The 259,531-nt window shown below is 38.2% G+C and overlaps 5 protein-coding genes, 2 non-coding genes and 2 pseudogenes across 14 annotated transcripts; 5 read left to right on the top strand and 4 right to left on the bottom strand.

Moving 5' to 3' along the window:
- The first annotated feature begins 21,989 nt into the window (after positions 1 to 21,989).
- Positions 21,990 to 52,227, top strand: ACBD5 (acyl-CoA binding domain containing 5). 2 transcript variants are annotated; one of them, XM_068986693.1, is made up of 13 exons: positions 21,990 to 22,158; positions 26,220 to 26,340; positions 27,786 to 27,858; positions 29,791 to 29,905; positions 30,002 to 30,034; positions 34,926 to 35,060; positions 35,916 to 36,119; positions 36,889 to 36,995; positions 37,932 to 38,199; positions 39,942 to 40,141; positions 41,434 to 41,478; positions 42,135 to 42,244; positions 50,366 to 52,227. In XM_068986693.1, exons 1-13 carry the CDS (start codon positions 22,083 to 22,085, stop codon positions 50,376 to 50,378), a joined length of 1,500 nt encoding a protein of 499 aa, XP_068842794.1. In that variant the 5' UTR covers positions 21,990 to 22,082; the 3' UTR covers positions 50,379 to 52,227. The 2 variants fall into 2 exon arrangements, with proteins under 2 accessions (XP_068842794.1, XP_068842793.1); XM_068986692.1 differs by lacking the exon at positions 30,002 to 30,034 and having other exon boundaries at positions 21,992 to 22,158.
- Positions 52,228 to 59,065: 6,838 nt separating this feature from the next.
- Positions 59,066 to 82,136, bottom strand: MASTL (microtubule associated serine/threonine kinase like). 5 transcript variants are annotated; one of them, XM_068987499.1, is made up of 13 exons: positions 81,951 to 82,136; positions 76,512 to 76,649; positions 73,948 to 74,087; positions 73,164 to 73,252; positions 71,270 to 71,376; positions 70,926 to 71,076; positions 69,002 to 69,174; positions 66,924 to 68,069; positions 65,746 to 65,887; positions 64,720 to 64,734; positions 62,270 to 62,383; positions 62,063 to 62,164; positions 59,066 to 59,223 (listed from the first exon to the last, which is right to left on the bottom strand). In XM_068987499.1, exons 1-13 carry the CDS (start codon positions 82,134 to 82,136, stop codon positions 59,066 to 59,068), a joined length of 2,661 nt encoding a protein of 886 aa, XP_068843600.1. The 5 variants fall into 5 exon arrangements, with proteins under 5 accessions (XP_068843600.1, XP_068843601.1, XP_068843598.1 ...); XM_068987500.1 differs by having other exon boundaries at positions 65,746 to 65,884; XM_068987497.1 differs by lacking the exon at positions 64,720 to 64,734.
- On the top strand, positions 70,192 to 70,263 carry TRNAW-CCA (transfer RNA tryptophan (anticodon CCA)). The gene has a single exon. It is a non-coding gene; the product is annotated as a tRNA-Trp (tRNA).
- Positions 78,910 to 82,059, bottom strand: LOC138091583 (chromobox protein homolog 3 pseudogene; annotated as a pseudogene).
- Positions 82,137 to 83,038: 902 nt separating the features above from the next.
- Positions 83,039 to 113,735, top strand: YME1L1 (YME1 like 1 ATPase). 2 transcript variants are annotated; one of them, XM_068987502.1, is made up of 19 exons: positions 83,039 to 83,258; positions 90,078 to 90,209; positions 95,768 to 95,930; positions 96,388 to 96,486; positions 96,710 to 96,819; positions 98,290 to 98,440; positions 98,838 to 98,921; positions 100,199 to 100,281; positions 102,682 to 102,772; positions 103,486 to 103,638; positions 104,217 to 104,349; positions 105,105 to 105,167; positions 107,149 to 107,261; positions 108,085 to 108,240; positions 109,151 to 109,302; positions 109,933 to 110,059; positions 110,152 to 110,225; positions 111,259 to 111,345; positions 112,697 to 113,735. In XM_068987502.1, the coding sequence occupies exons 1-19, from the start codon at positions 83,226 to 83,228 to the stop codon at positions 112,838 to 112,840; spliced, it is 2,148 nt and encodes a 715-aa protein (XP_068843603.1). In that variant the 5' UTR covers positions 83,039 to 83,225; the 3' UTR covers positions 112,841 to 113,735. The 2 variants fall into 2 exon arrangements, with proteins under 2 accessions (XP_068843603.1, XP_068843604.1); XM_068987503.1 differs by lacking the exon at positions 96,388 to 96,486.
- Positions 85,876 to 86,378, bottom strand: LOC138091591 (cytosolic iron-sulfur assembly component 2A pseudogene; annotated as a pseudogene).
- Positions 113,736 to 124,287: 10,552 nt separating the features above from the next.
- Positions 124,288 to 195,410, top strand: LOC138091446 (ankyrin repeat domain-containing protein 26-like). 2 transcript variants are annotated; one of them, XM_068987273.1, is made up of 34 exons: positions 124,288 to 124,517; positions 127,238 to 127,352; positions 127,514 to 127,687; positions 131,760 to 131,866; positions 134,000 to 134,067; positions 136,583 to 136,616; positions 138,286 to 138,355; positions 141,104 to 141,164; positions 141,285 to 141,488; positions 145,071 to 145,196; positions 145,492 to 145,553; positions 146,743 to 146,836; positions 148,682 to 148,780; positions 149,400 to 149,428; positions 149,523 to 149,595; positions 154,404 to 154,477; positions 162,208 to 162,362; positions 164,251 to 164,418; positions 166,199 to 166,232; positions 166,533 to 166,668; positions 168,343 to 168,556; positions 169,247 to 169,430; positions 170,023 to 170,160; positions 172,329 to 173,289; positions 174,850 to 174,998; positions 177,984 to 178,054; positions 178,803 to 178,896; positions 179,837 to 179,949; positions 181,454 to 181,583; positions 187,450 to 187,740; positions 188,324 to 188,541; positions 189,824 to 190,052; positions 194,095 to 194,140; positions 195,274 to 195,410. In XM_068987273.1, the coding sequence occupies exons 1-34, from the start codon at positions 124,288 to 124,290 to the stop codon at positions 195,408 to 195,410; spliced, it is 5,088 nt and encodes a 1,695-aa protein (XP_068843374.1). The 2 variants fall into 2 exon arrangements, with proteins under 2 accessions (XP_068843374.1, XP_068843373.1); XM_068987272.1 differs by having other exon boundaries at positions 164,248 to 164,418.
- A 2,565-nt stretch (positions 195,411 to 197,975) lies between these two features.
- Positions 197,976 to 253,860, top strand: LOC138091634 (ankyrin repeat domain-containing protein 26-like). Its single transcript, XM_068987551.1, has 24 exons — positions 197,976 to 198,205; positions 200,751 to 200,865; positions 201,026 to 201,199; positions 207,635 to 207,741; positions 211,577 to 211,644; positions 214,458 to 214,491; positions 215,511 to 215,610; positions 217,051 to 217,147; positions 219,282 to 219,379; positions 219,998 to 220,027; positions 220,122 to 220,194; positions 230,114 to 230,187; positions 233,059 to 233,210; positions 234,675 to 234,833; positions 236,580 to 236,613; positions 236,895 to 237,030; positions 238,720 to 238,933; positions 239,639 to 239,822; positions 243,224 to 244,184; positions 245,956 to 246,119; positions 249,024 to 249,193; positions 250,404 to 250,626; positions 252,547 to 252,592; positions 253,755 to 253,860. Exons 1-24 carry the CDS (start codon positions 197,976 to 197,978, stop codon positions 253,841 to 253,843), a joined length of 3,732 nt encoding a protein of 1,243 aa, XP_068843652.1. The 3' UTR covers positions 253,844 to 253,860.
- On the bottom strand, positions 204,890 to 204,996 carry LOC138091951 (U6 spliceosomal RNA). The gene has a single exon (XR_011145976.1). It is a non-coding gene; the product is annotated as a U6 spliceosomal RNA (small nuclear RNA).
- Positions 253,861 to 259,531: the final 5,671 nt, after the last annotated feature.

The following is a 259,531-nucleotide window of genomic DNA, read 5'->3' as shown; positions in this document are numbered from 1 at the left end:
CTTTATTCATTTCTTCCTCCCCTTTGACTTCAATCCTGTGCTAACAACACTAATCAACCAGTGTCAGATAACAAAACTTACTGCTGTCGATAACATTCTTTTTTTTAGTTAATTAATTTTTTATTGAAGGTTAATTGCTTTACAAAATTTTGTTTTCTGTCAAACCTCAACATGAATCAGCCATAGGTATACATATCTCCCGTCCCTTTTGCACCTCCCTCCCATCTCCCTCCCCAACCCACACCTCTAGGTTGATACAGAGCCCCTGTTTGAGTTTTCTGAGCTATAGGCAAATTCCCATTGGCTATCTATGTAACTCCAATACTTTGGCCACCTGATGTGGAGAGCTGACTCATTTGAAAAGACCCTGATGCTGGGAAAGATTAAGGGAAGGAGGAGAAGGAGATGACAGAGGATGAGATGGTTAGATGGCATCACTGACACAATCGACATGGGTTTGGGTGGACTCCAGCAGTTGGTGATGGATAGGGAGGCCTGGTGAGCTGCGGTTCATGGGGTCGCAAAGAGTCAGACACGACTGAGCAACTGAACTGAACTGAATGTAAGTTTCCATGTTATTCTTTCCATACATCTCACCCTCTCCTCCCTCTCCCCATGTCCACAAGTCTATTTTCTATGTCTGTTTCTCTGTTGTTGCCCTGTAAGTAAATTCTTCAGTACCATTTTTCTAGATTCAGTAAATATGCATTAGAATACAGTATTTATCTTTCTCCTTCTGACTCACTTCACTCTGTATAATAGGTTCTAGGTTCATCCACCTGATTAGAACTGTCTCAGAGGTGTTCCTTTTTATGGCCGAGTAATATTCCATTGTGTGTATATATACGACAACTTCTTTATGCATTCATCTGTAGATGCACATCTAGGTTGCTTCCATGTTCTAGCTATTGTAAATAGTGCTGCAATGAACAATGAGATACATGCCTCTCTTTCAATTTTGGTTTCCTCAGGGTGTATGCCTAGGAGTGGGATTGCTGGGTCATATGATAGTTTTTTGCCAAAGAATGCTCAAACTACCGCACAATTGCACTCATCTCACATGCTAGCAAAGTAATGCTCAAAATTCTCCAAGCCAGGCTTCAGCAATACGTGAACCGTGAACTTCCTGATGTTCAAGCTGGTTTTAGAAAAGGCAGAGGAACCAGAGATCAAATTGCCAACATCTGCTGGATCATGGAAAAAGCAAGAGAGTTCCAGAAAAAACATCTATTTCTGCTTTCTTGACTATGCCAAAGACTTTGACTGTGTGGATCACAATCAACTGTGGAAAATTCTGAAAGAGATGGGAATACCAGACCACCTGACCTGCCTCTTGAGAAACCTATATGCAGGTCAGGAAGCAACAGTTAGAACTGGACATGGAACAACAGACTGGTTCCAAATAGGAAAAGGAGTACGTCAAGGCTGTATATTGTCACCCTGCTTATTTAACTTATATGCAGAGTATATCATGAGAAACGCTGGGCTGGAAGAAGCACAAGCTGGAATCAAAATTGCCTGGAGAAATATCAATAACCTCAGATATGCAGATGACACCACCTTTATGGCAGAAAGTGAAGAGGAACTAAAGAGCCTCTTGATGAAAGTGAAAGAGGAGAGTGAAAAAGTTGGCTTAAAGCTCAAAATTCAGAAAACGAAGGTCATGTTATCTGGTTCCATCACTTCATGGGAAATAGATGGGGAAACAGTGGAAATAGTGTCAGACTTTATTTTTTTGAGCTCCAAAATCCTTGCAGATGGTGATTGCAGCCATGAAATTAAAAGACACTTACTCCTTGGAAGAAAAGTTTTGACCAACCTAGGTAGCATATTCAAAAGCAGAGACATTACTTTGCCAACAAAGGTCCGTCTAGTCAAGGCTATGGTTTTTCCAGTGGTCATGTATGGATGTGAGAGTTGGACTGTGAAGAAGGCTGAGCGCCAAAGAATTGATGCTTTTGAACTGTGGTGTTGGAGAAGACTCTTGAGAGTCCTTTGGACTGCAAGGACATCCAACCAGTCCAGATCAGCCCTGGGATTTCTTTGGAAGGAATGATGCTAAAGCTGAAACTCCAGTACTTTGGCCACCTCATGCGAAGAGTTGACTCATTGGAAAAGACTCTGATGGTGGGAGGGATTGGGGGCAGGAGGAGAAGGGGACGACAGAGGATGAGATGGCTGGATGGCATCACCGACTCGATGGATGTGAGTTTGAGTGAACTCCGGGAGTTGGTGATGGACAGGGAGGCCTGGCGTGCTGCGATTCATGGGGTTGCAAAGAGTCGGACACGACTGAGCGATTGAACTGTACTGAACTGAACTGATGATAGTTTTAATCCTAGTTTTTTAAGGAATCTCCATACCATCTTCCATAGTGGCTGTATCAACACCAACAGTGGTTGTATTCCCACCAACAGTGCATGAGTTTTCCCTTTTCTCTACACCTTCTCCAGCATTTGTTGTTTGTAGGCTTTTTGATGAGGGCCATTCTGACCAGTGTAAGGTGATATCTCATTGTAGTTTTGATTTGCATTTCTCTAATAATGAGCGATGATGAGCATCTTTCCATGTGTTTGTTAGCCATCTGTATGTCTTCTTTGGAAAAATGTCTGTTTAGGTCTTTTTCCCACTTTTTGATTGTGTTGTTTGTTTTTCTGGTATTAAGTTGTATGAGCTGCTTGTATATTTTGGAAATTAATCCTTTGTCAGTTGTTTCATTTGCTATTATTTTCTCCCATTCTGAGGGTTATCTTTTCACCTTGCTTATAGTTTGCTTTGCTGTGCAAAAGCTTTTGATAACATGCTTAATGATGCACTAACATCACTGTTACAAGTATCACTATTAAGTTACAAACTCAGGTTGTTTCACTAGGGCAAGTTGAGCTCACAGACTATAGAGTCACCTGGCCAGAAACTCATAAATGAGAGATTCTGACTCCTAAAATCACGGATACAGAAATGTCACAGAGCAATGAGTAATCCCAGTTTCTTTATTCCTCCCCTTTAGAACACCTGTAACTCAAAGACTAAGCTGGCTCATCTGAGCCATTTGATCTGAGGCTTATCTCCCATTCACCTGGCTTGGTGACCTGCAATAAATCCTTGCTTTGCTGTAAACTTGACTTTCTGAGCCATGAGCACACAAGCCCTTTGCTTGGTTACAAAACTAAGATAATACTGTAAATCAGCTTTGCTACTGCTGCTAAGTGGCTTCAGTTATGTCCGACGCTTTGCAACTCTGGACATAACCTGTCAGACTCCTCTGTCCATGGGGAGTGGGTTGCCATGCCCTCCACAGGATCTTCCTGACCCAGGGATTAAACCCAGGGTCTTCTGCATTGCAGGCAGATTCTTTACCACTGAGCCACCAGGGAAGCCGTAAATCAACAATATTTCAATTAAATTTTTTTCAATTTTTAAAAATAAAAACAAACGTAATATTTTTTACTGCTATCACATCCTAATCTCTCGTTCTTCAGGAGAATGTGTGTGTACGTCCCTACACTTTTGAAGTTTTGTACAGGTTCTCTACATAGTGTAAGATCATTTTGCTTTTTCAAAAATCATCAACTGCTTTAAAATAGTCTTATAGAACTTATATTTCAAGAGAAACATTAAATGCTTTTAATATAATGGACTATGAAAAATTTTGTCCAAAGGCTGAAAAACAAACTAAAAGTCGCTTAAAAGTCCATCTTTTCATCTCTCTGTGAAGTCATTTAGAACCACAGTAACTATAAGAATAACATGACAACCGAATGTTCAAAAATTGACCCATCAGTACGTAGTTATTGGATATTTCCTTTCCTAGGGGCCTTAACATATTCAGCGCTCTACAAGGAAAATTCATGTCTCCTACCTGAAAGAGGTAACTACTCCTGGTCACCAGATTTTTTTTTTTTTTTTGACCAGGCAGCTTGCAGGTTGTTAGTTCCCCAACCAGACTGAACTCAGGCCAGTACTGGAAGTGCTAAGTCCTGACCAATGGACCACCAGGGAATTCCCCAAATCAATTATTCTAAGGTCCATAAATCAATAAATGAAATACTCTACACAATAATCCAAGATAGATGTAATAGTCTTTCTTTACTACTTCTCATTATCCACACATCATTTAATCCAAGTCATTGAAATTTGATATTCTTTAATTTGGTCTCTACATGAGCCAGATTTAACCAAGGAAATCACTAAACATTTCCATACACTGCAACATTTCAAAAACACACCGGAGGATGATTGGGCAGGTGACGCCACTTTACTGTTTCAAAGTCCCTTAAGACTTCTTTAATGCTTACAGCTCTGAGAGATAAATGACCTAAAGCTTTTTTCTATTGTTACCAAAAAAGTAAATTCAAGTTTATGCAGGTTAAGAGATTTAGCTAATGGCCCTGAAAATAGTCGTCAAGTTCTCCGACTTTAGATTAGAGGTCCTTCTACTTTCCAGTTAAAACCATCTCTTAAAATATTTATCGTTCATATAAAGTCTAATCAATGAAGTGATCCCTCGTAGGGTAATTGAGCATACTAATCATGTATTTTTATTTAAAAAAATTAGTCTCCCTTATAATGATAGTCTGTAACAAAGCAATATTTCTTTTAAGACTAAATTAGGATTTCTGGGGATAAAACTGTAAAACACAGCACCATACTGTAGTCATGGGTTTTCAATATCTTTTGACACAACTCAAAATAAAAAATAATATAATGTGAACCAAGATATAGATATATATATACATGCTGATATAAAAGTTTCACCAAACTAATTATAGTATTCTGATTTTTCCTATTCTAATTCAATTTATTTAATGCTGGTAAGGATTATTAAATTGATTTTATGATCCATTACTGAATCATAACCCACAGTTTGAAAATCATTTTTTCCTTCCACTAAATTAAACAAATGATTCTTTACTAAGCATGTGTTATTATCATAAACTTCTTGTCATAAATTTTTAAAAATCACAGTTATTAACAGAGCAGAAAAAATTTATTCAAAGATTTAATAGAATAAATTTAGCTAAAGTAGAGTCTTTTCCAGTAAGTCAACTCTTCACATGTGGTGGCCAAAGTATTGGAGTTTCAGCTTTAGCATCATTCCTTCCAAAGAACACCCAGGGCTGATCTCCCTTAGAATGGACTGGTTGGATGTCCTTGCAGTCCAAAGGACTCTCAAAAGTCTTCTCCAACACCACAGTTCAAAAGCATCAATTCTTCGGCACTCAGCTTTCTTCACAGTCCAACTCTCACATCCATACATGACCACTGGAAAAACCATAGCCTTGACTAGACGGACCTTTGTTGGCAAAGAAATGTCTCTGCTTTTGAATATGCTATCTAGGTTGGTCATAACTTTTCTTCCAAGGAGTAAGCGTCTTTTAATTTCATGGCTGCAGTTACCATCTGCAGTAATGAGTCTATAAGATTTATAATTCTCTTTTCTAGCTGCAGAATATTCCATGCTTTCATATTACCACCATTTATTACAGGTGTGTATATCCACCATTTATTACAGGTGTGTATATGTGTGTTTGCACATATGTATGTAAGATAAAGTCCTAGAAGAACCATTGTTTCCTGGGATGTGTGCGTTTCTACTTTTGATATTTTCATACTACCCTTTGAGATTCTATCATCTTACACTCTAAGTGGCTGATTAGATGAAAATGCTGGTTGACATACACCTTTTCCAGCACCTTTGACAGACTTTTATTTTTGCCATTCTGCTAGGGTAAAAAGCAGTATCTTAGGATGACTTTAATTCCTTCTGTTCTGTGACTGTGTACATTTTCTTAACCATTTGCAATTCCTATTCTTTGTCCTTTTTTCTATTCAATTTTTTGTTTTTCCAATTTGTATAAAATTCCTTTTTATATTAGGGAAATAAGTTCTTTATGATATGTTTCAGGTACTGTTTTCCAGTCAGTCATTTTTTTAATCTTACATGGATAGTTTTTGTCATATTAAAAACAAATTTATAAGATTTTGAATTTATCAAAAATTTTGTTGTCTATTAACTTCTAGGTTTTGTGTACTACTTATTAGCAAAAAGCTTTTTTCAAGATTTCTTTAGAATTAAAAAAAAAATTACACTGAGTTGGGAGAAGGGGGTGGGATTTAAGTGTTTGGTCTGTTGGAATTTTTTTCAGTGTAAGGTCTGAGGTGTGGAGCCAAGTATTTCTTTTTCTGGTAAGTTCTGGTGTTTTGTCATGTTTTCTTTAAATGTATGTACTAACAGGGCTTCCTTGATGGCTCAGTTCATAAAGAAACCACCTGCAATGCAGGAGACCCAGGTTCCATCCCTAGGTTGGGGAGATCCCCTAGAGAAGGGAGTGGCAACCCATTCCAGTATTCTTGCCTAGAGAATCCCACGGACAGAGGTGCCTGGTGCGCTACAGTCCATGGGGTCCCAAAGAGTCAGACACAACTGAGCAACTAACACTTTCACTTTCATGTGCTAATTAAGTTAAATAGCATTTTACTTATGTATGAACTCATGCCAGTACTCTAATAAAAGAGGTGATTCTCTGTACAGTGATAACATGGAAATTTGTTAATTTTTACTCGGGAGAATGTGCTTGTAACAGAATCCTCTCAAATTAATTCATAAATTATTGGGATTCTTTTGGAATGCAGATAACTTTATAATTTAATCTTCTTTTAAGTCTGCATACTTTTATATTTTCATATAATTTTTCTAAAATGAATACTTTTTTTTAATGTGAGATTATTGCATGTATGAGCTTCCCTGGTGGCTCAGATGATAAAGCGTCTGCCTGCAATGTGGGAGACCCGAGTTCAATCCCTGGGTTGGGAAGATCTCCTGGAGAAGGAAATGGCAACCCACTTCAGTACTCTTGCCTGGAGAATCCCACAGATGGAGGAGCCTGGTAGGCTACAGTCCATGGGGTCGCAAAGAGTCTAACACGACTGAGCAACTTCACTTTCACTTTCAAAGTAAAGGATCTGAATTGCTATATCAAAGCAATTTACCCTGTGCAATCCTAATTAAAATCCTACAGGTTTTTTGGAAAAAGTGACAAGGTTATTCTAAAACTTGTCTTAATGCAAGGCCCTACTACAACCAAGACAAAAGAAGAATGAAGTTAGAGGACGTACACTATCGAATTTCAAGACTGACTTAAAAACTACAGAAATTAGGTCCAAGTGGACTTGGTGAAGAACTTACAAATAGTCCTTTGGAACAGACACTAACATACACAGAAACTTAATTTATGACAAAAGTGCCAATGAAATTCAAAGGGAGAAAGGATCCTGTTTTTCCCAATAAATGTACTGGAGCCATTGGATACTTTTTCTCAAATGAACATTGAGTCTACAAACAATACTCCAAAATTTATTTATATCAGTTCGGTTCAGTCACTCAGTTGTGTTTGACTCTTTGTGACCCCATGGACTGCAGCACGCCAGGCCTCTCTGTCCATCACCAGCTCCCTGAGTTTACTCAAACTCATGTCCATTGAGTTGGTGATGCCATCCAACCATCTCATTCTCTGTCATGCCCTTCTCCTCCTGCCTTCAATCTTTCCCAGCATCAGGGTCTTTTCCAATGAGCCAGTTTTTCATCAGGTGGCCAAAAGTATTGGAGTTTCAGCTTCAGCATCAGTCCTTCCAATGAATATTCAGGACTGATCTCCTTTAGGATGGACTGGTTGGATCTCCTTGCAACCCAAGGGACTCTCAAGAGTCTTCTCCAACACCACAGTTCAAAAGCATCAGTTCTTCAGTGCTCAGCTTTCTTTATAGGCCAACCCTCACATCCATACATGACTACTGGAAAAACCACAGCTTTGACTAGATGGACCTTTGTTGGCAAAGCAATGTCTCTGCTTTTTAATATGCTGTCTAGGTCGGTCATAACTTTTCTTCCAAGCTAAAGATGGAGAAGCTCTATACATTTAGCAAAACCCACACCAGGAGCTGACTGTGGCTCAGATCATGAACTCCTTATTGCCAAATTCAGACTTAAATTGAAGACAGTAGGGAAAACCACTAGACCATTCAGGCATAAACTAAATCAAATCCCTTACGATTATCCTGTGGAAATGACAAATAAGGGAATGGCAAACCACTTCAGTATTCTTACCTTGAGAACCTCATGAACAATATTTAGGATATATCACTTTCCAAATGTAAAAGGTAAAGCAATGTGCTTCTTCAAGAAAACACAGAGTAACTTCACAAGCTTGGGGCAGGCAAAGATTTCTTAACCAGAATACAATAAGCACTAACAAAAAGGAAAAGAAAAAAAGATAAATCACTTGTGTTAGATTTTTTGTTTTATTTTGTGTATAACTGCTTTTTAATAAAATGAAAAGCTAAGTCATTGTACTCATTTCCTATTGCTGCTGTAAAAAAAAATTTACAACAGATTTAGTGACTTAAAACAACACTATTTTATCATCTTACAACTCTGGAGATCAGAGGTCTTGCTTGTTTCAAATTAAGATAGCAGTAGGCTTTTCTCCTTCCAGAGGCACTAGAGGAGAATGGATTACCTTGCCTTTTCCAGCTCCAAGAGGCTACCTGCATCCCTAGGCTATGGCGACTTCTTCCATCTTCAAGTCAGCAGCAGAGCATCCTCAAAGCTCTCTCTGACTCTGCTTCTGTCATCACAACCCCTTCTCTCTGACTCTGACCATCAACCTGCCTCCTCTAAGGACCCTGTGACTACATACGTCCCACATAGATAATCCAAGATAATCTTCTCTTTTCAAGATTCTTGACTTGATATCATAGGCAAAGTCCCTTTTGCCATGCTTAGGTGGTAATATAATATATTACCTTAACAATACACTCACAGTTTTCAGGGATTAGGACACGGACATCTTTGAGGGGGCCGTTAGTGAACCTACTAGAGCCACCATTAAAATTAATACACTGCTCATGAAAAGATACTATTAAGAAAGTGAAAAGATAAGCTACAATGCATACATTTGACAGAGGACTTATATTTGGACTATATTAAAACAAGAAAACTCCTCCAAGTCAATGAAGAAAAAAAAAGACAATGCAAAAAAAGAAATGGATAAAAGAGGACAACTGGAAAAAAAAAAGACAACTGCATTCCAATAAATATATGAAAAGGCACTCAACTCAATATTTACCAAGGAAATGCAGCTTAAAACCATAATAATAGAAGCCACCAGGATGTAGTGTAAAATTTAAGACTATACTACACACCCATTAGAAGGCTAAAATAAAAAATCCTGACAATAGCAACTGCTACTCACAATGTAGAACAACTGGGCTCGCATATATTCAAAATGGTGCATCCATTTTGGAAAACATATAAAGTTTTATAAAGCCAAACATATATATACTTAATAAATAAACTAGCAAGCCAACTCCTAGATATTTACCCAAGAAAAACAAAAACTTATGTTTGCACAAAAACCGTATGAATGTTTATAGTAAAAAAAAAAAAAATGTTGGTAACAACTCAAATGTCCTTCAGTCAGTTACTGGATAAACTGGATAAACAAACCAATTTATGAATAACATGTAATGATGTAACGTGTAATACTATATACACAAAGTCAAAGACGAATCTCAGATGCGGTTTCCTAAGTGAAAGAGGCCAGACGCTGCCCCCCCAAGAAAGACCAACAGTACCCAGCGGTGGCATATTACATCTAGCACACACACACATACACACATGGGTATATATGAATACACAAGTGTAAAAAGGCACTGTCACTTTGGAAAACTGTTTGGCAATACTTGTTAAATCTAAATGAACACCTCCTTAAGGTCCAGCAATTCACTTCTTGGTTTTTATTCAAGAAAAATCGGTATGTATATATTCACAAAAGGACATGTACAAAAATGTTCAGAGCAACTTTATTCATAATAGCCAAAAAATGGAAACCACACAAAAGCCATAAATAAGAGAAAGGAGAAATAAATGGTGGTATATTCATATAATGAATACATGCAGCAGTACAAGGACCAAACTACTGATAAAGGCAGGAACACAGATGCCTGAATCACTAGGTGTACTCTCAGAGATGAAAGATGTTTTATCAAGTGAAATTAATCAGACATAAAGAGTACATTGTGGTGGGACTTCCCTGGTGGTTCAGTGGTTGAGACTTCATGCTTCCAAGGCATAGGGCATGGGTTCAATTCCGGGTTGGGGACCTAAGATCTCACATGCCCCACAGTGCTGCTAAAAAAAAAAAAAAAAAAACAGTACATTGGGTATGATTTCATTTCTAAAGTCATCGATGATGACAAAATTCAGAATTGTAGTTAGTTGTTACAAGGGATGGGCTGGAAAAGAACATGAAGAAATCTTCTGGGGCACCAGGAATATTCTACATCTATTCACCATCTGGTTGGAGGTTACAGGGGTGCATATGGAAATAAAAATCATCAAACCACACTCTTGATTTAATTATTTATTTATTTTTGGTTGCACCAAGTCTTCATTACTGCCCAGGCTTTTCCCTAGTTCCAGTGAGCAGGGGCTACTCTCCAGTTGCGCTGTGCAGGCTTCTCATTGTGGTGACTTCTCTTGTTGCTGAGCACAGGCTCCAGGGCACATGGGATCAGTAGTTGTGGCTCCTGGGCTCTAGGGCACAGGCTCAGTAGTTGTGGTCCACAGGCTTAGTTGCTGAGCAGCATGCTGGGCTTTGTTTGAGCCCAAATCAGGGATCGAACCCATGTCTCTTCATTGGCAGGCAAACCCAGTACCATTGAGACATCAGGGAAGCTCAAACTTACTCTTAAAAGTAGTGTGCTTTGCACAATTTACTGTATGTATATTATATTTTGGGCTTCACTGGTGGCTCAGATGATAAAGAATCTGCCTGCAACACAGGAGACCTGGGTTCAATCTGTGGGTTGGGAAGATACCCTGGAGGAGGGCATGGCAACCCACTCCAGTGTTCTTGTCAGGATAATCCCCATAGAGAGAGGAGGGGGTACAGTCCACAGGGTTGAGTGACTAAGCACTAAGCATCTCACATTTCATTTTAAAAGTGGATAGAGAAAAATAATTTTTAAAAAATTTCACATGAGACTTCCCTGGTGGTCCTGTGGCTAAGACTCCATGCTCCCAATGCAGGAGGCCTGTATTCCATCCCTGGTAATGGAACTAGATTCCACATGCTGAAACTAACAGTTTGTGTGTTACAACAAAGATCTAAGAGCCCATTTGCCACAACTAAGGCCCAGTGCAGCCAAATAAAGAAATATTTTAAAAAATTATGCACTGAGAATCCCACCTGAGTCCTAGCAACCAGCCTCCGAGGCAACAAATGTTGTCAATTTCTTATAGACCTTGTAGATCTTCTATGCACATAAAAACAATTTTTTGTTACCTAAATTGTACATGGTGTTCTGTCTTCCTGCTTTTCTGTTTATTTAATCATAACATGAAGATCTTGCTATATCATACATTAAAACTGTCCCATCATACTTTATGGTATTTCACTGAATGAATGGGCCATAATTATTCACTCAGTTGCATGTGGAAGTGCTGGGAGCCGGCGTGAGGAATTCCACCCGTGACAAGGTCATGCGGCAGAGCTCTGATGGCAAGGCTAATCTGACCTCAGGTTTTCCCCCTGGAATTTCCTGAGCATCCACCCTCCAAAAATAAGAATCTGGCTGCTTATCCACTCTTCTGACATTCTCTGGAAAAAGTCAATTCAGGGCTTTAGTCTTCTGCATTTGAAAGAGTGTTTCAATCCAGAAACCCCTCTGATGGCTTTCTAGCCTGCCTGCAGGACTCGTACAGCTGCGCATGTGATTGTTTGAGGCCTTCTGACCGCAGGAGGCACAGGAAGCTTAAAACATCCTAGGAATGTAGGGGCTTCCGAGGAGTCAAAATCATTAGAATAGGACTGATTAAACGTTTCATTTGTTGAGCCAATACTTGGTGCCAAATTTTCATATCCTTTATTTTTAGAAATAGTTGGTATATAGAAAAACAAGTAGTAGACCTGGTATTAGCAACATTAGATCTTTGAGTTAAGTACCTTCTTTGTTATAACCCACTGCACCTTTGTTCTATAGAGATGTAACTCTAATGCTTTAAGGAGATGCAGATTAAAGAAAAACACTTCAGGGGAAACGAAATTAACATTCATTAAGGAAGAAAGCCGAAAGGTGTTAACAAGCCTCTTGGCCAGAAGATAATGTAAATCACCTGAGATCTTTTGTATACAAAAAGATATACAGAAAGAGTCTGAGCTGCGAACGCTACATAATTTTGTATTACCCATTGATCTCTATGTATAATCAAAAGTATAAAAGGCCTTGAAGGACAATAGAAGGAGAGCCAGTCGCTGGACTGGTTTCCCCTGTGTCTCCTCTTTACTCTAATTTCAGGCTGAATTCCCATCTGGGACGTGGAGGCTCACCATGTCTACTTACTTGTCCTGGCTTTTAAGATCGGTAAGAGTGAGAGCCCAAGGCGGGGCACTCTCCGATATTCAAACGGGCGTCGGCGGCCTAATGTAGATGGTGTAAACTCCTTGTCTGGAACTTTATTGGTTTTCCACGTAACCCAAGTTAATCAGCCTCTTCTCTCCACTTCATTTTCCTACTACATTATTTCTTCCTAAACTAATCCTATATTAATAAATAAATAAGTTTTTCTCACGCCAACGCTGTCCCCACTTCGAATTCCCTGGATCCACCGGGGCTGGACCCGGGCATGGAAGGACATTTAAAGTGTCTTGAAACTTTATCACCACAAACTTGCAGTGAATAGTTTTTATTTTACATAAGGAAATCTAGCACTATATATTATTAAAACATATTTAGATGCTGCTGTAATTTAAATGGCTTGGTAATGGCCATGAAGAGACAAAAACAACAGGAAGTCCAGAAAGAAGCCCTCAAATATAATGAAACTTTGTATTTGCTTGTTGGTTGCTCTGTTGGCTTACGTATGCCCATGGGTGCATGCTCAGTCATGTCCAGCTCTTTCTGTGACTAAGCATGCACGCTACAGTCTCACCAGACTGCTCTGTCCATGGAATTATCTCGGCAAGAATACTGGAGTGGGTTGCCATTTCCTCCTCCAGGGGATCCATTTACTCATCTAAAACACACTGGCCTATTATGGAGAGAAAAACAGTCCAACCTTTTAGTTCTGATTAATCCTGGATGAAAACAGTTTACTGGATTTGGCTTTGCTGAAATAAATACAAAGGCTTGAATTTTCAAAAAAAAAAAAAAAGATTTGCCTTGCAAAATTCATTTCTGTGAAGTAGTATTTCTCCATTTTCCCACTGTTTTCAGAATTTTCCAAGGGCGTACAGCTTATAAAGTTGAGTTTTTATTGTGACAAAATATATAAGTAACACAAAATTTACCAATTTAAGTGTACAGTTTAGTACTGTTAAGTATATTCACAATGCTAATGTACAACCATCACCTGCATGCATCTCCAGAACTATTTCATTCTTTCAAAGTGAAGTTTTGTTCCCATTAAGTAATAGCTTCCCATTCACCTCTCCACCCAGCCCCGGGCAACCAGCAGTGTACTTTCTGTCTAAACTAATTTGACTGTTGTACCTCATGGATGTATAATATTTTTCTTTCTGTGACTGGCTATTTTCATTTACCACAACATATTCAATGTTTATCCATGTAGCATGCATCAGAATTTCCTTTATCATATTCCACTGTATGTATATTCCACATATTATTTGTCCACTTATCTGTTCATGGACACTTGGATCCACCTTTCGGTTATTGTCACTAGTTTTGTTATAAACATAATTGAACAAATACATGTCTGAGTTTCTGCTTTCGATACTTTTGAATAGAAACCCAGAAGTGAAATGCTAGGTCATATGACAATTCTAATATATATGTGTATTCTAATATAAAGAGAGAGAGAGAGATTTGGTCTCAATTTCTGGGCTTCCCAGATGGCTCAGTGGGTACAGGATCTACCTACAATGCAGAAGACACAGGAGATGCTGGTTTGATCCCTGGGTCAGGAAGATCTCCTGAAGGAAGAAATGGCAACCCACTCCAGTTTTCTTGCCTGAAAAATCCTGTGGACAGAGGAACCTAGTGGACTACAGTTTGAAGGGTCGCAAAGTCAGACATAACTGAGCGACTAAACACACACACATCTTTCAGGGTCTTAGTTCCCTGCCCAGGGACTGAACCTGGACCTGCAATGAATGTGCAGCGTTGAACCACAGACCACCAGAAAAGTCCCTGACAATTCTATATTTAATTTCTTGAGGAACTGCCATACTGTTTTCCAGAGCTGGTGCACTATTTTGCGTTTCTATCAGCAATGCACAATGGTTCCAACTTCTCAACATCCTCCCAAAATTGCTATCTTCTGTTTTTTGATAATAGCCATTCTAATAGATGTCAAGTGGTATCTCACTGTGATCTTGATTTGCATTCCCTTATTGATTAATGATGTTGAACATCGTTTCAAGTGCTTATTGGCCACTTGCATTATCTTCTTTGGATAAATCTCTTCAACTCCTTTGTCTCTTTTTAAATCTGTTTCTTTTTGCTGCTGCTGAGTTGTGGGAACTAGTATCTTAAAGGGGGTTATTTCAAATAGAAAGGGGAAAGAGGTGAATTATTCAATAAGCAATGTGGGGCAACTGGGTAAAATTCTGTAAAATTAAAAATTATTACACTTTTCACAGTAGTATTTGCTTTATAAAGGGAAATAAAATATTCAGATAAGAATGTAGACCTTTTGTGCACCATATCCATTCCCTCCACCCATCAAGGCAATCACTAGCATGAATTTCACGTTTATCTTTCTATTGAAAAATAATTTTACATATTAAGCTTGTATAAGTAATTCACAATTCTGCTTTTGTATTTTATATGTTCTTCAAATTGATTTTTTTCCACTTCACATTAAATTCTTAGGCTTCAGAGTCAAATACGGTCCATTGTTTTTTCATTGCTGAAACCTGAAACTCTAATCCCCCAAAGTGATAGTTCTGGAGGTGCGGACTTTGAGACGTAATTAGGTTTAGATTAGTTCATGAACTTGGGACTCTTGTGATGGGATTAGTGCCCTTAAAAGAAGATGAAGGGAAAGAGACTTCTCTATGAACATGCATCACATTGAGGAAAGGACAGCAAAGAGTAGCCACCTGCCAGCCAGGGAAAAGGGGCTCTCACCAAGAACCCCAGGCTGCTGGTACACTGATCTTGGATTTCTCAGCCTTCAGAATTGTGAGAAATAAATGTCTGCTGTTTCAGTCACTCAGTCTATGGTAGTTAGTTAATGAGAGCCTAAGACAAGTATCCATGTTTTCTTTTTTTTAAAAAAAATATTTATTTTTGGCTGTTCCACCCAGCATGTGGGATTCTAGGGCCCTGACCAGTGATCGAACCTGCATCCTTTACATTGGGAGCATGGAGTCTTAACCACTGAGCCACCAGGGAAGTCCCCATATTTTCTTTCTACAATTCTATTTTGAGGGCTTGTTATGTAAACTTTTCCTTAACACTTAATCATAAGCAAGACCACTGTGCTGCATGACTTTAGGGGACATCAGCTAATATCAGTTAATTACAACATGAATGTACCCTCTGGGGTTGTGAGACACAGCAGCTGTTTTATTTCTCTTCTAAGGACTTTAAAGATACATTTTACATATTAGATCCTTAATCTGTGTGGAATTTATTATGTGTGTTTCTGAAGTAAAGTAAAGTCGCTTGGTCATGTCCAACTCTTTGCTACCCATGGACTGTAGCCTACCAGGCTCCTCTGTCCATGGGATTTTCCAGGCAAGAGTAGTGGAGTGAGTTGCCATGTCCTTCTCCAGGGGATCTTCCCGACCCAGGGATCGAACCCTGGTCTCCAGCATTGCAGACAGACGCTTTACCGTCTGAGCCACCAGGGAAGCCCATTTCTGAAGTAAGGATTTTAATATTTTTGTTTTCCATGTGGGATTGTTCCCTTGAGACTTAATAGCTCATTCTTTCTCCACTAATTTTTAATTCCTATCTATCTCTGGCTTCTCTATTCTGTCCTATTAATCTAGCTTTCCTCAGTCAATATCACACTCATTAACTACTAATTATTCTTAAGCATGCTATTTGGCAGTGCCAATATTTTGTGGTAGAGATGGCTATTTGTTCAGCAAGCCCAGTTTTCTTTTAGGGAGAAATTTCAGTAGACTAAAATTTTTAGTATTGTGTGAAGTGGGACCCATATTTGCCACTTTCAGAGCTGTGAGGTGACATTCACCATTTCTAGAGCTGGCACCTAAAAGTCTCCCCTGTGACTGTGTCTTCTTTCTTAGTGTCTTCTTCTGGCTAGAGGCAGCAGATCCAGTGGAGGACTCAAGTGGTCTTTGGGATGATGGAGGTTGATAATCCTACCTTTCTGGATGACTAAATGGAGCAGAGTCCACCCTACCCGAGTGAGAGATAAACTTCACTGTGTTAGCCCTCTGAGATACTGAAGGAGTTGATTGTGGCAGACAGCCCACTCTGATTAATATAACCTTCCATCGTGTTCTTTCTGGAATCATCTTGCCTGTTCTAGATCTTCTTGTAGGGCTTTTAAGAGTTGGGTTATAAAGTTTCACAGAGTCCTATGAGGATTATAAATGACTTTACATTGTTATTTATGCATTAATTTGAGAATAGTTTTCATCTTTGTAGTTTTGGGTAGAACCATCATGTGTCCATTTATTCAGGTCTTTCATGCCCATTGATAAATTTTATAATTTTTCTCCATAAAGGTATTACATATTTTTCTTTGTTCAGAGTATTTTGAATTTTATTGCTATTGTCAGTATTTTTCTATTACACTTTCTAATTGATTATTGTTGGTTTAAGGGATCATTATTGATTGACTTTATGTTCAACTGGCTGGACACTCTCTTCACTGTAATAACTGCCCTAAATTTTCTATGTGGACAAACATCTCATCTGCAAATAATGAAATATTTACTTTTTCTTTCCTGATCATTGTATCTCATTTATACTTTTCTTTCTTGTTGTACTAGCTAAGACTGCCTTATCCTCTAAGAATCTGTAGTTTTGCTTTTTATATTTAAGTCTCTAATCTATGCGGGCTTACTTTTTGCATTCCAACATTAGAAAGCTATAGATTTTGTATATTTATCCCAAATTGTTCATCTTCCTGATCTCAATTTTAATAGCATTTTAGCTTATTCAATATCATTTTTCTAGATCGACAATTCTATTATCCAAAAATAATTTTGTCTCTTATATTTATGCCTCATTTTTTCTTCCTCTTTGGCTGTCTTTCAGAAGTATTCCTGGTGTCTTTGTTCGCTTAGTCTGCCATAATAAACAAATACCATAGACTGGGTGGCTTAAGCAACAGAAATTTATTTCTTCAAGAACTCTTGGAGAAGCCCAAGATCAAGATGCTGGCCTATGGGAGAGAAAGAGGGCTGCTGTCTCCTCCTCTTCTTATAATGGCACCAGCCTATTGGATTAGGGCTCCACCCCATGACCTCAGTTAACCTTTATCATAGGTCCTTTCTCCAGATTCAATCACGCTAGGGGTTAGGGCTTCAACATATGAAGTTGGGGGACACAAACATTCAGTCATTAACAGATAGTACTTCCAAATAATAGCCAAGATTGGATTTTTGTCTTTTCATTTTCTCTTTTGATTTACGTTAAAGTTTTTAATATTTATCTTTCTATGTATTTCTGGAGTAGAATCTGGCCACTCAAAGAATAATAATTGAGGTGAATTTGTCTTGGGCCATTACTCTTAGAGAGGCTAGAACTGTGTCTCCCAGATGAATTTATGTGATGTTTGGCAGGTAGAAGTGAAGCAGCTCTGAAGGACACGAGGCTGGAGTAGCAGCTTGACACACAACCGCTCTGAGTCTTAGGTCAAGGGTAAGTTCATCTCCATGGAGACTGGTACCATTTTGTTCTGAAGGTTGTGCACGTCACTGAGTTTAGAAGCAGTGAAGGTAATGTTGGATTCAGTATGTCCTGATGGGCTCCAGTTTGTGCTTAGGGGGTTTCAGTTTGTTCTTCTTTCACATCAGTTCCTGACTACAAGATATGCTGATCTAGAACCATTTTAGCATCAGGTCCAGTAACAGAGGCGAAGTGTTCCAGAGGCCTCCCACAGTCATGGAAACTCTAATCCCCGCAATTAATCTCTTATACTATATCAATCATAGTAGTTTTGCTTTTGTAATCAAACTGTAGAAGTCACTCAGTCATGTCTTTTTGCAACCTCATGGACTGTAGCCTGTCAGGCTCCTCTGTCCGTGGAATTCTCCAGGCAAGAATACTGGAATGGGTAGTTCCCTTCTCCAGGGGGTCTTCTCAACCCAGGGATTGAACCCAGGTCAGTTCAGTTCAGTCACTCAGTCGTGTCCGACTCTTTGTGACCCAGTACACCAGGCCTCCCTGTCTATCACCAACTCCCGGAGTTCACTCAAATTCACGTCCATCAAGTCGGTGATGCCATCCAGCCATCTCATTCTCTGTCGTCCCCTTCTCCTCCTGCCTCCAATCCCTCCCAGCATCAGAGTCTTTTCCAATGAGTCAACTCTTTGCATGAGGTGGCCAAAGTACTGGAGTTTCAGCTTTAGCATCATTCCTTCCAAAGAACACCCAGGATGGACTTTGAACTCCCTTAGAATGGACTGGTTGGATCTCCTTGCAGTCCTAGGGACTCTCAAGAGTCTTCTCCAACACCACAGTTCAAAAGCATCAATTCTTCGGCGCTCAGCCTTCCTCACAGTCCAAGTCTCACATCCATACATGACTACAGGAAAAACCATAGCCTTGACTAGATGGACCTTTGTTGGCAAAGTAATGTCTCTGCTTTTGAATATACTATCTAGGTTGGTCATAACTTTCCTTCCAAGGAGTAAGCGTCTTTTAATTTCATGGCTGCAGTCACCATCTGCAGGGAATTTGGAGCCCAAAAAGATAAAGTCTGACACTGTTTCCACTGTTTCCCCATCTATTTCCCATGAAGCGATGGGACCAGATGCCATGACCTTCGTTTTCTGAATGTTGAGCTTTAGGCCAACTTTTTCACTCTCCTCTTTCGCTTTCATTAAGAGGCTTTTTAGTTCCTCTTCACTTCCCACATTGCCAGTGGATTCTTTACCGTCTGAGCCACCAATGGAATCAAACTGCAACTGATACAAAAATGGTCTTTGTGGGTTCAAAACAAAGTACAAAGTCCTTTGCATGGCAGATGTGACCTTCAAGTTGGCCTCGATCATCGCTTTCACCTTTCCAATCATCGCTTTCCAGTGCTGTGACTCACCTTCCCTCATATCTATGGTCCCATTATATGAACAAACTTGCTGCTGATCATATACAATGTACTGTTTTAGGTTTTTTTTCCTTTCAGTTTTACTGCATATAATTGACATGTCTGTTTACCACACTAGACTGAGTACCTTAAAAATGCTCTGTAACTTCAGTGTCAATTACATTACATGACAGTAAGGGCTTTTAAAATATTTGCAAGTTAAGTGTTAGCCACCTCTTGGCGACCCCATGGACTAGCCTGCATGCTCCTCTATCCGTGGAATTCTCCAGGGAAGAACACTGGAGTGAGTTGCCATTTTCTTCTTCAGGGGGGTCTTTCTGACCGAGGAATTGAACCGGGGTCTCTTGCATTGCAGGCTGGCCAATTTACGATCTGAGCCCCCAGCGGCTTCCCTATAATTGTAAAGGAAGGAACATCTAGGAGAATCCTTTTTAACTTATTTTAATATTTACTCCTTTACGTTTCTGAAAAATCTTAAATGTACTATTTTACCTTACTTATGGTCATGTATAAGAAGTAGGCCCAGTCTTAATTAAATATTAATTAAATATAAGTAGAAAGACATGATCAACAATGCTTTATTTACTGCAGTAATCATTTTATAATGTATACAAAGATCAAATCATAATGCTGTGAACCTGGAAATAATAGATTGTTGTATGTCAGTATATATCAAAAAAAAAGAATGCTTCATATTAGTCACTATACTGAAAGTACTAAAAGGCATTAGTGTTCCATGAAATACATTTTAAGTAGAATTACAGGATTATATAGGGGTTCCATGGCACCCTATTCCAGTACTCTTGCCTGGAAAATCCCATGGATGGAGGAGCCTGGTAGGCTGCAGTCCATGGGGTCGCTAAGAGTCGGACAGGACTGGGCGACTTCACTTTCACTTCTTACTTTCACGCATTGGAGAAGGAAATGGCAACCCACTCCAGTGTTTTTGCCTAGAGAATCCCAGGGTCAGGGGAGCCTGGTGGGCTGCCGTCTCTGGGGTTGCACAGTGTCGGACATGACTGAAGTGACTTAGCAGCAGCAGTAGCAGCATAGGGGTTCCACAGTGGCTCAGTGGGAAAGAATCCACCTGCAATGTTTTCCTCCGAAAAACACCACAGATGGTCGATTCCCTTCGGATGGAAGCGGATGTGGTGTTTCTGGAAGGAGCATAGGATAGCGGGATTTCCGGCCCAACGGCTCCAGGGTCTACAGGACCGAGAAACCGAACCAGAACCGGTGGGAGGAGCTCCCGCCAGGGGAGGGAGGTGTCCGGAAGCGCCGGGAGAGGGGACCACATTTCCCACAAGCCCGTGGGGTGGGCGGGGGGACGGCGAGGGGCGGGCATCGGGGACCTTAACGGACAGGCCTTACCCCCGCAGAATCAAGGTAAAGGCTGGCACTGCGGCTCCAGGGGAAGAGTAGATTTGGAATAGTCACCCTCCTAACCCATCCCGAACTGACAGAGGGACCTTGGCGACTTTGGGGTTTCCGGGCCGCAGGACTCCACCCCCTAGAACCCAAAGCAGCTCTTCCACTGTGGGCCTGGGTGCGCTTCCTAGGTGCCTGACGATGCGGTTCGATGCGCTAGGAAGGCGAAGGCCCGGGGTCTACCCTTTTCTAGGGCCGTCGCGCCTGTACTGGGTCCTCGTTCGCCCCTGACCCACGCCCTGTCTTCCGTTAGCGCGGGCTGGAGCGATACTGTGCCCGGCACCTTGGGGCTCGAAGTCGGGGGGGTGATGCCGGGGAAGGTGTTCTTCCTTCCCCCGCCCCGTCTAAGTAGCGGGCGACCTCCCCTCTCCTTTGGTTGTTGCTCGGACGTCCTTGAGTCGGGGCGGCTAAAGCTGTCGAAGGCCTGTGAGCCAAGCACTGCTAAGCACCTCCACCCAACATCCCTAAATCCTTTTCTCTACCGGTGTTAGGAAGATTGCCCTCGGGAGAGGCGAAGTGACTTGCCCCTAGGTCGGTCACAGAACTTTAAATGGCAGAACTTAAGGTTCGCACCAAGCCTCTCTGGATCTAAAGCACTTTGCTTAAGCCCCATCACCTTTCTCCAAACCTTAACCTAAGACGCTGGGGACCAGTCATTTTTTTTTTTTTTTTGTCCCGCAGCGCACCCCCCCTCCCTTGAACCCCCCCTCTCCGCGCGCTGCACCCCCGCGGCGGTCGCGCTGGCAAGGACACTTCGCTCAGGCCTGTTCAAACAGCGATCCCAGGGCCCTCCGGCGATCCACTTTCCCTGCTCTCCTTTTCTGCCTTCTCCGGGCCAACTCCTCTGGGGAGGGACAGACAGCGCGCGTCACCGCCGCAGCCGCCGGGCGGGTGGCTGCGCGGCGGCAGCAGAGAGTGGGTCCCCCCCCACCCCCAAAGCCCTGGGGCGGGGCTGCCTGGAGGTCGCGGACGGACAGACGGACCTCGCCGGGATGGGGGGTGTGGCTGCCCCGCCAGGGTCCTGTGGGTGGGACGGCTGCACCGCGACCACCGGTGCCCTGGGCCCCTCCGCCTTCTGCTAGAGATGCTCTTCCTCTCGGTGAGTTATTTTTCCGTCCAGGTGGCCCGGCCTCCCCAGCGTAGGTCACGCCCCGGGGAGGAGGAAGGAGCCGGGCCATCTCGGACAGTGTGGCCTGGAGAGGGCAGGGCCACGGGGAGCTGACCAGCTGCGCTTTGGAGTCCTCCTCCCTTCGGGAATGTTGATCCGCGGCTGCGTTCCATGTTTCAGTTTCATGCAGGCTCCTGGGAAAGCTGGTGCTGCTGCTGCTGCCTGATTCCAGGCGACAGACCTTGGGACCGGGGCCGGCGCTGGCGGCTGGAGATGGCGGACACGAAATCCGTGCACGAAACCCGGTTTGAGGCTGCTGTGAAGGTGATACAGAGTTTGCCGAAAAATGGTACGTGCACTTGGGCCCCGCTGAAGAAGCCTCCTGCAGAGGCCCGAGGCCCCAGTTTTCTGAATCTCACCTCCTTGAACCGTCTTTCTGCTTCTGGTCTTGCTTATTTAACCTACTTATTTTCTTCCTTGATTTCTGCATGCAGTTGAAGGGAGGTATCGGATGTGAATTAACTGCCTGCTGATCTTTCAAGCCTGAAACAGATACAGTATCGAGATCTTAAGCAGTTTGTATTGTTGAAAAATCTCGTCACTTAATGACTGCGAATTTGGGTATGGTAAAATAAAATCTAGGATAGAGATGCCTGGGGTCGCATACTCATAAAGTCTACTTTCTGAAAACTTTTCATATGAAGGAAAAGAACCACTGTATTCACATGTAAAACGATTTCTCTTATTTAAAAAGTGGGTAAATATTTACTGCTTAAAAAAAAAAAACTGTTTCGTTGTACTAGTGTTCTCTCTTTTGCACTCATTTGGAGTCTTGCCACTTAGCTGAAAAGTCACTGGAGTTGTTCTTTGATATTTGGCTTGTCATTTTTCTGAACTTTGTCAAGATTTTTCTCTGTGTGGTTTGATTATGACCTGTCTTGGTATGGTTTTCTTCATGTTTATGCTGTTCAGGATTTTGCAGAGCTTTTTGAACTTGTAATTTTATGTCTTTGAGAAATGTTGGGAAGTTTAAGGCCATTATTCAGATTTTTTTTTTTTTTTTTGTGGAAAGGCTTGAAAAGGGGGACTTTGACTTTTCACTTATCTTTCTGCATTATATGAATTATCTTTCACAAGAAACTTATATTTTTAAAATGATGCTTTTAAGTGCTATTATTGTGCCAGAGTGTAAAACTAACTGAATACAACACTAATATATTACTACAGTATTTAATGTCATGGTCCCTATTTTCATGATCATTGGGCTAAGCAATCCATTGGGCCAAGTTCAGTAAATCACTGGGCTAAGTTCAGTACTATTAACAAACATTCATTAAGTGCAGATAAAAAGGGTTTTGAAAACAACTATACATAAAATAATTTTGCTTTCGGAATCTTCAAACATCAAATCAGAGGAAAGAGGAGTGAATGAACAAAATGTAAAGAAATAACATAGGAACTTAGGTTTTTTTTTTTTTTAGGTATTGAGTTTTAAAATGTCTGATTGAGAGAGTTTATAGGAAGACATGATGCTAAGAGTTTTGTTTAAATGGTACTTTCATCTTTATTTCTAAAACATGTGTTTTTATACTTCTTGAGAATTGATAGGATAGACTTGGAGATAGTTTGCTATCTTTACTAGGATCATGTATTGCTTATTAGGAAATCCACGTAAGTATAAATACAGTTTGTATTATATAACATTTAAGAAGATATTGCAAAGTCAAGAACCTCTGCCAAATGGCAACAGAGTTAGGCAATGTTCAGTACTGTACTATTATTCCCTGAAATGAAATTGATAGTAATTGAAGCAGAACTATTGTTATAATGAATCATTAATTATTTTTTTTCTTCTCTATACAAATTTATTTTTTTAAATTAAATTTAATTTTTTTTAATTTTTATTTTTTCATTAATTATTTTTATAGTAAAACTTTTAAATTGTGTCATCTGTTCTGGATTATTTTGCAAATAAACTTATAGTTTTTTGTTTCTTGTTGCTTAATCTTTATTATGGTATAAAGTTACGAAGAATCCTGTAGCATCTTGTTTGGTATACTCTTGGCCTTTAGAAATTTGTTTTCCTATATAGTATTTTAAACACATATATATCAAATATATTATGCCTGAGCACCTTGAGGACAAGATTATACTTTATCCAGTGTCTTATACATAGGATACAGTCAGTATATGTTATTAGTTTTTGTTGTAACCTAATGTATATGCTAATCACCTTAACCAATAAACTTTTACATCTCAGTTGACTAAAGATATTATGAGATGAAGCTTTTGATGTTTTAAATTTGGGTTTGTGTTACTGAAATAGGTAACCATTTTAAACTATAGTTTCTCCATTTTCCCCCCTCTTCTATGTAAAAACTGTATCACTGAAACACTCTATCTAATGGATATTGTTAAATGAGCATGTAGTGTGTACTTAGTTATTATTGTAATTTTGGAATTAATTATGTATTTCTGGACAAATCTGAACCATCAGGCCTCAGTTTGTCTGTGTTGTAATTTTCACAATGTGAATGAACTGTTAGCTTTCGATAACTACATGTTATCAGATTATTATGCAATCTATAAAGTTTAAAAAATAGTTTTACAGTTTTAATTTTTATTGTAAATTTTGGAATAAAAGTAATATACACTAAATGTAACTTTTGAAAAAATAAAAATGAGCAAAAAAGAAACTAGAAGTAATCTATATGCCTATGATCTAGCTGTATCCGCTTTTAACATTTTGATGTGTTTCCTTCTACTCTGCTTTTTAACTATGTAAGTATTTATTTTGCAGAAATGGATTGTTCTGGTTATGCTGTTTTAAACTGCTGTTTTGTTCTCATTTCATAGTAGATCATGAAGCATTTTTCATGCTATTTTTTATATTTTTCTACAGTAAATTTTTAAATGATTTCTACTTGTCTTTATTTTCTGTATTTTAAATTTTATTACAAAATAACACATACTTTGTAATATAAAAGTACTGTAAGTGAAAGTTGCCTCATTCCCCATTTCTAAGTCCCAGAGCTATTCAGTGAGAATAATTTGATATGTATATCTAGATCACACATTCATGAATACAAGCTGGCTCTTACACATGTGCAACTAATAAATTTGCATATATATTTATTTTTCGAAGTTGGAATAAGACAATAAAATTGTCTACAACCTTTCCACTTATAATATGGCATGAATGTAATTCCATATTAGTACACAGAAAACAGCAAAATTTTTAAGGGCAGTAATTATAAATAATCCTGTCATATGTGTATCAAAATTATTTAGCTTGTTATTATAAAACATTTATATTCTAGTTTTTCTCTGTTGTTAAATAGTATTGCAACTTATAGCATTAATTCAAACGGTTTGAAATTTTTAAATATAAAAATGTTTCCTGATATGCTAGAAACATGTATGAAGACTGATCCTTAAAAAACTGATGTGTCTAAAAACTATGGAGGTAGGAAATGAGATACATATTTCATATTGGATTAATTCTTTTTTCTGCCACAGTACATGCTGGTTGGCTGTAGCCCAACTTTATAATCCATTGAGAAATCGGAAATCAAAAGAAGTTGAATTTCTTGCTGTTGCAATTTGAGTTAGCAGAGTATATATTTCACTTTTTCATTTATTCTAGTCAGTGTGATTTGTCACAGTTTTTGGATAAAAATACCTTATTACAGTTGCATGATACAGTTATTCTATATTTGAGAAGGCAATGGCAACCCACTCCAGTACTCTTGCCTGGAAAATCCCATGGGCGGAGGAGCCTGGTGGGCTGCAGTCCATGGGGTCGCAAAGAGTTGGGCACTACTGAGCGACTTCATTTTCACTTTTCACTTTCATGCATTGGAGAAGGAAATGGCAACCCACTCCAGTGTTTTTGCCTGGAGAATCCCAGGGACGGCGGAGCCTGGTGGGCTGCCGTCTATGGGGTCGCACAGAGTCGGACATGACTGAAGCGACTTAGCAGCAGCAGCAGTTGCATGATACAGTTATTCTATATTTTGGTTTTTTAAGTGACATTTACCAATTATTTTGGTTACACTTATAGCATATTTGTTCCTTTATTTTTTTATTTATCAAACTGTTGGGCATTGTTATTAAAGTGTACAATATCAGAGTTTTTTGATTTGGCCTACGCTGTGTGGCATGTGGGATCAAACCTGTGTCCCCTGAATTGCAAGGTGGATTCTAACTACTGGGTAACCAGCGAATTTTATTTTTAAATCAAAGGAATAAAGAACCTGAGCCATAACTTTTGTTGTTGTAAAATAGGAATACTTTGAACTATTAATGAAGTATTAAAAAATCACTATTAGTATAGCTTAGCTAAATTTATTGCATTAAATGATCAATTGTATTCTCCAAATGATCTTACTTAATGTATGTTTTCAACAGGTTCATTCCAGCCAACAAATGAAATGATGCTCAAGTTCTATAGCTTCTATAAGCAGGCAACTGAAGGACCTTGTAAACTGTCAAAGCCTGGCTTCTGGGATCCTGTTGGAAGATATAAATGGTAATTTTATGAAGAAAGCTATGGAAGAATTTTTAAGTTTAATATAATTATCATCTGACTGTTATTTATGTGGTTATGTATTATTCTGTGCATAAAGTGTTCCAAGTATTGGGTCCATTTTTATCCTCGATGTGCTCCAGCACAATTTCACACAAATAGGAAGGTCTTGGGGAAGAGAGAACAACAATAAAACCACAAGAGGTGGGTGTATCAAAGATAAAAAAGCATTTTCAGTTAGTCTTTTCCTTTATGGATTTTTTTTTTTCTTTTTATTATGCCAAGAAGGTCTCGCAAACTGCATTTAAAAAAACCAAACTCTCCTGCTTCTTTTACCTGCCAAGAAAAAGACTGACTTTGGCTTGTCAGGTGACATGTTTTGCTTCGAGCCTTTAAGATAATAAGTAACTAGGAGCATGACTCAGGTTCTGGCTTACTTTTTATCTCAGCTATCACTCCTGTCCCACTGTACTTGAATAGAAATTTTATTTTTAATATATTTACCAGAATCACAAAATACCTCTGCCATGTTTCCAACTGACCAACATTTGATGTTCTTAAACAAAATATCGTGACCATACATGATGTAAGTCAGGAACAGTGTGTGCTAACTGGCAGAGTAAGTCTTAAGAGCCATATGTTTCAATGGCTAAGTTCACCCTGCACTGGAAGTCCTTAAACTCCTTTGAGGATTTCTTAGTCCTGTACTTTCCTCTAAGATCTTTTTGAAAAGTCCTAAGATACTAGCTTAAAGGTAACAGCAATATGGTTTTTAAACTGTTTGAAGAAAATTTATTTATTAATGATTTCCCTCAGAATTGACCTTTGGTGGAGTTTAACTGCTTCTGGAAAATATCTCTAAAAAGAGATGTTTTCATTTTAGGCAAAAATTTCAAAGGCTCTTCTCATCATCTGAGACTTTAAATTTTTCTTGTCCCTCACATTTTCAGTTTTTTTAGAAGTAAGAAAACGTTTCCATTTTTCAAGTGTCTAAGTTAGACTCTTATTTAAATTAACCAAAACTTCTGTTCATTTGAAACATGACTGTGACAGTGCTTGTAAAATTTTCTAAAATGTTCATTTTTGTCAGTGTTCTTTATAATGATAAAGACTTTAAAGAGTTTTTAGCAAATAATCATGAACAGTGTATAGTGTCTGTGGCCTGTAGTCTGTATAATGTGGTCTCTGTAATCTATGATATATATATATATATATTATACTTATTAATAAAGTTTTAGATACTACTCAATTTGCCATTTTACTCTGATATTTTTCTTCAAGTTTGGTGCATTTAAAGAGATCCTTTGGAAACATGTTAATGTTTATATTAATAGCTTTAAGTAAAGCCTATTTTAAATTAGTGACCCTATAGCAGTAACTGTAAATTGCATTCTAAGCAATTGAAATCAGGCGTCTTTCTGTTGTTATTTGGGTATCTTCATTTCTAGGGATGCGTGGAGTTCTTTGGGTGATATGACCAAAGAGGAAGCCATGATTGCTTATGTTGAAGAAATGAAAAAGGTAGGGAAAATAATTCATAATAGAAAATAAAACTTTCCAGGGCCGCCTTAATTTTTATATCAGTCTAATTGCTTTGTTTTAAGAAACAAGGAGATTGTATTACATTAGAATATAGAATCTAGATTATTGACTTTATCAGGGCTTTATCTGTATCAAAGTTCATCTTAAGGTGCAGTTTTTTCTTGAAGGTAGAGCACATCATGACATGGTATTTTCTTTTTTTCATCTTTCCTATCTTTCTCTATAGTTGACTTCTGCAGAAAGTATATGAATAGGAACCTTTTAAAATATTGATTTCCCTTTCTCAGGAGTCTGGGACTTACCTGGACTGTCTTTAAAACATTTCTGCTTTGAAACTTTTAGTGAGAAATAGGTAATAAAACCACCCAACAGTGTTCTCATACAAGTGTTGACTCATAAATTGAGATGTTCCTATCAGTAGATTTCTCACTAACAAGCTTTTTTCTGTGAATGCAAAAATTCTTCAGAAGGAGAATAAGATAAGGATGCTTTTAGTTTGTCTGGTAACTAGTAAGGAGGGGATTCTTTATTAATTAGCTCTTCCAGAAGCAATTTGATGAAGAAATCATTTTTAATTGTCATTTTAAGATGATCTTACTGCCTTTTTTATAAAGGACGATTTGTATGTTGTAATAGATCAGAAGTTGTGAAATCTAGATCTGCCTGAGAATGTAAAATAACCTTTGAACATAAAGAAAATCTGTAAAAAGGAATAGTTTTTGCCATGTGCTTCGACAGTATTAATCTCTTAGTAGTATTCTTTACTTGGTAGATTCAGACTGATTTGCTTTGGTCTAATCTCTTCTATACTGCTCAGAGTTGTGCATTTTGTTACATTTTCACAGTTTTCTTTGGTGGACTTTGTTTATCTGTTACAGAGGTCAGAGCTTAGTTCTTTTGGTTGTTAACTGTATCAGTAGCACAACAAAGGAGCCTTTCAAAAGCAGAGAGAAAGATAACCTACAGCTTTGGTTTGATACCATTCTTTTCTTTTTTTCCTTAAATATTGTTAGAATCTTTCCTCATTCCCTCCATTTTAATTCTTTAGTGGTAATTTTAATTATGCTTTGTAGATTGATACAGAAAAGATATATATATATGTACATATATATATATCCTTTATTTAAAAATGGAAAGAAAACCAATAGTGGTATCATATTAAACATACTGTGCAGCAACTAGCTTTCTGTCTGTAAAAAAAGTTATATATTTTCCCAATCAGCACACATAGAACTAATCTTAGACTTTTTAATATCTGTAAAATATTCCATATATAGGTAGGAGGTGGGAGGGAGATTTAAGAGAAAGGGGACATGTATATCTATGGCTGATGCATGTTGATGTATGGCAGAAACCAACAGAATATTGTAAAGCAATTTTCCTCCAGTTAAAAATAAATTTAAAAAATTCCACATATAGAAATAATTTGTCAGTCACCAGCTTATGACTGTTTATTTGAATGCTTTTCGTTTAATTTACCTTGCCTTTTAACTCTGATGATTCTAAATTGGCCCATAGTTATGAAGGCGTCTGAAAGTGGTTACCATTTCTTGCCTTCCTTAAGTACCTTTTTAAATACCGAACACAATAATTTTACTTTAGTTCCACAGTTTTTTATTTTATTTTACATTAGTGCCTTTAGTGTTTAATGCACAATATATAGGTTATCATGTAAAATTTTACACGAAGCTTATGTAGTTTTCAAAATGAGAACGCTTTAAAATCTTAGCCTGAAATTTTTCTAGGGTGGTATATACATTAATATGTAATTAACATAGATAGATACTTTGAGGAGTCTGTAGAGGAACTTCTCAAAGTTTATCAGTAAGTAAATTATAAATATATTATTTGGTCCTAGTGTGGATCACAGTAATAGTTGGTTTTCACAAGATTTGTTTCATTTCATTACAGATTCTTGAAACTATGCCGATGACTGAAAAAGTTGAAGAATTGCTACATGTCATTGGTCCATTTTATGAAATTGTAGAAGACAAAAAAAGTGGCAGAAGTTCTGATTTAACCTCAGGTTGGGCCCTTTTACCTAGTTTTTCATTCAGCAATTGATATATTATATGTGTATTAATATTTATATGTCTAATTTTTTTTCACTTTCACATGCCAGTCCGACTGGAGAAAATCTCTAAATGCATAGAAGGTAGGAATAAATGAAATCCGTGTGAAACTTTAGTTCAAAATTTACATGTCAGAAGAATTCTGCATAATTTTATATAACTTAATGAGCTTTTCACTCAAGTTCTTTTTCTAAGCAAATACATTGCACCAAGTTCCAAAATATTATAAACCCTAATTTTTAACCCTGAGTTATTAAAATATGACAGATGGTTCATTTGTATACAGAATTGTAACAAAATTCATGGTTTTATTTTTATGATTCATATTTTATGTTTTCTGTTTGCTTTATGAATTGTATTAGCAGTGCTATGGCTGAAATGACTTGCTAGCTAATTTTAAGTGATTATGTTTATAGTATGGTTTAACTTTAGTGTAGCTAGAGTTTTAGAGTGTTTAAAACAAGACGTCAGTGAATTCACCTCACTTGTCTTTTTTGTTTAGAATTCTGTTTTCATGTTCTCAGTAAAGAATTGAAAGGATTATCTTTATGTACTAGCAGGAGCTGAATATTCTGCAGATTTGCTGTTTTTTTTTTTTTTTTTAATTTTATTTATTTATTTGGCTGCTCTGGGTCTTAGTTGTAGCATGTGGGATCTAGCTCCCTGACCAGGGATCAAACCTGGGCCCCCTGCACTGGGAGCTCAGAGTCTTAGCCACTGGACCACCAGGGAAGTCCCAGATTTGCTGGTATTAACTGTCAACATTTGCTCTTCAAATTGTTTTAGAAAGCAGAGTGAAATGAGCCAGTAAGAGTCATTTTAAATGACAGTCATATATGTTTTAAATAAAAATCAGCTTGGCCATCCTTACTTTCTCTTTCCCTGGCATCCCATTCCATCTTTTACTAATTGATGGAAACGATAGTCTTTCTGTCCTAGGTCCTGTGTCTGCCATCATAACTGATGGTGATACCGTGTATGACTCAGTACCACACCCTCTGTATCTGATTGGCTACTCGAGGAGTCAAACGTTAACAAATTACCTTCTTTATATTTCATACTTACTCAAGTCAGAAAAGACTATCAGTGTTTTCTTTCTCTGAAGTGTGTTGCTAGGATGCAGAAGGGAGTAATTCGGGACCTGCTTTGGCTGTGTCCAGCCTACAACCAGAGGCAAATGTTGAAAAAACTAATGAAGTTTCAGATAATGATGTCTCAGATCCATAATCCCTTAGCTATAATTACAAATTTCAAAAGGCTTGATAAAGCTTTTTTGGTAACCCGTTGGCAGAAAAACATGTCCTAATATGTATAGGAGGAGCAAACCTTGATCTGAAATTACATGAGGCTATTTTAAGTTTTTATTCTAATTTTGCCTATTACTATGTTTTGCTGTAAAAATATTTTAAAAAATTTTTTAGTGAGAGCTGCCTTTAGACTCTTTTGAAGGTATTGTATAATATACATTATATACAGTATATGACCGTTGCAAAGTTAGAAAACTCTGGATTTCAAATCATATCTAGATCCAAGGATTGTGAGGGATGTGGACCTATACCATAGTTTATTTAACCTGTGCCACTCTAGAGGAATTTAGATTGTTTCCTCTTCTGATCATCAAAGCCTGCTGCTGAAAGTAACCATGTACAAATGTCATTTTACATAGGTAGAACTATATAAGTAATAAATTATATTAGGAGTGTTTGATGGGTGTTTCCACTTTTGTAAGATATTGCCAAATTGCAAGACAGTTGGTAATCTTTGAATTTTTATGTTTTTTTTAAACAAAAAATCTTATTAAGAAGTAGTGCTTTTTGTTCTTATTAAAAGTAGGCCAAGTAGAACAGATTATCTGTGTCACATGGGCTTTTTCAGAACATACGCAGTAAGTTTGGAAATCAGGAAATATGAGCTTTCCAACTTCGTTCTTTTTTCAAAATTGTTTTGCCAGTTCTTGATTCCTTGCATTTCCCTATGTATTTCAGAATTGGCTTGTCAATTTTTATAAAAATGCCTAGCTGAGATTTTGTTAGAGATTATAATGAATTATAGATCGTTTTGGGGAGTATTGTCAGCTCAACAATATTACCTTCTAATCCATTTCTTTAGCTCTTCTTTAATTTCTTTCAACAGCGTACTATCATTTGCAGTGTATAGTTCTTATACCATCTTTTGTCAGATGTGTGGCTAGTTATTTTATTCTTTTTGCAGCTATTGTAAATTGACTCTTCTAATTTCATTTTTGGATTGTTTATTGGTAGTTTGTTGAAATACATTGATCTTTGTGTATTGATCTTGTATCTTACAACTTTACTGAACCATTTATTATTTCTAATAGGTTTTTTGGTAGATTACTTAGCATTTTCTGTGTGTGAGGGCATGTCATTTGCAAACAGAGGTCATTTTACTTCTTCCTTTCCAATCTGGATGCCTTTTATTTGTTTTTATTGCCTGATAGCCCCAGGTATAACTTACAGTACATCATTGTCTTGTTCCTTGTTTTAGGAACAAAGCATTCAGCCTTTTAACATAAAGTATGACTCTAGTTGTAAGTTTTCATAAATCCCCTTTATCAGATTGAGAAATTTCTCTTATATTCTCAATTTCTTCAGTGTTATGTTGTTGAGTGTTGGGTTTTGTCAAGTGCCTTTTCTGCATCCATTGTGATAATCATGTGGGTTTTGTCCTTTAGTCGGCTACTACGGGAGCAGGCAATGGCAACCCACTCCAGTATTCTTGCCTGGCAAATCCCATGGATGGAGGAGCCTGGTCGGCTGCAGTCCATGGGGTCGCTAGGAGTTGGATGCGACTGAGCAACTTCACTTTCCCTTTTCACTTTCATGCATTGGAGAAGTAAATGGCAACACACTCCATTGTTCTTGCCTGGAGAATCCCAGGGAAGGGGGAGCCTGGTGGGCTGCCATCTCTGGGGTCGCACAGAGTCAGACGCGACTGAAGTGACTTAGCACCAGCAGCAGCAGCACGGTGTACTGTTGATTTTTGGATGTTGAGTAGCTCTTATTAATAATTCTTCATGCTTTCTGCAGCTCTCATCACAGAGGTGATACGGGGCTGCTTTTGTTGCTGTCTGGTGTTTCGCTAACAAACATCCATTTGATGAGAGGGGTTAGGTGGTTCCCTGTTGCTTTCTTTGTTGAAGGTGCCTGTGAGTGGTGGGTGTTTCTGTATTTTACTTATCGTCAGTTTTTATTTATTTATTTTTTCTGGTTGTCAGGGGAAGAGTAAGGGAGATTCAAAAGCTGTGCTATAATCATGATTCTCTGAGAGGGAACAGAGCTCAGTGTTGACTATAGAGCTGAAGTTTTACTTTTTATTGCTACTGATTAGAGAGATTTAAATAAGGCTATAAGCCTGATTGTTAAAGATGAGTGGAGATTTAATAGGTTATTTGAGATGCATGGAAGCATCCAGAAGGGACCTGTATAATTGAAAATAAAGCCCAGATGTTTGTGGAGGAAGACCATTGTTTTTTGGCCAAGAGCCAGTTAGGATGCCTTCAATATCTCAGAGTTATGGAAATATAATCCCCAGTGTCTCAGAATGTGGTCCAGTAACCATCAGCATTGGCATCACATAACGAAGATCATGGTATCTGGTCCCATCACTTTATGGGAAATAGATGGAGAAACAGTGGAAACAGTGTCAGACTTTATTTTTTGGGCCCCAAAATCACGGCAGATGGTGACTGCAGCCATGAAATTAAAAGACGCTTACTCCTTGGAAGAAAAGTTATGACCAACCTAGATAGCATATTGAAAAGCAGAGACATTATTTTGCTGACTAAGGTCCGTCTAGTCAAGGTTTTTCCAGTGGTCATGTATGGATGTGAGTTGGACTGTGAAGAAGGCTGAGCGCTGAAGAATTGATGCTTTTGAACTGTGGTGTTGGAGAAGACTCTTCAGAGTCCCTTGGACTGCAAGGAGATCCAACCAGTCCATTCTGAAGGAGATCAGTCCTGGGATTTCTTTGGAAGGAATGATGCTAAAGCTGAAACTCCAGTACTTTGGCCACTTCATGAGAAGAGTTGACTCATTGGAAAAGACTCTGATTCTGGGAGGGATTGGGGGCAGGAGGAGAAGGGGACGACAGAGGATGAGATGGCCAGATGGTGTCACTGACTCGATGGACATGAGTCTGAGTGAACTCCGGGAGATGGTGATGGACAGGGAGGCCTGGCATGCTGCAAAGAGTTGGACACGACTGAGCAACTGAACTGAATTGAACTGAGGAGCTTTATGGAAATCTAGAATCTTAGATTACCCCAGATTTACCAATTCAGAACCTGCATTTTAACTAGATCTCAGGCGATTCCTATCCATGATACTGTTTGAGAACCTTTGATGTATTTACTCTCAAGGTATGACTTTGGGTAATAGGACAATTTGTCCCTTTTAAGTGATTGATCAGATTAACTAATGCTTTTTCTTTTTTTAAACTCATGCTAAAAAAAAAAAAGATTAGCTTTCCATTTACTGTGTAAAGACAGTAATGTAATTTGTGCACCTGAAGCCCTATAGGTAATAAAAGGATAAAAAAAAACTTTTTAATGCAGTCCAACCATAATATTCATGAGTGCTTTTAGGGCCAAAGGTGTTTATGTTTTCAGCATGCTAATGTATGTAACAACTGTCTCTTCGTTTATTGTGTATAAAGATCATTCATCTCTTACCTTTACAGTTTGATCAGTGTTAAAATAATTTATCGTCTGCCTTGTTTAGAAAGAGTTTAAGATAGTGTTACCATTTTGTTGTGAACAGATAACTGGAGGAATTAATGTAATGTATATATATTCATAGTTGAAGAAAATAATACTGTTAATTATATATTAACATTCTAACTTTTTCTTCAAGATTATTTTCTTAGTTATTTGTGAATTACACAAGGTATTATTTATAAATTGCAACATGATTGTATGCTACAGCATAAAGTTGAAATGGTCATTTTGTATTTTAGATCTTGGTAATGTTCTAGCTTCTACTCCAAATGCCAAAACTGTTAATGGTAAAGCTGAAAGCAGTGATAGTGGAGCTGAATCTGAGGAAGAAGAGGCCCAAGAAGACACAAAAAGCCCAGAACTACGTGATAGCGGTAATCTTTGGGCGATGGGCTGATCACTTTGCATTAACTAAGATGAAAGGCTGTGGAGAGGTGTGGACTAATTTGGCGTTGTGTGTGATCAGGGCACGTGGAGGGCCTGGACTCTTGACCTCTAACCAGGTTTGTTGTGGACCAAGAGACTCCAGAAAAAGTTCACAACAAGTTCAGGGACAGCCAGCCTTAAGCATAGGTGGGCTGATGTTAATTGAAGGCTAAGAAGGATAGGTCACTCCTGTAAATATAGTGCCTGAAATGCTGCATTAGACAAGTTAAACCCTTAATATCTTGTCGAGAATAGCATGGTGCAGAGAATAGGATACAGGCAGAGATTCTGATGAGCAGGGAATGTTGGAATCATGGGGTATTGCACTGGGGGAGCCTTGTGAGGAAGAGTACCAGTGATTCTTCGGGAGATTGTTTTAGAAAGGGGGGGCGGAAAGATACTAAAACAAACCATACAGCTTAGTTTTGCCTTCACTTTCCAATAAAGTCTGACAAGTAATACCTTCTTTGAAGGCTCTTTTTATTGGCTATGTAGACTTCTTAGTTTGACTGGGTCTCAAAGCAATTTGCCTATGCCTGAGAGAATGAAAGAACCTTAAGAGAGTAACTCTTGAAAGGGATTTGAGGAGATTCACATGCAACCAAAGCAGTTTTGAAACCAACAGTTTGGGTGAGCTCTCAGCATGTAATTAACCCATTTTCAAGTAGCACCCTGTCTCCCTGATCCAAGTAGGAAGCCCTTCAAAAGGATTATCTTAGGCTAGAGGAATGACTACCCAATATTAGAACATAGTGTACAGAAGTTTTCCTATAGTGAACTTTCTCTCCCTTTTCACATGACAGATAAGAAAATGATGAAGAAATCTGCAGACCATAAGAATTTGGAAATCATTGTCACTAATGGCTATGATAAAGACAGCTTTGTGCAGGGCGTACAGAACAGCATTCATGCCAGTCCTTCCCTGAATGGTCAATGCACTGAGGAAGTAAAATCTGTAGATGAAAACTTGGAGCAAACTGGAAAAACTGTTGTCTGCGTTCACCAAGGTACTGTCCCTGTCAAAATTTGTTTCTCTGGGTTCTTGCCTATGAATAAAATACTGTTTTAGTAATTTTAAGATATTTAGGAGCAGCTAAGAACTTTAAAAAACCTCTTATGAGTAACATCTTAGGGTTTTCAGTGAGATAACCCTTACTATTATAAGGGTTATCTCTTTGAAAGACTGAATTAGGGCTGGGGCTTATATTTTTCTTGAGACATTTTTTATTGTGTTTTTATATGGCATTTTAAACTAAAATCTTGGAAATTTTTGCTTTTATTACTGATGTTTCTTTTAACTCATACTCTAATTATATGACACTTTTGTTCTCAAGTCAGCAAGGTAAGTTACAGTCTTTTCATAAGTTAGGGCTCTAGGGATGAGCATATAGTATGTATATAGTGAATCATTGACATTGCTGCAATTCACTCAAGAAACCAAGAAATACCATTTCTTAATATAACAACCAAATATGCATGGTTGCATCCCAGATTTAGGGCCCTAGCAGGTAGTTGGTTTTTTTCTTATGTGTTATTAGGTTTTTATAAGCTTGATCTGGACAGTGTCTTTGTAAAATTCAATGATAAAATACTTTGTAATCTTTTTACATAAAATTAGATTGAATTTAAATTTTTGGTAAGTTAAAATAAATCAACTTTCATATTTCTATCCCAATATGAAAATAATATAGAGCCAATAAGTTTTGAAAATGAAATAAATGCACTTTTCTTCAATTAGAGAATAACTATTCTACCTGGACATTTGTTTATATTTAGATGTAAACAATGATCATGTTGAAGATATTTCAGGAATTCAGCATTTGACAAGTGATTCAGACAGTGAAGTTTACTGTGATTCTATGGAGCAATTTGGGCAAGAAGAGGTAAAAATAACATTTTTTTAATTGGTAAGTTTTCAAAGTGATATATTCAAATTCCATGCATAACTTCTGCTAATAACAGATGTGTATGCTTTTCACCACTTTGAAAACATACCTGTAAAATGTTTAAACACTTGTATTTTGCTTTTTTGTGAGTTTAAAAATATATAAACTTTCTGACTATTCAAAATATTTAAATATTATAATTTATAATGTATTTACATTTATAAATATTCTGAGAGAGGTGGGATGGGAGGCAGAAGGTGAATTCCTTATGCTGGTCCTTATGTCTGAGACATTTAACAGTCAAGAAGATTGAATAACTTAAACAAATCTGTTCTTCACGTTGATGTATTAGACTGAAATTTTGAGTGGAAATACTTTTTAAAATTTCAGTTAAGATTTAGTATTGAAAGTGAACTTTGGAAAAAACCATTAAAGTACCTGAATTTTATTTTTCCTTTTTGACAACTTTTCCTGGTAACAGCTAAGGTGGTTTTGACAGTTGTATTTATACTTCTTGTTTATATATCCCACCCCCAAGTCTTTCCCCACCCGTATTCTAACACAGTTCCTTCTAAATTTCTTTTCACTTTATTTAATTTTTAATTTCATTAATTCATTATTTTTAACTTTATGAGGTATAATTGATTTACAATGTTTTTACAGTGCTTTGAACACATTAACTGTAGGTATTTAAATGTTTCTTGGATAAATGACTCATGAGAACAATTCATTGCCAAGTATCTCAGTTCTTTGCTCATAGATGAATCATCTCCATCCCATCTCTTCCCTTCAGATGGGAGGCAGAAAATGAGTTGACATTTTTTAGAAAAATAATATTGTCTATGATAACATTTAAAAAAACCGCTTTATAAAGCCAGTAATTCTTCAATTGTCATAAGAACTTGGTGATGTATAACTGTTTTCCATTTGTAGTCTTTAGACGGCTTTATATCAAACAATGGACCATTTTCCTATTACTTGGGTGGTAATCCCAGTCAACCGTTGGAAAGTTCTGGTTTTCCTGAAGATGTTCAAGTACTTCCTGGGAATGGCAGCCCTGGGAACATGCAGGTAGCAGCAGTTGAAGGCAAAGGTGAAGTAAAGCGTGGGGGAGAGGACGGCGGGAGTAACAGTGGCGCCCCGCACCGCGAGAAACGGGCTGGAGAAAGTGAGGAATTCTCTAACATTAGGAGAGGGAGAGGTAGGTGGCACTTGTTTTTTGTTCTCACTGCTTTTATAAAGGAATTAATGAAATGGGGAGGTTCTTGATAGGAGAGGCACCAGGACTGTCCCTTAGCAAAGGGAGTGTTGAGAGTTATCCTCAGAACATCTGACCATTGTCCTTTATGTCTGGTTCTCTCCTTTGACTCTACAGGGCATAGCACTGTATTCTTTGACGATATGGGGGAAAACATGTCTATTTCCACATGTTTTATACACTTCTTTAAGGTAGCCAAATGTGTGTCCTGTCACCTCTTTTTTAATTTTTGTCTTTTGGCCATGCCATGCAGCATATAGGATCCCCTGCCCCCTGCAGTGGAAGCATGGAGTCTTAACCCTTGGCCTGCCAGGGAATTCCCCTATAATAATGTTGAAAACTTACACATTATATAAGCAAACATGTAAAGCTTGTGATATCCCATTTCTGCAAGGGTAAGGTAACATGGTAGTGCCTTTTACGCACTGCAATATAAAACTGTTTCGGACTTCCCTGGCAGTTCAGTGGTTAGGACTCTGCATTCCCAGTGTAAGGGGGCATGGGTTTGATCCCTGATTGGGAAACTAGGATTCCCAGTGCAGCTCAGCCAAAAAAAAAAAAACCAACCAAACAAAAGTTTCAGTCTTTCTGAAAAATAACTTGGCAATATTTATTAAAAACCACAACAGGGTTGTTATCCTTTCATCCAGAAATTCTTCTTTGAATTTGTCTGACCTAAAGAAATCAACAGAAATTTGGACAAGAATTTATATACAAAAATATTCATTGCAATGTTATTTGTAATCACAAAAATTTGGAGTCATCCAAACTATCCAAAAGTGGAGAACAACTGAGTAAATTACTTCTTCGTCTTACTAATGAATTCATGTAGCCATTTCAGTGTTATTGGGACTGGAATAAAATTTTATTATTTAAAATAAAATTTGTAATGAACACACAAATATTCATATTTTTAAAAAAGTAGTATACAAAATTACAATAAGGGGTAATGCCAATTCTGTAAATATATGTGTAGGGAAAAAATGGATGGATAGATAACCATGTGTTAATAGTAGTAAGATTTCCATATGTCTGTAAGTATGATGGAATTTATAAGAAAACTCACTTAAAAAACTTTGGGAGGCTTACAATGACCAAATAAGAAAACATGGCTATTTGGTGTAGCTCTTAGTACTCTAAGAGAAACAGTTTTCATATTTTTCAGTCTTGTTACTATATTAGTAAATAATTCTTAAGAACATACCCAAATATGTGTATTATTTATATATTATATACATTGAGTTGTGTATTAGTTTATTAGGTACATTATAAAACTTTAGCAAAAAAAACAGTAAGTGTAAATGGAAGTTTCCACCTATGTCAACTTCTTTGATTTTAGTAGTTTATTTTGTGTACTTTATTATTGCTTCCACTCCATTAGATCTCAAAGAAACAGAGGGAAAATGAAAAAACAAAACAAAACAAAACCCAAACCCCACCATTTCTACTTTTATAAAAATGATTGTTGTTGTTGTTTAGTTGCTAAGTCATGTCCCTCTTCTGCAACCCCATGGACTGAACCCCTCTGTCCCTGGAATTTCTCAGGCAAGAATATTGGAGTGGGTTGCTGTTTCCTGCTCTAGGGGATCCTCTCGACCCAGGGGTCGAACTTGTGTCTCTTACATTGGCAGGTGGATTCTTTACCACTGAGCCAAAAAGTAATTTATTTTGGTCTCTTAAAATAGGGCACAGGATGCAGCATTTGAGCGAAGGAAGCAAGGGTCGGCAAGTGGGAAGTGGAGGTGATGGGGAACGCTGGGGTTCGGACAGAGGCTCAAGGGGCAGCCTGAACGAGCAGATCGCGCTTGTGCTCATGCGCCTGCAGGAGGACATGCAGAACGTCCTCCAGAGACTCCACAAACTGGAGATGCTGGCGGCATCACAGGTGGGCTTCTGCATTTGCCTTGTCTTATCTGCTGTTGACCTGTCAAACAGTGTGCAGCTGGAATCTGCCTTAATCTGATTTAAATGGACCACACAAATGATAGCCAAACCTTATTTTAGCAGTTAAGTAAGAATCTATTTTTAGGGAACAGGGCTCAGATGATGTTTTATCAAGAGGTGTATTCAAACACACTGAGAAAAATATTCAAATACACTGATTTGAATGGTTTTGCTAAGAAAGAGATTCTGGAAGCATAAAATGGTACACAGTAACAATTTACAAAATGGTTTTTCAATGTTAAATGTGTGATTTTTTTGGTACTGTGTTTAATATCTCTTTCCTGTTAGACTATTAAACACCATGATTGTAGGAACTATTTTATTTACTACTGCATAAGTGTGGAGCCTCATTCCAAGTAGGGGGCACAGTAATTATTTGCTGTTAGATTAAAATAAATCTGATTTATACACATCAGTGGAGATTAATGATTTTTAAAAGGATCTACTTTTGAAAATATTATTTCAGAAAAGACTGTGCCAAAAGCCAAATACCACTTAAAGTAATAGGAAATTTTCAATCTATAAAATTAGTAGTACCATGTTGGAAGTATGAAGAAGAATAGGAGAATAAGAATTATCGAATAGTACAGTTTTAGGCACTAATGTCCTAGAGTCCATCATTGAAGTGTCATCGTTTTATAGTAAGCATGGTCTTCTATCTTGACCTCTTTTTAAAATGGTCTAGGGGCAATATACTAACGTCCCCATTTTTTAATGTAAATTATTTTTTAAGATGAAAACTTCTAAGCAGAGAGAAAGGAAAAATTGTCATTTGACCTCCACCATGGTTTACTATAGCTGATCATGAATTTCCAAAACAAATATTTGGATATGGTTTGCTTAATCTTTACATGTTTACATTCTTAATGATCAGGGCTGCAGTTCTCCTTGAATGTTTGTAAGTTGGTAGTTTATATGGAATTTAAGGAATTAAGAAATGTTGAGTAGTTAATTTAAAAAGAATGTAAAAGAAGTAATAGCTCATTAATTTGAGGTTTTATTTTGATAATTTTATATTTGAACTACTATAAAACATAAAATGCCAAAGATAACTCTTTGGCTGGCAACTTTAGGGACTTTTAATTTGGTCACTGTGAGTTTCAGGATAATCATAATTAGCAGAAAAATTGAGAATAAACTAATATTTCAGGCTTCCTTTAAAAGACAGGAAATAGGAAAAAAGTACTGTATTTTTTCTTTCTGTCAAAGCTAAATCACTGTTTGTATTTATAGGCAAAATCATCAGCATTACAGACCAGTAATCAGCCCACTTCACCGGTAAGAAATTCTTTTCTTAAATCTGAGCGCCAGGGTTTCAAACAGGTTATAATAAATATAAATTATATGATACTCTTAAAGTTTTCAAAATAATATTTACCATTTTGAACTTTGAGGTTTAAAATATATTTGTTTTAAAACAGAAAGAGAATCATAGACCTGGAGAACAAACTTCTGGTCGCCACGGGGGAAGGGTAGGGGGAAGGGTGGGGGGAAGGGAAAGTTTGAGATGGACATGTACACACTGCTATGTTTAAAATGGATAACCAACGAGGACCTACTATATAGCACAGGGAACTCTGCTCAAAGTTATGTAGCAGTCTGGATGGGAGGGGAGTTTGGGGGAGAATGGATACATGTATATGTATGGCTGAATCTGTTTGCTCTTTACCTGAAACTATCACAACATTGTTTGTTGACTGGCTACACTACTATACAAAGTAGAAGATTTAAAAAATTATATACCTATGTTTGTCTTGTAAGTCTGAAGCACTTCTGAAAGTCTACGTTACTGAATTATGCTCTAAAATTATCTCCCTCCCTCTAGGAGGAATGAAATCTTTTATTAGTTGTTGTATTTAAAAAATTATGAACTAGATGTGTTTTTAAGTTTATACATGTGACAGATTAGTGACCAGCTTATTTTATTTTCTCAGAGACCATCTTGGTGGCCCTTCGAGATGTCTCCTGGTGCATTGACCTTCGCTATCATATGGCCTTTTATTGCCCAGTGGTTGGTGCATTTATATTACCAAAGAAGGAGAAGGTAATATGATAGTTTTAAAATTCTACAGTGAAAAAAGTGAAAGTGTTAGTCAGTCACTCAGTCATGTTCAACTCTTTGTGTCCCCATTGACTGTAGCCCACCAGGCTCTTCTGTCCATGGAACTCTCCAGGCAAGAATACTGGAGTGGGTTGCCATTTCCTCCTCCAGGGGATCTTTGTGCCCCAGGGATCGAGCCTGGGTCTCCTGCATTGCAGGTGGATTCTTCACTGTCTGAGCCACCAGGGAAGCCTGTTTATATTACCAGTTTACATACTGGTATATAATTCTAAGCCTGTATGTATTCTAAGCAGTATGCAAACTCTTCTACAGCAGACAGAGCTTTCAGCAGTAGTCAGGGAGATAGGTCCATCTTACAGATAAATCGTGATACTAAACATCATACTGAACATCCTGTACTGATCTGAGACTGTGACTACCTTGGTAACGATATCTGGTGGGTTGCTAGACACTTGTTAGATTAAAATTTTTTCACTTGAGAGCATCTAAAGAATTTGTACACTTCTGATTCATGCAACAAGAAAATGATTGATTATAGGCATAAGTTTTATGGAGAAATAATGTTCTTTTTTTTTTTTTAGAAATAATGTTCTCAATGTCTGATGTTTATTTGGGGTCCTTTGCTAATATTAAAGGACAACAGATGAAAAATAATGCCTGCATTCATTTTCTGTACCTTAGAAATATAGACACTGGCACTTTAGAAAATGTTTACCCTGGTGGTTGACTGTCTCTAGAAGTAGGGCTTATTCTAATTTGAGAACCAGAATTCCAGATTGGATGCCAGGAAGTAATTCAGATAAGACGGAAAATAATAAAATCATTGGCAAGTACTCTGAGGTTGTCTAGATGAGGAGTAATGTGAGGCCAAAACTATTGGGTTCAAGAAAATCTTTAGAGCAATTTTTTGAGACACTACATAAACTGAATTACTTTCCCTGAATGGGCAGATGGTCAAATGTTGGTCGTTCTTGGCCTCACTGATTATGTTTTTGTTGTTTTGTCACCATTTCCCATTAGGTCAGAACCGATGGGGAAAAGAGAGGGGGTGTTTGGTGGTAAGATCTTAAGTGTTCTCTTATATATGTGCAGTAGAAACACATTTTTTAAAAAATCTACAAATTTAAATAATTGTGTGTCTGTTGTATCTCTACCAAAGAACTGACATTTCTAATTACTGCACATGATAACAAAAGCAAAAGCCAAATATTTACCCTTCTCTTACATCACAGGGGTAAACAGCTTACTACTCTTAAGTGCTCTAGTGAGAGTACTTCATAGTAGAGAAACTGAAAATGCACGTGACCTCAGTTTAGTCTTCTTTGTTCTCTGCTTTTGTTATGACAGTTTGATTTATGTTTATAAATGAACTCAATAAGTTTTCTGGTACATTAACATTCTTGGAATATACTTGCTGATTTACAGAAACTTAGGTGGGATTTCAGAAGCCTAAGCTGCTTTCTCAGTGTCATTTACCCCCTTTCTAAGCCATCTGTATATGTGTTATTTCAGCTGTTAAGATACAGACCGTAATTTAAATCCTTTCTTTTTCCACACAATTATGTTTCTACTGTGATGGTTGGGTTCTATATAGTGTTTTAAATCCTAACATCCCTGATAGGGATGAGAGGGAAAAAGAGCCAAACTGTTTTTCAGTAGGTGGTTATGCTGAATTTAAGCAGCTGGGAACAGTGGTGCTAATGGAAAGTGTGTATATATTTTGCAATGCATTTCAGAATTCTTTTTCATGTTTTCCTTTGTTAAAAGTTGGGTACTGGAGAATAAAGAAACTGGGCACAGGACAAAAAAAAGTAAAGCTTATTACTTCAGTGTTATTTCACACTTAAGGTTGAAGCAGCTTGTCACTTTATTAAAAACTGAAAAAACGAACTGTACTTTTCTTAGTCTCTGAAAATTGCAGTTCTTCTAAAATGATTATTATTTTTTAATGTTCCTCACTAGTGAAAGTATATAATAGTCCTCCTAAGTATGCCTTCTAGTTGTTGACAGATGTCTCTGAATGGGAAAACTTTTCTCTGTTTTTAATTTTCTGTTTTATTATTATTGAATCTGTATCCAGTTTTCAATGTATCCTGGGTGTTTAGTCCTTCAAAGTTGTAAATTATTTAGTGCTGTGCAATTGCATATTGATGAGATAGTGGTTTTATGTATTGCTTGCTTACATGTGTAACAAACCAACTGGGGTTGGAGGTGGAGCCACGTTTGATTCGGAAGTAAAGTTTTGGCTTTGAGGGGCTCTCAGTTCAGTTCAGTTCAGTTCAGTTGCTCAGTCGTGTCCGACTCTTTGCGACCCCATGAACCGCAGCACGCCAGGCCTCCCTGTCCATCACCAACTCCTGGAGTCCACCTAAACCCATGTCTGTTGAGTCGGTGATGCCATCCAACCATCTCATCCTCTGTCGTCCCCTTCTCCTGCCCTCGATCTTTCCCAGCATCAGGGTCTTTTCAAATGAGTCAGCTCTTCACATCAGGTGGCCAAAGTATTGGAGTTTCAGCTTCAACACAAGTCCTACCAATGAACACCCAGGAATGATCTCCTTTAGGATGGACTGGTTGGATCTCCTTGCAGTCCAAGGGACTCTCAAGAGTCTTCTCCAACACCACAGTTCAAAAGTATCAATTCTTCAGTGCTCAGCTTTCTTTATAGCCCAACTCTCACATCCATACATGACCACTGGAAAAATCATAGCCTTGACTAGACAGACCTTTGTTGACAGAGTAATGTCTCTGCTTTTTAATATGCTGTCTGAGGGGCTTTAGGCATGTTTTAATCTGGCAGTTTTCATTCCAATCCTAAAAAAAAGGCGATGCCAAAGAGTGTTCAAACTACCACACAATTGCACTCATCTCACACACTAATAAAGTAATGCTCAAAATTCTCCAAGCTAAGCTTCAGCAGTACATGAACCATGAACTTCCAAATGTTCAAGTAGGATTTAGAAAAGACAGAGGAACCAGAGATCAAATTGCCAACATCCATTGGATCACTGAAAAAATAAGAGAGATCCAGAAAAACATCTACTTCTGCTTTATTGACTATGCCAAATCCTTTGATTGTGTGAATCACAACAAACTGTGGATAATTTTTAAAGAGATGGGAGTACCAGACCACCTGACCTGCCTCCTGAGAAATCTGTATGCAGGTCAAGAAGCAACAATTAGAACCAGACAGGAAACAACAGACTGGTTCCAAATTGGGAAAGGAGTACGTCAAGGCTGAATATTGTCACCCTGCTTATTTAACTTACATGCAGAGTACATCATGAGAAATGCTGGGCTGGATGAAGCACAAGCAGGAATCAAGATTGCCAGGAGAAATGTCAGTAACCTCAGATATGCAGATGATACCACCCTTATGGCAGAAAGTGAAGAAGAACTAAAGAGCCTCTTGATGAAAGTGAAAGAGAGTGAAAGAGTTGGCTTAAAGCTCAACATTCAGAAAACTAATATCATGGCATCCAGTCCCATCACTTCATGGCAAATAGATTGGGAAACAGTGGAAACAGTGACAGACTTTATTTTGGGGAGCTCCAAAATTACTGCAGATGGTAACTGCAGCCATGAAATTAAAAGATGCTTGATTCTTGGAAGAAAAGTTAGACCAACCTTGCATATTAAAAAGCAGAGACATTACTTTGCCAACAAAGGTCTAGCTAGTCAAAGCTATGGTTTTTCCAGTAGTCATGTATGGATGTGAGAGTTGGACTGTGAAGAAAGCTGAGCGCTGAAGAATTGATGCTTTTGAACTGTGGTGTTGGAGAAGACTCTTGAGAGTCCCTTGGACTGCAAGGAGATCCAAGCAGTCCATCCTAAAGTAAATCAATCCTGAATACTCATTAGAAGGACTGATGCTGAAGCTGAAACTCCAGTACTTTGGCCACCTGATGTGAAGAACTGACTCACTGGAAAAGACCCTGATGCTGGGAAAGATTGAAGGCAGGAGGAGAAGGGGACGACAGAGGATGAGATGGTTGGATGGCATCACCGACTTGATGGACATGAGTTTGAGTAAACTCTGGGAGTTGGTGATGGACAGGGAAGCCTGACGTGCTGCAGTCCATGGGGTCACAAAGAGTCGGACACGACTAAGTGACTGAATTGAGCTGAACTGAACTGAATCTGGCAATGTTTATCAGGTTTTTAGTCTGATAGGAAAGAAGATTAAAGAACATTGTGCATGGTTTGGAGGAGACAGGTCCGTGTTAGCAGTGAAGACAAAGATCTAAAAATCCTCTTAGGATGGGAAAAGTGTGGCCAGGAGAGGGCCCATTCTGTATGTCATGCTCTAGCACAGTGTCTGGCATGTATCTGGCTTTCAGTAAATATGTGCTGAATACATGGCTTAAATGCCCACTCTTGGTAGAGCAGCTGAAGTACCATGTGACATGGATAGGCTTTGATTTTATTTAACGTATATGCATCTGGATGCAAGCACACACAGAGATAATCCTATACACATGTAAAGTAACTGCTTATCTGTGTTAAGCTTTAAAAAAAATTTTTTTTAACATGAAAAGTAATACTTAAGGTCCACTGCTTGATTTTTTTCCCCCCCAATATAGAAGAATGTACATTTTTTATAGTTGATTTAGTGTTAATTCTGCTATATAGCAAAGTGATTCAATTATACATATATATATTTTATATTATTTTCCATTATGTTTTATCATGCCGCTGCTATTGCTGCTAAGTTGCTTCAGTCGTGCCTGACTCTGTGCGACCCCATAGACAGCAGCCCACCAGGCTCCCATGTCCCTGGGATTTTCCAGGCAAGAACACTGTAGTGGGTTGCCATTTCCTTCTCCAATGCATGAAATTGAAAAGTGAAAGTGAAGTCGCTCAGTTGTGTCCAACTCTTAGCGACCCCATGGACTGCAGACTTCCAGGGTCCTCTGCCCATGGGATTTTCCAGGCAAGAGTACTGGAGTGGGGTGCCAATAGAATATTGAAAATAGTTCTCTGTGCTATACAGTAGGACCTTGGTGTTTATCCATTCTATATATAATAGCTTACATTAGAAAATTATAAAAGTAAATGAGATCCCATATCACTCTGCAGGGTATCCGAAAAACATTCTTTCTGCATGCTATGAAGAGTAACATCTGTAGCCCTGTTCAAAATTAGGCCCTGAACAGCCAGCCTCCTAAGATGGTACCTCCAGTGGTACCATATTCCCTCAGATACCTAACCTGGTCATTCTGCTATTAGAATTGTCCATGACTTAAGTCTTAAGTACTGATAGCAGACCTTTCTTTTTTAACCAAGCCACATGGCTTGTGGGATCTTAATTCGCTAACCAGGGATCAAACCCAGGCCACGTCAGTGAAAGTACTGAGCCTTGACCACAGATCACCAGGGAAATCCCTGAAAACAGATGTTTTAAGTCCACAAGACTAGTCTTAAAATGTTATAAGCAGACCTTATCTCTTTTTTTTTTGCACTTTGCATATATTCTAGTTTTTAAACTCTGAAGTTTTGTGACACTCCAGTTGTAAGCCTATCAGCACCATTTTCCCAACATCTGTCCACTTCATGTCTCTTGGTCTTATTTGGTAATTCTCGAAATATCTTAGGCTTTTTCATTATTTTTTTAATCTGTTATGGTGATCTGTGATTAGTGAAGTTTGATGTTATTCCTATGACTTGTCGAAGGTTCAGATGATGGTTAGCATTTTTTAGCAATAAAGCATTTTTGGTAGAAAAGCTATGGCAAACCTAGACAGCGTATTAAAAAGCAGAGATGACTTTGCCAACAAAGATCCAATAGTCAGAGCTATGGTTTCTCCAGTAGTCATGTATGGATTTAAGATTTGGACCATAAAGAAGGCTGAGTGCCAAAGAATTGATGCTTTTGGACTGTGGTGTTGGAGAAGACTCTTGAGAGTCCCTTGGACTGCAAGGAGATCCAAGCAGTCCATCCTAAAGTAAATCAGTCCTGAATATTCACTGGAAGGACTGATGCTGAAGCTCCAATACTTCGGCCACCTGATGTGAAGAACTGACTCATTGGAATAGACCCTGATGCTGGTAAAGATTGAGGGCAGGAGGAGAAGGGGACGACAGAGGATGAGATGGTTGGATAGCATCATTGACTCAATGGACATGAGTTTGAGGAAACTCTGGGAGATAGTGAAGGACAGGGAGGCCTGGTGTGCTGCAGACCATATGATTTCAGGGTCAGACATGACTTACTGACTGAACAACAATTTTTAATTGAAGGAATGTACAAGTTTTTTTAAACACAATGCTATTGCAGACTTAATAGACTACAGTAGAGTGTAAACTAGCCACTGGGAAACCAGAAAATTTGCATGTCTCACTTTATTGTGATATTAGCTTAATTGTGATAGCCTGTACTTTGAAGGGAAGCATGTTTTTAATTAATTAAAAATAAATAAATGTTTAAAAAAAGTCAGGCCTAGGTTCCTGGGGCACAGAAAGCATCTCAGCATTCCTGACAGAGCAGAGTTCAGTGGGCTGGGGGAAGGCAGGATGCTATTTCTGTTTTCTTTTCTGTTATTTTTTGTAACTTCTCTTATCCCGCTATACCCCCATTATGCAAGTTAGTTTTTTATAAAAGGAGAGAAAGTTCATAAATGCCTGGAAAAAATCCCCTAATTCTGAAGACAGTAACAGTGACTAACGTCTATTACCCTATTACAGTTGATGATTGGGGGTTTCATAGATCAAGTCATGTGCTTTTTGGTAAATCTATAGAAGACCTTGTATGGAAATCTGCATCATGTGAGTTCAGGCACCTCCCTGTCAGCATTTCTGCTAACACCTCACTCAGGCAGTCTTTACAACCACCCACGATTCTGTTCCTCCAGGGTGTTTTTTTCCTTCATGCCATGAGTAATCTTCTCTTGTTATGTGAAAATCCATCTGATTATTTAAAATGTCACACCCAGGTGTACATAATATTTCTGCAGAGGATAAAGAATGTCCAGTTATGTACAAGGTCATCCCTGCCAAGGCATTGCCTAAGATTATTTCTACAGAGGTGGTGCTGTAGTCACCAAGTCATGTCCAGCTTTTGCAACCCCATGGACTATAGCCTGCCAGGCTTCTCTGTCCGTTGGAATCTCCAGCCTAGACTGCTGAAGTGGGTAGTTATTTGCTTCTCCACGGGATCTTTCTGACCCTGGGATTGAACCTGGGTCTCCTGAATTGCAGGCAGATTCTTTGCCATGTGAATGAGGGAAGCCCTTATACAGAGGAGAGGAATCTGTAATGAGAGTTTCAGGCCATTTTGGCCTCTGCAATGCTGAGGAGCGTTTAGAAGTTTTACAGCTGTGGGTCCTTTCCCAGAATTCAGATCACATGTGATGTCTTGTGCTCACAAGTTTATCCTTCCCTGGTAACTGACCCTGCTATTAGTAAAACTGTCACATTATACATATCTGAGTTGTTGGTTCACATGTCCTTGGCACCCTATCCCATCAATTAAACAGAGCTTTTTGAGGGCTGAGAGGATCCTCAGTCACTGGCACAGTGCCTAGAAAGTATCAGATACATAATATGTGTTGATTAAATGAAACAGTTCAGGTTGTGCATCTAGCAAACTTTTGTTGTTTTAGCAAGTTTTTTGTTTCAGAACTTATTCATTTTGATAAAATTATGAAATAATTTACAAAGTCTGAACTGTGGAATAGCCAAGTAGATGAGATTCTAGAAGCCATAAGAGGAGGAATGTACATTTATTTATTAAATTTATTTATTTTTAATTGAAGTATAATTGCTTTCCAATACTGTGTTGGTTTCTGCCAAATATGAACATGAATCAGCCAAAGGTATACCTATGTCTCCTCCCTCTTGAACCTCTCTCCCAGGGAAGGTGCATTTAAATTGTTTGTTGGAAACTATAACTTGGAAATGTCATCACTTGCACCTGGATCTTTCCTGTTGAGCTCTAAGTGACCTGAAGTAACTGCATAAGAATCATTTGTAATTTCATGGTCTTATTTTGAATTTGAGTATTATTATTACGTTACCATTCAGCAAATTCTTTGGTATGGATGTGTCTCATGTTCAGGTTGCATTTATACTCATAGGACCTTGTTTATTTTCCTCTTTTCAAAGAAAACTGAACTAAAGAAAATGAAATTTTGTTGAAGTCTACTGGCCCTGGATAACCTCGGGATGATACCGATTGTGGAGCTCACACGAAAATCCTAGTTTGTGATGATTACATTTTTGTTGTCCAGTAGTTTGGTTTGTGTACATATATACATATATATATTTTGCACTACACAAATGATAAACATTTTAAGGACTAATATTGCTGATACTTGAATAATCAATCTCAACTAGGTGATAAGTAGCATAGATTTCCCCTACCCTTGACTTCAAAGGACATTAAATTATTAATTACTGTTTGGTAACATGTTTACCTGATTATCTCCCATAGAGAATGATAAGCTGCTTTTCCCAGGTATAGTTGTGATGATGAGAACAGATTTATAACTGGGTATTTTTAACTTTCTAAATTAAATATGAGAAAGTATGCAAACCAGGAGTGAATTTCAACTGATAAATCAACCGTCTTTTTAAGTCACTGAACCACCATGCAATTTACTGGAGAAAGACCGGAAGAATCTTCTCCACACCCACTCTGTGGGCTGCTCAAGATCCCGCTTGGGCATGCACAGCTCTGACTTCAGCGTTCAGGCATCATGACAAAGCAGAGCCCTGTGTACTAGGCTTCATTTTTACAAATGATTCACAGAATAGACCTTACCGACTAATGGAAATGATGAAGAGTGGGCTTAAAGTAGGTTTGTCCGTGTGTTCTGAGTCTGCAGATCATTAATAAGATTTGTATTCAGTTATACACGTGGATTCCTTTGTAATCATTTTCCTTTAACTGAGAATATCTTGTTTCTGCTTCATAGGGTGCTTTGAAATATAAAATGAAAACTTATTTATACTGTTTTTACAAAGGTCAAAAGGAAACACATGAAAAATCACTTTTCTGCAACTGGTATAAACCACACAGACTGGACTCTTAACCTCTTAGTGCCTCAGTTTTTCTTCGGGGTATAATATTGGAGACGTACCTATTTCTCAAGGGGTGTTGGAGGGATTTGAAAGCTAGCAGGCCATATGCTTCCATTTGAATAAGACACACCCAACTAATGTAAATTTAAGTATTTCCCCCACCCCCCACCTATAGACTAAGAAGAAGACTGTAATTTAGATTCTTGAAGACTTTCTTTGGAATTATCCTTCTTGTATACCTTTTGAAACTCCCTGCTCATGTAGATGTACCTTACTTATACTTCCAAGATTTCTCTGATTCAAAGGCTTAGTATCAAATGATTTTTAAATATTCTTGGTATGTGTGATGTTGGCTTTAGCATCATGTGTTTAGAGTGTTTTTGATAAGAGAGAAAGCAATCTGTCCCTAGTATAGAGGGTGGTTCTTTGTTTACCTGAAGAAAGAATATGATTTGCTTTTCTGAAGACTGTTTTTTCCCTTGATTTTTTCTTACATGTAACTTGGTGTTTCTTTTTTTTTCTTTGAATCCCATCTTGATTAAAATGTGTCTGTCTAAATGGATCTACCAATTATTTGCTTTTAAAAAGCTGTCCTCTATTTATTTAGAGGAAAAAAATGAAGCCAGTAACTGAATTATATGTAACAATAAAATTTAAACCTGTGGATCTGGAATTATTCTAAAAAATTAGCCCTCTATCTGGTATCAGAAAATGGTGGCTTTTCTCTTAGTATATAAGGAAATAAGAGGCAGAGTAAGAATGTAAGCAGTTGTGATTCGTGACAAGCAGTTGGAGGTAACTAGCTCCTAGGGATAACCATTTGTATCCTATTCCAAAGTCTTATTTTATAGTTTGAAAAGCACTTTGCACACTGTTCTTGTATATACAAGTAAAGATGTAATTACAGGACGTAGTGTTACTGCTTTGTTTAACAAGAATCTCATTTAAGATTGACAGCTATGGTATTTTTTTAATGATAATACTTTTCTGTTTCTCTACTGTAAAACTAAGTTAAAAATAAAAGGTTAATGAGAATTGTTGTGGTTTTTATTTCTTGTTACTGTTAGAAGTGGGTTGATTATATACTAAGGCGTAAATAAGAATAAATAGTAGGGATTCAAAGAAAGTAATTGTTCCTCTTTCAAAATAAAGCCATGCTATTACACATCATTAAAAAAAAAAAAGAAACGGGGTGACGTTTAACTCATTTAGTCATTTGGTTGAAAGTGTTGTTGATCATTTGAAAATCTTAAGTTTCAGTTTTTATCTCAACTCAGTTGCTTCCCACAGCCTCTCAGTGCAGCCTTCATCAGCCATCTTAAATGCATAACTTGTAACTGCTCTGCGGCTGCTGCTGAGTCGCTTCAATCGTGTCCAACTCTGTGCGACCCCATAGATGGCAGCCCACCAAGCTCCCCCGTCCCTGAGATTCTCCAGGCAAGAACACCGGAGTGGGTTGCCGTTTCCTTCTCCAGTGCATGAAAGTGAAGGCACTGAGTTGTGTCTGACTCTTAGCGACCCCACGGACTGCAGCCCACCAGGCTCCTCTGTCCATGGTACTTTCAGGCAACAACACTGGAGTGGGTTGCCATTTCCTTCTCCAGTGCATGAAAGTGAAAAGTGAAAGTGAAGTCGCTCAGTTGTGTCCGACTCTTAGCAACCCCATGAACTGCAGCCCACCAGGCTCCTCCACCCATGGGATTTTCCAGGCAAGAGTACTGAGTGATAAAAGTGATGACAGCTATTTGTGACCCTTAAGATATCAGTGTTCTGTTGCCTGTAATAGGAACCTAACTGCAGCAGCTTGAGTTGTTTTCCTCATCTACAAGGAGTCCAGAGTTAGGAAGTCCAGGGCTAGTGACGTGCTCCTGCAGTGCTCTTAGGGACACAGGTTCTGTCCTGTCATCATTAGGGCGTGGGTCTTCTCTTTGTTTGCCAAATGACTGCTGTACAGCTCGGTCCAATGTCTACAGTACAGGCAGGCAAAGATCCTTATCCAATAAAGAAACAGTAACTTTGAAGTCTCACAGGACATCCCTTCACCATCTTCTTGGCTAGAACTGGGTCTCTTATCTTTGTCTGTAAGAATATTATTTAAAGAATAAAATTGTTCTAGTTTATAGAAATACTAATTTTACCAATTTTGCCCATACACAGGAAAGGCCATGTCTTTTGGCCTTTAGTATACTGTCCTAAATTCTCTTCATTTTCTACTTCTTAGTCCTTGTTTTCTCTCCTTGTTTTCACCCTGATCTTGTCTTTCTCTCCATTAATCCTCCTTTCCAATGGAACCACGTTTTTCAAGCTGAAAAATGGTAAGTGTTCTTTTCCTTTTTCAAAAGAAACAAAGAACTTTTAAATATGTACATAATACAGGTGAGGTGTAGCCACTGTTATTTTTTCTGCCCAGCACCAATTCCCCCTGCTAATAAAACATCACTGTCCTCTTCCTCCCTGTAATTCTGCCCCACCCCAAGCCACAGTAATGGGCATGTCACTCAGATCTGGCCCATATCTACCTCATTCTCCTCTTGACCACAGTGACAATCCCAGGGAGGGGGGGGGGCGTAAGACCATCAGCGAAGCAATAAGAGTTATTCTCCAGATCTATTTCACAGAGCTTGGAGAGGAAGCCTTTTCCAGAATCTTACATAGTTTGAATCATAACAGTATGTAGCCCTTTCAGACTGGCTTCTTTCACTTTGCAGTCTACATTTCCTCCATGTAATATAGCTTCATAGCTCATTTTTGTTTTTATGGCTGTGTTTCAATAAAATTTTATTTACAAAACAAGTAGGGGGCCCTATTTGTCCCATGGCTGTAGTTTGCTGCCTTCTGATTTAGGTAATTCATCTCTTTTAAGCACTGATTCATATTCTGTTGTCTGGATGTACCAATTTATTTAGTCCTGTACTAAAGGACATCTTGGTTGCTAACCTAATTTTAGTAATCATGAATAAAGCTGCTGTCAACATCTCTGAGTAGGTTTTTGTGTGCTCATAAGTTTTCAACTCACTTGGGTAAATACTAAAGAGTATGCTGGATTGCATGGTAAAGTTACCCTTAATTTTGTAAGAAACTGTCAAACTGTCTTCCAAATGGAGTAGGAAACAGCAACCCACTCCAGTATTCTTGCCTGGAAAATTCCATGAACAGAGGAGCCTGGCAGGCTACAGTCCATGGGGTCGCAAGATGACTGAGTGACTTTCACTTCAGTGTCTTTCAAAGTGGCTGTACTATTTTGCCTTTCCATCAGTAGTGAGTGGGAGTTCCTGTTGCTCCACATCTTTGCCAGCATTGGGAGTTGGTGTTTTGGATTTTAGCCATTCTGATAGGCGTGTAGTGGTTGTCTCATTGTTGCATTCTCTTTCTCTTTAAATTACAGCCTCTAAGGTTATAACTGAGAGATCCTGAGGATGTATATCTTGCCATTTGGAGAAGCCTTAAATAACCAACATCTAAATAAGCCTTATTTAAATAAGGCTTAAATAAGCTAACTTGTAGTTCTAGGAGCTTAAGAGTCAGAAAATAGTGAGTTCAAGTCCTTTAATCCAGTTAACTCTGAAAACCCTATCCCTATGTTTACACATAGGGTTTACACAGTTTTGTTTACATGGGTTAATATATTTGCCTTCTTACTTAAGACAGTTTAAGCTAGGTTTCTGATACTTGGAGCCAGAGTCCTGACTAGTGTAGATGACTTGCGATGGTCAGGACTGAGCGCAGGCCCTGAAGCCAGACTGTCTGGGTTCAAATTCTGTGCAGTCATGGAAAGTCCCTTACCTTGTGTTTCAGCTTCCTTAGCTTACAGCGTGGATGAACATATCTCATAGGATTAATGTATGTATAAAGTACATAGATAAGACATAGTTCAGGATATAGTAAATGCTTTTAAACTGATAGCTACCATGATGATAGTAATATTGGGTTGGCCAAAAAGTTCATTTGAGTTTTTCCATAAGATCTTATATATCAATATATTACACCAATAATTGGGTTATTATTTCACTATATTACGTAAAAACCCAAATCCCTTTTGCAGCGATAGACACTGGTAAAGTTGGTGCAAATGCACCAAATCTTTTTTTTTTTTTTTCCTTTTTAACAAGAGCTAGTTGTTTCATTATCATTCCTTCCCTTAAAAAGTATCATAGATTTCTGCTTTGGAGGGAACTACTTTCAGCACTTCTGGCTGTTTGGAATTTAGCTCCAAGGTTCTAGATGTGTGAACTGCTACTTTTTGATACTTCTGTTTTGGGTATTATCTGTTTACTTCCACCTATTGAAAATGGAAGATTTCATTTTTTCCCCTCCCTTTGCAGTCACAGCTCATGTGTAAATAGTTTACTGTTTATCACTTTGTTTCTGAAGGATGTGGTAAAAGATGAGTGTAGATGGAAGGGATGCAGGAAGTGGTGTGGAGCTTCCATCCCTCTCTAGGGGCACCATTCTCCCAGTGCCTCCTTGTGTTCATAAATGAGAATGCAGGGTGGGGCAGAAAATTACATTCTCTAGAGAAAGGAGATATTGCCTGTGTGACTAAGCCTCCATCAGAATCCCCCAAGTACAGGGTTCAGAGAGGTGCTCTGGGTGCAGGATCTTAGTTCCCCAACCAAGGATCAAAACCTTGCCCCCTGCAGTGGAAGCTCGGGGTCTTAACCACTGGACCTCCAAGGAAGTCCCAGAAAATTCCAAGCTTCTAATCATGGCTGGGTCTTTCTGGTGACCACCCTCCCCCCACCCTCCGCTCCCTCCATCCAGAAGCCCACCCAGAGTCACCTCATTAGAACAAAAGGCACTGCTATCACCCAGGAAATCCCAAGGGATCTAGGAGCCCTGGGTGAGGAATCAGGGCCCAAGATCAAATATGAGAACAACAAAAAAATGCTCCTGGTGCTCTTATCACTTTGGAGATTAAAAGATTTTAGGAACTCTGTGCTGGGAATAAGAGGCAGAAACCAATATATGTATCTTCTATTATCTCTTACCAGTCTTTTTTCTTTCTCTTTGGATGCTTGCAGTATGCTTTTTCCTTTGTCTGAAATGTCACTGTGTTATATAACTTGGTATGTACCAGAAAGTTATCGGCTACAATGCTGCTGTGTAATAAACAAGCTCAGAACTCCTATCCTTTCACCCTTCTCATCCCAGCCATCAGTAAGTCCTATTGATTCTACCATGAAAATTGTCTTGAATCCAGATGGGCTGGTCCAGTAGCCTTCTGTTCAGTCTCCCTCCTTTAAACGTTGCCCTGACCCATCCACTTTCCACAGTTAGAAGAATGACCCACACACGGCTGGCATGGTATTAACTGAAAGGAGGCCAGGTGGAAACGGTAAATATTTGCAGTTTTTTGGACTCTGAGTCTGTTTGTAACTGGTTAAAAATAAGACAAACTGACAAATAAGAGTGATCAGACCTGAAAACGGTCTTCAAGATGTTTTGGAGAATAACAGCAGAGTTTTATACAGCGACTATTTCCCAAACCCCAAATTAAGACAAATATTCTGAGTAGTAGGGTTCTTAGGGCCATAGTGATCATTTATTAAACACCATTTAATGTACTTAACGTGTTATTTGAGTCTGTACTTGGTATTTATGTACTTCGTGTTATTTGATTCTGACAAAGGTACACCAAAGTAAATGCATTTTCTGTATTTAATAATTAGTGGAAGTGGGGAGAAAATTATTCTTAATTAATGAAAATTATACATAGTAATGGACACATAGATTTCTACTGGCAGAGCAGTCTGTGTTCTTTAAAGACACACACATCCACACAGTTGTCAAAACACTTCCATTTTTTTTTCATTCTTGTTGTTTCAAGTTTTTGCTTAATGAGTATCTGAACCCAGAACATCTTGACAGGTGTCTTAAAGGTTTGCATGCGTGCTAAGTCACTTCAATCATGTCTGACTCTCTGCGACCCCATGGACTGTAGCCCACCAGGATCCTCTGTCCATGGGATTCTCCAGGCAAGAATACGGGAGTGGGTTGCCATGCCCTTCTCCAGGGGATCTTCCCCGCTCAGGGATCAAACTGTGTCTCCTACATCCCTTGCATTGGCAGACAGGTCCTTTACTGCTGAGCCACTGGGAATCCCCAGAGGTTTAAGTTTAGATAGTAAATAACTTGGTCCCAGCAGATATCCATTACAGGATGCAGAATTCCAGGTGGCCATTGCTGCATCTGTGAAGGCTGTAACGGCAAACTTTCCTTAACTTTTCCACTTACGGGCACTTCTGCATTGGAACTAGGGTCACTGCACATCTCCCCTGATCTTCCAGTAATGTTCCAAGTTCCTGGGAAGACTGGTGTCCTGGCAAGCTCCTTTCCTTTCTACACAACACAGGCAGATGATCAGAGTTTAACCCACCTACAGCTTTTTACCGTGACAGAGCAGTGGTTTAAACCATTTGTGCTTGATTCCAAAACCACTGTTTTTTCTACTACTTGAAAATTCCATGGGAAGATAATCTTAGCTTTTACCTAATTTAAGGGAAAGATGTAATTTACATTAAACAAAGTTTTAACAACTGTATTTTGAACATATTATTGTTAGAAAAGGTGACAATTTAGGCGGATTAAACCTGAGTAGTCATTGCTAAAACAAGCTCAGTAAAACCATTAAATCATGGATTGAATTACATGGCATCGATTATTATAGTGTCTCTTTCGCTGCAACAGTTCTAAACAGTTTTAATCTTTGTCAACTACATTAATAACAATCGGATGCTGATAGAAAATAAAAACACTCAAGCCATTTTGCAAAATGAGCAACAGTATTTAATATATAAACAGAAAATTTACATATGGTACATTTAAATTTGAATTTTTCTCTTGGTGGGTAAGTATGCAGAAAACCTCAATGAATTTAAGATATGACTTGTGAAGCTGAATCTTAGTGTATCTATATTGAAAAGAGTGATGTTGACAGAGAATGTATCAAAGTATGTTACAATTATATTTATTAAGCAAAAGTAAGTTATTTTTTTAAAAAAGAATCAGGCTATGCTGGTAGTGCTGCATATGTTTTAAACGAATTATTTTAAAATGTAAACGATCATGTTTTTTGTCAAACTTGAACAAGCTGTTAAAATTGCTACAGTATATCTCACCTAAGCTTTCTACTACTATTTTAAAGTAATCTGTATTGTAGAGAAAGCACCAGAAGCAGCCAGTGCAACAAAACTGCATTTATTCATAGCAAAGTGAGACAAAACCCTAACCCTTTTATTTCCCATTTCCAAAAGGAGTTATAGTACTGAGTGAAGGGATTTTCTAGTTGCATTTTTGAGGTCACGATGATAGCTTTACATGACTGCCCTCAAGTCTACAGCTTTTGCAGGCAATCAAGTACAGATAAATTACAATAAAATAAAACTATATTGTAATGTTTTGTTGTATTAACACCAAATGAATGGTAGACCGACATGAATAGATGAGAAAGAAAATCAACCTCGAGGCTTACTCTTTCTCTAAAGAGGTCATGTTTCTAATAGTTTTACTGAAGCATTAATTTTTATAAAGTGCAATAACAAATAAATAAGATGAAAAAAGCTTTGAAGATCTATTTACAACTCTGGGACTAAGATAAATTACTGATTACATTCCTGATAGCCTTTTTAATGCTGTGGAAGCTGTAACACAATGAAAAGCTCACTGATCCAGGTAAAATAATCTTTCCCGCTTAAATCAATCTAGTACTAAGGTGTATGTAATTACGCTAGCTCATGCTATAAGGCAAGGTTAGATTAAAGGGAAAAATTTAATAGATTAAAGCTAAAGGCTAAATCCAGATACAGTCAGGTGCTGAGCATTATTCCTGGCTTCAAAATAAGATGTATCTGTTTCGTCATCTGGTTGGGGTATGAAAGGCATTTTTTGATGCTGTAGATTTTCCCAGTCCACACCACTGAAGAGAGGATGATGTTTCAGCTCTTGGGAAAAAATATCAAACAAAACAATATTATGACACCATTACCAAAGTACTATTGGGTTGGCCAAAAAGTTCATTTGGGTTTCCCATCAGATGGTATGAAAAACCCAAATGAACTTCTTGGCTAACTCAATATTTTATAGGCATCGAGGAGAGACTGTCTCACGTGGACCTTGCTATTACTATAGTAAACCATAGTAATATTGGTTTACTATGCCTGTTTCACAGACATTTTAAAAACATCGCTCTCTTCAACCACACACTTCCCAACAGCACATGCTATTTTATTCTGTGTATCGCCTGGCATACGGCAGGTGCCTTGTCTGAATTGGTCCAAAGAGTGAATGATGACTGGCCTTAACAGGAGCCTATCTTTCTCACTGCCTGTATCTGCTGGAATCATCCCAGACTTCATCAGATAAGGGAGCCTGGGCTACTTCCTGTTCCCCCATCACTGATCTTAAGCGATCAATGCCCCACTTCTTACTTCAAGGCCTTGCTGACTGCTTGGAGCTCAGCATCGCCCGCCTACATAACTTCAGCAGGAAGCTCGTCCTCCACTCCCACGCTGTCTTCCCTGCGCTCCATCCTTATCCTTCCTGCTACTTTCAGCGTACACACTGATGACACTACCGACACATTCTTTCTCTTCCTGGTTCTTTGATTTCGCCAACTTGCATCTCTACAACACACTGGCCACCCAGCAGCATGGCCACATCCGAGTCTATGGCTTCCACTTACAAAATCACATCTTCACTACATTTTTCTTCTGTCGACTAAAATAAGAATTTGCTTTTTTGGTCACACAGGTATTCAGTTGGTAGACATAGCTCCCCTCTCCTCAACTATTCACTTCATCAGGCAACAGTAAAGATGGCAAAAAAAAAAAAAAAGAAGTGTCAATTAAGGCAGTATGCAAACCAAAAAAGCAATCAAATTTAAGGAAAATATCAGAAGATGACTATGCAGACAGTAGGGAATCGTGTGTCTGTGCTGGGGCTGCTGCCGCTGCTAAGTCACTTCAGTCGTGTCCGACTCTGTGTGACCCCATAGACGGCTGCCCACCAGGCTCTCCCGTCCCTGGGATTCTCCAGGCAAGAACACTGGAGTGGGTTGCCATTGCTGGGGCTAGTGGGTTGGAAAGACAGTATGTGTATATGTTGGATTTACCATAAACTAAAAGACTGGTAGGAAAAAGGATAAAATAACAACAGTAACTCACATTTAGGGAACTTGTCTCAACTGTTTAAAATAAATAACAGCATTGGTTACTTTAGAGTTACTTGTAGTATTGGATGTGATATGATGTTTCATGATTCTCTCACTGTATCTCTGTATTTATGCTGCATCTGCAAAGGAATTCTAATCTAGGTTAAGATTAACTAAACTGAAGAATAACCCTATCTGCTTCACTAGGTAAACTATTCATGAAACAAATGAACAGTATCTGAGGTCTGGTAAGAATGTGCTAAGCAAATACAGTGCAGTGCAGCCATTTTCTAAACAACGGTTTCATAACTTTATTATGAATGACATTTGGGACCAGATAACTTTCTGTTGTAGGGACTGCCTTGAGCATTGTAGAATGCTGAGTGAACCCGTGGCCTCTACCTACTAGACGACCCCAACTGCTGTGACAACCCAGAAATATCTCCAGACAACACCAAATGTCCTCTGGGGAGCAAACTCATTCCAGAGGAGAACTGTTGCTCTAAAGCAATTCTTAATTTTCATTATTACTATTTTTTTGGTCACACTGTGTGGCATGCAGGATCTTAGTTCCCCAACCAGGGACTGAACCCGTGGCCCCTGTAGTGGAAGCTTGGAGTCTTAACCGCTGGACCACCAGGGAAGTCCCTTAAAGCAATTTTCAGAGCTCAATTTTCAAATGTCTGCATCCTCACTTTACACTGGTTTTTGCTCAAATTCCACTTGTCAGAAATCTTTGTGACCATCCGGTCTAAAAAATAAATCTCTTGCCTTCACTTTGTACCCTCTCTGCTTTCTCTCTTTGTGTAGTTACTACTGGATGGCGTTATGATTGTATTTGTCTACTTCTTGTCTTTTCACTAGAATGTAGTTCTAGAACTTAAGCACAGGAGTTTCAGTCTGGTTCATCCCTAGGTTACCTCCAGTGCCTCAAATAACAACACTGACACCTAGAAGTCACTCTATAGGGTTTGCTGATCTGATTAGAGGGAAAACTAGAAGCTTATACAAATGACATACTACTAAAAGTCCATGTTCCTAATATATCGTACTTCACATGGAAGTGTATTTTGAGACATAAGTGCTTAACTGTCTCTATCTATACCTTGTGACAAAAAGAATTTTAAGGCAACTGCTAATGAGATTTACTGGAGTTTCAAAATTGGAGTTTAAAATTAATTCGAGTGTCCAGCACTGGGAAAAAACCTTTGAATGGGTCACGATGAGCCCATGTTGTCTTCTTTGAGGCATCTTAGCTGTGAAGATAATGCAACAAGGAGCCAGAGTACATAAGAATACTTGTCAATCAATAATGATGTCAGAAATGAAGCAGTAAGAAATGGTTTCCTATATTGGTTGATGGTTAACTTTATCAGGCTCTGAGAAACTTAGACATTGACAAGATGAGATTGTTCTGAGAACCTGCTTGAGAGTAATAAAATTCAAGACTGCAACCTGATTGCGCTGAATTTTAATGTTCTGAATAAGGACAAATGTATCAATGAATACTGAGAGGGCAAAAATAAGCTGAAAGTTTAAAATCAACTGAGTTTAGCTGTCAGATTATCAGTAGTATTATATTAGAACTTGATGTTATTAACATTCATCCCTGAAGCAAATCCAAACCTTACCTTTCATTCCTGCTCTCTTTGTATCGTCAATGGTTAAAAGTATGTCCACAGCACTTTGAGCATTATCAGATAACTTTTCTTCACCTTCAGGCCAAGGGATATCTACAAATACAAATTAACATGTTCATCATATTGGTCAAAGGAACAATACACAGGGATAAATGAGATAAATGAATCTATCTTCATAGATAGGAGAAAAAGAATCACCTCTTTTCAGAATATTCTGGAATACTTGCTGTGGTGTTTCATCATTGAAAGGGGGAATTCCTGTTAGGAACTCAAACAAGCAAACTCCAAGGGCCCACCAGTCTACTGCAGGACCTGGAATTTAAGAGGAAGCAGCTGAACTTGCAAGCATTTTCTACAAATGTTTGATCAACTAAAACATTAATATGTTTTTATCTGGGTACAATGAAGGCCCAAAGACTTACTTCCTAAGGTTTTCCTCTGGCTCTGTAAGGTATAAAACCCCGAATTACCTTCCTTTAGGCAGTGTGGTAATTCTTTTCTTGGAAAATAGCAGTTTTGTTATTTTTATTTACTTAAAAAAATTTTTTTGCCATACCATGTGGCACGCAGTATCCTAGTTCCCCAGCCAGGGATTGAACCTGTACTCCCTGCATTTGGAAGTACAGAGTCTTAACGGCTGGACCTCCAGGGAAGTCCTGAATATAGAAGTTTAGATTAACAACTAACGTGGCTATTAAAAAAAAAAAGTTAAAAGTTATCTTTTGCCATTTATTACTTCCTTCCAATATTCTGGAGACTTATTTGTAACGAAGAAATGCATTTAATTTAAAAGGTATTCTTTAAAATTAGAGTACTCCTCAGTTTCAGACCAGGAAATAATAACATTCGGATGATTCTGTATCTACTTGTTTTACAAAGGAATGAGATGAGGTAGTAATATTAATGCTAACTGGAGGATAACCTGGTGACTAGGGAAGCCTTACTTACAGGGTATTTTAATGTTGCTTTACTCTTTTTAAGGACTGAGGGGGACAAATTAGTTTAACAACAAAAAAAAAACATTTAGACTATAGCTTGAGGAGGGAATTAGATGATAAGTCTTAATAAGTAGGTAAAACTGATTTCTAAATAAAACCTTCAATGAAAGCATCATTTCTATACAAAGACTTTTTTTATTTTTATTTTTTGGGCTATGTCATGAGGCTTGTGGGATCTTAGTTCCCCAATCAGAGACTGAACCCAGGCTTTGTCAGTGAAAGCACCAAGTCCTAACCACTAGACCACCAGGGCATTCCCTACAAAGATTTTTTTTAGATGTTTATTTTAAACAAGACCTTATAATCTGGTTTATACTTTTGCTTAGTTATGTCTATGAACGAACAAAATGTTTCCTAAGCAAAAGTTTATTTCAGTCCAAAAATGATTAACTTCAATATAAACTTAGAGTTGAGATTCTAGTCTAGAACTAAATTTGTCTGAAAATTAACTCTTTAAAGTCAGTTTCACAAAATTCACTACTGCGGTTACGCAAATACCATTTCATTTTAAAACAAGTAGAAAAACACACAAACAAAAAAAGCCTCCAAAACAAAAAACAATAGGAAAGCATTGTGGAATATGCCATTAGAAAAAATAATCGCATGCATTTGGAATACCTTTTTATTTGCAAGCCACATGATCCCATTTTTCCTATGAAACACAAGGTACAGTCTACAGGCTTCTATCTCTATTGTAATCACTATAAAAACATACAAACCACCTCCATTAGTAGGCCTTTTAAGCAGCACTGAGAAAGAATTATTTCAACAGATCAGATAACCAAATACAGGAAAGTAGGAGGAAATCAGGAAAAACCCTGCGTTTTATTTTACTTAGGTTAGAAATTAGGACCCTTTTCCCAGCTCAGCCAAAAATGTACTCATGTCAGAAACATACATGACTTCTCCATGGATATGTCATACATACCCATACATGTGAGTCAGAGTCTAAAAAGATCATGTATTGTGATAAACCATATTATCAATTATAAATAGCTAGAACAGAGTTGTTTTACACGACTGGCTTTCTAGTTTAAAATCCATGTCTGTAATTTGTATGTTAATACTGTTAATTCCTCTCTGTTTTCCAATAATAATGGAATGGAAGGCTTAGAAAATTCAAGCCCTTTTGTAGCTATTAACTTTAATATTTTTATCAAGCCTATTTCTTCAGTTGTAATAAAAAGAATTCCACATGCTCACACTTGTTTTCACAGAGAAGAGCAATCTCTCTGGATGTCTTCTTGCTCAGAAGACAGTTCATTTTTGTATTTCATGGGATAAAGATAAACATGTACACGCTGTGTGCATGTTAAGTTGCTTCAGTCATGTCTGACTCTTTGTGACCCCATGGATTGTAGGCCACCAGAATTCTCTGTCCACGGGATTCTCCAGGCAAGAATACTGGAGTGGGTTGTCATGCCCTTCTCCAGAGGATCTTCGCGACCCAGGGTTTGAACCCAGGGATCTCTTACATCTCCTGCATTGGCAGCCGGGTTCATTACCACTAGCGCCACCTGGGAAGCTCATTTTGTATTTCATAAGTGAGCTGAAATTAAGAAAAATTTTTCATGCAATGTGATCTAGTTAGACTTTGACTGTTCAGATAAATGTGCTTTGCCACGTTCCTTTATGGAGAAATTCACTCACCTGAAGTCAGAAATCCTGCATGTAAGAAAACAGGAGTTAGGTACATTGTTTGAAAGTTGTAAGTTCATTCTTATGTCATTTATTGAACTAGAAACCAGGCAGTGTGCCTGATACAAGTGATAAAAGTTGAAGAAGAGAGCTTTTCCCAAGTAGAAAACAGCCTACTCCGGGAGCAATAATTCAGGTAATTTTACTACAAATATAAGAGAGCTGAAACAGACATATGTATTAAAATAAGCAGCAGCTATGGAAACTCAGGCTGGAGTCCCTAAGTCCCCTTAGTAGTTAGAGAGCAGGGAATTGTTATTGTTGTCTTAAAAATGATAAATTGCTCTCTATTATTTATTTTAAAAACTATGTGTCAAGTTACTTTTATGGGAAATAAAAATTTTAGAACATTTCACTAGCTAGCTATGATAAATAGATGTCCCACTAAAAGAGTGGCAAGATTTTATCAAGTAAACCTTGCCATCTGAGGTTTCCATTCATACTGTATTGATTTGAGAAAATGTATAAATGGTAATATAGGAAATGAGCTAGGAAAGCTGTGACTTAGCAAAAGGGAAAATGCCCAAAAACTAGTTAAGTGCCCAGAGGAACTTTTATTTCTGCGTTGCTTTTTGAGGGATGGTTCCTCTCTGGCTGGACCCCTCTGGTGAGGCTATAGTGAGTGCAGGCTCTGAACAGGAAGAGGCATCTGCAGACTGAACGGAGGCGCAGGACTAATTTTGTATTCCTGAAACCAGACAAGAATAGATCTGGGAAGACATTTAGAACAAAGACAGTAGAGGGGGTGGGAAGGTAGGGCTTCTCTGGGTCACTGAGACTAAACCAGCAGGCTGAGGATGAATGGCCGTGTGTCTTTATTTACTCTAATAAACACCATGCATGTGAGAAAAAGAGTACTGCACGATCTCATCTTATTTTACCTTAGGCACTCTAAGTTCTAAAGAAATTTAACACAATTTATCTCAAAAGAAACTATAATGATAGATACTTCAAAAATTCAAGACGCGTGCGCCTTACCATGGGCCCTGGCTAACAGCAGCTCGGGTGCGAGGTAGTCTGGTGTTCCCAGGATTCGCCCGTCGTCCACTGGGGCTGCCCCTCTTCTCACACTCTTTGGAGTTCGGTATGGAGTTTCTGATTTGACCTGATTTGGGGTCTGCTAATTTCAAGAGTTTAAGGCACAATAAATACCTTCATTCCTTTCACAGTGAACAGAAATGCTTACACCAAAGAAAAGCTAGGCTGCTGGGCATGAAAAATAGTCAAGTCCTTGATCAGCTTTGGAAATGGTCTCAGAACTAATTATGAAAAGTCTTACTTAAAAAATCCTAATGATAATAATGCAATTCAATTGCTTAGCTAATACCAGTTATTTCAATAAGATCTGGATATGCAAGAAACAATGAAAAAAATCCATGAGAAAAATTTCTTGATAGGATGGATCAATACAAGCTTACAAAGTGTCCTGGAGGGAGGCTACAGCTGAAAAATGATTGAATTATTAGGACAATGCATAGGATGGAACTATATGTAAATAACCTTTGGTGCCAACTGGCATTTATGTTTTTAAGATATTTTGTTGTCTCACAAGGACTCTGTTGGACCAGGACAGGTGGCAGACACAGGCTCTGAAGGTAAGAATTTTTAAGTCCCTCACTAAGCTCTAAATAGAAAACTCAAGTCTTGTAACCCTACATTCGAGGTGTGCACTTTCTATATTAAGATGTCTCTCCAAAGGAAGAAAAAAACAGAAACTTTGGGTTTAAAAAGGTAACAGTTTAGGGGGAAAAAAAAAGATTTTATTTTTCAACTCTCTTCTACAAAGAAAAGAGATCATCTAAATATGACCTTAGAAGGCAGTAAAATAGATGGATTTTAATTTTGTATCTCAGAGTTACGTGATCAAGTGAAAATGTGATTGTCAATATGTAAACATGTAAAATGTAAATATGTGAAAGTATGCAGGACAATACAAATGAAGGAGGCACTGGAATTAAAAATGCTAAACACTGCTACCCGCTTCACCTTTCTGTAAAACCTCCACAGAGCCACAGATTCCCAATAAGCAGAACAAAACCATTTGATTAATATTATATAGTCCAGTGTCATAGTTTATTTTTCTAAAATCTAAAGGACCACACATTAGCAAGTGATAACATACCTGACACAGCATGGAGTGTCCAGTGGTAACATACCTGATATGGCATGTAGGATCTTTCTTTCTGAGTAGGGGTGATAGCCGTGGGATATGACCCACTATAGGCACACGAAATATCCATCATATCTAAAGAAGTGACGCTCATCTTAGAAGGTTCGGAGCTATTGGAAGCATTAATGTGACTGTTAAAACTCCGAAATGCCACAGCATTTCTTTTAGAGGTTAATGGTTTTAAGACCTCTGAAGAAGGAGCCAACATTTTTTGGTTGCTGTCTTGGATGGTAGGGCACTCAACACCTTTTGGCAAGGTACTTTCTTGGCAGCTGGGTGATACAGGAAGTAGGTCTTCAATATTTGATTCTTCCAAAGAGGATTCTTTGATGTTTTTATCTAGATCTAAAGACTGCCCTCCTAATGGACTTTCCATGATGGAAATTCCAGGAAAAGATGAATCAGAGTCCATGTGAATACTTTTAGGAGTTCTATCGCCATCAGAACACAGGAAACTAGAACTTAAGTAGTCCTTCTTACTATTCTTGTCACAATCGTCATCCAGCTCACACATAAGGTTTTTTTCTATCATTGGGACAGGTGGTTTTTCTGGGGTTTGGTGTTTATCAGTAAAAGTATTGCCCACATTCTTCTTATTCACACAGTCATTTTGGTGATCTCTGTATACCAACCGCTTAAGGTCCTGGACTTCAAATGTTAAGCCTGTCTTTTGAGTTGCATAACAATCTCTCATTTCATTACTACACTCATACTCGAAGCAACTTTTTTTATTTGGTATAATTCCCTGACGAGGACTGGAGTCAACTAATTCAAAAATTCTTTTACAACTTCTTTTCCCAAGGTGCTCTTCAGTCATCCCACCAGAATTCACAGTCCACTGATTTGACTCATGGAAACAAGACTGGCTTGTGTCAGCAGTCATGTTGATATTATTTACATCTAGTTCTCTTGCTTCCCAAGAAACTTCCCCTGAAGAACATTTTTTAGCAAGGTTAACATAAGAGTTTCCAGTGGCAGGAACGACACTGCTGTTGTGAATGGGAGAAAGAGCTAACTCAAGATCCCTTTCATTCAAACTTTTGGTCTCCATGGCATCTACAGATTTTGTGCATAAAGGCTTTTCAACTGTATTCCAACTCATCATCATAGAGCCTGCTGCATCGTCACTTTCCTAAGAGGGAGGAAAAAACAATTAAAAAATCAGGGGACTTCCTTGGTGGCCTAGTGATTAGGACTTAGCCACTGTAATGAAGAAAATCATATTGCTGAGACTAAGGAGCAAATAGAGTCCAGTTTATTTTATCAAGTGGAAAGATTTTTTCCTTTGGTTATTAATATAATTCTAATCTAACATTTTATCCGCATCCTATATAGGAAAGGTTATCATATTGTTAGTTCCTCTCAGCTTTAATAGGTTTTAAAAGCCCAGAATAGAATACATAAATTAAGTAAAATGACTTTCAGTATCTATTCACTTGGCAAGCAATCTCCTTAGAATAGATACTTTTAAAGACACATCTGATCACCCTTGTGGTCTAGAAGTTATTTCTGATTCAGAAGAGTTACCATTCCATTAAATGATAAACGGGCAGTAAACAGTTATAGAAGGAGGTAGTATAAGTTATAAAATAAGACAAAGGTTAAAAGAACTCAACAATCTAATGTCTGTGTTAGGGTAGAGAATTTTAAAAACGAATTCCATCTAGATGCCAAGAAGCCAAACATTTACCATTAATATACTGCAAAAATTAAAAACTGGAGGATTTCCCTTGTGAACCAGTGGTTAAGACTCCATGCTTCCAATATAGGGATCATGAGTTTGATCCCTGGTTGGGGAACTAAGACCCCCACATGCCTCACAGTATGACCAAAACATAAATTAAAAAAAATTGTAATCTCATATAGTGAACAAGAATAATTTCACATTTGAATGAGAAATGAAATGCTGCAAAAGAACTTGACAGAATATACAGGGAAATGAAGAGTAGCTTCACTGCTGTTCACATAACAGTTTCATGTCCTTACAGAACTTGTATGAAAAGGTGTCAAGCGTTTCTATCATTACACACAGTTGGTTCTGGGTAAGGTGAGTGGCACTCTGACCTGGCAATCCTTTTCCCATCTGGGACTGCTGTGGCACTCGGAGTCCATGCTGGATATGAAGGTATGGGACGGACTGCTGGTGCTGGATGTTGCCAGCCTCTTCCTAGACTGGAGGAGGTGGGAAGTTAGACACTTCACGGGCATCCCGGGGTGGGAGGCAACCATTTCAGGACCTGTGGGGAAGAGAGCCACCGAGGCTTACTTATGCCACATCTTTCCTACTTCCTTGCGGATCCTGAATCTTTACAGGCAACTGGGTTAAGCAGGAAGTGAATATTTCGTATCAGGACTATTTCTATGTAAACATTATCTCATCTACAAGGATGGCTTCAGGCTGTTCTGACAAACAAGTAGTGTTCTGAAAGTTAATAGACAAAACTCTCAATATTGATAAAGTAGAAATCAGGACAGGGAGCAAATTTATAATTAGGAGAAAATTCATTTTGAATATCCATTATCCAATTTGAAACTTTTCTCGATGAAGGTTCAATACTGATGGGCTAAATCTGGATGTGCTAAAAGGCTGGAATGTGACCACTCTTACTTAATTCAGTTTGTATTTAATTAAAACCAGAGCTTTATTTTAATGTTGAGGTTTACATGCTTACCAGTGTGGAATTATATACATCCATAGGGACTTCTTTATACTACTGGGTAAAAGAAATAATAGTGACTTTGCTAAGTGTGAGCCAGTGCCAGAAAGCAGCACCATCTATATAATACAACTTCCTGTATCTTATAAACAATTAATGATGCTAAAACTTTTTGCTCCTGAACTTAAAGTGAGACTCTTTTGTTCTCATTTGTAAAAAGGAAGCAATTCTTCCTTTCGGTCTATCTATCCATCCAAGATATATACAGAATTGAGGACCAAATTCACAACAAAGTAGCATCTATGAAAACAACGAACACTAATTACTCTTTAGAGGATCATTATTCACATTTCTAAGATGAAGAAAATACGCATGCACAGAACTAAACTGTCCACTGTTGATAAGTTAGAGGGTGAGGTTAAGTGCTATACAGATTTTCCACTTGCCTCCTTTACTTTTGACTTTTGTCTTTTATTGTGTAATACTAAAGCTATATCATCTTGACTTTTTTTTTTTCATCTTGACTTTAATTTCAGAACCTTTTAGAAATCATTTTATAAAGGCACACAGTATTACTATATCTTCTCCAATTGGGCTTCCCTGGTGGCTCAGAGGTTAAAGCGTCTGCCTCCAATGCGGGAGACCCAGGTTCGATCCCTGGGTCGGGAAGATCCCCTGGAGAAGGAAATGGCATCCACTCCAGTATTCTTGCCTGGAGAATCCCATGGATGGAGAAGTCCATGGGGTCGCAAAGAGTCGGACACGACTGAGTGACTTCACCACCACCAAGATTTCCATAGACTCAATACAGTGAAATTCACCCAATGATCATTACAGTGTTGCAGCTAATTGAAAAATTAGCTTGACATTTTATTTTGTTGATGTAAAGATCTGCAACAGGGACTTCCCTGGTGGTCCAGTGGTTAGGAATCCACCTTGCAATGGATGGTACACCAGTTTGATCCCTGGTCCAGGAAGGTCCCACAAGCCGTGGAGCAACTAAGCGAGGGCTCTAGAGCCTGTGCTTGGCAACAAGAAGAGCCACCGCAGTGAGAAGCCCACACACCTCAACTACAGAGTAGCCCCAGCTCCCTGCAACCAGAGAAAGCCCGAGCATAACAATGAAGACCCAGTGCAGCCAACAGCAACAACAAAGATTTGCAATAAGCCCTGTCAGAAATGGCACTTACATGACAAAACAGAGGAAATCCACAGGCTATCTGAATGTCTGCATTTCAAAATTACTGATACTCAGAATTCTAAAATTGTAAAATACTTTGTTCTTCAAGGGCACATTTAATGGAATATACTACCCTTTCTTTTATACTCACATGATTTTAGTAGCTTGCTAGAATAAGGAGTAATGTCCTTTTGATCTACGGACATAGGACAAGTTAGTCCTTGAGAAAGTGGTGATGTTTCAGATACATGAGTCGAAAGAACATTTGCAGAGTCGTGATTTTCTTCTGCAACTGGTGTGTGCTACGAAAAAGAGGAAGACAAAAGCAAATGCTACGATTTGTTGTCACAAAAACACCACCTAAACGCATAGACTGTTATGCCATCTAGGTAGATGAACTGCTGAAGTAATGCAACATGCTTAATATTTGAATTCGTGTAAATGGCAATCATGTTAGGGCATATCATGTGAGTTTTTTTCTTATCGAGTACTTACAAATCCCAAAGAGCTGATGAGAGATAATACTTGTCCTGGGGTTCTTGAATAATCCTGTCTAGGTTTTGCCATGGATGGTGTTGTAAGAATATCCATCATGTTGATATCTATGTATGGAAAAAAAAGTATATGATATTCTTTAAAAACTTCAACTATCATTGACTAAAGTCAACAATTATTTGTCCTGGACTTTGCCCCACTTTCCACATTATTAACATCAACTACAAAGTTGTCTTGCACAAGACAAACACAGCCAGGAAAACCATCGTGCCATACAGTTAACATGTAGAACTAACCAGACAAGAGAAAGACAAATAACATATGCTTTCTCTATTATAGAATTTAAAAAAACAAAATGAAAAATCAAGCTCATAGATACAGAGAATTGATTTGTGGTTGCCAGAGGTGGGATTAAGGGTTGGAAGAAATGGATGAAAGGGGTCAAAAGGTAAAAATAAATAAATAGTAAATTTTAAAAAAAGAGAGAGAAATACAAGAGTGTTACCTAAGTGCCAACAAAATAATTCTTGGTAAATAAAGCATTAGAAAAGGAGGTGGTAAAAAAAAAAAAGTTAAGAAAGGCATCAATGTACTAAGAATACAAAGTAAATTTCAATAACAGAATCTGAGTGACTAAACAACAACAGCAGAATCAATTTAGGAATTAATACAAATTATGGAACACTCATGTTAATTTACTATGTAAGCAAGATAGAAACTAATGCAGATTTTTATCAGCTTTAAATGTGTAACACTGTAAAATGATTCAACACTCACATAATATTGTACAATTTTCTTTAGATATCAAAAATAGTAAGAGAAGTGTAACGCTTTGTATGTGGTGTAAGACTTTAAAATGTAGGTCGAAATTTTGAATTTAAATTTCACTTATACCTCACACTGATGAAACTGTAAAAGTAAGTAAGTAAGTAAGTAAGTAAGTAAGTAAGTATTAGTTGCTCAGTCATGCCCGACTCTTTGCGAGCCCATGGACTGCAGCCCACCAGGCTCCACTGTCCATGATATTTTCCAGGCAAGGATACTGGAGTGGTTTGCCATTTCCTTCTCCAGGGGATCTTCCCAACCCAGGGTTTGAACCCAGGTCTCCTGCACTGCAGGCAGATTCTTTACTGACTGAGCTACAAGGGAAGCTTGTAGGAACTACAATAAACTTCTTAAAATATATTTTACAAATTAAAAAAATGCTACAGCAATGATTTCTTGGTTATGACTTTGAAAGTACAGGAAAAAGGAAAAAATAGACAAATGGGACTATATCAAACCTCACAACTTCAGAATATCGAAGGGAACAAACAACAGAATGGAAAGACAACCTACTGAATGGGAGAAATATCTGTAAATTATTTATCTAATAAGGGGTTCATATACAGAATACAGAGACAAATACAACTCAGTAACAAAAAAAAAAACCCAAGTAATCTAATTAAAATAGTGGATAAAAGTCTTGGATTTCTCTAAAGAAGATATACAAATGGCCAAGAGGCTTATGAAAAGATACTTAACATAAGTAACCAATAGGAAAATGCAAATCCAAACTACAATGAAATATTAACTTATACCTGTGAGGATGACCACTATCAAAAAACAAAATAAGAAGTATGGAAAGAATGTGGAGAAATTGGAACTCTTGTGCATTGCTGGTCAACTGTAAAATGTAAAACTGTGTAACCACTATGAAAGATACAGTGGAAGTTTCTCAAAAAATTAAAAAATAGAATTTGGTCTATATGATCCAGCAATTCTTCTGCTGGGTACACACCCCAAAACCATTTTATTCATTTTTAACTAACAGAAAACAATATAAACTAATGAAATGTTAGTGTCTAAAATGTGTTGGACTTTTAAAAAGGTACTTACTTGCTATGTTTCTTACCTCTATTTAAAGTAACTTTGGAAAGGCCAAAATCTGTTAGTTTAATATGACCTTCATTAGAAATAAGCATATTGTCTGGCTTCAAATCCCTGCACATAAAAAAGACAAATAGCAGATAACTGAAAAAGAGCTAGTGTTGATTTTAAAATTTCCAGCAAAAAAACCAGAAAGTTAAAGAAGAATCAAATCTTATTTATTGTCTCTCATTGGTGGCTTTGAAAGTACAGAAAAGAACTCTCAAAAGCAAACAAACAAACAAAAAAAAGCAAACTAAAATCTGAATATCTGAATATACAAGAGTTAACTATTTAATGCTAGATTATCTTTGCCATTATTCACTAGATATTCTATTAAAATAAATTTCATTAGGTAAAATAAACCTCAAACCAGGTCAAATCATATTTACCTCTTTCTGTGAGATTAAGAGAGTGTGAGATTAAGCCTTAATCAAAAAGAGTCACTTAACCTTTCTTTGAACATAGCAAAGCACTGTAAATCAGCTGGGATTATAAACTATGGTACTTTTGCATGATGTACAGCTAAAAGAGTGGAAAAAAGAGTCAATATTCTCCACAATAAAATGGGATATCCATGGACAAAGCAACACATTCACACACACAGGGAGACGAAAGAGTTGATGGCATTTGTAAATTCGCACAAATTACTACTAAATTTAAGATAACCCATATATTGGCGGTTATGCAAATATCTAAGACTCAAACAGTAAATACATAATTTGATTACTTGTGCTTAAGTAATAGTTTGGAGAAAAGTCAGTCATTACCTGTGAATGATTCCATGTCTATGAAGGTAGTCTAGAGCCAGTGCAACTTCAGATATATATTTCACGGCCATCTCTTCATCAAAATAGCCATAGATATGCAGAAGGGACTTGACATCTCCACCAATGAGATACTCCATTACCTGTCAAAACGAAACAGAAATACTGTAAAATAAAACCAGTATGACTACTTAAAAATGTCTTATTTGAGCATTAATGATTATACATTTTAGCATGGTTCTGTAACAGACATTTTCTTGGTGTCACTGAGTACACATCAATACCAGGTTTGTTCATGCTACCATACATTTTTTAAAATTTAAATTAAACTGTTCAGCCTTACGAAAAAGGTATGAAGAACAGAATAATTTCTCATGTACTCTTCATCTGTTTTCACCCATCATTAGCACTTTGCCACATCTGCTTTCTTCCTCTACACATATATAACAATACTTATTTATGCTAATCATTAACATGAGTATGTTGCATAATAAATATATTAACAACATTAACATAAATACATTACGTGCATGTATTTTTATTCAAATAAAATACTTTAAATAAGGCAACATTAGCAACTGGTATTAATCTTTAAAATTTTGGCTGAATATGGAGAAGGAAATGGCAACCCACTCCAGTACTCTTGCCTGGAAAATCCCATGGACGGAGGAGCCTGGTAGGCTACAGTCCATGGGGTCACAAAGAGTCGGACACGACTGAGTGACGACACCTTACACCTTAGAGCTAGGAAGGATTTTGAGATGATCTTGTTTATCCCCTGGGTTGCTGAAGGAAATATCTTCTGTTTTTCTATGCTGGAATCTCTGAAGAATGATATGAAACTTCGCATGTGAAATGTACTTTGTTATATTGCCCCTTCTAGTTAAGAAACTTTGTTTATACCTTATTGAAATCTCTGTTGAGAAGGTTCCAGCAGAAACTCATTTGTAGTTTCTTTATAGGAAGAAAACTAGTTTTGTCAAATGCCTGTTCTGTATTATTCTGGTTATAACACAGGGTAGGCTCAGTAATATGAAAGAGAAATAGGTTATTATTTGTAATTGTAATATTAGGTTGGTGCAAAAATATTTGTACTTTTGCATTGTTGAACTTTGCCTTTTATATTGGCATACATTGTTTAATAAATGTGATTATGTTATACATCAAAAAAAAAATTTTGGCTGAATAATTCGAGAATAAAGTTGAAGAGGGCATGATATGTCACCACAGAATTCTTTTGCTTTCTCTTTATTTTTCAAATTATGAAAGTGTACCACTGAATTCTTCATCATGTTTCTACTAACAAGGACATTCTTTTAACAAATGCTTTATCAAGGACATCGTCTATAACTACAGTGTAATAAAATGCATGGAATTTAATGCTAAAATAATGCTATTACCTGTTGTTTAGTCTGTATTCAGATTTCTCTGATAATTCCATATTGTTCCTGACGGCCTCTCTCCTGGTCCCTCATTCCCAGGCCAGGACCATGCATGGGATTTAGTTATCATATGTCTTTAGTCTCCTTTAATTTGGAGTAATTTTTCTTCTTTTTATTTGCTGGAGAGGGGGTGGGACTGGGAGTGGGGCACAGGATGGTCTTTCACAACATCTGATTATTTCCTCATGAACCTCTGGAACTTGGAAGTCAAAATACCTGTCATCCTCACCTCTTCCTGTCCCCTACCCAAATTCCTCATTAGAATTAAAAGAGTGCAAGCTGCCATGTTCAGTGAAAAGCAAGCAACTTGCTAAGTAAATAGATCCCAAATCCACTACTTCCTAATATCTTTTCCTTATTATACATCAAACTTTATATTTCTATTATGCATCCTTTACTTAGGAAATATTTTTAGCACTATGTGCCACACACTGTTCTACAAGGTTTGTATCAACCTATTGGAATTTCGTAACAACCTTTGAGGTAGGTACTATTGTTATCCCCACCTTGCAGATGGGAAAACTGAGGCGTGATGGTTCTTTTATGCATCAAATTGGCTAAGCCACGGCACCCAGATATTTGGTCAAACACCAATCTAAATGTTGCTGTTAAGGTATTTTTTACATGAGATAAACATCTCAACCATTAGAGTATGCATAAAAGCTGATTATCCTCCATCATGTGGGAGAGCCTTATCCAATCAGCTGAAGGCCTGGAGAGAAAAAAGGTTGAGGGGTCGTGTCTTTCTCCTCCAAAGAGGAGGGAATTCTGCCTCTTCACTGCCTTTGGGCTTGTGCTGCAACATCAACTCTTCGCTGGGTCTATAGCCTGTCAGCCTACCCCAGAGATTTTGGACTTGCCACTGCCACAACCATGAAGGACAATTCCCTAAAGTAAATCCCTCTCTCTACATACACACACAGACACAGACACAGACACCCTATTGTTCTTTTCCCCTGAAGAACGTTAACAAATAGAACCGGTAAGGTAACTTGGCCAAGGTCATAAAGCTAGTAAGTTCAACAGCTGCAATTCAAACCTAGGTACACTGAACCTCAAGACAGTAATTCTTAAATCACTGGGTTTAGTGGTTCCTGAATGAAGAAAAACATGTCATTTACTCACCAAGTAGACATTGTTTGCTGACTGCAGGGAATAGTACAAATGGACAATGAAAGGACTTTTGCTTAGGGCCAGCGCGTCCCTCTCAGCTTGTACTTGATGAGTCATATTTTTGTTGATCATGTCTGCCTTTTTGACAACCTGTAGTACATAATGTGACAACAGACACATGGTTTTATTTTCTATCGCAGAGTGGTCTCAGGTTTCCAAGTTCCCATCGTGAAAACAACCAGAGAGAAAGCATGGACATGTTGTTTGGCCCTCACACTGCCAGCAGGAAACTCTGCCAGGAAAACAGCTAGTGAAAATATAACTTTCTTTTAACATAGAACCTCTCATCTTGGTATCAAGTGGTACAAGTATCACATCCCTTTTGAGAAGGAAAAAGATGTAACCAAATGCTCCCCATCTACCCTACCAATAAGTAGAAAATAAATTCTGTTCTGCTGTTCTTACAAGTCATAAGATAGCAGTGTTCCTAATATGCTCCCAGATAATCAGGACTGTAGCTCAGCTGGTAAAGAATCCGCTTGCAATGCGGGAGACCTGGGTTCAATCCCCGGGTTGGGAAGATCCTCTGGAGAAAGGACTAGCTACCCACTCCAGTATTCTGGGTTGGAGATTTCATGGACTGTACAGACCATGGGGTCGCAAAGACTCGGACACGACTGAGAGACTTTCACTTAATCAGGAATGTAGGCAAAGAGAAATAATTGGCCAATCCATTAAAAAAATTTTTTTTGGTTCCTTGATGGATGGAAATAGAGAAAGAATGTACTTTTTTCCTCCTGGAAAAATTCTTTTTTTTTTCTTTTAGGAATATAAAACTATTGAGCACTGTTCACCAGTATTTACAATAAAGTAAGTAATATACAGTTGAATAACATTCTGATCACTACAAAGTTGTTTTTCTTGGCTTCTGCTCAACTAGTAACCCCAAATACTGAGAAAATTGGGCCCTTCATGTAAGGAATGGGTTGGGGTAAGGTCTGAAGAAACATGCAGGTCAAGTGTAGATTAGAAGTTTGTTCACTCATTTATTCCTGTGCTGAGTCGCTGAGTCGCTTTAGTCTTGACTCTTGCGACCCCACGGACTGTAGCTCACCAGGCTCCCCTGTCCATGAGATTCTCCAGGCAAGAATACTGGACTGGGTTGCCATTTCCTTCTCCAGGGGATCTTCCTGACTCAGAGATCCAACCCAGGCCTCCTGCACTGCAGGCAGATTCTTTAATGACTGAGCTACCAGGGAGTCTGCTTCACAGACCGGGACCAGCTAGAACACAGGAAGCACTACAGGATAGGACATGTGTTTACACAACCCTGGTAGTCCAGTGGTTACAATTCTGCCCTTCCACTGCAGGGAACCTGGGTTCTATCCCTAGTCAGGGAACTAAGATCCCATGTACGCTATGGACATATTTCTGCAGGGCATATTCCTGTATGTCGTAAATTGCCAGTATTTTAAAACTATTTGATTAGGTTTCCATGAACAAATCTGAGACATTCCATATATCACAACCTTTCCTAAATATAGCAAAGAGACTTCACTTTCTTGTAAAACAATGGTTCACCAAAAGGAACCATCAAGTGTCCACTTTACTAAGTTTTGCTTCGCTATTTAAAACATACCAGAATTTTTCTACTTTTTTCATTTGGTTGGGGAGGTTGTTGACAGTGATAAGAATTTTCCTTCCAGGGTTTCTGCATTTATATGCAGATTTATATGCAGATGTGGATACAGATTCTGATAGGATGCTTTAAAAAATTACCTAATTTAAATTGCTTATTTTACCTAATTAATTACAAAACTATTTAATTTGAAAGGTTAAGACTTAAGTTTTCAGTTTAAGTTGAAGGGATTTCTTATATTGCTCAAAATGATGGAATTCCAGAAACATGGGCTTATCCATGGTTATGAAAAGCTGTTGTTTAAATCTATTTACCAAAACAAAAACCAGCACAACAAAAAAAAGCTCCCAAACAATTTACATATGTATTTTATGTATACACATACAAAAAACTTAGAATGATCCTTAGGCATATATGAGTGAAATGCAAATTCTAAATTTTGATTAAGTAATGACTATGGAGATCTCCCCCAACATTTAGAAAAGCTGTTCTCTAATGCTGAGGAAATAATATACTATGGTATCAAATTCTTTTCTGCTGAAGGAAGCAACTATAGAAAGCTTTTATTTGTTCAAAGCAGCTAGTGCTACAGACCAAAAAAACAAAAACAACCCAATGTAACTTCCCCAATACTACTTCAAAACAAACATATCAAACCTGATTTTCATTAGAATGTAGTTATTTCTTCACACTAATAAATCAAAAAACCAAGACCCACATTATATATTTATATATATATATATAAATATACATAAAAATCAATGCAAACAATTATTGAGTCTCATCTTCTGGACAAGAATGCCAAATTAGTCTCTCTTCATAAAAATTACAATTAAAATTTGAGGACACTTCACATTTGCCTCTTTTGCCAGCACCAAGTCAGCCTCATTGGAATCCTTCCATTTCATGAGAAACATTAATTCTTCACTGCTGCTCGTGGCACCAATTATTCATTCTGGATCAAGACCTCTGGCAAAACCTCCTGGTTTATCAGAAGCATCTCTTTTCTTCTTTGATTTGCTATCATCAGATTCACTGTCAGACAAAGATTTTCTTTTTGTTCCATCTTTTTCTTTACCAGCTTTTTGAGAATTAAGAATTGCTTCAATTAACTCTGGACAATCTAAATTTTCCTCAGGTTTCCAAGTATTGTCTGCATCTGTAAACCCTTCCACTTCAGGAAATATTCCACCATCCCATTCACAACACAGCAGTCCAAATTCTTCAGGTTCCGCCTCTTCAACTTTTTTACTCTTTCCAATTTGTTTCTTTCCCGTTTTTTTGCAATGTAGTTTTATTGGAGGCCATTTTTTATTGCAGACTTGAAGAGCTATTATTCACCACCTCTGAGCTTCTCTGGGTCCTGGGTCTGCAGCATCTCCTGGAGAAATTCTTAAAAATGGTTAGAGTTTACTGACACTTAAGTGTCAGATGCTGTGTTACAGAAAACAACTAATTACTCTTTTTAAGTCTCAAGGTAATTGGTAGGGAAGCAAAATTATAATCTATGTTAAAATTGGAGCACTAAACTGAATAGTTAGTAACACTGAGATCAATTCTCAGGAAGATTACAAAGAAAAAAAGGCATATTTCTTCCAAAGATTCATTAAAGCATTTAATAAAATCATCAGTACACTGTAAATTCCAGCTGTAGAGCCTTCCCATAAGAAAAATGAGGAAAATTGACAAAGCCAGTCTAAAACATGATTTCCTTATCATTCCACTAGACTGGAAGCTTCATGAGGGCATATTTGTTTTTGTTCACCACTGTATCCATATCCTACACAAAGTGGATATTCATAAATACTTATGAAAAAATATACTGGCATTTTCATTTCAACAGCTAATAATGACTGCTTAGTAAACAGAAGGAAAAGCACAAAATCTTTGGAATATGAAGTGATGGAGAATTAATTTCAGTAGGGTGGGTCTGAAAGGTTAGGAAAAGTTTGAAGGGGGGGGCGGCTAAAGAGAAAGTGAAAGTGAAGCTGGCTCAGTTCTGTCTGACTGTTTGTGACCCCATGGACTATACAGCCCATGGAATTCTCCAGGCCAGAATACTGGAGTAGTTAGCCTTTCCCTTCTCCAGGGGATCTTCCCAACCCAGGGATCAAACCCACGTCTCCCACATTGCAGGAGGATTTTTTTTTTCACCAGCTGAGCCACAGGGAAGCCCAGTGAAGGCCTGAGGAACCTCAAAAACATGTGAAGGAAGTGAAGAAAGTTGGATGCAAAAGACCATGTATTCTATGATTTTATTAATATGGAATGTCCAGAAAGACAAACCAATAGAGATGGAAAGTTACTTGTGGCTAAGTGGGGAGACACTGCAGATAACCAAGAGAGGTAGTTTTCAGGTACTGGAAATTTTCTAAAATTGTAATGTGTTAATGGTTACTCAATCTTTGATTTACTAAAAACTAAGTTGTACTTTAAGAAAAAAAAGGAAGAAAAAATCAAGTCTGTATTTGGGCAAACTTGAGAATGGAATGAAAAGGGTACTAAAAATGAATGAGACAGAATTGACAGGCAGAGATAAGAGAGAGGATATACAGATGCAGTAGAGGAAAGTTAAAAAGACTCAAGTTCCTAGCCTGAATGATGGTGGTGTTATTACAGGGAGAGAAGAAATCCGGGAGGTGGTTAGGTGGAGAGCACCATGTTCAAAGCTGGGCAAGTACAATTTTGAGGTGCTTGCTAGGTATTCACGCGGCAATGTCCAACAGGAAGTTGAAACCACATCAGTACCACTACTAGCTTCTCCTTTATTACTATCACTCATTCCTGAGATGTGACTAATTTGAAGCTACGGGAGTAGATGAGAATCAACAGTGGCCTGAACAGCTTCGAATACTCTGAGCTCTTGAATGCTTTGGAATGATACATACTACTGTTGGGCTTCTCGGGTAGCTCAGCTGGTAAAGAATCCACCTGCATTGCAGGAGACCCCGGTTCCATCCCTGGGTTGCAAAGATCCCCTGGAGGAGGGCATGGCAACCCACTCCAGTATTCTTACCTGGAGAATCCCCATGGGCAGAGGTGCCTGGAGGGCTACAGTCCATGTGGTTGCAAAGAGTTGGACAGGACTGAGCGACTAAGCACAGCACATGCTACTGTAAGGATAAAGGAGTGATTTAGGAATATTTCAGCTTAGTCTTTAAATAAAATTACATTCCAGATTTATAATGAAAGGCTTGAAAAGTGGGGTTTGTTTAATGATATCTTTTGGTTATACAGGTCAAAAGTTCATCTATATCATAGCATGCTTACTATAGTTAACAATATTGCATTATATATTTGAATGCTGCTAAGATAAAGTTCTCATCACAAGAAAAAAATATGCAGTTGTTTCATCATGGTTAACTAGACTTATGATGATGATCATTTCACCACATAGACAAACACTGAATCGTTAAGTTGTACATCTGAAATTGGTATATGTCAATTACGCCTCAACAAAAATAGAAATGAATCTACATCAAATTGGTAGTTAAAATATAATTTGGAAATAACTATTTCTAATTTAAAGTTTCAACCTTAATCCTGGTAAAGCCCAAATTAGTAAAAACGGTTCAGAAGTCCTAGATCTTCTAAGGTTTACCCGGTGGGAACAGAAGGGCGGGGCAGAGGCAACAGCGACTTGCCCGCGCTGTCACCTCAAGTAAGAAATCATCTCGCGGGGCCCGGAGGCTTCAGCGAGCCAGGCATCCAGTCTAGCCGCTCCAGCGGCCCTGGAGCCTGCCCAGTTCAGGGGGCGGGAAGGAGAACCGAAGGACCAGCCTCTTTAGCTTTCTTTAATCCTCGACTCTTACCTTCACCGCATACAACCTGTTGCCTTTCTGCCCCAGATACACCTTCCCGAAGGCGCCGCGGCTAATAGGCTTCACTATGGTGAACTCCTCAATGGAGGGAGGTCTTGGCACCGGGATCCTATTCACGCACTCTCCTGTTGCCGCGCCATCTCCACTCTCCATCTCACCGCCCACGGTGGGCTCCATCGCAGTCCACCCCGGATGCAAGGCTCTATCACCGGCCAAGGCCCCTTCCGGAGCCGCAACTCCCGCCAACCAGGTTCAAAGTGAGGCTCCGCCCACGCAGCACGTATCAGTGATGTCACTACGTCGCAGCCCACGCCGCGCCCATCCATGCGCATCTCCGCCTCCGTCACCTTCGTTTTGTCGACGCAGAAGCCGATGGACGTGAAGGCGGGGCTTTCGGGAATTTCTTGAACCTACCACAGGGTGCCCCAGGTTGACGGCGGCTGGTTTACCTCATTCGCGCTGACGGGACGGCACGACAGTTTTTGGCCGATGGGAAAAGGGACTTTGGGGGCTGTAATTTGAATAACGGGACTTAAAGAGTTTTTTATCCCAATCTCCAAAGGAGGCTGGTGGGGCCTGCCCTTGCCCCACTTAAAAGACAACCACCAGACTTCTTTGGGGCCTCTCACCCGCGGGAGAAATGTAAACCAGTTCGGTCTGGTCAGTGAATTCGTGACCAGTGAAATCACAGAATGTGGAGAAACTGGAAGCTCATGTGGAGAGCAGGAAGCGCATGCCTGGTCCTGTAATTTGATATTTTAACTGGGTGTAACTTGCCTATCTGTAACAGGAAGTTTTTTATTTATTGTGGGGAAGATAAAGAGCACTAAATTGTTGCAAAAGAGCGTATTATGGCTCAAGGCCCAGTCACAACAGGAGAATATGTCGGAAGTATTGATAAAAAAGCTGGAGGAAGATTTAACGGGGTGGATGCCGTTCCCCTTTAAAAAGAAAACGACAGCCAGAAAGCTTTGGGGCTCCGGAGCGTGTATTATTTAATGTGAAAGTGAACTATTTCGGGGCGTCAGCTGCCCAGGGTGACGACCTCACCTGCCCCGGAAGTACTGGTGCGTTAGCGCCTTGCCTTCCGGGGCGGGTTGCCTGTCGTTGCAGCAGCTGTAGGCTGGGGAGGCCATTTTCCGCTTCTAGGAAGAGTGATCGCGGAGAGAGAAAAGACAGGGAGAAGAGGGCTCAGCGCCTCCCCGCCGGACCCGAGAAGCGGGACAGTTTTGGCAGGCGGGTGAGGTCGCTGACAGCCTGGAGAAGATGTTTTCCCTGTCGAGCACCGTGCAGCCCCAGGTGGGTCCGGCATCCAGTTTATTTTTCTGTCCCAGCCCTGCTCCGGGCTGTTTGCCATTTGCGTTTCTTGGAAGCAGTTTCCCTTAAGGGGTCGTAGGAGGAAAGCGTTTATTCCAGTTGGAGTCCTGGTGTTGAGAAAAGATCGGGCGACTCTGAGTAAAAGGCTGACGAAGAAGCCTAAGTATAGTACGAGCGTGATGGAGATCTTGGCTTACCGATTTGATTGCGTGGAATTTTGCTGGAAAATCCATCTGGCACTGTTTAGTGCTAAGCATTTCTGGGGTGAGGTTTGGGGAGTGGGTAGGAGGAAAGTCTATCATAGCTGTAGAGGGAGCAAGTGATGTTTCTTTTCTGTCTTTCCGCCTCTTCAAAGACTGGTACTCTTAACCCAGACTCTCTCTCTTTTTTAAATGGCATTTAACCCAGACATGCGAAGAAATTTGCAAGCTTCTATGAATGCTTTCTCTCTCTCTCTTTTTTAAATCAACAATAACTAATATATATATTTTAAGTTATTATTTGCAGTTAAAATTTTGATTCAGCCTCCTCGTCATCTTTCCATTTATGAAGCAAAAGAGCAGAGAAAAAAGATTCCAAGGGTTTTATTTTTAATTCTCTCAGGAGTTATCACCTGTGACTGTTTTGTTCTTAGTTCATTTAAAAATCATTTTTGATGGTAACTTTTTTTTTGGAGAGTTCTTCACAGTTTTGCAAATAAACAGTTCTTGTATACATTCAGTTTTCAAAATATCTTTGACATTCTTTAGTTTTCCTTGGTTTAAGATTATCATTATGCCCCTTTGTGTAACCTCCACTCGCTTTTGTTTTGCTAGTACTCGTTGGGTTAAAAAAAAGTGGTAGTTTATTTATTTCAGTAATGTACTAGGTGGACAAAGAAAATATGGAACTTTAATGATGATGTGAAATAAAACATGAGTAGGAGTTTGCCACGTGAATAGACAGGAACAGGTAGGCAGAACATCTGGAGGTTCTGAGATCTTGACAAGCCTAGCTGATTGGAGGAACAAAAATAAGGCCAGTGTGGCTAGAGCCTAGTTGGTGATTAAAGGGCCAATGACAGAAAGGAGGTTGGAAAGAGGACTTGAAATATAATACAGGGAGTTGTAATACGGGACTTTGAATTTCATTTGCAATTTGTTGGAAACCACTGAATTCTTTTAAACATGTTAAGGGGTGACATGATCAGATTTACATTACAGTCTATTACAGAGTAATACTGGCTTGCTCTGTGGAGAATGTGGAAGAACAAGAGTGGAGGTGTTTTCAGATAAGGTTGTTATTGCAGTAATCCAGAGAGGGGCTAATGCACTGCTAAGGGGTGACAGTGTTTATGAAAAGGAGGGTATGAGATTTATTTTGAAAAAAGAATAGAGTTTCATCAGAGATGATGGAAAAAGATGTTTCTGGTTTGATCAGCTGGCTGCAAGAAGGTGTTACTAGGGTGTGGTGGAGTCCTGCCAATCATTTGAAAAAAAATTTGACATGGTGTGCTGAATATTAAACCTTTTGGAACCTGCAGGAAGTTGGTATCAAGTGTGCATTCATGCTAAGTTGCTTCAGTTGTGTCTGACTCTGCGACCCCGTGGACTGTAGCTCGCCAGGCTCCTTAGTATTCTCCAGGCATGAATCTGGGAGTGGGTTGACATGCCCTCCTCCGGGGAATCTTCCCAGCCTAATAATCGAACCAGTGACTCCTGCGTCTCCTGCATTGCAGGCGGATTCTTTACCACTGAGCCACCGGGGAAGCCCATGGTATCAAGAAGATCCCATATTAGGAGAATTTATCATTGCTAAGTGGAGTTAGTGGTGTGTGATGTTGGTAGAGATAATGAAGGAGCTGTATGTACTATAGGCAGTCCTAACTGGGTCACGTAGGACTCTTATGCATTTTATACTGTGGAAGATAGTAACGTTGTTTAGTTACTCAGTCATGCCTGATTCTTTTGCAACCCCATGGGATGTAGCCCGCCAAGTTCCCCTGTCCATGGGATTTTTCAGGCAAGAATACTGGAGTGGGTTGCCATTTCCTTTTCCAGGAGATCTTCCTGACTCAGGGATCAAACCTGCCTCTCCTGCATTGGCAGGTGGGTTCTTTACCACTGCACCTCCAGGGAAGCCCAGAACACAGTTTGTATTTCCTGGTTGCTTAATTGGTTTAATACAGTTGAATTTAAATTGTATGACAGAGGGTCAAGTTTTTCATTGAGAAGAGATCAGACCAGCAATTTAAATTCTTTTTTTTTTTTTTAACAAGAATCATGTCTATTTTATTTATTTTACAGAGTGATTTAGATTTAATACATTTGGGCATAGTAAATATTTGACATGAAAAGCAGGTGTATCATAATAGGGATCAGAAAAATAGCAACTCATCTTACATATAATAACTAAAAAATATTTTTCAGTCTAATCATTTAAGTGTTACAAATCCTGAGAATGTTGGACACTGAACAGACTTAGGTACTACCTTATAATTCAGTCTTGCTTGGAAATCATCCTTTAAAAAAATGCTCTGAGGTACAAATCAGCTATGTATTAAACATGAATCTTCTACATTTTACAAAGAGTTTAAACAAATATATCAAATGATTACTGTTTAGTGGCTCTTAAAACAGCTCTTAGGTGCAAGGGCACACTGTTTCATGATTTCCCATTAAGCTGGGTTTCTCCATTGCAGCCGTCACTAGCTCTTTGTCATTTATCTGCTTATTCACAACTTCCTCTGTTGAATGGATTCCTTCAGAAATTTAGATTTCCAACATATATTTAAATGGTAAACACTGTTGAAGTTTTACTCTTAAGCACAGCCCAATAAGAGTTGCTGAAGAGCCATAAGATACTGTTGGCGTGAACCTTATAATGACCACATAGTCGTCTTCATTTATCTCTTGAACCTCCACACAACTTTCTGTTACCACTTCCATTTCTTCTAAAGTATTGGGCTTCTCTGTGTCCCGGAGAGTTTGAATCAGGTCATAAACCTCTAGCTCTTTTCTCTTCCATGATGCGGGGTTGCTGGGCAGCTCCCCACTCAGAGAGGTCTGAGAGCTACAGGACTCTGCTCAGTGTCCAGGAGAGCAGTCCGGAGACTTGCCCCATTCTTGCATTCTACCTGAGCCAGTCTGAGCAGTGAGCCTCAGGATTTATCAACTGCCTGGTCTTCAAATGAGCCAAGACAAGCCTAAAGGTCCAGGGAAGCAGATAATAGGTGGGACCAGATGGATTGTTCCAGAGGACCTAGGGAAACAGCAATTTAAATTCTTTACTGAATGAGAAGAGATATAAGTAATTAAAAAAGGTACAGGCAGAAAACATGTATCTTAATTTGATTCCTGCAGCTTTAAAAGAGCTTATCATTTCTTTTTGACTCTTAAAAATAATACACACTCATTGCCAAAAGTGCTGAAAAGAAAAATACCAGAAAATAAAGATCACCCATAATTCCATCACTCCAAGAGACTGCATTTTAGAATAGCTTCTTTCATCCCTTTAACTCTATACAAATGTGTGTATGGATACTATTCATTTATTCATGGCTGCACTGGGTCTTTATTGCTGTGCTTGGGCTTTCTTTACTTGGAGTGAGCTAGGGCTTCCCTTGTTGAGGAACACGGACTCAAGTGTTTGGGCTCAGTAGTTGTGGCGTACCAGTTTAGTTGCCTTGTGGCTTGTGGAATCTCCCCAGACCAGGGATCAAACCACTGGACCACCAGGAAAGTTCTGTATGCATAATTAAAAAAAAAAGTTACATAAAGTTTTATAGCTTGCTTTTTTCATATAACAATATTATGATTTTACTTCTGCATCAGTAACCATGGGATGAAAAATCTTTAAGTGGAAACTGAAGTCAGATTATCTGGGTTAGAATCGTTCCAATAATATTATACTTTCTTGCTGAATGACTTGGAACATGACATTGAATCTAATTTCTTGCTCTCTTCATCAGTTAAATAGAAGTAACTAACGTGTTTGTCTCTTATGAGGATTAAATGAGATAGTTAAGTAAAGCATATAGTATAAAACCTTTCATGGTAAGAGCCCATTTAGTTTATTCATTTTCTCAACAAATGTTTATTTAGCAACTACTGTGCACATTATTGTTGCACTGGGATACAGTATTGAATGAAATAGAGAAAGAGAAAAATAAAATCAAAGGTGTGTATTATGTTAAAACATTGTAAATTAATGTATAAACAGAGAAAAATATTAAAATACAGGAAAAAAATCCCTTGTGACATGAAACTTATGTTCCAGTGGGAGAATGTGGTATAATAAATAAAAATATTTAGTCTTTGTTCCCAGTTCTTGGCACAGAGCTCCTGAAGCCCTTGAAATTTCCTGTGTGATAGGTGTGTGTTTATTCTTAAAGCCCCTGTTTGGATCACCCACCTGGATTTATGCTAATAAGGGGACTTAGGTTGAGGTTTCTGGTAAACAGTATATAGGTAAACAAGTAAATATATAAAGTGTGTTAGATAACATAAATGTCAAGAAGAAAGAGCAGAGGAAGGCAGTAAGGAATATTTCTTAGGCGAGGGTGGTTTAGTAGGTTGGCCAGGGAAGAGACACATGAAAAGGTCGCTTTTGAGTTAAGTACTGAAGGAAGCATGAGAGCAAACTTTGTGACTATCGGGAGAGGTGGGGGTACACAGCAGCGCAGAATCCGTGAGTGAGGGCCTGCCAGGCGTGCTCCAGGAACAGCACAGGGGCTGAGGGGGCCCAGAGCAGAGAGCGTAAAGGGGAACTTGATGGTGGACCAGGCCACAGAAGTGAGAAAGCCAGGGAGTCATCGTTGTTAGGACATCAACTTTTATTGTGAGAAAAGCCATTGGAGAGTTTTGAGCGGAGGAGTGATGAGATCTGACTGGCTTTAATAGAGGCGATTCAGGGAGAAGTTAGGTTGCTGTTTTTAAAAATCCATGTACCGAAAAAAAAAATCCACTTAGAGATGATGGTGGCTCAGAATAGGATGGGGTGGTGTAGTAGGGAAGTTGAAAATTACAAAATTCTGGATATATGCTTGCTTGTTTCATGTCTGTGAGATATTTCATTTTGTGGTATTGTTTATTTAGCCACTCCCCTATTCTTGGACATTTCTAGCTTTGCATAAATTTTAAGATATTTTGATGAAAATTATCATCTAGGGATATGCAAGCATAGGTTATTACTTACCAGATTATTTCCTTGGAATAAATTCCTCAGAGTTAGGTTGCTACAACAATGAAATATATGTGTTTTTAGTACTTTTGCTGTTCAGTTCAGTCGCTCAGTCGTGTCTGACTCTTTGCGACCCCATGAATCACAGCACGCCAGGCCTCCCTGTCCATCACCAACTCCCGGAGCTCACTCAGACTCACATCCATCGAGTCGGTGATGCCATCCAGCCATCTCATCCTCTCTTGTCCCCTTCTCCTCCTGCCTCCAATCCCTCCCACCATCAGAGTCTTTTCCAATGAGTCAACTCTTCGCATGAGATGGCCAAAGTACCAGAGTTTCAGCTTCAGCATCATTCCCTCCAAAGAAATCCCAGGGCTGATATCCTTCAGAATGGACTGGTTGGATCTCCTTGTAGTCCAAGGGACTCTCAACAGTCTTCTCCAACACCACAGTTCAAAAGCATCAATTCTTCGGCGCTCAGCCTTCTTCACAGTCCAACTCTCACATCCATACATGACCACAGGAAAAACCATAGCCTTGACTAAATGGACCTTTGTTGGCAAAGTAATGTCTCTGCTTTTTAATATGCTATCTAGGTTGGTCATAACTTTTCTTCCATGGACTAAGGGTCTTTTAATTTCATGGCTGCAGTCACCATCTGCAGGGATTTTGGAGCTCAAAAAAAAAAGTCTTGACACTGTTTCCACTGTTTCCCCATCTATTTCCCATGAAGTGATGGGACCAGATGCTATGATCTTCGTTTTCTGAATGTTGAGCTTTAAGCCAACTTTTTCACTCTCCACTTTCACTTTCATCAAGAGGCTCTTTAGCTCCTCTTCACTTTCTGCCATAAGGGTGGTGTCATCTGCATATCTGAGGTTATTGATATTTCTCCCGGCAATCTTGATTCCAGCTTGTGTTTCTTCCAGCCCAGCGTTTCCCATGATGTACTCTGCATAGAAGTTAAATAAGCAGGGTGACAATATATAGCCTTGACGTACTCCTTTTCCTATTTGGAACCAGTCTGTTCCATGTCCAGTTCTAACTGTTGCTTCCTGACCTGCATATAGGTTTCTCAAGAGGCAGGTCAGGTGGTCTGGTATTCCCATCTCGTTCAGAATTTTCCACAGTTGATTGTGATCCACACAGTCAAAGTCTTTGGCATAGTCAAGAAAGCATAAATAGATGTTTTCTGGAACTCTCTTGCTTTTCTGATGATCTAGCGGATGTTGGCAATAGGATCTCTGGTTCCTCTGCCTTTTCTAAAACCAGCTTGAACATCAGGAAGTTCACGGTTCATGTATTGCTGAAGCCTGGCTTGGAGAATTTTGAATATTACTTTACTAGGGTGTGAGATGAGTGCAATTGTGCGGTAGTTTGAGCATTCTTTGGCATTGCCTTTCTTTGGTGTATTGCCTTTCTTTGCCTTACTTTTGCTGTATATACCCCCAATACTATCCTGAAAGTTAGTAGTTTTTGACCAGCAATAATCTGAGTATTTACAATTTTTAATGTATAGTTTTGATAAACAATGTATGTTTAACTTTGTACAATCCCCAGTTCTGACAATAAAAAGTGTTTTTTTTTTGCTGTTTTTATTCTAAAAAGCACTGCTGATTTTCAGCTTTTATCTTTTTTTAGGTTACAGTTCCTCTGAGTCATCTCATCAATGCCTTCCATTCACCGAAAAAGACACCCGTTTCTGTCAGTGCATCCATTTCTCAAAACCAGCATCGAGATGTAGTGTCTGAGCATGAGGCCCCCACCAATGAGGTAAGAGTTTTTACCCTGGATGTGTGAGAAAGCTTTTTTGGTTCAGTACATTGTAAACATGCCTGAAATAACTTTCTATGTTTAGGCATTTGTAGCAGGGTGATTTCTGTCTTCAGCTTAATCTCTGTAGGATTAAAGACATCTAATTCTGGCTTTGTTGTATGTGTAGAATATTACTTTGTCCTATTTTTAACATTTATCTTATAAAAAATTTTGTGTGGTAGTGTATTCGTATTCACTTCCTATGTTACTACTTGTGTGATACCGTTTAAGTATTCTTTAGTATTGCTTCAGTGGTAGCAGGGATCCCACAGTTAACTCCACAACTGCCCCACAAGTCTCAGGGAAGATAGAAGAGCAAGAAGTTATTATATGCTGCCTTATAGAAGCTTTCAGGGCAATTGAACAGTTGAAACACAGACACCTGAAAATGAAATGTATTAGCTATGAAACTGTGCTTTGAGTATTCAGAGAATTATAAAATCATTGTGGTCTGGTATATAGCAAATTGCCAATCTAGTAACTTGTGTTTACAAAACTTATTACTAGGATAGTTGCTTATAGCTCAGAATACATTTTTCATAGTAAACACTATAATATGTGGCTAAGATTCACAGAAGCCTCTTTAGCCTGTAAATGGCTTATATCCTTAGTCCTCATTTGAGGGACTGTGGCGGAGAACATTATATGTTGTTCATTTGCTAAGTCGTGTCCAACTCTGTGCAAACCGATGAACTGCAGCAAGCCAGACTTCTCTGTCCATCACTGTCTCCCTGAGTTTGCTCAGACTCATGTCCATTGAGTCAGTGATGCCATCCAACCACCTCATCCTCTGTTGCCCCCTTCTCTTACCCTCTATTTTTCCTAGCATCAGGGTCTTTTCCAGTGAGCCAATTCTTTGCATCGGGTGGCCAAAGTATTGGAGCTTCAGCTTCAGCGTCAATCCTTCCAATGAATACTCAGGATTGATTTCCTTTAGGATTGACTAGTTTGATCTCCTTGCTGTCCGAGGGACTCTCAAGAGGTCTTCTCCAGCACCACAGTTTGAAAGCATCAATTATTCAGTGCTCAGCCTTCATTACGGTCCAACTCTCAAATCCATACATGACTACCGGAAAAACCATTGCTTTGACTAGACGGACCTTTGTCGGCAAAGTGATGTCTCTGCTTTTCCTAACTCTGTCTAGGTTTGACATAGCTATTCTTCCAAGGAGCAAGCGTCTTTTAATTTTGTGGCTGCAGTCATCATCTGCATTGATTTTGGAGCTCAAGAAAATGAAATCTGACACTATTTCCATATTTGCTTTTGGTGGGAGTGGGATGAGGGGATGGTTGTGAGCTAAGTCTTGAAATACAGTTTTATGTAGGAGAAAAATTTGTCTTTATGTTTTCCTTTTATACTAGTGTCTTTCTATAGGTGGTCCATTCTTGTTTTTTGACACCCTTCTCAGTTACAGTCTAAGAGAGCTTTCCTAATGATATGACTGCATGTGTCAAAATTGGTACATGCAGCGCTATTATATTCATTTCAGAAATTTTGGAATATATTATGTAAGTGGGAGAAATTAATCTATGATCCTGCTTCTCCTTTTCTCCCTTGTGCTTTTATATTTTATAATCGTTGGATCATCTGTGTATGCAGATTAAGATTTTTCCTTCATCATTTAATAGTCTTATGAACTTGTTATACCATACATTAGTTTTTATGACTTCAGACTGTTCATTTTATGGTCTGTTGTTGGGTACTGTTTCCAATTTTTTCTGCTATAAACAACACTACTTGTACTTTCCATGGTACGAAATACTTGACTGTTTCATTAAGTGAAATGGCTAGATCAGTGGTGAGGTATATTTTAGCTTAAATAGTAACTAAATTCTAGAAGCCAAAGTTGAGCTTAAGACTGATGGTTTCAGATACAGAATTGGTGTCTGATCCTCGGGTTTACCCTCATTAGTCCTGTGGTTTATCACTGATTACTGCTTGCTATTTTTTCACAAACATTTCCATTTTTCTTAAGCATCCTTCCTCATCTCTACTCTCACCTCCTTTGTTCTGCCTTTGCTTTCATCAAGTCTTACTCATCCAAACATCCTCTTCACAATACAAGCAAAAAAACTTTCTTTTTAACTTCCTTCCAAGCTGTCTGACTTCTGTGCCTTTTGCTTTCAGACTTAAGAAAAAAGAAGTATTCTGAACTTAATTGTTGCTTTTATTTATACCATCTCCCATTGTAGTTTGGCTACTACTTTTACCATTTTATAGGCTTGGTGTATTTTGTTGATTTCCTTAGCAGTAAATACAGGCATTTAAAAAAATATGCAGCTTTTTCAACTTTTCCTTAAGAATATCCACTGTTTTCAAAGTACTCAGAAATTGAGTGATATTGCATTGATTTTTTTTTCCCCCTCTTTCTGTTTTGCTGGACTTCTTTTTATTGCCAGCCTTTTAAATAGTGGATGCATTTACCTGTAATCTAATTTTCATTCTCCACAGTCTCCCAGATTATCTATCTTAATGTTTATATATTTCTATATGCTGATAACTCCCAAATCTACCTTCAGCTCTATAAAGTATCTCTAAAGTTTTAAAATAGTCATCTGGTGACTTATTAAAATATCCTCTGGACAGACTTCAAACCTCAAAATAAAGATGTCTAAAACTGAACTACTTCTTCAGATTCCAGTGTATTTGATCTTAACAGTGGTTTTAGCACCTCTTTGTCAGTCTGGGTCCAACCAAGGGAAAGAGACCACATAGTCATTTGAACAGTGCAAGTTTAATATACAGAATAAATGTTTTTAGTTGAATATTTTAAAAATATTGGTCTTACAGGGGATTGGCATAACTAGGGATTGGCTAGTAATAAGTAAGGAGAACTCGAAATATATAGGACTTACAGATTCAAGGAGCAGCTAATACTCCCAGGATTGAGCTACCCACGAAGACTTCTCCACCCATGGGCTGAGGTTCTGAGGTTGTTGGAGAGGGTATGGCCTTGGCTCACTAAATGGCATAGAAGTCGCTGGTGCTGTGCAAGCTGAACCTGATGGAAATCTGCCACCTGGGTACCAGGAGAAGCTGTTTGTGGGAAAGCTGCCAAGTACTGTTGGCAACTGTGCACACAGGAGCCAGGCTTCAGAGAAGCTGAGGAGCCAGATGCTGGAGAAACCATGGGTGTTGCACCCAGGAGCCTGTTGAGTGACCATAATACATGGCCTGAACCAGGAACAGAAACTCCTCCTACGAAGTCTCTCCAGTGCCCTCTACTGACAACTTAATGTTCTAGCCAACAAAGGAAGACTATTTAAAGGGACCCAGATACATGATTGTGGAGCCAGAGAAAGGACCAAGAGGAGCTGAGAGACAGCAGATCGATAACCAGTGCATCCGTCCAGAATCCCCCTCCCTCATAATCCTGTACTTCACTGGTTTTTTCAAATGTCTGTTGTGTGCCACTTGGTATCTGCATCCCTCTTAGGGCTCAGTTCAGGTTCATGCCTTTTTTCTCTTGTTATATCAGCCTTCTTTTCTCCAGCTTATCATCTTTATCTTCTGTCTTCTTCCTCTAAAACAAAACTAATGATATTAGGTATAGAATTAAATTCAAACACAGCTGCTCACAATTTGACCATAGCCCTTCTTTCTAGTGCTTTCTTCAGTCACTGAACTTGACTGCATCTCAAACATTCCAGGCCCTCTCATGACTTTTTGTTTGTCCTCTTCCCCGAGGTTTCTTCCCCGAAGTTTCCGCATCATTTGTGAATTAAGTGTTAATTCTGGGAAACCTTATCTGACTTAGGAAATTGATTGTTCTGTGTTCTGTTACCACTTAAAAAAAAAAAACCTCTATAAGAGCAGTTACCATGTAGTATGGTAATTATCATACTCATATGTACTTTATTTCTCTTTGTGTTCCTAGGACCTGATAGCCAGTAAGTAAGGTGAATAATCTTCTTAGTTAAAAATCTGCATTTCTTTTTGTATTTTAAATAGACTTTTTGGTTTCCCTAATTTAGAAGATAAAATATCTTTATAGCTTTTAAATATTGTAGTCTTTCTGGTTCCATTATGATAATGTGCCTTATATTGTACAGTTTTTATTACCTTAAAAAGCACTTATTAAATATTTCATTCTGACTTTAACTGTCTTACTGTATATATTAGGCTATGTAGATGGCCAAGGCATGATCTTATGCATTGATCCATACTATCCTGTTGTGAAATCATCAGGATATATTTTATAATCATTTTCCTAATGAGGAAAGGAATTCTAAGAATGTGAAGGACTGGTTACAAAGCTTATAATTGACTAGCACCTGAACATCAATCCAGAGCCATGTAATCCAAGGATCTGACTACATCAGTCATAAGAAGTTGTTATTTTACTTGTTTTGTTTAGTTTTACTTCTCTTACTTGAAGTTTTCGCTTTTGGGACTTTAAATTGTTACTTGTCCTTAGTGGCTCCCTGTCTGCTCATTTGAACAAGAAAATAGCTCACTGCTATTTAATTTCTAGTTATTTCAGAACTGTTTTAAGGTGAAAGTATTCTCTTGACTGGTTTCCACACATCTTTTGCTTTGTTCAATGTCTCTCCTTACTAGGAGTTAGATATGGGTAATGTATAGAACCTTTTGGTTCAAATAAGAATCTCAGTATATGTTTATTGAATGGGCTTTTGTTTATGGTCATTAAAGCTCCATGGACTGCTAATACTATTGGGAGTATGATTTTTTTTTTTAAGCTTTGTCAGATCTCACACGGTTGACCTCAGTAAAGCTAGAACTAGAAAAATATGCATACCAATTTATTTTTTAAATATTTGAAGGAAAAGGGAATCAATACATTTGTTAGATTTTAAAAATTCACATTATTTTAGTTAATAAGTACTCTTTAAGTTAAATAGCTTGATGTGATTATGCTTACCTGAGCTAAACAACAAGGACCTACTATGTAATGTTTTGTAGTAACTTATGGTAGAAAATTATATATGTATATAATTCTATATATAGTAGAAAATTATGTGTGTATACATATATATATATATATATATATATATATATATATATATATATATATATATGGCTTCCCAGGTGGTGCTAGTGGTAAGGACTCCCCCTGCCAATGTAGGAAATGTAGCTGGTGCGGGTTTGATCTCTGTGTCAGGAAGAGCCCCAGAGAAGGAAATGTCAACCCACTCTAGTATTCTTGCCTGGGAAGTCCCATGGGGTGATAGACACAACTGAGCACACACACTTCACATATGTGTGTGTTTATGTGTATATATAACACATGAGTGTGTATATATATAACTGAAAAGATATGGGTTTGATCCCTGGGTCAGAAAGGTCCCCTGGAGAAGGAAATGGCAACCCACTCCTGTACTCTCGCCTGGAACGTCCCAGGGACAGAGGCGCCTAGTAGGCTACAGTTGATGGGGTCACAAAAGTGGGACATGACTTAGCGACCAAACAACAACGGAAACATTGTAAATCAACTATATGTCAATAAAAAGTTAAAAAATAATAATGCTTACATGGTTGACTCAATCTTTTACAGCCTGTACTTAACTTAAGGGACCTTGGATTATCTGAATTAAAAGTTGGACAGATTGATCAACTGGTAGACAGTCTACTTCCTGGATTTTATAAGGACAAAAATGTTTCTTCCCATTGGCATACATCTCATGTATCTGCACAGTCCTTCTTTGAAAATAAATATGGTAAGTTAATATAGTTTATGTTTCAATGAAAGTAAGCCATTTTAGTACTGTTGATAATTTAATAGATAACAAGGTTAGGGGGTTTCCCTGGTGGCTCAGATGGTAAAGAATCCACTTGCAGTGCGGGTGTGATCCATGGGTCAGGAAGATCCCCTGGAGAAGGGAATGGCAACCCACTCCAGTATTCTTGCCTAGAGAATTCCATGGACAGGAGCCTGGAGGGCTACAGTGTGTGGAGTTGCAAAGAATCGGACATGACTGAGCCACTTAGACTTTCATGTTACTTATTAACATACTTCTGGTTTCCAATGTTTCATCACATTGTAGACTAGTTTTGAAATTGTCTCTTGCAAATAACTTGTTTTGTTTTTTCTAATATTTGGTAAAATCATTTGTTTTATTTCATGATTTGATTGTTTGACAATTAGAAAGTTTAGTTTTTACAATTTCTTTCCAGGTTGCCTAGATATGTTTAGTACTTTACGTTCCTCTTGCTTGTACAGACAACATTCAAGAACTCTTAAAAGAATTTGTTCAGATCTTCAGTACTGGCCAGGTATGAAGCAACAATTATATTTATTTTGAAAAAAATAGATTTGTTTAATATATTCTGATTTGTCTTTCTTAGTGATATTAATGATTAGAAACATTCATTTTGTAGCTCACAGTAGGATCTGCAGAATATTTGGAAATAACTAGTGTCAAAGTTTTGGTTCTTAGTAGACATTTTCCTTGTGAAAATTTAAAATGAAAACTGAGTGTAATACTGTTTCATTCAGTTTTCATACAGTCTCGGGGTTTTAAAACGTTGAAATCAAGGACACGACGTCTGCAGTCCACCTCTGAAAGATTAGCAGAAACCCAGCACACAGCGCCATCATTTGTGAAGGTAATCAGACCTTTTTCGTTGTTGTTTGATAAAGCAGTACTTTTCAGAAAGAATGTTCAATATTGGATGTATGTTTTTGGCTAGTTGATTTTCTTTCATCTTTTCATTTAGGATAATGGATTAATATTCTATGCAATCATTATATCTCCAACATTTCTGGATTCCAAGCTTATTTTTCCACTAGCCTGTTAGACATCTTCCTTTGTTTTTTCCTCTGTCAATCTACACCTGCTTATGTATTCTTACGTTAATATGTAGCATCCATCCAGGCTAGAAACATTGTGGTTAACTATAATCTGTCCATCTTCTCTCACTTCCTGCATCCATAATTACTAAAATCCTATTGATCCAGCCTCTTAAATATTTCTTAAATCTGTCTTCATCCCCAGGTCCACTGCATAGACAGATGATGATTATTTAGTCTCCCTGCCTTCACTTTTGCTAGCTTTAGTCCAGTCTCCAGACTGCCATCTGCTGGACTGTCTAAAATGTAATAGTGTAATGGTTGTATTCCTCTGCTTTATTGTCAGATTTCTGCCATGGTACATAAAGCATTTCATCACTTGGCATTCTGCCTAACATTTTTCTGTTCTCATCTTTGAGTGTACCACCTCCTCTCTCCCTCTATCCTCTCCTCTCTTGGTGTTTTAAAGTCCTGTCAAACAAGACTGCTTATTGCTCTTAAGTACTAGAGGCTGTTGTTTTATCAGTTCAGTTGAGTTCATTTCAGTCTCTCAGTCGTGTCCGACTCTTTGTGACCCCATGTATCACAGCACGCCAGGCCTCCCTGTCCATCACCAACTCCCGGAGTTCACTCAGACTCTTGTCCATCGAGTCAGTGATGCTGTTCAGCCATCTCATCCTCGGTCGTCCCCTTCTTCCTTTCATGGCACTGTCAAATTGTTTATGCCCTGTGTTTCTATGGTTTAGTTATCCCATCCTCTGTAAGGTTTTTTCCTGACTTCTTAGACAGCATTTGTTTTACCACCATACCTAGTTCCTCTAATGTAATATCAAAATAACTTCAAAAACTTAGTTATTTGTGTATCTCTTCGCAGTAGACTGAAAATATTCCGATCATTGGTATTTACATCTTCAGAACTTAAACACGGTCAAGTATTAACATTTGAAAGGTGCTAAGTAAACATTTAATAAATGAGTGAGGTTTTACTTCCAGCAGGAATAAAGGAGTGTGACCTGTTGTAAGCTATCAAACCCTAAGTCAACTTGTGAACAGTTATTCAGTAGAGTTAGTGATTTACATAGTTTATATTCACTAACTGCTAGGAGTATATGGGCCAGTGTTAGTTTTCTGATCATTGGCTATTTATTGTTGAGTCTTAATTCTTCACATTGACAATAAAAATTTTAAATTGTAGAATTTTAATGAATTTTTTTGTGATTAGTTGTTATGTTTGGGGGGAATATTACCTGTAGTCAATGATACTGATGTGTTGTTTGTGTATTTAGGGGTTTCTTTTGCGGGACAGAGGATCAGACGTTGAGAGTTTGGATAAACTCATGAAAACCAAAAACATACCTGAAGCTCACCAAGATGCATTTAAAACTGGTTTTGCAGAAGGTTTCCTGAAAGCTCAAGCGCTAACACAAAAAACCAATGGCAAGTTGATTAGACACCATCCAAATCTGGAGAGGAATATCTGAAAGGAAATCATAGTCCTGCCTCTAAGTGATTATAATAACTTTTCTAACAATTATACAACTTTTTATTGGTTACATTTCCTTATGTTTGTATCTTAAGCTGTGTGGAAAGAGAATATGTCCTGGCACTTTCACTGTCTGAAGTGAACCTAAGTCAGTGATAGAAGTACAAGAGGCTTTGTGAAATTTTTAACATGTGCTGAAAGGCGATCATGGAGATTATGCAGAATATACCAGGCTCCGGAACTATGTGTTGTGAAATGTGATTACCACCAGTAACCTCATGTTTGCATTTCATTGAGCTATCATTTCTCATTGATAACATTTTATTTAAGGCTTTTTTCTTTTTCCTCCAGATTCTTTAAGAAGAACTCGCCTGATTGTTTTTATTCTGCTGGTAGTTGGCATTTATGGACTCTTAAAGAACCCATTTTTATCTGGTAGAGACTCTTTATATTTGACTTTCATTTTTTATATTTTTTATTTATATATTAAAATATATTTTATATTTGACTTGAAAAATCTTTTATATACTCATTTCTTTTCCTTAGTCTAAGACTTAGAGATAAGAAAACATTTATGTTTATAATTCCAGGGTCTAGGTCTTCAATCCAAATTTGAGACTTCTCAGATTGGGTTACTTTGAGATTGTTTTTTACATTGAGATAGAAAAATTTTAATCTCTTAAGATTATGTATCATCCACCTCGTCAGAGGACTTACTGTATTTGCATTGTCTTATGGATTATAAGAAAAATTCCTTCAGACACTGTATAAATTCAATTGTACTTTTTTAATGATATAAAATATTTTTTAAAGTTCCAAGGATTATTTTAGAGTAATAATTTTAAATTTACTTCTAGACGTGATTAATTCCCCAGATTTTTAGGAAATGATACTTAACCGATGATAAAATTCTAAGAACATGCAGAAGAATTTTCTAATAGCAATTCATAGTGAAAATAGTCATCTGTTTCAAAGGCACAGAAATATATTCAGTGTATTTAAAATTGACACACAGAAAATTACTTTAGGGCCCCAGGTTTTCTCAGTTTGCCAGTCTAAAATGAAATAATAATGTCAGATTTAAGTGGATCCAATTGATTTTTCCAGCTGTCATTCAGTGTTTATACTGTGTTTTCCCCTTTCTTTATGATGATTACCTTGAGAGGGGAAAAAAAATGATTTACAGTTAAGAACATTGATTGACCTAGATCAGAAATTATTCCTAGAACTTGATGTAGTCCCAGTCATTTTAAAAGTTACCAAACCTGAGATGAGCTTTTAACATCCAGGAATAGCCTCTTTTATATATAGATCTGCTTTCTCTTGTCTCTCTGTTTTTTTAAAAATTATTTCTTCTAAAAAAAGGAACTAGTGTATGGATTGATAGGTGGTATCAGCAGGGTGGTAGATTATTCTTTTGTGTTTCTTAATTGCACCCAATAGAGCTTGAGAACCATTGGTTTACATTTTTCTTATTAGATATAAGGAGAAGAGGAAAATTCTTAGTTTAAATTGGAAAGGCAAAGATGTCATTTTAATGAGAATCATTCATTCCTTGAACATTGTCTCAAAATCCAGAAGACCTAATTCCTACTCCTCGCGTTGTGGTCTTAGACATTTAGTTTTTCTGGACTTTCTTGCATCTGAAAAACAAGGTGGTTAGAATTTTATGAATCTGTCAAATATGTAAGCATTTTTTCTTGTCCCTTTAGTCCGCTTCCGGACAACAACGGGGCTTGATTCAGCTGTAGATCCTGTGCAGATGAAAAATGTCACCTTTGAACATGTTAAAGGAGTAAGTTAAAAAGTTTACCTTGGTTTCGTCAAACATTATGGTAATTGTATTTTTTATTAGAAAGGTTGAAATAATAGAAAATACATACATGGTCTATGCCTCCAGTTCTTGGCACAGAGCTCTTAAAACCCTTGTAATTTCTCAGGGGAGAAGAGCACTGGGAGTATCTTTTGTTCTACTGTTTGGTCCTTGACACCAGTTCCTGACACAGGGCTTCTGAGTTCCTTGGAATGTCTTGGGTAATGGCAGTGTCTTTTGTTCTTTTCTTTCCTTGTCCCCTTGACTACACAGCTTGTACCTTATGGGATCTTAGCTTCCCAACGAGGGACTGAACCCAGGCCCACAGCTGTGGATACATGGTGTCCTATCCACTGGACCGCCAGGGAAGTCCCAGTGTCTTTTGTTCTAATGAGGTGGCTATGAGTGGGCTCCTGGAGGGGGCCTGGTCACCAGAAAGGTCAAGCTGTGGTTAGAATCTTGGAACTTCTACCTCTACTCTCTGTTCTCCAGAGAGGGGAGAGGGGTTGGAAAGGAGTTAATAATTGATTATGCCTATGTGAGTACACTCCCATTAAAATCCCAACAGGTTGGGGTTTGGAGGAGTTTTTAGTTAGTGGACACATAGAGGCGTGAGGAGAGTAGCATTTTCAGAGAGGAAATGGAGGGCCTGTACCCCTTCCTGTGTCCCTTACCTACCTCTCTTCCTTCTGGCTGTTCTAGGGTATATCCTTTCATAATAAGGCAATAGTACCTAACCTGGTTTCCTGAGTTCTATGAGCTGCTCTACCAAATTAAGCCCAAGGAGGGATTCTGGGAATCTCCAATTTATAGCCAATTGGCAGAAGCACAGATGACAATCTAGATGTGGGATTGACATCTGAGGGTGTGTGGGAGGCGGGGAGGGGTAAGTCTTGTGGGACTTTGGCCCATCAGTATGTTTTCTGTTCGCCCCTTCCCAAGTACTTTTTTATCACTGCCCAATGTAAATGAGTTTTCTCACTGAGTTATTAAAAGTTGTGTGATATGAGGTTGTAGGTTGGCTATAAATATATTATTATGTGAGGGTAATTTAAAATAAATATGTGAAAGTATACATACAAAAAAGGTATTCTTCATTTACACTGGTAGCCAACATTTTTAAATTGAAGTCGCACCCATGAAAAAATTTCCAGTGTTTGTTGAAAATCGAATTCTGGAACACCAGGTTGTATTCTTTGGCAGAGCCATGTTGTGGTTGTCTTTAAAGGGACTGTTGCTTTCCAGTTCAGCACATTTCCACCAGTGCTGTTCTCCATCTGCCCTTCTTCACTCATTTATTGATACCATTTTGCCACTAGGAATTTGCATTTGTGACTACTGCTTATATGCTGACTAGGAAAATTGCTCACTGTTTCTAATAGATAGCTTTCTTAATCCTTATCAGTGTTTTAAAGATGATCTAATATTCTGATTGTAATTTTTGTTGGCCAGATTGGATTTTTTTTTTGCTAGGGATCTCAATTCTGTAAGATATTATATTTGGGGAATTAAATCTTTAAAAATTTTTTTACCACAACTATTTATAAAGCAGTACACTATAGCTTAATTTTAGTCACTATCCTTTGGCATTTGTTAGGAACTAAATTGTTTATATTCTAGTAGTAATTCCAATGGCACCCCACTCCAGTACTCTTGCCTGGGAAATCCCATGGATGGAGGAGCCTGGTGGGCTGCAGTCAGTGGGGTCGCAAAGAGTCCGACATGACTGAGCGACTTCACTTTCACTTTTCACTTTGATGCATTGGAGAAGGAAATGGCAACCCACTCCAGTGTTCTTGCCTGGAGAATCCCAGGGACAGGGGAGCCTGGTGGGCTGCCGTCTGTGGGGTCGCACAGAGTCGGACACGACTGAAGCGACTTAGCAGCAGCAGCAGCAGCAGCAGCAGTAATTCCTTATAATAAAAATGACTTCATAACTAGTCACAAATTAATGTTATAACTTAAACACAAACTCACTTACCGTTAATATGTAGTAAGTCCAGATAGTTTGCCCTTGAAGCTTACAACCAGGTCAAAAAAAGTTTTAGATTTGAAACATATTAGGCAACTCTATATTAAATGCCACTGAGACATTTAACTAGAATTTTGAATGTAACAGGTGTTTTTTTTTTTTTTTTTTTTTTTAACCAAAGGAGGCAATTGGAAAGGGGTTTCATTGGGATATGTAAGGAGATTTCATGTATCTGGTACTGAGGGTCAGGAGAAAACCCTTTATGTGAATATTTCTAAAGGGGCCTTTTTGTATACTTTCACTGAAACAAAAAGCCAAATTAATATCAGGTTAAATTTACAATATTCAAAGAGGGTGTCTTGGTAAGATAATTAATATTTTAAATTATTTGGTAAATTGTATCACTTCAGGTGGAGGAAGCTAAACAGGAATTACAGGAAGTTGTTGAATTTTTGAAAAATCCACAAAAATTTACTGTTCTTGGAGGTAAACTTCCAAAAGGTAAGGTATCTTCGCTTTCCCATGACTTGACAAAACACTGTAATATATCACTAATTTAACTTTTCTCACATTTACCTGATGAAAGTTTATTAGTAATTCTTAATTGCTATTTTACAAGTGCTCATTCTGAACATACTATTTTGTTATCTTTTTTCTTTGATAATCTAAAAGTTTGTTATTTCAAACTTTTAAGTAAATTGCAACAATAAATAGTACAAAGAATTCCCTCCATGGTTTTAACTCAGGCTCAAAAATTTTTTTAACATTTTGTTCTATTTGTTAATTGATTTTCTTTACATTTTTAAAAAACCATTTGCAAGTAAATTATAAATGTCATGCTCTTTTGCCCCTAAATACCTCATCATGTGTTGCCTAAGAATTAAGGATATTCTCTTTATTACAATTTCAGTACAGTTATTGAAATCAGGAAATTTAACATAGATCCAAAACTGTTATCTAATCCAAAGTCATATTCAGATATTTATCCCAATGTGTAAATAGTATTTAAATAATACAGGAAAATTAGTTACGAAGCAGGTCCTGAAGTGAATCATTTATAGAGACAAATATGTTTGACTATGTTTGAAAATATTGATCATTGGTCTGCCTTCAACCACAGCACTATATTTATTAATTCGTAATTATTTAAGTTCTTATCAGATTGTGTTTTTATTTTTTAATTTGAACCATTCTTGTTTATTTTTTTCCTTTAGGAATTCTTTTAGTTGGACCACCGGGAACAGGAAAGACACTTCTTGCCCGAGCTGTTGCTGGAGAAGCTGATGTTCCTTTTTATTATGCTTCTGGATCAGAATTTGATGAGATGTTTGTGGGTGTGGGAGCCAGCCGTATAAGAAATCTTTTTAGTAGGTCTAGAGGATCTTTCATATAGTAATAATTTGTCTTAATGTTAGGAAAAGAGGGTTTCTTAAACTCTGTCTTTGCTTCTTGTTTCTGATTTGATAGTTGGTTGAAATAGCCATTGTAGGATGCTAATCTCAGGTAACTTAGTGTGTGGGCTAAAATAAAACTACTACTTTTCTTTCCAATTAGTCAGAAGAGTTTGTGGAATCACTAGGTTGCTGGATGAAGCTGGGGTCTGTTGAAAACCTGTGGTTTCGTTTGTTTTGTTTTTTTTTTTTTGTATGTTTTGTTTTCACCTTATTTATCAATTCTGTAGTATATATTTAAAAATTATTTGCCTCAAATCTGACTGTATATGGTTTGTACAACTAGGAAGAATGAATGCTCAGTGTTATAATTTTTTTTCATTTGAGACTACTCTTCTTAGAGCAGTTAAGAAGGACCTTCTTTTATGTATTTGCTCCCTAATGAGTGTCTTTTATTGGCTTTTTAATTATCTTACAGGTTGTTAAATATTTATACAATTTTATTTTAAAGGTGTTGATTTTATTAAACTTACTTGAATCTTTTCTGTCTTTAGGAGAAGCAAAAGCAAATGCCCCTTGTGTTATATTTATTGATGAATTGGATTCTGTTGGTGGGAAGCGAATTGAATCTCCAATGCATCCATATTCACGGCAGACTATAAATCAACTTCTGGCTGAAATGGATGGGTAATTGAATCTTCTGTCTTGAGAATTTGGTGATGTATTTAGTAGCATTTTAGAGATAGGAAAAATTTTAAGTTAATAGGCAACAGAATATCCTATCTGCAAGGAGTAAAGACAAGCTATTTTGACTATTGTATTGTTTTACTAATGGGATCATCGATAATTGATGTATTAACTACTCTTAAATTGAAAAGTAAAATTTTCATTTACTGTAGTATGACAGAAAAGCAGTGATTCTAGCTGAAAGTCGTCATTTCTTTGGAGATGTGCAAGGAGAATACCCTCATTCCTGCACTGTTGGTGACTAGCTCTGAGTATTGCTGTAGATCAAAGGCTTGCATCAGTTTCCATAATGTAAAAAGTAAGAGGTGGACTTGCTTTGAATGAAGCAGAGAAGTTTCTTAACGTCATACAAGACATTCTGAAAGTTCAAGAGTAAATAATTAGAGTTGGTAAACTTGAAAATAATTTTTCAAAAAATTAGTAATGAACTCAAGCTTTTTGTGTCAGGTTATCTCTTCCTAAGTAGAAAATTTACTGTGAAAGCACAGATGATTTGGTGATGTATTGTTAACAAGTTTTACTGAAGTGCACTGACCTTTTAAAAAGCAGTTAGTGATGTCTTACTATTTGGGGCATTAGAAAGACAATCCCTTTTCTTTGCTGTTAATAAGATTGAAGATAAACAGTTGTGTAGAACATTTCTGTGTGTGTGCTGTTTTAACTTTCAGTGAAAAGATACTTTTTTTCCTTAATAGTTTTAAACCCAATGAAGGAGTTATCATCATAGGTGCCACAAATTTCCCAGAGGCATTAGATAAGTAAGTATTAAAATTTTTGTGATATATTCTAGAACAGTGATGAACTTTAAAAACATGCTAAGTGAAGAATACCCATCACAAAACATTACATATTATATGATTCCTTTTATATGAAATTTTCAGAATAAGCAGATCCAGAGCAATGGAAAGTAATTTAGCAGTTGCCAGAGGTTGGGCAAACAGGGGGGAAATAACTGCCAGTAGACTTGGGGTTTCTTTTGGCTGGAGAAAGTGGGGGAAGGGATCAATATTCTCTAAAATTATTGTGACGGTTAGACAACTCTGAATCTATTAACACTGACTGGATTGTCCACTTCAAATTCTATGATGTGAGAATTGTATCTCAGTAAAGCTACTAAAAGAATCTTTTTATGACTTAAACATCACAGAGCTTTTGGGGGTGGGTGGTAGACAGCACATTTTTATTTATTTTTATTTTTTTTTAAGATTTTTTTTTTAAATTTTTATTTTTACTTTACAATACTGTATTGGTTTTGCCATACATTGACATGAATCCACCACGGGTGTACATGCGATCCCAAACATGAACCCCCCTCCCACCTCCCTCCCCACAACATCCCTCTGGGTCATCCCCATGCACCAGCCCCAAGCATGCTATATCCTGCATCGGACATAGACTGGTGATTTGATTCTTACATGATAGTATACATGTTTCAATGCCATTCTCCCAAATCATCCCACCCTCTCCCTCTCCCTCTGAGTCCAAAAGTCCGCTATACACATCTGTGTCTTTTTTGCTGTCTTGCATACAGGGTCATCATTGCCATCTTTCTAAATTCCATATATATGTGTTAGTATACTGTATTGGTGTTTTTCTTTCTGCCTTACTTCACTCTGTATAATTGGCTCCAGTTTCATCCATCTCATCAGAACTGATTCAAATGTATTCTTTTTAACGGCTGAGTAATACTCCATTGTGTATATGTACCACAGCTTTCTTATCCATTCATCTGCTGATGGACATCTAGGTTGTTTCCATGTCCTGGCTATTATAAACAGTGCTGCGATGAACATTGGGGTACATGTGTCTCTTTCAATTCTGGTTTCCTTGGTGTGTATGCCCAGCAGTGGGATTGCTGGGTCATAAGGCAGTTTTATTTGCAATTTTTTAAGGAATCTCCACACTGTTCTCCATAGTGGCTGTACTAGTTTGCATTCCCACCAACAGTGTAGGAGGGTTCCCTTTTCTCCACACCCTCTCCAGCATTTATTGCTTGTAGACTTTTGGATCGCAGACATTCTGACTGGTGTGAAGTGGTACTTCATTGTGGTTTTGATTTGCATTTCTCTAATAATGAGTGATGTTGAGCATCTTTTCATGTGTTTGTTAGCCATCTGTATGTCTTCTTTGGAGAAATGTCTATTTAGTTATTTGGCCCATTTTTTGATTGGGTCATTTATTTTTCTGGAATTGAGTTGCATAAGTTGCTTGTATATTTTTGAGATTAGTGGTTTGTCAGTTGTTTCATTTGCTATTATTTTCTCCCATTCAGAAGGCAGACAGCACATTTTTAAAAGTAAAATTTACTTCAGTTAAGGTTTTTATTGATTTTACTGTTGAAGTTATTCATACTTTGATTTGATCTAATAGTTGGTTATTTCTTAAGAGTCTAGTTTAATGTTTTATAATAGAGCAGTAAGATGGATGTGTGGCTCACATAATAGGCTGCTATAGAATTATTTGTTCCTTTACCGACAGACTTGCTTGTCTTTGTCTCTGAAGGGTTGTATACTATCCTGATGCACACATTTATCTATATGAACCTTTGTTTAGCCTTCCCGTTATTGAAATTATTATTTCAACCAGGTTTTACAAGGAACTAATCTGAATATTTATGCTCAAAATAAATGTTGGTTGCCCTTACTTTTCATCTTCTCTTTAGGAAGTCAGTCCTGTTTTTATAACCAGACCTTCAGCACAGTTTATTAATTATATTTTCTTTTTGTATTCTCCTTGTAGTGCCTTAATACGCCCTGGTCGCTTTGACATGCAGGTTACAGTTCCAAGGCCAGATGTGAAAGGCCGAACAGAAATCTTGAAGTGGTACCTCAATAAAATAAAGTTTGATCAGTGTAAGTCTAGTTCTGTGATACAAACATTATCTCTGTGAAATGGTAGTATATCAATTTACCGTTTGTGGTCCTTACTCAGGATGTCTTAAAAGACAAGTTCCTTTAAATGTTTTTTTTTCTCTCCTTTTATTTGTCCTTAAAGTCTATTTCTTAAGTAGTGTGTACCAGAGATTCTATAATTTTGAATTTTGATTTGAAAGAAAGTTTTCTTTTGAATATTGAGATAGATAATTGATGAATCTATATATAAATGTTTCTTTAGATGAATTTAAAATATAATAGAACAAGTACCTGCCTGTATATTATGAGCATAGTACCTCATGATGTAATCACTCTGGGGGCAAAAGAGAGGAAGCAAAAGTATAAAACAAAATACATGGAAATATTATGGACCCCCCCTGAGTAGTAAAAGCAGCTATTAAACTGCAGTATTTTCAGAGGTACCAGAATCAGTTCATAAAATCAAACATGTTTCCTCTTGTAACGTGGACTTTTGTGTCCAGAGTTATTTCAAGATGAAACTGATAATGTGTTTTTTCAGTCTGTGGTTGGGTGATAACTGAAAGTCTGTAAATCGTTATCTGACAACTTTACCTTTCTTTGTTTTTCACAAAAGTATTTAAGTACAAGAATTTATGTTATTTGTCCCAGTGACCATTTTTACGGTCTGCTCAGTTTTTCCTTTTTCCTCTTAGAATTCAGTAAAGTTTTTTTTTTTAGTTATGGTTCATGATTGCTATTTTCTTTTGCAAAATGAGTTCTTTATGCAGAGCTTTTTATTACTGCTTTTGAAATTTCAGTGTTGTGTTCTGTCTGCATATAGCTGTTGATCCAGAAATCATAGCTCGAGGTACTGTTGGCTTTTCTGGAGCAGAGTTGGAGAATCTTGTGAACCAGGCTGCATTAAAGGCGGCTGTTGATGGAAAAGAAATGGTTACTATGAAGGAACTAGAGTTTTCCAAAGATAAAATCCTAATGGGTAGGTTTCTTTTCATTTTTTCCCTATGTTATGCTGTTCATTATGTTAGAGAAAAAATTCTTAATTTTCAGAGAAAGGTTATAAAAACAAAAGGTATAGAAACATGCAAATATATACTCAAACATAGTACAAAGTTTGGCCTCTTACAGAACAAATATACTGTATATTATACTCTTTGAAGGTGCCCGTGTTTTTCTTCTTATCTGATATTGCTGATTAAAGAATAGTTGACTTTTTACTGTTTTTCAGTATTTAAGTTTAATTTTAAACCTTAAATTGGCTTCAAGGGGCTTCCCTGGTGGGTCAGTGGTAAAGAAGCCACTTGCCAATACAGGAGACACAGGTTCAATCCCTGATCTGGGAAGATCCCACATGCCATGGAGCAACTAAGCCCATGAGCCACAACTACTGAGCCTGCGCTCCGGAGCCCAGGAGCCACGACTGCTGAGCCCACATTGCCACGACTACTGAAGCACAGAACCTGAGCTCCTCAACGAGAGAAGCCATTGCATTGGGAAACCTGTGCACCACAACTGCAGAGTAGCCCCCGCTCGCCACAACTAGAGAAAAGCCCACCACCAAAAAGAAATTAAAATAAAGATTATTTAAATTGGCTTCAAAACAGGTGGTTGTGTTATTCCTGTTAGAAGTTTGTTTTCTAGAAATAGTTTTTTCCTTTTGATATAAGGAGTAAAATTATAGTTCTTAGAATTTGGTTTTCAGTTGACAAATTATGGTTTACATGTGTTGTAGAGTGGAGTCTACTCATTTTTAAACTTTCACGATGGTTTAAAATATTAATGATATTAAATCATATTACTCTGAGAATGACTTTGAGGCATATGAACTTCATTCACTTAAATATTCCTTCCTAATGGAGTATTTTACTTAAGTAAATTTTTATTCTTAGGGCCTGAGCGTAGAAGTGTGGAAATTGATAACAAAAACAAAACGATCACAGCGTATCATGAATCCGGTCATGCTATTATTGCATATTATACTAAAGATGCAATGCCTATCAACAAAGCTACCATCATGCCTCGAGGGCCAACACTTGGACATGTGAGTGTCTTTAGTTTTTCTTTTCTTTCGGATAATGCTTCCTAGTACCTTATGAAGGAAATTACTGATGAAAACATTTCAAAAGAAAATTCAGCTACTTCCTGAGTTTGTTAATACATTCTTCTTTAACTTCCTCAACTGTCTTGAATTCAGACATATGTGTGAAATTTATCTGCTAATAAAGGATATCTTTAATATTTCAGATAGTATATTTAAATTATGAAATTTGATTCAGGAATGACAACAAAATATAATTCTTAAATGTGTAGTTGCTCTTTTTCCCCTCAGAAGAAATTATGTATCATAATGACTGGTTCAATTGTTTTTCCAAGTTTTGTCCCATTGAGCATAAATTTCATTTTCATATCCTTCTAATTATAGACATTTTAAATATTTTTATTCAGTGAAGGACAGACAGTTGTGTTGCAGCATTAACTACTTATTTATAAAATGCACTTCTGCTTTCCTCATTTTATACATTTCTGGTTTGGTCATCAGTCACCATGACTGTCTCTATGAAATGTTGCTGAGTTTTCAGCATCATGGCATTAAGTAAGAGAGACAAATGATAATTCAGGTTATTAATATGTATTTCAAAACTGTGTGTGTCTTTGCTTTTCAATTGTCTAGGTGTCCCTGTTGCCTGAGAATGATCGGTGGAATGAAACTAGAGCTCAGCTGCTTGCCCAGATGGACGTCAGCATGGGGGGACGAGTGGCAGAGGAGCTTATATTTGGAAGTGACCATATTACAACAGGTTACTGTAAATAATGACTTTAGTTCAAATTGTGTTCATTCATTTAAAGATTTTTTTTTAACTTAAATTCTATGTATATTTAAAAATTTTAGGTGCTTCCAGTGATTTTGATAATGCAACCAAAATAGCAAAGCGCATGGTCACCAAATTTGGAATGAGTGAAAAGGTAATAGCTAATTTTAACCCTCCCTCATGTATCACATGATGATGTGAAGAGTGTAGTGTCTCTTTCTGAGAGAGGGTTCTATTATAAATTGATAGGTTTTCCTGTTTCATTCCAAATGGATTTGACAAAGCTTATTTATAAATTAAACCTCATTTTCTGAGAAATGGCACACACTCTTTCTATTCCAGCTGCTCAGACAGTACCAGTTATTCATGAATTAACCAAATGATAATATAAATATAAATTATTTAGTTTTCTGTTCATATGACATCACAGATCTACTTGTTGAGCTTGCTTAATTTGCCTTTTCCACATACTCTGTATATCTGCTTTATCACTGTGACTCCGTGAAGCAATTCCAATATACTGTGACTGTGAATTTCTGGACTAGAATAGCTGCTAAAGTTTTCCAAGAAGGTACTGAGAACCATGCATGCTAAGTTGCTTCAGTCACGTCCGACTCTGTGCAACACTATGGACTGTAGCCTACCAGGCTCCTATGTCCATGGGATTCTCCAGGCAAGGATACTAGAGTGGATTACCATGCCCTCCTCCAGGGGATCTTCTTGACCCAGGATCGAACCTATGTCTCATATCTCCTGCATTGGCAGGCAGGTTCTTTACCACTAGTGCCAACTTGAAGCCCACTCAGAACCATACTTGGGTTTTAAAATTCTCTCTGTACATTTTAGTATTATACTTTCCCTTGTGGCTCAGCTGGTAAAGAATCCGTGTGCAGTGTGGGAGACCTGGGTTCAATCCTTGGGTTGGGAAGAGTCCCTGGAGAAGGGAAAGGCTACCCACTGCCATATTCTGGCCTGGAGAATTCCATGGACTGTATAGTTCATGGGGTCCGCAAAGAGTTGGACACGACTGAGTGATGAATTTTTTTTGCCCTCAAGGGCATTTTTACATTGTAATTTTTCCTTGCTCCCGTGATACTTATTTTCTTATATATGGTATAGTCCTCCCTCTGTTACATACATTAGTTAGAGGTTTTTATGTTGAATTTCTTTCTTTTCGTTGATTTTAGCTTGGAGTTATGACCTACAGTGATACAGGGAAACTGAGTCCAGAAACTCAATCTGCTATTGAACAGGAAATCAGAATCCTTTTGAGGGTAATAATCTTTGTTTTTTTAATGTTTGTTTATCTGTTTAGTCAAAACATGCCTGAGTATTTGGGTGCATGCAAAATAGCTAAAGTTCCATGGTTCTTTAGAAATGTCAATATAGCTCATAAAGTTAATAGGGGCACCACTGCTACCGGAAGTACGGTAGGTACTCTTTCCACTAGATGGCAGGCTTACTTGGGTATTACGTGTTGTATTAGGTTCAAATGCAATCCCATGGACTGCCAGTTGCCAGTAGCCTGCCAGTCTCCTCTGTCCATGGGATTCTCCAGGCATGAATAGTAGAGTGGGTTGCCATTCCTTTTTCCAGGGGATCTTCCCAACCCAGGGACTGAACCTGGTCTCCCCCATTGTAGGCAGATTTTTTTATCATTTGAGCCACCAGGGAAGCCCCAGGTTCAAATGTACATGAGCCTTAAAAGTGTGAAACCTGATAGTTTTACATGTTATAAAGTAAGGGGTTCATTCCAAGGAAGTTTTTAAACTTACTGGTAATCCTTGATTTTTAGCTATAATATTCCATAATATATTTCTAATAATTTATATATTTAATGTAGTTATTTCATTTGGACATTATGGTTATGTTCACAATGTCTAGTGTATTATATTTATATACCTGTGTTTCTTGGTTTTGGTAAATTCATTTTTATGTTTTGTATCCATTTTTATAAGGGCAAAAATGATTAGCTATTCAAATACTGACATTTGTATAGGCAAATCTGATACTGTCAAAAGTGAACTGTTATTATTGCCGTTATTCATAAACTGATAAACTTAATTCACACTCGCTTTGGAAAGAGAATTGAAGAATTTAAGTGATAAGTTCAAGGTGGATTGCAAAAAAAATATGAAAGTCAAAGATCACCTTTAGTGATAGACTTACAGTTTTGTGAAATGAGTGTGTTACCAAGTAAAAGAATGAAAATCTGTGTCTTTTCTGGCCATTCTAGATTGAGTAAATTGGTGAAATGTTAAGAGACAAAATGAACAAACAAACTCCCTTTACTTTTAGCATGTATATTGAATAACGAAATAGACTCTGTGTTTATAGACCTTACTTAGAAAGCAAATGAGTAGTGTATACTTTTACTTCTTCAGTAGCTTTTTGTGTAAGTGGACCTTGAATCTATAGGATAGAATTGGAGGTTAAAAATGCAACACTGGAAAGTATGAAAGTTATTGCCAGGGAACCAAGCTTTTAAATGCTTTTATATTTTATAGATAGAAATCAGTAGATCTTATACATTTTTTTAGAGTACATAAAGGGTTGTTTTTTTTTTTCCATTTATGGTTTTTCTTCTAAGGTTTCTGCCTTTTACATATCTGCTTTGTATTTCAGGATTCATATGAGCGAGCAAAACATATCTTGAAGACTCATGCAAAAGAGCACAAGAATCTGGCAGAAGCTTTATTAACCTACGAGACTTTGGATGCCAAAGAGATTCAAATTGTTCTTGAGGGGAAGAAGTTGGAAGTGAGATGATAGCTCTTGAATTGGATGTATTGCTGGTTTTATTGCAAGACCATTAGTAGCATTGAAGTAGTTTTATTTTGCAACTCTTTTTCCCATTCTTGACTCGGTTTTACAACTCTTTCTCCCATTCTTGACTCGGTATCATTCAGCGGTGTGAAACACTTGGTCAGTCTATTGTCACATTCATCTAATTTTGATTATTCTCATGACGAACACCTATTGCAAATAGCAAATTTATTAAAGAAAATAAAGAGCTATCAGGATTGAAAACAGCTTGTTTGAGAAGTGTTAATTGGTTATTAAGTTGAAAATCAGTAATGATTTTATGGTTGGTTACAGTGTTAGATGTGAATAGAAAGTGTGCCTTTAGCTCTTGGGAGGTATTTTTACTTGGCAAAGTAAAATTCATGAAGGATTGTCTTTGTTTCTAGATAGTACCATTTATCTTTGATAAAGAAATGATGCTGTTTGGCTATTGGTACCTTGTAGTTCTACGTTCATGGTGGAAACTTCATTAAGATGCACTTAATTATGATCTAGATTGATCATATATAAAGTTTTTTTTTTTTTAAAAATAAGAGTGAAGAATTGTGAACCTACAGATACAATCAGAATTTAAATGATTATAACTTTTAAAAAATGCAGCTTGCATTTTCATTTTTTTTTAAAAACAGTACTATCACTCTGAAAATGAAGCTTATTTCAGAGCAACAGTATTTTGTTAAATAAACAAGTAACACACCTCAAATTCTGAATAACAATGTAATTATGCTTGGCAATGAAACCAAAATAAAACCAAAAACTCAGTCCCCTTCAGAGTGAACTTTTGAATTACTCTGTGTTAGAAATGGAAAGTTGTGTTTACTTTTCAGTCAGATTTTGCGAATATTAATGTGTTGTTACAGGATTTACAGATGACTTTATTTAGCTCAGTAGAAAAATTATTTTAGAGCACATTGTATTGGTTTTATAACCAAATTATATTCTTGAAGTGATTTTATTAAAATTACCTATAGTTTTCTAGTAACTTTTAAATTGTTTATGGTCTTTATTGAGGTTGATAGAGGGAGCTTGCTACATGATACTCTTGCCCTTTTGTTTGGGTAATTTAAAAGTTTGATGTAGTTTCAACCTTAGAGAAACATTATCAGAATAATACAAGGATCTCCCTTATACTCTTCATTCAGATTCATCAACGGTTTTCATTTGCCCCCATTTCTTCTAGCCCTTCGTTCCTCCTCTCCTCCTGCCCCCTGTCTGTTGATATATGTGTGTATACATGTCTTTTTGTGGACACGTTTTCATTTCCATAGGTAGACTTCCAGAAATTGCTGCCTGAGGTGCTGAGTTTCTGTTTAACTTCTTAAGAACCTGATGAACTGTTTTAAAGTAACTATATAAGTATATAATTTTGTGTTCCAGCTGCCAGTGTATGAAATGTTCCAGTTTATCCATATCTTGTACGTTTCTTACAGTCTTTCTTTTTGACAGAGTCATTTAGTGGATATGAAGTAAGAGTCTCATCATAGATTTAATTCATGTTGCCCTTGGACTGGTGATTTTGAGTATCCTCTGCTAAACTTTTGGTCTTTTGTATGTCCTCTTTGGAGAAATGTCCATTCAGATCTTTCCTCCCTGGTTTGGTTTGTTGTCTTCTGTGTTGTAAGAGATCACATATTCTGAAGACAAGTCCTTTATTACGTGAATCTTGTGTATTTTTTCTTTCCTGGCTGTGTAACTTGCCTTATGGGATCTTAGTTCCCCAACCAGGGATTGAACCCAGGCCCTTGGCAGTGACAGCACGGATTCCTACCCACTGGACCACCAGGAAATTCCCTCTTCCTCCTCTTCTGAGTTCTGTCTTAGCAGTTGCTCTAGGGATGATGATAAGCATTTATCACTCTTAATTACAGTCTACTTCAAAATAATACAGATTTAATTCTGTAAAAGTATAGTAACATCGTTCTGATATATCTCCTTGTTTTCTCTTCTTTGTGCTATAGTTGTCATGTTACATTTGTATGTCTTAGAACAACTTGACAGTACAGTGACATAACTACTGCTTTATATAATCTTAAATCCTCAGTCTTTATCTGGGGGTGTCTTTAGTTGGCTTTTGTTTTTTTATGAATATTTTTGCTGGATATGGAGTACATGATTAATTAAGAGTTTGTTCTTTAAATACTTTGAACATGTCATCTCACAAACCCCTGACCTCCATTATTTTTGGTGAGAGGTTAGTGTCAATGGTAATGATTATGTTAATAGTAAATAGCTATTGCCGCTTTCAAGAAGTTTCCCTTAGCCTTGTGTTTTTAACAGTTTGATGGGTATTAAGTGTGGATTTCCTTGAGGCTTTTCTACTTGGGATTTGTTGAGCTTCCTGGATCTATGGATAAATGTTTTTCATCAGATTTGAGAAGTCTGGGGCAGTTATTTCTTCAAATATATTTATTTGCCCTTTCTCTTCTCCTTCTGGGATTCTTTTTCACATGTATTGATATACTTGATGTTGATGTGGTTTCTGAGGCTTTGTTCATTTTCTTTATTGCTTCTCTCTCTCCTTCAGATTGAATACTTTCTGTTGATTCTTCAGGTTTACTGATTGTTCTTTCAACTGAATTTTTATTTTACATCTTATATTTTTCAGCTCTGAGTTTGTATTTGGTTCTTTCCTATGCTTTGTATCTCTTTATTGAGATTCTTTATACATTGCATCATTTTCATCATGCTGCTGCTGCTAAGTCGCTTCAGTGGTGTCCGACCCTGTGCGACCTCAGAGATGGCAGCCCACCAGGCTCCGCCATCCCTAGGATTCTCCAGGCAAGAACACTGGAGTGGGTTGCCATTTCCTTCTCCAATGCATGAAAGTGAAAAGTGAAAGTCAGGTTGCTCAGTCATGTCCGACTCTTTGCAACCCTGTGGACTGCAGCCTACCAGGCTCCTCCGTCCATGGGATTTTCCAGGCAAGAGTACTGGAGTGGGGTGCCATTGCCTTCTCCACATTTTCATCATAGGTCTCATTAATTCTTTAAAAAGACTTCCATTAGTTCTTTGAGCATGCTCATAATAGCTGCTTTTAAATCTTGGCTAACTCCAGCATCTGGAGATACTCAATTCCAGCTGAATGCTTTTCTTCCTCAATAAGGGTACATTTTCTTCTTTCTTTGTAATCTTGTTGAATTTCAGATAATGTAGCAATTACTGATTCTGAAATTTTTCCCTAGAGGTTTGTTCTTATTTAGTAATTTGCCATCAGTAAATTTGTGAAATCTGTCTCCATGACAGTGTTTTGCCACTGCTGTGTCTGCTCCTTTTTTAAAAAAACTGTTAACTCTTGCTTCCTAACAGTTTCTGCTGTGACTGCATAGCTTAGTGTTTAGCCAAAAGATTGGACAGAGGTTGTGTTCAGACCCCATCAGTCAGGCCTCCCCTCTGCCAGTGGATCTATGTGGGCTGGCAAGTACACTCAGTGTTCAGCTCATTTGCAAGTCTTGTCTGGTCTTTGCTTTCTGGTGGGCCTTTTCCTTCTCCCTTGTGCATGTGTGCAGGTTTGGGCAATTGTGAGTATGTGGATGGCCCCAGTTTCCGCTTTGCATGCCTGTAAATCCAGAGTATTTAGAAGTGCTTATCAAACCCAGATGGCTGTCTTCCCTCCCAGAACTTCCAGTGAAATCCCTTGCTACTCTGTTGTTTGCCCCACATAGGACTATAACCTCAGCGAACCCTGTTGGCTTACAACTCGAGCTCACCATTTTACAGCGCATCAAGTCAGGTGAGTCCCTTCCGGCAGTGGCAGCAGGCCTTGTTCCCAGGATCTGCCATCACCCTGGTTGAACTGCTGCCCGCAAAGGTCCAGGATGCGGCAACACAGGAAGCCCACAGGCTCACAGGTTCTTTCCTGAACTGGTTGTCAGGAGTAAGCACTTCTTAGTTTGTTGTAGATATTCAGTTCATTTCCAGAGTGCTGAGATGGCTATTCTATTCAACAGTTTGTCCAGATTTATAGCTGCTTTTTTGAGATGATTCATCAGTCTCCTCCCCTCATCATGATGAACGTGAATTTTCCAACTTATTCTGAATCACATTCCACCCAAGTTAACTTCATAAGGATAGACTTCAAGGGGACTCAAACTTTTCAAAGCTATCTGTTCAAAGCTACCACAGTGCCAGAGTTTTACAAGTAACCTATACCTACTTTTGATAATTGATATGTGTTTTATTTTTAGATATTCTTTGTATTTGTTCATACTCATTTCAAAAGTAAATACTGAGTTATTTCAGTCTGCCTAGTTATAAGCATATTTTTTAATGTAAGTATGTAATATTTTAATAAAATTTGTTGGAATGTAGACTTGATCTTTGGATTGAAAGAAACAACACTTAGTCATGGACGTAAACTTTGGAGAGTTGATACGTTTGAACTGAGGTTTTTATTTCTATGCAGATTCTCCCTTGCCCCCTATTCTGTCACACTAATCCCTGTTCTTTTAGGCAAGAATGTAATTCCTCTATACCCCCTCCTGTCTTTTAAAGTAGAAACTTAATTTAGTTATGTATCAGTGCTTCATACAAGAATATAATGGGTGGCTAATCTGTTATGAATTTGAGAAAGCATTTCATGAGAAAAGGTTACAGAGCTGCCAAAGAGGGAGGGCTACCGAAAGAGAGAGGATGTAAAACCTAGTTTGGGGAGCTTGTTAGGAATCTAATTTTCTGCATTTCTGGAAGCAGGTGTGTAACATGCCCAGGGAACCTGGAATCTAAAAAAACTTGTAACTCTGGCTCAGGACGGGAGAAGAACTGCTAATGTATTGAGACTGTTCTGCATTTTCTGCATTTGCTTTGACAAATTCCTTTTGAATGCTTATGGAGGACCAAATGTTGGTCTAGAGAGAAAGTGAGCCATGTTGGGGGATCCACGTTAGATATTATACAGAAGGGCAATTAGAGGTGTGGACGGGCCCCAGAAAAGGATAATCTGAAATGGTGCTCTGGATTCCTTAAGAGCTAAGAAGAAAAGTCAACAGAGTGGATTACATACATTTAAGTCAGTGGAGTTACAGGTGAGAAAGCTGTGGGCACAGAAATACCACTGAGAGTAATAGCTTTAAAATAACTGCCAGATCCAGACTGCTCAAAAGCATCTCACATAACTCTGCTACTCCCTGCAGTTTTGATCCTGGCGGGTCGGAAACCATAAACTGCCATCTAAAGGAGGAAGAATGGAATTAGGCAGGAAAGCTAAAGAGGACTCTGCCTGCCTTCCACCCCTACTGCTCGTGGGCATCCTGTAGTGTGGCTGAGCTGGTTAACCCTGACTTTGTGTTTTTATAGTTAGAGACTGGAAATTCTTTTTAAGTACTTCGTGAGTGAAAGCAATTCTGGACTTTTTATTATTTGAGAGTAAGGTTTTTCAACCTGGGCTGGGAGAAGAACCTCTGTGAAAATTTCAAAGGGTAGTGGGAGATGGTGTTGCCTTCTAATTATATTCCATGGGTCAAAAATGGTGATTAGATACATTAACAGATTTTTGTTTGAACACTTTGGGTGATGCAATTCATAAGATATTTCAGGATTGAACTATTTGTAGTTTCCATCATAATCATGTATGGGATACATGTGTGAAAAACTAACAAAGCTTCTGCTGTCTTTGTACTTTCTAAGTTTTTGTTGAAGTGTAGTTAATTTACAGTGTAAAATAATTTATAAAGTACAGTTAATTTATAATATATTAGTTTTAAGTGTACAGCAAAGTGATTCAGTTTTATATATATATATATATATATTCTTTTTCAGCTTCCTTTCCATTATAAGTTACTACAAGATACAGTATAATTCCCTGTGCTATAGAGTAAGTCCTTATTTATTTTATATATAGTAGAGTAGAAGATAGAATATGCAAGGTAGGATTGAGTGCCAGGCTAACAGTATCTTGTACATAGAAGAAGCCGTTAAGTGAATAAAACAATAACTTCAAGACCTATAGCATGTGAAATTCCTTAAGGTATTATGGGTTGATTTCACACAAGAGGTATTTCATCTTTTATCAACCAGTTTCCTCCTTTCAAATGTTAAAGACCGGTTGTTAGTAAACTTGAGATGTTAGTAATGTCTGTATAGCTCTCCTAGAAATTCTGAACTAGGTGATGAGAGACGCAGAGGTTGGAGAAGATGGGGAAAGAAGACAAAATAGGATTGAAGAAGATGGTTGCTAAAGGATTTCAGGAAGGACAAAAGAGACTCTTTTTATATTATTAGGAAATAAGCATCATTGTTCAAAAAGAAACCTAAATCCACTATAATAAAAAATATGAAATAACCGAATGATTGCTAAGAAATTTGTGAATCAAACTTTGCAAAGGCTGGTGCGGTGTTCCCTGGTGGGGAGAAAGCATAGAACCTGCCAGGTAGAAGCATGTTGTCAGTATTAACAATGCAAGGCCAAAAGGTTCACAATTTTTAATTTTTAACTTTGGTGAAAGATAGTGTTTTATACTGTTATAGCACAAAGAAAACTAACTTGAAAATTTATCAAAACTTTGGCCTTCCCTGGTGGCTCAGATGGTAAAGAATTTGCCTGCAATGCAGGAGACTTGGGTTCGATCTCTGGGTTGGGAAGATCCCCTGGGGAAGGGAAAGGTTACCCACTCCAGTATTTTTGCCTGGAGAATTCCATGGACAGAGCAGCCTGGTAAGCTACAGTCCATGGGGTTGCAAGAATCGGACACTACTGAGCGACTAACACTCACTTTCAATGTGATTTTTTTTTTCCCCCTGTTTGAGAAGTTGACAGATAGGTAAGTGCTTACCTGTGCTGTGGTTTGGTTCCATTTTCTGTATGGTTTTTCATCCTTGTTAGATTTTTTTTTTTCCTTGTTAGATTTTAAGATTCTTAAGTTCATGCTGCTTCTTAGTGTCATAAAATCTCAAATCCTCATGCATAATTTGAAGAAACAGTTGTTGGAGGAAAACATGGAAAGTAAAATATCTCCTTTGGTTAGATTTTATTTTTAAAAATAAACCTTTTTAAAGAAAAGTGAGCTGTTAGTATGCTTCTCACTATCCTAAATCACAAAGTTCATTTATCCACCAAAGCTGTTGGTCACTGTTAGAACTGATTATACTGTTAACATTATATTTTGTAAATACATATTTTATAAAAACTTGTGATGCCAAGGTGATAGTTTAGATTTGTGCTTAATTTGGGGGGTAAGTATTTCTTTAAATGGATAATGCTGATTTGTTTTTTTTAAGTGGGTTAACATAAATTCTCACATAAATTTTTACCAGGACTTTCAAACTATATCCTATTTCTTAGGCACCTAGTAACCATCAGTATGAAGTCATCCACTTAATGGGTAAATTTGATGAGCTGTAAGGCAGTGAGACTATCAAGATCCCAGTGGATTAAATTATCACAGAACTGAAGAGCAAATGTCTTGAGGCAAGATGATGAAATTGAACTGCTATCCATGTCAAGTAAGAGTAGAAAATTTCTGGTAGCCATGGTTAATTTGTGAACCAATGGTATCCTTTGATCATTAAAAAAAAAAAAATGTAGTTCCATAATTGTAAGCTAAGAATGTTTCAGTAATTATGTCTTTTCATTCCTTTTCTATATTTGGATTTATACTAAATTTTTTGGTCTCAAGTTTTATGTGGCCAAATGTACTGATATTTTCTAATTTCCATTTTTTTGGAAAGATCTAAACATAAATAATACCACTCGTCCATATTTTCTTCTAAAATATTTAATGGTTTTTATTAAAAAGTCTAAACATATACTAACCTGGAGTTTATTTTGGTGATACCTTGAGATGTATAGTTACTTCTTATCAGTAATTGATTTTTCCCAAACCATTTATTAATAATACATGTCATTTCTCATTGATTTGTGTAGTTTTTGTTATATTAATAAGTTCTCACCTCTGTATTGTTTTCCAGTGCTTATTCACCACCAGGGCATTATTTGAATCTTAGATAGGTTTAGTAGGAGTCTTAGTTGTGGGTATTCTAGGCAACAACTTTCTAGAGGGCATCTGTTTCCATAGAAATTGGGAATGGGAAGTCTTAGGTTTCCATTGCTTGGGGATCCAGACAGCATTTGACGAAGGAAATACAGAAGTTTAGAGATGACCTAATGAAGACTCCTTGAGTATCTTGGTCCATACAAAAACTCTAGAGTAAACCAAATCTTGACAACCTACCTGAAGTCCTGGTGTGTAGTTCTAATCTCCCTGCAGCTTGACAGTGGCTTTGACTCTCATTCCAGGCTGCTTCAGGAAGCGTCAAGAGTCTTTTTCAGATATCACTATAGTTTTTACTGGTCTCATAGGTCACCCTGGAGAATACTATGGAGGCAGAAGACAAAAGATAATTTTTTGGCTGGGCTATTGTAGGAAGCAAATGCTTGGTGATCAAGAATTGATACCAGTCACATACACCAAAACCATTTGGTGTAGCTGAGCTGGATACCTCTGAGAAATATTTTTTTGTTTTCATTTTTGTTCATTGCTCTTTCATCAGTGAAAATGCTGTCCTGGAACCAGACATCATTTCAACAGGGACCTAGCCTCTCTTCAGAGTTCTTTGGTGCATTCCAGCAGCAAATTCTGCTGAAGGTCTGGACACTTGGCTTCTGAGTCACTAATCCCAAAAATTTGTTGTCAATTCATTCAGTCTACAAAGAACAAAATGGCATTAAATGGCCTCTGAAGAATAAGTATGTAAATTAGTTTGTCTTGCTGTAAAATAAGGCTGCCATACATTCAGATTTTGCTGGTGTATCTTGTGCAATGGAGGTATCTGTTCCTTTTGAATTTGGTTAATCAAAAGTCTTAAAGTCATTAAATTCAAATCATTAACAAATGGAATAGGAACTTGGTGAGTTTTGGGTTAGCCTGTTTTCTATTAACTTGTGAGCCTGCTTCTGTTTCACCCACAATACTAGGTTTAGTCCAATTATAACTACTGGATCAATAACTATATTAAAAGAATTTTTGGTATATACTCACCTGTTCATGCCAGCATGGATTCAACCTGTTTTGCTTTATTCCTAAGAAATGGAATAAAGATGGAAACACACAAGTTGCAGACAGATGGAAACAAGGGAAAAGATTATTTAAAGTCTAGGAAATGTTAAAGAGGATGGAACAAATATAGAGCATAAGATGCCTCATAAAAATGGAGTTGATAATATTCTGCAAGGCCATTATGATGATTACACACACTTCAGAGTGGGAAATAGATTTGGGTGAATAAAGCAAATGAACAAAGACTATTAAGAGGAAACAAAAAAGATGTCCCTAGAGTCAGACACAGCTGAGCGTGCACACACACACATTAGTTAGCAAATTATTGAAAAATCTGGCTAATAGGATTTTAGTGAAATTTAGCTATATTAAATGTTTTTTAATTTGTAGCAATGGTCTTAGACTTCAGTTTTTAAAAATGCCCATCTTGTTTGCATTTGCTTGATTTTTTACAATCTTGGATATTATCAGTATTACATCTTTCTGGTGAGATCTATACCAACAGTTTGTGGCTTCCTTAAGTACCACCAGAAACTCAACACTTTCTTCCTATGACAAGATTATAACTTTAAAAGTTCTTCATTCTGGTTGTCAAAAGAATACCCAGATATCAAAACTAATCATTCATAGATTATAGTGAAAAATCATGTACCATCACAGTAAAAATTTTAAAAAAGCCCAGATATAAATACATCAAGAAGGGTATAGGATTTACATATAAAAAAAAAAAGCTTCCAAATGTTAATGAGGGACATAAAATAGGACAGAGAGGTAACAACTACCTGGATACACTGATACAAGTGATTGTCAAGTTAAAATTACTTCTCAACCTAATTAATACAAATTTCATTGAGAATTCTCTTTAACTGGCATGGTGATTAAAAAGTCATCTCAAATAATGTAGAAATAAACATTGCCGAGAGAATGCTGGAAAGGACAAATATGGGGAGGAATTTTGGACCTATAAAGGATATTAAAATGTATTTTATATACTACCTATGCTAGAAGCAGCAGACCATTCAGTGGAACAGAATGGAAAACCCAGAAACAGAACATCAGAGTTAAAAAGTGGTATTTTAAACTAGATGAGAAAAGATGGATTATTTCGGACACGTGAATGATAATTTTTTTTAAAAGTTCTCAAATGTTACACTACGCTCCAAAGGAAATCTCGGGTTTGTTAGCTAGTTAGAATAGGGAAAAGGAGTCCACAATGGCGGTGGCTAAAAGACAATGGAAAAGCCTGGGAAAATAGAAGAGAGGAAGGTCAAAGGAAGGTCCGAGTACCAGGATGAGGACTTCAGGTAGAACAGCACTCCTGACTAAGCCCAATTTGCATAGGGCAGGCCCAGGGTGAAGAAAAAAAAGGAGCCAAAGGGCGGAGAGCTATGACACTCCGAGGGGGCTTTAATATCCGTCCCTCCAAGTCTTTGTTGTGACGAGACAAAGAATCGAGGGGCATACACTCGCCTGACAGGTTGATTAAAGATTTTGGGAAAATAAAAGCAGAAAATTAAAGTGAAGAAAATGTGTAGATGGAGGCTGGGCAACGGGAGGATCAGAGAGATGCGGAAACGCGGTTTCGCTTCATCTGGAGAACCTGAGTTCGTTTCCCCTAAATTTGCACTTGATAATAGCTGTTACCACAATTTCTGGAACCATGAAAACAGTTTTCCGTAGTTAGTTAAGTCACTCAGTGGTTTCCGACTCTTTGCGACCCCATGGCCTGTAGCCCACCAGGCTCCTCCGTCCATGGGATTCTCCAGGCAAGAATACTGGAATGGGTTACCATTTCCTTCTCCAGGGGATCTTCCCGACCCAGGGATCGAACCCAGGTCTCCCGCATTAGAAGCAGACACTTTAATCTCTTAACCACCAGGGAAGACACTTGCTAAATTTCGCTGGTCCAAGAGGGATGTGGAAAGGAATAAGCCGAGGGATAAGTAGATTTAGAGTTGTTGTATTTTAGAAGAGCCTTAAAAAAGCTCTGGGGGACAGGTTTCAGCATCCTGAAACTCCTCGCCGCTCCAGCAAATACGCCTTTCTCATCTGCTCTATCTTTTGTTAAGCGTCCGGAAAAGCTTAGCCAAATGGCACATTAGATTGAAATGTGCCTAGCACCGCCCACAGTCAATCTCAGGCTTGAGCCACCGGGCCTAGCACATGCGCACTGGGCAGTATGGCCCGACAAGTCTGTGCTTACAGGCTGGACCGCCTGCTTCCGAGGCGCGCAGGCGCAGTGTTTAGCGGTGTCGCTTAGCTACGACTCTTCTGGGCTGGAAGATTGGAAACCGCGGAGCTTCCCAACTGGGATATTGTGGGGGAACTGCTTAGGCTTATCTGTACCGTTAGTATTGGGTTTCGGGGACAGTGAAGAGCCGAGGGAGAGGTGAGGTGTATTTGAAGCCCGTGGGCTCTGTGATGAAGAAGATTTTTGGCTTCGGCAGTAAGAAGGGCGAGTCGCCCTTAGGCTCCTCCATCAGTCCGGGGAGAGACGGTGGTCATAGAATCAACTTCCAGCCCGGGTATCGCATCCGAGACAAGGACCTCGGAAAGATCCACAAAGCTGCCATTGTAGGGAACGTAGCCAAAGTGCAGCAGATTCTGTTGCTGGGAAAGAATGGCCTGAACGACAGGGACAAGATGAACAGGTAAGCGGGGTGGAAGGGCCTGGCAGAGGTCCCTCCTGTGAGTTTCCTCTCCAAGGCTCGCGGACACCTTCCTGGGATCCAGCGCCGTGCAGACTTTATAGGCAGCAAAAAGCCTTAGCTCATTTCGGACCCACTTATAATTTCCCTTATAGAGCACTTTATTGATAAGTTTTGAAGTCATTTAGCTGAATGTCGGTAATCAGTAATGAAATGAAACATAAATAGTATCTTTTTCCCCTTCATCTTCCTTTTTATTTGTTATGCATGGGTTAGCATGATGTACTCATGAGTAAGAGCTCTTCAGTTATATAGCTTTCAAGAAATCTGGACTCTCCTGGCTCTCAAATTTTTTCTCATATGATTTATGAAAATACTTCTTTATGGATCGCCTATTGTGGATCATGGCAGTGGACAGATTTCTGATGCTGTTAGCATCTTATTTTTAATGTTACACATTTTTATAACTTTAAGGTTATATATTATAGAAAACTGCATAGTGAACAAAATAACTCCCATGCCAGATCAACTTCTGGATTAAAAATTCTTAAGATACAATTCAATATCTTTTATATCAGTGTATGCCTAGGTATATATTTTCTTTGCTGAAGGACCTTAGAAGCTTTGAAGTAGGGAGCTGGCTGTGTCCTTGAATAGGAAGACATTTTCTTAGGATGTGTGGTCTTTCAATATTTAAACCAAATCAACATATTGTGGTTTTAAAGATTTTTTGTTACATATGTGCTGTCTCAATTGTGATGAAATGAAAAGTTTTGTATAGTAGACGAAGATTTGCCCTTCTAGATGTCAAAATGTGCTGTTAAGTGCCCACAAAGTGTTCATTTACTAACAACTGAAAAGATGGATAAATGAATGGAACAGAATATAAACTACCCAAAAACCCAAATATATGTAAGAATTTAGAACTTGATACTGGTGACATTTTCTATTAGAAAGATAAATTATGTGTAGATGGTGGAGAAGTAACCTGGTAACTATTTAGAGAAAAGTAACTAGATTTTATCTCACAAAAAAGCTTCAGATGGAGTATGGATCAAAAATTTTAAATACGCACAGTGAGAAAAGTACCAGAAGAAAACACAAATTCCTGTTTATACATGTTTTGTGTGTGTGCTGACACAGACCTTCTTTTTCTTTCTGTTTCTGCTGGTTCTTAACCTTAATTTTCTTTTTAATTGGAGAATAATTGATTTACAATGTTGTGTTGCTTTCTGCTAAACAACATCGTAAATCAGTTGTTAAGTATACATATATCCTCTTAGTCCTGAGCCTCCCTCCCACCCCAAAGACCTTTCTAAGAATGATTTCAAAAGCAAGAATTCTGGAGTTTCCTGAGTTTTGGCACCAAAAAAAAAAAAAAGGAAAAGGAAATCTGGAGGTTGATTTAACAAACGAAAAACTTAAAACTCTCTGTAGATCAAGCTGTCTGTAGGGAAGTCGGAATAGCAGACGGGGCTTGTCTTTCTGGCACTAATAGGAATGTGGCACAGATAAAAATAATTTCTCACTTATAACTTTTTTTAGAATTCTTTTGAGACTGGTATCCTCTGACAACTTTCAGCCTTTTCAGAAGTCAAGGGAATCTTGGGAATTGCCTGGCAGTCCAGTGGTTAAGACTCACTACTGTGGGCCTGGAGTTGGATCCCTGGTGGGGGAATTAAAATCCTGCAAGCTATAAGGATATATTGTACAACATAGGGAATATAGCTATATCTTATAATAACTTTAAATGGAGTATAACCTTTAAAAATTGTGAACCACTATGTTGTGCACCTATAAAATATAATAATATACAATATACATCATCCATACTTCAACCTTAGGAAAAAAAGACCTTACGGTAATTAGATGAACAGGAAAAATGAGAAATAAACTAACAAAAATGCTACCAATTATAGCTGTAAAGACGTGAATTATAAATTTCATCCCAATGTCAGAGACGTTAAAAAGTAAGAAAATGAGGATATAAAAATCAGCGAAGTACAATGTTGTCTCTGATATTCAAAACATATTTGCAAAGGATGTGTAATAATCTTTGACTTTATTGAGATGTTGTCCTTGTAAGATAATAGTAGTAAGTATGATAATATTACCTAGCAATTACTGAGCTGTTATCTGTGTGAGGAGTGGTTCTAAATCCTTTCCTTGGATCTCATTTAAGCATCATGGTGGAGTTCTGTGAGATAACTACCTACTCTCTCTCCATTACGTTAACGAGGAAATTGAGGTACAGAGAGGGTGAGTGGCAGCTAATAAGTGACAGAGTGAAAGTGAAGTCGCTCAGTCGTGTCCAACTCTTTGAGACCCGTGGACTGCAGCCCACCATGCTCCTCCGTCCATGGGATTCTCCAGGCAAGAATACTGGAGTGGGTTGCCATTTCCATCTCCAGGGGATCTTGCCGACCCAGGGATGAAACCCAGGTCTCCCACATTGCAGGCAGACGCTTTAACCTCTGCACCAAATTCAAATCCAGGTTGAGCTAAATCTCGAGGTCATGCTTATTCTATTCAAGTAGATTGTTCTTTCATTAATGCGGTAAGAAGAGCTAAAACTAGTATATAATGTTCTTTCTCCAGAAGGAAACAAAATATTCGTTTTAGAGGGATAGGAATAGCATGCTACTGAATGTTTTCAATCACAGGAACAATTGTTTTGAAACAGTAACATTACAGTTTCCTGAAAACTCCTCTTGCTTTCATAGGACTGCGCTCCACTTGGCCTGTGCCAATGGCCATTCAGCGGTGGTCACTCTGCTCCTGGAGAGAAAATGCCTGCTTAACCTCTGTGACAGTGAAAACAGGACCGCGCTGATGAAGGTATGGGGCAGCGAACCGTGTCCACACGAGGTGGATGTGATTTAAGTACTGAGAGTAAAGTGAATTCATCTCATTTAGATATAGCAAACCGGTGAAGCTTGTGGACCGTTTACTTTGAATTCCTAGAATTTACACTCTGTTTCTTGGCACAACACTGACAGGCAGTAGAATGCCAAGAAGAGGAGTGTGCGACTCTTCTGCTGGAGCATGGTGCCGACCCAAATGTCGTGGATGTCAGTGGGAACACCGCTCTTCACTATGCTGTCTTTTGCCAGAATGTATCACTCGCAGCAAAGCTGCTTTCCTACGATGCCAATATAGAAGTCAGGAACAAGGTATAACTCAACCAACTTTATTTACAAAATATTTGTGAAGCATTTTTTTAAATCTACAACTGTTTTATTTATAACAGAATGTAAATAGGTAAACTGAATAGTGTCCATCAAGCGCTGTTACTATGGAAACAACTCCAAGGCCAATGCAGGGGTGGGGGATGTATGTGTGTCCACAGAGAGGGCAAAGCTCTGTCTCCCAGCCAGCTGTCTACCCCAGAAGGAAGATTTCCCATCAGAACGTGCCTGGGAGTGGGTGGTAGGCTCAGAGCCCACAAATGATGAAGGCCTGGGGGGCAGTGAAGCTATGTGAGGAGTGGCTGCTTCCAGGGGCTCAGGGGATGGGTGGGTGCCCCTTTGGGTGGGTGGGAGGAAGAAGGAGACCCAGTGCCCATGAGGGGGAGCAGGGTGAGTGCAAGTGGGCCTGGGAGGCAGCAGGCCTGGAGCCCTGAGCCCTCCAGGACCCCGGTTCTGAGATCCGGCCAAGAGGGTCAGGTCATGTTTGACTCCCAGCAAGGGCGTTCACTTGTGCTGGTGACCGCTTGGTTCGCGATGTACACCTTGGGGTCTCCCGCGCTCAGCCCCGGGGAGCTGCTTGGTGGGGCTGCATCTGTGCTTGTGGAGCTGGTGGTGGTGAAGCCGCCGCTCGTTCTTTCTCCAGGACACACGTGACGTCCTCCAGCTGCAGCCCCACCAGGAACTCCCTCCACTCTCACAGGTGGGCTCAGTTTTCCATGTTTGAAAGCCACAGCCTTCCCTGAATTAAAATATTTTGAAAGAACTTAATTATCTAAGATTTCACTTTATACATATTTCTAAAGAAGTATTAGAGAGTAAAGCATTCATTCATGTGTTTATGGCAGATATTTGTGGTAACACTGCACTTGTTAAAGGGAAAACTTTCCAAATACTTTGCCCCCCACTGAAATTTTTTTGATTGGCAGAAAAATACAGTTAAGCAAAATTTACCTTAGAAATAGACTTTGTCTTTAAACTCAAACATAACATAAGCATTTTACAACATAATAGACATCTCGCTGTTGTTAACAAATTCCTATTTTATAAAAATGATTTATATAAAAATGTTTTCTCTCCTATTGTCCAAGGCTTAAGAAAGTAAAGGAAAAGGGAAAAGGAGAGAGCAGGTGAATAATGTAGGTCAAGTTGGAATTTTGGCCATTGGGAAATGCCAAAGAGTTGTGTTTTTTGTGTGTTTTTTTAATATTTGTTTACTTGGCTGTGCTGAGTCTTAGTTTCACCATGTAGGATCTGGTTTCCTGACCAGGGATTGAACCCAGGCCCCTACACTGGCAGCCTGGAGACCCAGCCACTGGACCACCACAGAAGTCCTGGGATTTTTGTTTTTGTCTTTTTTTCCCTTCAGTTTATATATTTTGGTAAGGCTTTTCAGTTTTCAGGGATACTAGTTGTTATTTTGAGAAAGAGAGTGAGTGGATGGTATAGTAGCCTATATATCAATTTTAGGAGGAATTTGAGGAGATCAGACTGGCAGTGAACAGGTGGTGATTAAGTGGGAAGTGATTAACTGACATCTTATCCTGTTCTGGCAGAAACACCCACTTAGATAAGAGCCTAGACTCTGCTCTCCAGTCTAGAATGTCTTGATGGAAAGTAAGTGGTTTATAAATAGTGAGATCAGCATGCCTTTTGAGTTTACCAGTCCCTGTTCTGGAGGAGGCAATGGCACCCCACTCCAGTACTCTTGCCTGGAGAATCCCACGGATGGAGGAGCCTGGTGGGCTGCCATCTATGGGGTCGCACAGAGTTGTTCACGACTGAAGCGACTTAGCAGCAGTAGCAGCAGCAGTAGTCCCTGTTCTACCAGTGTTTACCCAGCAAAATTTCATGCTGTTTTGATGACTTACACTTCTTACACTTTTGTTTTTTATTCAAATCCTCAAGTAAGAGAAGGAATTGGCCACGTGGGCAAGAGATGAGAGTGGAGTGGTTGCTGCACTAATTCTTGGCTAGACTGTGCTGGTGAAAACCACAATCACTTGGGAAAACTTATAAAAAACATTTACAAGCCTAGGCTGTTCCCTGAAGATTTTGATGGAATAAATCGAGGAAGGCCTGGGTGTGTGTATTTAGAACTGTTTTCTTGAGATTCTGATATGATCTGTGGTGAACAACTATGGACTGAATAAGTGTAATTTCTAAACGCACCTATCTCAAAAATAAGTAATCTCTAGAAGAGTTGGAGTTTGATCAGTGCTAGCTACTTCCATCAGCTCCTTCCTTTGCAACAGTATTAACCTGACTTTTTCTCTGCCTGTGAGTAAGAAGTTAAAAGGAATATTATTGGCAATATCTATTGGCTTGAATGATAACTCCTTTTCCTTCCAACCACTAATTATTCACTCGCACTCAGTCTTCAGAGATTTGCTCATGGTGAAGTCAGTTCATTTGTAGAGTCTGACCCTTTCAGGATTTTGCACCTTCTGTTTTCATCCAGGTCATTAGGTCAACAGATATTTGTTACCAACAGGGTTTTCCTGACTACAGTAATAGTAACTCATGAGCCTTCTTTTGGTGTCACAGGACAGACTCTTGCAGTGTGTCTGTTAGATTTGCTGAGCCCTGGCATAAGCAATATGAGAGCTTAAAACATCAAAACCCATGAAGTTAGTAACAGTAAATGGGAATTGTTTTGATGATTTAGTTTCAGCAGTCTTAGGAACTGAATATCCATTTGATTAACAATCTAGAGGAATTCTAGAGATAGATTGTAGTTTCAACAGGCAGTGGAAACGTTCTTGAAGTGGAATTATGATTTTTTAAATAATTATGTTTAATTGAATTATGAGCCTTAATAGCAATTTTTATTATGTGTTGGGCCTACTTTTTGTGAAACACATGATATGAAGAAGGGACGGTTTCACATACAAATACTTGCTTTATTCCCACCTGCTTGGGAACAGCAGATGTCAAACCACAAGTGGGCCATTGACCAAGCCTGGCCCTTGGATATGTTTAGTTTACCTCCACAAATTGAGTCAACATTTAAAATTTAGGAGACTCATGCAGAAGTCTGCATTTCAGGCTTCTCAAAGAACCAAATCTGGTCCCCCTTGAGCCCATTCTACTGTTTGGTCAGTATGCAGAGGCTGCCCCTTCTGTATGGAGCATCTGTTCTCGGATTTGCTGGCCTTACCTGGCTTTTTCACTTACTCAGGTCACCAACTTTCCCTCCATAAGCATTTGAGTTTCCAATTCTTGTTTTATAGTTTATTTTGATAATTATTTCAAGATTTTGGAGACACTCTAATTAATCTGTAATTGATTTCATATTTTAAAATAATTTCTTAAGAATGAGATTGAATTTTTCAAAGTAGAAATTATTACTTGGTGTTTTGGAAAAAAAAAAAACTCTTTTTCTTTGCATGTTCATATAGAGAGTAATATTCCCATTGGAATGTCTGTAAACCTTGTGAGGTTACTCATCATCATCCTTGGATCGGTTATACATGCTACAGATAATAATATATATTTCTGCCTCAGCATTGTTCCTAAAATATGCTGTTGATTTAGTAGTTAATTGATTCTCTCTGGAGGAGTGTTGAGAGTAGTAATAGAGCAAGTGAATACTACGACATCCCTGATAAATAGTATGATAGGAGCAAAGATCCTTGGAACCAGTAAATGTTGGAAGTGAGTTTTAGAGAATGACTCTGTAGTTAGTCTTTTGAAGAGGTAGAGGAGGAGCTTTTTATTTATCATTTTTTTAAAAGACATATTTGACTGCACCGGTCCTTAATTGTGGCACATGGGATCTTTAGTTGAGGCATGTGGGATCTAGTTCCCTGACCAGGGATGGACCTGGACCCCCTGCATTAGGAGCTGGAGTCTTAGCCACTGGACCACCAGGGAAGGCCCAGAGGAGGAGCATCTTCGAGAGAAAGAAGGCTCACAGGAGGATAAGGAAGAGGGGGCTTCCTTTTATTTGCTTTCTGAATTCTGTGTTTAAGTTCAGAGAAGCTATCGCATGATTTCAAAGTTCAGCTTTGAAATAGGTTAACTGTGTGCATTAGAAATGGTTTTCCCTGTTTTACAGGATGACCTCACACCGCTGTCACTTGCTATAAGTGAAAGGAAGCAGCAAATGGTGGAGTTTTTAGCAAAGAAAGAAGCAAATATACATGCGGTTGATAAGATGCAAAGGTACCGTTCTTTTTCTTTTTAAAAACCTTTGTGCTGTTCTAAGGTGGTAACATCAAGATTAAATTAATAAAAGGATTAATTTGTAATCAACACATCATCAGGCAGGTAGAAAATCAATTATTCTGACTGGGAATCATGAACAACAATATATAGCAGGAATAGATAGCAGGATTCATATTCTTCTGTAATATTGACTGATGTCATATGCATCTGGTTCCCTTTTTTTTCATTGATCTTGTAGTCGCTGAGGGATTTCATATTAGTTTTACTAGCTTTATAAAATATGGATTCTGCTTTTTTAGTTTATCTTATGACACAATATTGAATTTCTTAATTCTTTTATAATAATTCTTTAATCTCTACTTTGTGTATACTTTTCCTTAAAATTGCATACTGAACATAAAAGACTTGATTTTGTCTTTTGGATGACTCTTTGCTTTCAATTACTTTCTTAGAAGAATGCTGATGTTATTAGTGACAACTTCTTAGTTCTCATATATGTTTGTAGCTCAGCCACTGTTGCAAAGCACCAGCATCCAGTTCTGGCAGCTGGGCCTCCTAGCCTCCCGCTCACACTCAGAAACCTTATGTGGAGCCCACGTGTAAGCCTAGATCTAAACCTCGATCTTCACAATGAGGTGTCCATTGAGGCTGTTATTTATCTTTTCTGCTAGCAGATAGCAGTGCAGACCATTTTAGGCTGTCAGGGAGGTTCAAGTGCTCCTGCAGGAATTGAGCGGGCTTCCCTTTCTCCTTTGTTTCTAGACCTGAACCTCAAGGTGGCTTTCTGTCCTGGGGCAGGAAGGGGGTACCTTTTCTTAGGTCATAAGTTCCCTGTCATCCTTCCCAGAGTATTGGGTGCTAGCTTGCCTGAGAGTCCATAATGATGATTGGCCCCTCATGGGCCAATCTGTTTCCTATAATAATGAAAATCTTCCAGAGGATTTATATGTGCTTTAGCCTTAAACATTTTCAGTGAAGTGAAAGTGAATGTCGCTTAGTCATGTCCGACTCTTTGTCACGCCACAGACTACACAGTCCATGGAATTCTCCAGGCCAGAATACTGGAGTGGACAACCTTCCCTTCTCCAGGGGATCTTCCCAACTCAGGGATCGAACCCAGGTCTCCTGCATTGCAGGCAGATTCTTTACCAGCTGAGCCACAAGGGAAGCCCTTGTTTTCAGAGTCTGCCTCATAAGGAACTCATTCACCAGAAATCCCTAAGTCTCAGTCAAGTAAGTTAGTTGGAATTAAGCGAGGTAAGCCCTGTCCAGGACTTGCCAGTATCCATTCTAAGAGTAGGGTTATGTCTTCCAGGTAAAACGAAGATGAGCGTGGAGATTAGACATCATTCTCAGAAAGCTCTATATGGTTCAGAGTTTGAGTAGGTAGAGAAGGAAGAGTAGTGGTCCAGGCCAGGTCTTGATTGTGATTAGTTTTCTACTCTTGGTGTAATTAGCTGCAATAATTGGAGACAATTATGTTATGTAATGTAGTGTGTTTTTGTACTTTATAAATAAATTTAGGTTCAAATTATACAATAGCTGAGATTCTCTAACTTACAAACCACAAAGAACAGCTAATCACCATAATTAACAGTTTCCTATAACACTTGAATGTTAAAGGTATGAAAAAACACACATTAGATTTTATTTGGAATTCCAAAGTAGTTCCAGCAATAAAGTTCTAGACCGAATTATCCCATTCTTTGACTGTTTCTCCAAGCATTTTGGGGGTATATTATCTCATTAAATCCTCTTAATCCCCTTGTGAAATAAGGCAGTAAGATCCCAGTTGTGTAGAGGAAGGTTTTGAATTGAGAAGTAACTTCTCCAGAACGAAGAGCAGTTGGTTGCAGAGCTAGGATTTCTGAGTTCAAGAGAGTTTTTATATGCCAAGTTAACTCTAGTTATTTTACTGAGCTATACTGCCTTTAGTTCATGAGTGCTTCATTTTCCTTTTCGTTCTCCTTTAATTACATGCTAAAAAAAAGTTTGTAGAACTTAGAAACTTGAAATATATGGGACAATTGAAGTTTTGATATTATCTGTGACATTTTCTGAAATAGTCTAAGACTTTGGTAGTTGTTTTTCCTATTTGTGTTAAAATATTATCACATTTTTAATACATAGTATTCGCCAACTGATTTCTGAATATAAAGAAGAGAGACCTAAAACTCCTCCTGAAAACAGCAACCCAGGTAAGTCATCTGCCATTGAATTACTCTTGGTGATGCTACCATAGATAAAATAGGAATGAGCAACTTTTAATGATGAAAGAGCAATGAAAAGGCATATGTAATTTGCATGTGTATTTTATTTTTTAAATTAATTTCTTAATAGTCTAGTATTCCAAATTGTTTAAGAAGTTAATTGTAGGGTAACTTAAAATCAGAGACTGTATTATCTTAAAACAAATCCATGTATTTAATCATGGCCCCTAAAATCCTGTATTAGATTTTCTTGTAGATAGAAAAAACTTTTTAAGTTAGTATGATGTATATTTTCTGTATAATCATATTATACCAAATTAGACTTCTTATAACTTTAATTTTTACAAATGGTTTGCAGTTAGTGAATGAATAGCTAGTAGTTCCTGTGTAGTGAGTAATCTCACTAAAAAAGTTACCATCGTTACAACTGGGAACCTCAACAATACCTTCCTGGTAGGATACCAAATGATAAATAATAAGAACTACAAAGCTGAGCCAGTGTGCAGCACGCCAGGAAGCGATCATTTTTGAAAGGTACCTACCAATAGTACAGGAGACAGAAAAACAGTGCCTGGCTGAGAACCAGTTATTTTGCCTATTGTTGGACCAACAAGGTCTCTATTGCCGACTTCATTCCTTACAGATCCAAGAAGAGTGAGATAGATTGACTTCATTAGAACCAGATGTTTCCGTCTCTGTATTGGATAATTGTCATGACAGTATAGTTTTTTTAGAACAAGATGTTCTCTTGCCATTAGTTCAAAGATTATTGTATAAAATATTCACAAAGATCAAATTGGGACTCTGCAGACTCTAATAAAAGCACAAAAACACGTCACATTAACAAAAACACCACATGGCCCCGTGATGTGGCATCTAGCTCATTGCATAAGCTGTCTGAGGACACCTTTAACTTAGTAGACCTCTGTCTAATCAAAGAGGGCTTCCCAGGTGTCTCAGTAATAAAGAATCCACCTGCCAATGCTGGAGACGCGGGGTTGATCCCTGGATCAGGAAGATTCCCTGGAGAAGGAAAGGGCAACCCACTCTAGTATTCTTGCATGGAAAATCCTATGGACAGAAGAGCCTTGTGGGCTATAGTCCATGGGGTCGCAAAGAGTAGGACATGACTCAGTGATTTAACAACAGCAGCATCCATCAAAGAACTCCTGTAGGTTGGTTTTACACATTAGAGGAGACACAGAGATGACATAGAGTCTCGGTCTTCAACATACTCAGAATAGAATAGAGTTGTCCCTGGTTAATTTCTGTATTTTTATAAACAAAATTTTCAAAGAAAACATTCTTATTTATTTGTTCATTTGTTCGCTGAAGAAATCATTGTATGTCTTTTATGTACTAAGCATTGTTCTGATGTCACAGAGTGCAAACATTTAAAAATCACTGCCCCTGCCCTCCAGGCGTGAGCTTGCAGGACTCCTCGCCCCATGGAGTCACTGCATGTGAGCCATCCCTCCAGCATCAGATCATGACAACACGTGTGAAATGTTGTCCAAGAGCACCAGAGTCCATCACTGCCTCCCTCCTTCCATCCCTCCTCTTGTTCATCAGCTTTGGATCTCATGATGTATGCCTTCCAACCTGAAAAAGCATGATTTCTATCAGCATTTGTCATATAATGGGGAGAACTGATATAATGATATCCCTCACTAGTACACAGGACTGTTTGGATCATCGTGCTCTTTGTGGTCCAGATACTCTTGAACAATGGAAGGACATAGTCTTAAGAGATTATACTTTTAAAATATATTAGTGTGTATATATATATGTATATTTAAAACTTAAAAAAGTTCAGCTTCTGTGTGCCCTACTGCCTGCTCACCACTGCAAGTCTAGTCCCCATCCTCACCACCCTGTTGACCCCGTTTACCCCTTTGCCCTCCCCCACCTTGCTTTCAAGAGATTATTCTTTCTAAACCTAGACTCACTACATCTTTCCTACTTCTCTTGCATCTGGAAAGAGGGCCAGGAAGACTTTGTTTCCTATGTTTTACCACGCTCTGAAGTTCAGTGCCTGTAGACCAAGCTTCCCTGTGAGCGGGTGTTTTCATCCTGAACTGAAGAGCCAGGGAAGTTGTGTTGTGTCCCAGCAAGACACCCGTTCCTCTGTTCACTGCTCCAGGCGATGGAAGTCCAGAAATCCTGTGCTGTTTAAGCGTGCTATTGTCAGTTTATAGAACTGATTCTATTAATGGTATAGTATAACTTTGTGTCAGTCTTCTAGAGTTTGGTTAGGATTATGGTCATTGTAAACAGCCCTTCTTTCTTCTTTTTTTCGTTTTGCATTTGATGATTTAAAGGAGAGGAGTGATTCTTAGGCGTTAATGGCCTGCGAGTATAGTACAATCACTGTTCCCTCTAGTGTGGTCTCCAGGTGTGCTCCCAAAGGAATACTTTTAAGGAGAGCATCAGTCTTGAGGTTTTAATAGTCTGTAGTTTTCTTTTGTTGATTTAAAATGTGTCTTACTTTTTTCTTTAATAGAGGATGAGAGTTCTGAAGAAGACTCTTTAAGCAGGTAGGATTTTATGGATGTTTTAAAATTGTATGTTTAAGTAAGGGAACGTGGAAAAGAGAAACTAATGTTTGTTGAGCGTTCTACTCTGACTTCACTTTCACTTTTCACTTTCATGCATTGGAGAAGGAGACGGCAACCCACTCCAGTGTTCTTGCCTGGAGAATCCCAGGGACAGGGGAGCCTGGTGGGCTGCTCTCTATGGGGTCGCATAGAGTCGGATACAACTGAAGCGACTTAGCAGCAGTGGCAGCAGAGTCATCACAGCAGCTTTGTAAAGTAGCTGTGTCCTGCTTTTACTTAATTAGCCACCTGTGGTTCAGGAGGTTGATGAACTGACCCGTGATTCCGTGGTTAAAATGAGTTGACCTGTGATTTGACAGCTGGCCTGCTTGGCTCCCACGTCCACTCTCGTGTCCCTCAGCAGAGACTGAGAAGTACTGTGTAGCATATAAGTTAAACATATAAATTAGTTCTTTGATTTCTGTACATTTTAAGTTTCAGACATTGCCGAGAACTACTGTTCCAGAGTAAAGGGGAGGGGTGGGGCCGTCTCAGTAAGTGGTTTCGCTGCTGAAGGACCAAGACGGCCATTTTTGATGAATGCCGTTTGTTTAGTCTTTGAACTAGGAACAGAGAATGCAGAAGGAACAGCATATCTTTCCACTTTGTTTCAAGTCATCAGGTTTATTCCAGTTTGGGCAAACGAGTTATGTCAATCCACCAATTTGATTTTCAGTTCAGTTATTGGGACTTCTGGTGAAACCAAATTATGCTCAGGCTCTGCCAGTGTATTGGCTCTCACTGTATGTCATGGAAACTAACCATGAGTCTTAACTACATATTTCAATAGTTGGGAGAGATGGAAGCAGAAATAGGTAATTAAAAACCTTTTAGAGACTTCCCTGGGCTTGCAGTGGTTAAGATGGTCAATAAGACTTCTCCCAGTGTAGGCAGTGTGGGTTCGATCCCCGTTCCGGAAGCTAAGGTCCCACATGCCTCAGGTCAGAAAGCCAAAATGTAAAATAGAAGCAGCATTGGGACAAATTCAAGAAAGACTTTAAAAGTGGTCCACATCAAAAAATATTTTTTTTAGAAAAAAAGCTTTTTTAAAACAGAGACCAAGTTTTAATTATGTCAAGAAACTTCTTTTAATATGCAGATACGAAATACACAGAAAGAAAAACACCAATACAGTATACTAACGCATATATATGGAATTTAGAAAGATGGTAACGATAACCCTGTATGCGAGACAGCAAAAGAGACACAGATGTATAGAACAGTCTTTTGGACTCTGTGGGAGAGGGAGAGGGTGGGATGATCTGGGAGAATGGCATTGAAACATGTATAATATCATATAAGAAATGAGTCGCCAGCCCAGGTTCAGTGCATGACACAGGATGCTCGGGGCTGGTGCACTGAGACTACCCAGAGGGATGGTACAGGGAGGGAAGAGGGAGGGGGGTTCAGGATGGGGAACACATGTATACCTGTGGCGGATACATGTTGATGTATGGCAAAACCAATACAATATTGTAAAGTAATTAACCTCCAATTAAAATAAATAAATTTATATTAAAAAAATACGCAGATAGCCAAACTTTCACTAGTTTTTTGGTTTAAAGAAATGAACTCACTCATTTCTGTTGTATATGTTTTTGCTCTAAAGGTTTTCCAACAAACCTGGTGTTGATTCATGGCCTACATCAGATGATGAAGACTTAGATTTGGAAACCAAGGTAAAGTGCTCTCTTCTGTAATTAGTTTTCCTGCTCTGAATTTAGTTTCATATAGCATTTACTCTTAATATTCAGCAGTGGTGTCCCTCTCACTGTTTTATGTTTGTCATGGAAAGTTGGTGAGAGCAAACCATTTTATAAAAATATGACTAGTTGACGTTTTTTTCTTTTTACTTTAGTAAATACTGAAAAGTGAAAGTGAAGTCTCTCAGTCGTGTCCGACTCTTTGCGACCCCATGGACTGTAGCCTACTAGGCTCCTCCGTCCATGGGGTTTTCCAGGCAAGAGTACTGGAGTGGGTTGCCATTTCCTTCTCCAGGAGTTCTTCCCGTCCCAGGTGTTGAACCCGGGTCTCCTGCTTTGTAGGCAGATGCTTTATTGTCTGAGCCACCAGGGAAGTCTCAAATACTGACGGTGGAGTGAAGAAAAAAATGGGTTGGAAAATACATAGAGACAGGAAGATCGTATTGGGAAAAGCTTTCTTACAATGGAGGAAATACAAAATTTGGTCAAGGATATAGAGTCTCACTGTGAATTTTAAACCATACTGACTTGACTTTTATAATACTCGTAGTGGATACAATTACTGTAATAATCATATAAACTATATAGTTTATATCATCTAGTTTTTTTTCTACTCTTAGGCACTATTTTGGTTTCTTAGAACTGTTAGGAGGGTGCTTTTTTTGTTTGTTTCTTTCTCTGTTTCTGTCTTTGGCTCTGCATTAAAACTAAAGTAAAATAGTTATAATTATGGAAATTTAGAAATTAAAAAATCTGTTTCTCAAAATCCATATTATAAAGGGATTCCACTGTGTTTTCTAAAGCATTCCATTAAGAAGATATTCCCAATTGTTCATCTCATTGAAGAACCCATGTTTTGCCTAAAATAATAACCAGCTGTAGAAGCACAGGCTTTTAATAACCATAAGATAAAACTTACAACTTCAGATATTTTTTGTATTGTAGTAAAAAAAAAAAAAAGGGCACTGAAAGTCCTTGTGTCATATTCTAAAATTTCAGATTTCAGACATTTTGGATTATTGTTATTTAAATATTCACCTTATAGCCCCTGTGTCAGTATAAACGAGTGGAGTTCAGGAAACAATTGTGCATCTCCTGGAGCATGTAACATACATCTCAAATGTAAGAACCATTTTAATAGTTTTTGAATGTGAATAAATGAAGAGACAAATGGAATCCTATGTAATATTACAGCTAATATACATAATATAGCAGTTAAATCTGTTTGAATTCTAAAAATATGACTTAAATTTAGATTCTCTTTTTAATATTTAGGGTGTAGAAGTTCAGTTATGTTGAGGAAGGAGGTCCTGCACAACAAGAAAATAAATAAGAAAAACGTGATAAAAATGTTATTGTATATTTTTCAGTGTTGTCCAACTGGGAGCTGAGAATTTTAGATTGCTATTTCTTGACCTTCTTTTTAGCTCCATCTTGTATTCCATTAATTTTTTCTTTTCAAACAGTATATTCTCCTTAGAATTCTGACTACCAGTCCTTGTTCCCAGTGAAATGTTAGGAATATTTCTTTATCAGTTCCTCTCTCTAGTAATACTTGACAGCATTCAGGTAGTGATAGATGATCATGTGCAGCTAATTGAATGACTTTTTTTATACTGGCAAAATTGGACTCTTTATTACAGTATTATTTATAAACAGTTTTAAAGTAATATAAATTACTATTATTAGAGGTACACAATGAACAAAAGCCTCTGTTTTAAATATATGTTTTATATACAATTTATGTTGATATTTTCATAAAACTTGAACATTGTAGATATATAATTTATGTATTAATAAAAATATATAAAGCACAGACTTTGTTCATAGTGTATCCTTAACAATACTGATATATTACTGATTTATTGTATATAAATTCTAAATATATATGTTTTTCCACATACCTCATTATATTTATGCTTTTCTTTTTTTTTTCCTTAAGTTTGTACTTCACTAGGCATGTTTCACTTTTTCCTTTCTTTTTCCTCCCCTACCTTTTGTCATTTTTAATATTTCCTGTTAACCTAATTTTTCCTTGCAGAATACATTTCTTCAGTGTCTGTTCTTTGACTCCATCTCTCTCTGCCTCTATTGTTAACATGTTTGCTTATGGCTTTCTGTTTAGAGTGTTTGTGGCTTTCATTCATGATCATTGCCCTACAGGTTTAATATTTTTTTCACTCTTTCTTAGAATGAACTGAATTTAAAAAAATCATGTGTCTTTAGCTCTTTGACAAACAGAATAGAAATAACTTTTCCTGTTTGCAGTTCTGACCCATCTAAATAAGGTTCTGCTAAAAACTAAACTTTTATATTTCCCTTCCCAAGCGATAATTCATGCATATAGAAATCATGCAAGTAAATTTCAAAATATAGCAACTAATGTAAATAGCTTAGTTTTTCAGACATAGTACTCTAAAGTATTGGGGATAAATTTTTATTCTAGAACATTTTGGTAGAGAAAGTAATCTAGTGGGTGTCACAGTATTTGTATAGCAGTATATTAGGGGTAAGGAGAGGAACATCTGGGGCTTCCTATGTCATCTGTCAAACTCCTTACCCCATGAGAAGGTTAGTCAGTGGCAGAACTGGGATTTGAATCCACATCTGAATGACTCCAGAGCCTGTGCTCTTTGTGTTAGATCATAGAGTAATGGGGGATGTTATAATTATTTTATTAAATTTGACTCTTATTATTCTTAAAGTTCTTATTTTCTTCTCCAGAATGTCCTGAAACCAAACTTAACAAAGCTAATGAGTGCTTCTCAGCAATCCAAAAGAAACAGTAAGTTATCTAAGACTGTCCTCCTGGTGACAGTTACTCACTGATTTGAAATTCAATTCAATTATTCACTGATTTGAAATTACAGATGTTCTCATGTACTCTCCCTTGTTTTCACTGTAGTAGAAGCAAAATGTGGCATTGTGAGAGCAGAGAGTACCACCTTGTCTGAGGACAATAATTCTGATGGTGAAATTGAAGATGTGGTTGAAACCATTCCCGAACCATCACCTGGAGTCCGGGTCTTCTCTCATCCCGCCTTCCCATCGCCTGAGCCTCTTCCACAACCTCTCAAGTCTTTCGCGGACCTTGATCTCACAAAGGCAAGTTGTTTTGTTTGTAACTGTTTTTTCCCTGTACTTTTTCACATGCCATTCGCATGTCATGTCCCCTTATATGACACAAGGGATCCTACCACAGAAATGGCAGCCTTGAAAGTCACGATACAAAATGGTGTGATAATAGGAGCAATATATGCGCATGATTCAGATTTTAAAATGCTGGCATACTAAGTATGCCCTTATGAAAGAAAAGCATTACCAAGCAATTAGGAAGAACAGCTAGATGTGTATGGATATGGGGAGGGGGATGAAGGGGAAGAATTCATTTAAGAAGGACAAGATGAATATGAAATGGAATGAGGGTCAGGATGAGACAGATTATTACACAAACACAACAGAAACAGTGGGGGTATGTCAGACGAGGAACTCTATGTTATAAATATGAGAAGAATTATTTCAAATTCAACTTAAGAGGAGACAGTAAGGTCATGAAAAAGCAATGCTCATACTCTTTTGAATGACATATAGCTGATTTTTATGAAGAACTGAAAGAAAATTTGTTCCTTACCTTTTTTGGTGGTTGTTTTTGAGGTTGGTAGTGGTTCTTGTTTTTTTTAATTGCAATATAATCAATTTACAATATTGTGTTAGTTTCAGGTGTACAGCAAAGTATCTTGGTTATACTTATATATGTACATATGGCTTCCCTGGTGGCTCAGTTGGTATAGAGTCTGCCTGCAGTGCGGGAGACCTGGGTTCAATCCCTGGGTCGGGAAGATCCCCTGGAGAAGGAAATGGCAACCCACTCCAGAATTCTTGCCTGCAGAATTCCATGGACAGAGGAGCCTGGTGGATTCCAGTCCACGGGGTCACAAAGAGTCGGACACAACTGAGGGACTAACACACACACATACGTATATGTCTATATTGAATATAGTTCCCTCTGGAAGTTCATTTCAATTGGAAGTGATTTGTCTTTTTAAACAAATTCTCACTTTCAAAGTAATGAAGTGATGTCTTCTATTTAATATAGCAAAACTTTAGTTCATAGACAATTCAAGGTGAGTTCTGTTTTAGGCCTTAGCAGATTTATTATGATTTAAGAATTTTTGGCCTTTCTCTTTCTTGTGGTTTCTAACTTACTGTTTGATAAATACTTAATGTACTTAACTAATTTATTGTACTGTTTGGTATAATCTTGGTGGGTGTTTTAGATCTTTTTGAAAATAAAGAGGAAATAAATAAGGATTTTATCTAGTCTTTTTACTAAAGTTATAATTTATAATTATATAAATGAGATTCTTACTGTCTTCATTAAATGAGAAAATTTTCAGCTGCAATAGTTTTAAAGAAAAAATGTAGAACCTTTTTTTGCTGAAGAGATTCTGATTTGTCTTTAATATCTACATGTAATGGCACTTACAGTAAATGAATGAAATCACAATTTATGATTTTTTTTTCTAATACAGACTACTTGTTATTATGAAGTCATAAGGAAAGAAAAATTACCAACAGAGTTTAAAAATTATCTCTGGAAGATAATTTTTTACTTTTTGAAATATCTCTAGCCATATGTATACTCCATGTTATTCTTAAGAAATTTTATATTAACTTCAGTATTTATAGCTATTAAACTAGCCTGTCAATTCTTTGTTATATATATGAAACTAACATATAAATTCTTTTGTATCCAAAACTCAGAAATTGTGGTTACTTGATTTTTTTGGTTTGTTTGTCCTTTCCTGATATGAAGTTTGAGTCCTGCTTGATAATCATAGATGTATTTGAAAAACCTTTATATCTCCAGCTTGAATAATCATAATTTTACTACTATTTTTAATATCTAGATCATTCCTTCAATCTTTACCTACTATTCCAGAAGGCACAGATAGGAAATTAGAGTTAGTGTGCTGTTTACAGGGAAATAAGAAGAAAACCTTGTGAATTTTCAAATAGGGTTTTGTATTTCTTTCTTACCTCATAGTAGTACTTTAAAATGACTCATAATTCCATACTCACATAAGCATTTCTCATCTACAATTTAAAACTTGTCTTTTAAGATCAGTTTTTAAAAGGAGTCTTCTTGTAGCATCTTGAATTGGTGTTTTACTGTTAAACCTTTTCATTACACTCAAAAATGCTTATTATTGTAATATCCCAGAAATGAATATTTGCACATATTTATAAAAGTATATTTTTATGTCCTTGAAACAGATGTTAAAATATATAACTGAAAATTTTAATGTCATAGTTTTCTTCCCCTGGTATTTTATTTTCAAAAGTTCAGAATTCTGCATAGGTTTGCATTAATTATACCAGGTTAGCATATTTTATAAATAGTTATCTTAACAGCAATGCTTTTCCTGAATAAGGCTATCTATTTCTAATCCAAAGGTATTTATCCAAATCCTTTCTTCTGAATCCCTTGCGTGCCTCAGATTAATTCATTACTCCCCAAACTGAAGGCCTTGTTCCTGACACTTCCCTCATCCCTGACTCTTTGTAAGCTACACTGTCATCTGTTTTCCCCATCCTAGTAGATAGCATCACTGAAATGCCACAGCAGGAAAGATCCCGGACTCCAAACTTCCTTGAAATTACTGCATCCAGTCACTCAGCAAGTTCAGTATTTTCTACCTGCTTATCATTTTTCATGCCTCATTATCATAATCTATTTCCTCACTTATAATCTTGAAATATTCTTTTCAAGTTTTGCTTCCTTGATGTTTATCTTTATGTTGCTGCCAGAGTAATCTTTCTAAAACATATTTGTCAATCTTTTCATTCCTCTTGGCTTTGCAGTTTGTTTTGGAATGATTTTTACTGTTTTTATTTGGCTTTTTTTAAAGCCAAATTCAACTTTTTAATTACAGTTTCATGGAAACTCTGGGTGATATGCAGTGTTTAGTTTGCTTCCTGTCCACTCTGGAGCATTGCTTGTAGTTTTTTTTTTTTTTTTACAATGCTGTCCTGTAAAATAATGTCATGTTTGCTACTCCCTGGTGCAGTGTAGTCTTTCCCCTTTCATTTGAGAAAAAGCATGGCACCAAATAAAATATATTTGTGATGATGTAACCCTTTACTTGTGTGGTAGATTCCTGTCACATGAAGAAAATAAATGACACTTGCTTTTTGCCATTTGAACCGGTCCTTCCATTTTGTCTCTCTGTAGGGTTCCCAGTAACTGTGCTCAATATTCCACATGACTTGTTCACACTGTTTCACACCTCGTCCTTTCCTTGGGCTGCCCTTCCCAGAATCCCCCTCACACCCTGGCTCTGTACTCTGTCTTCTGAGACACAGCCCTTTGTCACAGCATTCCTTGAGCTTCACGGGCTCACCTGCCTCCTCTCTCCTTTGTGCCCTTCCTGTGCTTGGTCCGCTTCAGTTGCAGAGCTGTTGAAGAACACATTTCTGCCCTCTTGTTTGTTTTCACGTGTCTCTGCCTTGCCTAGAACACAGAACAGAATCGCTCTTTTCTTTACATTTCTAACTTCTCCGAGAACAGTGTCTATGATTTCTTAGACAACAGTGAATGTCATCTTACTGATTGACTGAATGACCAAATCAATGAATATGTTTTCTGAAGTTGGGTTTTTGTTTTATTCTGTCTTGTTTTTATAGGAAGGAGCCACAAAGCCAGAGGTTGTAGACAAAGAAAGTGATACAGATATTATTGAAAGGGCTCCACAAGAGCAAATAAATCATGACCTTTTGAGTTCTGTTGATGGAACACACAAAAATAATAGAAGTGGTAAGTTAGTGAATGTGGATTTTTTTCTATGCTTAAAAGCTCAAATAAAAACCTTTAAAGTGCATAGATGCAAATATGGCATCCATTTCTTTTTAAGTGTGTTTCTTTTGCTCTCTTTCTTCAGAAGTGTCCCAAGTACTACCAACTTTTTCTTCTTGAAAATGCTTCAACCCTCTGAAATTCTTTTCCACTAGTTCATTTTATTGAACTATTTGTGGCTAGAGATAGACATATATGTATTAAAATTCATACTAGTAAATGTTCTCATTAATGTATCTGTGATTCCATTTTACAGATATGATGTCAGCCTTAGGTTTGGGAGAAGAGGAAGATATAGAATCACCTTGGGATTCTGAGGTACTGTCTTCTGTTATTATTTTGAAATATAAACAACCGAGTGATGTAAAAACATAAAAGCGGAAGATGCTGTGACTTTCTCACCTTTGCATTTGCCCATCACAATATTTTATTTTTAATTTGATTTTAATCTTTATTTTTAATTATTGATTTTAATCAATAAGATAATTCTGTGCTAAATACTACCACATAGTACACTTTAGCTAATTGTCAAGGTTTACCTAATGAAATCAGTGTAATACGGAAATCAAGGCTTAGAAGTCATAAGGAATCTGTTTGTGTTCTGAAGTTACATTTATCTAAAAACTGAAGCATTGTTACAGGTGAGTCTATGATCAGATGTTACTTTCTTTCTTTCTTTCTTTCTCTCTTCCTTCAATTTTTATTGGAGTATAGTTGATTTGCAATACTGTGTTAGGTTCAGGTGTGCAGCGAAGTGAATCAGTTATATATCTCTCTATATATATCAGCTCTGTTTTAGGTTCCTTTCCTGTGTGGGCCATTACAGAATATTGAGTGGAGTTCCCTGTGCTGTGCAGTAGGTCCTTAGTTATCTGTTTTATACACTATAGTGTGTAGTGTGTTTGTGTCATCCCCAACCTCCCAAGCAAATGTATGTTTCTTTGGCACAAGTGCATGTGTAAAACTGCACAGAGGGCCAGAGAGAAACGGGTTGAATTGTGGTTTTTTTTACCACGTCAACATCGAAAAGACAGTGCTTGAAACTTGAAGGTATTATTACGTTTGGATTGTCAAGTTAATCTGCAAGGAACATTTCAAGAGAAGCAGAAGCATAGGGAATAGTAAGAAATATGTGGTATAATAACAGCAGTTAGCTTTGCTTTGTGATGTTTTAGTTAAGTACAAACCATTTTGGATAGTTTAACTAGCACGCACAGAGAACCTTTATGGCAGCCGTACTTGAAGTAACATAAAGTAACAGTGCTCTGTTTGAAGGTGGCAGCTGTGGAAGGAGATAAGGAGGGCCTGATCTCTTAGATGCAGGTAGCCACTGCCTGTTGATACAGTGCCGTGTTTGAAGTCAGCATCCTGAAATCTGTCACTTAGCAGCTGTGGATCTTGGCAAACCTGTCTTAACTGGGTTAAATGTAGGCAGTTTTTAAAAGTAGGATATTTTCTTCAAAAGGAATTAGGAAATCTTCATGTAACTCAGTATTAATTTTAACAGAGTATCTCTGAGAGTCTTCCACGGAAGTATGTGGATCTTTTATCTGGAGCTGCTGGTCAAAGAGGAAAAAATACGTTAAATGGACAAGTTGAAGGTAAGAACTATATTTTGTAGAAAAGTCATTTGACAGAATGTTGATTTAAAATGGAAATGCTGATATATTCTAATAGGCAAAGAAAATCACCTGTCAGATGTCTAGTGAGATAAAAGATGAGAAAAGGAGGGAAATAGTGTATCTTATCAGGTGTCAGCCACAGATTAAATTGAGAATCCAGTTTAAGGAGCTAAATTATTTAGCTCCTGGACTTCCTTGGTGGTCCAGTGGTTAGGACTCTGCAGTTACGAGCCTCCAGTGCAGGGGGTGCTGGTTCGATCCCTACTCAGGGAACTAAGATTCCATTTGACACATGGGCAAAAAAAAAAAATTAATTCTGTTTCAAGATACTCTATGACCTAAGGAAGGTTGAGAAACAAGAGGAAAGAGGGAATGAAGGATTAGAGAGGCAGAGAGTATAGGGAGGAAATGAAGGAAAAGGAAGCACAGGTCTATGGGGAAGGTGGCAATAAGTAAGATAACGCTTTAGAAAATGGGAGAGTATTTGATATAGACAAAGCATTTGAAGTGAGCTTCCAGCACCAAAACGTGTCAGAGAAGAACAGCAAAGCTTTCCCCTCTTCCTGTCTTCCTCATTGTTAGGAAGGCATTCAGGATTGAGGTCCCTGGGCATGCAGAGTGGTGTGTCATCCTCTGTGGGGGAGCGTGGGCATAGGTGGTCAGCTGTAATGTGTGCAGATTGGTGTCATACGAAATGTTGCTGCTTTATAGGATGGTGTCACATAGGCCAACAAAAGAGAACTAGAAAGAAGGAGCAAGCAGGGGGGATGATAGGGAGATCAAGTAACCTACAGCTTGATAGAGAGTCCACTGGAAAGTTTCCAACTTGTAATGCAGTTTCACTTTGGGGGGAGTGTTAGAGTGAGGAAGTTGAGGCTAAGATTTCAGGAGAATAAATTAAGTTGAAGTAATGTAGAAGCAGACTCAGTATAGACCAGAGTGTCTCAGATTTTAGCTAGTAGCCTGGGGACCTTGTGTGAAGTGCACATACTGAGCAGGAAGTCTGAGAATCTGTATTTCTAACAAGCTCTCTGAGTAGCAAGGGTGTAGCCTTGGATTTAGAGAAATCTGGAAGTAGAGCTTTGGAGAGTGCAGGACATAACAGGATCAAGGAAAAGCATTATTTTGTTTCTCTTTCTAACCGTGTGTATAGCCAGAGGGAAGCAAAGAGTTGAAGTAGCAATTATAGGTGTAAGATACCATTGCTAAGCAAAGAGGGAAAAAGAAGTGGTGAGGATGGTCCATAGAGAGAATGTAAAGGGGGAAGAATTCCAGATTACCCTTTATAGAGGAAAGAATCTAATAAAAGGCCGGAGGGAAGAAAGTAAGGCCTTAGAGAGGTGAGTTTGGAGTTGAGGAAACTTGAAGGAAGTCCTTCTAGATGGCTTCAGTGTATTTGCAATGAGAAGAGATAAGATCACTGTTGCTCCAGAGAATACTGGAGGTGGGAGGGGGTGCTAGAAGTGGGGGAAACTCCAGCCACTCCAAATACCTATCAGGCCTCAAAGTTACGTGTTGTATCGGTATTTGTTATTCAAATTAGATTAATGTGAATATGGAGGCATTGGCTTTTTTTGAAAGTTGTTACACAGAAATCCTTTGAAGCAGTAGCATGGTGTACCAAACCAAACTAAGTTTTGAAACAAAACAGATTAATAGGGTTCATTCCCTAAATGCTAGAATTGTTAATTTTTTATAAGTACTACACTGATTTTGAAACATGCAAGATTTTAAATATCTAATAATGGTGTGACAGTTAAATTTATTATTTCCTTTTGATAATTGTGTTTCAATATTGAGAACTTATTATACATTATTTTCTAGATGTGTCTTATATACCTTCTTGCATGATTGGATCGAGAAACTTTAAGATGGCTAAACTAGAGGAGCCAAGACATGTAGGCATACCAGTAGCCCACATGGGTATGAAAAAAAGTGAATATTGTTATGAACTATTATTCTACAAGTGTGTATCCCAGCTAATCAGTTCATTACTCTTTCTCTGATGAGAAATGAAGTATGCATTCAGTTGAATTGTCATCCCAGCTGTGCACTTCTTAAATGACTGGACAGGTTGAAGAACATGATAAACACTTGTAGTATAACGGTATAAATGATATTGCTGTATTGCATTCAAGATAATGCTGTTGCATTTTACCATCTACTTTCACATTTATCTTCTTGGGGTCATGGTTTGCTCCTCTGATTAAGATCACTTTTCTCCTCATCAGTCAGCATGTTCACATTGGTCTGTGTGCACTTTAATATTTTATAAATTCATTGAAAATGTAATGTTACTTTTGAAATCTTAACTGCATGTTTTGTTAAACCTTTATTTCTATTTTTTCTTCACTATCTATAGTGGATTCATAGTCTGTCTTGCTGGTGTCCTAACATCCCCCTGAAAACAAGACACTAAAACCAAATGTATTCACTGCCAAGGCTGAGCACAAGGATTTCTGCTCAGTACTAACTCTGCATGAATGTAGAGCTGGCTTTCATATTTACATGTTATTAACTCTGTGTCCCTTTTGCCTTTTAGATTCTCCTGAGAAATATCCAAATGTGAAGGTAAAATCATTTATGTTTTTATCTTGAATTATGAACTGTGGATTGTATCAAATGTACATTATTTATTAATCAACTTGTTTCCAAACCCATTCAGCCCGCAGTCTTAGTGAAAGATTCTGTTCCTAGTAAAACAGTCGGAATGAAGGATTTGCAAACATCCAGTTCAGGTAAATTTTGCAATACACATGTAACTCTGAAAAGAGGGACACTGAAGTATTTGAAATGCTCAGTCTTCATACTGCTTTTTTTTGCAAATTTAATTGAAGCATTTGACATACATAAGGCAAATGTTGTTATTGGTATCCGTGTTTTGAAAAAAAAATATGTACGAGCATAAGAACAAGAAATTTTTAAAATGTAAACTTGAACTCAATATGTTTCTGTATGTTTCGATACCCTGAAGTTCTCAGTTTGGAATCCGTATACTTTTAGGGATTCTCAGAAATTAATTATTAGATCCTAAGATTTTTCCAGTGTCCAAAAATGCTTATTTGAGCTCTGACCTTTACCTAGAGTAAAGCTTCTCTTGCTAATATATCAGTTGTATTTCAGCTTATAATTATTTCATTTTAGTGTTGTTACACAGATGAATGTAGGCCAACCAGACGTTTTGTTTAGCAGATTTTGTGTGTGTGTTGTTTTTGTGGTATCTTTGATTCTTAGAAGTAGGGGAAGTACTCATACTTAACAGTGATTCTGAACGTTTTGGCTTTAGGATCCTTTTATACTTCTAAAAATTATTGAGAATGCCATGGAACTTTTGTTTAAGTAGGTTGTATTTATTGATGTTCACTGTATTGGAAAACAAAGCTGAAAAACTTAAAATACAAGAACACAGAATCATAATGGCTAATTCCACTTGTCATTAGAGTTATAATATCATGTATCGTGTCTCTGAAGAACTCCACTGTGCACTCGGAAGAGAGTGAGAATGGAGGTAACATTTAGTGTTGTTGTGAAAATAGTTCTGACCTCTTGGACCCCCTGACCCGATGGTCTCTGAACTTCACGGAGTTTCAGGGCACACTTGAGAACCACAGTTTTAAACTGTTGAAGTGGTTAGATGTGAAATGATAAAGGGGCCCTTGAGTTGAAACGGGGTTTAAAGTTTCACTTATGCATTTCTTGCTTGTTTCTTTGACTTCTCTTAAGAAAGTTAGACCTGACAGCTTTTTTTTTTTTGAAGCAAACATTTTTGTGTTGCATTCATTCTTGTCTCGTGGTGCTCTTTGTTCTTTGGATCCAGTGTGGTCCTCGACTTATCCTATTTTCACTTGGAAACAATTAGTCACACACAAGCCTGTCATTTCTTATATAAGTTTATGATGTTTATCCAAGGCTGAAAAAATGGGTTCTGAAGATATTGATACATTGAGAAAAGGCTGTCTCTTTGTAATTAAAGTAGTTGTAGTTGTTGTTGGTGATGTTCAGTTGCTAAATCGTGTCCTACTCTTTGTGACCCTATGGACTGTAGCACGCCAGGCCGCCCTGTCCCTCACCGTCTCCCCAAGTTTGCCTAGTGTTGTCCACTGAATCAGTGATGCTCTCCAACCATCTCACCCTCTGCTGTCCCCTTCTCCTCCCCTCAATCTTTTCCAGCATCAGGGTCTTTTCCAGTGAGTTGGCTCTTCACATCAGGTGGCTAAAGTATTGGAGCTTCAGTTTCAGCATCAGTCCTTCCAGTGTGTATTCAGGGTTCATTTCCCTTAGAATTGACTGGTTTGATCTCTTTGCTCTCCAGGGACTCTCAAGAGTCTTCTCTAGCACAACAATTTGAAAGCATCAGTTCTTTGGCACTCAGCCTTCTTTACTGTCCAACTCTCATATCCCTCTGTAACTATTGCAAAAACCATAGCTTTGACTGTACAGACCTTTGTTGGCAAAGTGGTGGCTTTGCTTTTTAATACATTGTCTTGGTTTGTACCATTAATTAAGGTAGTACCTTATTCAATAGAAGTGTTTTTAAAACACTTTAAAGTACCTATTCAATAGAAGTGTTTTTAAAACCATGGTCTCTAGAACACACAATATTGTCATGCATAATTAAATGTAAAATAAATGCCATAATTTTGTTAATAAAATATTTGTATGTTGAAGAAAAATAATTATTAATAAAGTTCTTATGGAATACAGAATATATAATAGAGATTGAGTGAATCAAAGTAAGTAATACTAGAAAATTAGCAAGTAGAAAAAAATGAGAACTAGTTACTGTCTCTTCATGAATGGCAGTGAAGTGTAAGATATAATAAGCTCTGAAGGACTAATGAGTGAGGGGAGAGGAGGACATGGAACTGATTCTCTGAAGAAAGACTTTGTACAAGTTAGTTAGAGTAGTATACTTACTGACATTCTAATAAATGGAAACTTTGTTTTCAGATTTTTCAGATTCCGATTCTCCTAGTTTGAGCCTCAACAATGAGACTTATCAAAGAGTGGGGCATTTAAAAGTTGATCAGTGTCCACTGGTGTCACAGTCAGTGACCAAAAATCAGTCAGCATCCACAGAATTTGGACAGATGACTGTAATAGATAAAAGATGACTATAGGAGCAGTGTTTCTGGTAGAGAATTACACGCTCCATGACCTGTGCCAGTCTCAGCTGCCAGAAACTAGAAAAAGCAAACAAGGTAATGCAGAAGCCCAGGGCACGCCGCTGTGGGCCACCTGGGCACGGCCTAACCGTTATTCTGACAGTTCCAAATTGGATTCTGTGGCAAAACCTACCTTGTGTTGACTCCTTTTATGCAGCCTACAGCCAAGCAATACCTCTTAGCAAGGTGTTTGCATTCTCCCTCTGACCAAAGTAATACAATAAATACAAAGAGAGTTAGGAGAAAGTAAGCTTGTTTAGCCTAGTATTTAGCATACACCTGAAAGTGGGTAGCAGGATTATATTTAGAATTCTGGGACTAGTTGGGAGACCTCAGTAGACATCTAGAGATTGCCTTCTCAAAATGTAACTTCATAGCAATATTGAAGGAGTGCTGTATCATTTAAAAGCAGTATATAGAAAGTCAATTCTGATTCTACTAGGATGCCCAGTCTATTGAGTAACCATGTCCAATATGTGTTGTCCATAAATACCAATTAATTTAGCACCTTTAATCAGTCATATGGTCAGAGCTATAGGAAGAAATCATATACTGTTTCCTTTTTTCACTCCTAGTTTTTTCTTTTCTATCCTCACCTGTAGGGTTAACTTTGCATTTACAAAAGATTCTCAGTTATTTCCTAGAATAGTGACTACAAGCTATAAACTCAAAGTGTTTTGTTTTTTTTAATCTGTAGAAGTGACTTGTTTGCGCTTGTTTGTCCATTAGCTTGGTATGTCCACGAAACGCAAATTCAGATAAAACCTATCCAGTCCCTTCAACAGAGAAAGATGTGAAATAGGAATACTATATGGGGAGGGAGGTGGGAGGGGGGTTCATGTTCGGGAACACATGTAAGAATTAAAGATTTTAAAATTAAAAAAATAATAAATAAAATAAAATTAAAAAATAAAAAAAAAAAAGAAAAGAAAAAAAATAAATAAATAGAAGCAACTTCAGACCATTCATGCAGATCGTTTCTCATCTTTGTTGATACCTTTTAGAAAGTAACCAGCAGAGTCTACTCCTTCAGGGTCCCCGGATTCGTACATTTATTCATTTCATAATGATTTATTCTATCCTGGACTCAGAAAATTTTATATCCTGAATATTTCTGGAAATGCTCCCCCAGTTCAGGCCTGCATCACCTTTGTTTTTTTCCATTAATAATGCCTTCAGATTCATCTCCCTCCATTTATTTGTATGCCCTTCAAATTCACTCCTCTTGTAGCATTTAGAGTCACCTCTCTCAAAAGCAGGTGTGACTGTGAACCACTCTTCAAATCACCTTAACGTCCAGGCATCATAAAGTGACACGTGAGGCTTTCATAATCTGATTTCTGCCTGACTCTTCATCTCCCGCCCTTTCTGTCGTTTGCTATGGAATTCTGAATTGCTGGTGATGCCCTGCTGACCTGTCTCTGTACTTTCTCAGATATTTACCCTGTTGTGTGTGTGCTTCTCTCCCCGTCTTGTTACAGCCTTGCATGCCTTCCCTCTCCTTCCCTTGGACTGTGTAAGTCTCTGCTCAGGCATTATCTCTAGAAAAGCATTCCCTGACATCTTTTATCTACATTTTTCTTTAAACTCCAGTGTCTAGTACAGAGCAGAAAGCTGATAAATAATTATTGAATAAATAATTGAATAAATTATTTATTGAAGTATTGAATAAATAAGGACTATTTATATGAAAGTGATTTTTAAGAGCTTGTCCTGTCAGTTTAGGAGCCAAGAAGATAGGCATGTGAAAAAATAATTTACAATTCAGGTGATGAAGATACACTAGAAAAATGTATAAAGTACTAAGGTAGCTACAAGGAAAGGGATACCTGTTTATCTGAAGAAAGATAGCTATAATCAAGGACAACTTCACAAAGCAGGTTGAGTCTTAAAAGATGAAAAGTTATTTGTCAGGAAGAGTACAGGGTAGCATTTCAGATTAAGGAATTGATAAAAGCATAAAAAGTAAGAGGAATTTTGTAAACCATGAGTAATGTTGCAGTTGAAGCTTGGCATGTTGTTAAAAAGGTACTGTTATGAAGTAGAGGAGAGAATGTATTGTGACTTTATATGTCTGTCCTGTATTTTGAAATTTTGTTTGGTTTCTGATTGTTTTGTTCATTGATGTTTGGATGATTTTGTGAATGAATCTTTGAGCTGTTTGTGTGCCTGTATCCTGGTGACATCTGGTATTTTCCAAATTGTTTGTTGAAATTTTAGATCATTGGAAGTATTTCTTAAAGAAGTAAATATTCAGCTGAAGATTAAGATTAATTTAAGATGTCATTGGATACAATGTTTTAAATCTATGTTTTAAATAAAGATTATGTCTTTTATCTAAATATTCTAAGTAATTTTAACTAACCATACAGATTTGTCAGCAGAGCTAGACTTAGAAATGACATCAGAGGAAGAAGAAGAAAAACCTGTTGGAGATGAAAATAACCATTCCCAGGTATGTAAAACTAAATTTAAATTTCTGATTTAATACTGTTTCCTATGCTTCAACAGCATAATGCAGTGTGTAACAAAGGTCATGACAAATGAAATTACCTTTCGAAATTAAATCAATAGATAATAATTTAATAGTTTTTATAGCACCTTAATTATAAAACTTCAAATATTGTTAGAATCTATTTATAGTTTGTTTTTGGAATTGAGGGAAAAAAATTTCCTGACTATTGTTTACTTCCATTTTTATAACTTCACTACATGATTATGAAGGTGACATCAAATACTGAATTATAAGAGTAAACAGTTAAAATTATGAACAATATGACAATGATGATCCCGGACCTAGATACATGTAGAGAGAAATCATTTCCAGTGGTTCAAGGTTTTCCATTGAAATTGCCAGTCAGTGATGCCAAGATGAAAGATTCATTCTGTCTGTGATCTTGGCATAATTGATTAGGAATGTACATTCAGGGAGAGAGTGGGGTCATAGAATCAACCCAGTTACCTATAAAGAGAATCGAAGCTTCCAGATTCAACCTTTCTTGTTAGGGCACAAATAATAACTTTCTAATTTATCTCATTTTGGGGTGATACATCAGTAAATATTACTAAAAATGCTTTATGCACTTTCATTGGTAGATACTAGAATATAATATAACTGAATGTAGGGGCTTCCTTGGTAGCTCAGCTGGTAAAGAATCCACCTGCAATGCAGGATACCCCAGTTCATTTCCTGGGTCAGGAAATTCCCCTGGAGAAGGGTTCAGCTACCCACTTCAGTATTTTTGGGCTTCCCTGGTGGCTCAGATGGTAAAGAATCCACCTGCAATGTGCGAGGCCTAGGTTTAATCCCTGGGTTGGGAAGATCCCCTGGAGGAGGGCGTGGCAACCTACTCCAGGATTCTTGCCTGGAGAATCCCCATGGACAGAGGAGCCTGGTGGGCTACAATCCTTAGGGATGGAAAGAATCAGACATGACTGAGCACACACATAAGTGAATATAACCAGGTAATACGTGTTGATGAATAACACTATCATAATATATAATTTGCATTAAAATTTAGGGATTTGTTCCTCTTTCTGATTGTTGTTAATTTGATTTTGGCTCCTAGTAATATACAGTTTGTCTGTTTTGCACGTATTAGTCCTTAAAAAAAAAGATCTTACAAATGTGCTATAGGGACTCCATATTTAAGATATAGTGAGGTGAAATATTTTTAAGTGAGGAAGCCTTTATAACATTAAAAATCATCTAATTAATTTTTGGTAGATTTAACATATATGAATTACTTAATTCAAACAGTGATAAAATTGGATTTGTGAGTTCATGTTTTTCCCCTATTTTAGGCTAAAGCAAGTTATTTTTCACTTCTTACTTGTGATCCAATGATTTGTGAGTAGCTAAGCATAGATTAAGAAGTTTAAGAATTAAATTTTAATAAATTTTAGATTTCCAACATGTTCACTTCAGGATATTTTTAATGACAAATACATGTACTCCCTTCCCTTTATGTATTTAATAACAAATTAATAACAATAACAATAAAATAAAAAATAGAATAAACAATACAAAACAAATTTTAAAAATAAAAAATTTAATAACAAATACATGTACTCCCTTCCCAATGCATGTATAAGGCTTCCCTTGTGGCTCAGCTGGTAAAGAATTTGCCTGCAATGCAGGAGACCTAGGCTCGATTCCTGGGTTGGGAAGATCCCCTAGAGAAAGAAAAGACTACCCACTCCAATATTCTGGCCTGGGGAACTCCACGGTCTGTATAGTCCATAGGGTTGCAAAGAGTCGGACACAGCTGAGTGGCTTTCACTTTCACTTTCACTTTCACTTGTATTCCCACATATTCTTTAATCATCACTTGAAGATATTTCTTTTGAGACAGACTTTTCCATTATGTTGTTTACTAAAATGTAGTACGTTTTGACACCTGTGATTTTGTTACATAGGTAATATAAACTTCTACCCCCCAAAAATTGTTTATCTCCAAAGGAGAAAACTGAGTTTTGAGATGCTGTGAGATTTTTCTTCCTTCCAGTAATAGATTTTTAAATTTCTTTGTTTGCTTGTTTTTCTCTTTTGTATAAGAGGTGCCTTGACTGAGTTTTAACAACAGACAAAAATCTGTAGATATTCTCCTTTAAAAGAAAAAGGAAATCAGCCCTATCCCCAGCTAAGGCATTAAATTACTTGGGCAAAGTCACGCTTTTAACTTATCTGCTGCTGCTACTGCTGCTAAGTCACTTCAGTCGTGTCTGACTCTGTGTGACCCCATAGACGGCAGCCCACCAGGCTCCCCCGTCCCTGGGATTCTCCAGGCAAGAACACTGGAGTGGGTTGCCATTTCCTTCTCCAATGCATGAAAGTGAAGGGTGAAAGTGAAGTCACTCAGTTGTATCCTACTCTTCGTGACCCCATGGACTGCAGCCTACCAGGCTCCTCCGTCCATGGGATTTTCCAGGCAAGAGTACTGGAGTGGGGTGCCATTGCCTTCTCCATTTAACTTATCTATTCATTTGGTAAATTCATTTGGTAATTTATCAGATTCAAGGTTACAGAATTTTATCATCTCTTTTGGTGCCATAAAATGCTAGGGAATGCCACTTTAGGGGCTTTGAAGAAATCATTTAGTTTATCTTTGTGTATGATGTTAAGAAGGGTTCTGATTTCATTCTTTTACATGTAGCTGTCCACTTTTCCCAGCACCATTTATTGAAGAGGCTGTCTTTGTCCCATTGTATATTCTTGCCTCCTTTGTCAAAAATAAGGTACCCATAGGTGTGTGGGTTACTGGTTGGGGCATAGACTTGGATAACTGTGATATTGAATGGTTTGCCTTGGAGACAAACCAGAGATCATTCTGTCGTTTTTGAGACTGCATCCAAGTACTGCATTTAGGACTTTTTGTTGACCATGATGGTTACTCCATTTCTTCTGAGGGATTCCTGCCCTCAGTAGTAGATATAATGGTCATCTGAGTTAAATTCACCCATTCCAGTCCATTTTAGTTCGCTGATTCCTAGAATGTTGACGTTCATTCTTGCCATCACTTGTTTGACCACTTCCCATTTGCCTTGATTCATGGAGCTGAAGTTGAACGGTTTTATGAAGACCTATAAGACCTTTTAGAACTAACACCCAAAAAAGATGTCCTTTTCATTATAGGGGACTGGAATGCAAAAGTAGGAAGTCAAGAAACATATGGAGTAATAGGCAAATTTGGCCTTGGAATGCAGAATGAAGCAGGGCAAAGACTAATAGAGTTTTGCCAAGAAAATTCACTGGTCACAGCAAACACCCTCTTCCACCAACACAAGAGAAGACTCTACACATGGCCATCACCAGATGGTCAACACCAAAATCAGATTGATTATATTCTTTGCAGCCAAAGATGGAGAAGCTCTATACAGTCAACAAAAACAAGACCAGGAGCTGACTGTGGCTCAGATCATGAACTCATTATTACCAAATTCAGACTCAAATTGAAGAAAGTAGGGAAAACCGCTAGACCATTGAGCCATGACCTAAATCAAATCCCTTATGATTATACAGTGGAAGTGAGAAATAGATTTAAGGGCCTAGATCTGATAGATAGAGTGCCTGATGAACTATGGAATGAGGTTCGTGACACTGTACAGGAGAGAGGGATCAAGACCATCCCCATGGAAAAGAAATGCAAACAAGCAAAATGGCTGTCTGGGGAGGCCTTACAAATAGCTGTGAAAAGAAGAGAGGCGAAAAGCAAAGGAGAAAAGGAAAGATATAAGCATCTGAATGCAGAGTTCCAGAGAATAGCAAGGAGAGATAAGAAAGCCTTCCTCAGGGATCAATGCAAAGAAATAGAGGAAAAGAACAGAATGGGAAAGACTAGAGATCTCTTCAAGAAAATTAGAGATACCCAGGGAACATTTCATGCAAAGATGGGCTCGATAAAGGACAGAAATGGTCTGGACCTAACAGAAGCAGAAGATATTAAGAAGAGGTGGCAAGAATACACAGAAGAACTGTACAAAAAAGATCTTCACAACCCAGATAATCATGATGGTGTGATCACTAATCTAGAGCCAGACATCCTGGAATGTGAAGTCAAGTGGGCCTTAGAAAGCATCGCTACGAACAAAGCTAGTGGAGGTGATGGAAGTCCAGTTGAGCTTTTTCAAATCCTGAAAGATGATGCTGTGAAAGTGCTGCACTCAATAGGCCAGCAAATTTGGAAAACTCAGCAGTGGCCATAGGACTGGAAAAGGTCAGTTTTCATTCCAATCCCAAAGAAAGGCAATGCCAAAGAATGCTCAAACTACCGCACAATTGCACTCATCTCACATGCTAGTAAAGTAATGCTCAAAATTCTCCAAGCCAGGTTTCAGCAATACGTGAACCATGAGCTTCCTGATGTTCAACCTGGTTTTAGAAAAGGCAGAGGAACCAGAGATCCAATTGCCAACATCCGCTGGATCATGGAAAAAGCAAGAGAGTTCCAGAAAAAAACATCTATTTTTGCTTTATTGACTATGCCAAAGCCTTTGACTGCGTGGATCACAATAAACTGTGGAAAATTCTGAAAGAGATGGGAATACCAGACCATCTGACCTGCCTCTTGAGAAACCTATATGCAGGTCAGGAAGCAACAGTTAGAACTGGACATGGAACGACAGACTGGTTCCAAATAGGAAAAGGAGTATGTCAAGGCTGTATATTGTCACCCTGCTTATTTAACTTATATGCAGAGTACATCATGAGAAATGCTGGACTGGAAGAAACACAAGCTGGAATCAAAATTGCTGGGAGAAATATCAATAACCTCAGATATGCAGATGACACCACCCTTATGGCAGAAACTGAAGAGGAGCTAAAAAGCCTCTTGATGAAAGTAAAAGAGGAAAGTGAAAAAGTTGGCCTAAAGCTCAACATTCAGAAAACGAAGATCATGGCGTCTGGTCCCATCACTTCATGGGAAATAGATGGGGAAACAGTGGAAACAGTGTCAGACTTTATTTTTTGGGGCTCCAAAATTACTGCAGATGGTGACTGCAGCCATGAAATTAAAAGACGCTTACTCCTTGGAAGTAAAGTTATGACCAACCTAGATAGTATCTTCAAAAGCAGAGACATTACTTTGCCTACTAAGATCCGTCTAGTCAAGGCTATGGTTTTTCCTGTGGTCATGTATGGATGTGAGAGTTGGACTGTGAAGAAGGCAGAGTGCCAAAGAATTGATGCGTTTGAACTCTGGTGTTGGAGAAGACTCTTGAGAATCCCTTAGACTGCGAGGAGATCCAACCAGTCCATTCTGAAGGAGATCAGTCCTGGGTGTTCTTTGGAAGGAATGATGCTAAAGCTGAAACTCCAGTACTTTGGCCCCCTCATGCGAAGAGTTGACTCATTGGAAAAGACTCTGATGGTGGGAGGGATTGGGGGCAGGAGGAGAAGGGGACGACTGAGGATGAGATGGCTGGATGGCATCACTGACTCGATGTACGTGAGTCTGAGTGAACTCTGGGAGTTGGTGATGGACAGGGAGGCCTGGCGTGCTGCAATTCATGGGGCTGCAAAGAGTCAGACATGACTGAGCGACTGAACTGAACTGAGGTGTGTGGATTTATTTCTGGGTTTTCAGTCTTGTTCCATTGGTCTATATTTCTGTTTTTGTGCCAGTACCATACTTTCTTTATGACTGTAGCTTTGTAGTATAATCTGGAGTCAAGAAGGTTGATTTCTCCAGCTCGATTGGATTAAAATGGATTAAAGACCTAAATGTAAGACTAGAAACTATAAAACTCTTAGAGGAAAATATAGGCAGAACACTCGATGACATAGATCAAAGCAAGATCATCTGTGATCCACCTCCTAGAGTAATGGAAATAAAAACAAAAGTAAACAAGTGGGACCTGGTTAAACTTAAAAGCTTTTGCACAGCAAAGGAATCTATAAGCAAGGTGAAAAGACAGCACTCAGAATGGGAGAAAGTAATAGCAAATGAAACAACTGACAAAGGATTAATTTCCAAAATATACAAGCAGCTCATACAACTCAATACCAGAAAAAACAATCCAATCAAAAAGTAGGAAAAAGACCTAAATAGACTTTTCTCCAAAGACCACATACAGATGGCTAACAAACACATGAAAAGATGTTCAACATCACTCATTATTAGAGAAATACAAATCAAAACTACAATAAGATGTAACCTCACACAAGTCAGAATGGCCATCATCAAAGTCTACAAGCAATAAATGCTGAAGAGGGTGTGGAGAAAAGGGAATGCTCTTGCACTGTTGGTGGGAATGTAAATTGATCCAGTCACTATGGAAGACTGTATGGAGATTCCTTAAAAAACTAGGAATAAAACTACCATATGACCCAGCAATCCCACTCCTAGGCATATACCCTGAGGAAACCAAAATTGAAAAAGACACATGTATCCCATCATTCATTACAGCACTGTTACTATAGTTAGAACATGGAAGCAACCTAGATGTCCATCGATAGATGAATGGATAAAGAAGTTGTGGTTCATATACACAATGGAATATTACTCAGCCATAAAAGGGTATGTACTTGAGTCGATTCTAATGAGGTGAATGAACCTAGAACCTATTATACAGAGTGAAGTAAGTCAGAAAGAGAAAGATAAATATCATATTCTAACACATATATATGGAATCTAGGAAAATTGTACTGGAGAATTTATTTACAAGGCAGCAGTGGAGAATCAGAGAGAGAGAATAGACTTATGGACTTGGGGCAAGGGGAAGAGAGGGTGAGATGTATGGAACGAGTAACATGGAAACTTACATTACCATATGTAAAAAGATAGCCAATGGGAATTTGCAGTATGGCTCAGGAAGCTCAAACGGGGGCTCTGTATCAACCTAAAGGGGTGGGATGGAGGGGGAAATGGGAGGCAGGTTCAACAGGCAGGGAATATATGTATAACTTTGGCTGATTTATGTTGAGGTTTGACAGAAAACAACAAAATTCTGTAAAGCAATTTCATTCGATTAAAAAATAATTTGAAGAAAAGAAAAAGACAAAAAAAATCATTTAACCTTTCTTGGTTTTACTCCTATTTCTGGTAAATAATGGGGCTAAAATAGATAATTATTTCTATACGCTCTAGCTATAAAGTTTGATGGTTATTGAATGTGGGATTGGGAAGCATTATTTATATTCCAGAATTCCACAGTAATAACTCATCAGTTTCACTCTGCTGCTTGTGTTTTGGTAAACTTTGGTTCATATATTTTAGTGAATACCATCACTTTTTTGTTATATCCTGGACCCAAATGAACAAAGAAATGTAAAAGTCAGTGGGGAAAGAATAGCTTTAGTGTTTTTGAGGCACTAACGTGTCACATCCTCTAAATCTGGCTGTTTAATGGAAAATCCAGGTGGTAAACACTGAAGAGGACAGATTTTGTGTGTTTTGTCTTTTTATTTCTCTGTCTCTGCCAGTTAGATGGTGAAGACTGGGGATGAATAATTGCATCATCTTAAGAAAGCCTTTTTTGAAATTTTGGGAATTTTGTTTCTTTTCATCAAACAAGAAGTAGGATTTACAAATATTTCAGTGACTTGTTAGTGATAAAGTAAGCACAAAAAGATTTTTTTATCACTTAAAATCAGGCCAAACAATAAAATTAATGAAAACAACCCCCCAAAAAGATGTTTATAATTAAGTAACAGAATTTCTTAGTGTCAAACTTTCATTAAAGGTTGAAGAAGAAAAGAAGAAGCACAAAAGTAGTGAAGTGGAATTATCAGATGGTGTCTGTGATGCTGCTGATGAGAGTGGATTGAGTCAGCAGAGAAAGAGTGGAGGAAACAGCAGTCAGGAGTTTGCTGCTATGGGGAATGAAGGTTCTGATAGGTAAGCCTATTTAACAGGAGGCCATTTGTTATTTTTCTGTGAAATAAGTTTGGATGTGAGAGTTGGACTATAAAGAAAGCTGAGTGCTGAATAATTGATGCTTTTGAACTGTGGTGCTGGAGAAGACTCTTGAGAGTCCCTTGGACTGCAAGGAGATTCAACAAGTCCATCCTGAAGGAGATTAGTCCTGGGTGTTCATTGGAAGGACTGATGTTGAAGCTGAAACTCCAATACTTTGGCCACCTGATGCGAAGAGCTGACTCATTGGAAAAGACCGTGATGCTGGGAAGGATTGAAGGCAGGAAGAGAAGGGGACAACAGAGGAGGAGGTGGTTGGATGGCATCACTGACTCAATGGACATGAGTTTGGGTAAACTCTGGGAGTTGGTGATGCACAGGGAGGCCTGGCATGCTGCGGTTCATGGAGTCGCAAAGAGTTGGATACGACTGAGTGTCTAAACTGAACGGAACTGGACTGAGCTAATGGTTGTGATTATCACGTTTTACATTTTGCTAAGGATATAGTTATTTTTTTGTCCTTTAGACATAATACTAAAGTTAATTTCTTAACATACCACCATATTACAGTGTTAAGAGTATTCTGAATTTGCTGCCTACTTGCCTTTACCAGTGTGTGGTATATTTAAATATATTTTATGTCACTACTTAACATCTTTTCATTTCAGTTTGAGGACTCTTTCAGCATTTCTTATGAGACAGGTCTAGTGGTGAGGAACTCCCTCAGCTCTGGTTTTTCTGGGAAAGTTTTTATTTCTGCTTCATTTCTGAAACATAACTTTTCTGGATAGAGTATTCTTGGTTGGCAGGTTTTTTTTTTCTCATATCACTTTGAGTATGTCCATGGATGGAAGCCAAATTGTTGTTGGTGGCAGGGGAACTGATGAGGTACTGGTCTTTCAGCCATAATGCTGAAATCACCCCATCATGTGGGTGGTTTAAAAGTAAACTGCCTTGCCACCCCCCCCACCCCCGCCCCATCAATTATTTCCTTGATTTTTTCTTTCATGGTGTATGTGCCTCATGTCATTTAAAAAGTCACCCACATTAAGCATTACTTTTTTTTTGAGTTTTTTTTTTTTTCTTTTTGACTGCGCTGGGTCTCTGCCGCCGCAGTGCCCGGGCTTCTCAGTGTGCTGGCTGCTCTTGATGCTGAGCGTGGGCTCTGGGGTGCTGGCTGCAATAGTTGTGCAGCACGGGTTTAGTTGCCCCATGGCATGTGGGATCTTCCTGGACCAGGGATCGAACCAGTGCCCCCTCATTGGCAAGCAGACTCCTAAGTACTGGACCATCAGGGAAATCCCTAAATTAAGCATTATTGTATTTAACAGCAAAGCAGAAAATATAGTGTAGATCTAATTAGGACTCCCATGGGTAAGAATCATTGTGTTTAGGCAGTGGACTCCAGGTTTCCAGTGTAGCTCTTGAGATTCTTCCCAATGTCTTTCAAAGATGCACCTCCCTGCTTTCTTTCCTGTGTTTCGTACTTTTCCTTCCAGTTTCCTAGGAAACAGCCTAGATGCCACATGCCTGTGTGCTCTGTATTCTAATCTCCAAGTAGAATGATTTTCTCCCGTTTTTCTTCTTTGTAAGCTTCTCTCTTCACTTCTTCTATAAAGCCTTCCTTATTTCACTGATAACTTTCATATATCAACTCTTACTTATCACATCATATCATAATTGTATATCTGTCTTTGAGGCAAGAATTTGTGTTTTCTTGCATATGGTTGGTACTTAATAACTTATTTTGTGAATTATTCGATGATTTAAGATGGGTAAGAATAGGAATTTTACAAGAATTGTTTTTCTATTCTTTATCAGTTAAATTATTGGAAAACATTGGCTTTTTTGTGGATTTTTTTTAAAGTAGCGATCCTGACATGCATAGGAAAGAAGTAAAGAAAAAGGACACTAGCAAATGGACACCAGAAGAATGTGTGATTGCACCAGTATTTGAAAAGACCGATTCACTGACTGGTGGTCTGCTGCATGTTAATGATGACAGCGTTTTAAGTGAAGTGGATCAGGATGATGACAGGTAATGTCTACAGATTCTTTATTTCTAGAGGAAGAGATAAGCACTGAATACTTCTTCTGGAAATGGAGCAGCATAACATAGTGTACAGGCCAAGACAAGAGATTCCTCAACTATAGTGGACAAACACTGCTGAAAGATTAAAGTGAGGACCAGTGCCTTTGGCCAGAAATCGTTTCAGTAAATAGTCTCCTTGAAAGCTGGGCTGTAGTGAATACATGTAAACAGCCCTGTAGGGAATATTTGCTGGGACAGGCAATAGACAACTAGATGGTAACTGAAGAGGAATGTGGAGTTCAAAGGAGTTTCTTATTTTATGTTAAGATGGGAGCTTTTAGAGTATGTATGCTGTTAGAAATGAGCCAGCAGGGGACGTGTTTATTGAGTTTAATCTTGTTTGCATTTCCAATATTAGAAAGCTTATCGATTGTATGACATTATCTTTAAGCTATTACAGTATACTAATTGTACATAATACTTCTGTTATATATATATAGTTTTATGGTAAGGGCTTGTTTGTTGGTTCTGAAGTGTAATATTCCTATGTAATTGCATGTGTGGATGATTAGTTCAGTTAATTCTATCCTACATAGATTTTAAAAAATTAGATAATCATGAACTTGCAAACACTTAGGCTATACTGAATAGGATTTGATCATTCCTTGATGATTCTAGTTGATAGTAACATCGTGAGTAGCTATGATTTTGTAAGGTACTCTGAAACATTACATCATATCAATGTCATAGTTCTTTATAGATTCTAAGGAAAAGGAAAAAATTTTGTTTATATTCAACAGAAAAAAAACTACTAACAATCTTTCCCAAATTATTAATTTTGGTTTATAAAGTTCTAAATTAGAAAAACTATGCTTCTCATAGTAAGAGTGTTATTAACACATATTGTGTGCTCAATAAGTGTATATCAGATTCATGAATAAACAGCAGAATGGTTGAATGAATGCCTACTGATAAATTTCTTTATAAAAGCAAGTGTTTAGTGAAAGTAGATTTCCAATATTGCCTACCTCTAAAGTCTTTTTATTTTTTGAGAAACATGTGTTAAGATTCAGAAATTATTATTTATAGCTATAACTGGACATGGAATAATAATATAGATTCATTTGCTATCATATTACTTAAGGAGACTTACTTAAATATTACTTTCTGGGCATATTTTTGAACCGCAGTGTTGAAGCCAGATTTCCTGAGTTTGAACTCTGGGTCCGTTGGTGACCTGCTGTGTGGGCTTGGGCAACTTACTCAGCCTTTCTGTGCTCCGTTTCTTCCTATGTAGAGGACCTAATATATTACCTATCTCCCAGAAGGTTTGTGAGGATTAAAATGCCGTTAAGACATAGAAAGTGCTTGTAATAATGCATAGCAGTTGCATAGGAAGTCCTCAGAAGGCTAATGTCATGGTTATTAAAAATGAGTTTCTTTCTTATAAGGACTTAAGGAATACTTCCCAGATAGGTTTTTTTGCTGTAAAACATAGTTGTTATTGAAAATAACAACTGCAAGAAATTCTGGTATACTGGTTCCCTTCACATAATGCAAGTAATGTTATGTTTTTCCTTTTGTTTGATCTAAATTAAATACTTTATTACTTTTATAAGTGTATTTTGTTTGTCCTTTAATGTTAGTCTTCTTTATTGTTTTAATCCTTTTATAAAAAAATTGCTTACCAATGCAAATGCAAAGATTTTATATAAAAAACAAAGTTTAGGTATTTGTATTTTTAAGTATTTAATATTAGCCTGAAAAGAATCATTTGTTTTTTTAGGCCTGCAAAGAAAACATCTAATGAAAATAACAAGGTATAGTCAAAAAGTTAACTATAAAAAATATTTTCCTAGTAAAAAATACTTTGTAAAAGGAATAGTAGCAAAATATAAAATCTTCCTTTGTTGTAGAGACATAGACTTTGACAACTTAATTTAGAAACACTACATTTATAACTAAATAGGATAACTAAAGTTTTCCTTTTGATAAAAAATCTGTCCTTTTAAAAAGTGTCTGTTTTTGCTTCAATGAAGAGATATTTATCACCATTGTATAATTAGTATGTTCTATAAATATTTTAAGGGCATTATGAAATAGTATTATTTTATGTGTAGGTCAAAGAACAAATTAATTCTGTGGATGACCTTGATGACTTAACTCAGTCATCTGAAACAGCTTCCGAGGATGGCGAGTTGCTTTACTATAAGAATTCCATGTTGCTAATCGAACAACTTGACACAGCGTGTACAGGTAGGACTGCAGTGTAAATATAAATCCAGTGCCTGTTTGTGTATGGTGTGGTAGTGATATATGTACACCTTGTCTAGTACTGCTCTAGAGCCAGGGATATGTTACAGTGCTGTGCATCTCAGAAGTAGGTTCTGTATTAAAAGAACATGAACGTGAGTGTATACTCTGCACCACAGGCCTATGATCCTTCTCACTCACTGTACCTTCTGTTGACTCTTCTTTCCTGTGCCTTCACCCAAGGTCAGGTTAGCATCACTTTCCTCCTGGAATAACTGAAATAATCTCAGGACTTCTTTCCCTGCCATTCTACCTCCCGGAACCTCAGTCCACATAGCAACTATTAGTATCTATTTTTAAAAATTCAGATCTCATCATGTTACCCCTTTGCTTAAAGCCCAACTGTTGCCTCTCTTTGGTTTATGGTTAAAGGTCACAATTGTCTAGCTTCGTCTTGTTTTATTTTTTACCCTTCTTTCCACATGAATTTGAGCATCAGCGTGTCAATTTCCTAAAATGTCTGGTGGTCTTACGTTTTCATTTTCATTCAGTTCAAAATACTTTGTAATTCTTCTTTTCATTACCTCTTTGATCCAAGGGTTATTTAGATCCGTGTGATTTAGTTTCCAAATGTTGAGAGTTTTCCAGAGATCCTTCTGTGCTCTTGCTTCTCATGATTTGTTAGGTGCATCCAGAGGGGCCCTGGGGCTAGGGCTGATTATTTCCTGCCTTGGAGGCAAGACCTTGCTGACTACCCCGTTCATTCTATTATAAGGAGAAGTATTTCCAGCCTGGCCCATGAGAATAGATAGAATTCCTGGGACTGAGTGAGCACCAGTCACAGGTTCCAACAGTCTTTTCAGATGGTTTCTCCCTGGTCTCAGGTGGTTTCTCCCAGATGGGCGCTCTTCGTTCCTCTGCTGAATACCCGAGGGGCTCCTCCTCAGATCTGCAGGGTCCTTTTTCTCTCTGTCCCACTCTCTCCTCTCTGCGATTCTGATCTGTGATCTCTGCCCACTTTGGTCTCACCAGACTGTCAGCTTCATCACCTCCTGTCAGGGAGTCTGGCTGACTCAGCTTCTGTTCCTTCTCCCCGCGTCAGGGCCTGGAAATTCTCTCCAGGCAGTGAGCTGGGGCGTTCCTTAGGCTAACCTGGTGTGTTTCCAGGATCCTTGTCCTTCACTCCCTGAAGTTCTTTGTCATGAAATTCATTGTTTAATGTATTTTGTCGACTCAGGAAGGTAAATCGGTCGCTGTTCACTGTCTTGTTTAGAAACACAAGGCAGCTGGAGACTGTCCACAGGGCTGTTCCTCCTGCTCTGCTTCCTCCTTCCTGCTCATCCTTCATTTCTCAGGGTGACATCTCTTCCGCAGGGAAATCTTTCCTGGGCCCAATCTATGTCAAGTTCTGTGATCATAGAACTCTCTTTTCTTAGAGTATCTATCTGAGATCACAATTATTTTATTTGTCTTTCTCTTCTACTAGACTTCAAGCTAAACAAGAGCCAGGGGAGTCTGTTTTATCTGCAGAGCTTAGAATAAAGTCTTCCACATTATAGACACTGAGTACTTGTTCAGTGTGTGGATGCGTGAACGTGAAAGGCACAGTCCTTTATACTCAAAAATTACTCACGTAAATTTTTTTTGGTTTTTATCTTTGTTTTCTTCATCATGCAGATTCTGTTAGCTTGTTGAAAATCCGGGATACAATTCTTTCGTATGAAAGATTAGTAGAACTTAAAAAAAGCCACTGTGAACTGCTTAGAGGAAAGATTAAGAAAATGGAAAGTAAGGTTCGTGGGCTCCAGAAAGAGCTGTCAGAAACAAAACAAGTGACATCACAGTTAGAGCATCAGAAAGTGGAGTGGGAACGAGAGCTCGGTAGCTTGAGGTACTGTACATCTCGCTTTTAAAGAAATATTTGAACTATTGTTTCCTGACGTGTTATAAGGACTAACTTATCCTCTAGGATTTTAAAGAGGAGAAAGTGTTACTAGTGTTGTGGAGTGTGAAATTCATGGAAATAATATAGCAGGTTCTTAACAGTGAATGCTTCTAATAACTTAATGTATATTTTTCCAAATCATCATTTTCATGACCATACAGAAGTCCACCATAATGGAAACCTTATTAATTATTTAGCAAATTGACTTTCGGTTTTTTTTTTCACTTTTCTGTATTATATTTAATACTACAAGAAACATTTTTTCTATAAATTCATTTCTACCTTTCTAATTATTTTGAATATATTTCCTTTAATAATATCGTATTATTTGGTCAAAGTATGAGAACTTAAAAAAAAAGGTCTTTGATCTATATTTCTAAACTATTCTTAAAGAAGTTCACATTACTTTACATTCCCACGCACAGATGTATACAGTAGTCATTTTTCTCAAGACAGAAAAAAAATGTATGCAGTTTTACTCTTAACCCTCTGCATGAAAACTGTGAGAATTATTAAGTGTTTTTCATTATATTTTCCCCCATTTTACTATTTTAAACATTATGTAGAGGGAATGAAACTTATTGTAGCAGTGAATAATCTCATGATTTTCTAAGAAGAGCTGTATAAATTTTGCAGATTCACCTTAAAGCAAGAAGAAGAGCAGAGAAGAAATGCTGATATGTTGTATGAAAAAATGAGGGAGCAGTTAAGAAGAAAAGAAGACCAATACAGTAAAGAAGTTGAAATGAAACAGCAACTTGAACTCACTCTCAGAGCACTGGAAATGGAACTGAAGACTGTGAGAAATGATCTGGATCAGGTAGAGCAATCTTCGGTGAAATTTTCAAATTTCTGACACTATGTTGTCAATATTATTCATAGTATCCCTTTAATTTAATATGTATTTTTAGGTTTAAAACAAAACTGTTATCTTAAATATGAATTGTGACATTTAGAGCTTAAGTTATTAATCTCTTGCCATTCTTGGCTTCTAATAGATGCTCTGTGTATGTTTTCTGAGTGGAGGTAATGGACATAAATCAAGCTTAATCAGTAACATAATGATTGGTGTTTTTGACACAATAGGCAAAGTAGTATTCTTAATTCCAATCCATGTATTAACTTTGGCTTTTTTATGTCAAAATACAGGCTAACTTGCGTTGACACTGTGAAGAAACTACTTAAGTGCTTTGTAAAGAAATTTTCCTTCACAATACTATGTCTGCCTGTTTTTGCTCTGTGATAAATTTAGCAAGCATTTAAATTAAGATCTGAGTTATTCATGGGGGAATAAAGATCCTTGTGCTTAAACAGTTTTTTTTTTTTTCATTTTAAATTCTTCTCCTAAGCTTTTAACTTTTTCTTTTTTTTTAAATGATATGGGCCCAAAACTTCATATAATGTCTCTCCAGGTTACAGAAGAGCGAAATGACACTCAGAAGCAGCTTTCTCGAGAACGGAGTGCCAGAATCTTACAGGATGGAATTCTGGCCAATCACCTTGCCAAACAAAAGGAGATAGAAATGGCTAATAAGGAAGTGAACTCTGAGGTATTTTCTGTAATCATTTTCAAATATGTGTGTATGTCTCTGTGTAAGTATGTATTTTAAAAACCAACACTATATATCATAGAAAGTGTAGAGGACTTTGAAAGCCTATATATCTATGTTTTGAGGAGGGAAACATTTTCCATCTGTTGGATAAAGTAATATTTGTAATTCAAATCCGTTTGTCTGCTGCAGATAGGTAGTGACATACGATGGCCTCATCCAAGGAGAGGCCTTGAATATTTTGCATAGGAATTGATCTCAAAGTTTTTGCGACTATCTTAGAAGAGCCAGCACCCTGATTGCGGTTTAGGCAAGAAAGACCGTGTGTGGTCCACCATCGACTGCGCTACCCGACCAAGTCCCTCTACTCTGGAGTGAGCGTGTCGGTCGCTCCATGCACATCATCATCTTCAGTGTCTAAATCAGAGCCCGTTCTTGGCTCCACTGTCATTTCTTTAACCAATACCCTATCAATGGCCTTTTCACATCATTTACAGGTTTTCAATTTGTAAAAACTGTGCCATCAATTGTTAAAACATTTTGAACACTTTAAAAAGGTGTTTCTTTAGAACAAACTTATAAAAGTCCCCCCTCCCTCTCTAAAGAAAACAAACTTTTGCTACTAACAGTAGATATTCTGGGTTTTGGTAATGATGTCACTTCCTCGATTGATCACTAGGTTAGTTATCACTTCCCTGATGGTAAGGAGGAAACTATAGGCAGTTCAGAGACCACATTTTGGATGTCATTCTTCTGCTTGTGAGAAAATGAGCACTCTGCTCTGTGAGTGTCCTGTTTCAGTACAAGGAACTTTTGAAAACAGTGATAGATATGCCATAATATATATTAGTGATGATATTGTGTCTTTCATTGTATTTCCCGCATCTTACTATTTTAAACATTAGGAAGAGATAATGAAAGTTATTGCTGTAGCAAATAATCTCATGATTTTCTAAGAAGAGCTCTCTACATTTTACCTTATTTAGCATTAGTGTGTGTATCATGAGTGATTAAGAGGCTCACTTTGTGTGTTTGTACTAGAGAAGTAACTGTGGTTTGATGTAAGAGGACTACTAGAGTCAGAAGACCTGGTGAAAAGCCTGCAGCTTATTTATATTTTTAACTTCTTCCTTTCCAGAATTATAGCAAATGAGTTAATTGATGTTTGTAGAAGTGCTTAGTACAGTTATCAATAGGTATAATTCTTCTAATTGACTGTTAAAATGTAAGAAAGATAGCATAGTCTCAAAAAAGTGTTTTTATGAAATTTAGTCTGTTTGAATATATAGAGAGCTACGGCTCTTACTGTGAGGTAGCTGTATAGGTTAGGTATCAGATGCAGTGTTTTTAAAGCTAGCAAGTAGTGGTGTTTGTTGAATTATAGTTGATTTACAGTACTGTGTTGTTTCAGGTGTTCAGCACAGTGATTCAGCTATATATGTATATGTGTGTGTGTGTATATATATATATATATATATATATCTTCTCCAATACTACAGTTCAAAAGTATCAATTCATATATTTCATATATGCTAGTGTGTATATGTTAATTCCAACATCCTAATTTCTCCCTTCCCATGCCTCCCTTTCACTTATAGTGACCATAAGTTTGTTTTCTATGTCTGTGAAGCTCTTTCTGTTTTGTAAATAAGTTCATTTTTATATTCCACATGTAAGCAGTATGATATAATACTTGTCTTTGTCTGACTTACTTCACTTAGTGTGATAATGCCTAGGTCCAACATCCCTGTTGCTACAAATAGCATTTCATCCTTTTTTTATGGCATAGTAGTATTCCATTGTATAAATATACCACATCATATGCAATTTTTAAGTGTAGTCAGATCTATACATCTTTTGTTTAATTCTTCCCAAGTTCGTTGTAATTCAAAGAAAAGCCTTTCCAGTTCTGAGCTTCTTGAAAAGTCTCTTGGGGTTTCTTTTTTACCTTCACCAATTCGTTGTCTTCAATTAAATTTTTGAACTTTGGGGTATTTCTGCTTATATAAAGTCTGAGGATTGTATTGAACCTTATTTTTTCCTGTTGGAGACACACTTGGTGCAGTCTTTTCATTGAATAAACATAGAGGTTAGTCTTTCATTTCAGAGGAAATCATGCAATGTCACTTTATTGAGTACTAGCTAAAAATCTCCTTTGTTTCACTTAGGTTTCTGTTAGTTGTGAAGAAGCAAAAGACCTGTTGTGCAAAAACCACATGCTGCAGGATGAAATTGCCGTGCTAAGACTGGAGATAGATGCAGTGAAAATTCAGAACCAGGAAAAGGAAAAGAAATATTTTGAGGACCTTGAAATTGTAAAAGGAAAGAATGATGATCTTCAAAAGGCAATAAAACTGAATGAGGAAACGTTAACAAAGACTATATCCCACTATACAGGCCAGCTTAGTGCTCTGACAGCTGAGAATACAATGCTAAACTCTAAGCTGGAGAATGAAAAGGAAAGCAAACAAAGACTGGAAACGGAAGTGGAATCCTACCGTTCTAGACTGGCTGCTGCCTCACACGATCATGATCAATGTCAGACATCAAAAAGAGACCTGGAACTTGCCTTCCAGAGAGCGAGAGACGAGTGGTTACACTTGCAGGACAAAATGAAGTCTGATATGGCTAATCTAAGAGAGAACAGCGAGACGCTTTCCCAGCAACTGTCTAGAGCGGAAAGCAAGTTCAATAACCTAGAAATTAAGCTGCATCACACAAGAGATTCTCTCAGAGAAAAGACTTTGATGTTAGAACGTGTCCAGAGAGACCTAAGCCAAGCAGAGTGTCAAAAGCAGGAAATTGAACACATGTATCAGAACGAACAAGGCAAAGTGAATAAATATATTGGAAAGCAGGAATCCTTAGAGGAGAGATTATCTCAACTCCAGAGTGAAAACATGTTGCTCCGACAGCAACTGGATGATGCACAGAACAAAGCCGACAGTAAAGAGAAGACGGTCATTAGCATCCAAGACCAGTTTCAGCAGATCGTGAGAAAACTCCATTCTGAAAGTGAGAAGCAAGGTCTGATGCTGGAGGAAAGAAACAAGGAGTTAATCAAGGAATGTAATCATTTAAAAGAGAGAATGTATCAGTACGAAAATGAGAAAGGAGAAAGAGAAGTGAGTATCCAGAAGAAATTCTCAGACTTCCTGAAAGAAAGTTGAAAGTGATTCTTGAATCTGGCTGAATGTTGAATCTAGTTGAATATAAAAAATACATAGACTGTGAATCTATGATCTCTAAACCAGCCTAAAAGCACACCTTGTATCCAGCAAATAAAAATTAGACCCAAGAGATGCTTTACTTTGAGTAGAGACATCGTATTACTTAACGAAATGTTAAGAGATTAAGTTCTAAATTATTAATATAGATAGTGTTAGTAATTTACTCTTTTACTATTAGGATAATAATTTTAATCTTTATGTCACCACATTTCAGTATCATGATGAAGCAGGTAAATGAGATGCTCAAACCTAAAATGAATATTTCAAAATTAAGTTTCAGTTACATGGATTACCTTGACAGTGAATTCCAGGTTTCCCAGATGCTATATTTTATATATTGTACTTTGGCTTCAGTAGCTTGTCATACCTTTTTGTCATATTTGTTGGTATAACTTTAATTTTATTTATATCAATTTGAATTAATTTGGGAAAATTTCAGCCTTGAATCATTTATTCTTATGGCCTCTCAACTCTTTAAAGGCATCTATTTGTCATTGAATCATAATTTGGGACTCGAGTGGTGAGTTTTAGCCAAACTATTCCTGATTTAATCTTCCCACTGCTATTTATGTTATTTACTTAGAGCACTTTTACAAACAATTTGTTCCTAATTCTCATTTTAAGGATCAATTAGTATCATTTGAATACAAGTTTGTCCACTAAAAATGAAAGATGGCAGGACTCATGAGCAGCAGGAATAGAGTGAGTCAAGGAGAGGCTTGTAGGGGCTGCGGTCTGGAGGCAGGTGGAGGCTAGGATATCGAGGCTTCTTGAAGGCTATGGGAGCAACCTCAGTTTTTAAGTTGCGTTTTTCTTTTATATTGGAATATGGTTGATTTACAATTTTGTGTTAGTTTCAGATGTACAGGAAATTGCTTCAGTTATACACATATCCATTCTTTTTCAGTTCCTTTTCCCAGGTAGGTGACTACAGAATATTGAGTAGAGTTCCCTGTGCTCTCCAGTATGTCCTTACTGTTAGCCAAGGGCGAAGATGGGGAGGAGAGATAAATTAGGAGTTTGGGATTAACATAGACATACTACTAGATATAAAATAGATAAGCAACAAGGGAATGGCCCCATTTTTCTGCTGAGGTAGGAATCTGTTGGAAAGATCTGAGCACTGGTTGGAATATGTGAAGATCTCTGAGTTAATCAAAGCTTCTAATAAAAAAGGAAAGGAAAATATTTCCACAGTGTGGAATTTTCCATCACCCTTCCCACCTACACACTCATTTCTTTCTGGACGTGAGGTGGGGCTGCATCCTTTGTCTGATATCAGGAAGGCTGGAGGGTGGCCCCTTCTGTGTCTGTAACCAAACTCAGTGAGGAGGAAAAAGAAGGTGAGTTGCTGTCTGTGGTGATAATTTTCAAAGTGCATATGTTGGAGTTATCTATTAACAAAATATAATAGTAAAGTGATTCAATAAACTCAGTGACAGAGCATCTTATTAGGCAGCTGTGAGACAACTTCAGCAGGAACTGGCTGATACCCTGAAAAAGCAGTCTATGTCGGAGGCGTCACTGGAGGTCTTGTCACGTTATCGTGCCAACTTAGAAGTTGAGGCACAGGATTTAAAGAAGAAGTTATGTCAACTCACAAGTCAGGTATGTATGAAATTGAATGCGTTGACTGTTTATATGTAGGATAAAGTGTTTTAGGACACTCGTTTTCATGGACAGCTTTCTTTTGTATTTTCATTGCAAGTAATTTACTACAATTTTATTATCTTTATAATGCACTCATTTCTAAAACTTGACTTTCATTCTGCTGTTTGCATTATATATTTTTTTCTTATATTATTTACCCTTAGGAAAGTTAAGAATTGTGCAGCATTCTTCACAGAAGTTGAGAGACTATTTCTTTGAAACAGTACTTTTCTTGTGTGATACCTGTATTGCCATGATAAGGCAAGCCAGATAAAATCAGAGAATGTTTAATGGAATGTTTCAGGAAATTGTCATTTCTCATCTTCACTTATGTCAATGACTGTAGAGTTATATATATGTTTATTTCATGGATTTCAGAATAACTTGTGCAGAAAGGGTATTATACAGACTAGTTGAAGTTAGACATTGCCTTCTTTTCATTTTAGATATAAAGGCCTGGAGGTACTCAGATGGTGTATGTATGTACATCCAAAATAGAGAATTAAGAAGATTATTTAGATCCTGCCACTGGATTTTTTTAAAAAGCTATTGAAATATAATTCATGTAACATATAATTCACCCACTGAAAATGTGTAGTTCACTTTATCTTAGTGTAGAAAGGTGTCACCTGTGACTAATTTTAGAGCCTTTCCATCACACCATAAAGGAAACCCTGCATCCCTTAGCCGCCCCTCATGGCCCCCCATCTCCCTCAGCCCCAGGCAAACACCAGTGTAGTATCTGTCTCGGGCTTTCATGTAAATGGAATCAAACGGTGTGTGCTCCTTTGTGATTAGCTTTTCTCATTTGATGTCATGTTTTTGAGTTTCATCCATGTGATAGCACGTATCAGTTCTTCTATTTCTGTTAATTGTCAGACAATAAACAGTATGTTGGCTAAGCCGTTAATCCATTCACCAGTTGATGAAGCTTTGGGTTGTTTCCACTTTGAGGCTATTACTAATGCTGCTGTGAACACTGATTTACAAGTTTCTGTGTGGACACGCTTTTGTTTTCCTGTGGTTGGATTTTATCCTCAGAGTTGACTGGCTGATTTCACCTTTTCTTGGCCTTTGCTCAGGCTGTCCTTTCAGTGTTCACAGTTTTGTTTTCTCTTGGGTTAGTCCTCCATTTATTCAGACCTGGTGCCCAGTCTCTTCTCATTCATGGAGCTTTCCTGCCTGTCCAGTTCTCACTGAGCCTTTTCTCTTCAGCCTTTCTCATCTAGTCTGTGAAGACTATTTTAGCCCTTAATTTTACATTATTGTCCTTTTTTTCATGAGGGAGAATCTTGTCTAAGTATACATTGGTTTAACAGGGAATATTTATTGATATGCACAGTACTTGTCTGCATAAATGGAAAATATTTTAGCTTAACAGTTGTTAGGACACAACTAAGTACTTTTTATCATACCAATAATTTCTTCTTGGAGATACTAGTATAGTAAAACTTTTATTAAGAAACTAAATTCTATTAGTCTAATAGAATAGAATTGTTCAGTTAAATGCTCATTTTTTCCCCTGACTCTGGAAGAAAAATGTAAAATTTCCTTCCTTCATTATGCAGCCAGAAGTGGGATTTATGGATTTCTAGCCTTTCATCAACTGTGAGGTTCTGGAGTTGGCTTCTCTGATATCCATAGCTTTTAACCTTAATTTTCTCATCCGAGTACTTGCTAGACATTAACAGTTGCTGGGAATGAATTGATTCAGAACTTTGATTTAGCAGTAGGGTAATATTTCAATGGCAGTGACTTCACCCTTCCTCTGATGGTCATGTAAGTTCTGTACCACTCCATCCAGGAGGTGCTATTTGCATATTAACCCGTGGTCGTTGTCCACTGAGTAGTACAGAGAAGAAGTAAGTTACAAATTATTATAAGTGGAGAACACTGCTAGTTGGTTAGTGGAGTCAGTGAACATTTTTGAAGTACTGGATACATATGTTCTGGGCCTCATGCTCCCCCTTACTGCCACTTGCAATGACATGGAGAGTGATTTCAGTGTGACTTATGTTGGAGACGACTTCTGTTGGCACGACATCTGCCTGATATATCAAATTGTTTTGCGGATAAAATACAGTGACTGTAATAATGCCAATTGCAAACAGTTCTTATTCTGTGCCACTTGCTCTTCTAAATAGTTTATGTATGTGGTTAGTCACTCAGTCATGTCCAATTCTTTGTGACCTCATGAACAGTAGCACACCAGGCTCCTCTGTCCATGGGATTCTCCAGGCAAGAATGCTAGAGCGGGTTTCCTTCTGGCAATAGCGGAGCCATTTCCTTCTCTAAAGTACGTTATGTAAACTCCGCAATATAATCTTCCAAACATCCCACTGAGGTTGATGCTACCGTTATCTCCATTTTATGGATGGAGAAACTGAGTTACAGAAAGGGTAAGTAATTTGCCCCAGAACAACGCAGCTCAGAACTGATGGAACTGTGGCACAGGCCCATGCATTCTGGCTCCTGTGTAGCTACTGCCTCTCACACTAGTTCCTGAAGCATCCGGTTGTCACCACCAGCAGTGTTAGCTCTTGGAACCACTGGAAGATCTGTGGTCATTTACATATGTGGATATTTAAAGTGATGGCCGATGTGAAGCCTGGATTTAAAAAAAATTTTGTTTACCATAAGGGAGATTTCTGTCTTTCCCCATTTGAGTAGTTTATAAATTTGTGTGTTTATTTGAGAAACTCTGATTTAAAGCATGGTTGATGTCGTGTTTGAATGCTAGAGGAGAGGTCAGTAACCTGCAGAGGGCAGATAGGAAATATTTTCACTTTGTGGACTGCAAGGTGTCTGTTGTAACAACTCATCTCTGCTGTATGGCAGGAAAGCATCTGTTAACAATATGCGGACAAAAGAGACCAAAGCCAATGATGGTGGATTTACTAGGTTATTAGTAGTTAAAACAGTTGTTTTTTCTTTTTTTTTTAGTTGCAAGAATCACAGGATCAACTTACAGAGGCTGTGAGATGTGCTGAGAAAACACAGGATCACGTCCAAAAGTACGATTTAAAGCAGTGTAGAAAATAAGTATAAAGCAGATAAACAGTATAACATGAGAATAGACCAATAGTGATAAAAACATATTATCATGAAGCTGTGTAACATTTCAGCTTTGAGCTGTCTTGAGATGCATAATTTTCCCCCATTATTTCCGTATTTTGCACATTACCCACAAGTGAAAAGTGAAAGTGTTAACCGCTCAGTCATGTCTGACTCTTTGCAACCCCATGGGCTATAGCCCTCAAGGCTCCTTTGTCCATGGAATTCTCCAGGCAAGAATCCTGCAGTGGGTTGCCATTCCCTTCTCCAGGGTATCTTCCTGACTCAGGGATCGAACCTGGGTCTCCTGCATTGCCAGCAGATTCTTTACCATCTGAGCCACCAGAGTCACACATAGAAAAACAGTACAGTGGCCAAATCATCTACTTCTCAAAATTCTAAGAACCTATGTAATTGAATGTGCAGATGTTTGTTCCAAAACAGTGTGATATTTTAAAAATCTATGTGTGAAGGAATGCCGTGACAGTCCAAGGGTTAAAACTATGCCTTCCAAGGCAGAGGGTGTGGGTTTGATCCCTGGTTGGGGAGCTAGAACCCCACGTGCCTCACAGCCAAAAAACCAAAACATAAAACAGAAGCAATATTGCAATCAATTCAATAAAGACTTTAAAAATGGTCTATGTCCAAAAAAATCTTTAAAAATAAAACCTATGTATGAGAATAATTATTTTAAAATCTTAATTTTAGGCTTGAAATTGAAAATGCCGAGTTACAAACTACAGTCAAAAAGCAAGCGGGCAAAATTGAACAGCTTCAGAAAAACCTGTTAAGTACAAGATCGGTAAGTCAACCTCATTCTCGTACTGAGAAAGGATTTTAATTTTTAACTAGTAATATATAAGAATATTTTGGACAGTGTGAAAAGTCTCATTGATTAGCTTATTGGATTTTTGTTGATACTGCTTGCTACTAGTACTGTGATTCCTCTATGGAAGAAGTTGACTGAATTCATAAAATTAATGATTTTTATAGTAAGATTTTAATTTAAAAAATTGTGACAGTCCAAAAGCAATATTTTATATAGACCACATTTTGTTTGTTCATTCATCTGTCAATGAAATTCCACCTTCTGACTAATGTTAATAATGCTGATTTCAACATTGGTACGCAAACATCTATTTGAGTCCAGAAATTTGAGTAATGATTTGATTGAGAATTTTTAGTTTCTTTTGTAATCCAGATCTTTCTGTGAGATTTTTGAGAATGAATCATTTTAAATATTGTAGTTTGTTCTCTTCATTAAGAATGAATACTATGTCTGTATAGAACCATTTTTCTGAATGAATGTATTTGTCATTTGTTGGATTTTTTTTTTTTTTAAAGAGATGGAGGTTGCATGGGATGACTTAACAAAACCTGGAATATCTTGAACCATTGATGAAAATTATTTTAGAGCATCTCTAGAAAGTAAAATGTAAATATAGGCAGTCTAAAAAATCTTTCATTAACATTTAGTATTTTACATGTAAAAGTCTCTATTTTTAACAAATAAATGTTGGCAATTTAAATTCCAGAAAAATGATGAAATGAAAAATCATTTTAAGTTGTTTTAAGAAAAGTTATCAATTTTGAAATCTGTTATTGATATCAATCAGGTTTAAAAACTGTGTTTACTATAAATTCATATTAACTTGTGAACTCATGAGATATAATATTTTTAAGAAAGAATAAGTCTCTCTAGGTGTTTAAAAATAATTTTCTTAAAATTTTTTTTTTCTAAGTCTGAGGATGAAAAGGAACAATTAAAGAAATACATTGAATTAAAACAATCTCTGGAGAATAGCTTGGACCAAGAAAAGAAGAAAAACAGTGAGTTAGAAAAAGAGATTACTGGGTAAGATTTTAATATTTCTGATAATCTCAACTATTAATAAAAGTATAATTTAATTTTATTTAAAACCTTAGACACAAATTCATTTTTTATGTGTATTTTAAGTCAGCACAATCTGAAATATTTTTGAGTGCAGCAGTGTTATACTTATCTATAATGATTTCTAAAACAGTAATAACCGTGCCTCTGCATATAGTAATGTCACTCTGTTCCTCATCATCTATGCTGAATTTTTACTTCTGCAAAGTATCTTAGTTCTTTTTGGTAATCCTGCCTTTTAATTGTGTTCCTTCCCTTCATCATTTAAGTAATTTATTATCTAAAAACCTACCTGTGTTATTGTTGAACAACATTAAAAAGTATCTTGATTTGGTTTGTATTTTCTTTTTGCCCCAAAATTTTAGTTATAAAATGTACATACAAAAATCTATGTGTAACTTAAAGAATAATAAAATTAGTGACCATGTTTTGATCAGTAAGATAAAAAACTGCTTCTGTTTTTTTGCTGAGGACGGTTAACCCTCATCATCTACAGATTCAGCCAACCCAAGATCAAAAATATTCAGGGAAAAAAATTTGAGAAAGTTGGAAAAAGCAAAACTTGGATTGGTCTCAAGCTGGCAGCTATTTCCATAGTGTTTACACTGTACTTATAACTATTTACAAAGCATTTACATTGTATTAGATAATGTAAGTGAACTAGGGATGACTGAAAGTATAGGGAAGATGTGCTTAGGGAGACTTGGGCATCCGTGGATTTTGTATCCACGGAGTATTGGGGGATTTTTGAACCAGTCCTGTCGATGCCAAAGGATGATTATACAAAGGGTTCTTCTCTGATTCTCATTAATATTTTTCTCTTAATTTTCTTTACCTTGCTTTGCATTTTGTTAACAATGTGCTGGGCAAGATTTCTATGTCTCTTAAAACAGTCTTGAAGAGACTGGTACACTCTCTCTCTTCTGATTTCCTTTCTTCTAAAACTCTCAGCCGGGGTTATTTCCCACTTAACTCAGGTTCCAAAGATTTTTCTTTTTTCTTTTTTCAATTTTGAGTGAGAATCTTGTTGGTTTTTTGTATCTACTTTCATTTCCTTTTGTAGAGGTTGTGGTCAGTAGGAACAAACGTGTCTTGTGTCTTTTCAAAAAACATTCATACATCATATCTCTTCATCTTTAGCTTGAATACTGATCTCTGGTTTATTACTAATATTTAATAATAAATTAATATTTCACACTAGCATGCTAAAAATTGATGTTAACTTATTTGTAAGAACTCATATATTACATATATCACACACAGTATATTTAAATGTGATAAAATTTTTCTCCATAATATTTATCTAAGATTAGAATTTAGTTATTATGCTTTCAAGGAATATTAAATTTGAACAATGAGAAAGGATTATAATTTATAGATTTGTTTGTTTTATCTGATAGAACATGTATCTGTTTAATTATTAAATATCTGCTCTTAAAGAACTTACTCATTCTATACATTTCTACAGATTTAAGAAACTCTTAAAAATGTCAAGAAGGAAGTTAAATGAATATGAAAATGGAGAGCTTAGTTTCCATGGAGATTTAAAAACCAGTCAAACTGAAATGGATATTCAAATTAATATGCTAAAACATAAGGTAATTTTTAATCAGTTTTAGAACCCCAAAATCACTTAATTTGGGGAAATATAAATCATTCCATGCTTTGAGCAGTGAAACACAGATTGGTCTGTTAATTTTTTAGGTTGGACACCAGTGAAAAAGACAGCTTTTCCCTAGATCATTTTTAGATTAAAAGGGCACACTCTTGACTCTCTCTGTCTTGAACCCTGGCTGGTGATCTGAAGCTGAGCAGCACAGCATTAATGACCTCAGAGCATCCATTGTTTTTGGTGACAGATTAGTTGAAATCTAATGAACATATCATGCAGTTCATTCATTTAAACTGTACAGTTCAGTAACTTTGTTTTGTTTAAAGGGTTACACAGGCATCACCACGTTAGAACATTTTCATCACCCTCCAAAGAAATCACCCCGTGCCAGTTTTCCCTTCCTGGTCTTCCCAGCCTGCGGGAACCATGACTCCACTCCCTGACTGTGGAGATGCCCCTTTTCTGGACATTTCGTGTCAGTGGAATCACACAATATGGGATCCTTTGTGACTGCCTTCTTTCATTTAGCGTAATATATATATTTTAATATAAATTTATTTATTTTAATTGAGGGTTAATTACTTTACAGTATTGTATTGGTTTTGCCATACATCAACATGAATCCGCCACAGGTATAATGTTCCCCATCCTGAACCCCCCTCCCTCCTTGTACCATCCCTCTGGGTCATCCCAGCGCACCAGCCCCTAGCATCCTGTATCCTGCATCAAACCTGGACTGGCAATTCATTTCTTATATGATATTATACATGTTTCAATGCCATTCTCCCAGATCATCCCACCCTCTTCTTCTCCCACAGAATCCAAAAGACTGTTCTGTACATCTGTGTCTCTTTTGCTGTCTCGCATACAGGGTTATTGTTACCATCTTTCTAAATTCCATATATATGCGTTAGTATTACTGTATTGGTGTTTTTCTTTCTGGCTTACTTCACTCTGTATAATAGGCTCCAGTTTCATCCACCTCATTAGAACTGATTCAAATGTATTCTTTTTAATGGCTGAGTAATACTCCATTGTATATATGTACCACAGCTTTCTTATCCATTCATCTGCTGATGGACATCTAGGTTGCTTCCATGTCCTGGCTATTATAAACAGTGCTGCGGTGAACACTGGGGTACATGTATCTCTTTCAGTTCTGGTGTCCTTGGTGTGTATGCCCAGCAGTGGGATTGCTGGGTCATAAGGCAGTTCTATTTTCAGTTTTTTAAGGAATCTCCACACTGTTTTCCATAGTGGCTGTACTAGTTTGCATTCCCACCAACAGTGTAGGAGGGTTCCCTTTTCTCCACACCCTCTCCAGCATTTATTGCTTGTAGACTTTTGGATCGCAGCCATTCTGACTGGCGTGAAATGATATCTCATTGTGGTTTTGATTTGCATTTCTCTGATAATGAGTGATATTGAGCATCTTTTCATGTGTTTGTTAGCCATCCATATGTCTTCTTTGGAGAAATGTCTATTTAGTTCTTTGGCCCATTTTTTGATTGGGTTGTTTATTTTTCTGCAGTTGAGCTGCAGGAGTTGCTTGTATATTTTTGAGATTAGTTGTTTGTCAGTTGCTTCATTTGCTATTATTTTCTCCCATTCCGAAGGCTGTCTTTTCACCTTGCTTATAGTTTCCTTTGTTGTGCAGAAGCTTTTAATTTTAATTAGGTCCCATTTGTTTATTTTTGCATTTATTTCCAATATTCTGGGAGGTGGATCATAGAGGATCCTGCTGTGAAGTATGTTGGAGAGTGTTTTGCCTATGTTCTCCTCTAGGAGTTTTATAGTTTCTGGTCTTACATTTAGAATTGGAGGAATCAACCTGCCTGACTTCAGGCTCTACTACAAAGCCACAGTCATCCAGACAGTATGGTACTGGCACAAAGACAGAAATATAGATCAATGGAACAAAAGAGAAAGCCCAGAGATAAATCCACGCATCTATGGACACCTTATCTTTGACAAAGGAGGCAAGAATATACAATGGATTAAAGACAATCTCTTTAACAAGTGGTGTTGGGAAAACTGGTCAACCGCTTGTAAAAGAATGAAACTAGAATACTTTCTAACACCATACACAAAAATAAACTCAAAATGGATTATAGTGTCATATTTTCAAGGTACATCTAACATGTATCAGTATTTCCTTGCTTTTATTGCCCAATAATATTCTGTTGTATGGATGTACCACATTTTATTTATCCATTCATCATCTGATGGACCTTTGGGGTTGTTCCTACTTTTTGGCTAATGTCAGTAATGTTGCTGTGAACATTTATGTCTAAGTTTTGGTGTGAACATATTTTTTCCCTTCTTTTGGGAATACAGTTATGAATAGAATTGCTGTATTACACAGTAACTCTGTTTAACCTTTTGAGGACCTGCCATACTGTTCTCCAGCGTGGCTGCATCATTTTATATTTTTATCCAAAGTATGGAAAACGTCCCATTTCTATACATTCCTTTCAACACTAGTCATTACCTGTCTCTGTGAGTATAGCCATCCTAGCAAGTATGAAGTGGCATCTCGTTGTGTTTTATTTATCTCTCTGAGGAGAGGACAATGAAGACTGAGTTCTAGATTGGTAACTACTCAAAGCTACCCATCTCTTTTAGAATTTCAGTAAATTGAGATGAGGTCAAAAGTCTGATTTTGGTAATTAAACTATTTCTAGTTATTTCTTATAGTTCAAATCACATGTCTCATTGCTTTACTAGTCTTCATTGTTTTCAAACTTGAGCAGAAATTCTAAGGAGTCACACCTGCCTATTTGTAAGAAATTGTAACTGAAGGGAACCCTGAAAAAAACGTCTTCCTAAATAGTTCTTAAGTCTTCCTTCTAGTTATAGGCTTCTTCTCATCAACACTGTCATTAAAAATCTCACCCTTTATTATATTCCAGTTTATGAGATCAGTTTCTACCGGCATTTAAGTTATGTTTCTTTATTTTCTCTTTTTCAAAAATCAGTTTTTCTGTTTTTTCCTAATCAGCTTTAAGTTTAGTGGCTTCACTAAACAACATTGGTTTCGTTCAAAATCTATACTTAGGAAAAGGTGGCCAGGACGGCTGGGTTATCGTCCCCTCAGCTTCAGGTGGGGCAGCTCGAGGGCTAGGGGCTGGAATCAGGTGAAGGTGTGTTCATTCCCATGTCTGATAGTGGTATCTGTGGTTGGCTGGACTTTGGTGAAGGTAGACGAGTGAAACACCTACCCTGAAGACCTAGGCTCTCTTTGCAGCCTGGGCTTACTCGCAACATGGAGCCTAGTTCCCAGGTTGAGAGCCAGGCAGAATCTCTGTTGCCTCGTCTAACCTTGCTTTGCAGTTCACACAGCATCACTTTCATCATCTTCTGTTCAACAGGAGGAAGTCACTTATACTTGGCCTATATTCTACCTTTTTTACAGAATAAAGTTTTTAAAACTAATGGGTACATTTAAAAACTAGCACAGTTACTCACGGGCCACAATTTTTTTATATTCCTTCCAATGAAAAATACCCTTTTCCCTACCCATTCCCTCACAAGTCTCAGTTGTTAACAGTGTCAGGCCCAGGCTCAAGTCGAGGTCTTACCATCTTCATCAGGTACAGATGGCACATGGGGATGAGGTTTCTGGGTGTGATTTCTAGAGTGTGACCCTGTGAGCACAACCCTCTCAGTACTGAGACTTGAGAACTAAAGGGGCAAGTTATCTGCCACCCACACCCCCACCATTCTGCTGAATGACTAGACTCTCCCGTTCAGAAACGGGAAACGGGAGGCACCATGGTCCATAGCAGCTCTGAGGTCCAGTTTGGTGCTGCCAGCTCTTTGATGCGGACTTGGTCCTGCCCATAGGAGTGCTTCTCCTTTGCTCTACCCTCTGAGCTCTGTGTGCTGTCCTTTTCATAAGAAATGACCTCTGTCTGTAGCTGAGTCATGTTCTCAGTTGTATGTCTTGGTCTCCGTTAGGCCAAGCACTGTTTTTTTGCTGCCAAGGTTCTCTTTAAAGCTTTTGGTGTCCTGTGAATTGGATTGAGCTTCACGTCATTGGAGAGGCTACCCTCACAAATCTTTTTTGAGAGAAGCTCTGCACCTTGGGCTTCTTGTGAAGCTTTGTAGGATGATGCCTTTAAAATTCTTATGCCCTTAAGATCTTTAAAGGAATTTGAGGCACCACCTTAAGTTTTTCCAGGGTCTTAATGAAGGGTTTTACAGTCTACAGGCTTCACCTTTAGACCATGTTTTCCTGGCAGCACCCTAGATTTGATCTTAGCCCAGAAGCTGTTTCTCTCTTTTAGCATCATGTGACCACTGCACATGTGGAGATGCTGTAAAGGAGATAACAGATATTGAACCCAAATATAGTTGAGCCTGGTTCCTTTATATTTAATAGTCCCCCCCCTTTTTTTTTGATAGCTTATCCCTCTCATTGACATTACTTTCAGCTGGTTCGTGGCAAGAGTCTCCTTTCCACTGTGTTTCAGTGTCGTTTTTTTCCCCTTGCCTAGAAGCTGTCACCAGCCGCCTCTTTAAGGGCCATCAGGATTCAGTTTACAATGTCTTGAAGCCCTTTGGGTTTTCATTTCTTTCTTTGCATCCATTCGCATCTCACCTACGCCCAGGTTGAAAGGCATTTTCACATCTTTTAGTTCTTTTTTAATGGCATTTTTAATATCAGTATCTGTGCCGGGTATTTATTGCCAGCAAATTGTATAATAAACCACGTCAAAGCCTAGTGGCTCAAAACAGCATTTACTTTGTTCACAAATTTGTGTTGGGGCAAGGCTCAGTGAGTGAGGCCAGCACGTTTCTTTTCCAGTCGGCATCAGATGGGATGTCGTGAAGGTGGGGACCAGAGTCATCTGAAGATTAGTTCATGCACATGTCTGGCAGTTGGAGCTGGCTTTTGTATGGGACATTAGTTGGGGGTGGTCAGTGGGGACACTGACAAGGTGCTCAGTATGTGGTCTGGGCTTCTTTGCAGCGTAGTGACTGATGCTAAGGGTGAGCTTTCCCACAGAGCAAGTCGGTTTCCCCAGACTCTGTCCAGTAGAAATCAGTTACTGAGGCCAGCACATACTTAAGGGGAGGGAATTTCAGAGAAAAGTGTCAAAGAATTTGTAGACAGTTTTAATACCACCACCTCCACTCACCTCGACTCACCGAGTAATCATTCTGTCTAAAGGAAAGTTCTTTGCAACTCGGTGTCACTGAAATTCCCCGCAAATTTTGTTTGTTGTTTTGTTTGGTATGTTCTGTTCTGTGAAAAGTAACAAATGGTTACAAAAACGAGGCATTTTTTGTTGTTGTTGTTCAGAAAAATGTATGGATCATCTCACTAAGCTATTAGGAGATGGAATTTCTTTAACCTTTTGAATTACTTTTCTTTGGAATGCAGTTCAAATTAGCAAAAACTATTCATAGTTCAGAAAAAGATTTATGGGATTAGAATCCATAATATTAGAGTCTTATTTTCACAATCTTCTTTTGGGAAGCATTTATTAACTCAGCCCTAGATAACTCAATACAGTATCCCTCAAACTTCTTTAAAACATGGGGCATTAAGATGGGGGGAAGGAGTAAGAGACATTCTACTAAGAGGTGACTTGTAGTCATTTTGTGGAGAAAAAATAGAAAAGAGTGTAAAATCAAGTGCAAATGTTGTGTGACAAAGATGATGACAGTGAAGAATATATTTTGTGACTCTTGGTGGTTTGAACTTCTTTCTTGATTCTCTGAGTAATCCCTGGTCCTACAGTCTACAGTACAGATACCATCGTATCTATTTGATTCTCGGTTTGAGTTAGGCTGTGCTCAGTCCACTTGCCTCATTACCAAGCAGTATTGTTTTATTCTTGCAGATTGATGATCTTACAGCAGAGCTGGAAACTGCATCTTCAAAATGTCTGCACCTGGATGCAAAAAATCAAGTTCTTCGAGAGGAGTTATTATCTATGAAGGGAATGCAAAAGAAATGTGAAAAACTAGAGAAGAATAAAAAGAAGTTGGAGCAGGAAGTAGTGAACCTCAGAAGTCATATAGAAATGAATATGATAGAACGCAGTCAAGTAGAGCAGTATAAACGGGAGATTGAAGAAAGGGCGAGACAGGATCTCGTAGAAAAATTAAAGGAAGTCAACCTCTTTCTGCAGGTTAATTTGTTCATCTGTCATGTGCTTGAACTCACCTCATTGTAAATTACATTTTGGATCTATACGGCTTATGTGTTTCCTCTCCTTCCCTTAGAGCAGTTGGTTTGGTAGTTTTCTGGAAGGAAGGGGGCACTTGTTTCTCCCTTTAAATATTTCCGTTTCCATCACAGTTATCACCACATTGACCTATCAGAATGATTCTCACTAGAGAATCCTCTCATTCATAAGACCAGTTGGTATAAAACAAGACTACAGGAGGAAAAGAAAATATTGTGGTTTAGAACTGGTACCATCCTCTTGAATTATTTTTAAGTTGTCTTGTTCAGTTTTTAAAATTTTAAGTTGATCCTCTTGTTCTTTGAATTATCAGATTATATAAGTACCACTGTAACAATAATTCCACTTTAATTTTATAATTCACATTTAATTCACTTCACATTGACGATAATTGTTTTAAACTTCTGCTCTTCTTTTTTTTTTACCTTTAAAATTGCTTTCTGAATCACTGACTCTAAAGGGGGCAAATATCATTTTCCAGGTTAATGATTATTTTTAAAATGTTATCTTTTTAAATTTGCCTTAGATACAAGCAGCATCTCAGGAGAACTTAGAGCAGTTACAAGAGAAGAATAATGCTTCCATAAGAAGTCAGATGGAACTCAGAATTAAAGACTTGGAATCTGAACTCTCCAAGGTGAAAACTTTGCAAGAAGATTCTCATAAAGCAGAGTTGGAAAAATATAAGCAACTCTACCTAGTAGAATTAGAAGTTAGAAAGTCATTGGAAGGTAAACTAGACAAGTAAGTCAAAACACAGAATCACAGAAAGTAAATTTAGTTCGTTAATTTGTCTCTAAAGCCTAATTTTTATAGAGCGCAGTTCATGAGATTAGCTGGAAGTGAAAGCTAACTAGATGGTCACTGCTAGAGGGCACCCTAAGACAAACTATTAATACTGTGTCCTTTTAAGTTTTACCACACAGAGTCTGAAAGGACTGAAGTGACTTAGCAGCAGCAGCACACTGCCTCAAGGCATGCTTGTGAAACTGGGGGCAATTAACACAGGGGTGAAATGCAGGATAGTTCACAGAGTGGCTAGAAATAGTATGGTGACCTGACTGAGGGGGGTGTGGAGGCTGGAAAGGGCAGATGGCACCTCCAGGGCTGAGTCCAGGTTTCCCGACTGTCTGAAAGCAGAGCACTCCTGGGACGCCTTCCATAAGCCAAAGCAGCATACAGCAAAGAAGCAGGGACCCGAGGGCACGACAGCAAAGAAGCAGGCACCCGAAGGCACATTCTGCTAGTCGAAGCCTAAAGTGAATATGCACAAGTGGAGCACAGGTGCTCCCAGACAGGGTTCAGGGCTGTGGTGACTTGACACTGAGATGTGGGGTGTGGCTTCCAGGGAAGGAGCCCAGTGGGGCCAGTCTCCCTGCCTGGGGAGCGCAGCGCCTCTCAATGCAAAATGTACACTGAACCTTTTTATATGAAATCAAAGTCTCTTCAAAAAAATTTTTTTTTTTTATTATCTAAAACCGATGCTGACATAGGCCTTTCCTAGAAGTGAAGTAACATAAAGTGAACTTTGGAAAAGCAGGGGATACTTGTGGTTGTTCCTGGGGCTGTTTTAGCTCTTTTCAATCACCCATTGACTTTCTTGTCTTCCATTGAGATTGTGACTCTAGATGATTCCTCAGAGCGAAAAGCTTAATTTCTCTGAAGTCATGAGTGAAACGTGTATACAAGGGTGGTGAAAGCAAATGCTTGAAAGTGGCTTTGTGGGACGGGGTGTTTCTTCATCCCTGAACTGTTTCCTGGAGGCAGGTGTGTCCCAGAGGCAGCAGGTGTCACTGTGAGGCTACCTCCCTTTCTCTCTGACGCCCTTTCTCTCCTCTCCCAACTGTGGCTCGTTACTGGAGGAAGTACATGTGTGTACTTCTTTAGAGCAAGGTGACAGCTGTCATTGTTTACAGGAGGTCTGCTCTGTGCTTTCAGTGTTCAGACAGTTTATTGGGAATTCCATTTACTATATGGCAACTTTAAAAATGAAAATCATTAAGTTGGTGTTTTCCATCTTCCCCAGGACTCATGAGAGGCTGGCAGTGATCAGCACCAAACTTGAGGTGGAGAAAGAGCAGAACAAATCTTTACTCAGCACTCTTACCACGAGGCCAGTCCTGGAGCCCCCTTGTGTTGGAAATTTCAATAATCCTTTAGTGCTCAATGGAAATCTTACTCCAAGAGCAAACGTAGGTTTTTCTACCTCAATTCCACGCCCTTCGAATAACAGCATGGAGACTTACTTGACCAAGGTTAGTTCTATTATCTTTTTTTCACTGGGTTTCAGATTTTTGATATGAATGATCCTTGTTTTTAATTTGGTGAACCTCTGAGTTGTTTATTTGACTTAATGCACACTAAGTGAAAGTCATAATTAGCTGTGTTAATAAAAGAGACCTAGATAGTATATTCAAAAGCAGACATTACTTTGCTGACTAAGGTCCGCCTAGTCAAGGCTATGATTTTTCCTGTGGTCATGTATGGATGTGAGAGTTGGACTGTGAAGAAGGTTAAGCACCGAAGAATTGATGCGTTTGAACTGTGGTGTTGGAGAAGACTCTTGAGGGTCCCTTGGACTGCAAGGAGACCCAACCAGTCCATTCTGAAGGAGATCAGTCCTGGGATTTCTTTGGAAGGAATGATGCTAAAGCTGAAACTCCAGTACTTTGGCCACCTCATGCAAAGAGTTGACTCATTGGAAAAGACTCTGATGCTGGGAGGGATTGGGGGCAGGAGGAGAAGGGGACGACCCAGGTTGAGATGGCTGGATGGCATCATGGACTCGATAGACGTGAGTCTGGGTGAACTCTGGGAGATGGTGATGGACAGGGAGGCCTGGCATGCTGCGATTCATGGGGTCACAAAGAGTCGGACACAACTGAGTGACTGAACTGAACTGAACTGAATAAAGGAGACAGAAATTTTATGATTTTTTTGTCCCAGAGTTCTTGATTTTAAGAGATACTTACTAAATTATTAAATTTCTTGAAAAGCTGCATTGAAATCTACTTTAGAAATGAAATCTTACTGCCTAGTATCCAAAAGTATTCTTTCAGATGTTTCACTTCCTTTCTAGTTGATTTCAATTGGCAATGGTTCATAATCATTTCCAATCTCTGCTGTACCCAATGAAGTTTTTCTACCTCTAAAACAACAGAATGGGAAAGACTAGATATCTCTTCAAGAAAATTAGAGATACCAAGGGAACATTTCATGCAAAGATGGGCTCGATAAAAGACTGAAATGATATGGACCTAACAGAAGCAGAAGATACTAAGAAGAGATGGCAAGAATACACAGAAGAACTGTACAAAAAAGATCTTCACGACCAAGATAATCACAATGGTATGATCACTCACCTAGAGCCAGACGTCCTGGAATGTGAAGTCAAGTGGGCCTTAGAAAGCATCGCTATGAACAAAGCTAGTGGAGGTGATGAAATTCCAGTTAAGCTGTTTCAAATCCTGAAAGATGATGCTGTGAAAGTGCTGTACTCAATATGCCAGCAAATTTGGAAAACTCAGCAGTGGCCAGAGGACTGGAAAAGGTCAGTTTTCATTCCAGTCCCAAAGAAAGGCAATGCCAAAGAATGCTCAAACTACTGCACAATTGCACTCATCTCACACGCTAGTAAAGTAATGCTCAGTAAAGTAATGCTAGTAAAGTAATGGAGTAATTTTTCCAATTACTCCTTGGAAGAAAAGTTATGACCAACCTACTTAGCAGCAGCAGCAGCAGCAGATAGCATATTGAAAAGCAGAGACATTACTTTGCTAACAAAGGTCCGTCTAGTCAAGGCTATGGTTTTTCCAGTGGTCATGTATGGATGCGAGAGCTGGACTGTGAAGAAAGCTGAATGCTGAAGAATTGCTGCTTTTGAACTGTGGTGTTGGGTCCCTTGGACTGCAAGGACATCCTACCAGTCCATTCTGAAGGAGATCAGTCCTGGGATTTCTTTGGAAGGAATGATGCTAAAGCTGAAAGTACAGTACTTTGGCCACCTCATGCAAAGAGTTGACTCATTGGAAAAGACTCTGATGCTGGGAGGGATTGGGGGCAGGAAGAGAAGGGGACGACAAAGGATGAGATGGCTGGATGGCATCACCGACTCGATGGACGTGAGTTTGAGTGAACTCCGGGAGATGGTGATGGACAGGGAGGCCTGGCGTGCTGCGATTCATGGGGTCGCAAAGAGTCGGACATGACTGAGTGACTAAACTGAACTGAACTGAAGCATAAGTGAATCACTGGCATCTAAACACTAACCACATATGGATGTTTTTTGTTTAAAGGAATCCTAGATAAATCCTTTTTATGAATTAAATAAACTTATAATACTAAACCGAAACATTAATTTCTAGTTTTACCTTAACATTTTTTGTCATTTTGTTACATAAATCTTGTCATTTCTTACAAAAATTGTTATTTTACCTATAGCATTTTTATTTATAATTTAAAAAGACAATCTTGCTGAGCATTTGTAGAATATTTCTAGATTTGTATTTAATTCGAACATTTACAAATTATAAATGAAGCTCACTTTATCTCTATCTTGACATCACCTGGATGAATGGTATCTAAGATAGCAATGATGGGGAGTCTTTAAATTGCAACCAGTTTTCACTGTTATTTCACTGTTGTGATTAAAATATCCATTTCAGTCAGTGCACACAGGTTTATGGTTTTGATGGTGTTTTCCTGATGTTTGTGATGCACAGAAAAGTAGCCCTTGTTAAATGCAGTCTCAGCCTGTTTTCTCATTTGGCTTCTTGCCATCGTCGGAGAGCAATTAAGGTTTCTTTGACAGCACTGCATCTACGTTGGGTCTTGGTACTTGAGAGCTGTGAAACTGCAGGACGTGCTTTAGCTGTGTGGTCACAGTGGGCCTCCGAACACTTCATCACAAGTCAGATACTTCCCCACACAGGCCTAAGAGGAGGAAGCAAATGCTTGACCCCCATCCCAGGCTCAGGCTGCTTACTGCACACCCAAGTTCATGGTGCTGTGGGCACATACATCTTTTCAAAGTAGAGATTTGGAACCAAGCAAGCACTTTGGGAGAAGTTCCTTCTCCCAAACTCACCTGTTAGCTAAATCTCCTCACCTCTCATAAGGAGGGTAGGAGTATAAGTCCTCACCTTGAAACTTTTCTCCTTCAAGTTCCCTGTCATGTGTTTTTTAAAAATTTATGCTTTATAAATTAACTGTATCAACTGACTGCTACATATAGGAGTTTGACAATAATTTATTCTTGTTCTTGCCTTTAAAACATGATTTAGTTAGAAAGCTACCATGTCATGTCATGCCACAAGCATTATTAAACTATGTAAGAAGGTTTTACATGTTCATTTTCTCTGCATTATAGTTAAAAATTTATGTGTTTTTTTCTTAATCTGAGGAAGTAGCTGGCATAGGACTCTGGACTCAGTAAGAAAGTCATTGGCTTTGTTATTTCTTTTGTAGATTTACAAACTTTGCCTAAATCATGGCTCTCATACCTTAAAAAAGTTTTGTTTCGTTTTTTCCAAAGAAAACAACCTTTCTTTAAAAAAAAAAAAAAAAAAAAAACTTTTGTGTGGAACCATATTATATAAAAGTATAAAGCCTTTTAGCCAAAGGAGTGGCCAGAGGTCCTGCACTTGTGACTTCTCAGTTCCACAACCCTGCAGTGACCCCTGTGGGACCTTCCCCTTCTGTGGGAAGTAGTTCAGAAACTAACAGTTATGTGTTAATCCTTCTCACTACACACCTTTAGAATAAAAACTTGCTGGTACATTGTTTTCTTATGTATAATTTTCTCACCTTTCTGTGTTTTTGTTATATGGAAAAGTTTAAAGAAAATTGCAAATGTGTTCTCCTTAATAACATTCAACTCAAACTACTTCCTCGATTTGAACAGGATCCTCACCTAGAAATCAAAATAAAGGTCTCAGGAGTATGTATTTAGGGCAGGAGCTGTTAGGGGGAGAAGATGGTAATCTTGTGGGTCATTCCTAGGATCATGGGTCATTCTCTAATTCTTTGAAATTATGTGTACTCGATAGACTGATATTTTTTGTACTCTTTATCAGATTAAATAACATTCCATATATATGTTCTCTGTTATTTATAAGCAGAATAAGTAGGAATTTATTTTCTTGTATTTATGTGATTATTTTTCTACTTAAGTAATCTTCAAGTTAGGTCTAGTCTCTAAAAGTATTATTTAAATGTCACATTTAGTCAGCTGTATAACATTCCTATGATAATATCTCTTGCTTAACTTAAAGATAAATAATATTTGACTTATTTCAGATGCGGCAGGAGTTGGACAGGAGTATAACTAGAGAACTAAGAGAAGGTATGTTGCCAAAATGTATGAATTAAATTTAGACATTGATTTCTGAAATACACTGTAAACAATAAATGGCAATTCTTTCCATTGTTTGGATAACAGATGCTATGTTAAATGTTTTTTTCTTATGCATAGCTAATGAAAAATGTGAAAGCTTGAGCAGTCATAGTGAAAAATATTCTTCATTTATTCATCATGTTCCATAGTTTAAGAAAATCTCAAAAGGTCTATCTATTTCTATTTATTTCTGGCTGTATCCTTTCTCTACTACTGCCATCGCTGTGGAACTGTCCATCTGCACCCTGACACCATTCTAAGAAAGCATGGAGTTCATCAACGTCTCAAGTGTCTGGTAGTGGTTAAGGCTAGAACAGCCAGACTCAAGCAGTCATGTTTGTGTAGCTGTCACTTGGTGGGTGACTATAATTTCTGTGTGATTGACTTTGTCACTAGTTTATCTCTTGCCCTCAGGAAAAGCTCCAAACACCTGCATCAGTTTGGGTCCTTCCAAAGCAGTTGGCCTTATCTCTTTACCACCTTACTCTGTCCCTTAGCCGTGCAGCTAACCAGCCAGACTGTGTAGGATCCCACAGATTCGTTTCCTCACCTCTGGTCTTTGTACGTGCTTCTCCCCTGTCTCTTGTACTTTTTCCTGTCCTTCAGGTGGCTACTTCCATAGCACCTCCACTAAAAAGCTGGCAGGATTGACACAAAGCCGGCTATCCCTCCTGAGTGCTCCTTGTGCCATCTGGTATACCTGTCTTAGTATTTATGACTCCATATGGAAGTTGTCTGTTCATCTATTTTGACAGTTCATGGCATTGTCATTTCTCAGGGTGACTGGGTCACCTTCATCTTGTAATTCCAGTGTTTGTCACAGCACCTTAGCAGATAGTTATTGAGTAAATGAATAAAGAATGAGAAAGCCAGAAGCTCTGATACTCAGCCACATGTGGGACCGTGGGCTGATTGTATAATTGTAATCTTGTATTTTGTTTTCTGTCATCTATAGATAAGTTTCATTTTTCAGAGCACTTAGAAATATCTCAGATTTTTGTTTTTTTGGTGTTTTTTTTTTTTACTAATACTGAGTTAACTCAAGTATTTTAGATAAAAAATGTAATCCCTTTTCTTTCCAGCTGCTGCTGAATTTGAATCTGAGTCCTATGGATTGTCTCCTCTAGGAGCTACAGATGGATCAAATCTGTCTCAGGACCTGCTTTTGAAAACATCACAAGAATATGTACAGATTTTGAAGAAAAAATATATGATCTGAAAGATAAATAGTAAAAATTTCCCTTCTGGACTATTTTCATGACATTTTAGTTGTTTCTTGTTAAACATGAGAAAATCTTTATTAAAGGGAAATATTTTTGTGTATGATGAAAATTTATATGGTATTTTAAAAATACTACTTTTAAGTAGTATTAATACTACTTTTAAACAATAGTATCTAAGTACTTTTGATACTAAGTATTTTCTCTGCAGCTAACTTAAGTGATTTAAAAACCAGCACTGTTAAGTTTTCCATATTCAAAGTGAAAGCGTTAGTCACTCAGTCGTGTCTGACTCTGTGACCAATGGGCTGCAGCCCGCCAGCCTCCTCGGTGCTCCAGTATCTTGTGGGGTGAGCTCAAATTCATGTCCATTGGGTTGGTGATGCTCTCCAACCCTCTCATCCTCTGTTGTCCCCTTTCTCCTCCTGCCTTCCATCTTTCCCAGCATGAGGGTCTTTTCTGATGAGTTAGCTCTTCACATCAAGTGGCTGAAGTATTGGAGCTTCAGCCTCAACATCAGTCCTTCCAGTGAATATTCAGGATTGATTTCCTTTAGGATTGACTGGTTTAATCTCCTTGCAGTCCAAGGACTCTCAAGAGTCTACTCCCAACACCACAGTTCAAAAGCATTAATTCTTTGGCAGTCAGTTTCTTTATTGTACACCTCTCATATCCATACATGACTACTAGAAAATAGTGTATATATGTTAATCCCAGTCTCCTAATTTATCCTTCCCCACATGTTTCCCTTTTCATAATTTGACTTTGAGATCTTTTGAGTTGGTTTCTGTTGTGTAAATAAGCTTATTTTTATTAAATCTCACATGTAAGTGATGTGATACTTGTTTTTCTCTGTCTGAGTTACTTCACTTAGGATTGTAATTTCGAGATCCATCTGTGTTGCTGCAAATGGCATTATTATTTCTTTTTATGGCCGGGTAATATTCCGTTTTCGGTGTGTGTGTGTGTGTGTGTGTGTGTGTGTGTACCACCTCTTCTTTATCCATTCTTCTGGTGATGGACACTTAGGTTGCTTCAATGTCTTGGCTACTGTAAATAGTTCTGCAGCGAACACTGGGGTGCATGTACCTTTTTGAATTATGGTTTTCCCCAGATATATGCCCAAGACTGAGATTGCTGAATCATATGGCAACTCTATGTTTAGTTTTTAAAGAAATCTTTATAGAGTTTTCTACAGTGGGTGTACCTAGTTGCATTCCGTAAACAGTGTAGAAGGTTTCCCTTTTCTCCACACTTTCTCCAGCATTTATTGTTTGTATATTTTTTGATGATGGCTATTCTGATTGGTGTGAAATGATACCTTATTATAGTATTTCTGCATTTCTATAATAATTAGTGATGCGGAACATCCTTTCTGAGCGTCCCTCATGTGCTTTTTGGTCGTCTGTAGGTGTTCCTTACAGAAATATGTATTTCGATCTTATGCTCATGTTTTGATCAGGTTGTTTGTTTTCTGATATTGAGCTCTTTGAGCTGTTTGAATATGTTGGAGATTAATCCCTTGTCAATTGCATCATTTGCAAATATTCTGTGGGTTGTCATCTGTCTTGTTTACGATTTCCTGCACTGTGCAAAAGCTTTTACGTTTAATTATATCCCATTTGCTTATTTCTGTTTTTATTTTCATTAAGAGGTGGATGAAAAAAGATCCTGCTGTAAGTTATGTCAGAGTGTGTCCTGCCTATATTCTCCTCTGCGTTTTACAGGACGTGTCTTATATTTAGGTGTTTAGTCCATTTTGAGTTTATTTTTGTGTATGATGTTAGGGAGTGTTCTAATTTCCTTCTTATATATGTAGCTGTTGAGTTTTCTCAGCACCACTTATTGAAGGGGCTGTGTTTTCTCCTTTGTATAGTCTTGCCTCCTTTATCCTAGATTAATTGACCACAGGTACGTATATTTCTCTCTGGACTTTCTGTCTTGTTCCATTGATCATTCAGTATATTTCTGTTTTTGTGCTAGTACTATGTTTTGATTACTGAAGCTTGCAGAGTAGTCTGCAGTCAGGGTACCTGATTCTGTCGGCTCTTGCTTTTCTTTCTCAAGATTGCCTTGTCTATTTGGGGTCTTTTGTTTCCATACACACTGTAAAATTTTTTGTTCTAGTTGTGTGAAAAGTGCCATTGGTAATTCGATAGAAATTGCACTGAATCTGTAGATTGCTTTGGATACTATAGTTATTTTGACAGTTACACAGTTATAATGTCACTTTCATTTCTGTATTTCAGTTTCCTCTCTTTCCTCCTTAGTTTAGGTAAGGGTTTATTGATATTGTTTGTTTCTTTCAGGAAATGAACTTATAGATGTTGCATATGAGCACTGGGCAGTCTGGCACGCCAAGCCTCTGTGCACACGGGCAATGTGTTTAGAGGTGTCGCTTAGCAACGATCATTCTGGGATGAAAGATTCCAAACCGTTGAGCTTCCCAACTGGGAGGTTGTGGCGGGACCACTCTGACTTATCTGTAGCGCTTGTGTTGGGTTTAGGGGACTGTGAAGAGCCGAGGGAGAGGTGAGGTGTGTTTGGAGTCCGTAGGCTCTGTGATGAAGAAGATTTTTGGCTTCGGGAGTAAGAAGGGTGTGTCGCCCTTTGGCTCCTCCATCAGTCCTGGGAGAGACGGTGGTCATGGAATCAACTTCCAGCCCGGGTACCGCATCCGAGACAAAGACCTCAGGAAGATCCACAAAGCTGCCGTTGTGGGCAACGTAGCCAAAGTGGAGCATGTTCTGTTGTTTGGAAAAAATGGCCTGAACGACAGGGACAAGATGAACAGGTAAGCGGGGTGGAAGGGCCTGGCAGAGATCCCCTCCTGTGAGTTTCCCCTCCAAGGCTCCTGGATACCTTCCTGGGATCCAGCCCCCTGCAGACTTTATAGGCGGCAAAAAGCCCTAGCTGGTTTTGGACTCACTTATAATTCCCCTTATAGAGCTTTCCTGATAGTTTTGAAGTCATTTAACTGAATGTCGGTAATCACAGAAATGAAATGAAACATGAATAGCGTCTGTTTTTCCTTTCTTCCTCCTACTTTTTATTTGCATGGGTTAGCATGATGTACTCATGAGTAAAACCTCTCAAGTTATATAGCCTTCAAGAAATCTCCTGAGCCGCCTGGCTCTCACATTTTTTCTCATGTGATTTATGAAAGCACTTCTTCATGGATCGCCTATTGTGGATCATGGCAGTGGACAGATTTCTGATGTTGTCAATATCTTATTTTGAATGTATACATTTTTTATACCATAAGGTTATATATTACAGAAAACTGCATAGTGAGCAAAATAATTCCCATGCCAGATCAACTTCTGGATTAAAAATCCTTCAGATACAATTCAATATCCATTTTATGTCAGCATACACTTAGGTATATGTGTTCTTTGCTGAGGGACCTTAGAAGACAGCTTTGAAGTAGGCAGCTGGCTGTGTCCTTGAATAGGAAGGCATGTTCTTAGGATATATGGTCTTTCTATGTTTAAACCAAATCAGTATTTCATGGTTTTAAAGATTTTGGGTTACATATGCTGCCTTTAATTGTTGTGGTGAAATTAAAAGTTTTGTATAGTAGAGGAAGATTTGCCTTTCTAGATATCAAAATGTGCTATAAGTGCCCACAAAGTGTTCATTTATTAACAACTGAAAAGATGGATAAATGAATGGAACAGAATGCCCAAACACCCGAATGTATGTAAAACTTTACAACTTGAAAATGATGACCTTTCCTGTGAGAAATGATAAACTGTGTGTAGATGGTGGAGAAATAACCTGGTAAAAGAGAAAAGTAACTCAATTTTTATCTCACCAAAAAGTTTCAGATAGAGTATGGATCAAACATTTCAAACATGCACAGTGAGAAAAGTACCAGAATAAAACTCAGATTCCTATTTATACATTTTTTTATCTGCTGACAGAGACCTTCTGTTTTTTCTATTTCTACTGTTTCTTAACCTTAATTTTTTTAATTGGAGAATAATTGCTTTACATTGTTGTGTTGTTTCCTGCTGTATAACATCATAAATCAGTTGTAAGTATACATATATCCCCTTCCTTGTGAGCATCCCTCCCACCCCAAAGACCTTTCTAAGAATGATTTCAAAAGTAATTATTCTGGAGTTTCCTGGATTTCGGCACAAAAAAGAAAAAGAAAAGAAATCTGGATATTGATTTAACATTTTAACAACACAAAAAATTTAAAACTCTCTGTAGATCAAGCTGTCTGTAGGCAAGTTGGATAGCAGACAGGGCTTGTCTTTTTGGCACTAATAGGAATGTGGCACAGATAAAAATGGTTTCTCACTTTCAATTTTTTTTAGAATTTTTTTTGAGGATTGATATTTTCTGACAACTTTCAGCCTTTTCAGAAGTCAAGGGAATCTAGGGAGTTCCTTGGTCGTCCAGTGGTTAAGACTCACTGCTGTGGGCCCAGGGTTCGATACCTGGTGGGGGAACTAAAATCCTGCCAGCTACCGGGATGTATTGTACAACATGGGGAATATAGCAAATATCGTATAATAACTTTAAATGGAGTATGACCTATGAAAATTGTGAATCACTATGTTGGGTACCTGTAATATATAATAATATGTAATATGCATCATCTGTACTTTAATTAAAAAGAAGCAACGTTAGAGAGAAAGACCTTATGGTGATTAGATCAACAGGAAAACTGAGAAATGTGCAAACAAAAATGCTACCAATTATAGTTGTATAGACATTGTGAATTATAAATTTCATTCCAATGTCAGAGACATTAAAATGTCAGAAAATGAACGTATTAGAATCGTTGAAGTACAGTGTTGTCTCTAATCCTCAAAATGTGTCTGCAGAGGAGGTGTGATATCCTTTGACTTCACTGAGATGTTGTCCTTATAAAATAGTAGTAATAGTAATAATTATGATTATATCACCTAACAGTTACTGAGCTGTTACCTGTGCCAGGAACGGTTCTAAACCCTTTGCACGGATCTCACTGAAGCATCGCAGTGCTGTCCTGTGAGAGAACTACTTCTCTCTCTCCATTTTGTTGATGAGGAAACTGAGGCACAGAGAGGCTGAGCTACAGCTAAGTGACAGAGTGAAAGTCAAATTCAAACCCAAGTTGAGCTGAATCTCAAGGTCATGGTCATTCAATTCAAGTAAATTGTTCTTTCATTACTGTGTTAAGAAGAGCTAATGCTAATATATAATGTTCTTTCTCCAGAAGGAAACGAAATATTTGTTTTAGAGCAATAGGAATAGCATGCTACTGAATGTCTCAATCACAGGAACAATTGTTTTGAAGCAGTAACACTACAGTTTCCCGAAACCTCCTCTTGCTTTCATAGGACTGCGCTCCACTTGGCCTGTGCCAATGGCCATTCAGCGGTGGTCACTCTGCTCCTGGAGAGAAAATGCCTGCTTAACCTCTGTGACAATGAAAACAGGACCGCACTGATGAAGGTATGGGGCAGTGAACCGTGTCCACACGAGGTAGATGTGATTTAAGTACTGAGAGTAAAGTGAATTCATCTATTTAGATATAGCAAACCGGTGAAGCTTGTGGACTGTTTACTTTGAATTCCTAGAATTTACACTCTGTTTCTTGGCACAACACTGACAGGCAGTAGAGTGCCAAGAAGAGGAGTGTGCGACTCTTCTGCTGGAGCATGGTGCCGACCCAAATGTCGTGGATGTCAGTGGGAACACCGCTCTTCACTATGCTGTCTTTTGCCAGAATATATCACTTGCAGCAAAGCTGCTTTCCTGTGACGCCAATATAGAAGCCAGGAACAAGGTATATCTCAACCAACTTTATTTACAAAATATTTGCAAAGCATTTTTTTAAACTAGAAGTGTTTTATTTCTAACTATGTAAATAGGTAAACTGAATAGTGTCCATCAAGCCCTGTTACCATGGAAACAACTCCAAAGCTGCTGCAGGGGGTGGGGAAAATGTTGGAGCCCACAGAGAGGGCAAAGCTCTGTCTCCCAGCCAGCCGTCTACCCCAGAAGGAAGATTTCCCATCAGAACGTGCCCGGGAGTGGGTGGTAGGCTCAGAGCCCACAAATGATGAAGGCCTGGGGGGAATGAAGCAACGTGAGGAGTGGCTGCTTCCAGGGGCTCAGGGAATGGGTGGGTGCCCCTTTGGGTGGGTGGGTGCCCCTTTGGGTGGGTGGGAGGAGAAAGGAGACCCAGTGCCCATGAGGGGGAGCAGGGTGAGTGCAAGTGGGCCTGGGAGGCAGCAGGCCTGGAGCCCTGAGCCCTCCAGGACCCTGGTTCTGAGATCCGGCCAAGAGGGTCAGGTCATGTTTGACTCCCAGCAAGGGCATTCACTTGTGCTGGTGACCGCTTGGTTCGTGATGTACACCTCGGGGTCTTCCGCGCTCAGCCCCGGGGAGCTGCTTGGTGGGGCTGCATCTGTGCGTGTGGAGCAGGTGATGGCGAAGCCGCCGCTCGTTCTTTCTCCAGGACACATGTGACGTCCTGCAGCTGCAGCCCCACCAGGAACGCCCTCCACTCTCACAGGTGGGCTCAGTTTTCCGTGTTTGGAAGCTGCAGCCTTCCCTGAGTGAAAGTATTTTGAAAGAACCAAATTGTCTAAGATTTCACTTTATACATATTTCTAAAGAAGTATTAGAGAGCAAAGCGTTCATTCATGTGTTTATGGCAGATATTTGTGGTAACACTGCACTTGTTAAAGGCAGAACTTTTTCCAAATATATTCCCCCACTCAAGTTGGGTTTTTTTTCCCTAATTAGTCTAAAGTAACACAGTGAAACAAAATTTCCCTCTGAAGTAGACTTTGTCTTAAAATTAAAACATAACAAAAGCGTTTTACAACATAATAGAAATCTTGCTGCTGTTAACAAATTCCCATTTTATGGAAAATGATTTATATAAATATGATTTCTGTCTCTTAGCCCAAGTCTTAAGAGGGTAAAAGGAAAGGAAAAGGAGCAAGCAAGTGAAAAATGCAAGTGAAGTTGGAATTTTGGCAATTGGAAAATACCAAGAAGAGGATTTATTTATCTTAATATTTATTTATTTGGCTGTGCTGGGCTTAGTTTCAGCATGCAGGATCTAGTTTCCTGACTAGGGCTTGAACCCAGGCCCCCATTCCTGGGAGCACTGAGACCCAGCCACTGCACCACCACGGAATCCCGAGGTTTTAGTTTTTGCTTTTTATTCCCTTCAGTTTATATATTTCTGTAAGGTGCTTTTCAGTTTTCAGGGATAATAGCTGTTATTTTAAGAAAGAGAGTGAGTGAATTGTAAATTTGCCTAGATACCAGTTTTAGGAAGACTCTGAGGAAATCAGACTGGCAGTGAACAGGTGGCAATTAAGTGGGAAATAAGAGAGAAGAACAAATAATTAACTAACATCTTATCCTATTCTGGCAGAAACAGCCATTTAGATAAGAGTCTAGAGTCTGCTCTCCAATCTAGAATGTCTTTATGGAAAGTAAGGGGTCTATAAATAATGAGATCAGGTTGCCTTTTGAGTTTACCAGTCCCTGTTCTAACCCTGTTTACTGAAGAAAATAAAAGAATTTCCAGTTTTGATGACTCTTACCTCTTACACTTTTCTTTTTTTTCAAATCCTCAAGTAATAGAAGGAATTGGCCTTGTGGGTAAGAGAGATGAGACTGGTGTGGTTATTGCACTTATTCTTGCTAGATTGTGCTGGTGAACTGCAATCACTTGGGAAAACATATTTAAAAAAATTTATAAGCCTAGGCTGTTCTCTGAAGATTTTGGCTGAATAGATCAAGGAAGGCTTGGATGTGTGTATTTAGAATTATTTCCTTGAGATTCTGATACAGTCCTTGATGAAAAACTATGGAGTGAATAAGTATAATTTCTAAATGCACCTATCTGAAAGAAGAGTAATCTCTAAAGAGTTGGAGTTTGATAAATGCTAGGTACTTCCATCAGCTCCCTCCTTTCCAACAATATTAGCCTTGACTTTTTCTCTGCCCCTGTGATTGAGAAGTTAAAATATTATTGGAAATATCTATTGGCTTGAACAATAACTCCTTTTCCTTCCAACCACTAATCATTCAGTGGCACTCCAGAAGTCTTTAGAGATTTGCTCATGGCGAAGTCACTTCATCTGTAGAGTCTGAGCCTTTAAGGATTTTGCACCTTCTCTTATGATCACTAGGTCATTAGGTCAACGGATGTTTGTTAGCAACAGGGTTTTCCTGACTGCGGTAATAATAACTCATGAGCTTTTTTTGGTGTCATCTGCAGGACAGACTCTTGCAGTGTGTCTGTTAGATTTGCTGACCCCTGGCATAAGCAGATGAGAGCTTTAAAATCCATGAAGTTAGTAACAGTACAGATGGGAACTGTTTTAATAATTTAGTTTGAGCAGTCTTAGGACCTCATTATCCATTTGATTAACAATCTAGAGGAATTCTGGAGACAGATTGTAGTTTCAGCAGGCAGTGGAAACATTCTTGATGTGTGAGTTATGAGCCTTTTTAAAAGAATTTATTTTTAATTGAGTTATGAGTCTTAATAGCCATATTTATTACATATTGGGACCCATGTTTTTTGTGAAACATATGATGCTAAAGAAAGGAAAGGTTTCACATACAAGTATTTGCTTTATATCTACCTGTTTGGAAACAGTCAACGTGAAACCACAAGTGGGCCATAGACCAGACGTGGCCCTTGGGTATGTTTTGTTTAGTTGACACACTGAGTCAGCATTTAAAATTTAGGAGACACATGCAGAAGTCTGCAGTTCAGGCTTCTCCAAAAACCAAATCTGGTCCCCCTTGCCCATCCTACTCTTTGGTCAGCGTGCAGGGCCACCCCTTCGATTATGGGGCATGTGTTCTTGGGTTTACTGGCCTCACCTGGCTTTTTCACTTACTCAGTTCACCAGCTTTTCCTCCATAAGCATTTGAGTTTCCAAGTTTTGTTTTATAGTTTATTTTGATAAATATTTCAAGGTTTTAAAGACAATCTAAGTAGTCATCGATTTCATATTTTGAAAAGATCTCTTAAGAATGGGATTGAATTTTTCGAATTAGAATTTTTAAGTTGATTGTGGTGGTTTCGCACTGAATAATTCTCAGAAACACACAAGATTATGAGAGAGAGAGCAGGGAGAGCTTACAGAAGAGCAACTCCCCAAGAAAATGCTGAGCGTATTTTTATTGGTAACTTATCTTGTAATCTTTAACTAAGAGCAGTAAAGCAAGACAAAGACCAGAGTTTGGGGATTCTGGAAGCTTCCTCCTGGAGGTCTGGAGGTAATCACATGAGAGTCATCAAGAAAAGTCTTTGAAGATAAGGTGGGGGTGGGGTCATTTTGCATGCAGATAGCATCTGGCTAATGCTGACCTGTCTTGGGGGGGTGAGTCCGGGAAGAGCAAGCAAGGAGGAGAGAATGAGTAAGATTAAATTCCAGGAGACATTTCTGAGAAAGCAGGTAAAACATGGTTCCCACATTTGGGTTTTTTTTTTTTTTTTTTTATGGAACGCTTCACGAATTTGCGTGTCATCTTTGCGCAGGGGCCATGCTAATCTTCTCTGTATCGTTCCAATTTTAGTATATATGCTGCCGAAGTGAGCACCACATTTGGTTTTTTGAAAGAAAAAAAAAAGTTTTCTGCCCGCATGTTCATATAGACAATAGTATTCCCACTGGACTGTCTGTAAACCTTATGAGTTTACTCATGGTCATTCTTGGATAGGTTATGCATGCTACAGTTCAGTTCACTTCAGTCGCTCAGTCGTGTCTGCCTCTTTGCAAGCCCATGAATCGCAGCACGCCAGGCCTCCCTGTCCATCACCAACTCCCGGAGTTCACTCAGACTCACGTCCATCGAGTCCGTGATGCCATCCAGCCATCTCATCCTCTGACTTCCCCTTCTCCTCCTGCCCCCAATCCCTCCCAACATCAGAGTCTTTTCCAATGAGTCAACTCTTCGGATGAGGTGGCCAAAGTACTGTACTTTCAGCTTTAGCATCATTCCTTCCAAAGAAATCCCAGGGCTGATCTCCTTCAGAATGGACTGGTTGGATCTCCTTGCAGTTCAAGGGACTCTCAAGAGTCTTCTCCAACACCGCAGTTCAAAAGCATCAATTCTTTGGCGCTCAGCCTTCTTCACAGTCCAACTCTCACATCCATACATGACCACAGGAAAAACCATAGCCTTGACTAGACGGACCTTAGTCGGCAAAGTAATGTCTCTGCTTTTGAACATGCTATCTAGGTTGGTCATAACTTTTCTTCCAAGGAGTAAGCGTCTTTTAATTTCATGGCTGCAATCACCATCTGCAGTAATTTTGGAGCCCCCCAAAATAAAGTCTGACACCCTTTCCACTGTTTCCCCATTTATTTCCCATGAAGCGATGGGACTGGATTCCATGATCTTCGTTTTCTGAATGTTGAGCTTTAGGCCAACTTTTTCACTCTCCACTTTGACTTTCATCAATAGGCTTTTTAGTTCCTCTTCACTTTCTGCCATAAGGGTGGTGTCATCTGCATATCTGAGGTTATTGATATTTCTGGCGGCAATCTTGATTCCAGCTTGTGTTTCTTCCAGTCCAGCGTTTCTCATGATGTACTCTGCATATAAGTTAAATGAGCAGGGTGACAATATACAGCCTTGACGTAATCCTTTTCCTATTTGGAACCAGTCTGTTGTTCCATGTCCAGTTCTAACTGTTGCTTCCTGACCTGCATATAGGTTTCTCAAGAGGCAGGTCAAGTGATCTGGTATTCGCATCTCTTTCAGAATTTTCCACAGTTTATTGTGATCCACGCAGTCAAAGGCTTTGGCATAGTCAAGAAAGCAGAAATAGATGTTTTTCTGGAACTCTCTTGCTTTTTCCATGATCCAGCGGATGTTGGCAATTTGATCTCTGGTTCCTCTGCCTTTTCTAAATCCAGCTTGAACATCAGGAAATTCACGGTTCACATATTGCTGAAACCTGGCTTGGAGAATTTTGAGCATTACTTTACTAGCATGTGAGATGAGTGCAATTGTGCAGTAGTTTGAGCATTCTTTGGCATTGCCTTTCTTTGGGATTGGAATGAAAACTGACCTTTTCCAGTCCTGTGGCCACTGCTGAGTTTTCCAAATTTGCTGGCATATTGAGTGCAGCACTTTCACAGCATCATCTTTCAGGATTTGAAAAAGCTCAACTGGACTTCCATCACCTCCACTAGCTTTGTTCATAGTGATGCTTTCTAAGGCCCACTTGACTTCACATTCCAGGATGTCTGGCTCTAGATTAGTGATCACATCATCATGATTATCTTGGTCGTGAAGATCTTTTTTGTACAGTTCTTCTGTGTATTCTTGCCACCTCTTCTTAATATCTTCTGCTTCTGTGAGGTCCAGACCATTTCTGTCCTTGATCGAGCCCGTCTTTGCATGAAATGTTCCCTTGGTATCTCTAATTTTCTTCAAGAGATCTCTAGTCTTTCCCATTCTGTTCTTTTCCTCTATTTCTTTGCATTGATCACTGAAGAAGGCTTTCTTATCTCTTCTTGCTATTCTCTGGAACTCTGCATTCAGATGCTTATATCTTTCCTTTTCTCCTTTGCTCTTCGCTTCTCTTCTTTTCACAGCTATTTGTAAGGCCTCCTCAGACAGCCATTTTGCTTGTTTGCATTTCTTTTCCATGGGGATGGTCTTGATCCCTGTCTGCTGTACAATGTGACGAACCTCATTCCATAGTTCATCAGGCACTCTATCTATCAGATCTAGGCCCTTAAATCTATTTCTCTATTTCTCCACTGTATAATCATAAGGGATTTGATTGTCCAGTCAAGAATACTGGAGTGGGTTGCCATTTCCTTCTCCAGGGAATCTTCCCAACCCGGGGATCAAACCCAGGTCTCCCTCATTGGAAGCAGACGCTTTAACCTCTGAGCCACCAGGGAAGCCGCTATGCGTGCTACAGATAATATATATTTCTGCCTCAGCATTGTTCCTAAAATATGCAGGTGATTTAGTAGCTAAATGAAACCCAGACCCCCTGCATTGGGAGCTCAAGTCTTAGCCGCTGAACCACTAGCGAAGGCCCAGAGGAGGAGCGTATTAAAGAGAAAGAAGGTGGACAGGGGGAGGAGGAGGGGGCTCCCTTTTATTTACCTTCTGAGTTATATGTTTCAGTTCAGAGAATCTATTGCACGATTTTAATTTCAGTTTAAAAATAGGTTAACTGTGTACATTGGAAATGGTTTTCCCTGTTTTACAGGATAACCTCACACCGCTGTTACTTGCTATAACTGAAAAGAGAGAACAAATGGTGGAGTTTTTAGTAAAAAAAGGAGCAAATACACATACGGTTGGTAACTTGAAAAGGTACAGTTGTTCTTTTTCTTTTTAAAAACCTTAGTGCTGTTCTAGGGTGGTAATACCAAGGTTAAATGAATAAGAGGATTTGTTTGTGATCAACACATCATCACTTAGGTAGAAAATCAATTTTTCTGACTGGGAATTATGAACAACAGTGTATAGCAGGAATATATAGCAGGATTCCTATTCTTTATAATATTGACTAATGTCATATGCAACCTGTCTTTTTTGTGTTTTGGTCCATCTTATAGTAGCTGAGGGATTTCATATTAGTTTTATTAGCTTTATAAAATATTGATTCTGCTTTTTAGTTTACCTTATGACAGTATTGAATTTCTTAATTCTTTTAAATAATTCTTTAACCTCTACTTTGTATATATATATATTTTTAAAAGATGCATACCACACATAAAGGACTTGATTTTGTCTTTTGGATAACTCTTTGCATTAAATTACGTTCTTTGAAGAATGCTGATATTATTAGTTTGTAAAAGAGTCAGATACAACTTAACAACTAAACAATAACAGCAACGAAAAAGTCATTATTAATCACTGTCACCAGATCCTGTGGGCTCATCAGTTTTTATCCTTTTTCATTTCTAGTACATTTTGATGTTTTCATTTTTAATGCAACTAAAAGGAAGAAAGACAGCTTTAATTGGATAAACAGTTCCTTTAACAATGAGAAGTCAGAGGTAGATGGTACAGATGAAAATGATGGGCTTTAGATTCAGACTGGGTTCAATTCCTAGCTTTCCTGCCTGTTAGGGGTATGACCCTAACATTACTTATCATTGGGCACGTTACTTATCATCAGCAAATAAGTTTCCTGATACAAAAAGTGAATAGTAATGCATCTTTCAAAGTTGGCTATGTGTAAGAAAGATTTTATATATAGTTTTTTCATTTAGTGCCTAGCACATGCTTGTCAACATCATTAACTGCCACCATAACTGTTTTTATTCCCATTATTGTTAAAATTTTTGTTTTAATCCTGCAAGTAGCCTTTCCTTAACCCAACCTCTAGCTGACTTTGAAGCCTAATATATCAGACTAAGGAGGAAATGGGGAATTCATCCCTTAAATAGTCACCTGACTCAGATAAGTGACCTCAACATTGTTTTTTGTCCATCAAGGACTTTATTATTTAAAAAAAAAAAAATATTTATTTATTTGGCTGTGTGGGGGTCCTAATTTTGGGGACTTCTTAGTTGCAGCATGTGGGATCAAGTTCTCTGACCAGAGGTGGAACCTGGGCCCCCTGCATTGGGAACATGGAGTCTTAGCCACTGGCCCACGAGGGAAGTCCCCATCAGGGACTTTTGAAATAGTAACTGCTGCTGCGTGCCATCCCAGTGGGACAGGAGGCCTCTTTTCCATCCCTTCATTTTAACCTTGGAGGTAATTTACAAAGATGAACACGAGCCTGTAAATTGTCAGTTCTCCATGGAAAGGCAAGATGTAAACTTGGTAAAGTGTATGAAATTAGTTGTTTAAGTAAGTTAAACTCAACTTCCTGAGGCTGAAGTCATCTCTCTGTTGTTTTAGAACAGCCCTCATGCTTGCTGTCAGTTATGGATTAGCAAATGTAGTTGGTCTTCTTCTTCAGCAAGGTGTTGACATCTTTTCTCAAGATGTTTTTGGATGGAGTGCAGAAGACTATGCTATTATTAGTGGCTTTAATATGTAAGTGTTCCCATTAAAACGCCAGTTATCACTAAACTGCAGCCAAAAATAATTTTAACTGTTACTAATACCTGACCAGTGAGAGCTCCAGTTTGGTGCAGGCAGTTTGGGAATGGGGGTGAGATGTTCCCCCTCATCAGCTGAAAGCCAAGCAAAGGCCGATTAGTTACATATGGCCGTGGGTTCGGGATTCTTTATCTCAGGACATGTAGACCTTGATCCTTAGAGAGCCTAACATTAGCCATTTCATTCCCAGTGTAACCTCTCTGTATGGGGTTCAAATAGTGTCACAGTTGTGATATTTCTAACTAGTTATTTGGGTCCTGAAATATTCAGTTCAGCAGCAAATCCTCTGTTTTCCCTTGAGGACTTGCCTCTCTATATGCTGCTCCTGCTTGAATTTTCCAAGAACCCCGTGGATTCCCTAAGATCAACGAAACGGTCCTCTTCCACACGTCATTTGGAGGGAAAAAAATAATTCATTCTCATCATTCTGTTGCTTGTATTGATTCTACTGCTGTAGCACTGCTACTACAACTAGTCTTGACAGGGTCTCCTTGGCAGCTGGATCTGGAGTCTGGATGTGGCTCTATAAAGACCTTTAATAGAATCATTTTGAAAGAAAAAAAAAAACTCGTCCTTCAGTTGGCTTACAATTGACCTTTACTCCCAGGCTGCCCCTGCGGGTCCAGCTTCCCCAGTCTTCATGGTGATGCACACATCAACTTCAGAGTCACAGCTTCTTTGTTCTCATGTGTATGCTTGTAGCTCAAGTCACTGTTGCAAAGCACCAGCACCCAGTTCTGGCAGCTGGGCCTCCTAGCTTCCCCCCCACACTCAGAAGCCTTATGTGGAGCCCACGTGTAAGCCTAGATCTTCACGATGAGGTGCGGTTGAGGCTCTTATTTATGTTTTCTGCTAGCAGATTTCAGTGGGGGACCATTTTAGGCTGTTGGAGAGGTTCAAATCCTCCTGCAGGGATTGAGCAGACTTCCTTTTCTCCTTGGCTTCTAGACCTGAACCTCAAGGTGGCTTTCTGTCCTGTGGGGGCACCTTTTCTTAGGTCATAGGCTTCCTGTCATCCTTCCTAGGGTAGTGGGTGCTGGCTTGCCTGAGATTCCTAAATTACAGTTGGCACTTCGTGGGATCTGTTTCCTGTAATAATGAAAATCTTCCAAAGGATTTATATCTGCCTCCACCTTAAATGTTTTCAGAGTCTGCCTCATAAGGAACCCATTCACCAGAAATCCCTAAGTCTCAAGTAAGATAGTTGAATTCAGAGAGGTAAGCCCTGTCTATAGGACTTGCCAGTATCTACTGTAGGAGTAGGAATATATCTTCCAAGTGAATTGGAGACTATCATGGAGATTAAGCATCATTGTCAGAAAGATCTGCTGGTTCAGAGTTTGAGTAGGTAGAGAAGGAAGGGTAGTGGTCCAGGCCAGGTCTGGATTATGATTAGCTCTTGGTGTGATTAGCTGCAATGATGGGGGCTAATTATATTATCTAATGAAGTGAGTTCATATTTTATAAATAAATTAAGGTACACATTATATAAGAGCTGAGATTCCCTAAATTACAGACCACAAAGAATAGCTGATCACCAGAGTTAATAACAGTTTCGTGCAACCCTTGAATGTTAAACGTATGAAAAAAACACATTGGGTTTTACTTGGAATTCCAAAGTAGTTCCAGCAATAAAGTTCAAGAACAAATTATTCCAATCTTTGACTGTTTCTCCAAGCATTTGGGGGGCATATTAGCTCATTAAATCTTAATCCCCTTGTGAAATAAAGCAGTAAGATCCCGGTTGTATAGAGGAAGACTTTGAAGTGAAGAGAAGCAACTTAACTAGGAGCAAAGAGCAGCTGGTTACAGAGCTAGGATTTCCAAGTTCAAGAGAGTTTTCATATGCCAGGCTAAATCTAGTTAATTAATGGAGCTATACTGCCCTCAGTTCATGACTACTTCATCTTCCTTTTCTTTCTCCTTTAAATACATGCTAAATAAAAGTTTGTAAAACTTAGAAACTTGAAATGTATGGGAGAATTGAAGTTTTGATACCATCTCTGACCTTGTCTGATATGATTAAGAATTTGATAGTTGTTTTTCATATTAGTGTTAAAATATTATTTATTACATTTTTAATGCATAGCATTCGCCAAATGATTTCTGAATATAAAGAAGAGAGACCTAAAACTCCTCTTGAAAATAGCAAGCCAGGTATGTCATCTGCTAAAGAGTTACCCTTGGTGATTCTACCATAGAAAAAGTAGGAGTGAGGAAGTTTCAATAATGCAAGAACTATGAAAAAGTTAGTGTAAATTGCATGTGTATTCCGGAGAAGGCAGTGGCACCCCACTCCAGTACTTTTGCCTGGAAAATCCCATGGACGGAGGAGCCTGGTAGGCTGCAGTCCATGGGGTCGCTAGGAGTCGGACACAACTGAGCGACTTCACTTTCCCTTTTCACTTTCATGCATTGGAGAAGGAAATGGCAGCCCACTCCAGGGTTCTTGCCTGCAGGATCCCAGGGACGAGGGAGCCTGGTAGGCTGCCGTGTATGGGGTCGCACAGAGTTGGACACAACTGAAGCGACTGAGCAGCAACTGAGCAGCAGCAGCAGCAGGATGTGTATTTTATTTTTTTAATTAATTTATTAATAGTCTAGTATTCAGAATTGTTTAAGAAGTTAATTGTTGGTAGTTTAAAATCAGAGACAGTATTGTCTGAAAAGAAATTCATGTATTTATTATGGCCCTACATTAGATCTTTGTATAAATAAGAAAAAAAAATTTTACATTAGTATGATGTATATTTCATCTATAATCATATTATAGCAAATTAGACTTCTTATAAAAGTGAACTTTAACTTTTACAAATGGTTTACATTTAGTGAATGAATAGTTATTAGTTACTGTGTAGTGATTAGTCTCACTAAAAAAGTTACCATCATTAAAACTGGGAACTTCAATAATCCCTTCCTGGTAGGCTAAGAAATGATAAACAATAAGAACTGCAAAGCTGAGCCAGTGTGCAGCATGCCAGTGAGAGATTATTTTTGAAAGATACTTACCAATAGTACAGAAGGCAGAAAAGCAATGCCTGGTTGAGAACCAGTTGTTTTGCCTATTGTACCAACAAGGTTTCTATTACCAACTTCATTCCTTACAGATCCAAAAAGAGTGAGATAGGTTGACTTCATTAGGACCAAATGTTTACTTCTGTGTTGGATAATTGTCACAACAGTATAGTTTTGAAAGAACAAGATGTTCTCTTGCCATCAGTTAAAAGATTATCATAATAGATATTCAGATAGATGAACTTGGGACTCTGCAGTTTCTAGTAAAAGCACTAAGAAGGCTTCACATTAACAAAAACAGAGTTAGGTCCCCTCCTGGTGGCGTTTAACACATTGAACAAGCTGTCTGAGGACACCTTTACCTTAGTAAACCTCTATCTAATCAAAGGGTGGCTCAGTGGTTAGTAAAGAATCTGCCTGGCAGTGCAGAAGTTATGGGTTCAATCCGTGGGTCGGGAATATCCCCTGGAAAAGGAAATGGCCACCCACTGCAGTATTCTTGCTGGGAAATCCCATGGACAGAAGAGCTTGGTGAGCTGTAGTCCATGGGGGTCACAAGAGTTGGGCGCGGCTTGGTGACGAAACATACAGTTCCATCAAAGAACTGTAGGTTGGTTTAATATGTCAGAGGCGATACAGAGATGACATAGAGTCTTGGTTTTCGATATGCTCAGAATAGAGTTGTCCCTGGTTACTTTCTGTATTTTTCTAAACAAAATTTTCAAAGAAAACATGCTTATTTATTTGTCCATTTGTTCACTAAACAGATAACTGTCAAATGTCTTTTATGTACTAAGCATTGTTCTGATGTCACAGAGTGCAAACATTTAAAAATCACTGCCCCTGCCCTCCAGGCGCGAGCTACCAGGACTCCTCTCCCCGTGAAGTCACTGCACGTGAGTCATCCCTCCAGCATCAGATCAAGACGACACGTGTGAAATGTTGTCCAACAGCACCAGAGTCCATCACCCCCTCCTTCCTTCCATCCCTCCCCTTGTTCATCAGCTTCGGATCTGATGATGTATGCCTTCCAACCTGAAGAAGCGTGATTTCTGTCAACATTTGCCATATAATGGGGAGGATTGATATAATGATACCCCTCACTAGTACACAGGACTGTTTGGATCATCCTGCTCTGTGTGGTTCAGATACTTTTGAGCAGTGGAAGGACATAGTCTCAAGAGATTCTTTTTAAATATATTAGTGTATGTGTGTGTATATATATATATATACATATATATATATTTGAAACTTTTTTTAAAAGTTCAGCTTCTGTGCGCCCGACTGCCTGCTCACCACTGCAAGTCTAGTCCCCATCCTCACCACCCTGTTGACCCCTTTTACCCATTTACCCTCCCCCACCTCCCTTTGAAGAGATTATTCTTTCTAAATCTGGAATCGCTACATCTTTCCTACTTCTCTTGCATCCGGAAAGAGGGCCAGGAAGACTTTGTTTCCTATATTTTACCACGCTCTGAAGTTCAGTGCCTGTAGACCAAGCTTCCCTGTGAGAGGGCGTTTTCATCCTGAACTGAAGAGCCAGGGAAGTTGTGTTGTGTCCCAGCAAGACACCTGTAGGCTCTGTTCACTGCTCCAGGCGATGGAAGTCCAGAAATCCTGTGCTGTTTAAGCATGCTAGTGTCAATTTATAGTGCTGATTCTATTAATGGTGTAGTATAACTTTGTGTCAGTCTTCTAGAGTTTGGTTAGGAGTATGGTCATTGTAAACAGCCCTTCTTTCTTCTTTTTTTTTGTTTTGCATTTGATGATATAAAGGAGAGGAGTGAGTCTTAGGCATTAATGGCCTGCGAGTATAGTACAATCACCATTCCCTCTAGTGTGGTCTCCAGGTGTGCTCCCAAAGGAATACTTTCAAGCAGAGCATCAGTCTTGAGGTTTTAATATTCTATACTTTTCTTTTGTTAATTTAAATGTCTTACTTTTTTCTTTAATAGTGGATGAGAATTCTGAAGAAGACTCTTTAAGCAGGTAGGATTTTATGGATGTTTTAAAATTGTATGTTTAAGTAAGGGAACACAGGGAAGAGAAACTAATGTTTGTTGAACGTTCTCCTCTGGGTTAGACACTGCATTACGTGCTTAACATTTGTGACCTCACTGAGTCATCACAGCCGCTTTGTAAAGTAGCTGTGTCCTACTTTTACTTAATTAGCCACCTGTGGTTCAGAGGTTGATGAACTGACCCGTGATTCCATGGTTAAAATGAGTTGACCTGTGATTTGACAGCTGGCCTGCCTGTTTCCCATGCCCACTCTTGTGTCCCTCAGCAAAGATTGAGAAGTACCCATGTAGCATATAAACTAAAGATATAATGTAGTTCTTTGACTTGTGTCCATTTTAAGTTTTAGACATTGTGGGGAACTCCTGTACTCCCTTTAGAGTAAAGGGGAGAAGTGGGGCCTTCTCAATAAGTGTTTCCCCTACTGAAGAACCAAGACTGCCATTTTTGATGGACACAGGTTAGTCTCTGAACCAGGGACAGACAGTGGAGAAGGAGCAGCATATCCTTCCACTTTAAGTCATCAGGTTTATTCCAGTTTGGGGAAACAAAAGTTATGTCAGTCCATCAATTGGATTTTAAGGTCACCGATTAGGACTTGGTGAAATCAAATTATTTTCAGGCTCTGCCAGTATATCGGCTGTCACTCTTTGTTAAGGAAACTAAGAATGAGCCTTAACTAGATATTTCATAGATTGGGAAAGATAGAAGCAGAAACAGGTGTAACTAAAGACTGTTTTGGAGACTTCCCTTTGGTGCAGTGGTTAAGACGGTTAGTAAGACTTCTCCTTCCAATGCAGGGGGTGTGGGTTCAATCCCTGGTTGGGGGAGCTAAGATCCCACATGCCTTGGGGCCAAAAAGCCAAAATACAAAACAGAACCAACATGGCAACAAATTCAATAAAGACTTTAAAAATGGTCCACATCAAAATATGTTTTTTTTTTAAAAATGTTTTCACTCATTGTTGTGGTCTGTTTTTGCTGTAAAGGTTTTCCAGCAAACCTGGTGATGATTTATGGCTTATATCAAATGATGAAGGCTTAGATTTTGAAACCAAGGTAAAGTGTTCTGTTGTGAAATTAGTTTTTGTGCTCTGAATTTAGTTTCATGTAGCATTTACTCTTTAAAATTCAGCAGTGGTGTCCCTCTCACTGTTTTATGTTTGCAGTGGAAAATTGGTCAGAGCAAACTATTTTATAAACATATGACTAGTTGATTTTTTTTTTTTTACTTTGGTAAATACGGAAGGTGGAGTGAAGGAAAAAATGGGCTGAAAAATACATAGTGACAGAAAAATTGTATCGGGAAAAGCTTTCCCACAGTGGAGGAAATAAGAAATTTGGTCAAGGATAAAGAGTCTTACTGTGAATTTTAAACCATAAGGACATGACTTATGTAATACTCATAATGATACCTTTAGTGGACATTGTAATGACCGTGGAATCTTCCTGGAGCCTTTCAGTTCCAAAACTATATAGCCTATATCACCTAGTTTCCGACCCCCACCCCCGGACACTTTATTTTGGTTTTTTAGAGTTGTTAAGAGGGTAGTTTTTTAAATTTTTTTTTCTCTGTTTTGTTTTGGCTCTGCATTAAGACTAAAATAATTGTTGATATGATGAGATTTAGAAATTAAAATTCTGTTTCTCAAAATCCATATTATAAAGGGATTCTCCTGTGTTTTCTAAAGCATTCCATTAAGAGGATATTCCCAACTCTTCATCTCATTGAAGAATACATGTTTTGCCTAAAATAATAACCAGCTGTAGGAGCAGAGACTTTTAATAACTGTAGGATAAAACTTACAACATCAGATTTATTTTTCTATTTTAGTTTTTAAAAAACCTACTCAAAGTCCTTATGTCATATTCTGAAACTTCAGAATTCAGAGATTTTGTATTATTCTCATTTAAATATTCATCTTATAGACCCTGTATCAGTATAAATGAGTGAATTTCAGAAAACAGTGTGCACCTCCTGGAGCGTGTAGCATAGGTCGTGAATGTAAGAGCCGTTTTAATAGTTTTTGAATGTGAATTAGTGAAGAGACAAATGGAATTGTATAGAATGTTACAGGTAATATACCATACATAATATATCTGTTAAATCCGAATTCTGAAAATATGACTTATTTTTATATTCCCTTTTTAATATTTAGGATGTAGAAGTTCACTTGAGTTATGTTGAGGAATGAGGTCCTGCATAGCATGGAAATAAATAAGAAATATGTGATTAAAAAAAAAAGATTACACTATATTTTTCAGTGTCCTCCGATTGTGAGCTGAGAATTTTAGATTAAAAGTTGTTGACCTTCTTTTTAGCCCCATCTTGTATTCTATTAAATATTTCTTTTCAAGCCATACATTCTTCTCAGAATTCTGAAACCAGTTTCTGTCACTTAGCAGCTATGGGATCTTGGCAAAACCTGTCTTAACTGGGTTCAAAGTAGGCAGTTTTTAAAAGTAGGGTATTTTCTTCAAAAGGGATTAGGAAATCTTCATGCAACTCATTATTAACATTAATTTTAGCAGAGTATCTCTGAGAGCCTTCCAGAGAAGTATGTGGATTGTTTATCTGGAGCTGCTGGTCCAAGAGGAAAAAAGACAGTACATGGACAAGTAGAAGGTAAGAACTGTATTTTATAGAAAAGTCATTTGACAAAACGTTGAATTAAAATGGGATTGCTGATATGTTCTAATCACCGAAGAAAATCACCTGTCAGAGACATAGTGAGGAGAAAGAGGAGGAGGGAAATTATGTATTTTATCAGGTTGCAGCCACAGATTACATTGAGAATCCAGTTTAAGGACTCAGTTATTAGTTCCTAGACTTCCTTCAGAATCCAATGGTTAAGACTCTCCAATGCAGGGGGTGCAGGTTCGATCCCTGGTAAGGGAACTAAGATGCCATGTGACACATGACCCCACCCCTGCAAAATTATTAGTTCTGTTTCAAGATACTGTGCAGCCTAAGGAAGGTCAAGAAATAAGAGGCAAGAGGGAATGAAGGATGAGTGAGGCAGAGGGTACAGGGAGGAAATGAAGGAAAGGAAGCACAGGTCTGTGGGGGAGGGGGCAATAAGTAGTGAAGGTCTCCAGATAAAGGGAGAGTATTTGACATGGACGATGCATTTGAAGTGAGCTTCCAGCACCAAAACTTGTCAGAGAAGGACAGCAGTTTTCCCCCTCTTCCTGTTTTCCTCGTTGTTAGGGAGGCATTCAGGATTGCGGTCCCTGGGCGTGCAGAGCTGTGTGTTATCCTCTGTGGAGGAGCACCAGCATAGGTGCTCAGCTGTAAATGTTTGCAGATTGGAGTCATACGAAATGTTGCTGCTTTATAGGATGGTATCACATAGGCCAACGAAAGAGAACTAGAAAGAAGGAGCGAGCAGGGGCCGTGATACGGAGATCAAGTAACCTACAGCCTGATAGTCCACTGGAAAGCTTCCCACTTGTAATGCAGTTTCACTCTGGGGGGAAGTGTTAGAGTGAGGAAGTTGAGGCTAAGATTTCAGGAGAATAAATTAAGTTGACGTCTCTGTTAGCTCAGTTGGTAAAGAATCCGCCTGCAATGCAGGAGACCCTGGTTTGATTCCTAGGTCAGGAAGATCCTCTGGAAAAGGGATAGGTTACCCACTCCAGTATTCTCTGGCTTCCCTTGTGGCTCAGCTGGTAAAGAATCCACCTGCAATGAAGGAGACCTGAGTTCAATCCCTGGGTTGGGAAGATCCCCTGGAAAAGGGAAAGGCTACCCATTCCAGTATAGCCTAGAGAATTGGACATGACTGAGTGACTTTCACTTTCACTTTTAATGTAGAAACAGACTCCGTATAGACCAGAGTTTCTCAAAGTTTAATTAGTCGCCTTTGGACCTTGTGTGAAGTGCACATGCTGAGCAGGAGGTCTGAGAATCTGTGTTTCTGACAAGCTCTCCGAGTAGCAAGGGTGTAGCCTTGCATTTAGAGAAGTCTGGGAGAACATTGGATAGTACAGGACATAACAGGATCAAGGAAAAGCATTATTATGTTTTTCTTTCTGAGTGTGTCTATAGCCAGAGGGAAGCAAAAAGTCGTAGTCGCGATTATAGGTGTAAGATACCATTGCTAAGCAAAGAGGGAAAAAGAAGTGGTGGGGATGGTCCATAGAAAGAATGTAAAGGGGGAAGAATTAAGACCACAGATCCAGAGATTACTACCCTTTGGATAGGAGAGAATCTAGTGAAAGGATGAAGGGAGGAAAGTGGGCCTTAGGGAGGTGAGTTTGGAGTTGATGAGGAAACTTGAGAGAACTCCTTCTAAATGGCTTCAGTGTATTTGCGCTGAAAAGAGATAAGATCATTGTTGCTCCAGAGAATACTGGAGGTAGGAGGGGGTGCTAGAAGTGGGGGAAACTCCAGCCACTCCAAGTAACTCTCAGGCATCAAAGATATGTGTTGTATTGGTATTTGTTATTCAAATTAGATTAATTTGAATATGGAGACCCTGACTTTTTTCTTTTTAAGATAGCTGATTTTTTAAAAGTTGTTTTGTAGAAATCCTTTGAAACATTAGCTTGATGTATCAAACCAAACTAAGTTTTGAAACAAAACAGGTTAATAGGGTTCATTCCCTAAATGCTAGAAATATTTTTAATAAGTACTATACTGGTTTTAAAACATGCAAGATTTTCAATATCTAATCATTCTGTGGCAATTAAATTTATTATTTCCTTTTTGATAATTGTATTTCAATATTGAGAATTTATTATACATTATTTCCTAGATGTGTTTTATATACCTTCTTCTGTGAGTGGATTGAGAAACTTTAAGATGGCCCAACTAGAGGAGCCAAGACATGTAGACATGCCAGTAGCCCACATGGATATGGAAAAATAATGAATATTTTTATGAGCCATTTATCTACAAGTGTATATCCAGGGTAATCAGTTCATTACTCTTTCTCCGATGAGAAATGAACTATACCTTCCAGTGAACTGTCATCCCACTGTGTACTTCTTAAATGACTGGGCAGATCGAAGAAAATGATAAATACTTGTAGTATAATGGTGTAAATGATAGCTGCTATATTGCATTCAAGATATACTGGTGCATTTTACCATCAGCTTTCATGTTTATCTTCTTGGGGTCATGGTTTGCTCCTCTGATTAAGATCACTTTTCTCCTCATCAGTCGGCAGGTTCACATTGGTCTGTGTGCACTTTAATATTTTATAAATTCATTGAAAACGTAATGTTACTTTTGAAATCTTAACTGCATGTTTTGTTAAACCTGTATTTCTATTTTTTCTTCACTATCCATTGTGGATTCCTATGTCTGTTTTGCTGGTATCCTAACATACCCCTAAAATCAAGACACTAAAACTGAATGTATTCACTGCCAAGGCTGAGTGCAAGGATTCTGCTGAGTCCTAACTCTGCCTGATGTACAGCTGGCTTTCATGTTTACATGAAATTAACTCTGTGTCCCTTTTGCCTTTTAGATTCTCCTGGGAAATGTCCTAATGTGAAGGTAAAAACGTTTATGTTTTTATCTTGAATTATGAACTGTGGATTGTATCATATGTACATTATTTATAAATCAACTTGTTTCCAAACCCATTCAGCCTGCAGTCTTAGTGAAAGATTCTGTTCCTAGTAAAACAGTCGGAATGAAGGATTTACAAACATCCAGTTCAGGTAAATTTTGCAATACACACTTAACTCTGGAAAGAGGGACACTGGAATATTTGAAATGCTAAGTCTTCATAGTCCTAACTTCTTTTTGCAAATTTAATTGAAGGATTTGACATACATAATCCAAATGTTATTGTTGGTATCCGTGTTTTGAAAAAAAAAGATAGGTACAAGCATAAAAACAAGAAATTTTTGAAATGTAACCTTGAACTCAGTATGTTTCCGTATATGTTTTGATACCCTGAAGTTCTCAGTTTGGAACCTCTGTGCTTCTCAGGAATTCTCAGAGATTAATTATTAGACTCTAAGATTTTTCCATTGCCCAAAAATGCTTACTTGAGCTATGACCTTTACCTAGAGTAAAGCTTCACTTTCATTTTAGTGTTGTTACCAGATGTTTTGGTTAGCAGACAGTGTGTGTGTGTGTTTGTGTATGTGAGTTTATGGTGTCTTTGATTATTGAAAGTAGGGGAAGTAATCATACTTTAATGACTATTTGATGACATTTTAAAACAGTGATTCTGAAAGTTTTTGGCTTTAGGATGCTTTTATACTTTTAATAATTAAAAATTATTGAGAATTCCAAGGAGCTTTTGTTTTTGTCTATTGATGTTCAGTCTATTGGAGTTCAGTTCAGTCTCTCAGTCATGTCCGGCTCTTTGTGACCCTGTGGACTGCAGCACATCAGGCTTCCCTGTCCATCAGCAACACCTGGAGCTTACACAAACTCGTGTCCGTCGAGTTGGTGATGGCATCCAACCATCTCATACTGTGTCTTCCCCTTCTCCTCCAGCCTTCAATCTTTCCCAGCATCACGGTCTTTTCAAATGAATTGGTTCTTCACATCAGATGGCCAAAGTATTGGAGTTTCAGCCTCAGCATCAATCTTTCCAGTGAATATTCAGGACTGATTTCCTTTAGAATTGACTGGTTTGATCTCCTTGCAATCCAAGGGACTCTCAAGAGTCTTCTCCAACATCACAATTCAAAAGCATCAATTCTTTTTTTTTTTTTTTTTTTTTAGCATCAATTCTTTGGTGCTCAGTTTTCTTTATAGTCCAGCTCTCACATCCATATATGACTACTGGAAAAACCAGAGCTTTAACTAGATGGATTGATACTGGCAAAAAAATGTCTCTGCTTTTTAATATGCTGTCTAGGTTGGTCATAACTTTTCTTCCAAGGAATAAGCATCTTTTAATTTCATGGCTGCAGTTACCATCTGCAGTGATTTTGGAGCCCAAGAAAATATAGCTAGTCACTGTCTCCATTGTTTCCTCATCTTTTTGCCATGAAGTGATGGGACCAGATGCCATGATCTTAGTTTTCTGAATGTTGAGTTTGAAGCCAGCTTTTTCACTCTCCACTTTCACTTTCATCAAGAGGCCCTTTAGTTCTTCGCTTTTTACCATAAGGTTGGTGTCATCTGCATATCTGAGGTTATTGATATTTCTCCCGGCAATCTTAATTCCAGCTTTTGCTTCATCCAGCCCAGCATTTCGCATGATGTACTTTGCATACAAGCTAAATAATCAGGGTGACAATATACAGCCTTGACGTACTCCTTTCCCTATTTGGAATCAGTCTGTTGTTCCATGTCCAGTTCTAATTGTTGCTTCTTGACCTGTATACAGATGTCTCAGGAGGCAGGTCAGGCAGTCTGGTGTTTCCATCTCTTTTAAGAATTTTCCAGTTTGTTGTGATCCACACAGTCAAAAGCTTTGGCATAGTCAATAAAGCAGAAGAAGATGTTTTTCTGGAACACTCTTGCTTTTTTGATGATCCAATGGATGTTGGCAATTTGATCTCTGGTACCTCTGCCTTTTCTAAATCCAGTGTGAACATCTGGAAGTTCATGGTTCACGTATTGCTGAAGCCTGGCCTGGAGAATTTTGAGCATTACTTTACTAGCATGTGAGATGAGTGCAACTGTGCAATAGTTTGAGCATTTTTTTGCATTGCCTTTCTTTGGGATTGGAATGAAAACTGACCTTTTCCAGTCCTGTGGCCACTGCTGAGTTTTCCAAATTTTCACAGCATCATCTTTTAGGATTTGAAATAGCTCAATAGGAATTCCATCACCTCCACTAGCTTTTTTTGCAGTGATGCTTCCTAAAGCACACTTGACTTTGGATTCCATTATGTCTTGCCCTAGGAGAGTGATCATACCATGGTGCTTCTCTGGGCCATGAAGATCTTTTTTTGTACAGTTCTGCTGTGTATTCTTGCCACCTCTTCTTAATATCTTCTGCTTCTGTTAGGTACCATTTCTATCCTTTATTGTGCTCACCTTTACATGAAATGGTCCCTTAGTATCTCTGATTTTCTTGAAGAGATTTCTAGTCTTTCCCATTCTGTTGTTTTCCTCTATTTCTTTGCACTGATCACTGAGGAAGGCTTTCTTTTCTCTCCTGATATTCTTTGGAACTCTGCATTCAAATGGTTATATCTTTCCTTTTCTCCTTTGCCTTTAGCTTCTCTTCTTTTCTCAGCTATTTGTAAGGACTCCTCAGGCAACCATTTTGCCTTTTTGCATTTCTTCTTGGGGATGGTCTTAGTTACTGCCTCCTGTACAATGTCACGAACCTCCATCTATAGTTCTTCAGGCACTCTGTCTATCAGATCTAATCCCTTGGAGTCTATTTGTCACTTCTATTGTATAATCCTAAGGAATTTGATTTAGGTCATACCTGAATGGTCTAGTGGTTTTCTCTAGTTTCTTCAATTTTAGTCTGAATTTGGCAATAAGGATTTCATGATCTGAGCCACAATCAGCTCCCGTCTTCTTTTTGCTAACTATATAGAGCTTCTCTATCTTTGGCTGCAAAGAATATAATCAGCCTGATTTAGGTATTGACCATCTGGTGATGTCCATGTGTAGAGTCTTCTTTTGTGCTGTTAGAAGAGGGTCTTTGCTATGGCTAATGGTTTCTCTTGGCAAAGCTCTGTTAGTCTTTACCCTGCTTCAATTTGTACTGCAAGGCCAAATTTGCCTGTTACTCCAGGTATCTCTTGACTTCCTACTTTTGAGTTCCAGTCCCCTACAATGAAAAGGACATCATTTTTAGGTGTTAGTTCTAGAAGGTTTTGTAGGTCTTCATAAAACTGTTCAACTTCAGCTTCTTCAGTATTAGTAGTCAGGGCATAGACTTGGATTACTATGATATTGAATGGTTTGCCTTGGAAACTAACAGACATCATTCTGTTGTTTTTAAGATTGCATCCAAGTACTGCATTTCAGACTCTTTTGTTGAATGTGATGACTACTCCATTTCTTTTAAGGGATTCTTGCCCACTGTAGTAGATATAATGGTCATCTGAGTTAAATTCACCCATTCTAGTCCATTTTATTCACTGATTCCTAAAATGCTGATGTTCACTCTTGCCATCTCCTGTTTGACCCATTTGCCTTGATTCATGGACCTAACTTTCCAGGTTCCTATGCAATATTGCTCTTTACAGCATCAGACTTTACTTCCATCACCAGTCCCATCCACAACTGGGTATTGTTTTCGCTTTGGCTCTGTCTCTTCATTCTTTCTGGAGTTATTTCTCCACTGATCTCCAGTAGCGTATTGGGCACCCACCGACCTGGTGAGTTTCTCTTTCAGTGTCCTGTCTTTTTGCCTTATCATACTGTTCATTGGGCTCTCAAGGCAAGAATACTGAAGTGGCTTGCCATTCCCTTCTCCAGTGGACCACATTCTGTCAGAACTCTCCACCATGACCCGTCCATCTTGAGTGGCCATACACTGGTTGGCTCAGAGTCTTATTGAGTTAGACAAGGCTATGGTCCTTGTGATCAGTTTGGTTAGTTTTCTGTGATTGTGGTTTTCATTCTATCTGCCCTCTGATAGAGAAGGATAAGAGGCTTATGGATGCTTCCAGATGGGAAAGACTGACTGAGGATCTTGTTCTGATGGGTGGGGCCACACTCAGTCAATCTTTCATCCAATATTCTGTTGGTGGGCGGGGCCGTGTTCCCTCCCTGTTTTTTGGCCTAGAGGCCAACCTATGGTGGAGATAGTGAAGATAATGGTCTTTCGAAAGGTCCCGTGCTTGCACTGTTGCTCTCAGTGTCCCCATGATCACTGCAGCAGGCCACTGCCGACCCACACCTCCACCAGACACTCCTGGAAGATGAAACTGAACACATAAAGCACGGCACACACAGTCCTAATGGCTGATTCCATTAGTCATTAGAGTTTTGCTATCACATATGCTGTCTCTGAAGAACTCCACTGTGCACTCAGAACAGAATGAGAATGGAAGTGACGTTTACTGTTACTGTGAAAATAGTTTTGACCTCTTAGACCCCCGACCCAATGGGTCTCTGGACTTCAGGGGTTCTCAGGGCACACTTGGGAACCATCATTTGAAACCATTGACATGGTTGGATGTGAAATGATAAAGGGGCCCTTGTGCTGACACAGGATTTAAAGCTTCACTTTTACATTTCTTGCTTGTTTCTTTGACTTCTCTTAAGAAATTAAGACCTGACAGTTCCTTTTTTTTAAAAGCAAATATTTCCATGTTGCATTCATTTTTGCCTCATGGTGCTCTGTGCTCTTTGGATCCAGTGTGGTCCTAAACTTATCCTATTTTCACGTGGAAACAATTAGTGACCTACAAAGCTATGATTTCCTATACAAGTTTATGATGTTTATTCAAGGCTTAAAAAAATCAGTTCTGAAGATACTGATCATTTGAAGAAGACCGTCTCATTGTAATTAAAGCAGTTGTTGGTGGTGTTCAGTCGCTAATCGTGTCCAACTCTTTGTGACCCCGTTGACTGCAGCACGCTAGGCCTCCCTGTGCCTCACCATCTCCTGGAGTTTGCCCAAGTTCACATCTGTTGAATCAGCGATGCTATACAACCATCTCATCCTCTGCTTCCCCCTTCTCCTCCTGCTGTCAATCTTTCCCAGCATCAGGGTCTTTTCCAGTGAATCGGCTCTTCACATCAGGTGCCCAAGGTTTTGGAGCTTCAGTTTCAGCATCAGTTCATCCAATGAGCATTCGGTGTTGATTTCTCTTAGGATTGACTGGTTTGATCTCTTTGCTGTCCAAGGAATTCTCAAGAGTCTTCTCTAGCACCACAGTTTGAAAGAATCAGTTCTTCGGTGCTCAGCCTTCTTTATGGTCCAACTCTCACATCCGTACACGATACTGAAAAAACCATGGCTTTGGCTGTATGGACCTTTGTCGACAAAGTGATGTCTTTGCTTTTTGATGTTGTCTAGGTTTGTACCATTTATAAAAGTAGTACCATTCATTAAAAGTGTTTTTAAAAACCATGGTCTCTAGAGCATACAGTATTTAAAGGCGTAATTAAATGTAAAATAAGTTAGACATATATTTTGTTAATAAAATATTTGTATGTTGAAAACAAATAATTATTAGTAAAGTTCTTATGGAATACAGATTATGTAATAGAAATTGAGTGAATCAAAGTAAGTAATACTAGAAAATTAAAAAAACAGAAGAAATGAGATACACTAGTTAACGTCTCTTCATGACAGTGACATGTAAGATACAATAAGCTGGGAAGGACTAGTGGGTCTGAGGGGAGCGGAGGACTTGGAACTGATTCTCTGAAGAAAGACTTTGCACAAGTTAGTTAGGGTTGTATTCTTGCTCACATTCTAATAAATGGAGACTTTGTTCTCACATTTTTCAGATTTGGCTTCTCCTGCTTTGAGCCTCAGGGTTGAGGCTTGTCAGAGAGCTGGGCATTTGAAAGCTGATGATCAGTGTCCATTGATGTCACAGTCAATGACCAAAAATCAGTCAACATGCGCAGAATTTGGGCAGATGGCCGTCACAGATAAAGTAAAGAGGAATATTGCGGCAGTGTTTCTGGTAGGGAATTCCACGCTCTGTGACCTGTGCCAGTCTCAGCTGCCGGAAAACGGAGAAAGCAAACAAGGTAATGCAGGAGCCCAGAGCACTCAGCCGTGCGCCACCTGGGCACGGCCTTCCCATCATTCTGACGGTTCCAAATTAGAGATTTTGTGGCAAAATCTACCTTGTGCTGACTCCTTTCATGGAACCTACAGCCAATACCAATAAATACCTCTTGGCAAGATGTTTGCATTCTCCCTCTGACCATAGTAATACAATAAATAATAAAGAGAGTTAGGAGAAAGTAAGTTCAGTTTGGCTAGTATTTAGCAGACACCTGAGAGTGAGTGGCAGGATTATGTTTAGAACTCTGGGACTAGTTGGAAGACCTAGGTAGACAGAGATTGCCTTCTCAAAATGTGACTTTGTAGCGATATTTTTATATAGCTCTAAATTCGTATTAGTTATCATTATATTCAGTATAACTGCAAAAGCAGCTCTGAAACCAAATATTAAAATATTTCTTGTGTTTTCTATGACTTCATATATTTTAGAATTGGCTTTCCCAGTGGTAATGGGATTCATGGGAAATTTGCTACATAGTACCTCCTTCTCAGCTCTGTCCATATAATATCAACTTGTTTTATTATTTGTAGTGAATTCAGAGTTCACAAGGGATGTTGGTTTGAAGGAGTGCTGTATCATTAAAAGCAGTATACAGAAGGTCAATTATGCTTCTACCAAGATGCCCAGTCTATTAAGTAACCACATCTAATAACATGTTGTTCATAAATACTAATTAATTTAGTGCCTTTAATCAGTCATGTGGTCAGGGCTATGGTAAGAAATCATACACTGTTTCTTTTTACACTCCTGTAGTTCTTTTGTTTCTATCCTCACCTTTGCATTTACAAAAGATTCTAAGTTATCTCCTAGAATAGTGACTGCGAGTTCTAAACTCAAAGTGTTTGTCTTTTTTTTTTTTTTTTTTATTAAATCTATACACCTGAGTCATTTGCTCTTGTTTCTCCGTGAGCTTGGTAAGTCCAGGAAACACAGATTCAGATAAAACGGCTACACGAGTCCCTCCAACACTGGACGGTGTGAAATTGGAAAACTACAAAATAAATAGAAGCAACTTCAGTCAGTTCGTGTTGTTTTTCTTCTCAGTCGATACCTTTTATAAAATAACAAGCAGAGTCCCAGTTCAGTTCAGTTCAGTCGCTCAGTCGTGTCCGACCCTTTGCGACCCCATGAATCTCAGAACGCCAGACCTCCCTGTCTATCACCAACTCCCGGAGTTCACTCAGATTCACGTCCATCGAGTCAGTGATGCCATCCAGCCATCTCATCCTCGGTCGTCCCCTTCTCCTCCTGCCCCCAATCCCTCCCAGCATCAAAGTCTTTTCCAATGAGTCAGCTCTTCGCATGAGGTGGCCAAAGCACTGGAGTTTCACCTTCAGCATCATTCCTTCCAAAGAAATCCCAGGGCTGATCTCCTTCAGAATGGACTGGTTGGATCTCCTTGCAGTCCAAGGGACTCTCAAGAGTCTTCTCCAACACCACAGTTCAAAAGCATCAATTCTTCGGCGCTCAGCTTTCTTCACAGTCCAACTCTCACATCCATACATGACCACTGGAAAAACCATAGCCTTGACTAGACGGACCTTTGTTGGCAAAGTAATGTCTCTGCTTTTGAATATGCTATCTAGGTTGGTCATAACTTTTCTTCCAAGGAGTAAGCGTCTTTGAATTTCATGACTGCAGTCACCATCTGCAGTGATTTTGGAGCCCCAAAAAATAAAGTCTGACAGTTTCCACTGTTTCCCCATCAGAGTCCCAGGATTTGTACATATTGGTTTCTTAAAGATTTATTCTGTATTAGACCCTGAAAGTTTTATATCCTAAATATTTCTGGAAACACTCCCTCAGTTCAGGTCTGCATCACCTTTTTTTCCCCACTGTTAATGCCTTCAGGTTCATCTTCCTCGTTTTATTTCTGTGCTCTTCAGTTTCGTCCCTCCCTGAGCGTTTAGTCACCAATCTCAAAGCACACGTGACCATGAAGCACTCTAAATCATGTTAATGTCTAGGCCTCTTAAAACGCCATTGGTGCTTTCATAATCTGACTTCTGCGCGACTCTCCATCTCTCTCTTTCTGTCCTTTGCCCTGGAATTCTGAACTTCTGTTGAGGCCCCATCACCTGTTCTGTTGTTGTTGTACAATCGCTCAGTCGTGTCTGACTCTCTGTGACCCCATGGACTGCAGCACACCAGGCTTCCCTGTCCTTCACCATCTCCCGGAGCTTGCTCAAACTCATGTTTATGGAGTCGGTGATGCCATCTAACCATCTCATCCTCTGTTGTCCCCTTCTCCTCCTGACTTCAGTCTTTCCCACCATCAGGGTCTTTGGATCCAGTGAGTCAGTTCTTCACATCAGGTGGCCAAAGTAGTGGAGCTTTAGCATCAGCGTCAGTCCTTCCAATGAATAGTCAGAACTGATTTCCTTTAGGATTGACTGGTTGGGTCTCCTTGCAGTCCAAGGGACTCTCAAGAGTCTTCTCCAACACGACAGTTGAAAAGCATCATTTCTTTGGCGTTCAGTCTTCTTTATGGTCCAACTCTCACATCCACACATGACCACTGGAAAAACCACAGCTTTGACTAGACAGACCTTTGTTGGCAAAGTAATGTCTCTGGTTTTGAATATGCTGTCAAAGTTTGTCATATCTTCTCTTCCAAGGAGCAAGTGTCTTTTAATTTCATGGCTGCAGTCACCATCTGCAGTGATTTACGAGCCCAAGAAAATGCAGTCTGTCCCCATTTCCATTGTTTGCCCATCTCTCTCCCACGAAGTGGTGGGGCCAGATGCCTGGATCTCCGGTAGTCCCTGTCCCTGTACTTTGGCAGCTATCTACCCTGTCGTGCGTGTGCTTCTCTCCCCGTCTTGCTGCAGCCTTAGGTGCTCTCCCTTTCCTGCCCTCTGTTCCCTTGGAGTCTCCGCTCAGGCATTATCTCCAGAAAAGCCATCCCTGACACCTTTTATCTACATTTTTCTTTAAACTACAGTATCTAGTACTGAGCAGAAACCCGAGAAATAGTCATTGAATAAAAGAAATAAAGACTATTTATACCAAGGTGATTTTTAAAAATTTATTTCTTTATTGAAGGATAATTGCTTTACAGAGTTTTGTTGTTTTCTGTCAAACATCAGCATGAATCAGCCATAGGTACACATATATCCCCTCCCTTTTGAACCTCCCTCCCATCTCCCTCACCATCCCACCACTCTAGGTTGATACAGAGATCCTCTTTGAGTTTCCTGAGCCATACAGCAAATTCCCGTTGGCTGTCTATACCAAGGTGATTTTTAAGAGCTTGTCCTGTGCAGTTTAGGAGCCAAGAGGATTGACGTGTGAGGAAATAATTTACAGTTCAGAAGTGTGTCTATCACTAGGAAAATCTAGAAAGATAACACTAGAAAAATCTTTAAAGTACTAAGGTAGCTATAAGGAAAGAGACAGGTTTTTATCTGGGGAAAGATAGCTGTAATCAAAGACAATTTCACAAAGCAGGTTGAGTCTTAAAAGATGAAAAGTAACTTGTCAAAAGAGTACAGGGAAGCATTTCAGATGAAGGAACTGATAAAAGCATAAAAAGTAAGAGGAACTTTGTAACCCATGAGTAATGTTGCAGTTGAAGCTTGGCATGTTGTTAAAAAGGTACTATTATGAAAGAGAGAAGAGAATGTATTGTGACTTTATATGTCTGTCCTGTATTTTGAAATTTTGTTTGGTTTCTGATTGTTTTGTTCACTGATGTTTGGATGAATCTGTGACTGAATCTTTGAGCTGTTTGTGTGCCTGTAACCTGGTGACATGTGGTATTTCCCAAAGGATTTGGTTGAAATTTTTAGATCATTGGAAGTATTTCTTAAAGAAGTAGATATTCAGCTGAAGATTAAGATTGACTTAATCTGTCATTTGATACAATGTTTTAGATCTATGTTTTAAATGAAGATTATGTCTTTTATCTAAACATTCTAAGTAATTTTAACTAAACATACAGATTTGTCAGCAGAACTAGACTTGGAAATGATATCAGAGGAAGCACAAGAAAAGCTTGATGGAGATGGAAATAACCATTCACAGGTATGTAAAACTGTAAATTTCAATTTCTGGTTTAATACTATATGAGAAAATGTGTATCAAACAAGGCAAATTAGAATGGAAAGGTAAGTTAAAACCCATCACAAATGAGTCAAAGCAGAAGTTTGGTGAAATTTGTGAGAAATACAAAATTACCATTTGTTCTGAGGAGATTCACTACGTGATAACCCTAAAGAAGGAGTAAACAAAAAGGAAATATCTCCTAATATGACAAATAATATACTTGATTGTGAGGGAGAAGGTGCATTTGGCGTATCTTTGTCTCTAGTATTCCAAGCATTTCCTGAACAAAAAGAACCAGTCTTGAAAATTTTTCCCATTGTCTGTAAACTCTGGGTCCCCGGGATATGCTTGTTGGTCATCTTCAAAGCTTTGCTTCACTGAAAATAAAGTAGACATTGAAAATGATCAACTAGACATTGAACATGTGTTTATCAAAATTGAGGAGAGTTTTTATAATGATACAGAAAATAAAAAGGTAGCAGACCCAGTAGTTACATTTGAAGTGAAAGAAGACCAAGAGTTTGATATGCAAATGTCACAAAACATGAGGCAAAATCCTACTAATCAGAAATTAGACATCTGACAGACACATCAGTCTAGTCTGTGGCTTGTCTGCTCCGGGAAGATGAAACACATTATTCAGATAAAAAGTCACGGTACTCCTGCTGTTGTTACGAATACTGATCAGAAAGGCAAACCAATACAGGACTGGTTCCAGAAGCCACTGCATGTGGATAATTGTAGTGCTAGTAAGGATAAAAGCATGGAACTCGAATTAGAAAATGGGAATTCTTCACCAAAAAGTCACAGAGCATCCAAAGTGTATGTAAATAAAGAATTACAGAAGGATATGCAGAGATTTAAGAATGAAATAGACATGTTCCAAGTAGAGTTGCTGGCTTTGGAAAAAGAAAATTCAACTTTCAAAAGAGGTAGAGGTTCATTTGCTCTTGCTTTGGTTTTTCTCTTAATGATCTGGTCCATTTGATTTTCCACTTATGAATAAAGTGGGGTCATCTAAATAGGTAATTGTGTAGAAATATAATTAGATTATTTCTGCCATCACAGTAATAGGAATTCGGGAAACAATTTTCATGGCTTTTGTCCTTCAATCAATCTAATATCTAATTCTGTCTCTGTCAGTCTTTGATGTGGATTGGGAAACTCATTTAGCTATGTACCATGTGATCTTCTGAGCCAGAATAAGCACCAAGGGAATTGCTTAAGAAGTATAATCAGATAGGGTTTTGCAGTTTGTTTTTTTTCTTTAACTCTGTTGGATTAAATATGTTGTATTTCCGTAGAATGGGAAGAAAGCAGTGACTGAGAGAAGGGACATAAACACGTGTTCCCTCTAATCTCTTCATTGTGGTTGAATATGTGTGATCTTCTCTGCTTTCCACAGTCACTGGGCACTTAGATTTCCAGCATGGCTGCTTCAGGATCTTTTTAATGCATGTACTCCCACATACGCTTTAATCACCACTCTCAGATGTTTATTTTGAGACAGACCTTTCTGTTATGGTTTTTACTAAAATGTAGTAAGTTTTGACATGTGTGATTTTGTCACATAGGTTGTGTGTGTGTGTGTGTGTGAAAGTTGCTCAGTCGTGTCTGACTCTTGGCGAGCCCTTGGACTGTAGTCTGCCAGTCTCCTCTCTCCTTGAAATACCAGAGTGGGTAGCCGTTCCCTTCTCCAGGGGATCTTCCCTACCCACATCTCCCACATTGAAGGTGGATTCTTTAATATTTGAGCCACCAGGGAAGCCCATAGGTAGTATAAACCCTCAGCAAAAGAGAAAAAAAGTTAAGTCTTTATTTCCAAAGGAGAAAACTGAGTTTTGAGATGCTATGAGATTTTTCTTTCTTCAGTAATAGGTTTTTAAAATTGTTTGTTTGCTCTTTTGTGTAAGAGGTGCTTTGACTGAATTTGAACAATAGACAAGGAAAAAAAAAAAACAAAAAAATTCTATGTATTCTCCTGTTTTTAAAAAAAGGAAATGAGCCCTATCCCCAACTAAGGCATTTAAAAATACTGTGCCAAATGAATTTGGTAATTTATCACATTCAAGGTTACAGAATTGTATCATTTCTTTTGGTGCCATAAAATGCTAGGGAGTGCCACTTTAGGGGCTTTGAACAAAACCTTGAACTTTTTTGAATTTTATTGCTGTTTTTGGTAAGTAGTGGGGCGACAGTAGGCAATTATTTCTATACCCTCTGGCTGTAAGGTTTGACGGTTATTGCATGTGGAATTGGGAAGCATTACTTATATTCCAGAATTCCACACTAACTAACAACTCCTCATTTTCATTCTGCTCCTTGTGTTTTGGTAAACTTTGGTTCATATATTTTAATGAACACCATCACTTTTTTGCTATCTCCTGGATCCAAGTGAAAAAAAGAATTGTGAAAGGCAGAGGGAAAAGAATAGCTTTAGTGCAGAAAGAAGAATGTTTCCTTTCTGTCTCTGAGGCACTACGATGTTACATCCTCTCCATCTGGCTGTTTAAGGAAAATCCAGGTGGTAAAGACTGAAGAGGCCAGATTTTGTGTCTTTGTCTTTTTATTTCTCTGTCTCCGCCATTCAGATGGGGAAGACTCAATGTGAATAATTGCATCTTATGAAGAAGGCCATTTTTGAAATTTTGGGAAATTTGTTTCTTTTCCTCAAACAGAAAGGAGCAGATTTTACAAAAATTTCAGTGACTTGTAAGTGGTAAAATAAGCACAAAAATGTTATTATCACTTAAATTCAGGGCAAACGCTGAGGCAAGTAATAAAATTGAAAACAAAGATGTTTATAATAAAGAAGTAGCAATTACTCTTAGAGTCAAACTTTCACTAAAGGTTCAAGAAGAAAAGAAGCACGAAAGTAGTGAAGTGGAAGTATCAGACAACGAATGTGATGCTGCTGATGAGAGTGGATTGATTCAGCAGAGAAAGAGTGGAAGAAACAGCAGCCAGGAGTTTCCTGCTATGGAGGATGAAGATTTTGATAGGTAATCCTGTATCAATATTTAACATCAGGCCATTTGTTATTTTCCTATAAAGTAATTTCTAACTTGAACTAATGTTTGTGATTCACACATTTTACATTTTACTAGGGATATAGTTATTTTTAATACGCTTGTCCTTTAGCCTTAATACTAGAGTTACTTTGTTAACATACCACCATGTTACAGTATTAGAGTATTCTGGATTTGAATGCATACTTGCCTTAACCAGTGTGTTGTATATTTAAATTTATTTTATGTCACTAATGAACATCCTTTCGTTTCAGTTTGAGGACTTCTTTCAGCATTTCTTATGAGGCAGGACTAGTGGTGATGAACTCCCTCAGGTTTGCTTTGTCTGGGAAAGTTTTTATTTCCCCTTCATTTCTGAAAGACAACTTTTCTGGATAGAGTACTCTTGGTTGGCAGTTTTTTTTCCTCCTAGCACTTTGAGTATGTCCATGGATGGAGGCCAAATTGCTATTGGTGGCAGGAGAACTGACGAGGCACCTGCTTTTCATCCAAGATGCTCTTGTCACCCCATCATGTGGGTGGTTTAAAATTAAACTCCCCCCAACTCTGGCCAAATATTTCCTTGGTTTCTTCCTTCATGGTATATGTGCCTCACGTCATTTAAAATACCACCTAAGTTAAGTGTGGCTTTTTTCTGTGAATTCTCTTTTTCCTTTATTTCTGGCTGCGCTGGGTCTCTGCCGCCACAGTGCTTGGGCTTCTCAGTGTGGTGGCTTCTCTGGATGCTGAGCGTGGGCTCTGGGTGCTGGCTGCAGTAGCTGTGCAGCACGGGTTTAGTTGCCCCATGGCATGTGGGATCTTCCCTGACAAGGAATTGAACCGGTGCCCTCTGTATTGACAGGTGGACTCTGAAGCGCTGGACCACCAGGGAAGTCCCTAAATTCTCCATTATTATATTTAGAAGCAAAACAAAAAATATAGTATAGCTCTAATTATGACTCCCATGCTGAAGAGTCGAAGGCAGTGGACTCCAGGTTTTCAGTGTAGCCCTTGAGGTTCTTCCCAATGTCTTTCCAGATGCATCTCTCTACTTTCTTCCATGTATTTTGTACTTTTCCTTCTAGGTTCCTTGGAAACAACCCAGATGCCCTGTGCCTGATGTGTGTGCTCACATTCGAATCTCCAAGTAGAATGATTTTCTCCCTTTTCTCTTTCTCATGACCTCCTTTCTTCATTTCTTCTGTAAATCCTTCCTTATTCCACTTATGACTTTCATATGTCAACTCTTATATATATCATATTGTATCATAATTGTATATCTGTGTTTGAAGGAAGAATTTGTTTTCTTGCATATGGTTGGTACTTCATAACTGTTTTGAGAGTTAATCAATGACTTAAGATGAATAAGAGTTGGAATTTTACAAGAATTGTTTTTTTGTTCTTTATGAATTGAATTATTAGAAAACATTGGCTTTTTTGTGAATTTTTTAAAAGTAGCGACCCTGGTGTGCACAGGAAGAAAGTAAAGAAAAAGAACAATGCCAAACGGACACCAGAAGACTGTGTGATTGCACCGATATTTGAAAACACCGATTCACTGACTGGTGGTCTGCTGCACGTGAATGATGACAACAGAGTGAATCAAGATGATGACAGGTACATTCTACAAATTCTTTGTTTGTAGGGTAAGTAATATTAGCTCTGAGTACTTCTGGAAATAGAGCAGCATAATACACTGTACAGGCCAAAACAAGACATTCCTCAACTCTAGTGGACGAACCATAGTTGAAAGTTTCTGAAAGGTTACGGTGAGGACCAGTGACTTTGGCTGGAAGTCTTCCAGTGAAGAGTCCCCTTGCAAGCTGGACTGTAGTGAATGCACGTAAACAGCTCCGTAGGGAATATTATTGGGACAGGCAATGAAGAACTGGATGGTAATTGAAGAGGAATGTGGAGTTCAAAGGAGTTTCTTGTTTTATGTTAAGAGGGGAGCTTTTAGAGTGTGTATGCTGTTGAAAATGAGCCAGCAGAGGATGTGTTTATTTAATCTTGTTTGTATTTTCAGTATTAGAAAGCTTATTGATTGTATGACATTATCTTTATTACAGTGAACTAATTGTACATAATACTTCTGCTCATATATAGTTTTATGGTAAGGGGCTTGTTCATTGGTTCTGAAGTGTAATATTCCTATATAATTGAATATGCAGATGACTACTTAAGTTAATTCGATCACACGTAGATTTTCAAAAATTACATAATTGTGAATTTACAAACACTTAGGCTATACTGAATAGGATTTGATAATTCCTTGATGATTCTGGTTGATAGTAACTTTGTGAGTAGCTATAATTTTGTAAAGTACTCTGAAACATCACATCGTATTAACTTCATAGTTGTTTATAGATTCCAGGGAAAAGGGGAAGATTTTGTTTATATAAAATAAAGAAAAAAAATATTAACAATCTTTCACAGATTATTGCTTTTGGATGATAAAGATCTAAATGACAAAAACCATGCTTCCTGTATTAAGAGTGTCATTAACACACATTGTGTGCTCAATAAGTGGATGTCAGGTGCATGAAGAAACAGCAGAATGGGTGAATGAATGCCTATTGATGAATTTCTTTACGAAAAACAAATCTTTATTGAAAGTAGATTTCCAGACTTGCCTACATCTGGTCTTTTTATTTTTTGAGAAATACGTTTTAAGATTCAGAAATTATTACAGTTATAGCTAAACATGGAATAATGCTATAGATTCATTCGCCATCATGTTACTTAAAAACACTTTTCAATATTACTTTCTCAGCATATTTTAGAAGAGCAGTTTTGAAGCCAGATCTCCTGGGTTTGAATTCTGGGTCTGTTGGTGATGTGCTGTGTGGGCTTGGGCGAGTTCCTCGGCCTTTCTGTGCTCCATTTCTTTTTCTACCTATCTCCCAGAATGACTGTGAGGATTAAAATGCCTTTAAGACATGTCAAGTGCTTATAATAATGCATAGCAATTGCTTAGGAAGTCCTCAAAAAGCTAATATCAGGGTTATTCAAAATGGGTTTCCTTCTTAGGAGGACTTCAGGAATATCTCCCAGATAGGTTTTATTGCCATAAAAATTAGTTCTTCTTGAAAATGACAGGTGCAAAAAACTCTGGTATGCTGCTTTCTATCACATAACGGAAGTAACGTTATGTTTTTCCTTTGCCTTGGATCTAAATTTAATGCTTTATTAATATTACTGATATATTTTCTTTGTCCTTTAATGCTTCTCTTACTGATTGTTGTATCCTTGTATAGAAAATTACTTACCAATGCAGAATTTCTCTAAAAGAGAAAAGTTTAGGTATTGTTTGTATTTTTGAGTATTTACTATTAGCCTGAAAATAATCATTTGTTTTTTTAGGCCTGCGAGAAAAACACCATATGAAAAGAAGAAGGTATAGTAAAAAAAAAAATGAACTTTAAAAAATATTTTCCTAGTAAAAAATACTTTTTGAAAGGAAGAGTTGCAAAATAGAAAATCTTCCTTTGTTGTAGAGAACTTTACTTTAAACACATCATTTAGAAACACTACTGATAAAGTTATCCTTTTGATAAAAATCTGTTCTTTTAAGAAGTGTCTGTTTTTGTTTTGATAAAGAGATTTATCACCTCTGTATACTTAATATATTTTATACATATTTTAAGGACATTGTGAAACAGTATTATTTATGTATAGGTCAAAGAACAAATTAATTATGTGAACCACCTGGATGACTTAACTCAGTCTTCTGAGACTGTTTCTGAGGATGACGACGTGCTTTACTCTACAAATTCCATGTTGCAAGTAGAACCACTTGGCTTGGAGCATAAAGGTAGGACCACAGTGTAAATATTAACAGAAAGCCTGTTTGTGTATAGAATAGTGATAATGTGCATATCTTATCTAGTACTGCTCTAGAGCCAGGGATATGTTACAGTGCTGTGCATCTCAGAAGTAGGTTCTGTATTAAAAGAACATGAAAGTGAATGTATACTCTAGCCACAGGCCTATGATCCTTCTCACTCACTGAACCTTCTGTTGACTCTTCTTTCCTGTGCCTTCACTCAAGGTCATGTTAGCATCATTTTCTTCTTTCTTTGGAACTGAAATAATCTCAGAACTTCTTTCCCTGCTGCTCCACCTTGAGGAACCTCAGTCTGCACAGCAACTTTAATTATTAACTATTTTTAAAAATTCAGATCTCATCATGTAACCCAAGTATTGCTTCTCCTTGCTGCATGGTTAAAGGTCACAATTGTCTAGCTTCATCTGGTTTTATTTTTTACCCTTTGTTCTACATGAATTTTAGAATCTGCGTGTCAGTTTCCTAAAATGTCTGCTGGTCTTAACGTTTTCATTTTCATTCAGTTCTAAATACTTTGTAATTCTTCTTTTCATTACCTCTTTGATCCAAGGGTTATTTAGATCCGTGTGATTTAGTTTCCAAATGTTGAGAGTTTTCCAGAGATCCTTCTGTGCTCTTGCTTCTCATGATTTGTTAGGTGCATCCAGAGGGGCCCTGGGGCTAGGGCTGATTATTTCCTGCCTTGGAGGCAAGACCTTGCTGACTACCCCGTTCATTCTATTATAAGGAGAAGTTTTTCCAGCCTGGCCCATGAGAATAGATAGAATTTCCGGGACTGAGTGAGCACCAGTCACAGGTTCCAACAGTCTTTTCAGATGGTTTCTCCCTGGTCTCAGGTGGTTTCTCCCAGATGGGCGCTCTTCATTCCTCTGCTGAATACCCGAGGGGCTCCTCCTCAGATCTGCAGGGTCCTTTTTCTCTCTGTCCCACTCTCTCCTCTCTGCGATTCTGATCTGTGATCTCTGCCCACTTTGGTCTCACCAGACTGTCAGCTTCATCACCTCCTGTCAGGGAGTCTGGCTGACTCAGCTTCTGTTCCTTCTCCCCGCGTCAGGGCCTGGAAATTCTCTCCAGGCAGTGAGCTGGGGCGTTCCTTAGGCTAACCTCCTGTATTTACAGGATCAATGTCCTTCACTCCCTGAAGTCCTTTGTCATGAGAATCATTGGTTAATGTATTTTGTCAGCGTTGTTTTTGCTCGCTCCTCTCAGGAAGGTAAATCAGTCGCTGTTCACTCTGTCTTGGTTAGAAACACAAGGCAGCTGGAGATTGTTCACCGGGTTGGTCCTGCTGCTCTGCTTCCTCCTTCCTGCTCATCCTTCATTTCTCAGGGTGACATCTCTTCTGCAGGGAAATCTTTCCTGGACCCAGTCTCTGTCAAGTTCTGTTCTGTGATCATAGAACTCTCTTTTCTTAGAGTATCCTTTTGAGATCACAATTATTTTATTTGTCTTTCTCTTCTACTAGACTTCAAGCTAAACAAGAGCCAGGGGAGTCTGTTTTATCTGCAGAGCTTAGAATAAAGTCTTCCACATTATAGACACTGAGTACTTGTTCAGTGTGTGGATGCGTGAACGTGAAAGGCACAGTCCTTTATACTCAAAAATTACTCACATAATTTTTTTTTTGTTTCTATCTTTGTTTTCTTCATCATGCAGATTCTGTTAGCTTGTTGAAATTTCAAGATACAATTCTTTCGCATGAAAGATTAGTAGATTTTCAAAGAAGCCACTGTGAACTACTTAGAAGAGAATTTTTCAGAATGAAAAGTAAGGTTCGTGGGCTACAGAAAGAGCTGTCAGAAACCAAAGAAGTGACATCACAGTTAGAGCATCAGAAAGTGGAGTGGGAACGAGAGCTCGGCAGCTTGAGGTACTGTACATCTCGCTTTTAAAGAAATATGTGAACTATTGTTTCCTATAATACTGCAGGGCTGTAGACATGTTATAAGGACTAACTTATCCTCTAGGATTTTACAGGGGAGAAAGTGTTACTAGTATTGTGGAGTGTGAAATTCTTGGAAATAATATAGCAGGTTCTTAACAGTGAATGCTTCTAATAACTTAAGGCATATTTTTCCAATCAACATTTTCATGACCATGCAGGAGTCCACCATAATGGAAACCCCATTAAATATTTACCAAATTGACTTTCAGTTGTTTTTCACTTTTCTGTATTCTATTTAATGCTGCAAGGAACACCTTTTCTATAAATTCATTTCTACCTTTCTAATTAGTTTGAATACATTTTCTTTAATAATGTCGTATTAGTTGGTTAAAGTATGAGAACTTAAAAAAGGTCTGTGATCTGTATTTCTAAAGTATTTTTAGGAAAGTTTATATTACTTTACATTCCCACCCACAGATGTATAAAGTAGCCATTTTTCTCAAGAGAAAATGAAAACAATTTTATGCAGTTTTATTCTTAACCCTCTGTCGGAAAACAGTGACCGTTATTAAGTGCTTTTCATTGCATTCCCCTCACATTTACTATTTTAAACATTGTGAAGAGGGAACGAAAGTTATTGCAGCAGTGAATAATCTCATGATTTTCTAAGAAGAGCTTTAAATTTTTCAGATTCACCTTAAAGCAAGAAGAAGAGAATAGAAGAAATGCCGAGATGTTACATGAAAAAATGAGGGAGCATTTAAGAAGAAAAGAAGATGAATATAGTAAAGAAGCTAAAGTGAAACAGCAACTAGAATTCACTTTCCGAGCAGTAGAGATGAAACTGAAGACTGAGAGAAATGATCTGAATCAGGTAGAGTAACCTTTGGTGAAGATTTCAAATTTCTAACACGATTTCATCAATAGTATTTATAATATCCCCTTTTTAATAAAACACCATTTTATTTAGTGTCATTTTGTTTAGTGTTATAGGAAATTTTAGGTTAATTGTTAAAAACAAAAGAAAAGAAATTCAAAATTCCCAAGGTAATAAGGCCAGAAATAAGAATTGTATGATCCTGACATGCTGGGTGCACTTTTTTGAGCAGAGGGAGGAAGAGGTCACATCAGTAGCTCACTCAATAGATCCTGAGAAAACCACAGGGTTGAGAATGGTGTAGAAACTGGTGTTAAGCTCTCAGCCCACCTCAGGCAACCGATCCTTCAGCCTTGACGGACCACTGGTGAGTGAATAGGTCTAGAAGAGAAGGGGCGCTGGGAGGGACCATCGTGCCTAATTTTACATCAGGTTGCCTCTGGCCTTCAATGTGGCAGGTGGCTGAGGGTCGTGGGCCCCCTCCCTCTGTGCCCGTCAGCCCTCCAGGCCACCTGCCCCATGAACAGCTCAAAGCTGGCTCCAGCTTTCCCAGCTGCATTCTCCCTCACAGCAGAGCCCTCAAGGACAGTTAACTGGCGTCCTCGAGAGGTGCAGGAATTTTTTTTCCAGCAGTTGGTAGAAACCAGACACTCATGAAGTTGGTTGTCCTTCATTCTGAAGAGTTTCGAGTGGCATCTCAGAGCAGAGGAATTTGCTCCCACACCAGATGTCCCTCTCAACCATGGACCGGGTCCCATCCCTGAGGTCCTAGCAGCAGATCTCCCACAACGAAAAGCCCTCGGGAAGAGCTCGGGAAAGTAGTATTTGTAATTCAAATCCGTTTGTCTAGAGCAGTCAGGTAGTGACATATGATGGCCTCATCCCGGGAGAGGCCTTTAGTATTTTCCATAGGAATCGATCTCAGATCTTTTGTGACTATCTCAGAGGAGCCAGGACCCTGATTGCGGTTTAGGCAAGGAAGACTGTGTGTGGTCCACCATCAACTGCGCTACCCGACCAAGGCCCTCTGCTTTGGAGTGAATGTGTCGGTCACTCCATGCACGTCGTCACCTTCAGTGTCTGAATCAGAGTCCATTCTTGGCTCCACTGTCATTTCTTTAACCAGTACCCTATCAATGACCTTTTCACATCACTTACTGTTTTTCATTTTGTAAAAACTGCGACATCAGTTATAAAAACACTTTGAACACTTTGAAAAGTTGTTTCTTTAGAACAACTTTGCCTCCCCCCCAACACCAAGAGTTGGGGGAATAAACTCTTCTACTAACAATAGATATTCTGGGTTTTGGTAATGATTTCACTTCCTCGATTGATCACTAGGTTAGTTTATCACTTCCCTTGATGGTAAGGAGGAAACTATAGGCAGTTCAGAGGCCACATTTTAGATGTCATTCTTCTGCTTGTGAGAAAATGAGCACTCTGCTCTGTGAGTGTCCTGATTCAGTACAGAGAACTTTTGAAAAGAGTGGTAGATATGCCATAATATATATTTAGTGATAGTTATTAAGTGTTTTTCATTGTATTTTCCCCATCTTACTATTTTAAACATTATAGAGAGATCATGAAAGTTATTGCAGCAGCAAATAATCTCATAGTTTTCTAAGAGCTTTCTAAATTTTACCTTATTTAACCATTAGTGTATGTACCATGAATGAAATAGGAATCTTATTTTGTACTGATATGTTTGTATTAGAGACATGTGGTTTGATGTAAGAAGACTAGTAGGGTCCAAAGACCTGGCGAAAAGGCTGCAGCTTACTCATATTTTTATAACTTTTTCCTTTCCAGAATCACTATAGCTAATGAGTTAATTAATGTTTGTAGAAGTGCTTAATACAGTTGTCAATAGGTGTAATTCTTGTAATTGCCTATTAAAATGTTAGAAGGTAGCATATTCTCAAGGAAAAACTTTTTGTAGAAAATTAGTCTATACAGAGTTAAGGCTCTTACTGTGAAGTAGATGTATAGGCGGTATCAGATGCAGTGTTTATAAACCTAGCAAGTGGTGGTGTTTATTGAATTATAGTTGATTAACAATATTCTGTTAGTTTCAGGTATACAGCACAGTGATTCAGATATATATATATATATATATATGTATATGTGTGCATGTATATTATATAAATAGGGCTTCCCTGCTGGCTCAGACTGTAAAGAATCTGCCTGCAATGCAGGAGACCTGGGTTCCATCTTTGGGTTGGGAAGATCCCTTGGAGAAGGTGGAGAAGGCAATGGCACTCCACTCCAGTACTCTTGCCTGGAAAATCCCATGAGCGGAGGAGCCTGGTAGGCTGCAGACCGTGGGGTTGCTAAGAGTCAGACACGACTGAGCGACTTCCCTTTCACTTTTCACTTTCATGCATTGGAGAAGGAAATGGCAACCCACTCCAGTGTTCTTGCCTGGAGAATCCCAGGGACGGGGGAGCCTGGTGGGCTGCCGTCTATGGGGTCGCACAGAGTCAGGCACGACTGAAGTGACTTAGCAGCAGCAGCAGCAGCAGCCTGGAGAAGGAAACGGCTACCCACCGCAGTATTCTCGTCTGGGAAATTCCATGGACAGAGGAGCCTGGCAGGCTATAGTCTATGGGGTCGCAAAGGGTCGGACATGACTGAGTGACTAACACACACACGCACTCACGCACACGCTCACACGTACACACATTCCGTTTCAGCCTCTTCTTGCAGAATAGCAAGTGTAGCTCCTTATGTTGCACAGTGGCTCTCTGTTGGCTATTTTACATCTGCTAGCGTGTGTATGTTAATCCCAACATCCTAATGTATCCCTCCCCTATCCCGCTTTCCCCTGTGGTCACCACAAGTTTGTTTTCTGTGTCTATGAGTCTCTTTCTGTTGTGTGAATAAGTTCATTTTAGATTCTACATATAAGCAGTATGATATAATACTTGTCTTTGTCTGACTTATATCACTTAGGGTGATAACATCTAGGTCCATCCCTGTTGCTGCAAATAACATTATTTCATTCTTTTTTATGGCTTACTAGTTTTCCATGATATAAATATTCCACATCAGATGCAATTTTTAAGTGTAATCAGATCTATGAATCGTTTATTTTAAGCCTTCTGGGTTTGTTGTAGTTCAGAGAGAAGCCTTTCCAGTTCTGAGCTTTTTGAAAAGTCTGTTGGGATTTCTTTTTGACTTTCGTGGATTCATTGTCCTCCATTAAATTTTTGAACCTTTGGGAATTTAAGCTTGTATAAAGTCTGAGGATTGAATTGAACCTTATTTTTCCCTGTTGGAGACACACTTGGTGCAGTCTTTTCATTGTATAAACATCCAAGTTAGTCTTTCATTTCAGAGGAAATCATGAAATGTCACTTTATTGAGTACTAGCTAAAAGTCTCCTTTGTTTCACTTAGGTTTCTGTTAGTTTTGAAAAAGCAAAAGACCTGTTGCACAAAAACCACATGCTGCAGGATGAACTTGCCAAGCTGAGACTGGAAAGAGACGCCCTGAAAAGTCAGCACCAGGAAAAGGAAGAGAACTATTTTGAGGACATTGAAGTTCTCACAGTAAAGAATGATGATCTTCAAAAGGCAGTAAAACTGAGTGAGGAAACGTTAACAAAGACTATATCCCACTATACAGGCCAGCTTAGTGCTCTGACAGCTGAGAATACAACGCTAAACTCTGAGCTGGAGAATGAAAAAGAAAGCAAACGAAGACTGGAAACGGAAGTGGAATCCTGCTGTTCTAGACTGGCTGCTGCCTCACACGGTCATGATCAAGGTCAGACATCAAGAAGAGACCCGGAACTTGCCTTCCAGAGAGCGAGAGACGAGTGGTTACGCTTGCAGGACAAAATGAAGTCCGACGTGGCTAATCTAAGAGAGAACAGCGAGATGCTTTCCCAGCAGCTATCTGCAGTGGAAAGTAAATCCAATAAGCTGAAAATCAAGCTGCAGCACACGAGCGATGCTCTTAGAGAAAAGACTTTGATGTTAGAACATGTCCAGAGAGACCTAAGCCAAGTAGAGTGTCAAACGCAGGAAATTGCACACAAGTATCAGAACGAACAAGGCAAAGTGAATACATACCTTGGAAAGCAGGAGTCCTTAGAGGAGAGATTATCTCAGCTCCAGAGTGAAAACATGTTGCTCCGACAGCAACTGGACGATGCACGAAACAGAGTTGACAGTAAAGAGAAGACGGTCATTAGCATCCAAGACCAGTTTCAGCAGATCGTGAGAAAACTTCAGGCTGAACGTGAGGAACAAGGTCTGATGCTGGAGGAACGAAACAAGGAGTTGGTCAAGGAATGTAATCATTTAAAAGAGAGAATGTATCAGTACGAAAATGAGAAAGCAGAAGGAGAAGTGAGTATCCAGAAGGAGAAGTATCTCAGACTTCCTGAAAGAAAGTTCAAAGTGATTCTTGATTCTGGCTAAATGTTGAATCTAGTTGAATATAAAAAATACACAGGCTGTGAATCTATGGTCTCTAAACCAGCCTAAAAGTATACCTTGTATCCAGCAAATAAAAATTAGACCAAAGAAATCCTATACTTTGAGTAGGGACATCATGTTGTTTATGAAATGTTAAGAGATTTAGTTCTAAATTGTTAGCATAGACAGGTACTAGTAATTTACTCTTTATTAAGGTAATAATTTTAATCTTTATGTTACCACATTTCAGTATCATGGTGAAACAGATAAATGAAATGCTCAAACCTGAAATGAATATTTCGAAATGAAGCTTCAGTTACCTGGATTATCTTGATAGTCAATTCCAGGTTTCCCAGAGCCTGTATTTTATATATCGTACTTTGGCTTCAGTAGCTTGTTATAGCTTTTTGTTATATTTGTTGGTACAATTTTATTTTTATTCATGTCAATTTGAGTTAATATGGGAAACATTTTAGCCTTTTTTTTTTCTTTTTTTTACATTTTAGCCTTGAATCATTGATTCTTAAAGCCTCTCAACTCTTCAAATGCATCTACTTATCATTAAATCATAATTTGGGACTCAGGTGGTGAGCTTTAGCAAAACTATTCTTGATTTAATCTTCCCTCTGCTATTTATGATTTACTTTTGGAGAAGGAAATGGCAACCCACTCCAGTATTCTTGCCTGGAGAATCCCATGGATGGAGGAGCCTGGTGGGCTACAGTCCACGAGGTTGCAAAGAGTTGGACACGACTGAGCGACTTCGCTCACCACTTTAACATTTTTACAAGCAATTTGCTCATAATTCTCATTTTAAGTATCAATTACTATCATTTGGATACAAGCTTGTCCTCTAAAAATGAAAGATGGCAGGATTTGTGAGCAGCAGGAATGGAGTGAGTCAGGGAGAGGCTTGTAGGGGCTGCGGTCTGGAGGCAGGTGGAGGCCAGGTTATCGAGGCTCCTCGAAGGCCATGGGAGCAACCTCACTTTTTAAGTTGCATTTTTCTTTTATATTGGAATATGGTTGATTTACAATTTTGTGTTAGTTTCAGATGTACAGGAAATTGCTTCAGTTATACACATATCCATTCTTTTTCAGTTCCTTTTCCCAGGTAGGTGACTACAGAGTACTGAATAGAGTTCCTTGTGCTCTCTAGTAGGTCCTTATGGTTAGCCAAGGGCAAAGGTGGGGAGGAGGGATAAATTAGGAGTTTGCGATTAACATAGACATACTACTAGATGTAAAAGAGATAAGCAACAAGGGAATGGCCCCATTTTTCTGCTGAGGTAGGAATCTATTGGAAAGATCTGAGCACTGGTTGGAATATGTGAAGATCTCTGAGTTAATCAAAGCTTCTAATAAAAAAGGAAAGGAAAATGTTTCCACAGTGTGGAATTTTCCACCACTTGTGCCACCTACACACTCATTTCTTTCTGGACATGAGATGGTGAAGCTCTGCAGATTTATTAGGAGGGGCAGGGCGTGGAGAGTTCTGCCGAATCCTTTGAGTAACTTAATATCAGGAAGGCTGGAGGGTGGCCCCTTCTGTGTCTGTAACCAGATTCAGTGAGGAGGAAAAAGAAGGTCAGTTGCTGTATATGGCGATAGTTTTCAAAGTCCATATGTTGGAGTTATCTGTTATTAACATAACATAATAGTAAAGTGATTTGATAAACTCAGTGACAGAGCATCTTATTAGGCAGCTGTGAGACAACTTCAGCAAGAACTGGCTGACACTGTAAGAAAGCAGGCTATGTCGGAGGCTTCACTGAGGGTCACATCATGTTGTTGTGCCAAGTTAGAAGCTGAGGCACAGGATTTGAAGAACAGTTGTAAACTACTACAACTCCGTCGACTCACAAGTCAGGTATGTATGAAACTGAACGTGTTAACAGTTAATATGTAGGATAAAGTGTTTTAGGACACTCATTTTCACAGTCAGCTTTCTTCTGTATTTTTGTTACAAGTAACTTACTACAATTTTCTTATCTTTATAGTGCACTCGTTTCCTTAAACTCTGACTTTCATCCTGCCATTTGCATTCTATTATTTTTTCTTATATTATTTACTCTTAGGAAAGTTGAGAATTGTGCCTCATTATACACACAAGTTGAGAGCCTTTTTTTTCTTTGAAACAATCCTTTTTTAAGTGATAACTGTATTACCATGATGAGGCAAGCCAGATTAAAACCAGAAATAATATTAGTTTACTGGAATGTTCAGAATATTATCATTTCTCATCTTTCCTTTTGTTAATGGCTGTAGAGTTCTGTGTGTATTTATTTCATGGATTTCAGAATAACTTGTGCAGAAAGGGTATTATACAAACCAGTTGAAGTTTAGGCATTGCCTTCTTTCCTTTTCATTTTAAGTATATTGTAAAAGCATGGAGGTACTCAGATGGTGTAGAATACGTACATCCAAACTAGAGAATTAAGAAGATTACCTGGATCCTGCCATTGGATTTTTTAAAAAAGCTATTGAGATATAATTGACGTATCATAGAATTCACCCACTCAACATGTGTAGTTCAGTATCTCTTAGTCTAGAGAGGTATAACCAGTGACTACAGTAAATTTTAGAGCATTTCCATCACCCCCTAAAAGAAACCCTGCATCCCTTAGCCACCACCCGTGGGCTCCCATCTCCCTCCGCCCCAGGCAACCCCCAGTCTAATATCTGTCTCTGTAGACATGCCTGTCCTCGGTATTTTATATAAATGGAATCATGCAGTATGCTCTTTTGGGATTAGCTTTTCTCATTTGACGTCATGTTTTCACGGTTCATCCATGTGATAACAAGTATCAGTTCTTATCAGTTCTTCCGTTTCTGTTGGTTGTCAACAGTAAGCTAAGCCATTTATCCATCATCACTAGATGGAGCTCTGGGTTGTTTCCGCTTTGGGACTAATAATAATGCTGTTGTAAACACTGATTTCCATTATTCTGTGTGCACATGTTTTTATTTCCCTGTGGTTGGATCTTATCCTCAGATTTCTCATTTTCTTGGCCCTTGCTCAGACTGTCCTTTCTGTCTTTACAGTTTCTTTTCCTCTTGGGTAGTCCTTCATTATTTCAGACCTGGCACCCAGTCTCTCCTCCTTCATGGAGCTTTCGTGACTGTCCAGCTCTTTGAGCCTTTTCACATCAGCGCTTGTTACCTAGTCTCTGAGGAACAGTTTAGCCCCTAATTTTACACTGTTGACATTTCTTCCATGAGGGGGAATCTTGGCTAAGTATACATTGGTGTAACGGAATATTTATTGATGTGCACAGCACTTGTCTTGCATAAATGGACAGTAACAAAGGATTACAAGAATGAGGCATTTTTTGTTGTTGCTGTTCAGAAAAATGTGTGGGTCATCTCTGTAAACTGTTAAGAAATGGGATTTCTTTAACTTTGCAAATAATTCTGTTTGGAATGCAATTCAAATTAGCAAAAAGTCTTTGTACTTCAGAGAAAGGCTTATGGGATTAGAATCCATATTTACAAGATTTATTAATCAGAGTCTTCTTCTGGGAGGGATTTATTAACTTAGCCCTAGATACTCAATACAGTATCCCTCAAACTTCTTTAAAATCCTGGGACATTAAGATGGGGGGAGGAGTAAGAGACATTCTACTAAGAGGTGACTTGTAATCATTTTATGAGGAAAGATAGAAAAATATTGCAGAACAATAAAAGAGTGTAAAATCAAGTGCAATTGCTGTGTGACAGAGATGACAGTGAACAATATATGTTGCGACTCTGGGTGGTGTGAACATCTTTGCTGATTCTCTGAGTAATCCCTGGTCCTACATTCTACAATACAGATACCATCGTATTTATTTCATCCTGGGTTTGAGTTAGGCTGTGCTCTGTCCACTTCTTCATTAGCAGACAATATCATTTTATTCTTGAAGACTGATGATTTTCCCCGCAGAGCTGGAACCTGCATCTTCAAAATGTCTGCACCTGGATGCAAAAAAATCAAGTTTTTCAACAGGAGTTGAAAAACTCCTGTCTATGAAACTAATGCAAAAGAAATGTAAGAAACTAGAGAAGAAAAAGAAGTTGGAGCAGGAAGTAGTGACCCTCGGAAGTCATGTAGAAATGGATATGGCAGAACACAGTCAAGTAGAGCAGTATAAACGGGAGACTGAAGAAACGGCGAGACAGGGTCTTGTAGAGAAATTAAAGGAAGGCAACCTATTTGTGCAGGTTAATTTGTCCATCTGTCATGTGCTTGAATTCACTTTCACTGCACATTACATTTTGGATGTATATAGCTTAGGTGTTTCCTCTACCTCCCATAGAGCAGTTAGTTTTGTAGATTTCTGGAAGGAAGCAGGGACACTTGTTTTCCCTTTAAATATTTCAGTCTCCATCACAGTTATCACTAAATTGACCTTTCAGAATGATTCTCACTAGAGAATCCTTTTACTTATAAGACCAGTTGGTAAAAAAACAAGACTATTAGGAAGAAAAGAAAATATTGTGGTTTAGAACTAGTACCATCCTCTTGAATTATTCTTTAAGCTGTCTTGTTCAATTTTTAAAATTTTAAGTTGATCCTCTTATTCTTTGAATTATCAGATTATATAAGTACTACTCTAACAGTGATTCCACTTTAATTTTATAATTCAGATTTAATTCACTTCACAAACTTCCGCATTTTTTTTTCACCTTTGAAATCGCTCTCTGAATCTCTGACTCAAAGCTAAAGGGAACAAGTAAAATTTTCCAAGTTAATGATTATTTTAAAAATGTTATCTTTTTCAATTTGCCTTAGACTCAAGCTGGATCTCAACAGATGGAACTCAGAATTAAACACATGGAGTCTGAACTCTCCAAAATGAAAACTTTGCAAGAAGATTCTAATAAAGCAGAGTTGGAAAAATATAAGCAACTCTACCTAGTAGAATGTGAAGTTAGAAAGTCATTGGAAGATAAACTAGACAAGTAAGTCAAAACACAGAATCACAGAAACTAAATTTAGTTCATTAATTTGACTCTAAAGAATAATTTTTATAGAGTGGGGTACATGAGATTAGCAGGAAGTGAAAGCTTAACTAGATGGTCACTGGTGAGGTCACCTTAAGGCGAACTATTAGTACTATATCAAGTTTTTCCACACTATGTAAAGGCATACTTATGAAATAGGGGAAATTAACACATGGGTTAAAGGCAGGAGAAATCACAGAGTGGCTGAAAGTAATACAGTGACCTGACTGAGGGGTGTGGAGGATGGAACGGGCAGATCCCCCCTGCAGTGCCTAGTCCGGGTTTCCCCACCATCTGAAAGCAGAGCACTCCTAGGAAGCCTTCCATAAGCCAAGGCAGCAGGGACCCGAGGACACATTCTGCTGGTCGATACATAAATGAATATGCACAAGGGAAGCACAGGTGCTCCCAGTCAGGGTTCAGGGCTGTGGCGACTTGGTGCTGAGATGTAGGGGTGGCTTCCGGGGAAGGAGCTCAGTGGGGCCAGTCTCCCTGCTTGCGGAGCGCGATGCCTCTCGCTGTAAAACATACACTGAACACTGTTTAGAGTTTTGGCTTTTTAAATGAGACCAGAAATTGTCTTCAGATTTTTTTTTTTTGAATCATCAAAAACAGGTACTGACATAGGCCCTTCGTAGAAGTGAAGTAACAAAGTGAACTTTGGAAAAGCAGGGGATGCTTGTAATTCTTTCTGGGGCTGTTTTAGCTCTTTTCAGCCTCACCCTTTGACTTTCTCGTCCTCCCTTGAGATTGTGGCTCTAGATGATACCTCAGAGCCAAAAGCTTAATTTCTCTGAAGTCATGAGTGAAACGTGTATACAAGCGTGGTGAAAGCAAATGCTTGAAAGTGGCTTTGTGGGATGGGATGTTTCTTCATCCCTGAACTGTTTCCTGGAGGCAAGTGTGTCCCAGAGGCAGCAGGTGACACTGTGAGGCCACCTCCCTTTCTCTCTGATGCCCTTTCTCTCCTCTCCCAACTGTGGCTTGTTACTTGAGGAGCCCCAGACACGTGTGTGCTTCTTTAGAGCAAGGTGACAGCTGTCATTGTTTACAGGAGGTCTGCTCTGTGCTTTCAGTTTTGTGGGACATTCCATTTACTATATGGCAACTTAACAAATGCAGATAATTTAGGGAAACGAATGAAATTGGTGTTTTCCATCTTCCCCAGGACTCATAAGAGGCTGGCAGTGATCAGCACCAAACTTGAGGTGGAGAAGCAGCAGAACAGATCTTTATTCAACACTGTTAGCACGAGGCCAGTCCCGAAGCCCCCTTGTGTTGGAAATTTCAGTAATCCTTTAGTGCTCAACACAAATCTCACTCCAAGAGTAGGGTTTTCTACCTCAATTTCATGCCCTTCGAATAACAACATGGAGACTTACTTGACCGAGGTTAGTTCTATTATCTTTTGTTCATTGGGTTTCAGATTTCTCATATGAATGATCCTTGTTTTTAATTTGGTGAACTTCTGAGTTGTTTATTTGACTTATGCAGAGTAAGTAAAAACTGTCATTAACTGTTCTAGTCAAGGAGACATTTCATGATTTTTTTGTCCTAGATCTCTCGTTTTTAAGAGATACTTTTTAAATTTCTTGAAAAGCTGCATTGAAATTCTACTTTAGAAATGAAATCTTATTGCCTAGTAACTGAAAGTATACTTGAAGATGTTTGACTTACTTTCTAATTGATTTCACTTTGGCAGTGGTTCATAATCATTTCCAAGCTTTGCTGCACCCACCGTGGTTTATCTACCCCTAAGCCTAAGTGAGAAGGCGATGGCACCCCACTCCAGTACTCTTGCCTGGAAAATCCCATGGATGGAGGAGCCTGGTGGGCTGCAGTCCATGGGGTCGCTAAGAGTCGGGCACGACTGAGCAACTTCACTTTCACTTTTCACTTTCATGCATTGGAGAAGGAAATGGCAACCCACTCCAGTGTTCTTGCCTGGAGAATGCCAGGGACAGGGGAGCCTGGTGGGCTGCCATCTATGGGGTTGCACAGAATTGGACACGGCTGAGCGACTTAGCAGTAGCAGCAGCAGCAGACGATAGAGAGAGATCTGTTGCATGTTTTAAATTTTGTTCTAAATAACCCAAAATATGGATAATTCATTGTTGACTGATTTTAGTTAACCGGGTTTTATCTGGAGTAAATGAACATCCTTTTAAGGATGAATCTCTTCAGTTTTGGCCTGCTTGATTCAAATAAAGATTTTTTCCTTCAAGTTCCCTGTCCTGTTTTTAAAAAATATTTATCCTTTCTAAATTAACTATATCAACTGCTACAAATAGGAGTTTGATATTGATTTATTCTTATTTATGCATTTCAAGCACATAATTTAATTAGAAAGTAATGTCATGCCACAAGCATTGTTTAATTATATAGAAGGATTTATATATTCATTTTGTCTATGTTATAGTTAAAAATCTATGTGTTTTTTCTTAATCTGAGGAAGTAGCTGGCACAGGACTCAGTAGGAATGCCATTGGCTTTGTTACTTCTTTTGTAGAATTAGGAGCTTTGATTAAATCAATGAGTCTCATAACTTATAAAAGTTTTTTCTTCAAAGAAAACAACCTTTCTTCTAAAAAAACTTCTGTGTGGAACCATGTTATATAAAATGGAGAACAGTATAGAACCGTTTAGCTAGAGTGGCCAGAGCCCTTGCAGCTGTGACTTCACGGTTCCTCAACCCTGCAGTGACCCCTGTGGGACCTTCCCCTTCTATGGGACGTAGTTCAGAAACTAACACTTATGAGAGAATCCTTCTTGCCAAACATCTTCAGAATTAAATCTTGCTGGCACATTGTTTTCTTGTATATAATTTTCTCACCTTTCTGTGTTTTCGTTAAATGGAAAAGTTTAAAGAAAATCACAGATGTGTTCTCCTTATTACCATTCGACTCAAACTACTTCCTCCATTTGAACAGGATCCTCACCTAGAAATCAAAATAAAGTCTCAGAAGTACATATTTAGGCCAGGAGCTTTTAGGGGAGAAGATAGTAATCTTGTGGGTCATTCCGAGGATTATGGGTCATTCCCTAATTCTCTGAAATCATGTGTACTTGATAGACTGATATTATTGTACTTTTTATCAGATTAATCTAAATAGCATTCCATATATATGTTCTCTGTTATCTATGAGCAGAATAAGTAAGAATTAATTTTTTTATTTATGTGATTTTTTTTTTCTACTGAGGTAATCTTCAGGTTAGGTCTAGCATATAAAAGTATTATTTAAAAGTCACATTTAATAAGTTATAAACATATAACTTGTTTGTCTTAAAGATAAATATTTGACTTCTTTCAGATGCGGCGGGAGTTGGACAGGAGTATAGCTAGAGAACTAAGAGAAGGTATGTTGCCAAAATGTGTGAATTAAATTTAGACATTGATTTCTGAAATACACTGTAAACAATAAATGGCATCTCTTTCCATCGTTTGGATAACAGATGCTATGGTAAATATTTTTTTATATACATAGCTAATGAAAAATGTGAAAGCATGAGCAATCATAGTGAAAAATATCCTTCTGCATTTACTCATCGTGTACCATAGCTTGAAAAACAGTCTCTGAAGGTCTGTGTATTTCTTTTTATTTCTAGCTGTATCCTTCTTCTACTCCCTCCATCCCTGTGGAGCTATCTTCCTACCCCCTAACACTATTCTCAGAGAACGTGGCGTTCATCAACTTCTCAAGCGTCTGGTAGTGGTTAAGGCTAGGAAACCCAGACTCAAGCAGTCACGTTTGTGTAGCTGTCACTTGGTGGGTGACTTTAAAATTTCTCTGTCACTAGATACATCACCAGTTTATGTTTTACCCTCAGGAAATGCTCCAAACACCCACATCAATTTGGGTCCTGCCAAAGTAGTTGGCCTTATCTCTTTACCGCCTTACTCTGCCGCTTAGCTCTGCATCTAACCAGCCAGACTGTGTAGGATCCCACAGATTCTCTTGCTCACCTCCCATCTTTGTACATGCTTCTCCCCTCTGTCTCTTGTACTTTTTCCTGTCCTTCAGGTAGCTACATACACATCACCTCCACCAAAAAGCTGGCAGTATTGACACAAAGCTGGCGTCCCCTGCTGAGTGTTCCTTGTGCCGTCTTTTATATCTTAGTATTTGTGACTCTGTATGGAAATTGCCTGTTTGTCTGTTTTTCCAGTTTAGGGCATATCATTTTTCAGGGTGGACTGGGTCACCTTCTACTTATAATTCCAGTGCTTGTCACAGAACCTTTGCATGAACACATGAGTATTCATCAATTCACTCAATTGCTTGAGTACATGAATGAAGAATGAGAAAACCAGGAGCTCTGACACTCAGCCCCACCTGCGACCAGAAGCAGACTGTAAAATTGTAATCTTGATTAGTATTTTGCGTTGTGTCATCTATAGATATATTTCATTTTTCAGAATACTAGGAAAGGTCTCAGGTTTTTTTGGTTTGTTTTTTTGCTAATCTTAGTGAACCCAAGTATTTCAGGTGAAGGATGTAATTCTTTCCTTTTCTTTCAGCTGATGCTCAGTTTGCATCTGATGCCTTTAGAGTGTCTTCTCGAAGATCTACAGATGGGTCAAATGTGTGTGATGACCTACTTTTGTAAACAGAAGAACAAGATATACAGATTTGGAAGGAAAAATGCATGATTTAGAAAGATAAATAGTAAAAGCTTCTCTGCTGGACCATTTCCATGACATTTCGTTGTTTCCCATTAAACATGATGAGAAAATCTTTATTAAAGGAAAATATTTGTGTATTATGTGTGTATGATGAAAATTTATATAGCATTTTAAATGATGTTTCTCTGCATCTAACTTACTTTCTAGCAGATTTAAACATCAGCACTGTTGAGTTTTCCATATTCTAAGTGACAGTGTTAGTCACTCAATTGTGTCGGACTCTGTGCAACCCCATGGACTATATAGCCCACCAGATTCCTCTGTCCATGTAATTCTCCAGGCAAGAATATTGGAGTGGGGAGCCATTCCCTTCTCCAGGAGATCTTCCAGACCCTGGGATCAAACTCGGGTCACGTGCATTGCAAGTGGATTCTTTACCATTTGTGCCACCAGGGACATCCTTTACAAACTCACACTGAGCCCTAATACCAGCTGTTTAAACAGCACCCAAAGAGCCAGACTTGTCATTAATATTTAGTGGTGTTGACTGATAGCTTTTTTGTATTTTCCAGTTTTTATCACTATGTATAGAGCTAAAGATTTAGATACTGCTGTTAGGCTTCCGTCAATGTTTTGGTGTATTACAATTGTTAATAGTGGCATAAAACTTACTATATGTAACTTTAAACACAGATTCATAGGCCTTTCCTCATGGAGAAATAAGATTTGCCTGAGTTTTTTGCCTTTTAAACGAATTAACTTTTTATAATTTTTATTTTTAATTAGAGGATAATTACTTTACAATATTGTGATGGTTTCTGCCAGACGTTGACTTGAATTGGCCACAGGTATGTGTATGGCCCCTCCTTCTTGAACCTCCCTCCCACCTCCCTCCCCATTTCATCCCTCTAGGTTGTCACAAAGTACCAACTTTGGGTTCCCTCCATCATACAGCAAATTCCAAAAGGACACATGTACCCCAGTGTTCATTGCAGCACTACTTACAATAGCTAGGACATGGAAGTAACCTAGATGTCCATCAACAGATGAATGGATAAAGAAGCTGTATATTATTCAACTATAGAAAGGAATACATTTGAGTCAGCTTTAATTGACTTTTGATTTACTTTTGGAGACAGTGTTAAAATTAGAGAAAGTTCCTCTGGATAAATAAGATTTGCTTAAGACTTTTCACCTTATCTTTACCTGTCTACCAATCTATCTATTTTTTGCTTTGCTTTTTGGAAAACGTCTTGGAAGGCTTTTTTTTTGGAAAAAGCACCAGCAAACAGACATTATCACAAAACTCCCCTAATTCCCATATATCCTCTTAAGGTAACATTTATCCTTCCTAAATGTTTTTTGTTCTCCCATAAGTGCCTCGCTCAAGTCACCTGTTATTCAGAAGATGCCTTCTCCTACTCCCTATCATTTATTAAGTAGTATATCAACTCCCAGTAATTCCATAATGCTGAAGAAGCTGACGTTGAATGTTCTTTGAAGACCTACAAGACCTTCTGGAACTAACACCGAAAAAAGATGTCCTTTTCATTGTAGGGTACTGGAATGAAAAAGTAGGAAGTCACGAGATACCTGGAGTAACAAGCAAATTTGGCCTGGGAGTCCAAAATGAAGCAGGGCAAAGGCTAACAGAGTTTTGCCAAGGGAGCACACTGGTCATAGCAAACACCCTCTTCCACCTACACAAGAAAGGACTCTACACATGGACATCACCAGATGGTCAATACTGAAATCAGATTGATTACATTCTTTGCAGCCATTCAGGTATGATCGAAATCAAATCCCTTATGATTATACAGTAGAAGTGACAAGTAGATTTAAGTGATTAGATCCGATAGAGTGCCTAAAGAACTATGGACGGAGGTTCATGACATTGTACAGGAGGCAGTGATCAAGACCATCCCCAAGAGAAAGAAATGCAAAAAGGCAAAATGGTTGTCTGAGGAGGGCTTACAAATAGCTGAGGAAAGAAGAGAAGCTAAAGGCAAAGGAAAAAAGGGAAGATATACCTTCCTCAATTCCAAGTTCCAAAGAATAGCAAGGAGAAATAGGAAAGTCTTCCTCAGTGATCAATGCAAAGAAATAGAGGAAAACAATAGAATAGGAAAGACTGGAGATCTCTCCAAGAAAGTTGGAGATAACAAGGGAATATTTCATGCAAAGATGGGAACAATAAAGGACAGAAATTGTATGGACCTAACAGAAGCAGAAGATATTAAGAAGAGGTGGCAAAAATACACAGAAGAACTGTACAAAAAAGATCTTCATGACCCAGATAACCACAAAGGTGTGATCACTCACCTAGAGCCAGACATCCTGGAATGTGAAGTCATGGCCTTAAGAAGCATCACTATGAACAAAGCTAGTGGAGGTGATGAAATTCCAGTTGAGCTATTTCAAATCCTAAAAGATGATGCTATTACAGTGCTGCACTCAATATGTCAGCAAATCTGGAAAACTCAGCAGTGGCCACAGGACTGGAAAAGATCCATTTTCATTCCAATCCCAAAGAAAAGCAATGCCAAAGCATGTTTGAGCTACTGCACAATTGCACTCATCTCATGCGCTAGCAAAGTAATGCTCAAAGTTCTCCAAGCTAGGTTTCAACAGTATGTGAACCTTGAACTTCCAGATGTTCAAGCTGGATTTAGAAAAAGCAGAGGAACAAATTGCCAAGATTCAGTGGATCATCGAAAAATCAAGAGAGTTCCAGAAAAACATCTACTTCTGCTTTATTGACTACACCAAAGCATTTGACTGTGTGGATCACAGCAAACTCTGGAAAATTCTTAAATAGATGGGAATACCAGATCACCTGACCTGCATCTAAGAAATCTGTATGCAGGTCAAGAAACAATAACTGGACATGGAACAACAGCCTGGTTCCAAATCAGGAAAGGAATACGTCAAGGCTGTTTATTGTCACCCTGCTTATTTAACTTATACGCAAAGTACATCATGCTAAATGCTGGGCTGGATGAAGCACAAGCTGGAATCAAGATTGCTGGGAAAATATCAATAATCTCAGATATGCATATGATACCAACCTTATGGCAGAAAGTGAAGAAAAACTAAAGAGCATCTTGATGAAAGTGAAAGAGGAGAGTGAAAAAGTTGGCTTAAAGCTCAACATTCAATAAACTAAGAGAGCATCTGGTCCCATCACTTCACTGCAAATAGATGGAGAAACAATGGAAACAGTAAGAGACTTTATCTTTTTGGGCTCCAAAATCTCTGCAGATGGTAACTGCAGCCACGAAATTAAAAGATGCTTGCTCCTTGGAAGAAAATATATGACCAACCTCGACAGCATATTAGAAGGCAGAGACATTACTTTGCCGACAAAGGTCCGTCTGGTCAAAGCTATGGTTTCTGCAGTGAGCATGTATGTATGTGAGAGTTGGACTGAAAAGAAAGCTGAGCACCGACGTATTGATGTTTTGAACTGTGGTGTTGGAGAAGACTCTTGAGAGTTCCTTGGACTGCAAAGAGATCTAACAAACCAATCCTAAAGGAAATCAGTCCTGAATATTCATTGGAAGGACTGATGCTGAAGCTGAAACTCCAATACTTTGGCCATCTGATTTGAAGGACTGACTAACTGGAAAAGACTCTGATGCTGGGAAAGATTGAAGGTGGAAGGAAAAGGGGATGCCAGAGATGAGATGGTTAGATGGCATCACTGACTCGATGCACATGAGTTTGAATAAGTTCTGGGAGTTGGTGATGGACAGGGAAGCCTGGCGTGCTGCAGTCCATGGGGTCTCAGTCTCACACGACTGAGCTATTGAACTGAACTGACTGATATCAACTCCCAGCTGTAGTCACCCCTTACAGTCACATTTCTTTGTGAACCTCTGCATGTTATTGTTTCGTTGTCCAATTCTTTGGACCCCATGGTCTGCAACACGCCTTGCTTCCCTGTCCTTCACCATCTCCCGGAGTTTGCTTAAACTTACCTCCATTGAATCAAACATGCCATCTAATCATCTCATCTTCTGTCACCCCCTCTCTCTGGCCCTCAGTCTTTCACAGAATCAGGGTCTTTTACAATAAGTTGATTCTTATCAAGTGGCCAGAGTATTGGAGTTTCAGCATCAGTCTTTCCAATGAATATTCAGGGTTGATTTCTTTTAAGATTGACTGGTTTGTTCTCCTTGCAGTCCAAGGGACTCTCAAGAGTCTTCTCCAGCACCACAGTTTGAAAGCATCAGTTCTTCAGCACTCAGTCTTCTTTATGGTCCAATTTGCACATGTGTACATGACTCCTGGAAAGCTTGAATATTTTAGAGATTAATCTCCTGTCAGTTGCATCATTTGCAAATATTGTTCCCCATTCTGTGGGTTTTCTTATCTCTTGTTTATGATATCCTGTGCTGTACAAAAGCTTGTGAGTTTAATGAGGTCCCATGTGCTTATTTTTGTTTTTATTTTCATTATGTTTAAAAGATGGGTCAAAAAAGATATTGCTGTAATTTGTGGGAGAGAGTGTTCTGCATATGTTCTCCTTTATAAAGTCTATCCTTACATTTTGGTCTTTAATCCATTCTGAGTTTATTTTTGTGGATGGTGTTCGGGAGTGTTCTGATATCATTCTTATACATGTAGCTGTCCAGTTTTCTCAGCACTGCTTATTAAGGAGGCTGTGTTTTCTCCATTGTATAGTCCTGCTTCCTTTGTCCTAGATTAATTGACCGCAGGTGCATGGGTTTCTCTCTGGACTTCCTATCCTGTCCTATTGATCTATGCAATATATTTTTCTTTTTGTGCCAGTGTTTTGATTACTATAGCTTAGTATACTCTGAAGTCAGGGAGCCTGATACTGTCAGCTCCTACTCTTCCTTCTCAAGATTGTTTTGGCTCTTCAGGGTGTTTTGTATTTCCATACACACTGTAAAATTTTTTGTTCCAGTTCTATGAGAAACACCATTTGTAATTTGATACAAATTGCATCGAATCTGTAGATTGCTTTGGTTAATACAGTTACTTTGACAGCAGGAAACGGTTTATTCAGAGTGGTTCTAGGTATGAGGTGGCCACCTTGAATTAAATCAGATTCAGTCCGATTCATTAGATCAGATCTGATTTTCCCAGCCTGTGGCTCTTTGTGTCCTGCAGAAGGCGCCAAATGACTGCCCAGAGCTCTGATGCACGGGCTCCTCTTTGGAAAATGTGAGATGTAGTTCTAAAAGGCCAGCATCTGAAAGCATTCAGTGGTCTGTCTGGGACCCTCGCTTTTGCTTCATTTTAGTGTGACATGGGTCAAAATGAGAAGCAGAAAGGAAAATGGTTGCCTCTCCTGGCATGTGGTAATATTGTGGAATATGAAACTGTGAGTCAAACACAGAGACAGCCCAGTCAAACAGCACCTAAACACACAGGATGTGAGTGTGTACTTGGTCTTCTGAAAAAAATTATACAGTAAAGGATGGAAGTTATGAAACATACTTCAGAAAAAAAGGTAAAGAGAAAATATTTTACAAAACACCTATAAAAAGAATAAAAAGTTGGAGATGAAAGAGAGAGGAGACCCCAAAGGAGCAAGAGACCAAGGAAGGTGGATAAAAGTACTGACATGGGAGCCCCAGGAGGCGAGAGCCTAGTCCTCTAGTTCTTGCAGTTATAATAATAGTAATTGAATTTCAGATGAA

This window comes from Capricornis sumatraensis, chromosome 15 (genome assembly GCF_032405125.1).
Source record: "Capricornis sumatraensis isolate serow.1 chromosome 15, serow.2, whole genome shotgun sequence".
NCBI lineage: Eukaryota > Metazoa > Chordata > Mammalia > Artiodactyla > Bovidae > Capricornis > Capricornis sumatraensis.
Note: the sequence above shows the minus strand (reverse complement) of the source record. Positions and strands in the feature narration are given on the sequence as shown.

What these genes read in the sequence shown, in the direction of transcription:
- ACBD5 (XM_068986693.1), top strand. Translation starts at nt 22,083, where the DNA reads ATGGCGGACACGAAATCCGTGCACGAAACCCGGTTTGAGGCTGCTGTG. An exon ending in ACAGAGTTTGCCGAAAAATG is followed by an intron (nt 22,159 to 26,219) that starts GTACGTGCACTT and finishes TGTTTTCAACAG; the next exon opens with GTTCATTCCAGCCAACAAAT. An exon ending in AAGTTCTGATTTAACCTCAG is followed by an intron (nt 29,906 to 30,001) that starts GTTGGGCCCTTT and finishes TTCACATGCCAG; the next exon opens with TCCGACTGGAGAAAATCTCT.
- MASTL (XM_068987499.1), bottom strand. Translation starts at nt 82,136, where the DNA reads ATGGAGCCCACCGTGGGCGGTGAGATGGAGAGTGGAGATGGCGCGGCA. An exon ending in GATGGGAAAAGGATTGCCAG is followed by an intron (nt 68,070 to 69,001) that starts GTCAGAGTGCCA and finishes CCTCCCTCTTAG; the next exon opens with GAAAGTGACGATGCAGCAGG. An exon ending in CCAGAATATTCTGAAAAGAG is followed by an intron (nt 62,165 to 62,269) that starts GTGATTCTTTTT and finishes TTGTATTTGTAG; the next exon opens with ATATCCCTTGGCCTGAAGGT.
- YME1L1 (XM_068987502.1), top strand. Translation starts at nt 83,226, where the DNA reads ATGTTTTCCCTGTCGAGCACCGTGCAGCCCCAG. An exon ending in TGGAGGTAAACTTCCAAAAG is followed by an intron (nt 102,773 to 103,485) that starts GTAAGGTATCTT and finishes TTTTTCCTTTAG; the next exon opens with GAATTCTTTTAGTTGGACCA. An exon ending in AAATCAGAATCCTTTTGAGG is followed by an intron (nt 111,346 to 112,696) that starts GTAATAATCTTT and finishes TTTGTATTTCAG; the next exon opens with GATTCATATGAGCGAGCAAA.
- LOC138091446 (XM_068987272.1), top strand. Translation starts at nt 124,288, where the DNA reads ATGAAGAAGATTTTTGGCTTCGGCAGTAAGAAGGGCGAGTCGCCCTTA. An exon ending in ATATAGAAGTCAGGAACAAG is followed by an intron (nt 127,688 to 131,759) that starts GTATAACTCAAC and finishes CCTGTTTTACAG; the next exon opens with GATGACCTCACACCGCTGTC. An exon ending in TCAGCAATCCAAAAGAAACA is followed by an intron (nt 141,165 to 141,284) that starts GTAAGTTATCTA and finishes TTTTCACTGTAG; the next exon opens with TAGAAGCAAAATGTGGCATT.
- LOC138091634 (XM_068987551.1), top strand. Translation starts at nt 197,976, where the DNA reads ATGAAGAAGATTTTTGGCTTCGGGAGTAAGAAGGGTGTGTCGCCCTTT. An exon ending in ACAGGACCGCACTGATGAAG is followed by an intron (nt 200,866 to 201,025) that starts GTATGGGGCAGT and finishes CAACACTGACAG; the next exon opens with GCAGTAGAGTGCCAAGAAGA. An exon ending in TCTTGAAAATAGCAAGCCAG is followed by an intron (nt 211,645 to 214,457) that starts GTATGTCATCTG and finishes TTTCTTTAATAG; the next exon opens with TGGATGAGAATTCTGAAGAA.